At 44.0% G+C, this 220,684-nt stretch overlaps 12 protein-coding genes across 19 annotated transcripts in view; 5 read left to right on the forward strand and 7 right to left on the reverse strand.

Annotated features, from left to right (window-relative positions):
• wnt9b (wingless-type MMTV integration site family, member 9B) overlaps positions 1-4,985 on the forward strand; it is a 6,091-nt gene extending 1,106 nt beyond the window's left edge. The window contains exons 2-4 of the mRNA XM_036551785.1: positions 1,172-1,425; positions 2,609-2,874; positions 4,512-4,985. Coding sequence (XP_036407678.1) covers positions 1,172-1,425; positions 2,609-2,874; positions 4,512-4,985 — 994 coding nt within the window. The remainder of the gene's footprint in view (positions 1-1,171; positions 1,426-2,608; positions 2,875-4,511) is intronic.
• A 13,834-nt stretch (positions 4,986-18,819) lies between these two features.
• On the forward strand, positions 18,820-24,882 carry gosr2 (golgi SNAP receptor complex member 2). The gene is made up of 6 exons (XM_036524489.1): positions 18,820-18,995; positions 19,790-19,854; positions 21,169-21,277; positions 21,982-22,114; positions 22,299-22,439; positions 23,128-24,882. Exons 1-6 carry the CDS (start codon positions 18,967-18,969, stop codon positions 23,287-23,289), a joined length of 639 nt encoding a protein of 212 aa, XP_036380382.1. The 5' UTR covers positions 18,820-18,966; the 3' UTR covers positions 23,290-24,882.
• A 1,579-nt stretch (positions 24,883-26,461) lies between these two features.
• On the reverse strand, positions 26,462-77,344 carry gpatch8 (G patch domain containing 8). Of its 3 annotated transcripts, XM_036524467.1 has the most exons (10): positions 77,257-77,344; positions 63,734-63,811; positions 61,839-61,874; positions 56,448-56,465; positions 52,192-52,264; positions 37,216-37,283; positions 36,737-36,823; positions 35,428-35,571; positions 31,888-32,018; positions 26,462-31,672 (listed from the first exon to the last, which is right to left on the reverse strand). In XM_036524467.1, exons 5-10 carry the CDS (start codon positions 52,196-52,198, stop codon positions 28,027-28,029), a joined length of 4,083 nt encoding a protein of 1,360 aa, XP_036380360.1. In that variant the 5' UTR covers positions 52,199-52,264; positions 56,448-56,465; positions 61,839-61,874; positions 63,734-63,811; positions 77,257-77,344; the 3' UTR covers positions 26,462-28,026. The 3 variants fall into 3 exon arrangements, with proteins under 3 accessions (XP_036380360.1, XP_036380370.1, XP_036380351.1); XM_036524477.1 differs by lacking the exon at positions 56,448-56,465; XM_036524458.1 differs by lacking the exons at positions 56,448-56,465; positions 61,839-61,874.
• A 5,646-nt stretch (positions 77,345-82,990) lies between these two features.
• Positions 82,991-101,489, forward strand: LOC118781689 (mitogen-activated protein kinase kinase kinase 14-like). Of its 2 annotated transcripts, none has more exons than XM_036534692.1 (16): positions 82,991-83,055; positions 93,136-93,400; positions 93,985-94,060; positions 94,249-94,492; positions 95,405-95,797; positions 95,976-96,110; positions 96,239-96,368; positions 96,842-96,970; positions 97,710-97,814; positions 98,204-98,367; positions 98,511-98,661; positions 98,827-99,240; positions 99,534-99,631; positions 99,840-99,981; positions 100,344-100,444; positions 100,625-101,489. In XM_036534692.1, the coding sequence occupies exons 1-16, from the start codon at positions 83,032-83,034 to the stop codon at positions 100,787-100,789; spliced, it is 2,736 nt and encodes a 911-aa protein (XP_036390585.1). In that variant the 5' UTR covers positions 82,991-83,031; the 3' UTR covers positions 100,790-101,489. The 2 variants fall into 2 exon arrangements, with proteins under 2 accessions (XP_036390585.1, XP_036390588.1); XM_036534695.1 differs by lacking the exon at positions 82,991-83,055 and adding an exon at positions 89,125-89,297.
• A 2,112-nt stretch (positions 101,490-103,601) lies between these two features.
• ifi35 (interferon-induced protein 35) lies at positions 103,602-108,690 on the reverse strand. 2 transcript variants are annotated; one of them, XM_036545406.1, is made up of 10 exons: positions 108,565-108,690; positions 107,945-108,010; positions 107,727-107,819; positions 107,450-107,608; positions 107,122-107,238; positions 106,786-106,936; positions 106,569-106,675; positions 106,099-106,285; positions 105,701-105,810; positions 103,602-104,095 (listed from the first exon to the last, which is right to left on the reverse strand). In XM_036545406.1, the coding sequence occupies exons 2-10, from the start codon at positions 107,957-107,959 to the stop codon at positions 103,895-103,897; spliced, it is 1,140 nt and encodes a 379-aa protein (XP_036401299.1). In that variant the 5' UTR covers positions 107,960-108,010; positions 108,565-108,690; the 3' UTR covers positions 103,602-103,894. The 2 variants fall into 2 exon arrangements, with proteins under 2 accessions (XP_036401299.1, XP_036401291.1); XM_036545398.1 differs by having other exon boundaries at positions 107,945-108,028.
• A 2,096-nt stretch (positions 108,691-110,786) lies between these two features.
• On the reverse strand, positions 110,787-115,114 carry rpl27 (ribosomal protein L27). Its single transcript, XM_036535047.1, has 5 exons — positions 115,052-115,114; positions 114,511-114,593; positions 113,163-113,332; positions 112,357-112,467; positions 110,787-110,874 (listed from the first exon to the last, which is right to left on the reverse strand). The coding sequence occupies exons 2-5, from the start codon at positions 114,589-114,591 to the stop codon at positions 110,826-110,828; spliced, it is 411 nt and encodes a 136-aa protein (XP_036390940.1). The 5' UTR covers positions 114,592-114,593; positions 115,052-115,114; the 3' UTR covers positions 110,787-110,825.
• Positions 115,115-117,649: 2,535 nt separating this feature from the next.
• LOC118784867 (RUN domain-containing protein 1-like) lies at positions 117,650-122,369 on the reverse strand. Of its 2 annotated transcripts, XM_036539324.1 has the most exons (6): positions 121,845-122,369; positions 120,930-120,938; positions 120,022-120,180; positions 118,952-119,150; positions 118,631-118,726; positions 117,650-118,533 (listed from the first exon to the last, which is right to left on the reverse strand). In XM_036539324.1, exons 1-6 carry the CDS (start codon positions 122,241-122,243, stop codon positions 117,686-117,688), a joined length of 1,710 nt encoding a protein of 569 aa, XP_036395217.1. In that variant the 5' UTR covers positions 122,244-122,369; the 3' UTR covers positions 117,650-117,685. The 2 variants fall into 2 exon arrangements, with proteins under 2 accessions (XP_036395217.1, XP_036395226.1); XM_036539333.1 differs by lacking the exon at positions 120,930-120,938.
• A 2,611-nt stretch (positions 122,370-124,980) lies between these two features.
• On the reverse strand, positions 124,981-138,449 carry LOC118784527 (progranulin-like). Its single transcript, XM_036538802.1, has 20 exons — positions 138,304-138,449; positions 137,280-137,382; positions 136,195-136,332; positions 135,765-135,902; positions 135,132-135,275; positions 134,565-134,649; positions 134,028-134,134; positions 133,051-133,198; positions 132,840-132,952; positions 132,430-132,559; positions 132,252-132,343; positions 131,724-131,868; positions 131,384-131,481; positions 130,312-130,548; positions 129,712-129,975; positions 128,527-128,754; positions 128,180-128,443; positions 127,808-128,041; positions 127,176-127,598; positions 124,981-126,647 (listed from the first exon to the last, which is right to left on the reverse strand). The coding sequence occupies exons 2-20, from the start codon at positions 137,280-137,282 to the stop codon at positions 126,507-126,509; spliced, it is 3,132 nt and encodes a 1,043-aa protein (XP_036394695.1). The 5' UTR covers positions 137,283-137,382; positions 138,304-138,449; the 3' UTR covers positions 124,981-126,506.
• Positions 138,450-140,565: 2,116 nt separating this feature from the next.
• slc25a39 (solute carrier family 25 member 39) lies at positions 140,566-154,302 on the forward strand. Of its 3 annotated transcripts, XM_036536630.1 has the most exons (12): positions 140,566-140,605; positions 144,830-144,935; positions 145,484-145,543; positions 146,149-146,199; positions 147,148-147,257; positions 147,598-147,665; positions 148,307-148,431; positions 149,218-149,391; positions 149,714-149,823; positions 151,003-151,084; positions 151,756-151,836; positions 152,179-154,302. In XM_036536630.1, the coding sequence occupies exons 2-12, from the start codon at positions 144,839-144,841 to the stop codon at positions 152,295-152,297; spliced, it is 1,077 nt and encodes a 358-aa protein (XP_036392523.1). In that variant the 5' UTR covers positions 140,566-140,605; positions 144,830-144,838; the 3' UTR covers positions 152,298-154,302. The 3 variants fall into 3 exon arrangements, with proteins under 3 accessions (XP_036392523.1, XP_036392531.1, XP_036392540.1); XM_036536638.1 differs by lacking the exon at positions 146,149-146,199; XM_036536647.1 differs by lacking the exon at positions 152,179-154,302 and having other exon boundaries at positions 151,213-151,832.
• Positions 154,303-157,310: 3,008 nt separating this feature from the next.
• On the reverse strand, positions 157,311-196,155 carry LOC118793176 (protein FAM171A2-like). Its single transcript, XM_036551229.1, has 8 exons — positions 195,953-196,155; positions 181,641-181,868; positions 177,191-177,283; positions 171,784-171,942; positions 170,472-170,651; positions 162,689-162,802; positions 161,569-161,695; positions 157,311-160,948 (listed from the first exon to the last, which is right to left on the reverse strand). The coding sequence occupies exons 1-8, from the start codon at positions 196,152-196,154 to the stop codon at positions 159,445-159,447; spliced, it is 2,607 nt and encodes an 868-aa protein (XP_036407122.1). The 5' UTR covers position 196,155; the 3' UTR covers positions 157,311-159,444.
• Positions 196,156-202,805: 6,650 nt separating this feature from the next.
• On the reverse strand, positions 202,806-208,822 carry g6pca.1 (glucose-6-phosphatase a, catalytic subunit, tandem duplicate 1). Its single transcript, XM_036544591.1, has 5 exons — positions 208,448-208,822; positions 207,782-207,891; positions 207,341-207,446; positions 206,164-206,279; positions 202,806-205,798 (listed from the first exon to the last, which is right to left on the reverse strand). The coding sequence occupies exons 1-5, from the start codon at positions 208,810-208,812 to the stop codon at positions 205,296-205,298; spliced, it is 1,200 nt and encodes a 399-aa protein (XP_036400484.1). The 5' UTR covers positions 208,813-208,822; the 3' UTR covers positions 202,806-205,295.
• A 3,140-nt stretch (positions 208,823-211,962) lies between these two features.
• Positions 211,963-215,005, forward strand: LOC118775411 (glucose-6-phosphatase-like). Its single transcript, XM_036525321.1, has 5 exons — positions 211,963-212,282; positions 212,393-212,502; positions 212,849-212,957; positions 213,342-213,457; positions 213,561-215,005. Exons 1-5 carry the CDS (start codon positions 212,053-212,055, stop codon positions 214,061-214,063), a joined length of 1,068 nt encoding a protein of 355 aa, XP_036381214.1. The 5' UTR covers positions 211,963-212,052; the 3' UTR covers positions 214,064-215,005.
• The last annotated feature ends 5,679 nt before the right edge of the window (positions 215,006-220,684 follow it).

The raw sequence follows: 220,684 nt of genomic DNA on the forward strand, positions 1-220,684 counted from the left end.
ATTGTTTCCAAATGCTCTGAGAATTTAAAGATTTAAGCCCACCCGTAAATGTTTGTTAATCGTCGATACTGATCTGTTTTAAGGGAATAGTCGTGACTGAGTTGGACGGCAATTACAAAAGTACCGCTGAAAACCCACTTTCTATAATTCGTTGAATTATTAATTGAAAATAGTCCACGGACTCGATATGCCCATGCCCAGGGTAGGTGTCATCCCCTGAGTTCCCACAGCTGTTTCCCGTCACCGGCTAATCTGGCACAATTTTTCTATGGACTGTTTCCATATCAGGGCCAGATTCGCACAGTGTGTAACTTCAAGGCAATCAATGTTTACACTTCGGTCGCGCATAAAACCTACGAACAATTCCATGTGGAGGAATTCTCTTTGTTATTGCATTTACTTAATGAAAAACGGAATTCCTTCTTCCCGATTTCTGTAATTACGCAAAGGGATCGAAAGGGGCCGTGTCGGCGAGATACACCACATGGTTTCCATATGTAGGCCTACAGGACAATAAACAAACTGAAAAACGTTCATTTAAAACCAACAATAGTTACAACAATAATATTAATAGGGCCACGTTTCATTTTTTAAAGGTGATACTTTTATTTTTAATAAAATATAAAAACAATATAATGTTAAAATATGAATATTATTAAGCTTGTATTGCCACCCGTCGTGCATTACGTTTCATTCTTTGCTTTAATTAAATTAATTCAATTTAATTTATTGTCATTAATTAACTTTAATTTTTATCCTACAATTATGATTTCCACCATCATGAGTCAAAATTTGAAAAATAGTAGGCTAAAAAAATGTTCAGTGTGCAGATTCACTTAACCTCTATTCAGATATGATTAATTGAAAAGCGTGGAATTTATCAACGATACATTAATAATGCTAGACAGAACTTAGAACGAATTCAGGGGGGAAATAATTAATATGGCATGCTGTTTTATCTATTTTATTTGCATCGTGGGTCATCCGTATCAATCTTTTATGAGGAAATTAATATTAATAATATTAATAATTATTTGACTATATTAATTCTCGCAAAATCATGGCATAGCTATATTCGAAGAGGAGAATCACTGGACTGACAACATATAAAGTGTCTGTCAGGTCTGCAGTCTTTCATTTAACACTCCTTCTCTTTTCTTACGCCCGTAAGGTTGACAGGTAGGGAGCCACTGGTGTTTTTACCTGCACCGCTATCAAACGAGGCTCCTTCGGGTAAAGCTCACCTCAAGCAATGTGAGCAGCTGACCCTGACCCGCCGACAGAAGCGCCTTTGCCGCCGAGAGCCGGGCCTGGCCGAAACCTTGCGGGAGTCTGTACGCCTCAGCCTCCTGGAGTGTCGGTACCAGTTTCGAAACGAGCGATGGAACTGTAGCCTGGACGGTCGAGGCAGTCTGTTAAAGCGAGGTGAGAGAAATCAGCTGGGGATCTGCTTGAAGGCTGCGTTAGAAAAAGTAACCATGGTAAAATAATTGATACCAACTGAAAATGGCTAAGGCCTGAAATGTAGTTTTCGCAATGATACAGCGCGAATTACATAGTTTACGTTTCTACATGACAATTTTATACAGCTGCACAGTTACTAAAAATCAGATTAGTTAGTCTACCTTTCTTAAGAGATCATCGACAGTGCCTCATTTGGGAACAGAAGTGTGCCAGTTTTGAGTTGCGTCCCTTAACCACTTTTCCGCACTACCGCATAACAAGCTTGAGGAAATGAAATAACACGGCGCATTGCTTGTGTAGTACAGAGACAAGGCACGAACGAAATTTGAAAACCGTTTTAAATAGGTACAGTGAAGCAATGGATGACTGGGCATGGAAATATTCCATTACTTGGAAAAAATATTTTTTATCCATGCAGTTCCTGCATTTAACTTAAAGACAGGGTTAAGCATTTCGTAGGCTATAACTATGATGGTGGCGCAAATTAATGAAGATTGTCAAGGTACAACAAAGCAGAATGTATTCAAATGTTAGCAAGAGCAGAAAGGCAGATACACAGTTGGGAAGTACAGCATCACCGGGCCAACGGGTAAGTAATAATAAGGGATTTGAAAACCATGGTTTCTGCGCGGGACTGTGAGGGTATTTTTAGCAAGGAAAAGCGCCCAGTTCCCAGAGGAAAAGGGCGGTGAGATTACTCGCTTTCATCTGGGAAAAATCTCTTCCTAGTCAAAATAATAATTAATTGGATCAAAATACACCATAGTGATTGCTTTGGGCTAAGCAAACAGCAACTAGAGTCGGCGTTGAAGATCTGAGGAAGATTAATCGCGAGGCATCATGACAAAATTCAATATTCAAGTACGGATACTAATTCCAGAAACACCTCTGTTTTCCAAAGCGTAATCTGAACTACATGTTATGAGTATCGCATTCCTTTAAGATGCTTCAGTGTAAGAATTAGCAAATCGTGTTGATTGTTAAGGAGCTATCCCTAAATGCCTATTATATTAATTATATTATATTATATTTGTATTGTGCCATCACTGTGTATATAAATGGATTTATAAAATGGGAATGTTGCAATATGAAATGCAATTTACTGCTTTGAAAGCAAGCACACATACACACACATCTTTCTCAGGGTTCAAGGAGACTGCGTTTCTGCTGGCGGTGTCATCCGCAGCTCTGACCCACGCGCTGGCGAAAGCTTGCAGCTCTGGCCGGATGGAACGTTGCACGTGTGACGATTCACCGGACTTGCAGCACCGTGAGGCTTGGCAGTGGGGCATCTGTGGTGACAACCTCAAGTACAGCACAAAGTTCCTCAAGAATTTCTTGGGGCAGAAGCGTGTCAGCAAGGACTTGAGAGCACAGATTGACTTGCACAACATCAACGTGGGAGTTCGGGTGAGTGTGCTTGAAAAGTAACGTTAAAAATTGCAAAGTAAGGCCACACAAAATGCATTACAGTTCTTTACAAACAATTTTCATTTTCTTTTTTATGCATTGAAGCGTGTTGATCTGGGGTGCTCTCGTACTTAAGCTATTTGCATTTTAGCTTTTTGAGTTCTGTGACACACCTTAAGGCTGCACATGGAGAACATGTAAAACATACTACATCAAGGCGACATGTCTGAGCTGTGTGAGGTGTTTCAGCACTTGCAAGACAAGCACCTATAACAAAGCCATTTGGCACTGCAGGACCCAATCTAATTAGAATAGTCACCGCTTATTACCATAGCATGCATGACTGTTAACTGGAGCCCCACATGTGGGACAGTGCAGAGCTCCGCCAAGGCATGCGCTACCGTGTTCCGCTCAGAGAGGAGCAGTTAATGGGGCCAGGATGCTCCCCCACACCCTCCCTCCAGACCTCCAGATAAAGAGGCAGTGTTGTGAGTGTGGCTGTGAGGCCGGGAGACACCCAACAGAGCCAGGTGTTCCCAGGCATGATAAAGCTTGCTGCGCGAGCCTCTGAAAATTAAAGGGCTCCCGTCAGAGCTGCCAGCAATTATAACTGTAGCCTTCTAATATATGAGCGCACATTTTTTCCACATACTGTATACTGAGCTATATTTTCTTAATAAATCCACATCGGTTAAACAAACCATCTAATGAGAAATGAGCAGCCCACTATACACCCCACCTTTGTTGTTGTACCCACCTAACATCTTGCAAAGCTTTAAGTTCCAGTTCACAGCTCAGCCCTTTGGCAGTTCCTCCCATGGTAAAGTGAAGAAATACCCAGTGGGTGATAACTCTGTGTACATCCAGAAAAAAAAGCAAAACAAAACAGAAAAGAACCAAAAACAAACAGAAATTCTTATCTTTCATGGACTCCTGCTATCAGGTCAGATAACAGCAAGTCTTCAGGTAAGAAGCCCGCACTCGTTACCAACAGAAACAAGATGGCGGGTGGCTGCCTGTGTAGCTGGTCATTACCTCGCTAATGTTCTGAGTGTGAGCAGAGCCTGGGGGCTCATACCTGTGCAGGGTGGAATGCGACTGACCTCTTCACACACACCCCCACTGCCTCAGGCTGTTCCTGCCCCTGTGCCATTAGAACGACCCCTCTGCCACATGACCAACCCCAGGCCACCCTGGCTGGCGCTCTTTCTAGCTGACCGCTCCATCACTATTTCTCCCAGCACAGTGAACCCTTAATCATCGTGGCCAAACTTTGAGAAGGCACCCCCTCAGTACTTGTGATAATATTTCCCTTCTTTGCATTCCATCACAGTCTGTGGGGACATCTGTAAGCACAGTACTATCCCGTGTCCTGAGCTACAATAGAGAAAGGCAGTTTTAACACACTGAAAACACACTGAGTGTGCAGTCTGTCATAGTTCATCTGCCTTAAGGTAGATGCACTATTTCTTGTTGGTCCCTACTCATGTGTCATCTTTGAGAACTGAACTGAGTGGGGTATTTGGTTTGCATTGCTTGGTTGCAGGTAACCTGCTATGGCTAACTTCGCAAAGAAGGGAGGAAAATGGCAAATAAATCAGATGAATGAAGCTGATAGCCCTCTCTCTCGCTCTTAGGCGGTGAAGAGCGGATTGAAGACCACCTGTAAGTGCCATGGCGTGTCAGGCTCCTGCGCGGTGCGGACTTGCTGGAAGCAGCTCTCCCCCTTCCACGACACGGGCCGGCTCCTCAAGTTCCGCTACGACTCCGCAGTGCGTGTGCTGAGCGTCACCAACGCCGCCACGGGGGAGGCAGAGCTGGCGGGGCCACGACGCCACGGCAACGGTCACGGCCACAGCCCTCGGCCCACCGACCTGGTCTACCTGGAGGATTCGCCCAGCTTCTGCAGGCCCTCGCGCTATTCCCCTGGGACGGCGGGACGCCCCTGTGCCAAAGACACCAGCTGTCAGAGCCTGTGCTGCGGGCGTGGCTACAACACCGCCCTGCGGCACACCACCCTCTCATGCCACTGCCAGGTACGCTGGTGCTGCCATGTGGAGTGCCAGACCTGCCTGAGAGAGGAGGAAGTGTACACATGCAAAAAACACTGAGATGAGAGGTGTGGAGGGGGGGGTATTGGACTGAAGAAGAGGGAAAAAGGGGAAATAACAGAGAAAGGGAACAGTTGACTGTGTACATTGCAGTGGAAGAGGTAAAGGAACTCACCTGTGTGTTGGCCTAGGGAGACATCTGGATGGCAGGGTTGAGAATCCATTGGGAAAATGTACAGAGAGAGAAAGACAGGTAAAGCTGTGGCATTCAGGACTTTCTTGTAAGAGCATAAATTTCTGTTTTCTTCAACCAAAATGGCTGGAAAGTCCAGACAAGCCTCCCCCTTATCTATGCTTCATCAGGACTCCAGAGGACCAAGGACTCCCCAGTTAATACTGCAGGACTCTGGGTAGGAAGGGATACAGTGTCCACCATGTTCACCCATAAGTTGGGGATACAGTTCTCTCCCAGAAATGACAGCTGGATGAGGATCGCACAGTACAACCGTGCTGCTGACCACTTACAGCATTTATTGAGGTGTTGTCTGGGGGTGAGCAGGCTGGTTACTGTCAATATTGTCAGCCCTTCAGTCACTGTAGGAACTGTACAGTGACAGGGATGGTATTTTAGAAGAGGATCCCGACAATGACTGCAAAGTTCATGAAACAGACTTCGGAGGCTTAATAGACTTGACTGTGAGAAGTCAAAGATGCAGTCCTCCAGCCATGATCATCTGATTGAAAGGAGAGGGTCACAGTGCCACAGGTTGTCTCCCTGTCTATTGGCAGTTCTTCCCCAGGAGTGCTCCCTGTCCAGAGACTATATCACTGCTACATGCCTCATATTAGCCCATTCATATATTCGATTATCAGAACCAGATCCAGGCAAAGCAAAAACCACCAAGCATGAACTGAGGAGTTGGCAGGGTGCCCATTTGTGCTTCCATTGCATTCCTTTTAATATTGCCGCTGTTGCTGCCCACTATGAGGCCTAGCCAATCAGGGCAGTTTAAGAGGTGTAAGGATATTTCTTTAACAAGATGGCAGATACTTTACTGCCACAAAAAGGTAAAGTTATTTTCAGAGAAATGTTCACTTTCTTGACATTAACAGTATGAAGTATTTATCTTTGATCTGTTCTGAAGTTAGCCATCTAAAATATAAGTTATGCTTGTATCTCACTGGAATCATAAAGTAGCCATTTGCTGTTGTTTACTAGAGACATTAGTAAAAGGCATCCCATCTAGTCCCCTCTCTCAGTGTATAAACTGTCTCTGCTTGCCCAAGCACTGAGGTAATTGCTTTTGCTGTTCAGACTAATTTGAACATTGGCTAAGCATTTGTTTTTTTATAGTTTTTTTTTCTTTTGGTAATATACCAGCAGAGCAACATGGTATTGTACTCTGACAGTTCTGAACATGGCCCCTGTTTCTTGTCACCTAGTACCAGCCTTGTCATGGAGTTGAGCTATCAGAGTTCTACAATTCTCTTATCTCTAGAAAAGACAGTGGAAAAGCACCTGGAACCAGAACTGAACAGCCCTGCCTGGTTCCAGTCCTGAAAAAGGTTGTGTTGGTTAGCTTGTCTGTTTACTGCTTTATGTTTGTCTGTAACTTCTTTGAGGGAAAAATACCACTAGGGTTTAATGAAATCCAGTGGGCCTGTCTGTCTGTCTGCCTGTTGTGACAAAAGGCGAGTGAGTCCTATTGTAAATAGTGGAATAAGAAGCACTTAATAACTCTGTACTTCATTTACTTTCATTCAATGAAAAGAAGATGGACTCTGATAATGAACTTTCCCAAAGCATGCTGTTGTGTGTTTTAGTAGACCACTGCTATGTCCCATATCCTACTGTATGTCCTACTACATAAAGAATGTGAGTACTGAGATCAATTGCTGATATTAGGCTTTTATGAGGAAACATGAATACTATCACTTGTCAGAACATACATTTACATTGTAAGTGAAGATGCCCTCTGGTTTGAGCTACACAAGTTTTGGTTTCTGGCAACATCATTATTCCTATGTGGTGTTTAACTTTGAATGCTCCAGATACAGCTCATCCAAGCTGTACATGATGATATTGGTTGTTTGACACAGTACATCTTGTGTGCCTTATATAATCAAATTTCATCCTTACATGCTTTTTTTCCTCATGGTTATGTACAAATGAAAAATGAACTGCCATTTTAATCAACAACTAGGGATGACCTAACTTGATTTGAGGTGTGTCTTATGCTAAAAAGGGAAACACACTGCAAAACCAAAAAACTGTGTCCATGCAAAATAACATTCAAGGGATTGTGCAAGGTTTCCAATTGCTCTGAGATAAAGTAAAAAATCAACCCTGACTACTTCCTGGTATACAACAATGTTTGTGTTCACAAGGACTCTGAAATCAAGGGCTTTGAGTGTACTCACATGCAAATCCTAACTTTTTACTCCCCTTAAGCATCTAATTTAAGCTCCCTTTTGTACATTCATCTGACTTTGAAATGGTTCATTCCTTGGCATGTTTTTTTTCTCATTAACAATTAGTGAAAATTGCAGCGTTTATCCCCCAGACCTCTTTGCTTCTTGGTGATTGAGGGTGAAATGTTCATGCAGTGTCCCAGCATGATTTTGTCACGTATCTGTTTGTTAATCTCTTAGTGACTGTTTTTGTTTGTTCAAACTCTTTGCAGTGTCACCATGTGCCCAAGGGTGGAATGGTTTTCCCCTCTCCCGAGTGCTTTCGGGACTGGCAAAGACTACATAAGAGCTGGATTTCAATCTCATTTTGAGCAGTTTAGAGGGACAGTTAAGGCACTTTGGGGCTCAGCTGATCAATCTCCATCCCTCCAAAGATAAAGCCCCCCTCTTGCCGAAAGCCTGGATGTTATTAGAGGAATATTACATATTCGTTCTGTGTCAGACATCTGTTTTCGCTGGCGCCTGATCAGGGTAATCACAGACAGGGTCCTTGATGCGGGGAGAGGAAATTCCCCTGAGCTGCAAGGCACTGTAGTGAAATTGGCTTCATTGATCAAACCCCAACCCTTCAAGTTCATTGCAATTTGGCCTCAAACAGGTAAGCCACCACAGTTCACTAGGGGATCTTTTTCTCTACGAGAGACAGCGAGGCTGTGCCCTCCATACTCTTCAGTCCCAATGGTTTTTTGATGTAGAGGCGAACACTTTGGTGTTTCTCCAGTCTGCATTGCTTAATGGCTCAGTATGAGGTGCACCACTCAGAATCCAACCCAGTACCTCCTTTGTTTATAAAGGTATACACTTATATTCAAGTTAAGGTGGTAGTAGTAACTTTTACTCACTCCATTGTTCAAGTCATGTTTATTTTAGCAGTGTATTCATATGACACCTGTGTGTGTCATGGAGAAAACTACAGAAATTCCACATAAATAGCTGTTTTTATTATAGAACAGCAATATTTATAAATGATCTAATAATGAATGCTGCCTGTCCTCAACGACTGTCTTTCTAACCAGTGTTAAATTATTGTTAAGCTTAAACTGTATCCACATTATACTTGATAACATCACTTCCAACTTAACTTGCATTTTGAGTACTGTATAATGATTGCTATTACAAAAAATAATTTTGCTTTTAGATTTTGTTCATTTGCATGGCTGTTTGCTGGTAATTTCATCATCCAGGATATGGTTTGATCATGTTTTCTTCATCAATATATGGATGCCTTGTCAAAAATGTGGAGAACTAAACTTAATCACACCACTGATCTTGATTGTGTTGTGATCACAACATGTTAACATAATGCAGATTGACTGTAGATGGACACATGTATGTGTAAATAGAAAAACACTCCCATCTGCAGCCCAGCCTAAGTTAATATGTGTTATATTCTGTCATGCTGTCCCAAGAAAACAGCTCAAAGTTCACACTGCAGCTCAAGGCGTCTGTACCAAGGGAAATCACTCCAATTTGAAAGGTTATGTTTCTACCTCACTTGTATAGCCTGTAAGCAATTCAACACAGAACTGATTTGTCTCCTAAATTCAACAGGTCACTTCACAACCAGTGTTCCTCAGATGGGTTATTCACTATATATACTTGCGGTCAAAAGATAGGACACACGTCATTAAGATAATGGGAAACATGTATTCAGAGACATTTTGATCTGATGACATATGCTTAAATGCTTTAAATGTGTTTCTTAGACAAATATAAACAGTGAAATTGATGCCTATGTATGTATTTCTTTCCAAAAAACATTTAAATTAAAAAATATTTTGGCTAAAATCTAAAATATAAGATAGTTTTCATTTGTTTAGCACTTTTTTGGTAACTGCATAATTCCATTTGTATTCATAGTTTTGATGTTTTTACTATTATTCTAAAATGTGTAAAATAGTAAAAATAAAGAAAGAAAGGCATGTCCAAACTTTTGTTACATGTTGCTCTCTGCTTCTCAATAGCAGAATAACATTAACAAGTGAAAAGTTGGCTAAACTGGCCAAACCTTTGACTGGCACTGTGTATATATAATAATAATTGAATACTTGCTCCATATAGGTTATATCTATGTTGTTTGGATATACATATTTATGACACAGGAGGGGGAGGGGAGGTGTGTTGATTTAAGTATCTCTTGGACACCCTGTACAGACTACTACAGTGGGAGGGTAAAAAGTCAAATGCACAGAGGGGTCTTCACTTCCCATTCAGTACCAGGCCCCTTTCTCCCAGCTCCTCAGTCTCTCACTTCCTATCACCTATCCCTCTGTCCCAGGACCCCCCCAGCCTCTACCGCCCACCCCCCTTCCGGCCGTGGCCCTCCTTCTTTAAGCATGAGTGGCCAGCGAAGGCATCGCGGAGCCTCCGGCCTTTCCCATGACACTTTAATCCAGGCGGGGCTGGCTGTGCCGGGAGGCTGGGTGAGGGTACCAGCTGAGGAGGATTACTGCCACTCTCCCCTCCTCACGCTGCCCTGAGCACAGAGAGACAGTGCCGCTGTTAACTCCTTCACCCCTGGCAGACCCCTCCGCACTGCCACGGGGGGTCTGGTGGCGCCCCTAAGCAGAGGGAGGCTGAGATGGAGGGCCTGTCCTAGCTGTGGCGGGGGTTTGACTAACAGAAATGAAAGAAAAGTGGGCTCTGAGAGGGCACAGGAAATAATCATGTCTCCTCTCTGTAGTGCTACCTTCTCCCTGATTCCTCCAACCACATTTCATTGAACACATACGGGACATACCTAATGGTCATGCAAAGGGGTTAAATAAAAACTCCCTGCTCGTTAAGAATACTGCATTTGGTTGGTGGTGACAGTCGTCTTGAAGTAGGTACTTCTAGCGTTGTAATTCGGCACTTGTCAGTTTGGAAAGACAACCCTGTCTGTCTCTCGTCTTTGCCCTCTCTTCCCCTGCTGCCGAACCCACAGGCGCACCTGCACTGCGCTCATCACACAAACACCCGTTTCTCGCTAATTGATTTCTAATCATCTAGCCCATGCTTCCTTTCATCTGTAAAAGGAAGGGACTTTGGTCCCCAGGCTTGCCCACCGCACAACAGCGCTCGTACCACTGCTGCAGGTGTTTCATCCCGGGCAAACCCATTAGGTCCTACTCCTCGGCAACAACTGCACCCACACACGCACGCACACAAACACACACACACACACACGCACACACATACACAATGGGGAGCCGTATATGGCGTGTGGCTGCGTGGCTCTGCAGTCTTGACCCTCTCTGTAATCAGCGCTATCCCTCTTCACCCCCCACCCCCTTCATCCCCAATACCATGATGACTGACAAGCACTGAAGGGGGCTGTACACAGGAGATAGCTTGGACAATAATATGGACAACAATATAGCTCCACTGTAAACATCCTGTGCAGCTCTGAATGCTGGGACATGACGTGGAGCAAATATAGAACAGCGGGATGACACATTGCTTCACATACAGTGCCTGCAGGTGCTGAATGGAAATACCCGCTGAGGTGAAAATAAGGTCTGTGGTAATTAAATAAAAGTGAAGGAAGGCGCAGCAGAAGAATAGACACGACGGAGGAAGGCAGAAGCACTGCAATCACTGGTGGGGTAATTTGAGGCCGGGGCAGGTCAGGAGCCTTTCCTTACCATTCACCCAAATGACAAAAGGAGCGTCACCCTCTGCCTCGAAGACTCCCCCCCGATCCCCTTCCGACGACTCGCACAGCTGGAGGGGGTGAAGATGCATCATGAATCACAGAGCCCCCTCATTATTCATGTCTGTGAAGAGTGTGAGTCACCTCATTATTCCATCACAGAGGGTGTAATTATCAAAACGTTTTCACAGATAATACTACCACTAATTGCTGCTCATTTACATTTGTCTGGCACATATTATCCACGATTGCTCTTGCCAAGCGAAAGACATTTTCTTTGCAAAATTAATTCTTCACTTGTCATGGACACAACAAATAGTCTGTTCATCTGGGATTCCTCTATTTCTGGTAATTAATATCAGCACTGCTCCTGCTGTGATGGTGCCGGCAGCGGACCTGTGCAGCGAGCCTGTGACCCTGCTGACACATCCCCATACACTGTCCCATTCCCCTTGGGGCACGGGCTGTCCAAGTGGACAGAGGTGAAGTAGCCGCTGCGAGACTGTGTGTCAGTCTGGATTATGGCCGGCTCCAAACCCTTCGCCCAAATCCCCACAAGCATGAGGATTAACACCCACTTGCGTTATTGGAATTCGGAGGGGGTTCCGGAGTGGCCTGGGAGGACCGGGCACGGGGATGGCTCCGGTGGTCAGAACCGCAGTGCCTCGGCGCCCCCCCACTTCCTCAGCCCTGGTCCGTACCACACATGCTCCCACGCTGGTGGCCTTCTGGCTCTCTCTAAGGGGTTGGCGCTCAGCACCCAGCCCAAAACTGAAACGGAACTGGAAGCGTGAAGGCGGAAGTGATCCAAGACAACTCGCTGATGTTGAACACCCATGGGAGGTTTCATTTCAAGGAGGGTCTGCCAGTGTCTGCAGCCAATGTCCACTAGTTTCGCGCACACACACACACACACACTTACAAACCCTGAGAGGGGAGTAACGTAAAGAGTTCTTCTGCCTGACAGAGAGAGGAAGGTGATGTACCAAATGGAAAAAGTGGGTGCCCAGACGTTTTGCTACACAGGGAGTGGATGTAGTTTCGATAGAGAGTAAAGAGGAGAGGTCATCTCGCTGGGAAAGATGGAAAGGAGAGGTCTTTTCTCCTTGACAGTGGGTGAAGAGGAAAGGGGAGAGAGTTGAGGACCTCTCTCTGAGTGGAAGGGGTAGGAGGGGGGGTGATAGGGCCCCAGGGCCAGGTCGAGTTCCCTTCCACGGCTGCTGCCACTGCTGTTGTTTTAAATGAAGTCTTAAAGCCTTCATTTCCCTGCTGCCCTCTGTGAACAGAGGGTCCTGAGGAGTTTGCGGCTGTTTCTCACGCACAGCCCCGGCCAGGAGGTGTGTGTCTATGCAGGGGTGAGGAATCTATGAGAGAGCTGCGGGGGGGTGTGTCCATGTGCGTGCAGGGGCCAGATGATAATGGTGAATCTCAAACCCAGTCTCAGACTTCACCTGGCCAATAGACAAGTTTCAGAAGGAGACCAAGGAGAGCTGGGTGGCAGATGGGTGCTGTGCGTGCCACTGTAGTCAGCTGCTCTCAGAGAGGAAGATTAATAATGCTGTAACCCAACTCCAGGGGAGGGGTCGGGGCAAGGATACAGAGACAACCCTCCCTTACAGAGGAGGCTGTTCTAGTCGATGACTGGACTTGATAGCCATCCGGGTTCAAGAGCAGGCAAAATGGAGGCATTTCCAGCCCACAGTCAACATTGTGCTGCACGATCATGCGTATGCAATCAACCATTCTCTGAGGGCATTCAGGGGTAAAATACCACATAAGTGTGACTGTGCCCAATGTACCGTCAACAGAAACTGTCTCCGATACCGAGACAATGTTGAGGGCGTACCGTTCAGGTGTGCATATTTTTTTTAAATTTTTTTTTGTCCTCCCCTCCACCTCCTTCCCAGCTCCTTTTCTGCACCGCATTCCAAGCTACAGTCTATAACTCACTGTGCTTCCCGGCGCTAGTCAAGCGCTTCCTGTCACATCATACAATTATCAAGATGGACGGGCGCTCTGCAGCAGCTCCAATAAATCACCCGCGGCTCTGCCCAGACCACTCCCGACCTGTCACTCTTATGGGGAGCCCTGCAGGGACACATTCTTGTATCTCGGCGCTGGCTTCACAACTGTGTGTATGTGAGCGTGTGTGTGCGTGTGTGTTTGAACCGTGTTCATGCTGGTCCGTGTATAGGCATTGCAGGTGTTTTGCCTGTGTGTGCATCTGTGTGTATCTTGGTATTTATATGAATGAATGTGTGCATGTGTATGTGCCCAAGCGTGTGCGTGTGCGTGTGTGTGTGTGTGTGCGCGCATGCGTGTGTGAGGGAGTGTGGGATGCCAGTGCAGGGTGGTGTACGTACCTGGGCAGACCAGGCGAGTAACTGTGTTTGCTCAGCAAGGTCAACCAGGCAGGTCTCAAACCCCCTGGGGACTAGACACCTTATCTATCATCTCGCCACTGCACCACACACACACACACACACACATACACACACACACACACACGCCCAGCATAACACAGATACTAATCAGCTCATTGTGGAAACCACAGAGAGATGCAGAAAAGCGTTTTTAATGAGATTGCCAGTGGCCGGGTTTCTGTTGAATTAAGAGTGAATGAGAGGAATCTTTTTTTTAGTTCAGGAGAGTGTAGCGAGGCTGAGTTCATGGGCATTTGAAAGAACAGTCATTAAAATGGGTGACAACAGGACCTTTTCTGACAGTTTCGGGAACCCTCAGAAATGGACCCCACCATAACCCCAACCAGATGATGAAGGGAAAAAAGAAGAAAGGCAGAGAGAAGAGAGAAGAGAATAATGGAAATACGGCATTGGGCAGGAATTTGGAATGTAAAATGACTAACGCAGTTGCACAACCCATAACAAGCACATGCACTGCCTGGAGCTACGAGAGACTTGAGTGCATTTTTTTCCTGAAGAGGCCTGAGTTGGGAGGGGTTTTTTGGGTTGGTGAGAAGGGGGTGGGGGTGGGCAGAGAGGGAAGGGGAGGATGCCTTTTGAGCTTAGGGACCTAGGGTGACAGAAGGGGTATCATGGGGCTACAAGCAAATCTGCTGAAGCACAGAGGGAGTGGCTCCAGAAAGTTATCATGACATGACCTGCACTTTAATACAAGGGCATTAGCCAGAGCCTTTGAACATGTACAGTGGAACTCATATCCTGCTTGGAGACACAGGTCTCCTGCGTTGCTGTTGTTTTCAATGCATAACCCACCGTGGAGGGTGTGCATGCACATAGCTCAGAGCGCACATCTGACCAGGCAGGATGAAAGAAGCCGCCCGTGCTTCCTCTTGCATGGGATCACGTCCGCAGTGACCTGCCCTGATCTCCCTCTGAGAGGGGCAGGGCTTGTTATCTTGACGACAGGCTCAAACCAATGTCCAATAAACAGTAAAGGGGGCAGGCAGAGTGAGAGGTGAGGGCTAGGGCAGCTGGAACAGACCAGTCCCAACCAGCTGCCTTGAAACCTGAGGTCCAGAGTCAACACTCTCTGGACTTCAACTACCACAATGCACCACTGGTCTGGCACACCATTTATGGGCATGATAACTACAGTACCAGTAAATCATGTAATAACTGCTTTTTATTACAATTACTCATCTGGAAAAGACAGCACTGCACAAGGCAACAAATACCACTTCTCTCCTTTTAATAAACATTGTCATTGTGTGACTGCAAGTGTTTAGCACATGAACTAATGACCAACAGACACAATGATGTCAGTTGCTTAAGCAGAAATACAAAATAATCTTGGCTCAGTGATAATAACTGTGTAAGTGACTCAATTTCATGGTGCAAAAATGCTGTCCTGATCTTGCATCCCCTGGCCTCCCTGGCCCACTAAAGCCCCTAGCAATCCCTCCCTCCATAGCAGAGAGCTGGGAAAACAGAGAAGAGGCTGTTCCCATGAGCCCACTGTGTCCTGGGAGAACACCTGGAGCGCTGCTGATGCAGAGGTTTATGCTGTCGCTGTGTCCTGATAGGAGACAATGTTCCCCTGCAGCTCCATATCTCAGTCTCCCTTGACTCTGTCTCATGCTCTCTCTCTCTCTCTCTCTCATACACACACACACACACACACACAGTCTGGTCAGGCCTCAGACCTGACCTCTATTACCAGCACAAACAGCCCTCCCAGACTGATCAACAAGCACAGTGAAGATAGCACTGTAGACAGGTGCCAAGCCCTACGCTCTTGGCACATGTGGCACTGCTGGAATTATTCTGTCCATGAGGAAAGCGCTACTTCAGAATTATGCTTTAAACCATCAGCTTGCATGTTTTATTTTATTGGTCCTAGTGACCCTCTGTTGTAGGATACAACGCAAGCTGGTTGATAGCAGAATCTTAAGTGGCACCATCAAAAAAATTGTCTTTGAAAACTGAAGAATGATTAGGTGATTGTGCAGAGGATTCAGAGAACTCACTCTGTACACTGCTTAATCATTCCACATACTTTCCAGCACTATGTGTACATATATGTTTCAAGATAATGCTTCAGCGAGGCTGTAGGTAACAATTCAAGGGACATTCACCACTATCCCAACAGCCAAACCAGAACCATTCGCCTGATGAGACCAATTGCTGTTGGTGGAAACTACATACTGTCCTCAGCACGATTATGGTTCAACGCTACTCTCTGTCAGACGAGGCCCTGTTTACGCCACAGCCCACACAGAGCTGAGAGGGCATGGTGTGTCATGGGGGTGGACCCTCTCCCACCGCACTTGAGTGACGGGCCCACTCAGGTGCCGAGGAGCCGCTTCTCCCAGGTGGCATGGCTACGGGCGGGAGAGGGAACGTGTTTAAGTGTGTGCGTGTGGGTGTGCGTGTGTGTCACGGTGTTTGCTGGCAGCTGCATGATCTGTGATCCCTGGACTCAGCCAGGTCTGAGAGGGGCTCTTCAGGATCATACAGGCCGTGTGTCTGGAGGGCAGGTATTTCACCACAACTCCCAAAAACACTGCTCCCTGGGTGGGCGCGCCTCTCCCTCCCGTTTTGTGATGCTTTATTAAATTGGAAAAAAAAGACTGTCCAAAAAAACAACAGAAGAGAAACATGTACTTCACCCTTGCCTGCACTGGCGGAGGCTATGAAACACCAAACCTGCTCACGTAGTCTCTACATGGGATGTTCTCATAATGTTTGAGTGACAAAAGAGGTCAAACTGTGCAGTCACATTTACCAAAGCACACATATTTTCATTTTCATTCATTTTCATTGAGTACTGGGAACTGTGGTATGCCTCAAAATATTTGGAGCAGAGTTAAATGTAATTGATTTAACTCTTTAAGTACCATTGTGCTTTTACGTTACGTTATTAACATAACTTAACTATCTGAATGCCAACAGTTCTCTGTGTAAAATACAGTTATCCTTCAGGCATCAGTCAAACCCTCTATGATATGGTGTCTGTCCAGGATTGACACAGAAACATGACCCGTCCTCTCCTGTTGATTCCTGACTCACTGTCTTTCTTTGCACATGACATGTTTGAATGAAAGCAAAATCCCTTTCAATGATCCCAGGACAGAATAATGTGGACATAATCATGGCGCTAAGTGGTTGAACATCTCCAGTCTCATCCTATTTTCACTCAATAACTTGGCATGCTGCAGCCAGTGGAGGCCAACCATGACTGTCATGAACCATCTGGACATTAGAATATAATTTACTAGGGGGGACATGTTTCCATAACACAGTTCTCACTGTGGTCACACAGGTGAGGCAGGATCTGCTGGAAAGCGGGTCTAGAACCAAGTGCAAACAGACAGGATTTCCAGGTCAGAATGAGCAGCTGTCGCAGACTATGTGATCTCCACACCTGGGCCCACAGGCCAATTTGGGGAGGTCTGGCAGAGCCCGGAGCCTCTCCTGATCGGCTGAAAGGCGCTCTGTCGCTGAAGGACAGATTGTGCTGACCCCTGCAACCCCAGGAGGGATGTACATACACCATACATCACGCTCTGAGATGCCGCCAGGTCTTCTCTCTCTCCTTTTTCTCTCCTGTGGCTACGTGCTCCCTCGGCCTCTTCCTCACCCGCCAGGGGAAATGTTATGACTACCACGGAACGCAAGTAGAGGGAAGCAAGAAGCGGCTTGAACAACAACGATTTGGGGCACAGAGGAAAAAGGGCCTCTGTTTGAAAAAAAAAAAAAGGCTGTAGCCTGGAGAGACAGCGCATCACACGACACAGCTTGTGTCTCTCCTCACTGATGGCTCTGTGGGGGTAAACATCAACACACAATCAAAGGGAACCGTAACCATGTCAGAAAGAATTGCACCTCGCCCCCAATCCGCCCTAGAGGGACTGGTACTGTTTCAGCTTTGTTCTCCACAGACTCAGCTCCTGTGATGAGCAGGGAGCAGAGGAGTGAAATGTGTTTCTTGTAGGGAAGCCAGGAGTGCCCCAGGATCACTCTAATAGGTTAACTCTCTAAAGAACCATTGTTGAGGTTTTTGAAAGCACTACAACTTAATTCCAGAAATCAACAGGTTCTTTTCATACGTTCAATCAATGAATCTGGTGATAAGCAGACTAACAAATATCTTCACTCATCCCCAGGGCAAGAGCTCTCCCTCCCCCAGCAGAAAGTTTGATATCATATTTAGCTCATCTGTGACTGCAGGCACAGGAGACAAAAAGACTGAAAAAAATTGAGTACTGACACCAATATGAGGAAATAGGATAATTAGACAGTTCGGGGATTGTGAAGGATCTGACAGTGATGGCTTCCAGAGTAGTCTCCCCATTGTGACGTTCCTGTCACATGTGTATATCTCTATTAGAAAAAATCACCTTACCCAAAGCCAAGATTAACATGAAATTTAATCCTAGTAAGATGGGTGAAGAACACTCATTTCTGATTCAGTTTTAAAGCCTTTACAGTGTGAAAATAACGAAAATAACGGGAACATATTTTTTAAAGATCACTCTCTCTCCAAAGCATTTGAACACTATTAAGGGAAACTTGACCTAATACAGCATTATACTTGGTGAAGCAAATTTTGAAACGAATCTATCTACTCAATAGGGTATTGTAGAGCTTGGGGTAATTTTTAATCGTTTCGAATTAGAAGAGGACATCTAAGAGTACATTGATTGGGATGAATTGTGAATGGAATACGCCTAATTAGCAAACGATAAATTACAGTGGAACAAAATATTCACATTACATACAAGTAATAGGCCTATTAACATAAACAAGAGGGAATTACACGCTTTGCTCCATAATCAGACAAAAGCGCGTCCTCTTCGGTAAAACCGGTAAATTATCCCGTTCATTTTTCCGCTGACAACAACGACACCTATAGGGAACCGTAAAATTCGTCACATATCCCTAGTGTATTATTAGAATGCAATTCATTTTACGGCGACAGACGCATTTGATCAGTCGTTTATGAAGTATCCAACGTTAACGTACCTACAATCCAAATTCAGCGTAAACCCTGAAATGTTAAATGACGTAGCAATTTCATACATCTAAAAAAAAGTAATTCCGAAATCCTCTAGCTACAGGTGCTGCCATCATCATGACTCGCAGTATTTCGTCAGCTGTTCGTTTATTTGGCCTAGTTCAAAATTACGATAATAAAATTAAACGGCACATACTAAGTGCGATCCTTTCTTTGGACTGCAGTCCCCATCATTTGACATACCGACTGCTGTAGCCTACTCTGTTTTCATTAAGGTTTTCTTTTTCAATCAGGCAGATTTGACGTTGCCTAACTGGGGTCCTTTTTGGTGATGATGTGTAATTTGTACTTTCAGTATTACGTTTCCTGGACTTAGGTAGTTAGCTATATAATGTGAAACGAAAACTAAGCAAGCAAGATTACTGCTGTACCAGGGACTCGCACTGCGTTTCATATTTGTTTTGGATCTCTTACTTTCATCGGAACTTCACAAAAATGGAGACACTCTATCACCAGACAAACAAGTAGGATATGTATATAGACTGTGTGTTTTGCAGCTAACAAGCAAGCTAATTATCTAACGTAACTATCTAGGAAGTTAGCTAATAGTTTAACTAATTAGTGGTTTTGCCTAACATAAAGTAGATAGCAAGCTAATACATGGTAGTTACCTTATTATTTGCTTCCTAGATAGCTAGCTGTCTAACATTAGCTATCTTGTAACCTGTCGATACATCGTTTCACTTGCTGTGCAGCTAATGTTGGCTAGGTAAATGTCTAGCCGTGCTAGCCATCTAGCTACGTGGCAGGCGGTCGTATTTTTCTGTGCTAACGTTAGATTGTCGCAAGATGTTTTGAGAATTTGGTTAGCTACAGAAGGGCTATGCGTCTCAGTGTTTATGACTACCTGTAAAAAAAGTTAGACAAATATTAGTAAAATTAAACTGGTAACTGGTAACGCCCTTTAGATAAGCATCGTAGGTCGGCTATCTACGTAATGTGTGACCTGCCCATTTTGTTAGTCAGCAAATCACGGCTAGTCAGTCATGGAATCATTTGATTATTAGACTAATTGTCTAACTTTGTACAATGTGTGGGCACCGAGTAAAGACGCTGAAAGTCGTCGAGAATTGGTGTTTAGCTTTACTTGAACAGTCCTGTTTGCGGATAAAAATCATATGTTCACTGCATGTTTAGGTAATTTAAGTCTAAACAGGTGTTTTGCTGTGGTCTTGCCCATGTGTCAGTACACACTCCAGCTCAGGTTAAATGAATCGTTTTGGACAGATAACCCTTCACTGCCCCCTTTCTCTCACAGACAAATCCAAGAGGTGCAGTCCAACATGGGCCGTCTGGAGGGGACAGATCGAGACTCAGTCCATTGTGAGTTAGTTCACATGTTACACACACTTATACTACATTAGCTTTCAAGTACAACAAACCTCAGCACACACCAGATAAGAATGCAGGGTCAGTTTGCATCATTTAAAACCCCTAGGCTTACCACACTGCGAGACCAGATGCATGTGCAACATGACAACCAACTGCTACTTTAGCTCTATCTACATTGTGCAGGTAATATTAGCTATTTACTGTATCCTAATTATGTATATTGAGAAACTTTAATACAAATCTTGATTGTAATTTTAGGGATGGTGTCTGCCCATATCTGCTATATCACAACATGGGTCTACCAATTGTGATGGTACAAAGGATATTCAGTTCTGGGTGGATACTGGGTGGATCCTTTGCAGACTGCTCTGAGTGAGGGTGGCTGCCAAATTAATACAACTCATCTGTTATTGTTTACTGTCGCAGTGCTGGTCTCACTGGCGTGATATTTTCTTCCCACCCAATAATAAAGTTTTTATTTTTGTCAGAGATACCTGGGTAATGTGTCTATATAAAAGGTTACAGCAGAGCCACTGGAAACACTGTTTGAACCCTGTTGCCTTCCGGTCAGGAATCCAGCATGCCCACTGCTGCAGCAGACAGTGATCAGTCCACACAGTGCGATCTATGCCTGCTTCCTACACTGTGGGAGGGACGGAGCACTGGAAGCATGTTTACGGCTACCGTCTGCCTCCTTCCTCCCCAGCCGGCTCTCGCTCCTGATTGTTTTCCGAGGTGGGCGGCGAGCTCAGAGCTCAGAGCCAGCCTGGTGCCAGGGCAGGAAGGAGGGGTGGGCGGGTGGGTTTAGGTTTGGCCGACCGAGATAACGAGGCAGGCCAATCAGCCGTCCATGACATCACCTCGCATGTCAGAAAGTGGCCGGATGCAGTGTCCCGATTCACCAGCGGGTCACAGGGATGGGAGGGCTCGGCCCTAGGACAGCGAGATAAAGGTTTTCCAAGTGCTCCCAGCTGGTGAATCGGGAAAAATTGAGTGACATCCTGAATCAGAAAGATCTGAAAGGCCAGTCGAGGAGAAGAGCAGTGGCAGGGAATTGTTTGATCTGGCTCAAGGTACAAAAACTTAAATTAATAACCAGAATCAAGTCAATATACATGAAGGTCATTATACTCAGATTATGAATCCTAACTGAGCAACTGAGCAGTGTATATCATAGACAGATACCATGAAAGGGTCACTAGAGAATCAATGTGTGTGACAGGGTTTTATAGTAATGACCCTAAGCAGCAGATTGCAGTGTGGCTCTTGACTATAATCCCCTCTGCGTGTCCTGTGTCTTTGAAGTGCTAGAGAACGAGCTACAGGCCAGAATCGACCAGATCTTCAGCTGCCTGGAGAGGCTGGAGACCCTGGCCAGCAAGGAACCGCCCAATCGCCGTCAGAACGCTAAACTGTGAGTCTACCTGTGCCAGTGCTGCTGAAAGAAAGTGTTTTTATTTATTTATTTATTTTGCTGAACTAAACTGATTACATGGTATGGAATCCAAACACAGAAACACCAGTGGTGATTCACTAATAAGGCTGACTGAACCAGTTTGACCTGTGTCAGGGTTTAAAGTGCACTGGCATCTGATGAGTTCAAGGACCTGGATTGGTATGAAGTGTGTCAGTATTTTTTTTTAAACCTTCCCTGTGTACTCTGGGGTGTCTCCAGTCCCTGCATTTGTGCATGGTGCAGGGGCCTCGGGATGGGGACTGGGGTGGGAATTGGCCGGCAGCAGTGCTGCAGCCCTGAGAAAACATTTCCATGGTAGCCCCGTCATCGTGGCCCAGCATTCCTGCAGGATTGGACAACATTCTGTGCGAGTTGTGTCAACACTGGAGAATTAATTTACTTTACCGTATTCCCCATTCCGGTCAGGAACGGAATGGAGTCGCTCAGGAGCCTCAAAGAGAGTGCCTCAGTGCAAGTGGAGTAAGGAAAGGATGAAATGTGCGATGTTCTAGAGAAAGCGGAGGCAGTGAGAAACACCAGGGCTACAGAGCTGCAGTGGAGCAGAATGCTTCACCTGCACTGGTGCTGCCTGGGTTCAGTGGCATTTAGTTTTGTGGTTTGTGTGAGCTAAGGTGTTGCGTTTCACCCCACCCCGTCTGCAGACGTGTTGACCAGCTGAAGTATGATGTCCAGCACCTTCAGACGGCCCTGCGCAACTTCCAGCACAGGCGCTACATGCGTGAGGCCCAGGAGCGCGAGAGAGAGGAGTTGATGACCCGCACCTTCACCACCAATGTTAGTACCCCCACCTGCTGCCGGAGGGGCTAGCATTTCAGCACCACCAGCCCGTTACGAAATCCTCACATACGCTTAGATAGCGAAGCGTAGCCATGCGCAGATCACTCTGACCAGCTCTGCTCCGTCAGCCAGTGTCATGTCGGCAGCATGCAGCTCATTCCCTCCCTTCCCACTCCCCCAGGATGCAGACACCTCCATTCCCATCGACGACACGCTGCAGTTCAACTCCAGCCTGCACAGCGCCCACAGGGGCATGGATGAGCTGCTGGGAAGCGGAAGCGGCATTCTTGACGGCCTGAGGGACCAGCGTGGCACGCTCAAGGTGGGGCCCGGGCTGGTGTCACAAGGGTCCGGCGTCCACCCCACTCTCATTGCTCCTACAGCTTGTTTTGCTGACCCTGTGCAGTTGCTTGTCCTGTGTATGTGTGTATGTATGTATGTGTGTGTGTGTGTGTGTGTGTATGTATGTATGTGTGTGTGCGTGTGTGTGTGTGTGTGTATGTGTGTGTGTCACGCTGAGCCAGTCTTTCCAGGGAGAAGCTTTTCCTGCCCCTGCCCTTTACTCCTGTTATCTGGGTGTGTCTATGGGGGCAGCAGGGGCTGAGACAAAAAAGAAGGGAAAATTTCATCCCAGCTGCTTGCACTCAAGAGGCTCCAAGCACACATAGGGCTAGAAGAGGGCACTCACAGGGGCCAGAACTGGGGCCCCTGGGGCACAGGGGCCAACTAACTGCCTTAGACATCATGCAGAGAGATATGTGGTCATATTACTCCTACATACAAAACTGCAGAGCCTCCATTCAGTTTGGATAGGGGAGAAAACACAAGACAGTTTACAGTAAAGCTTCCTGTCACTGGCATGAAGTGTGCTGGGGAGGAGGGTAGGGATTCAGAGAGCTGAGTGAGTCCATTTTTGAAGAGGAGAGGGCAGGGAATTGTAGGAAATGGCTGTCATTGTGTTAGCTTATGCATTGTTAATAATGCTGGTGCACTGGTGCCTTTTCCCACAGGGCACTCACAAGAAGATGCTGGATGTGGCCAACATGCTGGGTCTTTCCAACACGGTGATGCGTCTGATCGAGAAGAGGGCCTTCCAGGACAAGTTCATCATGATGGGCGGCATGCTGGTCACCTGTGTGGTCATGTTCCTGGTAATCAGGTATCTCAGCTGAGAGCGGTTGACCACCTCCTCCAAGACATCTCCCTCTGTTTTCGTCTCTGGTCATCTAGCACATTCTGTCCGTCACCCCTGGGAATCATAGATGAGGTAAAGCAGAAGAAAATGGTCTGTGAAGGCTTTGTTGTATGTTCATATTTTTGTCCTGACAAAATGTGCAGAAAGCTCAGGGGTGCTGAAGAGGAGGCACGTGAGGAGGAACTTCCATCTAAACCGCAGACATGTAAACCAGCTCCTGAGATGAACTGCAAAGGTATAAGGACTACTGGAGTGAATGACTCTGTACTGGAAACTGTTTTTGGCCATGTGCCCTTTCATCCTGGATTCACATGTGAAAGAAACCAGAAAGTGCGGACTAACTTAGACATGAAGAGTCCTGCAGGGTTTTCTGCCAGCCATGTTAATTTTCGTCAATCTTATCCCTTGTCTTTCTACCAACGTACTGTTTTTCCATGCTATAACCTTTGGATAGGTGTTTTACTATGGTTTGACAGTATTATGGTGGGTTGAGATCTTTTTCCCCCTTCTTTGAGCTGCTCCATTGGCCTAAGTCAAGGTGAGTTTTCAGAAATGACAAACCTCGAGTCTCATTGGAAGAAAACTTTGTGTAGAGCTTTGTGTTAAAAAAATCATCTGGTTTAAACTGCAAATTACTTCACAAAATTAATTTTAATTCAATACATAATATATGTTTAATTAATCATAAACAGTTGTAATAATAATGTAATTACATGTTAAACTGAATGAGTTGGGGAAACAACCCAGACCATTTCGCTGTCAATATAAAAACAAATTTAAATTCAGTGATGATGATGAGCAATAAGCTCTCAGATTAGCAGCTACAAAAATTTAATTGTGCAGGGGCTCAGTTGGCAAGGTGCTCGTCTGGAATGCAGGCTGAGCTTTAGGGCCATGGTTCAGAGCTGGCCATGTCTTCTGCCAGCGATGCCTAGGAGCCCACGTAGTGTAACCGATAGGTTCTGACAACGTCATTGGCGTAGCCCTTAACCTGCAATTAGCACTCACTTCATGGCAGTGCACTGTGGGACTTTTCGTATGGAGAAGCATAGCTGCTGGCTGAATACAAGTGTATTGGAGGGTCGCATTTGTCTCACTTAAGAGCTTCTGCACAAGTGTAGAGCTTGTGAGATGCGCTTAATGTGCAGTTGGTGGTTCTAAAAATGGTCCAATAAAACGCAAGTGGGGGGGGGGGGGGGGGGGGGTTTAAATTCTGAAGAAAGACAGTATCCCAACATGCACGCTGTACAAGATCACATATATGACCCAAATACACATACTGTGAAATAAGTGGATGCCAGTTAACGTATACTGAAGCGCAGAGCCCTGTGTGTCTGCCTGCAGGCAGTGCTGTCCCCAGGTTGTGCGCTCTGATTTCAGTCTGCATATGACGCACGGGAGATATTGAAGCAGAATTCCTCCTCCATCTGTTTTGTCTGCATGCACATCTCAGTCCACAGGAAATTAGAAAACTTATTACACCACCAAAGGGTAGTCTTTGTGAACCATCCCCTTGAACCTTCGGCAGTTCTATGCATTTCTTCATAGTTTTCATGGTAATTATCAGTCAAATGAAGAACAGCACTTTACAGTGTGAACCTCCTGGACCTATTCCTTTCCATATAAATTCTTCACCCAATCTGTCTGATAAATAAATTGAATAATTGCAGTATTCTGTAGAAGTTCAGTTTTCAAAATGTTGCTAGATTTTGTCTTGCTGTCTGTTCTGAAGTAGACTAAACCTGTTTTGAAGCCAGACCCCTGGGATGGTATCTCACCGCTGTCGCTTGATCTCTTCCACACCAGTTGACCACCTTCCTGCTGCCTTTTGCAGTGGCTCAGCTGTTCAGACCTAGTTTCATAAATGCAGATCCTTGAGGATGTGCTTTATAACAGGGATTCCTTAATCCTTTACTTGCATTAGCTGAGCATCTCTTTTGAAGTGGTGATGGCCTACAAAATGTCATAGCAACTGTCAACACTAAAGGAAACGGTTTTCTCAAAACACAGAAACAGCCTTGATGCAGCTGTTCAAATGAAAGACTCATAAGGACTTCTTTTCCCCTGATGTGTGCATTTCTTTCTCCCTAAAATACCTTCTCCTGCATACCCTCTAATAGAAATGACAGTTTTGTAATGTTAATTATACCAGCCCTTTTATTCTCACCTGGTATTTGAACCCTCACCCCCCTGAAGAGCATCGCCACCCTAACCACCACTGCCATCTGTATTTACTACGGCAGTTCTCTCCATTGTGTGCAAGTGGGAGCTCCTTAAACTGAATGAATGAGGTGAAACCAATGGTCTGGTATGAACAAAATGCAACCCAATGCAACATTGTACTTGATCACATTTTATGGACAACATTACAGGACAGCACCCTAAATCCATGACATTTTCTAGTCAGATTCTAGTTTGTTTCTGTGGGTGTCAAGATCAAACAAATTAGCAGCTGCTATAACAGGGTACATTACTTGGACTGTACACCAGCCATTCTGTGAATTTGAGTCATTACAGTGAATAATAGGAAATATGGGTGCTCAAAGTCTGATGTCAGTCCCACATCTCTTTTGAATCTAAAAAGCAGTGTCACAAAGACAAATCCCAAGATTTCATACATATTTATTAGAAAGAACCTTGAACTGCAAGATAACTGCCTGCTACATGACAGTACATGGTAGGTAAAACTGGGATGTTACAAACCACCATTGTCAGGGTGTTCCTTCAACTGTTAATTGCAGGAAGCGGTTGTGATTACAAATGTCACAGTCCCACAGAAGCCTGCATTTTGTCCCACACGGAACAAGGGCCCTAAAAATTGCCTACCTTGGCATCAGGGTGGGGTGATCATTGTCTGTTCATGATGCCTTTTAATGGAAAGCTTATTTTTGCCTTCCTGCTGACATGCTATATGAGGTTACTGTGGCATAGAAGTAGCTCTGAGGCCCTCTGGTGGCAATCAGTGGTGGTGTTGTAATGTACTAGAAATGCTGAGTGGATCAAATGTAGAGACAGTGCTTTGCTTTTTGTGCTCATGTCTCTCTGCTAAAGCTAGACGTGTGTAAGTCTGAAGTGGATGCATTACAGAAGGCACGCTCCATTGGACTGCTCTACTTTCGATGGGTTTCCAGAGGCAACAAGAACAGAGCTACAGATCTCAGCACACTTTATTTGCCAATGCACCTAGTTAAATAAAAAAAACACCATTGTCATTGTTTACAGGATACATATATGCAAAAAGTTCCTTTTATACAATACAGGAAAATCTAAAAATTACACCAGTTTTGATAAAATATACATGCTTAGTATATTTGCTTGTGTTCAGTGTTTTGCCTTAATCTCACTGCTTTTGTAGTTCTGGTTTCATATTAACAGGACCTACAAACCCATAAACCTTATAGGCCAGTTTAACTACAATAACCATATTTACAAGAGCTAAATTACAGTGGAGAACAGATGTGACCTCCTTTCAAATAGTGGTCTGGAAAATAAAAATAAAATTATTGCAGTATATTACAATCATAAGTGTTATATGCTACAAAAGCAGCATCTCAATGTAAAGATTTCAGTGCAATTTCTCACAATGTTCCACAATGACCAGGAGCAATGACCTTTGATCACACTGTGTCTGCATTTAAGTACACTAGACAAAGACTTGATAATTTTTGTGTAAGGAGGGGCAAGGAAGGACAGGTTTGATATTGCAGAGCTGTCTCAAAGTAACGCCAATGACAATGTTGTGCTTTTGGAATTATGCACAGAAAGAGCCCTTGTTGTCAGCCTCAACATTTACAGGGTGTGCAACATTGTAAAGCACGCTTATTTAAGAGTTTGTACATACCCTGGGATAGCTTTGTAGCTTGCTGATTTGTGTAACCAATTAAATTTAAATTTGGAACTCAACCCCTAACATACACAATATTTAAATCACACAATGGACCTAGGGAAACTGACCAGGCTGTATAATAAGAGAAAGACCAAAGCAAGATGCACAAATGATAAAGCAGATGTCAGTAACAGGTAGAATATTTACGGTACGCAAATATTTCCACACACTTCAATACAGAGGTTGATTTCTGGTTACTTTCAGAGTCACAGCCACTCCTAGTCTGCAAAGAATACACTCCTGCATCAACACATAGCAGACCCAATTTATGGCTTCAGCCATTGTGTCTCTTTGGCTGTAAAAACAAACAAACCAATTTACAATATTAACAACAGGTTTAGTGAAACACGCCCAGGGTTTTGCTGGCTTGCCATGCGACACACTGCAAAGCGCATCCTGTTTTCTTCAGTGTGATGCCGCAACCACATCAGAGACTCCCAGTTTTTAGGCCCCGCCCAGAATCTGGAGGAGACTGTGATCGGGGGGAGGAGCTCATACTTGGGTTATTTTTGTGATGGGACATCAAGTCCCTGCGGTGAGCTGCCCATTCCAGATAACGTTCAAACCATGGTGACTGACCCCATGCAATTCACCCACTACTGTACCATCCTGCTTACGTAGTGCTCTGTAATAAGAGAACTTTCTACACTTTTCAAGCCCTGCACTTGCGGAGTACCAGGTGTGTCCGTTTCACTGCCTTTTGGCTGGAAAGCTGCCCCCGTTGCTCTGCTTGGCAGTTGTCAGAGTGTGAGGAGACAGGGGCAGGTGTGGCTCATACTGTAGGAGGCTGCACACACTCCCCGGGACAACCCAACGCGCAGGTCGGCCTCAGGAGCCATGGTTGGGGGGGTGCTGGAGGTCCTGTCCTGAGAAAATGGGGTGTAGCAGAGGGTGTAAGTGCAGGGCGGCGGCGGCGGCGGCAGCAGCGTTGGGGCGGGGCGCGAAGAGCGTGGGGTAGAGGGCAGTGTGCGGGACATGGTGCAGGGCCAGCGGGGTGTGATGGAGAGCAGAGGCGGGGATGATGTGGATGGGCTGGCCCGACAGGAAGGCGGTGTGGTGGGCGGGGATGAGCGAGTGGCCCAGCGTGTGGCCCAGCGAGTGGCCCAGCGGGGACAGGGAGATGGGGGTGAGGTGGTGCTGGGGGATGTGGTGCACCTGGGCCAGCTGGTGTGGGTGCGGGTGCTGGGCGTGGGGGTGGATGCCGACGGCGGCGGCAGTGGCGGCGTGGTGCTGCAGGATGGCGTGCTGCACGGTGGTGATGGAGGTGGCGGAGGGGGAGGCGGCCGGCTGCTGGATGTGGATCTGCTGCAGGGCGGGAGGCGGCGGCGCCGGCGTCAGGGTGGCCACGTGGGCCGCTGCTGCGGCGGCTGCCGAGGGGAAAGTCTTAACCTGTTTGGCCAGGAGCTGCTGCTGGATGTGCTGCTGGGCGGCCTGCTGCAGCTTGCTGTACTTCTCCATCTCCTCGGGGGTGAAGGTGATGGGCTGGCTCTCCAGGGGAGCCAGCGAAGAGTCGTCCTCCTCCTCCATGCCCATGTCCTCTTCCTCCAGCCCGGGATGAGAGTACCCCGGGTATGTGTGCATTGGGTGTTGTGGAGGTACGTGATGCTGCATGTCCGGCAGGAGGGACTCTAGCACAGGGTTTGGTGCCTCCTGCCCAGGCTCGGCTGGGTATGGCTGCATCAGCATAGCAGGATCCCGCTCAAACAGCTGGGCCTCCGGCAAGGCCTGCGCATCAGGGGCGGGGAGCTGCGCCACATCCTGGACCTCCACCTTCTGTGTGGCCTCTTCAGTCTGCTGGGCGGGCTGAGGAGGGGGCGGCGGTGGCGGCGGGAACTCCCGGATGGGCTCCACGAGGATCACCTCACCTCCCGCCTCCGCACTCTGGCCGGCGGCCTCCTTCTCCGCCTCCTCTGGCCTCCGCAGGGATAGCAGGGGGGACTTCTTACCCATCGGGTGCTTCCCAAAGAGGGGCAACATGGCTTTGTTCCCCAAGGTGGGGGGCAGCTTTGGGCCAAAGTACCCCTGCGGAGGGTCCTTGAGCTTGATGCCCGGCTTGGCTCCCGCTGCGGTGTCCTCCGAGCCCTTGCGGGACTGGACCTTCTCTAGCAGCTGCCTGGCGGTAAGGGAGTTGCGCTCCCCCATGGCCGGGCCGGCCCTGTGCTGCGAGGAGGAGGAGTTGCTGTTGCGCAACTGCTCCTTCCGGGTGGGCCCGCGGGAGGAGGAGCGGGGCGACTGCGAGCGGTAGACGCGGGAGTGGCTGAAGTCGCGGCGGCGGGCGGAGGAGGAGCCCTTGGCAGAGCTGGAGGAGCGGCTGGCCGAGCTGCGGCTGCGGCTGTAGCTGCTGCGCCTCCAGGAGCGCGGCGTGCCAGAGCTGGAGGAGCTGCGGGAGCTGCTGCGGCGGTGCCGCGAGCGCCTGCGCCGGCGGCCGCGGCTGCGTGAGCGGCTGGACTCCGCCTCCGAGGATGACGAGGAGTAGCGGCGGCGGCGGGACCCACGGCGCCGGCCGCGCCGCCCGTACTCGGAGCCAGACGAGCGCTTGGAGCGGCGGCGGCCGCCGTCGCTGTAGTCGCTGTAGCTGTCGGAGTAGCTGCGGCTGTGCCGGCTGTAGCGGCTGCTGCCACCGGAGGAGCGCTCCGAGCTGCTGGAGTAGGAGCGGCTGCGGGAGGAGCGCCCGCGCCCCCGGCGGCGGGACGAGCGGCTGCGGGAGCGCTCCGAGTCCTCGCTGTAGCGCCGGCGCTGCTGCCGCGGTGTGGAGTTGCGGTGGGAGCGCTGGGACGAGGAGCCCCCGTCCTCGCTCTCGCTGCTGGCCTGCCTGCTGTGCTTCTGCGCCGAGGACGCGGGGGCGCAGGCGATGCTGCCGGGCTGGACGGCACCGCCGGGGTTGGGTTTATGCCTCTTGGTGCTGCTGTGCCCCTCTGAGGGGCCAGGTTTCTCGGGGCCTCTGCTTCCTTCCCCCTCTTCGGACCCCGGCTTCTGGGGTTCGTCCTTCAGGAGTCGTTTCCTTTTCCCCGAATCTGACCCTTCCAAGGCCCCCGCTGCTTGTGACGCCGCATCTTCCTCCCTCTCCCTTCTCTTCTCCTCACCCTTCCCCTCTGATTCTCGGCTCTTGCTTTTCTTCCGCTTGTGCTTTTTCTTCTTCTTCGCTTTCTCACCAGGGACCTTCGTCTCCATCTCTCCCTCTGCCGCCCCCTTCTCCTTCTCCTTCCGCTTTGAACGCTTGCTGGACTTCTTGTGTTTCTTCTTCTTCTTCTTTTTCTTCTTCTTGCTACTGCTGTTCTGCAGTTTCGAGTCACCGTTCCCTCCCTCTGCGCCCCCCGCCTCCGTAGAGGAGCTCTCTTTCCCGTCTGCGCTGGGGCCCGGGGTCTCTGTCGCACCGGTCCCTTGGATGTGCTCCTGTTTGACCCCATCTGCGCCCTCCCCGTCAGTCTTAGTCAGCTTGGCATTTGTGTCCGCAGTGCGGGGGTGGTTCCCTGGACGGGCCCCTTTGTTGCGGGAGAGCTTGAAGTCAAAGTAAAGCGGGTTGCAGCTGTAGGAGAGTGAAGGCAGAGCACGGGTGAACTCTAGCAGCTCTGAGGGCCACTGCAAGGTAGTGCTTTCGTCTTTACTTAGTACAGGAAAGAAGGGGGTGGTGGGGAGACGGGGGCCTGGGTGCGTTTCTCCTGTGCCCTGGCTGCAGCCTTCAGACGTATTTGCTGGTGGGGTGGTGGCAGCTGGGGACCCTTCAGCTGCTTGCTCCACCTTCACTTCAACTGTGGACGGGGCAGGCTCTACTGCCTGTGCTTTCTCAGTCTTGTTCGACTCCTTGTCTGTCTTGGTCTCTCCAGCCGCCGCTTGTTTGCTTGCAGGGTCTGCTGTAGTTGCCACAGGCTCCTCCTCCCCCTCGTGGCCGCTGCTCTGATCAGATGCCTTCATGAAAACCAGGAACTGGAATTTGGGCTTGACCCGGCAGTGGGCTGGGGGCATGTAATGGTAGTATTGAGGCTCCTTCCCAGGGGTGCCCTCGTCCTTCTTCATCATCATTTTCAGCTTGGACAGGGTGGACGCCAGGGAACTGCCCTCATCGGGGTGCTGCGTCTCCTCCGCCCCAGGGCTCTCTGTACTGGCAGCCCTGGGAGTCCCTGAAGCCTCCTCCTCCTGGCCTTCCTCTGCCAGGGCCTCTTCCCCATGGTCGGCAAACACGGCGGCTGCTGTCTCCAGTTTGACAGGGGTCTTCTTAGCTAAGGAGAATGACACGCTGACCTTTGGCATTAACGCAATGGCGGGGGAGGGCGACGAGCTGTTCCTGTTCACAGTGAAGCTGATTGCGGACGGTTGCTTTGGTGACGGCACGTTGGAGAGGGCGTCTTCCCCAGGAGATCCTTCGCCTGCATAGTCAGGCATGGGCACTCCCTCAGTGTTGGGGGCACCCTCCTCATTGTTCTCCCCGTCGACTGCCACAGTGGTAGGCTTAAACATGGGGCCGCTACCAGGGGTGCTGCAAAACAGGACATGCAGACACTCAGACAGGCTACCCAAAATTTAGAGCTGAAAACAATCCCGTGCTTTACGAAAACAACCCCATGCTCTACAAATGTATGAATTTTATGCTGCTATTCTGTAAAACATACAGAAAGAAGTGCGTGACTTTGTGTGACAGCGCTCTGTTGGTGCACGGTTCCCGCCGGCCTGCAGAGGGCAGCGTTTCCTCACCAGTCCTGCTGCTTCCTCTGCTCTGCGAGCTCGTGCAGCCGCCGCAGCAGCTTCTCCTGCTTCCTCTCATCCCTGCGGGAGCGCGACGACACGTTCCGCGCAAACTCCCGCTGCTTCAGCTCCTTCAGCCTCTGCAGTGCGGGACAGGGAGGGAGCGCAGGAAGGACAGGGAAGATAAACCAACACACTGAGGCCACTCATACTGAAGCAAAGTAATTCTGTCCATTACTGAGGCGAGGCATTTGCCAGAGAGCTGCCCAGACAGACTACCAGATGCAATGATTTTTTTTTTTTTTTGAAAACTCCTGATTTTTTTTCCCCCATAAAAGCACAGCACAGCATGTGTACAATCTCTGTTGGAGAAGCAAGAAATATGACTGTGCTAATATTTGATCAGTGTCAGACTGACAAGTTCCCATTTCTTTTTCATCACAATGATTGAGCGACAAGAGGGGAAAGGAAAAGTCTGTCAGGACAAGCACTGGACCCAGAGCAACCCCAGTCCCATCTCCCTCCCAGGCCCCGAAGCCGCTGCACTTTTTCCACCAAAGAGGGTCAGACACAGTGCCTTACCTGCATCTCACCGCATCCACACCCTCTTTGCTTTGGTGCTTTCAGAGAAGAGGGTTATTGGGTTTTGCCACTGGCATGTGTGTGCGTCTGTATGTTTGTGTGTGTGATTTCGTTGGACAGAACTTACTGGCATGACCAAGCAGCGTATTACAAGGAAACAGCCACATGTGAAGACTACTGCGCTCTGCTGCTAGGTGTACTCTACTGCGGACTGCAGGGCTGAAGGAGTGAGAGGGGAGGGCAGGGGCTGCAATGGGAAGGTTTAGTAATGGAGGACAGAGCAGCTATTGGGTTAGCCTGTGCCAATAACAAAGGAACATACTGAAAGAGAAGGGAGAAATTAAAGAGAAAAGACAATGTCCTGCCTGCCAGAGGTGCTATCACCATGTGCTGCCGTCTCCAAGCTTCTTTTAAAGATCTTTTTTAAAAAAAAGTGCCAAAAACTTGAGAACTCCATTCATGGATTCATGGCTCCTTTTGACTGTCCAGTATTTTTCCTCATTTCTCTCATATGCAAGATGTTCACATGGTGCGAATCTGAACATAAGCAGACCTTAATAAAAATGACAAAGACATTTACAGATTAGAATTAGTCACTTATCAATTTGTCCCGTACCCACACACCATCATTAGCTGGCTGAGCGTGGGGCAGCAGATTCAGAGTCCTAAGGTGAGTCCTAAGGTGGCAGCGTTTTCAGATTTGAGATTCTGACCCTCTGCAGACAGGACATTGGTGTTATCTCACGCTCCCAATGCAGACAATGGGTGAAGGAAGGGGGGAGTAAAGACACTCGCTCACAACATGATGTGGGACTGAGGGGAGGCAGCAGCCAGTAGGACAGCGAGTAGAGAGACTCACGCGGGAAGTCTGGATGCCCACTTATACAGAGGGGTTTGCTGGCAATACATCAGCTGAAAAATGTTAAACAATTGCAGAACAAAAACGAAAAAAAGAAGAAATAAACAGAAAGATGTAAAACCTCCTGAAATAAGTTCTCTTTTGAAGGAACAGGGAGGGGGATTAAAGCATTACATGGCAAGCAGTCCTTACGAATGAGGACTCGGTGCAGGACTGAATGGGTGAGGAAGGAGGTGGTGGTGAAAAGGGGGACCATCAAAGGATTAGGGATATCACATCCACAAGCACTGCTGGATGCACCTGCTTTCTCACAGCTCTGCGGGGACACTTCATGAGGAAACCGACAGACCTGCTTGTGTTCAGAGTAGTGAGACAAGCCAAGGCATTGACTTCATTGGGAAACTGTTACAAAGGCTGTGGGCTCTGATGAATACAGACACCAGACTGATATATACACACACTTGTGATTAGACAAATGCAGTTTACCTTCTCTCATGCCACTGAGAAGCTAGTCTGCTAGCTGACAGTTTCATTGAGCAAACCATTTCTTACCAGTACCGTTTGAAGAACACTTTCCAGAATAAGAGATTTAAACTACAAACCTCATTCATATCAGAGAGCCCTCTGTGTAACCCAACACAGTGCTTTATGGGATCTGTGGATACCCAACAAAATCTGTTCTGCCAAGAAGAGGATGCTCTGCTCTATGGCAAATCAAATTCTGAGAGCAGGTGTTTGCACTGTAAAAAGGTTAAACCCCTGTGCGTGCGTGTGTGTGTGTGTGTGTGTGTGTGTGTGTGTGTGGGCGCGTGTGGTGGGAGGCTTTGCATGAATCTATGGAGAACAGGTGTCAGGGAGAAAGCTACATGCAAACTTGGAGCCAACAAGTGTCAGAGCTCAAACACAGCAGCTTCACCACACCCCTGAGTGTGATTACAGCAAAATCCACTCCCCTGACTGGGGAATATGTCAGGCGTTACCCATCACTTAAGCGACTACCAGTGTAAACACTGTGAGGACAATTCTATAACAGCTGATTCAGTTCACGCATCTAGTTTGCCAACAGTTTTGATCCAGACACAGATCACATCAGACTCGCATCCATTTTCCATTCAGCTGTTTGCAATGCAATCTCTGAGTTCTTAAACGTGGGTTATGCTTTCAGTCAAAATGCTTACTTATTGAATTTCTTTGTACAAATCGACAAATTCAGTTTCAAGAGAATGTACCTAGACACCCAGGCTGGTGTGCTTGATGTGAATCAGTTTGTTGTTTGAAAAAACAGGATAGCTCCTGTTCAGTCATCAGACAGGAGAGACTGTCCTGCTGTAAATGTTTAATCTCTGAGAATGATGAATATTTGATTAGTAACAATTGATTCTTATTGTCTTCTCTGCGAGACAGCAGAGGAACAAGAGTACTGCCAAAAGGAAAATGGCTACCATTTATTAGCAAGGTAGACAAACTGAGTGTTAATACAGTTTGTTATCCAAATTATATTTGCAAGCTAACCAGCATTAACTAAATTACACTCACTTGTTAACTAATGAAATCCCATGATGTGTGAACTAGCTCCAAAGTTACTGAAATTAACTGCCTGCTAGCTAACAACAAGTGAGCGTCCACTGTGTAGTTGGTGTAGCACTGGCTCGTTAACGTAACTGGCCGATGAAAATGAAGATTTAAATGAGTGCATGAGGATTTAAAACAGCAAACTGACATTGTATACCAATTTTTTTTCCCTCATAGTAGCCTATGAACAAGTGCGCTAAACACAGTGTTTAGTCACAAACACTCAGTTAGCAACTTGCTAGCACATACATCTGTCTGCCCCAGAGTATGGCCTGTTTTTCCACAGTTTTTCAGTTCGGGAGTTTAGCATGGTAGTATCAGGAGTCAAAACACTACAATTGTTTTAAAAAATCTGAAACAATTTTTAAATTAGGACTAACTTGACGCCGTCAGCATGTGTGGGTTGTTTGGCAAGACCTTCAGGGCAAACCTTCAGAGATTTACATTGTGCAAAAGGAAAGAAGGGGGCATGCTATTGGCAAGCGTGGGCAGTAACCATAGCGTACGGGCAGGGGTGGGGAGAGGGAAGAGCCTACCTGCTTGTGAGCGTGGTCATAAGAGTTGATGTGGTTGTCAAACTCCTGGTGTTTTTGGTACTGCTTGTCACATAGCTCGCAGTAAAAGTTGGCCCTTAGGTCCTCCAGAGCTTTGGCGATGGCTTTCTCTTTCTCAGCGTAATCCTGTAGAAGGACACAGAGTGGGTTGATAATGTTGGCCATTCAACAAGGACATAAAATGGATACACAACCTTGGCATAAAGCTTTAAAATACAGCACACTCTGCTGAGGATAATCACATCCATCCAGGAGGTGAAAAACTGGCTTCCATGGGCCAAACTTCAACAGCCATAAGCAGTAACTGAAATCACATGGGGAAAACTCTACTTCTGTGTCATAGCAATAGAAAGGAAAACAAATGGAGAAATAAAACTGCAAAAAGCAGAACAATTCAGTTAAACGAGAAGAATGAGTAATGTGCTTACCGAGAGGGTCTGTGATGTAAGAGGAGAATACACCTGACCCAGCAGCCATTGTTGCTGCACAGGGCACGACTGAATCACTAAACAAAAATCTTCCGCTTACACGTACTGAAAGGACTGGAGGACATGCAGAGAGGGTATATGAGATGCCTACAGGACACTTGCTGTGTCTTGGGGAGAGAGATTCCAGATTCTAGTAATGACCACAATTCCAGTGCATTAATTACTATACTATGCTACTAAGGTCAGACAGGCCAGACCCTCCCTCTTTCAGTATTCTGTGTGTAATGACTTCTTGAAAGGGGTTAAAAACGTGCGTGACTGCTGCAGCACCTTGTCTACATTTTCCCCCACTCAAACCATCTGCTTCAGTATACACCCTTTCTTTGCCTTTCATTTCTACTATACCTCTTCAACCCTCCTTCCTTCCATTTTCCATCTTCTGGTTTTGGAGCGTTCAGTCATTAAAGAATATACTGAGTTGTCCAAGTGCGCACGCTCACTTTCTGACCATATTATTCATGAGCAGGCCCCAAGCAGCTTAGTCACAGTTTCTACTTTCTGCTACATAAAGACCACATTAGTTGAGTGTGGGTGGAGAGAGTCTGAGGTTTTTATGTTCCTCTACAGATTCGTCATGTGAGTGTCACAGTTACACAGGCCTGAAGAATGACTAACAGGAGATGAAGGCTGCAAGTGACTGTACTCCTGCATCACAAAAGCCAAGCGTTTTACTGCGGCAGAGAGGCAGCCAATGTATCAAACTGGATTCAGCGTGGATCAGAAAGACATGGACGTGGATGAGAAAGACACGGACCCGTTTGGGAGGAAATGGCCAGAGAGAGAGAAATGGAGGGGGGACCCACCTTGTACTTCTGCCGCAGCTCTTCCGTGTCCTCCTTCTCGACCTCCAGCGCTCTGCGCTTCTCTGTGGCGTCCTCCGCATAGTCCAGCTGCCAAGAGCAGGACGCACACCCAGCTGTCAGGTACCAAACCCCCGCCCTCACTCACGCACCCACAATTCATCACTGCGCCCCTGCGCCCACCAACAGCAAGCCTGCCAAATCTACCTAACACGTGCACCTGAACAGAGGACAAACACAGATGCTGTGCTAAAACCGGACACAACGCACTCGCTCACGTCACGGACAGAGGCCCACGGTAAAACGCCATGCAATGTCATTTCTGCAAACGCTCTCCACCAGATATATCCGCACCTGACCTTTTGCAGCAGCGGTGAAAATCGCTTCACAGTCCAAACCCCCCCCCCCCCCCCCCACATTGTGGCTTTTCATCCCACACACTCCCCTCAAGCCCTGCTGCTGCATTACGAAGCGTGCTTTACCTCCATCTCCATGCGTCCCATTCCCATGACGTCGTATTTGAGGATGATGGGCACGGGGTCGGTCCGGCCTGCAGGGTGGGCAGAGAGAGACACGAGAAGACGGGTGAGGGCAAGGGGGCGTGGTGCAGGGGCGGGCCTGTTCCGGCACAGTGTGCCGGGTTTCAGGTCTTGGCTTGAAGTGCAGAGACCAGACCAGAGTGCAACAGTGATCCAAACATCAGCCATTCTCACAGCTTACAGGGCACCGCTCGGAGCTGCTACAATCCCAACTGAGTGTTTTGAAACTGTAAGTCATGCATTCACGTCCGTGTGCTGTGCGCATTTCTGCAGCACACGCTCAAAGAGAGGGTTTCGTGCACAAGCCAGACAGCCATTTCGTTTTTTCCTTTCCTCCTTGTAGAGAAAGGAGGGGTTGATAAATTTGTCGCAATGTCTCTCTCCTGCATATCCAGCCCCCCTGTGGACAGCGACTCTACTCCTCATTGCTCGTCCTGGCCCCCGTCCTCCACCCTGTCCAGCCAATCAAAAAACCTGCTGCAGCGTGCACTGAATCCCATTAAAACAGGCAAACTTTCGCAAGGACATGTGGCGTCAAAAACTGACTGCATGCCTCTGGGGGGTAAGAGGATGTCCGCACTAATGCGGTGGCTGCAGAGCCCAGAAAACCGGGGCACGCTCGAATTTGACACCAGGGCAGGAGGCGCAGATGCAGCCCACTACATCACAGTACACTGCGCTACACTGCGGGAGTATCGCAAACTACCGCATAGCTTATCCACCATACATTATTAATGTGACTGAACTTGCCTGGTCTCTCTAAACTGCCTGCTTTACACTGAAGGTAATACGAGTCGGTGTAGATACACCCCTCATCTACTAGTACTCCATCCTAGGTTGATCTCCCATTCGAAATCACTCTCCCACATAGGAGAAGGTTTGTTTTAAGGTTTATTTTTTTCTCTTTTTTTGGGGGTTTACCGCAAGCTGTGAAAAGAGCTTGATGAGAAGACCATTACCTTCAGAGAAACTGGAAAAAAAAGAAAGAAAATAAAATTGAACTACGCTGGAGATTAATACACATTGTTTATTCCACTCAGAACCAGCCAAACAAAGCAGGTACAGGGGAGTAAGGAGACAAGCATTGAGCTACGGCAGTAGGGTGATGTCACAGGCTACTGATCACCATGGTGACAGTGGGGGCGGTACTTACCAGGTTAGAGTGAGGAGCGGGATGGTGAGGAAGGGGGTGACAAACTGACAGAGAGCCCTTAAACAAAAGGCACGCAACTTGTACAATGCTGCTGCCGCAGGTACACAAACAGAGGCTTCAATCAGTCATTCGGTTTGGTTTCAGTTGTTTTTTTGGCTTTCATATTATAAAACTGTACAAAATCATACCATTGGGCAAAAAACAGTTTATCATGAGTTGAGATTTTGGTATCATTCAGAGTTGTGATGTATAGCTCACTGCAAGTGCTTCAACTGAAAATATGCACTTTAATGCTGTAAAGGGCTGTTAATGAGGAAATCAAAGACATTCCCCAATCATGATGCCATCTTTGAATATACAAGAGTACCTGCAACATATCTGAACACAAAACATGATTAACAGTTTGGCCAGTGCAGGTTACATCCATTTTTTGCTGAAAAGGAGATGTCTCTATAGTTTTTACACTGTCCCCCCACCAACAGCTAAAATTAAATTAAGCCCATAAATGAAGAGCAGCAGCTCAATGCCACGGAGGCAGGAAGAAGGTCCTCCAATGCTGAGTACGCAGACAGGGGCCTCAAGCAGGGGTCTGTGTACTCTCAAGTCACAAATCATTTACTTAAAATAAAATGACACAGGAGGTGGGACCACACCCCCTGCTTATACAATTTAAATTCAGCTGAAGAAAATAAAAATGGGGCTGAACATTAATCAATGCCAGTCTGGCTTAAAAATTCTGATTCATGGTAAGGCTGCAATGTTTTTCTTAATTTCTGTGTATGCTCTTTGTTTACATGTTATACAGCAGACATAGCCCAATGGTATAATCATGAAGTGCGAGCTTGTATTGCAGAAGGGACTGACTGAACTTTGACTTCTTACAGCATTGTCTGGGCCAGTTGGCCATATTGGGGGAGCAATCAGAGATGGAGGTATTACTGCTTATTTAAAAAACTGTGAAGACATGCTCTGGCAGAAGACTAATGCTAGAGTTATAGCCTCCTTGTAAAAAGCAACAATTTAACAAGTTATTTTAATAGCAAGTGAAAAGCCAAATAAGAAAATTTACTCTTGACATGCGCAAGTGAAGCAGTACCCAGTTCTATTCTAGGTCAGCTGTTGACCAGATAAACACCAAATCTCTGTATACTAATATAATCTAGGCTAGTGGGTGGAGCACCAAGAGAAACCCTTTCATCCTCCTCCACCGATACGCTGTTCATGTCATCAGTCATCTGGTTGACAGCCAATGCTATGAGTGTCAGAGCTCAGAAACCAGAGGTGCAGTCCAGAAGGAGCCCTCTGTGCTGCTTTCTGGGTACCCGTCTACAGTTACGCCACCATGTGTGTCTCTGCTAACGCATGCCATAGTCCCTTTGTTCAACATGGGTGAAAGGAGCCACAAATTAGACCCAGCACGACAGTGGAATTTTTCTGAATATATATCATTTCGTTTTTTAAACTGCTTTTAAAAATGTACAGTGACATCCCTTCTAGCATTACCCATTCCAATGGAATGCTCAAAGTGTGCACTGAAATAAAATAATCTAGAGAAAAAAAATAACTGAAAACAAACAAAAAAGGTCTAAATTATGGATATAACAACAAAACGACCAAGCAGCAGAATGAAGGCTATAACAGAGAGAGAATTAAAAGCCTACTATATTGGTGCACTGGTGACAGGAAAACGAAAAAAAAATATATATATATGATCGGGGAGAAATGAAAATTACCACTAAGTTTACCATCAGCATAACATGGCCGGGTTCATAACACTGCAAAAAAGAAACACCAATTGGTTAAGCAGGAACAGTCAGCTGGGCTGGGGACTTACTGAAGCCCTGCTCACCCCTCCAAACCCCACTAAGGCGGGACAGGGAAGGGTAAGACGGGGGGTTTCAAATCCTGCCGTCACGAGATGGACACAGACACGCCCCTCAGCCCGCCCCTTCACCCAACCCTTGCAGGATAAAGCAGATTCCCTCTTCAGCTCATTTCCTTGACAACATTCCATCAGACAGAGGGTCAAAGGTGAGATTTTGGGGCGGCAAATACACAACATTCACGCTGTTTTGAGCAAGTGCAAGCACTTGCACGCACACTTCATCTGTACGGAAAACAGGGATGTACTCAAGTTATTCTGAGTGCTTTAGGCGAGCTGGCTGAAGGGAGCGGAGCGTGAAATGACCTGTCCGGTGAAGAACCCAAAGCAAGCACCCCACCCTCAGAGTAACCCCAATCCCAAGGCCATGCCTCCGCTGCATGTGTGCAGGCTGCATCTAAACAAAACACTTCTAGTCAGAGAGAAACACTTCCTGCCTGTCTCTCCCATTCAGAGATCACATCAGTGCAACCCCCTAACCTGCGACACCTCTTTTCTTTATTCTTTCTCTACATCTCAAGAGTGGCAAAATACAAACTGAGGCACAGCTACGGAGGAGGGAGTGCAATATTTCAAGCACAGAGCAGTAGTCGGGCTTTGAACAGTAAAATATAAACACTTATCACACCAGCAGTCACCATGTGGAGAGCTGTACCACTGTTAGCTCTCACTGACAAACAGGAGGCATACCTCCATGTGATGGGACTGCAACTCTCAGCCGAGATGTCGGAGTATAGTTCACTTTGAAAGTTCAGTCCCTGCACTGCTGAACTCAGTTCCATCACCAGAACACTGTAAATAAACTTGAAATTGAAATGGAACCCACAGTTCCTGAGCCTGAACAGGAAGAACCACAGAGTGTGTCATCTCCCTTGTGACAGATGACCTCTGCCACAGCTCAAAACTCTCAATCACCCATCGTCCAAAGACAGAACTGCTAAGGAACTGGGGTCAGGCATTGGGAGTCAGGAGTTGATGGAAAGGGGCAGGGGTGTGAAGTGGTGTGAGGGTATACCTCTGGAACCCACTGGTGACCTACATGCAGCCCACTCACACTCCAGTAAATGGACCTCCACACACCCACGCCGCGGTGCTCCACAGAAACACAATGGACCATGTCTGTTCAGTGAGTCACTCCGAGCACTCCCATAGGATTCACGGCCAATTCTGACCCCAATTACAACCACTGACGGGCACGGAAATGCTTAAATTGAGAAATTCATTTTGTGAATAGGGAATGCCAAGGGATTGTGTCGGTAATGGGGACACAGCATCAGACCTTTAACAATCAAGGTCCTGAGAGCGTTTCATGAGGATTTTAGGAGATCAGAAGCAGAAGTCATTATTGCAATTGAAAAGGAACATTATGTTTGAGACCGAAAGGAACACAAACCAATAACCGTGGGTTCCAACAAATCAGATCAAAAAAAAAAAGTAAGAAAAGACGAATGGATAACTGAGTCAATGCAGAGAACAGGAGGAGCAGGGACATCAGAAACCATGGGCAAAAAAGGCAACTTAGCCGGTGCAACTTTTACTCTCAGAAATGAACACGTAGGAGATCCGTATTCATTTATTTAGGGAGCCTGTAAATGAGAAAGAAATCCTGAATAAGGAGACAATAATCCGGATTTCTCGTGCCCTTATGGAAACCCATTAAAAGCTAGAGAAAATGCTTCTTCTGACAGCTACAAATGCTGATATGTACATACAGTTCTGTACACTGTAAGTGAAATAAACTGTCCACGTTAACTAAAGTTACACAAACTGGTACACGATACCTGCTATAAAAATTGTTCTTTTGGGACATATGTCAGCTACGTTGAACAATATAAACCATTTTCATCTTTGAAGCACACTTAATGACAGTTTCACAGCCACTCACTGTAGTCATTATACAGGCTTTGAGGAAAAAACACCATAAGATAAAGTATTAAGACTGGTGGAGAAAATATGCATACATGTTATTGGTGGGCCTCTGCATGCTTTTTCCAGTACCACCACAGTTACAGCTCTGGACTGCGGGTGGCGCTGTGATGCTGCATCTCAGCCTAGGCTGAAGAACACAAGGCCATATATGTCCCTGAACTGAGGAGCAACAAACATTTGCCTCTTCCCCCTCAGGGTCTCTCTCCCTCTCCTCTCTCATGCATGGCGGCCTCCTTTCTCCTGCCTCAGAGAGAGAGCGCCTTTCATTTCCAAAAGTGAGAGGCCTGACATTTCCTGCCCTTTCCAGCTGGAATAAAATGACCCAAATTTTGATGCTGTGCATGAGGGCTACTTAGAAGGCAGGTTAGCGTGACTCACTTTTTCCATCGCTTCTGATAGGATACTTTCCAGGAGAGAAAAAGCATTCCGCTGCAATTTCACCATACCAGCCTGATGTGCTTGTCGGAGAAGGCTGGTCATCCCCTAAAACTAAAACAGGCCACTGAGGCATGCTTGCACTGCAGGACAAGTTTATGAATGCATCTTGGAGGGCTTCACACCACATTCACTGCCCTGTCAGTTTTAAAGGTTGAATGAGTTCTTTCGCGCTCCATCAGTGCTGATTGTGGAGAAGACAGGGCTGCGGAGGAGAGCGTCCTACAATCGCTGCATATGATAGGGATGAGGGGTGACAGGGATGAGACGGGTGAGTGTTGCGCAAATGACTGCTTATTTACTCTGCAACGCAGACATGCAAGCTGGGGGGGCCGACAGGCAAGCATGTGTCAAGGCGGCAATGAGGTAAGCACAATTGAAAGTGTTTGATTTCCATAAAGGTGAGGGGAGAAGGTGGGAATCATGTCCGGAATTTCAACAGGAAAAAAATGCGCCAAGGGCCTGAATGAGTGTCTTTCGCCCTTGCTCCGAGACACGAATATAAATTACTTGTGGCTTGCCCCGTCCCTCTCCATTAACTTGCAATCTCCTGCCTGGGGGCGGGTGGGTGTGGGTTCACCAATTACGCAGATTTATAGCTGATGTGATCCATGCACTCACAGCCTCTCAAAGCAAACCTTAATATTTCAGAAACTAAAGATCTCACGAGCGGCTTTCCCAGAGGGGCACAAAATCTAATTTCATCAATTCAGCGCATACATTCCAGAGCCAACGGCTGACAGCAGACATGCAAAAGGCTTCAGGCGAATCTGCCAACTGAAAAGAAACTTTGCTGACAGTCAACTCATAAAGGAATAACTGCGATCCAGCTTGATCAAGCATTCCACGGGAATGGCTTTTGCCAGAGCTGGGGGGGGGGGGGGCGCGGCGACACAGCCTTCCTTTCAACTACACACACACCACTGATTATACTTTGCTTTGATTTGTTCCCCTGCACGTTCTTCGTCTGTGGTGGAACTTCTTGGAGCACATGAAGTTCTTGGCATGGGATATGGAGGGGCAGCAGCAGTGACCACCATAGCTGCAGCCCCTGGTTGGAATCCAGTAAGTCCACCCTGCCACCTGAGTGAAGCACAGGCAATGAAATTCCCAACACTACAGTTTCCCCCGACTGTCTTTGCTGACCAGAGAAGCTCCGGAGGGGTGTGCGGTTGTTGTGGTTCAGTGGGGGGTGCAATGCAGGGACTGGTTCCCCTTGTGACACGAGACAGAAAGCTGGCCAAAAACAAACTCGGCAGGCGACGACATCCTCTCTGCAGAATGTGACTGCTAACCGCTCCCTGTCGCGCGCTTAGCCCATCTGCAGAAACGACACGCAATTAGGTCACTCGCAGCCTGGCTGTCGGACCCTCCTCACTGGTCATGGGGACGCAGGGGTCGCCGCGCACGCAGCAGAGTAGCAGGGAGGCGGCTGAGTAACATGAGCAGAGGAATGCACTCGTTCGCAATTTCAAAAGTCACCTTGTGGCATTCCTTTTCTGTGCTTGTTCCATATGGAGCAACAGCAAACAGGGGTTACTGTATCCGTAGCAATAGCAAACAGGAGCGATAAGCCATACTCAAACCCAAACGAATTCACATGGGATTGTTCAGGATTTTACAGGCTTAATGCACCTTTCAACACTCTCTACGTCATGCTGATCTGAGTGCTAACCGTGAGGGAAAATGGCGAGCCAGCAGAAATGCATGTAAAGCGCTGGCTGCATTGGGAACACTGAGCAACAGCAGTGGCAAAACACCCGCCATGGAGTGCCGCCTCCATCATGCCCCGTGCAGGAGGGCAACTAGAGCCACTGTCAATCCCTGCAGCTGGCCTGTCAAAAGGGAGAGGCAGCTGTGGACAACCCCATTGTGCTTTGGTCACGCCTTCCACCATGACATGGACATACACCACACACCATGGAAACACCGCACTGTCAAAGGGCTTGTGTTAGGGTCGAAGGCCATGATCAACATGGGTGACTATCCCCAGCAAGGTCTCCCTGGACCTGAACGACTAGGTAATCCTAGATGCTTGAAGGATTCAGACTGATACTCAGACTATGTTAACAATTAGCTATTAGCCCCCTTTCCATGTGGGAAAAAATGCAGAGTGAATACAGCACTGATGTAATGAACAGTTTAATGAATTTAGTTTGAAATTGGGTGAACGCACCAAGAACACTTAATAAGCAATTTTACCTTTGCATGTACTAATTAAGCATTCAAGCCAACACGGCAGGATGCCCTTCGGATGCAGTAGGCTGAGGGGGAGGAGCTACATCATGCCTTGAAAGCATAAACGGACCATCACTGGAACAGTCAGCAAACACTCATTAAAGAGGCACTGATTGTGGTACTATGAGGAAAAGAAGCCCAGGAAAAGTGTCTGTTAAATGTGCAGTATGCCCAACCAGTCAGGCTTATTAGGGGCCTTGACTTGGTGCTTTCAGACTCCGAACTTAACACTTTCTGACACACTTCTTCAATAAAAATGCTTCTGGGTCCAATTATACTAAAATATGAAATTGAATGTAAATGATTAACACTTGCTCAGGAAACTGCTCTGAGCCAGTTGCCTTTAACGTATTGAGAGGGCTTTTTCGGCCAACTGAACATGCACATGCCTAAAAAACAAGGTCATTAATCATTAGTGAATGGGGAAAAGGAAATAAAATTCACCAATGACATATCACAATGGGAATCCAATTGGCAATACCCCCATGGGGAACAATATAAAAATAACTCAACCACCACTCTGCAGATCACAACATCCTGCCTTGTGGCAAAATACTGACCTCATAAAATTACTGTACAATTAGCCTTGGTGCACTCTTAGTCAATAGTGCATAAATTGAATCCTTCGGATTACAATTAAGGCATGCATCTTGCTGGTGTTACCAACACAACACTGCAGTTGGGAATAATTAGGCAGGAAAACAGCTTTCAAAATGAGAGGACTACTGAATAACCCCCAGGGTTGTTTTATATAAAAACAGAACTAATTATATATCTAATTCTTTTTAATAACGAATCTTCCCTTGTTTAAGTTGTGGTTAAGTTGTGGAGCTCTCTTGCCATAATGAAAACTAATGAATCCACAGACTGCAGACATTTCTCCCATGAGGTTGACAGATGACTGCAGTTCAGATCATGTTTTCTGCAGTGGTGAGTAGCAATCTGATGTGAACGGCGCTGAACCCTCCACCAACCCGGTGCAGTCCTGCCATGTGTTCATACGTGGTTGGCCAACAATGACATTGAATACTGAGTGACAATCATCGCTGTCCATCCCGTCGTCTTAGGGCAACGAATGAGGATGAAACAGTTGAGAGGATGGCCAGGATCCCCCCTCGAGCCTCTAGGATCAGACTGCAGCCCAGCATCCCTGACCTCTGCAGTAAGTCACAGCCACTTTCCAGCTCCGCCTACAAGTAAATCCTCAGTTAAATGCCTTAATTGCCTCCTCCACCACCCTTCTCCCTCTAGAGGGAGTTCATGAATTTAAACTATGACAGTTTACACCTCCCTGTCTGGGAGTTCAGGCAGGGCTATGATGTCAGACAGCCTTGGGACTGTGGTTCTGAAGGCAGGCTGGAGGGCGGAGCTGTAGGTTTGCGGCACATTTGCGGGTTTCACAGAGAGCTCTGGAATCCCAGTGTTTATCTGACACAGCAGTGGCACGAGGCAGAGGGCTGTCAGCACATGTCAGTGTCATCAGCCCCCCCAATCCCTCACCCTTAGCAGCACCAAGAGGCGTGACTGCTACAGGCAGAGTGGACTGAACCAGCATGCCAATTAATAATGGAATACAGCCTCATTGCACGTACAGCCCTCTACTCTCACAGTGTTGGGAGACGACCTTCAGTCCCCACCAGGATAGCTATTGAGACGTCCCTCGACCCAGTTGATGGCAGCTCCGTGGCAGGAATCCAAAAAAGTGGTCAGATAGCTGAGCATGCTGAAAAATGTCCCAGGCTCCCTCGCCAGAGATCAATCAGGGTTGCGCCCGCGGGGCTTTAACAGTGCTGATTTAGCGCTTCCAACACCAGAGCATCTGCGAGGATTTGCCCCAATTAAACACTCACACAGACAGCAGGTCAAGATACACCTGTCCTCACACAAACACACATCAAGGGATGTTGCTGAAACAATGGCCTTGAGTAACTAATGCACAAAGTTAACTGTTTTTTTCCCCCACTTTGTCTTTTGCATAGTTTTCCAGAATTATCGACCAATTTCTCTCTAAAACACTAGAATGTGCAGTGGCTAAGCAAATGTCTTCCCTTTTCTCACAGAACAGGCTTCTTGACCCCTTCCTGTCAAGTTTCAAGGCTGGTCATTTCACAGAGACTGCCCTCTTCTCCATCAGTGAAGCTCTTCATCAGCTAAAGCATCATCCCACTCCTCATTCTTGATTATTCTGGACCTTTCTGCAACCTTTAATACAGTGGACCACACGCTACCTCTGTCTACCCTGGCTACACTGGGTATCTCTGACACAGCTCTTCCTTGGATTCAATCCTACCTCTCTGGATGTTTTTTCAGCATTTCCTAGAACGCAGTTTTTCTAGACTCCACAATCTGCTCACAAGCATCCTGCAGGCTCTGTACCTGGGCCCATCGTCTTACATGCAATCTCTTGGCTCCGCCATCTCCTCCAATGGCTTTCCATACCACTTCTACGCTGACGACATTCAACCTTTCACGCCTTTTCCTTCCATCTGACACACAGGTCTCTGCATGCGGCTCAGCTTGCCTAAAGGACATTTCACAGTGGATGGTGGACCTCCACAAAAAGAAGGCTCCACCCAGCTAAAACAGATACTTTACATCCCCTCCAGGTCCTCTTCATTGAGACCTCTCTCTCAGCCTAGAAACTACAAGATTTTTCACCAATAGCACTCCTTCTGTCAGAAGCCTTGGGGTAATGCTTGACAACCAACAGTACTGCTCTTTTCAGGTTACAACAGTGAGTTGGGTGTTCAGATCCATTTTGTACAATATCCAAAGACTCCAAAGAGTCTCTACCTCACTGTGTATTCTACACAGCTCCTAATTCAGGCTCCGGTCCTCTCAAGCCTGCACTCCCTCTCCTTGCATGTCTTCCTGCCTGTACCAACAAACTCCTGCAGCTAATCCAGAATGTAGCAGCAAGACTTGTCTACAACCTCCCATAACATAGTCAAGTCACAACCCCTCCTTACCTGGCATACATGACAGTGAATGGGACAACCCCCTCAGTCAAATCAAAGTCTTCAAACTGTATATACCAGCCAGATCACTACACTCTGCATCCATGGGCAACTGACTGTCCATTCCTGGCAGGATCACTCCTCTCAGCCATAATGCCTGTCTGTACTGGCCCCCCCCAATGGTGGAATGAACTTCCCATGGGGGTCAGGACAGGAAAATCACAGATGCAGGTTGAACATCTACCTCTTTAGACTGCATCTGGGTTCTACCTATACCGATACCCTCTAAACCCAAACATCTCTATCTTGCTGCTTATTTTACATGTAATATCGTGCTGTTTTATGGATACTGTAATCTAGTGGCTGTATGATGTATGCTAGTGTACTTAGTTCCCTTAGATTCTAGGCTGTGTAGTTTCAGGTTAGCATAACTTGTGGTAGTGCTTGAATGGTGCTGTGCTCACACTCACTGGTCTGGGAGTGTTCTTAGCCTTGTCTGACACTGATGCTGATTTAACTTGAATGGATACACTTATGTTCTCTTGTGCAGCAAGTCTCTCTGGATAAGAGTCTCTGCTAAATGAATATAATATCACGTAAAAGGGGAAGATACACCAAGCTATCCCACGGATGCAGGCCAGCAAAAATATATTAATTAGTCTATAATTCAGTTACTAGAAAAGTAGAACAACAGTCTAAAGCCAACATCAGATGGGAATAACCCTTGGGCTTTTCCTTAAACAGATTTACTCAGTGCAGAGGCAGCTGATACAAGGAATTAAATACTCAAGAGATAAATACTAAGATGTGCAGGAAATCTGTAAACATGTTCGCCATACATCTGGTGAACCTGGTGAATAAACAGCCTTTTAAGTAATAACCATGCCCGCTAGCATAATCACCACTGATGTTTCCATGGTCACCAGCCTGGCTGATCTGTCAATCATGTGACAACGTAATCCTGCATTAACCATGGAAATGGAGAGATATTAAATAATCAGCTTTATACACTTCATCACATTAAAGAGATTTAGGGTGGGAAAAATCTCAATTTTTAAACGATATTTCACTTCAGATATTAACAGCCATAACAGTACAAAAAAGCTGATCCACAAACTGAAAGCAAGTCATTTATCATCAGGGGTAATTTCCTTTAATTCTTCTGAATTCATTAGCCGGAACTGGAACAGCACAGTAAGGGAAATGGACCATGCTGAATCCACGGAGATGAGGATTAACAGTTTCTCATTTAATCAGCTAATTGATTCAATTACTCCAGTGAGAGCAAAGAGGAGTAACAAACACCAAAAGAAAAAAAAATCAGTAAGCTGTTAATGGCTTTGTTGGTATACTGCTGGAATGCAATGAGCTACAGTGCATCAAAGTGAATTTACATCTTAATGAGGGTGACAGGTCGCCGGTGCGGCAACAGGGTGACTGGTCTCAGGTGAACTTACTAAAGGTGGGGGATCAACAGCGCAGAGCAGGGAAGGCTGTTCTCAGATCAGATTAATAAAGGTGGGGGGTGGACTGCTGTTGGCTGCGCCTGCAGAGCCGGTCTGGTTGAGTGAAGGGGCCTGAGGGAACAGCCGGAACGAGACAGCCTGTTTCACTCAGCTGCCGGCGACAGGCAGCGACGGATCAGGAGAGGAGAAGAACGTCCTTGAAGAAGTGAAAGGAGGGCGCAAACCGACAGGGTCCTGACAGAAGGCCATCCGATGACCCCAGTCAGCCTGGGCAGCCCTGGTGGCCCCTCATCATGCCCCCAAGGAGCAATGGCTTGCCCCAAAGCAGAGAATTCGTAGAAGTTACTGGCCAGAGTCTGCTGCTACCCCACACAAGTCTTTGACTGTTTGCAGCAAACCTTCCTAAACAGGCATAGACATAATCCCATCTTTACATCATGCACCTACACAAGGTACTGCGGTGACTGCCAGCTGAGAAAAAAAATCAAATAGTAAAAAACTTCCCATACAGTCAGGCCACAACATCTTGCCATTTTTTTTCCCACTGAAACATTTCTGAAGGACTGTTATAAATGTGTGCGGTCTCACAGTGGCATGGATTGCTCGAATTGGTTGAGCCCAGGCTAAGAGGCTGGACACTTAGAGTGCTGGCGCCCTTCCTGTCCTTCAAAGGGTCCGCCAACAGAATACCGACGGCTCCCTGTGAGAAACGTTAACGGCTCCTTACTGCAGCTCTGGGTAAAAAGCTTCACCGGGATCCTCCTGCCAGAACGCACAAGTAACAGAGGTGGCAAAGAAACGCTCAAGCACTGTATGAGGGTGAGACTTGAACACCACAACCTGCCCCGGCATAAACAGCTGCAGCTTGACTAGTTCCCCCACTGTGGATGCATCTCACTCACAGAGCAAATGCATGAATACACTGAATTATTTCTGAAGTGAAAAAGGACAAAAATACAAAGCATAATTTATAATAACTTACTACTTGCGTAACACTTGTAGCTGATAATACTGATCTGATAACATCTGAAAATGCTGTCTTATTGGCAGCCAGCAAGGCATAATTTACAGACATGATTTAGATACAATCAGCTTCAGGTATCAAGCTAGCTTAATGTATCATGTTCATTGATACTACACTCCATCTGATCATTTTTTTCAATTGAATATATTGATGGTGCATTACAGTGATTGAAGCCCTAATGATTTGGTTGTGCAAAAAAATATAAACAGCTGAACAGTCTTTTCCATGACATGAATCCGGATTTGGAGTGCCCCTTTAACGTTAATTCTGGCGAACATGCACAGATGTAAAATGGGAGGGGCACGCGTTCTTTTCAGACCCATCCGAGCTGTCCATCCCCCGTGACTCCCTGTGTCTATGCATGGGGGAACAGAAGGCTTTGGGTGCAGGCCTTGTCCTCTCTCCGATCCGGAGAGTGGTCCCTATCGGCCTCTTCCCCATCCTCCTCGGTCCCCAGAGATGGTGCTGAGCAGCAGCTGAGCTGAAGAGTCGCGAGGACAACAGCACTGTGCCTGCATCTTTCCCCACGTCACCCAGTATGACTCTGTATGACCCGCCGGCCCCCTTCCAATATTTACAGCTACGCAATGCAGGCCAAGAGGGTGCCAGACCATAAATACAGGAACAGAGAGACGTTACTGTATATTCAACTAATGCAAGGCTGAGAAAATTCAGTGCACTCTGGTGACTGCCAATAGTCTCACAGTGATGGTCCTACAGCGGCGTGGATATGCTACAAACTGAACAATGCTATAGGGTTTCCCCAAGCAGCAACAGCCATAAAGCAGGGGAGTTTGTGGAGGGGTTGGTGGTACTATACTGTAACACAGGGGCTCACTCACCATTCCAAAAACTGCAGCTGAAAAAAGTAAATCAAGCCGATGTGATTCACTTTTTTCCTGAATTGTAAAAAGCATGCAGTGATTCTTTGGAGTCCTCAGCTAATCTCCATTTTGGACGACAGTGTGAATGGAAGACTCTGTGGTCTGCCACCCCCTCTCCCTCCCCCTCCTCCTCTTCCTCCTCCTCCTCCTCTAAACGTTTAATTTGTATGCAGCTTAAACTTTCTGTCAATGGGCACCATTGTTTTTAGACCAGGAATGTTTGCAGACAATTCCTTAAGCCACCCCTCCCCTACAATTAAGAAAAACAAGGATGAAGACGTAAACAGGATAAAGAAATTCTGCAAACAGACTTGTGTTTTGGTGAGTGCTATTTAACAGCTATGCACCGGATGTTCCTTGCTTTGAAATGCTGTGCCAACCCAGAGGCCTCAGGAGAAAAGACTGCCTCATTCCAGTCAAACTTTAATGCACTTCCTATAATTTGATACAGACTCTAGCGGGACCTCTTGTTCTTCTGGCGGTTTCAGCACCCCATCATTTCCTGTCCACAGCTGTTTTTTCCCCCCATTTTCTCCGATGTCTCAATTTCATACCTGCTTAAAACACTCCAAAGAACCCTGAAGTGGAGGGCACATGAGCTGACAGCCGAAAGCCCCACGCATTCTCTCACCCACTACTTGTTCCCCTTGTCCTGCCAATTCAAGCATGCCTGCCTGTCCCGAAAAGGCCAGAGCCAAAACGTCAACCCTGAAAATAGCTTCATTGAGCTGTCAGGAGCTACCGGAGCTTTACGTGATGTGACAAATGATACCAACAGAGACACATGACAAAGGCATGGAGGGAGACACCCCTAGAGAGAGAGAGAGGGACAGAGGATTCATACCAAACAGGATCGCGAGTCAGACAGAGAAAAGGAGAGGGGGGACAGGTACAGCAGTGGCAGTAATTGGCAGAGCACCTCTGAGATGAGAAGAGAGACGTGATTCTTACCCTGCATGGTTTTGCCCAGCCCCTGTCCAAGCTTCCAGCCATGTTTCTGTAGGAGCCGGTGCCCGATGTTATCCTGACGGACAGAACAGAGAAGAAAAAGACCAAAAATATTCCAATAATAAAAAGAGCTTTCCCCGCAGGCGCAGTCAACGTCAGGATGGGGAGCGGGTAGAGCAAGGGCTACTGAATGGACAGATTCATTTATCTCCAATACAATGTCCCCTCAGATCCCTTTAGGTGAACCAGCATGCTGAGAGAATGCTGACAGTGCTACTGGGAGCTGGGGGAAAAAGGAAGAGGGGTTGAGGAGGGCTGAATGTTTCAGTCTTTGCTGGGACAAAATAATGTGTCTTCCCTACAGAAGATGAAGCGCTCTCCTAATATTCTCTCCTATGTCCTTGCTCTGGTTCTAGCCACTAAGAATGAGGACTAGCACAATCCTCTGCTGGGGGGATGGGGTGGTGGGGGTCTCTCACACTGTGATAGGCAGCTTCTGTGCACTGTGTTTGGACAGGGAAACCATGTCACAAGCAAAACTGTGGGGAAATTTAAAAAAAAAAAAAAAAAAACATACACCAGAAACAACAGGCAACCATCACAACAAGCAATATGACTCAAATATGTATAGAGGCATACATGTCCCAATATGTATAAGGCATATATACATATATAAACCTACTCAGGTACAGACAGGACGAACAGAGCGAGACCTTGCGTCAACACAAAAGGAAGTACAGAACTCCAAGCTTGTGGTGAAGCCGTACTTATGACCGAAGGATCACCCTGTATAAACAGAGCTGTGAGAGAAAGGGCTGGGAATCACCAGAGGGTGGGCATGTGCAAGGGCAGCCAAGAGCGTGATAGACTACCCTCCACCCTCAGCATTCAGCAAAAACATACAGATAAAAATAATCTGCATATCACAACATGCACAACTGCTCCACCAACAAACGCCATCACCAGAGCAAAAACAAAAAGATGGAAGCTTGCGGGGCGGCGGGCCGGGGGGCAAACTGTAGCAAATTTACCACTGCACTGATGTTTTTTACAAAACATATTTAATGGTGTGTGTGGTGCAAAATAAAAAAAAATAAATAAAAAGGAATGAGATCAAAGATAGTCCAATTAATAAAACATGCAGCTTTTTGGTAGCAACAAACAAATGGTTAGTAGTGTACTACACACTTTGCACATACACAGGGCACCAGTGAAAGAGCTAAAAACAATGACCAGGAAATGAGCACGACAACAGAGTGGGAATGTACTTGATGGGTCATCTAGATGCACAAGGCTGAGGGGTTATGGGCAGAGCCACAGGGAGCCAGTGCCGTTAGTGCAGGAGGAGCAGCGGTCCTCACGCAAAGCAGGTGCAGTGTCTCCCCATACAGAGCCCCCTCGGCGGGCCGTCTTTACGAGCCAACGCTGTTCTGACTTGGAGCCCCCAAAACAGTGATCTGCTTGCAGCTTGTGATGAGACTGTGTAACCCCTTCCATTTCATTTCAGCTTGTGGTGTGACTACGGAACCCTGCCTCTTGTAAGCCCAAACCTTCCCTCTGCACTTTGATGCCTCCCCTCCGCTGCCTGCCAAGCGGCTTTTTGGTCTGGGTGAAGTATAACTAATCTTAATGCCCTCTCGCTCCCAGCTGTGAGCTGCTAGGTCAATGCTGACCTGATTCACGGAAAGGTCTGGTATAATACAATGCAGAGGTGAAAATATGCGGGAAAGAACTGACAGCGCTATTCTGTACCATTTCTTTACATAATTGGCTGATGATGATCTCCCCTTACATTTGTTATACACATCTCCATATTCAAACAGGAAATATGCTGGAGAGAGGGCTCTACTGATACAATTTCGTAGTAATTTTTGAAGAACGAATCAAAGCAATGGGTCAAAGCATGTTTGCACCTGTCTCAAATGCCTCTGTAGTCACTGAAGGGACGCTGAGAGGTGCAGCTGTCATCCTCTCTGGGACGGAAATCGACTTCTCTACCAGAGAGCCAGTTCAGCGATGTCACAGGTTTATAGTGATTTCAAGCACTTGCAGTGATGTATCAGGCTTACCCTGATGTCACAGACTCACAGGTTAAGTCAGGGCTGGGTCTGACCAACAGCCTGGGATCAGATCTCTGGGTGGTGTAGGCTGTCTCAGTTTTGGGATAAACCCACTTCATAGAGGAGATATTCATATTTAGTAAGAAATTATACATCAATCAAATAAAAAATTGGGAGGGGGAAAAAAATATTGACCCTGAAGCTGAGGCTTCATAGCTGGCTCTAGTGCCAAATTTAAATGTGGTGTTCAGTGAAAATAAAACATTCCTAGTTAAAACACTCTTATTTATGCCTAAAGTATACATAAGCTGAAACTGGTTAATGAAAAGTATGGGCATCACCATAAACATTATGACAGCACAGTTCGACTTACTGCCTCTGCTGAAGACCAGAGTCAAAACATTTAGCGTTGCTATTAGATACAGGTACCTTGAAGTGCAGATCCAATGGTTGATAGCTGTTCTGGCAGCTGTGAACGTCCCTCAGTAACAGCTTTCCAATGAGAGCTCTAAGCAATTGGTTTCAAAAAGCAACACCAGAACTTGAAAAGGGAAAAGAGCACTCATGCGGAATCTTCTATTGAAATGCTCCATTCTCACATTTGGCCATCATTTGGGCACAAAAGACAGCATGTTAGTAACTGCTGTTAAATGGTTACGACCCAGCCTACACTGGAGTCACATTATGAGTCAGCAGAGGCTCTAAGGTAGTCAAATTACGACCAGGACAACTGTAAATTTTCTGGCTGCAGTTTGGGAGACCATCCAAAATCTAGTCAAACTGAGTTCAACCGTTAAACTAAATACTGGGACCTCTTTGCTTTGTCAAATACTAGATAATTCCTTCCAGCTTTAGTGATGCAGGGTCATGCAAGGACCGACACCTGCTCTGTGTTTAATGCCCGAGGCCTCCTTCACATGATTCATTTTATCCAGAAATATTAATCCTCTGCTCTGGGCTGTTCTTGGATTGGCATGACAGCACACAAGGTGTTCACGAATCCCAGCCACTTCAAGTCATGGGCTCACAGTGAGGCTCAGTGGCTCAGTGAATAAATCATAGTGGTCAGCTCACTCTTATCCTATAGCTTCTTCTACTTAACATTACATGTTAAATATATGTATTGTGTGGACAACATTTAGTCACCTTTACTGGTCCTCCCCTGCTACATATTTCGTCTACAATGACAATGTACGACAGCTGTCCCCTTTTTGCCTTGCTTGAGGCTGTTTGATAACTGGGTGAAGTACTTTCCCACATGGCCCTGCTGTGCCAAACTCCACTGCACTTCTTTTCTGCATAGGTCAGATTCAGGCCGTCTCAGAGAGCTACTGCTAAGTGTCATGGGACTTCCTTCAGGGCAGCATGATAAGGAAGAGGTCAGCAAGGACAGTGATATTAGGTGCTCCTTTCAAAGGAACAAAGGGGTTGCCTTGACCGCTGAAGTTGCCATGGTAATGCAGCCAAGAGTGATGCAATTCTCTGCGATAACAAAGGAACTGTGCGAGGTCTGAGGGCTCACTCTGTGAAGCAGAGAGTGACCGTGAAACAGTCGCATGAGGGGGCGTGAGCTGCAGATGAGACCTTGCGGGGTTAACCCACCTGACAACTGCAGCCTAAAGGCATACGGAGCCTCCAGCTACTACTCCAAACTACATAGTTAGTGTCTGTTGAGCCTAAAGGATGCTGTAAGGCAGAGGCACAGGCAGGCTACAGGCACAAACACGTGCACAGAGCCAAGGGGCACAAGTGCTTGCCACCACCCGGGTGAGACACACAGTCAAACAGGTGCCACTGAGGTTCTCTCCCTGGATGGACACAGGATACTGAGGCCATCTCAGCCACTGCAGAGCTTCCTTCCATTACGTCAGCTCGAGCCCTTAAGTTCTTGCGTTGCTTTTTTTACGTTACTGATCTCTCGTTCTGGCTTTGATGAGCAGCAACAACAACAACAACAACAACAACAACAAAAAACCCTACCAGTGCTTCTCACAAAGCAGGAAGAATGAATCTCTAGAGACATGTTCAGTACAGTGGGGCATTATTCCTGAGATCAGATTGGACTGAAGACGAGACGGGGAGGTGAGACACTACACAAGCTGTGCGGAGCGAATGAAGGCACTAAAATAAACAGACAGAGGAAGCAGTGCTCTGACTCCAACAGCAGTGCAAGGGGAGTGAAAGCATTTCCATACGAACCTGGCTTTAAAAACTGGGCTGTCAAAAGAACAGTTAAATGTAACACAATGTAAGAAACTGTCCAGTCACTGATGTTTCTCATCAATTTCTTACATTTTGGTTTGTTTTACCTCCTAATTTGCAAAGGTCTAATTATGTAACAGAAAGGTATGAGGTATCATGGTAATAACTTCACTGACTATGTGGCTACCATTAAAAGGAAAGATGTTTTTGCAATGAGTGTCAATACTATAAATCCACAAGTTAAAGACTGCCAGAATAGAGGGCATGTGCAGTGTGCTGTGACTGGCACAGTGTGGAGGAAGTGACATCATTACAGAGGTTAAAGCACAAAGATTAGGAGAAGAAAAAGACAGGGAGAGATATACTGGGCCAGATTCTACAAGGTCTGTTGTTACAGGGGCTGGGGGCTGACACACACAGGCCACTTCAATTGCACTGAGCGCAGGACAGCTCCAGTGGCTGAAGCAGCAAGCCGGGGGGGGGGGGGACACCCATACCGAACAGTGACAGTGCATCCCTGTATTTTTTGGGGGTGCGGGGGTTGGGGTATGGGTTGTGAATTAGGACAAGAGTCAAGGTTATTGCTTCAGTTCACCAATATGTCACATGCTCTTTGTGTCCCTGTTAAAATTAGCCGGCTCATGTCAGTTTCTCCTCCCTAGAAGGACCTTTTCTTGCACAGACGGTAGTAGGAGTCCTTTTCTTCCTTTGTTAGTTAAGTCAGCTTACAAACTCCCTTTAGACTGCCAATATCTCAGATCTGATTAGTGACTTACTTTAATTAGTGAACTTGGAGTACAATTGGTGGATTTTAAGTGGTTAAGTGCTTGGATGAGGCGAATCCTGGAGAATCGGAGACTAAGGAGGAATCTTGAATGCTGCCCCTTGTAGCTGTCTGAAGAATCTGAGCAGTGGGTGACAATGATGGCAGGAGTGGGTCATAATCTATAATCGCCCTTTTCTCGCCTGTCTGCGGTATGTACAGAAACGGCTGCACCCTCGGCGGACTCCGCCTGTGGAGCCTTGTTACGCATATTATTCATAGCTACACACCGCGACTTCATAACTGAATGTGAAAGATGAAAGTGGTTCCCACAGCTAACTTTTCAAAACAATACACATGGGAACATGAACTACAACTAAAATCCCCTTCCTGTGTGGGCAGTCTGTCATCACAATGAACAGAAGTGAATCTTGCTAGTGCTGTGTAGCTCTGTGTGACAGGTAGTAAATCCCTGTAAACAGATACAGCTTCAATATATAGTAGTATAAGAGTTATATATTATATTTTATTTTATTATATGAAAATAGTAATATAGTCTTCTGTAGGGGGACTGGTCAGTGAACTGCCCTGGCCAATCAAGCTGTGTATCTATTGAGGAGCAGATGGCTGGACTTCTCACACACAAACAGACTTACTGTACGCGTGCACGCACACACAGGGCGGGACAGTTTTTTTTAATTATTTTGATGAAGAGAGTTCCTACACAGACAGACAGAAGGACTAAGAATCTGAGCGTGGCGGACGCGCTCCATTTTGTCACATGAGGGATGGGAATGTACTGACTTCTGGGTAACCTCACATTGCCTTTACAGTATCACACGTTTCATGTGTCAGTTCTGCTTGGGGTTAGGGACTAGGCCACCGCACTGAAGGATGCTCCATCCGGGCATAGGCCCTGCTCTGCACTGCTAGGCTGTGCTGTCAAAAGAACTCGCTGCATGAAAACAAGCTGGCTTTGCACCTTGTCACTGCAGCCAGCACCACGCAGGAGAAAAAGACACTCCAGCTATTGGCGAAAAAGTAAGCTCCACACTTAATCTACGAGATCAGCCAATTACGCTGAAGCTGTTTTATTTATTGGTGCATTTGAGCTCTAGACAGATGAGTTCTGGAATCTAAGCCAGGTAATTAAAAGAAGATTCTAACTCATCGAGGCTGGCCTCGTATTTATGTCTTAAAGGAGGCTGACCTTTATTCCTGGACAGGCTAGGGGTTTCAGCTGACAAGGTTCATTTCTCACACTTTGGGGTGTTGATGGCTGCCTGCGATCGGTTTCATATTGCAGGACTGCTCCAGCTAACGTGGTGGGAGCGCCTCCATAAAGTGGAAAACTCCCTCTCTGAGGCTGCTGGAGGTTTTGTAGATGCCAAATATTCTCAGAGCTGTCTTTCAGATTGTCAGAGAAACCACTGAACTGCCATTTCGGAGCACTGTCTTCGATGCATGCTGGAAAGAGTCAACTTCTGGGGCAGGGGGTCTCTCCGGAGAGGCCCGGAGAAAGCACAAAATTCAGATGAACGGGGGGCAGAAAAAGAGCTGGCTGAATTAAACGGAGGGAAGAGGAGGGGGTAAAACACATGATAAAAACATCGCAAACAAAAACGCAAATAACAGAACTGAAACCTCCAAAATTAAAAGAAAAACATTTATTAAAAGTCCCCCCGTATTATTTTATATAAAATTCAACATGCAGCTGGAAAAAAAATTAACTGAATCAGCCGATGGAGCGAGTCGATTCATGTTGACATCATCTTAATGGCATTTGAGCTTTAATTCCAACTGTGATTTCCATCTCTCAGGTGCCCCTTTACCCGTGAGACTCCTCTAAGCCTGTAAGTGTATGCAACTCTAGGGGCTTCTGCTCTGTGCTGTATTGAAGCAATTATACATTTTATGAAAATGTTAAAAAACAGACTATAAGCGGTTACTTCCAATCAAACTTTGCACAGCAACTGAAGCGGTTTTAAAAGGGTAATATCCTCTGGTAAGCACAGTGAAAGATGTTTACATCTTCACAGTATTCCTTACAAGGGAAGGTTCACACATAAGGAATATCTTAATGCTTGAAAAGATTCTGGAACTTATTTTTTGTCAGGGTGCTTGTTGGCTTTGGTGACTTTCATCAGCCATAGAGAATATTGTATCATGCCACTGAGGAATGCCATTTATCCACACCCGGGAGGAAACGGCAGCTATGATTCATCAAAAGCATGCAGGCTAATCATGAATTTCTGAATGAATTTTCAGTGTGTTGAAGGCCTAGATGGGAGCTACTGCTATTACTCTGCATGATGATGCCTTGGCAGTGATCCTGCTGACCCCTCCTTGATACCCCCTTAGCCCCTGTCTGCCTGTATGTCAGGGCTGTGCTTCCTGGAAGGCCATGAGTGCTTGAAGGAGGTGACTTGGGCGGGGAGTGTTTTTGCCATATATATCTCTCACAAGGGGAGGGGGGAAGGTAGGGAGAACTGAATGTTACCCAATTAGACATGCAAGGGCAAGGACGTTAGAAAAAACAGGTCCCCAAAAAGAGTAACAAAGACCTCTAGCTGCCTACAGATCACACACAATGAGTTGCGGGGGAGGTGCCGGGGAGCTCCCTCATACGCTGCACACTCGCAGCAGTCAGCTGGACCCCTCTGCCCCACAGCCCTGCATCCCTGCTGCGCTGCTGTGACCAGCCGCGCAGCCAGGATTTGATCAAAGGTCTTGATTGGTGGCTGCCTGGGATCAGACAAGGCTGTCCTTCTGTGTCGGCTTTCAGAGCAGCTGCACGGTGCAGCGCAATCCATACCTACCCCCTCCCTGTACTGGGCTCTTGGAGGAAAATTTGCCGTCAGGGGGCAAGTGCTGTGTGGCTGTGTGCGTATGCGTGTTGGGAGGTGCGTGAGGTTGGAAGTGACAGCCACCAATCAAAGCCCGCCCACACACACCTCCCAGCCACTCAGAAGATGTGCGCCGCGGACAAGCCCCCAGCACCTCTCCGTAGACAATACCGCAGGAGCAAACACCACGTCCCCCTGGCAATCAGGACACCTCTCCAGCTCGCTCTCCTCTCCCGCCCGCTGAATGTAGGTTGAAAGTTATTTTCAGCAGGCGCTCAACTTTTTTTTATGCAATGCTTTTGAGCCTACATAAAGCACCTGTGTGCAGAAAAGGTTTAAAAACCAAACTATCCTGATGGAAGAATTTTCCATCACAGACAAGGCAATTAAAGGTAAAATAATGTATAGCAAGGCAATGGCTATCCTCTTTTTTAATATTCATCTTACGGTTTTAACATTTTACGGTTTATGAACATTAAAAAAAAATGGCAATTTTAACATCAGTTCCATGAAATCATTCGCCCCAGTGACTCTCCCAGCACAGATCTTGAAGCGGTCGCTCTCTCTCCACGCCCCCCGCCATGGGAGAGTGCTAGGACTGGGCAGACTCTGCCAGTTTCCCATGACGCTTTGGGAATGTTTTGAAATGCTCCGCCGGCAGCCGGTTCCGCCGCTGGGTGAGGAGGTCTGAGCCAGCTGATTTGCCTTTCCCTCGCACGCCTGACACCCTGCCCCTGTCTCCTGCTGGAGCTACCACAGGCGACCCTGGCGGAGACATCAAAGCACTGCTCTGGTGCAGGGCATTACACAACTGGAGTTACCAGTGTGACAAACGGAAAAAAACAGCAAATTCCGTTCCCCCACTTGACAGAAAACCCTCACAATTTCTACCTATGGCATAGGAGTGACATTTGAAATGTTGCTACTCTAGTCTGTTTTTTTCCCCTAAGTGACCTTCACCTGAGGCTCTTGAGGGAACTGCAGCAAGACTTTAACTGTGTTGGAAAACCCAAGCAGAGCCGACAGGTTTGCTGATTTAATCCTCAGTGACTGATGACCTTATTTATGTTTTGAATGATGGATAGTTGGGTCACTTATCAAACAAGGCCTGTGTCTCACACAATATGAATGGTTTCTATGCATAATAGACTGCAGCAAGACAATTGTAAATTCTGTGCAATGTATCTCACTTAACCTTGAATTTGGGTTTGAACTACCTTCCTCAAAGTAAGATTACCCAACCTTGAATATACCAGGTATATTTATACATATATACATTTTAACCCTTCGTTGGTTCAATCGGATGTTCCACATTGACTTATTTCAATGAGTGGATGCTGATTGGAGCAGCTCAGAGGCAAAACGGGCTCAAACCAGAATTTTCATTTTAAGGTGATTTACAACTCCAAAAAAAATGTGGTTTTAATAATGGAGCGCTTGAAAAGCACATCCTAAGACCTCGGTGAAATGAGCCAGCTTTGGTGCTTGCGAGGGGCAGATGGAGAGGTGATGCCGAGCCCAGACAGGCCCGTTTGCCGCGGTGCCCGAGGGAGGAGCTGCCTGCGATATCATCTACATGCCTCATCAGCGAAAAATGCACAAGCACCATGCCAACACAGAATGACAGAGGGTACTGTACACCCAATCACTGTGTTCAAGAGAGGAAGAGACAGAGAGAGACAGAGAGAAATGGAGAGAAAGAGAGAGAGAGGAAGAGAGGAAGCATTACAGGAGACCCTCGGAGATAGGAGTAAGAAAGCAGAGCGTGCAGATACAAACCGGGTCATAGCTGCTTAGCTAATTGGGGCCAATTTGCTGCAGGAGAGAAATGTCGAACACCCCAAGTTGTGTATAATACTGGAAAATTTCGGAAATCACCCCTCCCACTCAATACAAGCACCCACACGCCCACACGGGTACATAAATAATATTGAACACTCATTCACACACACCTACTCACTCTCACACACAAACACAAACTAGGCAAGCCAGCATTCACTCCTCTCTCTCTCACTTGCTCTCACCGTCTGTCTGACTGGAGTGGATACTGTGCTGATGATCCTGTTTATGAACAGGCTTTTCAGCATTGGACTGAAACCTATGCAGTCTAAGAAAAAGGCTGAGTGGATGTGGGGGCACAAGCGTTCGGAGCGGAAGATAGGGAGCTTAAATTGTCACACATTTTTCAGAACAAGCCGGCAGTCCCTCATCATTTAGTTGCTCTTTAGTGCTTCCAGAGAGCGAGTGAGAGGCCACAAGTGACCAAAGTTTCTCAACTTGTTTTCCTCACAAGGGGCTGGATTCAGCCCGTTTCATCTGCTCAGATTCACCACGGGTGCATGCTTCGCGGGATGGACAATAATAACCCAGCGGGTAACAGGGGGATAGGGGACAAGTTGAGCTGGGGCACCGCATGTGTGCAGAGAGGCAGGGTAGTGTAAGGAGAGGGCCCGCAGCAGCCAGCCGATGCCACCAAAAGTAAGGGAAGCTAATGGAGCTTAACCTACTTACACAGGCAGCCTCGCCACTCGGGCCTCAGCTCAAGGACGTTCGGAAGAGTAGCATCCCTGAACTCTGAGAGCCGGGCTGAACTACTACCACTAAAAAGCCTCATCTGGCAGCCATTTTATCAAATTCACTTTACTGCGGCCCTGACCACACCAGTTTAGGACTAAAAGGCCAATTAGTTGAAGTCACCGCTCCGATGGCCCTTTGATCCTGACCGTGATGAAGGGAAGGCTTGTGGGCACTGGGCTGAGGAATTTCAAACTGCCTCAGTCGTGGAGCGTCTCAGTCGTGGGACCAGAAAGTCATCCCCAGCACAAAAACCAGCAGGGAATGAATCTGTCATGTGGTTGACAGAGCTGGGAATAAAAAGTTCTGTATCTTTGTGCCAAGTTAGCAGTGGTGCCCCATTTATTATTTAGCCCCCATTTCTTGGACTACCTCCTTGTTGCCATGTAGCTGTGCACAGCTGATTATGTGTAACAGCTCTAATAGGAGAGGGCGGGGCATTTTAGTAAGCTTCATTAGACACTATGTCCACTGCGCAGTTCTCACACATTGTACCCGGCTGGGTCACTTTATGTCACAGCCGGTTGGATGCGGTGAGGCACGGCCTGAGCATCTGAGGGGAAACTACACTGCGTCACGAAATGCCAATGACGTCCCTCCTTTCAGAACGTACTTTTGTCATTTATACACTAGACCCATTTGTTTTTAGTAATGCTGTTTTGTTTTTTTGTCATCCATTTAAACTGAATTTGTTCCAGAACATTATCCACTCCACCTCCATGCAGTCAGTCACACAAAACATCCTCTCTATCAACAGAAAAATAAGGGAGAGGGGAAGAAAAAAATCACAATAAACTAAAAAGAAGATACATGTATGAGCAAAGAAAATGAAGAAAAAAATACTGCAGTAGTAAATTACACTGCATAGTCTAATATTGACAGAAGAACCTAACAAAAAAAACAAGCACATGAAGGGTCTAAGGAGCTCTACTGATATTAATCTTATGATGTCAAAGCACTGATTGAGAAAGGGGGGGGGGGACATATCTGTTACTCAGAGAGGAGGGTGGGCTCCTATCCCTGACTGGACAATCATCCATCCTCACACGCTTTCCCCAGCCGGCCTGCTCCTACAGCGTGGGCATCGGGCGCAGCCTTACCGATTCTATGGGCTTGTCCAGGGAGGCCTGTTCCAGCTCCAGCTGGCCTTCTTCATACTGATCAAAGTGATTTCCGCCCTGCAAGGCAAACACAGGGAGAGACGGTCAGAGCAGAAACATGGAGCCGAAATACAGAATGAGGTACTGTCTTACGCAGCAGAGTCAACGAGTGTGAAGCGGTGGAGGCTGGCGAACGCCCGGCTTAGCCAGTGATTTAGAAAACCCACCTCCAGCCGTGTTGCATGACACGCCACATTTTAGAGAGGTTACTAAGATGGGCATCTGTATAAATGACGAGTTTAGAGAGTCTGAGAAAAGCCACTGGAGACCGCAGAATCAATGGCAGTGCAGCTACAGGATGGAGAATGGAGACAGAGAGGAGGACAGAAGGCTTCATGGTGAGCTTTATAACAGTGATGCCAAACAGGAGGCCCAGAGGATACATCATGCCATTGATCTTTGGCCAACACACAGCTCCCATGTTATAAAGCAGCTAAGGACAAATATTAAGACATAACACAACATATAAACGTTATTGTGAGATTGTGATATAGTGTGCTCTGCTTATAAGAACAGTATCCATCCAAGACAATTACACAGTATCCATCCAGGACAATTACACTGTCATGAGCAGCTGATTTTTAAAATAGGAATTATGAATGAATGGACAACATGGATGTCAGCCAACAACTACATTTTAGGCTAAACAGTGGTCCATAAGCATAGCTACCAAAGTTTAAATGGCATTGTATCAGTTGTTCTTGCAGTTGGCATCTAGTGTATCAAAGTGCATTACATGTAGGCTGGCTAGCTACTATATTCATAGCCAGACAGGTATCAATATGCCATTCTCCACTCACCCCAGACAGAGAGCTAACTGGCTGTTGTTGCAGATGTTCTTGCATATACAATCACCAATAGTAGTTGCTTCACTAAGCCAATATCTAGAGTATCTAGATATTGGCTAGTATCTAGTATCTAGCCAAGCCGTATCTAGATTTCTGGTCTTGTTTAAAAGGGGCAAAATGGAAGCCTGCAAGTGCAGACAAAAGCATTAATTGCTAAAGTGTATTTTATTCTAAACATTACATCAAGTGGACTAGGTTTCTCTACCACAGAATTCATCACCTACTAAAAATGTACACCTGTTATTAGTGCTAGATACAGCAGCTAGACACTTATTTTTAGTTTGCTTGATAACTATAGCTAATTTTCTGGTGCTGCTCAACAGAGGAACTTTCACACAGCACACGCAACAGATGCCGCAGGGCCCACAGCGCAGTGAGACATGTCTTACTTCCTCCTGCCTCAAGCCTTACTGCACGGAGACGGTTACCAGAGACAGAAACGACAGAGACACGAACCACGCCAAGCACATCTCTTTTCCACTACACAACTACTGACTGATGGGAACATGCAGAAAGACAGCCATGACACACACACTGTTTCCTGGGTCATTAAAAACACTGGGCAGCAATGTGACAACGTCCTCACTTCACTCTATTAGAGGGGCAGGCAACAATACCAGGCTACAATACAAGCGCTACAAGCTGAAGGCAGCACACACATCCTCAGACATCAGGGAATCCCCTGCTGATGTGAGGCAACTCTGGGATTTGAAGACACTTCGTTGCTCCTCCTTTGCATGCTCCTTCTATCATTCACAGGCTTTTTGAAGCTCTGACTTGTAAGGATGAAGCAAATAGGAAACTCACAGGACAGTGCACAATACAACAACACAAAGCCCACTGTAGTACAACCCTACCCAATTACATGCACTAAGTATCAACACGTTTTCATTTCAGCTGTACCAAAAGCTCTCAGCTGACAGCTGATGAGCCCTCTGTTGATTCTGATCTATAACATGCCACTGTTCTGAGCTTGTGCTCCGGTATCTCAAAGAAGATACTAACCGTGACCAGCCTTCTAAGATCTTGCTCGAAGGAGACGTTTGATGCCTCAGCTACTGATGGAGGTAATTAAAAGTCATAACACATTGAACTCAGGACATGTAAAACACATGGACTCAATCCAATCAAAAGCTAATGGACTTTTAACAAGGAGCCCAACCGACTGACTGAATAAAAATTCACTGGCACAAAACTGTAACTTCAAAGCCAGCCAATTTAAGCACTAATAAAGATAAAGATTCTAATTTTACTACACATTTTCACTGGCCATTAATATTTGAACAGGATATCCATTTTTGGAATTTTTTTCAGCAAGATAAACAGAGACTTCGTGGGAAGCAATGACACAATGAAAGGCAATCACAAGGGTTGGGACATAACAGGGCTAGTCTTCATCTTCTTACGGTGCCTTCTTTGGCATTTTACACAATGCCTTTACTGTATACTTGTCTAGGTATTGATGCATTGCACTAATAAAAGTTGTGGCGGCAGTGTAGTATAGTGGTTAAGGAGCAGGACTCGTAACCGAAAGGTTGCCGGTTCGATCCCCGCTGGGACACTGCTGCTGTACCCTTGGGCAAGGTACTTAACCCACAATTGCCTCAGTAAATATCCAGCTGTATAAACGGATAACATTGTAAAGAACTGTAACCTATGTAAGTCGCTTTGGATAAAAGCGTCTGCTAAATGAATAAAAGTAAAAGTTCAAATGTAAAACAGTCCATTTCTTGTATTCATTCATGCATAAATGCAATATGCTGCAAGATGTTTGTATACAAGCATCTGCAAAAATGACCTACAGGTACTAATAATAACAGTAATGATGATGATAATAGGTTTGGTTTGTTTGTCCTAATTACTTGATACAGTGCAACCTCCAGCAGTGGTCCATTCGAGGCAGTTCCACTCAAGCTCACCAATGGGCCATTACAGAGACATGCTTCTCTGTAGAGATGCAATTTGTCCCTGCTAATGGCCGTGCGCTTCCTGTTGGGAGTGACTGATGTCTATCCAGCTTCTGTCTGATGCTATCAGATGAGCTCATCTTCCTGCCGTTGTTGTTTTTGTGTCCTCCCACTTTGCAACGGGGATGGGTGTGTGTGTGTGTGTGTGTGTGTGTGTGTTTGGGGGTGTAAATTCAAAACACTTCAACCCGTCTCTGTGGCCATTATGCTCAGATCTCAGACAGGATGATGCAGAGGCCACTAATGTGAGGTTTTTATTTGTCATTTCTATGATGGGAGTTTCTATTTACAGTCAGTACGCCTGGCACATAATTATGCCAGATTGTTTTCATATTGTGTCAAGAATATTTCAAGGTTTAGTAGTTTGACAACAGCAGAAAGAAAGAGGATTTTTACTTAAATGAAAAAACCATTAGTAGTTAAAGTATCTATCTTAGTTGTTTGTATATATCATAAATAGTATGTTTAGCTACTATGCAATCATATGGTGATTACGAAATGCTAGGCTATATGGTTAATTATAGGATGATCATTCATACATCAGTTATCCAATTGTAATTGAATGCAGTAGCAAATATCCTGTTGGAGGAAACGTTAGAGGTAGCTACCCCACAAAGACCAAGCAAGCTATAAAAAGCGACATTTTCACAAACATGCACAGATCTACTGCTTTAAGAAAGTGGATTTGGACACATCCACATCCATATCAAGGTCATTGTTTTTCTGCACTGAAGAAACAATGACCTCCATTTAGATGGCCTATGCAAACTGCCTCATCATTGGCATCATTGCACACATGACCAAGAGTCCATTCCTGAATCAACTCTGAGTCAAGGCAGAGAGAATAAAACAAACATTCCTTAAGGCAGAGACGTGTTTTTGTCTCCATCTTCACAATTCAGGGTACATAGACGAATTTAGGTCAAACTTCCATTCTGTTGAAATTGCAACTACTGTTTGCAGAGTGACGTATTGACAATGCACTGCTAGAGGCCTTTCTGTATTTAGCTCCAAAAGAGGTCAGTTTCAGCATACAGTAATTAAGAATGAAAGCCAACCCATGTGCTCATGTTGGTATTCTAGATATGCAGACGGCATGCAAATTTACTTTGACTAAATTATTCATGTTTGCCTTTCTTCACTTTTGGACAGCAAATGACTACCCATACACTTGATGCCAAAATTACAATGGTCAAAGCTCACACCCTCTTGCTTCATGATTGGCTCAATGATTAAAGCCTTCACACCAACAGCCGACCAAGATCCTATTTGGTGAACTGAGAGAGATGGCTCCGGACTTGCTTTTCAGACCAAGTGGCATGGTGGTCTGGTTGAATTTTCTGCACCACCATCTGTCTGCCTGTAATTAGATCAATCTCTAAATAGCCTTTACATAGACTAAGATCACCAGTTTTCAGTTGTCAATCCACTGCCTTTTTACAACCCAGTCACGAGTCATCTTGCAAACTAACCTCAGTTGTTTGCAAGATGACTCGTGGAATTCCTCCCTGGAATAAGGCTTCAAGGTGCCGCTTACAAAACCCGTAAAGGTCGACCCTTGGAAGCAGCCAACTCTGGAGCAAGCTCCTTCTGAGCAGCCTGATTCAGGTGTGACACAGAGGATGTAGGATTCAGCACATCTCCCTGGGGGGAGGTCAGTGCCATGAATGCTCCTATGTCCCAGAGGAATTGTAGTGTGGTTGTCTGGATAGTGTTACCATACAAGCATGAAATCTACCTTTGTAGTTAGCTAGTCAGCAGTGCCATTTCATTTCACCACTTGCGACTTAGTCATTCACTTTGGCACCTTTGTAGAGTACTCACATGACGGGAAAACTAGACATCATAGAGACACACCATTAAGGTATATGTTCAATTACACAAACACTTTTCAATCCTCACCAACAACCAAATTTTGTTTCTGTGAGCTAAGTGTGATGAAAACGGTGTTTGCATGAACCAACACTCAGGCACTACCTTCAAGTCTTATTTCATGGGGGAAAACATTTGAGGAATATCACTCAAAACCAAAATGTTGTTCTTAAAAAAATCTGGAAATTTTCCAGTAGAAGTCAATTTAGGATGAAAATGTGGGGATTTTACATTCATAAAGTTTGTTCAAAACAGCACCTATTTAACTGGCGATTAGAAGAAGCTGTGAAACACATCCTGTACTAGATTTGACATGTACTTTGCATGAGCCCAAAATCAATTATATACCAGAGCATCTCTTTTCAATGTTGGTCAGGTTGCCTTGAGCACAGACCTGCCTGTTCTTGGGCATGCTTCATTAATTAAACATTGCAGGCTGTTAGGGCTGAGGGATCCAATTTCACACTGCTGTCATTTCTCCTATTGAAATGTAGAGTCTGATGACACAGCTCTCAAATGGGCGCTCCACCCCCCTCTGGATCTTGTGCAGCTGAGCCCGGGCTTCCTTTGGGCCCAGTCCCCCAGGGGCAGGTTACTTACCTTGGACCCATGTAGGTCTGTTTCATCCCCACAGAGGGTCGATCACCCTGACCTTTCCCCCCGCAGTGGAGCTGGGTTCCAGAGACTGGCAGAGCAATGCTCTCTGAATGCTGAGCACATGAGGGTTTTGTGCCCAGAATGGAAATCCGATCAGCTTTGTATCCTCAGTCTCCCTTGGCAGGGCTTTCCCACACCCAGCCTTCCGCATTATGCAGCTGCAGTGCGATTACACCTCAGCAGGCCCGTTCACCAGCGCTTCTGAAGATAACATTTTCTCCACCACAGATGAGGAAGGAATGACCTCAGACAGAAGTCACTCAGCCAAACACTGACTTGCTGCCGTGAAACAAATGAATGGACAAGTGGTGCTTCTATTGAGGGCTTTTGCGCTTCAAAGACCCAAAAATGTACTTGGCAGGTTCTTCAATGTACAAATGGGAGTAAGACGGTGAATGTACTGATTAGCTCAATGATGATAGAGAATCTTACAGGAAACAGATGTAAGCCACAATGACTGACTTTACCCCTGACTAAGCTTGGGGGACAACTGAAATAAATACCAAGTAAGAAGGGCCACATTCACTTTATGAAACTGAAAGGTTTTGGTAAGAAAGGATTTATATTCTAATACCCACAGCTGGTCTGATAGGTATCCATGCCTGTCTCTATTCCGTTACCGAGAAAGCTGAAATCTGCTGCATAATTTGTTTCAAATTATAACATTATTATCAATTATAAATGAGTTAGGTTTCTGGTCTAAAAATTTCAGACTGTCGGCAAGCTGATCAGTTTTATGCTGCACACCAGTGTGGAAGTTACAACTGAGTTTTGACAAGTTCAGGTAAGATTTTTCTGGTTTTACCTTTTTATAGAAAGGAACTTATCCAGTGACACATTTTTGAGGAACATGTACATTTGATAGCTAACCACTGAAACTGAACGAGGCAGACAGGAGCTGAAAACAATCTGAATAAGCAAACAGTCGACTTGCTGCTGCCCATCAGCAGCATAAACAGCTGAGACAAAAGTAACAAAATAAGTACGGTACATATTCAACCACTGAAACGTCTCTCAAAAGGGTCAACTGATAGCAGGCATGCCATCTGCCAGCCCACAGGGCGACAGCACAGAACTGAGAAATACGCCCTTTTGGGGTTTCCTAACCACAGTGACTCTGAGGTCTGACTCATTACAAACATCAACATCTGTGCCACCTTACCTAATTTAAACAAAAAGAATTTGGATACGGTCTCATACAGCCACACAATATTCACCAAAACTTTGGCCATTTTTTCTTCCTCATCACTTTCATAATCCTCTCCATCTTAATTTCCCTGCCACATTATGGTAACAAAAAAGTTCCATTAGAATCAAAATTTAGTGCTGGCTAGGGGCTCTCTTTTCAAAACAGAAACAAAACTTACCAGAATAATAAATATTGGTTGCAAAACTGCAGCACTTCCCCTTGTCGAATGTCACATCTTTGTCTGAGCAGCACATTCTATGTCTTGCTCCAAAAGTAACTCTTGATTCGCACACCATGTATATCACGGGTACCTGGCCCTACTTTCCGGTCATGGTTATGAAATGTCCCGTGTAAGGACCACAGGAGCAATCTCTTCATTCAAATTTTACTTGGTTGCTCAAAATATTGAAATAAAAATACGTGACATAAAAAAATGAAATGCTGACAGATTTCACTGATCGACACATAAAGAAACTGGGGGTGTTCAGTTGTAAAAATGCCAGATGCACAGCAGAGTACAAATACGGGTAACCTGATAAAAGTCCCTCCACTTGGTAAAATTCTACACTCTGTGTTGACAAATGGGGAGTAAAGCCAGCAGATGTATTTCTGAAGACAGCAAGACAATTAACCCATTTTATTTTCACCCTCAATAAGCCCGATCACTGGAGACTGGTGTAACCAGTAACCTTCCTGTTGCCCCATTTACTTTTCGTCCTTAACGCTCAATCTCTTTGAGAGAAGCAAGCACACACGAGTACAGTTCCAGGCTGCAAATGTACATGAAAAGCAATACTCTGAGTTTCTCCATTTTTTTCCCCTACCATTCAGTTTTTTGATGTGCTTGTACTAGGAAGTCATGTCCATCGGGGCAAATCAGGAGCATCTGTCCCCTATAGCAAAAGTATCGCTCACAAGAAGGGCGTCAACCTGGGCTCACAAGTGCGACCACCACCACCCCACAAGGCAGCACTCCCAGTCTCTCATTTAAAGGAACAAATTCATTTACGATTTGAGAACCATTCGCAATAAGACTAATACAGCTCAGTAAGATCGTACTCACACTAGGCCCGGTTGCCTTGTACCGTGCCCGAGCATGATTGTCCCCACTCCCCACTAAGGAAACAGCAGCTTTACAACCCTCATAAGCCGGGCTTGATTCACTCCTCAGCTGTAACATTGACTCTGCTAACACAACAACAACAACCGCTAAAGTCGAACCAACTTAGATCTGCTCTTTTTTCCACTCTGGGCTGCTACTTACTCCATGTTTCCCACACTTCAATAGTGAACACGCCCACCGCAAGCGCAAAGGCATCACAGCGAGCCTGCAATGTAAACACTCTGCATAATAGCGTACCACACTCCATGTCAGATAGTACTATGGGTGTAAACATCTGGCTTAATGATATTATACAATATCAATGCCCAAGCAACAACACCATATCAGAATACATTTTAAAAAGTTCATTTTAATACAATGCAATATGTTTTGACAAGATCCGTCTTGATACAACATGATTCAACGTAACTTTAAAATTATTCTGTTCTTTTGAAGAAATGTACAGCATCTAACTATTATTTCAAAGGTATGAAATGAACTAACACTAAATGTTAGAGGATTTTCACAAGCACTCCAGTTTAATCCAAACTGCTGCATTACTCTGAATAAAAATAAACGGTATTGATCGATTCTCGCATGCAACATCGATACAGCTGTACTGCCGATTTCGTATTGATGCGAACCACTGACTAATGTTATGGATTATACTTGTACAGCATACTTTTACACTGCTTTACTGTAAGGGGCAATGCTGGTCTTCCAAACCAGGATTTAAGCTCCTACACTTTTAAAACTGCAAGAATTCATGGAGAGAAAACAATCCCCTTTATGAAGCATGTGAATGTCCTTGGATGTGTCCTCAGATGTCTTCCTCAGAATTTGTTTTCAGACATTGGGGGGGGAGAGAGAGGGAGAGGGAGAGAGGGAGAGAGAGAGAGGGAGAGAGAGAGAGAGAGAGAGAGAGAGAGAGAGAGAGAGAGAGAGAGAGAGAAGGCTGCTTCTGCAGTATATTCAAACCAAGCTCTGAAAAATAAATGCGCAGTGAGCAAGCAAACACCCCCCCCCCCCCCCCCAACACACACACACAAAGGTATCCTTCACTGGCTGCATAACATCTCCCACAACCTCGGGCCAAACATTCCCCCCCCCAGGGACACTGCAGCAAAAGGCTATGCTAGCACTGTCCGCCCTTGCTATGCCTCACAGTACAGTATTCAAAACAAATAAATGTAAAAATGCAGCCTGTTCCCACTTTAATACTTCTGGTCTGAGTTACTTGTGGCCCCATCTGTGTCTTTGTGAAAGAAGGGCAAGGTTAAAAGGAATACTTGAGCAGTGCGCGTTCGACCCTGGTTGGCCTGCCTTCCGCACGCAACCGACAAAGAAAGCTGGGTGGACAGTTTCCCAGCTCTCCCACTACAGGCTGGGAGCCACACAGGCCGTGAGGAACCACAGAGCTCAGCCCGCACAGCGGATTCTATCACTTTCTGCCACAACAGCAACTGCAGCCAAAGACAGCGCTACCTGCTGTCCTCATAGAGGGAAGCCAATACTCCCAACACCCTGGAAACAGCCGGTAGCCATCAGGTTGTCCATGGAGATGACCATGTCTGGCTATAACATGCTCCAGTGTCCTACTCAATGGCAGAACTGATAGATCAAACAGTGAAAACTGTTTCATTACCAACTGTGTGCACAGATAAATATTTCAATGCACTGCCTACTAGGGCTGAATGAGTGGAGAGACAGGACAGACCAGGATCAAAGATGGCCCATCCATGTTATGTTCTCACTGTGAGTGGCATTGGTGGGGGAGGGGTGAAATATCATGTTGGACATTCTCTTCTGTGTGAGGAAAAAGTCGGTCTGTTTGTGTATAGAGGGATTCACATCCCAACCGTTACAATCACTTAAATGGAAACAAGACACCAAGCCTATGTAAGATGAGCAATCCATCCATTAATGGTGCATAGTGGAACACACCGCACACATTTAGAGAAGCAGAGGCTGTGGTTGCATACTTTACTGTGGTTCCAGTTCCTTCCTTGTGTTATTTTACTTCCAATGCTTTCTGTTAACTGCTAGTCATCCAAATGAAGCTGCAAAATTTAAATATTGTTCAGGAGATTACCCCCAACGGGTGTCCTAGCAGATCCTTGTAACAGAGCGGACTACTGGATTTGCCTCACAAAACACCCGTCACGTGGCATCACAAAAAAGACCAAGATTGCCTAAAACAATATCACGCAGAGCTAGGATTGCTGTGGATATATGAGCACTGATTAAAATTCTAGCAACGTCTTGAAGCGTGTTGCTATTCAGAGAGACACTCACTTATAAAACTGACAAGTGAATCTACACCAGGCACCAGATAAGTAATGAAGAGAGCAGTGAAAGAGGAGGAGATCCAAACAAACACTCTTAAGTGCTAAGCCCCCAGTGTGGCTGCTGTTTGTTTATTTTATGCTGGCTGCGGGTTTATACAAGAGAGAAACTCCATGCAATAACCCAAAATCGCTTTCAGCAGGAGAGGGAAAATTTAGTTCCAAGCTGACATTTCTCATGGAGAGAGTTTTGTTAAAACCATGACAGGCAGATCAAGCCATCATCACAATAAATAATCCAAACAGAAACCTCTAATTTCTTAAATGTACCCAATTTCTGTCGAGTGCCTCATTGGATAAAGCCGATTCAATCTGGGCCCTTTGGCTTAGTGGAAAGGTCTGATGCACTTTCAAATCTGAAAATGGGAAACAGTCATTCTGATAACCTACCAATAGCTCACCAATCAGCTCTTATAAACACTGCACCAAAGGTAAGCTCCTGCTTTAGAACTGAGAGGTTATGAAACGGAAGCACTAGGCTGAGCACCACACTCTCAGCTCACCCATGTCTTTGCTCTTGCACTTGAGGAGAAGCACTCCTCTGATCAAGTGGACATATTTGCAATGTGGGACGTCCTGGTCACTATATTGCTGCCCATCATAATTACATCACACTCTTGCATCTAATTGCAGATGCATGATTTATTTAGATGTACAAGCACACACTGTTTACAATATCTAGGTGCCAATAAATAGTACTTGAGTCACACAAATCGCATGCCAAGAGAGATATCTGAAGACTCCTAGCAATGTAATGCAACAACACAGAATCTATTACAGCTATGCATTTAAAAAGCATACATTAATGAGCCACAGTGGGGGAATCAAGGAGACTAAAACAGAAATCCCATCGCTTTCAAGAGCACAGTGCTGACAAACCAGAGATCTGCACTGAAGAAAAGGGTTGAGACCTGAGCTGGCCATTCACCGTCACTATCACACCTTGGTGGGGACGTTGATATTCTCCCGGCATAAGGCAGCCTTATGCAGCGGCCGTTCCTATGAGAATGAGTGACTGGCATATGGCTCCAAGTACCAAAAGAGGCACTACTGTTTGAGCCTGTTAAACAGTGTCACAGCTATGTGATGGACAGATTGGAAAGTCACATCACTGGCAAGGTTAAAATGTGAGCTGCTGTATAGCCTGTAAAACCAGCTAAAGGTATTCCAAACAAACACGAATCAGAATACCGGCACTGTGTTCATGCAAATACCTGATGTCTGCTGCACCGAAGAGAAAATAAAATGAATGCATCTTGTGTTGAACGTGAAACAAAGCTACACTGAGGGGCTCCCACAGAATGATTAAGAAAATGCACCAAACAACCAGTAAACAGTACATGTCATCATATGACTCACTCACAAAAATGATTTTAAATAAATAGAATATTCAAGACTAAAATACAGAGAGGCAAAGATCTCAAATGAAATTTTAATAAACAGATTCACCAGTTCTTCAAATAGCCAAAATCTGTTCCAGCCAGTTCACTTCAGAGGACAGAAGAGGACAGAGTGAACAAATTGTGTTCTCCAATAACAATTTAGCTGCCAGTTTTAAGCCGTCTACCATTCACTGGCAGCAAATTTGTTGTTCATTATCCAATCAATGTTCAGTCATTATATGAAAGAATTCAACAATGAAGAAGAAATTAACTGGTTTGTGCATGGAAAATGCTACCAATGAACACTCTTTCAGCACTCTGGGGAGCTGATGTCTGCATTACAATTGCAAGTCCACACCATTCAAATCTGATGATTCTTCACAAAAGCACTAGCCCACAGAAAAATCGTTTGTTCTTTTCATCACTGTACAAAGAAATCCAGCAGGTTGATAAAGTGCGTAATGCATTTTGGGGTAACGTGGTCCAAGTCCAAGGTTGGAAATTGACAATCCAAATGGTGCACTACCGCACACAGAGAAAGTCACACCAAATTGCCAGTGGGGTGATGTTAGCTAGTGACAGCGTTGCCAGCAGCAGTGGTCAAAGGAACAACGAAACGACAAAAGCCTGAATATATCCGAGAAGGTAAAGACAGCCAGCCATCCAGACGACCGTGTGCAGCCCCTCAGATGTCACATGTCATTTCAAAGACTTCTGCGACGAAAAATGGGTCGGAGCCCATCTTTGAAAGCACGCAGAGGCTTGCATTTGGGTATAGCACAATCGTTGTAGTAACAGCATTACAAGGAAACGCAGGACCACAGCGTCAGCACACTTGAACATGCTCCAACTGCGACAGCAACTGGTGATGTTTCAATCACACAACGTCGCTTACACGCATCCCACATCGATCTCCACCACTTTATAACAACACATTGTCGCCACTGTAGGTAGCTAGCTAGTCGAACTATTCTTTGTAGTGTCATTGTACTCGCTGGGAAGAACTGTTTATGAAATGACAATTCAGTTAACCAGATTTATCCTGTACATTCAGCAACTCTCAAGTGAGGAACAAAGACGCTAATAAGATTAACACAACTTCTTCCCCCCCTGGTTTAAGCCCCATTTTTGGATCCATTGAGCAACGTATGGGACAGAGAACGCTGCTCTTATTGAGTAGTTAGCTAGCATTCAGTTACTGAGCCAACCTAACAAGTTAGCTGGACAAGATGTTAACTTGAGTCTCACCAAATTTAGCTAGCGAAATCAAGGAAACTTTAATGAAATTGCTAATCAGGTCATTTGTGACTTATACTCGCTGAATAAAAACCGACAAAGGGTCAGTTAGCTAGATGACTGGAGCATGCACCTACTCAACGACCTAGCTAAACTTTGAGGTTTGTCTGTCTGCATCGCTGTCAAAACAAGGCGAGTCAGCCAGCCAGACAACCATCTAGATAGGTATTAAAAACGTATTAGCCAGCCCGCTGTTATAGCCAGCTAGCTAACTAGCTAAGTAGTCAGATACCGGATTTGGAGAAGCCTCATTTTACTAGCTGGCCAACTGGGTAAAGGAATGGCAAGGCAAAAACCTAACCACTAGCGGGTTGCAAATTTAGGCTAAAAATGAAACATCTAGGTAGCCATCTAACAAGATAACTAGCTAGAAACCTTGTCTATACATTGTCAGACTGTCTGTATCGCCAGCTGTAGCTGGCTAGCTACTGTTAGTTGTTCAAATAAGCATGTTAGCTTGCATTGTAAGGCATAAATATTATGTTGTCAGCGAGCATGTTAAAGACATTGCTTCCCCGCGACACAGTCAATGGGGTATTTTAGTGCATGACATAATGCGTCGAAACACAGCTATCCCAAGGAGCTTTGCATTTTTTGATTGGCTAGCTTGCTGGCTAAAAGCCGACTCATTTCGGAGCGCACAGCCAAACGTCGGACAAGGCTGAGCTTTCACTGTCAAGCAGCTGACAAGTTTTAGCAATTCGAAGCTTTAGGATTGTGCCATTAAATTGCAGGATGAAGAAATATGACACATCTTTCCCACTGTAATTACATGATACAGCTAGCTAGGTAACTTGATATCTACCTGGAAATCACGATCCTCGTTGAAGCGAGAGAATCTGTCAGCCATTTTCCTTCTGCAGCTCCTTCTTTCGTCCCTCTCTTGCATTCGACCTGTCCCTGTTGTGTTGGAAACGCCCATTGCAGTCAATGATTGAAACAGAGTTCCAATCGCAGATCAAAAATCCATTTGCCTGATGCAGGTGTTAACCAATAGCTGGCGATTTTCTCCCCGTTCTCATAGGTCTCTCACAATGTTTACTATTGGCTACCAACGTTCTAACCAATCCAACGTTCAAATATCAGATTGACAGGACACGCAACCAATAACGAAAAATATGCGGTTTCGCGGCAAACTTGAATGTTAGAATGTTTTGGCAAGAACAAAATTGCTGTGCTAAAGCAGTTTGAAGCGAATAGGGCGAAATGGGATGTGAAATTTGTAATGTTAAAATGCTTGGCTGGTTAACAGTTGGTCTCATTCAGTTCCATCTTTGAAAGAGATCACGAAATATTCAGGTTGCTGGCTAGCCTCGTGGGATAGACGGCAAAGCAAGGTGGCTTTTCACTACAGCTGACCCATTTACGTAACATTGAGCTAACATCTGAAAGAAAAAGTCCCTCTCCTTCAAATCTGACCCGCAGGAATTCACATAAAACGTGCATAGTAGTTAGCTTTCCAAATACCCAGTTCCACCAGCTCAGTAAGTTTTACATCTACTTTCATTTACACAAAACGATTCCCAACAGCGTTGTTAGGGTTTGGTTGATGATAGTTTTGATAGTGATAGTGATAGTTTTATTTGCAGCTTTCTCTGAATTTAGTTAAATCATCACATAGGCCAGTGTTTCCCAAACCTCTCCTGGAGGACCCCCTGTCCTGCATGTTTTAGATCTCTCCCTGCTCCAACACAGCTGATATAACTGATCACGAATGGATCTAAAACGGGAGAGATCTAAAACATGCAGGACAGGGGGTCCTCCAGGAGAGGTTTGGGGAATGCTGACATAGGCCTACTGATTCAATGGCGCATTAGAACCTCTCTTAGATATGACGTAGTGTTCAGCTGTAAAAGGTTTTGTGTTTGCATAAAAGAGAGACAAGTCTACGGGAAATCTACAAAAACGAAGGTTTTGTAGAATGACTGCAGCTGTCTATCATCTACCCCTTCCCAAACTACCTGTTTACTGTACCCTCTCCACCCCATTCACAGTTCCACTCTTCTCCATTATCATCTTTCTTGCATTGCCTATGTCTCCTCCTTCTCTGTAAGATGTACAAAATTATGTGTGATTACATCACACAATTTGACAGGTTATGTATAAGTTATTTTCTGCTTCCAGTTCAGCTTTTCACATTATATGTTTCTGAGCACTAACACCGGCACTATCCTCTACTGCTAAAGGTTTTTACTCTACCAATTCTCAAACTCCCTGTCCACATACTCTCCCCATTTCACAGTGCCAATCCCCTGCCTGTCACAATCCTTGCTCTGCTCTCTTAGCACATTTCCCCCTTCCCTCTGTGAGCTGTGCAAAAGTCACATATGATGATGTCACACTAGCTTGCAGATAATAGGCTACACAATACCTTGTGAAAGTAGGTTTGGTATATCTCTGACACACACCATCTTCTGTTTGTAAATGATCCCATTGTTCTACTTATACTAAGCCATGTATCATCTCACATCCCACCCCACTCTCCTTTCATAGTTTCTTTTCTGTCATCTATCCCCCTTATCTAGCACATCTCCCATTCTACCCCTCTAAGGTATACAAAGTCATGTAATGATGTCATAATATTGGTGTCACCAATTCAGCTTCACTTATTACATGTTCTAAAAGGTTGTTAGTAGAACCCTGAGACTGTCACCATTTAGGTATCCCCTATACTGCCTCCCCCTTTTCAATGCAGTACTACATGCCTTTCCTGTCCTATATACAGTTTCCCAAGGCAATTAGTTTAGAAGTGAAATATAGGGTATATTGGTTGCCAGTTTAGCTTGACTCATCATTTTAATAAGACTTAATAGGACTCCTGGCATACTCCTATCAATGCTGCTATCATTTACATACTCCTATCAATGCTGCTATCATTTACTGCTAAAATTTATTTTGTTCTGTTCTTTCCCTTACCTCTTATCTATACCTTCTCCCCCTTTAATAATATTCCACCATTATGTAGCGATGAATGAACTGATACAGCATTTTTTTGTTTTACAATGGCTAAGCCTATAATACACCTACAATACAAGAGCTGCATTGACACGAGCGGTTTGGCTTGCTTTATACTACATTTACATTTATTCATTTGGCAGACGCTTTTATCCAAAGCGACTTACATAGGTTACAGTTCTTTACAATGTTATCCATTTATACAGCTGGATATTTACTGAGGCAATTGCGGATTAAGTACCTTGCCCAAGGGTACAGCAGCAGTGTCCCAGCGGGGATCGAACCGGCAACCTTTCGGTTACAAGTCCTGCTCCTTAACCACTATGCTACAGTGCCACCCCTAACTAACTGATTTTAGATAATATACACAATTAGTAATAATGAATAATTATTCAAACAATTACAATCTGGAATTAATTTCAAACTAATATTGTAAATACACCTTAGATCTGATAGTCTCTTTTACAATGGCTTAGCCATTGTAAAACAAAAAAATGGCTGTATCAGTTCATTCACTGCTACATACACCACGGCTAACACGCTGTTTGGGTGATGACGTCAATTCGTCCCCTTGTCCCTTCATTTGAACACCTTGTATGGAGATCAGCATCCTTATGGGCTCAATGGTCTACTGGAAAGTTAGTTTCTTACTGAGAGTAATTTATTTCTTCTGCTGGTGTTATTCTCACCTCACGTTATCAACAGCTGTATTTTGTGAATTTCTCATCTTATAAAAACTGGCTAAAATAGCGGTCTGAAATCTCAATAGATTACGTGACATGCATGACAGTACTAACAGTATCAAAAGTCATCTGTTGCTTTCATCTTGCACAATTCATTATTGTTATCATTGGAAATGATTTCTAAGAATGTTTTAAAAAGAAGTAATTTTCTACAAAGAGAAAACATTCCGGAAGCAGATTTGTAGGTGTTACTTTTGCTTGTGTAACTATGCATTTATATTTGAATTATTTGGAAACTATATGAAAATATCTACATTTAAAAAATTAAAGAAATAGTAAGCCATTGATGAGACGCAGAATCACAACAACGCTTCAGTTGCATTTTTCATGACGACATGGTGTGGTTTCAGCGAATGTCATTGCTATGCTGACTGCACAGATTTACTGATCTTTATAGTAATGGAATACATAATACAGCGCATATGGTGAATGGAGTATGACATCAAAATGGTTTAAGATAAGAAATATGTGCAGAATTTTTACAATCTACAGATTCGTTAAATATACATTTAGAATTGTATTTTTATAATTTAACTGTCGGGTTAACCCAGAGTGATTTACAACACAAGGGAATAAAGCGCATCCAATAAAATCGCGTCAACGACGGTACGTGGCTACAAGAAATAAGCTTATAGGCCTACGTATTTGTCTATTTGCCACTAGAGGGAAGCAGACTCTACAACATGATCACCAAACCACGCCGTAATCACTTTGATCACGGGGAATATATTGGGTGCACTCGTGCTCTGAATGAACAATTAATTGACATTGCCGAACATATTTTAATTTACTTTAATTTGATATAACAGATTGCGCAGTTCAGAGTGAGAAATTTGAACAACTTGCTCAGGTGTTCTCACCTCCAGCTGCTCAGACTGCTGCTGAACCATTTAAATTGATGACCAGGTTAAGTGCAGAGCGACCAGGAAGTAAACTCAAGGGAAGCAGTTGACCTGCTGACACTGATGTTATTTCTCAAAAGTTTAAGCTCTGATTTTAATATGTAGGTATTGTGGCACTTTTCAGCACAGTAACAAATAGGCCAATGTCACTTAAATAAGAAGTACATTTTCTGTTCACGGTCATTTACTTCATGTGAAAATGAATGTCTATGAAATTTATAGAATGATTTACATTTCATGATAAAAATCCTAACTCAACTTCCATGGCCAGAATTATGTCTGATATTCGTGAAGAGAAATGACCATTTAAATTTCAGAAACAAAGGGGAAAAACTATTGTTTAAAGCATAACGGGAATGTTATTTAAACCACTTCAAACTGTTCTGTTCAGGGCACAAAATAATTATGTGGACAAGATAATTGTCTATACAAAATGTCATATGAAACATGCTATGAAAGTGCAATTATGTACACATTGTCATTGATTTGTATCACAAAAGAACTTTTCATGCTGAATACATTAACAAACATTAACATTAGCATAAAGTAGCTTTAGACATGTCTGTCACACATATATCTAAGATTCTAAGATGAAGATCTAAGATGAAAAGATAAACATTTCATCTGAAGGCAAATCCATAACATTAAGACAACATATTGCGAATGATCAGTAACCAAGGGACTTTTTTCAGTTATTATCCCACTTAAGATAAAGACTCAATTTGATTTGCTAGTTGTATTATGATTCCCTTTCTTGCACACAACAATAATTTATTCTTACTCTACATCAACTTTTCCTACTACTGGTAAATTTATACACATTTATACACATTTCTCACTTTCTTTGTATTTCACTTTAGGCATTTGCAAATAATTCACTGCCATTTTATAATAACATGACTGGTGTGAGTGATATATACCAAAATGTCTCAACCCAATTGTCATTCAGTAATGTTGCATAGACAACAGGCAGCTTTGTATTTATCAGTTTGTGCATACTGTATATTATGGCCTGTTTTTCTTCTCACTACTGTTAATTGCTTTCATTTAAATTTTATTTTTGTTTTTATTTTTAATTATAAAGTTTTACAGAAGTGTCTAGCCACCTACTGGGCATACATAAGCCCAATGAATGAGGTTTTGCCAACATTTGTCAAGGTAAATTAATGGCCTAACATTATTTGTTTGAAGACAAATATGCTTGGATTTAAGAACATTTTCGTTTTGAGTAAGCTACAGTTGCAATATATGTCATGTTCACATAATTATAATTTTGTACACTAAATGAAAAATGTCAAATTACAAATTTGTCTATGAATTGTAGCTAATTGTCACACGTGTCAAATAAATTACTTCTGTAATTTCAAGACATAGTCACTGTGAACCTTAAGCCTTATTAATTTAATTTTGGAACAAACAAAAGCCGACTGACTTTACCACCACTTTTGCTGCTCAGTTTTCACATAAATTGGAATTTTAGTTAATCTTATGTTCAGTCTATAATACGTGTTTGCTTTTTATATTAAACATCACAAAAACCTTTGGTCCTCCTTTGTCAAAGAACTTGCAAAATTCATTTAATTTTGTGGTTTTTGTGAGTGGCTGATCAGGTTAGTATTCATCCCAGGTCTGGAAAAAAGATGGCACACATCAGTACAAGGCAGAGGAGATGTTTACTGGGTCTGTTGTGGACATGTTGTGACTGCTGTGTGTGCTCTTGGTAAGAGAGTATTGTGTGATGTAATCCAGCACTCTATGAATCAAGCACTTGACAGCTACTCCATAGCTGTCCTTGAAAAGTTTCTGGTTTAAAATGGCATCATAGGACATAAATGAACTTTAATGAGATTACTAAATGTATTAAAATGGTGTGTTAGATTTGTTTCATTAGTATGCTCAGTGGAGATCCACATCATGTCTTGTAAAAATGTAGGTCTCTACACATAAAATATACAAGCAAAATGGAAAAGAACTGAGCAGATGGTGAACGTTAAGGATCAGCAGGTATTGTACTTTGGGTTTTGATTGTGAATATGGAGACCAGGACCAAAAACCATTAAAAGGCGATGTTCACATTTATTCATGTATAAGGTGTAAGTCAGTGTCACAATAAGTATTACGCTATGCTGGCTCAACTAAATAGAGACACTTTCCTTATGAATATAAATGCTTTACATCTACATTACTTGTGTTGTCTACCGATTATTTAAAGGGTTACTTTCGGTTTTCATTCTGAAACATGCGTGTTGCTCCGAATGATGCGCGTCCCTATTTATTCGAAACGAGACATCCGTTGCGACTGTGCCTTACCGAAGTGTTGAAGTTGGGAGATTTCCCCGGCTCTGCTGACATCAACAACCTTACTGACCATAACAAAGCTACGGTGAGTGAACTCTGCTTTCACTGGCTAATAAGTATTGTATAAAATAATGGAGGAACATGTTACAACTGTCAGCATTTGAACGATTTACCTATTTTATAAAATGGCGGAGGATGAAAAGGAAGTTGTGCAGCATGTCGTCCTCATCATCCATAGTTATATAATCAACGGTTTTAAATTCTGTTTGAACATTTGTCAGTACGGTATCTTTTTATTTAGCTTTCTTTTGAGGCCGAACATTCGACGGCGTAGTGACCTAACCACTGTATTTCCACTGAGATTTTTCTTGAACCTACCTAATTATTTATTTCGGGTTAGCTAAATGGATATACTTACCAACAATGTTTTTAGTTTGTGAACCACATTTCAACATTATGACATAAAGTTGTTTCCCTACCCAATCTGTGATTCAAAATATCAAAGGCTTTCTTAGATTAAAGTTTGTCATAAATATAAAAATAATTAATAAAAATGTTTAATAGGTTATTGAGTTCCTGACTGCCATTGAAATGCAAAGTGACACTGTAACATCAAGTGATGTCAGCCATAGGCGTTTCCAATGACGTTGATGGACTTGCCCTGTATCTAGAATGGTGCAATATGCAGTGTTTTTCTTTGGTTTAAATTGAATTGCAGTTTTCGTGGCTAGAGCCAAGCTCTCACCAGTATCAACCCTCAGAACAACGAACAGGAATGATCACCTCTTGTACTTTGCCCGGGAACTATGTATAGCCACAGAATAAACAGGTGTTCTGTCCAAACGTGGATGTCCCGTCAGCATGTTTGGGGCACTGGTATGCATAGTGCCTGCAGGCCCCTTGGCACTTCATGTCATCTCATTCAGATGTCGATGGACAAGGCTGCCTCTGGGTGCATAGCCATTCATTAATCCCAGGCCTCCTGCAGCATGTCACTCATGCCCATGGAAACGAGCCAAGGTCTGCTGGTCAGCTCCAGGAGCAGGCAGAGGGACATTAAAGCAACACAATGCTGGCTGGATATGCACTAAGTGGTGGTCATTACTCAGGTCTCAGATATGTCACGCAGCTGAGTGGGTGTGGATGAGTCAGTGTGTGTATTCAACGAGCCATGGGTATGTCGCATTCCAGTTCCTTTCAAGCAGTGCCGCTTTTTCAAAGTTGTTCCTTTTTCATGTAAACATTATGCTATTGGGCAATTAAATTTTTAATACTTTGTACTGACTCACTGGTTTGAACCTTTCGGAATCTTGACCCTCCATTACCCTGAACCCGGTCATGTTTTCCCGCACCTTCACTAGTTGCTCTAGCTCTGTGTAGTTTAGGTTGGTTTCTCACATTTTTAGTATCTTATTCTCAGTTCTCAACGCCAAATCCAATGTCCACATTTCAGTATCCACTTGAGCAGCCTCTATGTTCACCTCATGTCTGTAATATTTATTCAGATTAAATTTGTTATTCATTGGCAAACTCAGAATAACTTTGTATTGGGTTTACTGGTTATGTTGGACTATATTAAAGCCCACCACAAAATTGACCATTTTTGACAGGAAATAATCATGAGTTGTGACATTATACAAATGGGTTAATTACTGAAGCCCTCAGGAGGAATTGGGGGAGCCATCATTTTCTGTAATATTTTTGTAGTGATAAGAATATATAATTGTTTTTATGGAACTGACAAAACAAAAAAGATAATTTTTTGACTGAAAGATAAGTGAATATTCATGTTAACTTCACTGCAGTTTCAAACTAACCAGTTATTTACATTACTGCAACATCATCATATATCATTGAATTGACATTCAGACTAAGTCTATCTTTAAAAAAATCAGTTATTAAAATCAAGTATGTGGTTTGTCACTGGATCTCAAGACGTGTATTTTGCTATTTTTTTCCAGTGCCCATGAGGCCAGTTGAGCTAGTCTAACGAAATGAATGGGATTGCAGAGACACATCATATAAAATTAGCAGCATGTATTTCAGTGCGGATGATGAGAAATGAGTATGCAGTGAGCCAGTTAGGTAATCAGTCATTTTCCATTAAATAGTTAGCTGTCTAGTAGGGTAGGTGGTTAGCATAGGTGGTGAGAGCAGGTATGGAGGGGGGTGGTTCTGGGACGCCACAGCTAGTTGTTGAGACTTCCTGAACTCAATGAAACACAGATGAAGGAAAGTGCCCACTTGATAACCCCAATGACATACCAGCATGTACATGCCTGATTGTTTTCTTGTAGTGTAACGGTGCATGTTACTTGGTAGATGTTACAGTAGCAGTGGGCTCAGTTCTTAGCTGAGCACTTATCCTGTGTTTAAGGCGCTTTGCGTTATAATATTACCCTAAGTTAATGCTGCTGCATGAAGGGTAAATCTGATATTGCTGTCTGATAGTGCACTGTAATCTTGTAATTTCAAGAGTTATTACTAAAAAGGAACAGTTCATTGGTCACATGGCATGGCATTTAGGGTTATACTCTGTCAATGGAAATCTGTTGCAAACCTTAATGTGTTGTCAGGTTTTGTTGTTATTTCTGTTGTAAACTGTTAGTAATTAAGGGGTCATACAGAGTTATGTCTGTAAATGGTTTATCAGACTGTAAAAGGATATAAAATGTCTAGTTCTCTGACACATATCTCTTTGTTGTGAAACCTCTGAACCATAATGGCAGCAATAATCTCAGCTTTACTGTCTGACAGCAGGTGCCTGGATTCACCAAGATAAACACCTGGTGCAAATTAAGTTATTGCTTTCCTAAAAATTCATACACAGGGTGCTGGTTTTTACTCTTTGTTTTCTGCTGCAGAATCCTTTCAAGCCTTTCTAATTGCAGTTGTGTGATTTCTTTATACAGTGTGCCTGTCTTCAGTGGTTAGTCCTTTGAGGGGGGATTCTTCTCTCAAATGTGAAAGGATTCTTTATGCTGTTCTGCTGAGGTGTCTCTGAGTCACTGCCATATTGTCAGGGTTTTTTTTTTTTCGCTTGTTTGTTTTTTTTTTTCCCATTTTGTTTTCATTCATGTAGAATAGTAATTCTTGAAAAATCCTCACCATATTTAAGAATAAACCTTCCCTCAATTTTGTAAAAAATATATAATTTATTAAGAAAATATTAAGATCATGTAATATAATTTTGCGAAAAAAAGAAAAGTCTTTCACCTGAAGGTTAGCATTTAAATATGTAAGACTGTAGCACAGACTTGCAGTGCTCGGTTAGTACCGCAAAAGGGTTTTACTTATGCCCAGAGAAAACAATGAGTATTTCAGTTCCCAACCTTAATCAAATTAAAAAGGTGGTTTATTCTCCTTGTAGAATCTTGACTTCTCTCATTAATGCGTATTGGTGGAATCAGTTCCATTCAAACGGATCTCCTATGTCCTGAACAATGCTCCTGTTCCTGCATCCTGCTGAATGCTTGTGAAAACATAGTCACTGGAATTAGTAGCACAGTAGCTACTATAGCTCCCTCAGATCTGAATATCTGTTACATTATTTCTCCATTCACATAGATGTTATTATTTTCACCCACCCTCTAACACTTCTCCAATGGCAATGCATGGAAGCTGAGCAGAGGATGCCAGTGCATGAGGGACTGGTGGTTAAGGGAATGGGAAGTGTGTTCTCTTCATCTAGGTAGGACCTCTCCCTGCTTTTAAGTAGGAAGCCAGCTGCATCACAAATACAAGGGCCACTGGACCTATCTCAAGTTGGGCTTGTGGTTCTTTCATTGTGATGCCGCATGTTAGGCTGGACTTGGAGTTCTAAAGGCCACCTTATGTATGTTACATTGGACTGCTGGCTTCAGCTGATTTAGAAGTAAGTTTGTCTTAGAGTCACCTGGTTTGAGGTTCAGCAATGTTGTGTGTCCTCATAGTGAACACACAGAGTTCACAGAAGTGAACCTTGCTTGACATTATCAACCTCTCTTGCTGCTAGTTTTGGGGGCACAGGAGCGTGATTCACAGGGTACAGCAATGCTCAGGTGCTGTGACCGCCAGTTGTTTGTTTGTTGAAAAGGAGAAGTGCTGGAACAGGAAGTGAAAAATCCCAAAGCATGCATGAAAAAAAGGAGGCCATTCTTTCCCGCTATTGACAGAAATGTCAGATGATTGTCATCCATGACATTTAAGACTGTCGTCCTCCAGAGTCCCTCCAGCTCCTCCTCATTCCACTGACGGTCAGATGGAGTCCAGACTGCCCCTGGTGCAACCTGGGCTCTGAGCGTACCTTTCAGATCCACCCTGTAGTAGATTCTACGTGAAGGTCACTTTTTTCACATGTGAACACTGGACAGATGGATCTGAAGTACAGTGGATACACAGAATTGCACTTTCAGGGCATGAAAAAGTCCAACACACCAGTACATTCCTCTGCACTTTGAAAGTCCAACTTGTAATACAGGATGGAATCCATGGAGACAAGTGATATAAATTTTCATTAACCAGACCTTATCAACAAAGTAATATTTCAGTGCAAGCTTTATTGATGAACAAAATCTCACTATAGAGATAATTATCTAGGGTGATCCCAGCCAATAATTATTCAAAGCAATTCAGTGAGGCAGTCTGATGGGTCCAACATGGGTCATGCACAATGCATGAAAACATCTTGTTTAAGTTAATTAGTTACAGTCATTTCACTACAAAGCACGTCTAATGAAATATGGGCAGTAGATACAGCCTCTGCTCTCAATAGATAGTTATGCTCAGAGATCCTAGTTAAGGCAAGCAGAGCAGCAACAGCAGGCAGATAGTGGGTGGATTCGGCATGCTCACCTCACAAGACAAATGATTTATGGATTCTCTTTTAGACAGATGGGAGTACCTGCCATCTAGCGAGGTGCAAATATACACACAGATATGAGAACGGATCCTGAAGGCTGAAGGAATGATGGCAGATGATTACTGACAAAAACGAAAAGTAGGAATTGGTTAGGAGATGTCAAAAGGATATGTTATCAGACTGAGATAGAGAGCTGCTCCTCCGTCCTCCTTATAGCATGCCACTTCAAGCCGATGAGGTCAGAAAATGTGAGGATCAGAGAGAAGGGAATGTCAAATGCAGACCAATACTTCAGTGTTAAATGCATCACTGAAGCTGAATAGCTGGAATTATCGATTAATTGATTATTAATTGTTCATGATCACAAGAATATAAGTAGTTGTGAGTTCCATAGGGTGGCATTCCTGTACAATGCATCACTCAAATTTACCATACTGTATACCTCTTCAAAAAAAACAAGAGCTCTATTAATTTAGTATTTGATCTCATGACTTCACTTATTAACTCAAAAGCTTAATCCCCAGTACTAAAGAGTATTACAAATGAGGTCATTTGTTGTAACTGAGTGACTTAACAACAGGGTTAACAAGTAAGACCAAACAACCTGTTTGGTTATTAACCTTTGTAGCATTTGTAAGAGTCAGCAGCATTCTGTCAAGGTAATGCAAGTTTGTTTTTGTTGGTTTAGGCCTGCTACCCTCTTGCTGTGTGTGTGTGTGTGTGTGTGTGTGTGCGTGCGTGCGTGTGTGTATGTGTGAGAGAAAGAGAGACAGTGACAGAGAAAGGAAAGCAGAAAGAAAGACAGGCAAGCACAGAGCCTGCCCCAGCCTGCCTTGCAGCTGGGGGGGGGGGAGGGGGGCAGGGAACTGGAGATGGCCTTCCCGTAACTCATACACACTCTGAGCCAATCAGAGAGCCTCACTCTCACACAGAGCTCTTGGCTAAGGGCCAGCGGGATTAGCAGCGCAGAGCGAGAGACAGGGGCAGAGTGAGCACAGAGTGAAGGAAGAGCAGTGGAGATAGAGAAACCCAGCCACTGCCTGCCATCGGGAAAAGTAACTTGAAGAATACCAGGGAAAGGACGCACGGCTGTCTAAAGCTTGCCTTGGTATGTCAGTGATTGGTGTAGTGGTGTGTTTTCTGCCTCTCTGTTGGGGATCTGCCCAGTCTCTTTACTCTCTCTGAGTGGCGAGCCGGGTTGTTTTTCAAGGGTGGCTTGCAGCAGGAAGTAACAAGCGAGAGAAATAGCTGTGCGCCATAAAGAAAAGAGCCGCAGTGAGTGTGTGCAGCAGGCAAGAAGGGGAGAGCTGCCGAGAAAGATGGTGTGGCAGATTCACTTGTAGGTAAAGCGGTGTTTCATCATGTCTGTCCAAAGGTAGCCTAGGCACAGGATGCGCTTTGGTCACCGTATCACAGGGCTGTGGGAAATGCACTTGAGAATTAAACTGCCATTGTAATTAGCTCAACCAAAGTGAAGGCAAAGAAAATGCTCTGCTGGAAACATTGATTCACTGTGATTCACACAGCGGCAGGCCTGTTTATGTTTTTTATTGTTACAGCCACGTAAGCATTCTGGCAGCATTTGCATTTATGTTTGCCTCGGGCTTCAAGACCCAAAGGTTTCGTCTGAGTTGTTTCTGTGGAGTTGCTGAACATCCAAGCATAACATGTGCAAACTTTCCATACGCAGCTCCCAGATTGCAAAGGCTGTCCTCGCTATCAGGAGTTTGTCAGGAGCGAGAGCCTAATGGCTTGCCGTTTGCCCCCCTTGTTTGCAGACCCTTTATCATGTTAGCGCAGCAGGGGAGTAATTTAGAGTAATGGGATGGTCCGTATTCATGGGATGGAAGCATGCGGTTCAGTAAAAAGGTTTCACATCAGCAGGGCCAGTGTGAAGCCACTTTGCCTCCCCTTTTTGGTGCATGCGGAGCAAAGGAAGTGCTTTTCAAACCGAAGAGCAGGTGCTTGATGTATGTTTGTTTACAACATGGTGCCTGTACACATATTTGTCAGAAAAGGGTGTAGCTGACTTCAGGGTCCGCCCAAGTGAATTTCGTTCTGACTCTCCATTGAACTCAATTTGTCAAACCTAGACACTGGGTGGAGGTTCACATGTCAGTTACAAACACTGAGTGGTCATTTCTGGACCAGAGTTTCTCTCAATGCTGCGGCATCACCTGCTCTGGAGGTGGGGTGACTGGTGAGTGGCTTTGTCCGTGTAGCACTGTCTCTTCTTCTCGTGTTCTTTTGCTCATGCTGCATCAAACACGAAGCAGTGATATATATCGGTAGGATTATGCATGAATGCTTTGTGCATAGTGGTTGATGAAATAGCTTTCAGCCAAAAATGCCTTTACATTTGTGGTAGTTTAAGGTCATTGAAGTTGTTTTTGTTAGCAGACATTTATTGTTTAGGGCCAATTAAAAAAAAAAAACTGTTCTTCACTCATTCATAAGAATGTGAGCCATGTGGGGTAGTTGTTTGATTAATTACAGTTTATTTCTGACAATGTACGGCGGTGTTTTAGTGTCACATTGAAATTTGACTCCTGGGTTGCAGTTTGAGCATTGCATGCACAGAGTGTGACCTGATATGACACTGACATGGTACTACAGCTACATGAATTGAAACAATAAAAAGCATCTCTGACATTACCAGTTATGACATAAGTTTATCCTTAAGGACGCTGCAGGCTTTGGCAGAATCATTTTGACAAAAGGCTGAAATGATATTTGATATTTTTACCATACTATAAATTGTATATATTCATTCATGTGCTTCTGTCATTTCCTTTTAAAATTGTCCTGCCATATTATTTTTTTTTGTTGCTCACATTTGGATGTATTCAAAAATGTGAGCACACACATAAGCAAATCTGAAATGCAGATGAACGCACATAGCTCATTGTGCCTTGGAAATAATCAATATAATCATAAACAATAATAACAAAAAGCGGAACACAACGTGTTCCAATTCAAGAAGGCAAGGTTGAAACAATGTTATTACAAAAGTAGTGTGTCAGTCACGCTCTCATTGCACTGTTTGAAATGTTTGACACACCCAGTGGCTCAGACAGGGAGGGCAGAGTCAGTGTCCCTTGTGGAATGGGTAATACTGCCCACCTCAGCCATGGGAAAGGATTGTTGTGGTGGGTGTGGGCCGCGTGGGCCGCAGGCTTGCTGGGTCAACATGGTGGGCGTTTGGTGGAGAGACTCCGACAGCTGGGGAGCCCAGCAGAATGCATGTCACTTTCTGCCAGCCAGATCCCTGCTGGCTATTTATACACCCCAGCTCAGGATCACTGACAGCCTCGGCTCACTCACACCAGCCGTAATCAATACCCACAGCACACCCACGCACGGCATAGCACGCTTGATGGAATTTCTGTTAATATTCTGTGATTCAGTTGCATGACTGTGCTTGTTCTCCCTGTGAGGCAGGGAGAGGGCAGTCTGGCAGCCTCAGCACCTGGTGCTCTAACCGTGTAACCCAGTTGTGTAGGACAGTGGATTTGGGTTTGAGCTGAGGAGATCAAAGGTGTGGATTAATGGAGGTCGACAGCAGATGCGCTGATGCAACACACAGCAACACTGCCACTGCCGCTGCCGACATGATACATCTCACATACAGAAGCTCTGGACCTTTCAACATGGCTCTGTTGATCCTATGTTAGCACAGAGGATGTTAGGACAGTCTGCGCTGAGGTCAAAATCTAGGGCTGAGATGGTTGAGAATGTCTGTTAATGTGGGGAGTTCTGCTGACGTGGGCTGTAGCAAAGCCAAAAAGTGAGGCTAAGACAAAGGTTGTTTTTGCAGGTCAGACAGGAGAAAACTCCAAAGGACAGAGCACTGAGGAGTCCAGTAAGAGAAACAATCACATCTGTGGCAACGGAAAACAGGTGTAAGAATGGCTGGACAAATTTTGTCAGCCAGAACCTAGATTCAAATCCTGAATAGGAGATGATTACCAGGAAGGAAAAGGCAGGACATACAAGATCACACAGATGCAGCAAGGGGTGATAAGGTGTGGCTGTGCTCAGCCAGCCCAGTCACATGACATAACTCCACTCCTGCCCAGCTGTTTTTTCCACTGTTAATCTAAACAGCTTGCCGCTTCCTCATTGCCACCTCCATTTTAGGGGTGTGTCTGCCCCAAATACTTTCATGACAGTTTCAGCTGACACTCGATGCAGGCCTTCTGGTTTTACAGCCATGAGAGGTTTGCTGCACATGGCTGCCAGATCAAGCAAAAATTGTATTTCCTGATGCCCCAGGCCTTTGAAGTCGTGGTTTGAAGGGGTGATCTCAAACATCCTCCCACTGCGGGTGATTAAATGTTCCGATAAGGTGCTTGGGAGAGGAGCAGGAGCAAAAACATCTTTTGTTCCCCACACAATGGGAGCCTGTGTGCCAATTCTCTGCAGGTGCTGAGAGCAGTTGAGATGTGAGAGCGTAGTTGCTGCAAGCGGACAATGTTTTTTGACATGTTTAATTGCTGCTTCGCTGCTGTGAAGGTCCTTACCATCACAAGATCTGTCTTGCCATTGATAAGGTAGTTGAGCAGTCAGATTTGTCAGCCAGTGGTATCATGTGATTGTCTGGAGAAGACGTTTATGAGAAGCACCCAACTGTCAAAGCCAGAGTCAGTTGCTGCCGAATAAAAATGATACCTACAGTTTTTTTGTCTGGCCAAAGGTGTTAATTTAGCCATTGCTCAGCAGCGGCACATGATATGTGCACCTGTTGAGTTATACATACTCCTACCTTTTTATCTTGTTTATCAGTCACACCTGGCTGCAGACAGAGCTTTCAAAGTAAACCACATTAAATGACTTGAGTGAAATTAAGTATTGCTGCTGATTGCAAAATGGCTACATGGAAACATGGATAAATAGGTGCTTAGAGGCTGGTCGTGTCTCACATTAGGCTGTTGGGCTTGTCTCAGCTGTGCAGGGCTGCAAAGGAAGAGGGGATGGCTGTGCAAAGGTTTTTCAACTCAACTAGCCCCTTCAAAGATCTGAAGGGGGGCTCGGTGCTGGGGTTCCCTTGCACGATGGACGACCTGGGCACAGAGGGGAAGGAGGTCAAGGAGGACTCAGGAAGGCTGTTGAGGAACCTGAGCATGGTGCTGAAGCAGGGCACTGCCAAGCAAGTGGGCACCGGGGATCAGGAGAAACTCTACTGTGTCTCCATCATCGCCCAGCCAGAGTGTAAGTGGGGCACACTGGGTGTTTGTCAGAGGGAAATAAACAGGAGGGGAATGGGGATGGAACCATTTTGAGTAAGGAGAATGGGGATAAAAAGAAGGCAAGGGGGTTGTACATTTTACATTCCATTTACATTGATATTTAGTCAATTATTTTTCAGATGTTCTTAGAGTGACTTACGAAACAGCGCATATAAGAGAAGAGCCCTGCTCATCTGTTTTTTTTTTATATAATTACAACCACTAACAGAATAAATTCCTTAACACCACTATAATAAATACCTTATAGTCAGTAGAAGAAACATAGAGGAGCAGGGCTGGAATGGTAGCGTGGTCAAAGAGAAGCCGTGAATAAGAGTCTGTCCAGGGGTCAGGGCGAGGCATTAAAACACACTAGAATGCTATGAAATCCATGCCTTTGCAGCTGTGGAACTGCAGTGTTAATGCACATTGTGTCTGCTGCTTTGTAACTTACTGACCTCTTTGCGATAACTACTCTTAGCATAGTGATGCGCTTATTTGGAAGTCGCTCTGGGTAAGGGCATCTGCTAAATGAAGTAATGTAATGTAATGTGATGCCGCTTCCAGCTGAAGGACCGCAGGAGTTCACGCCCACCAGCACAGAGCACACCTACATCAGATCTCACCTGATTAACAAATACAGGTACGTCACGGCTTTCCCTCCTTTTCTTTTCTAACAACAGGATAATTGGTTCAGGGGCAGGACATTGTGCAGGGGCAGGTCCGTGCACCCAGTTCTGTAAATGTGCTACTGATGTCATTATCTGTGTCCCAGCTCCCTCGGATAGTGACACGCTCATGAACTCGCATCGCTGCTGCTGGCTTTTTCAGGTCCTCCGCAGAACACCACGGCTTGTACAACCATGTGGCTCGCCCTGCCACCCAAGGGGAGAGCAGCCTGGCCCCCATCAACCCCCAGCCCTGCCGCTCCCCGAGGAAACGGCGGAAGAGGCAGCGCCGGAGGAGGAAGGCGAAGAAAGAGTTGGAAGGGGAGCAGGAGAGGCACAGGCAGAGGGTGCCATCAGGGGTGCCGGAACAGGAGAGCAGCAGCTCCCTCAGCCACCAGTGGGCTCCGGTAAGTCACACACTCGTCCCTCACCTCTACGCCAAAACGTCCCAAACCCACTGCTGAACACCTTCCCCAGCTCCCATTAAACCACTGACACACTCTGAGAACCGAGAATGGGTAACCACATTGATCAGTTCAAGGGCTGGATGAGTCTGCAGAATTAAAGTGAATTGAGTGACGGGGTAGATCGCCGCTCTGCAGATACTGTTGTGAAAGTTACATCCATCCAAATCCAGTCTTTCTCACTGAATGTGAAGTCAAGCCATTGGTTTCTGCCATTTGGAATATACTATGTGCCTGTTGCGGGTGCACAGGCCGAGCATGGTTCACTTCCCTCCTGCCATTCTGGGGAAGGAAAAGTGGCATTGTTCCAAGCCTGTGGTTGGATGATGGTGAAAGCCAGAAGCTTGGCAGTGCCATGTCCTTTTCGCAGGCTGGGAAGTGAAACTGCTGAGGCTCTGTGCCATTTAGCACCTTCCCCATGTACTGTCTGCCTGCCCTTTAACTACTGCATGCAGTGGCTTCAGGCCAGACCAGAGATATGTGTGTGTGTGTGTGTGTGTGTGTGTGGTGTGTGTGTGTATTGTATTCCTAAAATGCTTGACACATTTCAAAAAGTACACAGGAAGACATTGTTTCCATGGAATGATTCTCGGTTACTTTCCCAGCTGAAACCATCACTGACAATGATGAGCGTTTGGCTCTCTGCCCTTAACATCTAAGCCCAGACATATGCATGCCACTGCAAAGGAAGCAATTCAGAACGCCTAAACAAAGCCTTTTTTGAGTTGTGAACACTGTCTTAGTATAAACAGAGGGGCGTCAGCATTACCAGTTTCAGTGTCTGGAGAAGATAAAAGAGCTGACTCCCTTGTTTCTCTCCCTGCTCATGTGCCATCATTGTGTCCTCCCCCTCAGACGGAAGCCTCAGAGTGTACGAGCAGTGGCTACAGCTACAGCGGCATCCAGAACTTGGGGGTTCAAGAGACAGAGTGGCCTGGCTCGGATTTGGGTCGCCGCTCCAGCGATGAGCTCCCTCTGGGGTATCTCCAGCATACGGCCCACCCCTGGGCTCAGCAGGACCTCTGCGTCCTGCCTGACCTGTCCCAGTGCAGCCAGGAGAGCGGGTCTGACTCCCCGTTCAGCAGCCTGGAAGGCTTTGAGCTGGCTGTGAACGCGCTACGGGGAAGCGTGAGCCAGGAGGAGCGCTGTTTCGCCCCCCGGTTCTTCAAAGCCGTGGAAAGGGGGTACCTGGAGGAGGAGCGGGGCGACTCAGACATCAATGAGGGCATCCTCTTCCACCCAAATGAGGTAAGGGGAGAGAACGGGTGAGGCTATCAGCTGCTTTGAATTGGTTCCTTTGTGCTGTCGTTGCTAACCAGCATGTCACATGTCAGCCTCTCGGAATGCCCATCCTGATTTCCCCTCATGCTGCTGTGGGGTGTTTTTATGGTTTCCCTCTGTAAAGTCATGGTCCATATTCTTTCAGCAACTCCAGCCAAAGGACTTTGAGTACCGGGAGGGGGAGGAGTACACCCGGCTAGACCCCATCCAGAACGGATCATTTGGAGACGTTTACAGCGTGCAGGACAACAGCACAGGCTTTAAGTGTGCAGCCAAAAAGGTAACATCAGCCCCTGCCCAATACCCAGTACCAGAACACCGACATGTGTGTGCGTGGTCTTCTTCTGTGCATATAAATGCAATGTTCAAGGTGCTGACATGGTGCTGTCTGTTGATCCGTATGCACAGATACCCTTGAACATTTTCAACAGTGAGGAGGTGGGCTCGTGGAGTGCCCTGAAATCTCCTCGAGTGGTGGAACTTTTTGGGGCCGTCAGGGAAGGTCTTAACATCATCCTCTTCATGGCACTCAAGAGTGGTGAGTAACTAACTCAGCCATCTCAGGCATAGATTTGTTTCATCTGCAGTGTAGGGTTACCTCACCTGGTGATGTAACTTGCTGCTCTGAAAGGAGTGATGCAGTAATCAGAGATAGTCATTCAGTTGTAGCTGCCTACATGCATGCAAAAGATTATAAAGCTGACATCATTCGATAAGTCATTCATGCCATCCCCCTGCCCCCCCAACAACAGATTTTCTTCAAGTATGACACACATATTAAGACCTGCTTAAACGTCCTTTCCAGACAAAGTTCTACAGATTATATTTTCATAAGGAGCTCAAATGGTTTGAATGGATGATCTCATTCCTATGTGTCAGTCTGGCACAGAGACTAGTGACTGAGGCCGTATTCCCTGAGATTTGCAACCCATTGGTAAGGCTGCCAAGTGGTGTTCTGAGAGAGTGCAGTTAGAGGCGTTTCTTACATCCTGGCTCTTGACCCCATGCCAGGTTCCCTGGGACAGCTGCTGAAAGAGAGGGGATGCCTGCCAGAGGACCTGTCTCTGCACTACCTCTCTCAGGTCCTGGAGGGGCTGGAGTACCTGCACAGCAGACGGGTCCTGCACATGGATGTCAAGGGTAAACGTTACACCGAGACACAGGCAGTACACACAGGCAGCAGTGTGGAGTAGTGGAGCTTTACTTATAGGACTGGGTGTGTCACCAGACTGTTAAACCCTGGGTGGGAAACAGTACACTCAGAGACAGGAACCAAAAGGGATGACAGTAATAATTCGAAAGAAGAGAAGTTGAGGTTTTTTTGTTTTTCACCACCCTCCCTGACTAAGGATCATGTCTATGGCTGTTGCCATTGCGTGAATTCACAGAATCAACCAGGTTGTTGTTCTCCTTACACTTTCCATGGTGTAAAACCAAAGAGCTGAAGACGACCGGGGGAATTTCCCACCACATGACCCATGACTCAATGTTTAAAAAAAAAGAAAAAGTGCTTCCTTTGGCAAGCAACAGAGCTTTGAAGCCTTCCATCACTGCTCCACCTGGTGGTGGGAATTCATTAACACAAGTGCCTTGACTGTTTTGCTGCTCATGTTTGGTATTAAAAGATTATGCCCCAAACTGGGATCCTGGATCAGTTTCATCTTTTTCAATTTATTGTTGGGATAAGGAGGAGAGCTGGAATGGCTGTTCTGGGATTGGTTGTTACGGCAGAAAGTACTGGGAACCTCACTGCTTGTCAGACAGTCTAATAACAAATCAAGCTCCTTCTCCCATAGTTTTGTAAAGGTCTTATGTTAGAACAATTACTGTGTTTAAACATTTAAGGTGCCATGTCCAATGTTTGTCTCTGTGTCTGTAGCGGACAATGTTCTGCTGTCGGAGGATGGGAAGGACACATTTCTCTGTGACTTTGGACACTCTGAGCGACTGGATCTACATGGACACAGCACCAAAGCCTTCCGAGGTACTACGATACGACATAGAACTCAACTACAAGTATTATCTAACAAGGACAGTGCATTATAGGGAAAAACTTTTACTGTGTCCAACAGCTTAGATCTGGTACTAATGGTGGACTACTTCATTTCTTTACTGTAACATATACAAGGACATGAAACAGATTTGTGGCAAACTTCCATGCTAAGACTATAAGTAGGCAAGAGTTTGAGGCAGGGTCAGGCTCCTGCTCACATCTCATAAACCTGATCCTGTTATGCCCTCATTGTGGCACAATTATAATCTCCAAATTAATGTGTGCAGTGTGACAGAGAGCAGAGTGAGAGTATGCAGCTCTCTTTACAAGTGATGGAGGACAGGGTGGCTTAACTTCCTATACCTGTGACTGCGTTTCAGGAGAGGGCTTCCAGGGCACAGAGACACACATGGCTCCTGAGGTAGTGAAAGGAGAGCAGTGCTGTGGCAAGGCAGACGTGTGGAGCAGCTGCTGCATGTTACTGCACATGCGCAATGGCTGCCACCCCTGGACCCGCAACTACTCCCACCCACTGTGCCTGAAGGTAAGCTTGCACAGACTCCCTGTACTAAATGAAACATTAGGGAGATTGACTATGACTGCAGGTTCCCCTTCTGCACAGAAGATATAAATTTGTGAACTTGGAATTGTTTGAGGTTTTTCAATTTTTGTTCAATTTTTGGACAGATTGCTAATGAGCCCCCGCCTCTAAGTGAGATCCCGGACAACAGTAACCCCTACACAGTTGACGTCTTCACGGCAGGCCTGCAGAAGGATCCAAAGAAGAGGGCAACAGCCACAGAGCTCAAGATGAAGACCACTAAAGCCCTAGAAGAATGTGAGTGTAGAAATTACTGATGTATGAAAATTCATATGAACACCAGCTCCCTAATCAATCTTATAGCTATACCTGTACCCTTGGCCTTAGTTGGTAATCCCATACTTTCTCAGCTCCTGCAGCCATGTGACCTTATTCTTTGTGTGTGTGTGTGTGTGTCTGCAGTGGGTGGACTCACTAGCCCTGTGAGAGGGGCCTATCAGGAGCCAGTGAGCGCTGAGCCTCGGTACAGGCCCTCTGTGAGATCCAGGCCCATTCCCTCGCTCTCAGCCACACCCAGTCCTACCCCCTCCCTGCAGGAGGGGTCAGAGCCGATGCTGCAGTGGGTGAGCCCCTGGAGGGAGAATGCCCAGAGGGAGGAAGACGAGGGAGAGGAGGAGGAGCACGATGATGATGAGGAGGAAGGGGTGGAGGCTGGGGACGAGGAGGATGATGACACAGACTGGGAGTCCAGTGCTGAGTCCTCATTTCCTGAACCCCTCCCCCCTCACTCAGACCACCTTTCCAGGCACCACAAATGGGAGCAGGGTGACAGCCCCTCCACAGTATCCGAGCAGGAACTGCAGAAACTGAGCAGGGGTGAGCAAAGATCACACTAAATTTGTACAGGCATATTCACTGGGAAGCAGAGGATCAAACATTAGTTCACATAAACTGGGGCCATGCAGAGAACCCTTCTTCCACAGAAACTACCTCTGATTGAACAGAATTGTTACTCTTTTACTTTTCCTGTTGAATTTGAATTCTGTACAGACAGGAGTTTTCTGTGCTTTGGATGCTATAGCAGTTGCTAGAAGTGAAGCTGTACAAATACCATGGTTATCAGTAATTATGTGGCCTAGCCTTGACCCCATTGTGTGTTCTCTCTTTAGTGTTAATCCTGGATAGCCTATCCCAGCCGCACGCCCCCGAGGTGCTGCTATCCTGTCTGAGCAATGACTGTCCTGACCAGAAAGACCCCGGAGAGAAGGTAACGGCTTAGTATCAGAGAAACTTGCATGTAACATTCAGCATGTGCTACAGTAAATTATCAACGTCGTTGTCTTGTGTGGGATTGTGTGAGAGCATTATGTGTTGAAAAGATGCTGTAACTTCTTAGGCATTGCGCATTCCAGAACCTCAAGCAGTAACTTGTGTGGCCTCCTTTTCTCTCTCCTCTCCCTAATCCCATCGCACAGGACTCTGGTCGCTGGTCTGTCAACTGGCGTGATGACCTCAGCTCTGGTGTCTTCTCCTCATACAACAGCCAGACAGATGGACAGAGTTTCAACATGGACTGTCTGCTGCCTGTGCACAATCCACCTTCACGCTGTTTTGAAGGTGAGTGGCATGAAACTAGAAAGGGGACTGGGCGTGTTCATAGAACAGGAAATCACGAACCGACCAATGCCCCAAACCTCTGCTTCTAATAAAACTTTGATAGTCACATTACATCAATAAACACAATATGCTGTATACAGTGGACGAGTATGTCTGCCATTTGCTAAATCTTGGGCATACGTAAGCAGGTTTATACCTGGCACAACAGATTCTGCTAAATTCTTTTAAATTACAGTTGAAGTGAAACAGTTAAGGATACATGTTGTGACAAAGTCCAGCAGCCCCTGAATGGACTTGATCATCCTTACACTGTACGGTTTGTCTTGGCCTCACTGCACATTCTCCCCCTCTCCATGGTCTAGGGGTGGACGTGTGGATTGAGAACTTTGAGGGCCAGTGTCTGCGAATCCGTGAGAGACCCAAGGTGAAGGTGGGCTACATCGCCACAGGGATCAGCGAGCAGGTGAGTTGGCGGGCCCACCAGTGGGGCTTCCCTCAGTCAATCACATCCCACAGATGTGAATGAGTTTTACCGTATGGCGCATGGTGAATTGGAGTCTAACCTCACCTGTTCCTGTGTGTGTGTGTGTGTGTGTGTGTGTGTGTGTGTGTGTGTGTGTGTGTGTGTGTGCTCCTCGAGCAGATCTCAGAGCTTCCTTTCAGCCTGGAGATGCTGGACGGGCAGCTGGTGTCCCATGATGAGGAGGTACGGGATTCGGGCGTGTTCCTCCGCTGCACCCCCGCCCCTGACAGCAGCCACAGCTGGAGGTGGAGGGTTCGGGAGGGGAAGCTGGAGACACGTGAATGAAGAACCTCTGCACTCTACTGCATGGCCATAGGGGAATCAACCACCCTCTTCATGAGTGCCCGCCTTTTAAATCTTTACCCTTCTGTTACGTTTTGCCATAAATGCCTCTCTATGTCTAAATTTTGATGAATATGTGAAGGGAATCTCCCTCAGCCTTTCAACTGTCAATCACTTCAGTAAGCAAAACTGTAGAAAACAAGTCTGTTTCTGATTTTTAAACATACCACTCAGGAGCCCTTAAACCACAAATTTCACAGAGAAACTTGAAGAATGAGATGTCCACACTGAGGCAGTGATGTAACGCTCCCTTTGTTGTCAGCATCTGTGGTCTCAGGGTGATAAAAGGGGGCAAAGCAGGGGAGTGAGCAGAAAGAGAGGAGGGGCAGATGTGGGCCTTCTTTCCCTGCATTGCAGTAGAGCCAATGCTTGTGGGTGAAGTTGCGGTCCCTTCGGGAAAAATGAAATGAAATGGACCTGCGATTCCCCTCAGTGGCTCCTGGTGCAAGGGTGAGCTGGGCCCTCTGTGTCTCCTCCCTGTCTCTTTACAGCCCGCTTTCCTTCTGTTTTGCACCCACTCACCTAGGCCAGACCCAATCTACAGAATCAGCACCAGCTTGGACTGCCAAAATCGCTGTCTTTGAAGTAACCACTGCCTTTATTGGTCCACCAGGGACACTGTAAAATTGTCAGATGAATAAAACCTGAGTACAACACTGAGTGTGTGTCATGTTTAATGAGCCCTAGCTGTAGCTGCAGCCATTTTCACCACAGGCCAATCTGTAAATGATTTATGTTATCTGTAAAAGAGATGTGGGTTAGTTAGAATGATGCATAACGTTTACATAACACACATTTCATGTTCATTATTTGCTCCTTTGCACAATACCTACTAGAGACAACAGTCATGCCCATAGCAGTCATGCGCCCCCAAACACACACAAGATCGGAATGATGATGAAAGAGGCATAAGAACAGCACCCAGCAAAAGCAGGAAAGCTAAGAAATGTGCCTTTCATTGCACTTAATGCCTGGAGAGAAGCTGAACATGCAGGGAATGCTTACTTACACAGCTTACGGCTGATCAATTCAAGGTGCCAAACCATCACTTGCATTCATTTGTGAAATTTCCACTGTCGGACCCTGTAACATGTTAAATTCCCTAAATAGTATTATATTCTGTACAACTAGTCAGATGAATTTGCTGAATTCAACACTTCACAGCATCAAGAAGGCATATGTTGTAGAAGGAAGTCTCTTAAGGAAGACAAACATCAGCTTCAGCACCACTCGAATGTTTACACTGACAAAAAACAAACCATGGAAGACCAACAGGTCATTTGACATATAGGAGTAGAATGCACTTTGACTTTTGTGTCATAGACCACACCAGGGATCTTCCATTACTTGAACACAATCATCCTCTTGCTCCACCATGTAGAACTCTACTATGTGTGTGTAGCATTTAAGTGGCTGATCACTGGATTTGAGAGATTAATATCAGGGCCTGTGCGGGTGAAAGGACACACCATCATGTTGAATTCTGACAACTGCCATCAATAGCTGTTTAGTCAGACAAATTCAAAATCAAAATCTCACAGGTTTCCATTTACAACTAGTAACATTTCTGGTTTTGGGACATTCCTTCAGTGGTAGATCAGTTGGCAAACAATTCTGGACTTTTACCATTGTATGCCTACCTGATATTCCTTCCGATGAACACGTTGCTTCTTTTCAAACTGCGCATCATCTTAGGTCCAGCTTCCTCATGTTTAACATTCTTGTCAAGAGACAAGAGCCTGAACAGGTGCAAATGTGTTTGTGTGGCAAGAATTGTGTTAAATGGTAATGTTAAATGTTCCCAGGTTTAGTGTTTGAAAATTGTATACAAATACAAAAAACACAATGATACAGAAACCGAGAACGGTTGTGCTTGCAATTATTTTTTTATGCCATTATCTCGAAAAACTTATCTCTAAAACATTAGAAATTTGAACCCATTTAATTATCTTCCTATAATTACATTGTATACATTGACACAGAGCTTATTCTTCAGTAGAATGCTATATTCAGTTTTCCACATTAATTACCAAGGGATTAGGAAAAGCAATCAATCAATGTTCAAAAACATTTTGAATCAGGCTGCCATCACTTCAGAGTTGTAAACATTACCCACAAACCCACACAAAAACCCATATGCATTAACTGCTTCAAACCCATTAGACTCAGATTCAAATCAGCAGAAACAACTGCACCATGGCAATCAAAACCCTTAAGGCTAATATTGATAATGAATATATCATCAGGTCTTCCTCATCAATATTATATCAGATCTTTTAACTCATATGCCTGCATTGACAGAATGTAAAGTCACTTTTTTAAGTTTTATTTCATGCCATTTTTTTTTAATTTAGCAAGATAAATTCAAAGTTATTAAAGGTAATGTAGTTTAAAGCATATATATGCACAGAGAGCCACTGCTCTCTGTAGTATTCAGTGATTACTGTAACCAAATAAAGAATATACCTTTCATGTTTTTTATGTATTGTACTTTCCATTTTTATTTTAATACCAGCCGTAAAGGTAACTATTAAAGATGTGTCAAAGTACTCGACTACAAAGTCCTTGACTTTGACCCAGTCAAATGTAATACCCTTTTTTGTATGTTACAACTAAGTAAAACAAGTATGAGGTATAATTGTTTACAGCCCCATAAGATGCAAGAATAAACAGATATCTATCAGTTATTGCCATTGGATACTGTTTAGAAATTCTAAATCTTCCTGTAGAGCTGTAACACAAATTATTTGTGGGCCATAAATTAACATAGAAAATGGGAATTGCTGTATGAACATGCATACTGGCACACATGCAAGTGAACCATACAATATTTTATTTTAATAAGATGGTATATGGATCAGCTTCTTTATTAAAAGTGTATGACAGCACTGATATGGTCAAAACTGGCTGTGAGAAACACAACAGGCTGGGATCTAAGGATTGCTCAGAGGTTGGTGGATTTCAAAGATGCACTGTGGGAAGGCTGCAGAAAGGGAAGGAGGTGGCAGGAGATAACTAGAGGTAGTGGGGAGAGTGCCTTCAGCTTGCTCACTGGCTCTTAGGAGGGTCCTCCTTGAACAGGGCAAGGGTGCTGCGGCCCAGAGGGTTGTAGATGAAGGCGTCCACTTCACCCCCTCCATTGCTTTCCTTCTGGAAGTGGATCTCCAAGCTGTCCTGCAGGTTCTCTGGGTCCATGATGTCAGGGATCCCAGTCAGCAACACCGTGCGTTGGGACACAGACACCCGAGTCTGAGGAGAAGACAGGTACTGTAAAACTGTACACCACCCGATGTGCCACTCAACACAAGGAGAGGGAGTCATAAAAACACATGTTGTTCTGCCCATACAAGAAGGCAAGTGGAAACCATGGTTGGTATGTGTGTGATTAGTGGTGCTCCCTGCTGGATGAGCAGGAAATAACACACAATACCTTTCATACACAGTACGTTACATCTAAATACTTACTTAATCCATCCCAGCTTAAAAAGCTCTGAAATAATAGCAGGGATCCCATAAATAAGACTGACTGAACCAAGGAAACCACTTCTGGCCGTTCCCTGGTGAAGCCCGGTGATACCTTATTATTCTTAATATCCTTATTTAACTAATATAAATAATTATTGTTTCATATATGAATCATTTAGTGTTTGACACTTCATCTTCTCTCTCCCCATACTTGGTGGTTCATAGTGCCAATAATCAGGAACAACAACAGGGGCTGAGCTCAGACCTTCCCTACCATTCTGCTACTATGCTCTGGCCCATCCACACACAGCCCCTCTGAACAGGAACAGGAATCCTACTTCACCACACTGGTGCACACTGACCACCACTGGCATGTAACATTATACCAAATATTTGTAACTATGTATCTTTTCCTGCATATTTAGTTTGACATCCTTTTGCAAGGGACCAGGGATTTGTTAGGAAAATAAGTTCCTTCCTCAAATAAGACCGAAAGATTTTTCTGTTTTTTGATTCTTTTTTCAAAAGAGTGAAAATCTGTGTACATTCTGCAGACATTATTCCACTCACTGTGTCAGATCTAGCAGGCTTAAACACACATGAAAGTAAGGATTATTACATGGACACAACATATTTTGTCTTTGGGCAGGACAGCAAATGGTATTAATACATGAGCACTATCAATGATTTTAGCCTGGTCTGGTTATTTCAGTCCACACCTCACTGCATCTTTTTAATTTTTTAATTAAAATTCTTTTGGAATTGGCAAGGCTCATCTCCCCACCACAATCTCTACATTCAAACAGGAGTATTGAGACAGGTTGGATGCAACCCTCCAATACACTCCCATGCAGCCAATGGATGTTTTTTGCACTGGGGGTAGGTGCTCATTGGAAGACAAAAACGTCATCTAATTTGCAGGTACCTAATGAATTGCAGCATGCCTGGGATTGGTGAGAGGAGGGGACCCTGGCCAACCTACCCACCTATATTCCTGAGCAAAGAACCAAATTTGCTCCAACATTGTGGACTCCTGGTCATGCCAATGACATGGCTAGGATTGAGGTGAGGCTGTAGAGCTCAGCTTCTCATCAGGGTGAGCACCTTAACCACTGATGCTACTCACTGCATCTTTAATAAACACCAGTAGAGCATCAACTTTTACTTTCTATTGTTTCAGTCTCTGCTGGATTTGAGATATAAATGGTCATAAACAATGACCAACCAAAATCAAAATAGGGAGAGGAAAATTATGCATCCATTTTAAGAATCAGTTAAAAGTTCAAACAGCAATTCCCCTTGATTAAGAAGTTATATGCTGACATAGAGCTAAGTCCTGCAGACTGAACTCACAGCACAGAGATGTATCTATTCCTACAGCATACTTACCTGTAGGTTTGTGATCTCTCCATTGACAAATGGAGTCACTCTTAGCCTGTGCTTTTTCTTTTTTTCTATTCCCACCTCATGAAACTCCGTGTCCGTCAAACCTTTTGCAACTGAAAGAACGAAACACAAAACAGCATCACAGGCTATACCTCTGACAATCTTTCATTTCTTTTAAACACAGTGGGGATTTTACTGATAAAACAACACTCACAAAACAATGGTGTTTAGAATAACAAGAACTACATTTTCCAGCATTGCTGTTTACTGGAAAGGTGCTGGTAGAAGATCTTGTTTCAACGGTTAATCTTGTCACATGAGCCCAGCTATGTACTGAAATCTCCAACCACCCATGTAAGGCAAGCTCCCAGAGTCCCTTGTGTGCATTAGCTTACACCCACCGTTGTCTTCCATAAACGCGATGACCACATTGCCAGAATCATGCAGCATGTCGACCGAATCAACCTCCCCACCCCCATTCTTTTTCTTATGGAAGTGGAGCTCCAGCTTGTCCATGAGCGTTTGTTCATCAACCTTCTTTGGGAGGTTGGAGACCAGAATGCGCCTGGGGCATATGTGGGTGTCCATCTGATAAGGGCAAACACACATACACAAATTTGCCAGACCTACCTGACACTGAGGGGTGAAAAGGTAATACCATAAAGAACATGCCCAAGAAATTTTCTGCCCATGGGTATACAGCATGATAACTAAGGTGGCACCAAACACATGTGTTTTAAAATACAATTAATTTCAACAAGACACTTTCACATCAATTTGCATCTCAAGAGTAGATGACTGTGTGTTACACTTTAAAAATCAACAAGGAAGAATAACGCTGACACCTGGGCAACTACAGATTATTGCATACCTCAATGCGACTGGGCATCAGGAACTGCACTGGTTCGGCCCTCAGTCTAATGATGCAGTCCCCGAGCTGAATCTCATGCTGCTGCATGCTCATGATATTCTGAGCCACTGCAATGGACAGCAGAGCAGAAGTCCACATCTACAGCCTGTAATCAGCAGCGCATAAACCGATCTAAAGAGACGGATCTAATTGTTATCTGGATGAACGGGATTCTTACCCTCCCCATCTTCAAAGGTGACTAGTGCTGTCCCACCCTCCATGGGGTACACGATTTGAGCCTTCAAGTCAAAGCTGCTGGCCCCAGCCCCAGCCCCCACAGCAACATCACCAGTGAAGACAACTTTCTTTTCAGGAACTGCTGTGGACACCTAAAACATAGGGTTCTGAAAATGAATGTGCCCTTTATCTTCTGTGCCTCCCATTAGTATCTTTCCAGTATCTCCCATGTTGTGATGACAATGGTTTCCTTGGCATTATCGTTCAATGGTCTTTGTGTGCTTCCTGTACATGAGGGCACTGCTGTGTAGTATGTTTGCATGTCGTGCAGGTCTACCTGCGTCTGCTGCTTCAGCTGGTGGTTAAGTGTGTCGATGCGTCTCAGCTCCTGCTCCATCTTCTCTACCTCCACCTGCAGCCTGCTCCCCTCCTCTTGCAAGGCACTCATCTTCTCCTGGAGAAGGAAACACATCCAAGCAGTCAACATTCATCTGTCAATGGAAATACACAATGCCCATCACCTCCCACAGCAGCATATAAATTGCCCACTCAGACATGATCCACAGATCATAAAGCCAAAAGAGGTACAAAAATTTTCCAAAGAGCTGCAAGTCATAAATCTGCTGATGTATGCATGTGCATGTGCCTTTCAAAATGTGCCACACCTTTTCATTATCCATTCTCTGGGCTTGTTCCTCCTCTTCCTCCCTCAGCTGATCCTTCAATCGGGTACTGCGGTTACGGAACTTCTCCGCCATATCCAGTTGTTCATCTTTAGCTTTAGCCAACTCCCTGTGCTCCACCACCAGCTGGTCAAAGGCCGCCTACAGACATGGTTTATCAGAAGACTGTATAAACTAATGCTTATTTAACTGTATTAAATTCCAGATGCTACTTTCATTAAGTGTTAAGGGGTAGGGTGGGTGAACACTGTACTCATACCTTGCACTTTGTAATTTCCTGTCTGATCTTCTCCAAAGGACTTACAGGACTGATCGGTGACACTTCACCATTCTGAGTTACCAGTGAGAAATCCTGTAAAGCATTTACAGAGGTTTAAATCAACTTCTTATGTACAATCTTCCATTTAAAGACAATGACATTACGTTTTACATAGGGTCAATGAACAATACGAACAGTAGCGTTACAGTTATTTTTACCTCTTCAGAATTCATCTTTGGGGGAAGCTTATGTCTCTGCCTTCAGAAGGATGAGTTTCTTCCAATCTGTTTAAAATTGGAGGGCTACAGAAGTTCACGATGCAATAAACACATGATTTCACTTTCACTTTTTTACTTTCGATAGAGAGGAAAAATGTAGCCTACTCAAAATTTGAAAAACCACTCGTATATCTCTAGCTGTGAGATTTAAAGCTGTTTCCCGAACTCTTCAAATACCATGTTCATCAGATAAACAAACTTTCGTAAGTGTTACCGGCAGCTTTTTGTTTCATCACACGTAAAATTAACATTGAGATTGACCATCACAGTAAGTTTCCATCGCGATTCTACAGGCCTGCTTGCATGGATCACTATGCAATTCACTCTATCAGATTCTTAAAACTGCCCGCCCTTTTGTTTATTTGGTTTAATCCGAAAATGGAAGAGCTAGTGCGACTTGAACACTTATCCACAAATTGAATAACATAGGCACGTTACTTCTTTAGCCACGATTCCAGGATGTTTACATTCAGCTAACGAATCACTGCGACTGCAATACTGAATTCTTTTACAGTCTTAGGAAAATGTAACAATTGCTACTATTGAACAGAAACACTTACCACAACGCACAGTCGCCTTTGTAGGTTATGTCGAATTCGATGTAACAACAAAAGAAAATACAGTTTAACAAACAACGTTCCTGTCCTTACGTTTGAGTCTTACAAAACACCCTTGTCACAGTGAGCCTTTTGATTCCTTTCGGTTTCATTTCTCTTTCGAGAGGACTGACTTTCTCTAACATGGCAAAGTATCGCGTAATCTATGAATTAACGGTGTGCCGTTAATACATATAGGACATATACATACCGTATATATACCTGTACCGGAGAGATAAAAGCCAATTTATCACATAGTCTACACAAGCTAAAATCACAACAGTCTAGTCGAACTGGTCTTGCTGTTAATTATGTCAATTAATCAGTCAAACTTTTAAAAGAAGACATTTACGTGCAAAGGCTAGTGATTGATCTAATGCCGCACTGTAATGCTGAATCTATAACAGTGCGGATATAATAGTGCAGCATATGTTCTGAGCATGGGAATAGATAGGGACTTGAAGATATGGCATCATACTGAGTTATATATACGCCTTCCAACCACCAGCCGTATCACACCTTGAGAGTCTGGTCGTGCCTATTCCAAAGCTTTTATCTTTAATGCCAATTTTGTGTGCGCGCATGAATGGCCTGCTGGGTAAGTGTGGTGTTTTGGCTGTGACAAACAGCGCCTTACCTGCTGTTCTGCTGAAGGTATTAAAACATTTTTAGATCATGCCTGATCTGTCCACATGAGGACAGTTGAGGTAGGTTCATTTTCATTTTGTCAGTACACATTTTGAGTGTGTCTAAATATTCAAGTAACAGTTTTATTGTGGTGAGAACACTCAGGATGGTGAGTCAGGCAAACCTTGGAACAGGTGACATTTTCTCATCTTAACCTGATATGGAAGCCTCTTTCACTGCCACTCTTTCTATGTGATGAATGGATATATTGATTTAGCAAGCTGTCAAATGTGTTAGACAAAAAAATTACAAAACTACACAGTACAGTTACACTCTATTTGGGATCAGTTATGGAGTCTTGAAACATCCCGTTAATTTATGGTGGCAGCTGAGAGCACATTATCCACTGATGTGTGTATTGATGTCCTGGAAGTCTCTGGTAACTATTTATCGTGACTTTCACTACACTTGCTCCCTCAACATGCACATCTTCAAAAATATATTGACAACACTGACAATATTTATATAATATATAACATCTCTGTTATGTGTTTAGCATACCGCTATGATGAGGATGCATTTGAGGGTAATGTTCATGTACAAATCATAGCAGTTTTTGGTCATATTTTTGTTTTCCAAACTCAAATATTAACTTGAATATGCTTGTATTTCATTGCAATTATAATTTACTGTTTTGTTCATGTGCACAAAATGATTGAAAGGGTTGTATTTGCTGATGAAACAAGACCAAACTATCAACAAATGTAAATGGCCAATTTTCAGTTCAGGAACAGGTGACCTTAGGCCACAAAGAACATACAGACATACAGCTCCTCTGACCTGTAAATTACCAGTAGTGTTTACCATTTTCAGAAATGTGTATATACGAGGGATTCACTGGTACTTTTCACATATAGATCTTACATTATCAACAACTTCGTTGACAATGTACCTATAAATCTGAATGAACCTACAAATCCACATGATGAAAAATTTAGCTCCATGCCTATATTCTCCTTAAAATTGTGGATGAATGAAAACACACAACCCTGCATATGTGGTAGAATATTAACTCCTCTGGGTGAAGTCTCATATGATGTACTTTCCATTTTATCTTCAGAAAACCTGTAAATATGAAAATGCTTTTTAGACTTGGGCACACAGGTGTGAGGCTGTTACATTCCCTTTCTTGTGGCCCTGACTGGTTGCCTGCTCCATAGAAGCACACCTCTGTCTCCATCATTAAGGTGGATTTGATTCAACTATGCGGGGAATGGAAGCCTATGCAGAACATCCAGCACACCTTTCCCCATTTCTCTTGCTTCCTATCTGGTACTCTGCTGCGTGGGTAACCCTGCCCTTGCCAGACAGAACACATATCTGCCCCATGGCAGCTTAGAGTCAGGAACAGCTGATACCAGATCCCTGGTTAGATGGACAGGGAAGCTGGTGGAAGTAGGGGAGGGGTGGGGAAAATGAGCCATTTAAACATAGCATAGAACAAAACCAATTTCCATGGCCTTCAGAAATAGTGACACAATAACCCCAAGGGCAGAGACTGGATTTTAAACATTTATTAATGAAATATTGATGCTAATTTAGAATCTGAGCTTCTGGAAGAACCACTTGTTCTTGCCTGTCTTGTACCTGTGGAAAGAAGAAAGGTTGTTTGCCGTTACTTGATGATACTCATTCAGGCAGCCACAGACAGCTTTTACATGTCCAGGTATACAGCTGGATATTTACTGACAGCAGCCACCTTTTCAGAGTCCCTTTACAGAGTCCTGTTTTGTCATTGCTGATAATGTATTAGGTTCATCTCACTGCTACAACCTCTGCAGTCATGCAGGAGTGCTGAAGCAAACTAAACGCAGTCATCCCATACACACACAATTACACAGGGGGCATCTGGCTGCACACACAAAAACTATTTTTCTGTAAGTCAAGTGGGCACTCCTTGTAGGACAGGCACTACTTCTTTGACATAATCTGAGCAACTTTGTGGTGCCTGATGATTCACAGTGTGATTGAGAATGGTGAGATGAGGAAACCCTGATGGATCATCCCACTCCTATGTCCAGCCAAATTGTTCTGGCACTGTGGGCTGCAGGTCAGTGTCATGGTTGGGGCTCTAACTGAAGCTGTAGAGGACACCAACCATCATAAATTTCATTCTCAAAGGTACAAAGGCTCTCCCTAGTATATAAGCCTGCAAGTGCTATAAAAAAAATATTCATACACTGGGTGAGATAATAAAAAGAATACAGCAATTAGCCTTTTTCACCTTGCGGCCATATTGAAAATGAAAACGAGGCTTGGTTGGGTAAACAAACAGTCCCCCCCGAGGTAATTTGACATTAGCTGGGCATGGCATGTGAAAGATGGACACAAAACCTACCGCTTGTGCCCAAAGGCAAAAGGGCACACCTTGCCCACAGTTTGTGTACCCTGTATGTGTTAGTTTGATGATCATTCTTGTTGAAATATTGCCCATTCATATGCAAATTGTGTGTTGCTACTGTTGTCTAGCTAGCTAACATTACCTCGATCTCGCATCTCACAGTCATCTGGGTGACGCTGCCTAGCTAGCTCTCTTAGCTCGCTAAACACAGATTAAATATTAGCTAATTAAGTGTCCACCAGCTGGCTAACAGTTTGTGTACCCTGTATGTATTAGTGAGATGTTAATTAGTATTGAAATGTTGTCCATTCATTGGTTAATCGTGTTAATCGTGCTAGCTAGCTTTTTTTTAAAATAGCTAAACACGGTTGAAATATGAATGAAGCTAAGTGGGTAGCTAAGACCAACCTTAAACGCTCTGGTAACGGTAAATAACTGAGTAGAAAGTAGATTTGTAGTGTTGAGTGTCCACTAGCTGGCTTAACTAGATTCATTTACCCACCCAAGCCTCGTTTTGAAATCAATATGGCGACGCAGGTGAAAAAGGCGAATTGTAAACAACTTCCACTAGGTCTACAGTTGGTTTGGATTTTGGGGAAGTTATTACGGTAATCATACAGATAATTTAATCATACAATTACATAAGTCACATTCACAAGCACATGCACAGTCATTTCCAGTGCCATCCCCAACCATTTTTGTAGATACAAGACAAAGACATTACGCACCTCTCCTCAAACTTGATCTTGGCCTCACGCCTAGCTTTGCGTTTCAAAGCAGGGTCCCTGAAGACGTCCTTGTTGACAACAGTTTTGTCCAAAGGAATGTCAACAGAGTATCTGAGTATGGGGAATTTAGTATTAGCATAATTCCCAGCAACTCATGTCAGCAGAAAGACATCTAATATTGAGCCATTCATGACCTCAATCATTTTTTACAAAAACACCTTTGTACCTCAGGAGTGAGAGTACCTTAAATTATATGGCATACTGTACAACAAAACATCTCCTTAACTAAGCAAAATTAATCCAGACAATAACTACAATCATTGCAAAATGTGTGCAAGAATAAATCATACATCATAACCAGCTAAGACTGCTAGACATTGAAATAAAAACTTTTGTAGGAAAACTAAAGAATTCATGCTTCAGTTCTCTAGGCATAAATCCAACACCTATTTATGGTTTAGCCTAACCAGAAGGCAATCATTTCCTTGCACTTATTCCTCAAGGTCTCTAATGCCAATGCAAGAGAAGCTGTCAATCCTCTTCTACTGTTCATTTCAGCAGCACTGTTTCCATTACAGCAACAGCACACATAATAATGTAAATGTGCAGCTATTCGACATGCTAAGTTTTCACAGCCATTAAAATTTAGGAACTGCTCCTGGTTATGTTGAGCTTGTCATGCTATTCCCACATTGACTCTAAAGGGTCAACTCTACTACCACTAGTAATGGAAACATAGCCCAAATTCAACTGATTCAGTTACGGCCTGTTCCTCCTCTCCTGTCTGACTGGTATACCACACTGACCTGGTGGGCATGAGGTGGTTGTAGTTGTAAACCTTGACAAAGGCCTTGATCTTGGACCTCTTGGCAACCTTCTTCTTGCCCATGGTGGTGGTCACTTTACGAGGGTAGCGGTCAATGCCAGACACCAGGGCATGGCTGTAAGGGCGATCAGATGTGCCGTCATCAATATTCTGCAAGGAGGAAGTATCCATGTGAAAGTCATCAGGGAAGGGCACATAATATGTGATAACTCCTCCACAGTGAAACATGCTGGAGCGCTGCATTGCAAAAAGCAATTTTTTGTGCACCTGCCCCAAGCACTTCCCTTCAAAAGGGTGCATGTTTGAGCACCCAAACTGAGATTAAGGAACTTTCACTAGCCCTTGATTGCTCCCTTCGACTGATTATACACGCATATACACTTCACGGTGGTCCATTATGCCAGTATTATGTTTGTCTACTAACTTGGTGTGCCTTAACAGAAGATTTAAACTCGAGTTTTTCAACTAGTTTTATATTACGTTATATATATATATATATATATATATATATATATATATATAAGTATCTCACACAGCCACAAATGGTGGTTACACTGGCCTGTGAGATTCCTGTGTGTTTTAACAAGTTATCAAGTTCAATTGTGACGACAGTATTTGCAGCTTGATTTCAAGGTTCAAACTAATCCTAATCAATGTGGTATACATCTGCTTATCAAGTGGCATTTGTCAACAGTCAAAAACCATTTTATAGCAATCAGTCTTTAGGAAAAAGACAGATTTACAAGTGAACACCCTTTGCTAAAATGTATAGTTAACCCTAATGTACAGCTAACGTCAATGGTACCAATCATAAACGATGTGACATTTAGAATGAAAAGAACTACAGAAAGGGAGCTGCTGTCTCGTATTACGGCTCATGCTGCCCTCATTCCAAATGTCTTATGTTTTTAACATCAAATGATTCTTTATGAAGACTGTTTTAATGTTAACGTTACCCCGTGCAGTTCCTCAATTTTCTAACAATGCCTGGCAATAATTGGGCAATGGGAATAACTATTTCTTTCATGTGCATGGTTAACACCCACTTTTAGACGCATCAATTGTTAGCATGAGGCTATGACTTCGAAGTGATTTCCAGAGGCCACCGCTTCAGACGTTTCAGTCAACGACTTTTGCTTTTAAGGAAGATAATGTCGCGAACACAAATGCTGGAATGATGCAGTGGCGCGTGTCCGAAATGCACTCTGGCATGTGACATCGCAGTAAGTGTGACTCGTTCACGACAGTTGACTTAGACTGGGACAAAATCTTTTCATGAAACAGACATGACGCTCCTTTACAAGCAATGTACCACAGGTCTCACTCACTTTGACGATGACAGCCTTGCGCCCAGCATAGCGTCCAGCCAGGACCATCACCACCTTTCCTGGTTTCATGAACTTGCCCATCTCTGAGGAAGAGAACACCACAGAAAAACACGTGAAGCACAACCTGAACAATTAAAGACAGGCATCGGAAAACTCACGCTTTCGATCCAGGGCTTATTACCAAACAGACGTCTCAAGTAGAAGCAGCTTAGGCAGTTAACGCTGACAATGTAGCCACTACCTACAATAGCCTAAATCAATCACATTTAAGCAACATGCTACAAGGTACTTGAAGTGGCTACTTACACAGGAAAGGAACCGGAACATTGTAGACTAGCTAATTAGATAGCAACCATCCATTTGGATAGACAGTTAACTAATTCACTTAGTTTATTTCCTTTCAGATCAAGAACATGGAAAACAAATAATGATCCGCTTGATGCTTGTGTGTGTAGACATACACAGAAGTGTTGAAACATGTTGTTATTTATTTTTATTTGCGACGATGGAAAGGGATTATTACATGAAAAACTACTCTCACCGTTTAAGTTGAATGGTCGCCGCTTTCAAGAGGAAGTAAGACCAGATTCTTGTGACCTTTCACACGAAATACGCGTACGTCACTTCCGTTAAAGGCAAAACACATCGACATGAAAATACATGAAACGGTGTATGTCAACAGTAATTATATGTGCCATGTATTTCAATATTTATTCATAATGAATTAATTAACATAGTGGGAAATGGTGTGAAATAGTAAAGGAGTAAACTAATTTATCAAGAAAAAAACCCCAAAATATTCAGGTGTAACAAGATGGCTTAAAAAATAGGAAAGAGGTCCCCTAGTTTTTGCTTTTAACCAATCCAGGATATCCACAGCAATATAGGTAAGACCAGAATGCTGTTGAGGGTTGTTTAATTAAATTAACAGACATAAGAATAAGACAGGTAACTCTTTGTGGTATTACCGATCAATAAAATTGACATAATATATATTTTTATTTATCAAACAAAATATATACAAAGACAGCATCAGTGGAAATAATAGCACATTCAGAGCCACCAAACAGGATAAGACTGTATATCACTCCTCAATTATCAGCATATTTTTCCAAGTGTAAATGTTGCTAGGGCGTGTGAAATTTCCATTTTGGAAGACAAGCAAAATTCTATGAATGTATGAAACCTTAATGGAAGCCCACTAATTAATACCATTTTATGACATTTTATGACAAGCTGGTTGATATTAAGTTTTAAATGCACAGGAAGAAGATATGTCCATTAGAAATATAGTGACCTACTGAGAGTAAATGGGATGGAGACAGCTGTCATATCTATACACCTTCCTCACTTGTTTGCAAAACCTCATAAATAGTAAATTTACTTTTTATAAAAGCACATTGATTCAGAGGCTTGAGATACACGTTATGCAGGTAAATCTGTTTGCTCTGCACCCTGATTTACCTATTAAACAATATGTAAAAAAAGGTTTCTGAAACAAAGAAATGGTAATATGCACTTAACTTATATATGTACAATAAAGTTTTGGTGTCAAGAAATAGTTAGATATAATTTCACCACAGGCAAAAAACAACACAAATAAAATAAAACAATAACTGCAGTAACAGTACTGATTTACCTACAAATACTTATTTAAGTAATCATCATCTTCATAAAATTATTTAGCACTTATGGACTTGACTATGTCACACACTACTTTTTTAACAATGGTACATTCAGCATTGGTTCTTGATAAGTAAATATTGAATGCAATTTGGAATTGATTTCAATAATTTCACACTCATTTAGCTTCATTCAAAACTGAATCAATCACACTCCACAATCAGAAATTCAATGTAAGCATATAAATATTTTTCATTAAAAATGCACTTTTGGAGGACTTCATAAGCAGCAGTTATTAATATCACTACATCTGTGCAGACTCCCACTAAGCAGGCATTCATAATGTTTCATATACCATGGACCCAAATGGAGAGAAATATAACACATTATATTTCTATATTGGACATGCATGTTGGAAACTTATAGTCTTATAGTCCATGTGCTGATGTAAACTGTCATTAGTTGTTTTGGAGGGTGAACATGTGATGTAGTGTTTCTTCATCCTGAGTGTATATTTGTTAGCTGTTCTTTTCTACATTTAAACAATCTCTTCAAGACCAAAGCTACTGCATAATATACTTAAGGTACATGGTTGCATCATACTAAAAGACAAATCTGTGGTTCTTTTGGCTGCAGTCTAAGCACATCTTCAGTGCTTTCCTAAAAGCATGATAATTTCTTCCAGACCTTTGTAGCTGAATAGGTTTCCGTCCATGTACAGATACTCGCTGAAGGTAATTTGGATTGCTTGCCTTAATGCTAGGAAACAGGACACAGTTCAGACTTGGCACCCTAATCTGTCTCATACACAGACAACAGACCTCGCTGAAATTTGACATCATTTTGACCAATATACGGTCAATCTCACACTAGCATAAGCTTTGCATTCTCTATGGATTGAGTGGAACATACTGATATTAAACAGCCATGTAATAGTAAAGGAGTAGATTGTTCACCTATAGTGACCTATAATGCAGCAATAAAATAACATGACTCACTTTAGAGCACATTCTCAGATCAGATAATAGAACACACATGAGTTATGCATTCACTTTGAAAATTACATAACATTATCCCTGTTTAATAATCATTACTAGCATTTTGGTTGGCAGCTGAGTTTGGGACTCATGCAAAATCACAGGATTTTAGGAAATGTCTAAAAAGGCATTTCTACAGGGTACACAGTCAGCTCTCAGTTATGTGGAATGTTACACAGGCAATTCGGTGTCTCAACATATAATCAACACCCTTTGATGTGATGCTACAGCAAGCATATTTGACAAGAATCCTTCCTATGATTGGCCTAGGACAAACTTGTGTGTCGAAACTCAATCAAAGTGGGCTTCTTTCACAATTGGCAACCAATTTCCTAAGAAAACGTAACCCCTAAAGAAAGGTATTCTTATGAAACTTCTTGACCCACCCTCCCCCCTCTCCACCCACCTCATACACACTCTCCACCCACCTCCTACCCCCACCAAGCTCCCCAATCCACTACGTAGCACAGATTGGGGGTTCAGAACGGGTCAGAGCCCCTGCTCTCCCTAAGAAATTAGAAGGCATCCTTGATGTTCTTGAGCTGCCGAACAGCCAGGTCAACGGGCAAGTTGAACCTGAGGCGGCTGAGTTGGCTGAGGATGTGCAGGGCGCTCTCAAAACCCGTCTGGGCCATGTAGCTCCAGGGCTGGTAGTGTGAGTGCACCAGGGCACCCGACTTGCACAGCAGGTTGAGCCAGGACACCAGGCGCTGCTCGTTGAGTGCCATGCACACGAGCGCCTTGAACTCGGAGTCGGCGCCCCGCTTGAAAGGGTCGTGCTCGCGCAGCACCGTGTGCACGGCCCACAGCAGCGATTGCTTGGGCGTGACGGTCACCGGCACACCCGCTAGCGGCAGGCTGAAGGACTGCGAGAGCTTGCGCGCTGGCGCCTCGGCGAAGGCCTGGCCGTTCTTGGAGCGGTAGTACTTGACAAAGAGCTCCCAGGGGTGCATGGTCTGTGGGGCAGGGCTGAAGGGCAACAGGCAGGCGATGGGCGCCAGCACCAGGCTCATGCCCTGGGAGGGCGAGTAGAGACCGTGGGCCAGGAGGTCACGCAGGGCCATGGCAAGCTCCTTACGCACTGCGGCCGTCAGCTCGTCGCGGCCAGCCCACGGTGACCCCGCACACTGCTCCGGGGGCTGCCGACGGACGGCCTCCCGTCGTACGCGGTCCACTGCCCCCTCCAGCCTCTGCAGAAGAGGGCTGTAGTCCCGGGCAGCCCCGCTCTGGGACCACACCCCACCCGGGACATGCCCCGCCGCGCAGCCAAACTGGCTGACGGCAAAGATCTGCAGCACCGCCAGCGCCCGCTGTATCAGCTGCAGGCCTGTCTCACGCACCTTCTGGGCTTGCTCCGCGTCCACTGTGACAGAGGAGGAAGGCAGGTCAGATCATACATACATGCATGCACATGAGGCTCACGCAGGCAGAGGCTGCAGAATTCTGTACAAGGCCCTAACCTTTCCTCTTTCCTCCTGGGCCTCTCACTCTAGGACCAGCTGTCGCCTCTCGCTGGGAAGGCTCAGCATCAGGCAGAAGAGGGTTCCCCACTTCATCTGTGAAAAGTGAGAAGGGGCAACAGTTTAGTTCACAGCTCGATAGGTGACTGATCTCCAACTGGCAAAACTGCAGTCTGTTATGTCTACATGATATAAATACAAGAATATTTAATTAAATATGCTCAGAGCATCGCAGAGCACATCAGAGATACACAAGCTGGTGTGGGAGGTTTTTTTTTTTTTTTAGAAAATGTCCAAAGAGGAGAAGGTGGTTCCAGTCACCTTGTATGAAGTTAATGAACATTTCCAAGTCTCTGATCTGGGTCTTGAGCTGCTCCACCAGCTGCTCCTTGACGCGGGCTGGGTTGACAATCTGGGCAATGGCTGCATCTACCCTCTGGCGCAGCTCTTCGGGGGACAGTTTCCCAATGTCCTCGTTCAGGTTCACATCCAGCTTCTTGATCAGCTCATCAATTATGACCTGAGGAGCACACACACATGTGTACAGTCACCTGCAACCGTGACCTACCCTATTTTTGCTGTCAGAAACAAAGCTTTCCCTTGTTATAACATATTAATGTACAATGCAGAATTGCAGTAGTGTGGTGACCCTTCAGCTTGATATTTTTCCATTTTAAGCCAGAAGATGACAGCTACAATTTTGTCATGGATGTCATGATTTGAATAAAATGAAGAGATACCCGTGAAAAATCTTGAAAATTGAGAATATATGAAAAGATGTGAGTGGAAAACCACACAAACCAATGAATTCATTTCAAACAGCCACTGCAAACAACAACGGTCCTGTTTTTCATTTCATGAAACAGGCAGATTGATGTTTTGCACACCACATGATGTGCAACAGATTTCAAGGAAAATTCAAGCTGAACCAAATGAAAGTGATTTGCACTTTCAGCTGGGCAGGGTAACATTTTTAGCAAAACAACTAATGACCTGTTCATTAACAAACCATTCCATACAATCAATGATAAGTAAACTATGTGACTCTTGGGTTCTCACAGGTGTTATCAAACTGTTGCCGTCAGAACATACCTATACAAGCTGCATCATATACAGCTTATACAAGTTGACAATAGGAAAGTGTACATTCACTGATTTCTACTGTGTGTAATACTCTCACTGAAGGGCCATGGTATATACTTACCATTTTGTTGGAGGACAGGTTGTAAGTATAGTGTGCAGCCAATTAAGTTTCACCATTTGTGCTGCTTTAGAGCTGGCTATATAGGGACGCACATAGTCGTCCTTCAAGAACCCCTATTCCCTCCCCAGCCTAGAGAGTGAATCCACTGTGGGGTTTCAGAAGAGCCTGGGCTTCCCTCCCTCCTCACCCTCTGCCTCTCCATAACCATGGACTGAGGTAAGGAGTCGTAGCTGCCCTCCTGGTAGGCAAACCTCTCCAAGTCATCGAGTTGGGTCTTCAGTTGGATGATGAGCTCCTTCTGCTTCTCCCTCTGGGCCTCCAGGCGCTCCCGCTTCTCCCTCTCGCTCTGTTGGGGGGGGGTACTGGGTCAGCAGTGATACATACACCTCCCTGTGTGGTTCTTCCTGTTTTTTTCCAGATATCTCATGAATATGGATATGCACAATAATGAACATATTTACATTTACAGAATGTTTACATTCATTACCATAATATCTGAGAACACTGTAAGGATTAAAAAGAAAATCCTAGTCTGACCAGAATATCATATTTTACATAGCACAGCAAGAGATAAAGGCAGTCATATTTTAAAGCACATCTGTTAATGGTACATAGACAAAATATGAATCTGAGACCTTAACTTCCTTACAAAAAAGTTTCATTTTGTAGGTTTCAGACTCCTAACTGCTGGAAGTCATTCCGTCAATTCACTCTCACAACAGATAAGTTGATGTTAAATTACACAAAGCCACACCTGATTCTGCCAGAGGACAAGCCTTGCACACACCCACACACGAGCTATTAGGCTTATCTTGATGAGGAATGGTGTGCGCTTTGTTTTGTGTTCTCTGAATGTCAGAATGTCACGTCAAATTTCAAAGAACTTATACCTGCTCATGTTGTAAACCAGCTGTAAATGGTTAAAAACTGAACTGGATCTAACCCAGTCTGTTGTAGGTCTTAACATTTTGCTCATGCTTGTACATAGCAGGAGCTGATTCACTTCCTCCTAACTACCCCTCAGGCTCTGCCACACAATTTTGGAGAGGAATGCAGGAATGGAGGAAAGGAAATACAAGGTTTGGCTGTACTCACCAGTTCCTCCTAAAAGCCAAGCATGTTAATAAAGAAGCGGAAGAAAGAGTTTAATCAGGACAAATGTTTGAAAACATTTGGATTTGGGACACAAAGGAAAAAAGAAAATGGGCATTCGTTGCAAAGGAACTGTCTGATATCTCCACTGGCAAACATGATGGCAATTCTGTGGCAAAACACAACCGCTCTGGGTCATTTGAGAGTTTACCACCACACAACACAGATGGCACACAGTGAGGCTGTCATCTGAAGGGTGCACTGACGCAGACAGAAATAATTCAATCTCCTGTGTGCTGCTTGGCGAGGCAGCTTTATGTATGTTCAGTCAGATGCTGCGCTGCACAAACACAGTGACACCACGGCTACATGACACACAAATGGAAAAGCGGACCTGCGGCTTTGTTCTCTTTGAGTACTATGATCTACCAACACAAAAAGATGGCCAGGGTAAAGGGAGTGTGCTCAACTCAGGCTCATCTGCACAACATGTGAGGCCAATCGTAGGGAAAGGCTTATTAAATTACCAGAACTGGTCTAGGAACTTCCTTTATGGCTATGCTTTACATACCTTAAGTATTATTAACAAACTGAGTTTGGCAGGATGAAGAATCCTAGGCAACACGGTATACTGTATGGCGCCCACTGTGGCTCTTTATTGTTGAGAAAATGGCCAGCAACATTTGTACCCTAACAGTGAAAACATCAACTATGAGCTATCAGATGTGGCTCTTGACATTAACAGCAAAGTCGTAACGTAGCGTAGCAAAGTAACTTGCTAGCAGTTTAACAGCGTCACTTGCACCAGCTCCTAACCTCACGTCATGGCAGCTGACAAGCTACACTGCGAGTTACTTGCAATGTTTCGGTACAGCGACCACGCCGGGCAGCTGAAAGGATACTAGTTAAACATCTCACCGAGTTCTCTAATTGAAGCGCATCTTGCGCCCTGCAGCCAAGGACGTGTGGACAGCCTTTGAAGGCGAAGTCCTCCAGCTCCAGCAGCATCTTCTCCCTTTCGTCGCTTTGCGCGTGAACGATCTGTTTCAGACGGAACTGCACCTGTGCAAAATGCGAGGTAAGGGCAAGCAGCGAGGAGTTCAGAAGCTCCTGTTCTTCCTCCAGCTTCTGGAGCTTCAACGCCATCTCCGTGGCGCCAGCGGATGCAGAGCCCTTGCGCCTTGGCTCCAGTTCTTCCCCCTTACCGTCTCCTGACTCCTCATCTTCGGGGCTGGCAACAGCTCCTACGGGGGCCCAACGCTCCCCACCAGCGAAGGCACCTTCACTGTCTGAGGCAGACAGTTCTTCTGTCGACATACTCAGGAAAACTCAGGAGACGATGTTACCTCTCTTAACGTCTAAAAAGTATTGCGTAGTAATATGCCTAGCGTTATTATTATTCTGTACTCAGTTCCTAACACCGACACAGGTGTACCGCCATCTTGAAAGAATCTTCCAATTAGAGGGTATCGGTGTTGACGTCAGCATATCCATGTAGGCTTCCTAACATTCAATGCCCACCCACATGTTTTCGTTGAGTCAGTAATGTTTACTTTCTGGGCTGTTTAACAGCGAGTACAGTTGTATTCCTGAGGAACCGCTGCGATTAATACCAAAGAGTACCTAGCTATGTATTATTTTAATGCTTACTTTATTTTCTACGACCATGTGTAATAATACGCTGTTAACTGTATGCTTGGCTGTTTTGCTGACTAAAAGTAACCTACTTGTGACTGCAAATGCAACGCATTATATAACGCGTTGCAGTTAGAACGCATTGCATTGTAAATATTCTTTTACAATGTATTCTTTTACAATGCAACCATGATTTTTGTCTGTATGCCAAAAAAAATTGACTGAATGTGTTCCGTCAGCTTAGGCTGTTTGCGCGCCTTGAATTGAAGACCAAAGGTTATTTACTGTTCAGTTCACAGGTTACATGAAAGTGATCCACAAAACTGTAGCCGCTTTTGCATTATCATATTGTCAATCTCTTTCTGAGGTTCTTTTCGCTTTTAATGATTTCTCTAAAATAAAAGTGCATTTGTTCTATTGTAGCATAATCTATGAGAAACCGCCCCCCCCCCAAGCACCTAAATGCCAAAGAAAAGTCTGCGGCCATGGCAAATGGTTTGTGAATGTTCATAGTTGTCACGTGACAAATAAATGTGTGGTAGGTGGTAACCGATGAATCGTTGATTTTACCATCGTAATATAACATATAATGTAATGTCAAAACGATGATCCGCGTTCGATCATTAAGATATAATGCCCTTTTGAGTCAAGCGCGAAAACACAGCCGTAACAGGTTAGCCGTGTTATTTATTATTTTGGGATGTGTGTCGAACTGAAGTTTAATTGAAATTACATTAGGCTACATTACATCATTTACCAGACGCTCTTACCCAGAGCGACTTCCAAATAAGTGCATCACTATGCTAAGAGTAGTTATCTAGAAGTATTACAAGAGGTCAGTGAGATAGCCTACAAAGTTAACTGCTAAGCTAGTGTAGAGTACCTTCTTTAATGAAAATAGCAAACGATGGGATAGACAGGAAGGAAGGTAGGCTACAGATAGGCCTACAGCTTGAAAAGATTAGTTTTAAGTTGTTGTTTTTTTTTTTGAAGGCGTCCAGGGAGTCTGTTGTCCGAATCTTGGCAGGAATTCCACCAGTGTGAAGCCGGGGGAAGAGGCGGGTTTGAGAGATACTGCCCTTGTATTTCGGGACACAGAGGCGACCCGAGGTAGCAGAGCACAGCACTATTGCAGGCTTATATCATTTCCTGTATGTATTGGAGGGCTGATCCGTTAAGTCACTTAAAGGTTTGTAGCAAGGGTCTTGAACTTGATCCTCGCTGCAACCGGTAGCCAGTGGAGGGACTCAAGGACAGGTGTCACATGGGCCTGCTTGGGGAGGTTGAACGTCAATCGGGCTGCTGCGTTCTGGATAAACTGCAGCGGTCGGATGAAATACGGTCAAAGGCTGCTAAATAAGATCGCAACATCACTGAAGCACACATCATCACATCAGTAACCTAACAGCAGAGTGGAACTACTACACAGTCGTGCCTAGCGCTAAGAGGCAAATTCTCAGTAATCCACATTATCTTTCCACCTTTATCATCAAGTGAGCAGCTCAAACCCTTTGTACCGTATTTTCCAAAATCGCACAGGGTGTTCCCAAACCATACAGGCTTCATTCCAAAATGTTAATGTTTAGGCTAAATAGTATATTAATTGCAGGTACAGTTGCGCCATGTCGACAACTGGAATATAGTAACTTAGTATACTGTCATTATCTAAAAAGTTAGCTTTGTGTAGATTGTATTGTGGAGACATTTTGTAGAGGGCACTGTTGAGACAAACCTCAAAGCTACAAAAGGTGAAGACACGCTTTGATCGTGTGGGAGTTTTCAAAAACACGTTTAATGGTCAGAGCTGCTTTATTGACATTCTTTGTCAACAACGAAACACAACCCTGACTCAATGAAGTAAAATCCCTTTATTTTTTATATCAAGGTCCACACCCACCTAAAACTGCTTCACTGTAGCAGAAATACTTCATTATCACGATCAGATTGAGAACATTTGACCTGGCACATCATTAAAAATGACAGTTCTAAATTGTTAAAATATCAACAGGCAAGAAAAAATGCAAAGAGGGGCACTGTCAAGTTCGAATTGTCTTTTTAATGCTAAATGTACGGAGGTGTTCATTATCCTTGACTATATTCTCCTATGATCTCCCGCTTTCAATCACAGACCTTTTTGTTGAGGTCTGACAAAACAGGAATTTTGTATACTTCACTGGCACACTTTATCTCGTGACTGTTCTGACACAGCCTGCATTTCCCTGTCTAGTTTTTTAAACCACAGCTTGTACAGCATTATTGTTATTGTAATAGACAAAGCCACTGAATACAGAACAATAAATGCAATGGCAGAATGTGGCTGCAAAGAGTACAATATTCCCATGATGAACCACAGTATTCCTCTTACAAATATGAGGTACAAAATAAATAAACCCTCATGAGTGGTTAACAAAAAATACCCCCCCCCCCCAAAAAAAAAAGGCCCAGGCTATGAAGAAAAAAAAAAACCCAAATGTCAATTTTGCTTGAGATGCATAACAATCGTAGAAAAAAAGTGCAAAGCTGTTGATGGTTCAATCAACTGCAAACAATTTAGCCAGATCAATGCCTAGAATAAAAACCCTGAATTTAAGGCATTATTGCCCCTGGTCTAGCTTGCATTTTTATTTTATTTAGTTTGAAAATAATCATACTGCAAAAGCAAAATTACTTTAAATCCAAAAACAATTTTTTTCAGGAAGTGTATTCATATGGGAGAACATGTTGCAGTTGACTGAATCGCCCGTATAAGGTATCAGGGGGTTCACAGGAGTATGTTGACTTTATGACTGTATACTATGTAGTGTGTGTGATATGATTCTCATACAGCAAATGTGGATCTACTGAAAACAAAAGCCCTGCAATACAACTAACTGGAAAATCTAGACTGAAACCGAACAGGCAAGGCCTTACAGGGCAGCTGTTCCTGTGCTTCACAGTCCCTGGTTAAAAGTCAGCAGGAATGTCGCAATGCTGAGGCCAAATGCTTTCTGAGACCAATCCCTGTGGTTTCCAATTTCACATTTCATGCATTAAGACAGACAGGGTACCAAAGAGAAAACTGGACAGAGAAAACAAGAAGGCCTCTGTCTGTGCAATGCTTCATCAGTGTTATTAAATCCAGTAACTCAGCAGTTGACACTGAGCATTCTTTTTTTCTGGTGATTCAATACAATTGTAAATCCTCTGAAAATATTTGCAGCTAATGTGTTATTCTGGTGTACAGAAATGTCACTAATACTGGTATACAGAAATGTCACTAATATTATTTATCCAGTAAACGGAGTCCTCCTGTGTCTGGTAATATAGGAAAGGATGACATACGTTTCCTTTACGATCATCCCTGACCAGAAACAGATTACATTCATGTTTCTTTACTCTAGATTCCCCCCTTGCATAGAAAAAAGCTAAGCTTAGCTGTTGGAGGGGCTAAGTACATACAATTTACCAGCATTAAAAAAATTAAAACCAAACTCATTACTTGGTTTACACTGACTCTTGTGTGAAGGAATGAAAAATATGTTAGCTATGTATTACAGCAGGTAAATATCATGGTGCAAACGGAGTGAAAGGTCAGCGTTTAATCAAAACAGTCAGTATTATTAATAAAATAAAATGGTCAGCTTCAAGTTGCAGGGCGTACACTTCACCCAGAGGGCCTGTTTCAACTGATATGTGATTTAACTCCACATCACTGTTCTAATAAATGACCCATTATTGTCCACTTGCAACACCTACATAGAAAAAGATGAAGCTCAAAATTATGTTTACCTTCCAATGATGTAGCACTGCCCAGAAAAGAAAATAAATTACACTTTGTAAGTAAAAGTGGAAAAAAAACAAAAACATTACATATTGTCCCTCGTCCCCAAGTTTGAACACCGCTAAGTGCTGCAGGTTTATGAATGTGTGTGGAGTGTAGATCAGTGCAATTGGACTGGCTCAGCATCACACAGGGATGAAAGCTCTTTTTCTGTCTCTGAAAAGGAAGTCCCAGTTGAAGTCTCCTGTTCTGGTGCAGGACCCGTCCACTGCATCGCAGGTGTAGCCAGCAGGGCAGCAGTGCTTCATGTCGCTACAGCACACGGCCTGATGGGACAGAGAGAAAAGTGCATCAAAGGACAAATGCAGGAAGAGAAGCAACCAATGCTTTCAAAAGGTTTTCAACTGTACTTAGTGAGAATGGGAAAATGGGGACCGATCAAAGCTCTCAGTTGGATACAGGAGCTTGTTTTGATTGTTTTAACACTCATCTGAACCATTCATGGAACATTACTCCAGTGGTTTAGGGATTTGGGAAGCCCGGCTTTTCCAACCACTGCAACAAATACCTCTGTAGAGCACTAGCCACAGTTTGCCAAGCCAGTCTTACACAATTGTTTTTCTTCTGTGTTAGCTGCAGTCAAAGTTGAAACCCGTGGTGCCTGCGTCATGCATTGTGGTGGGCCCTACTGTGAACCATTAATTCGTTTCTAACTGAAGCAGGTCATCTTACTAGATAAAAACAGTTTTAAGTTCTACCACTGTTTATTTCTGACTAACTGGCAATGCGCCATGCTCCTTTCGTATGCACGTAAGGCATCAAGTGTCTTGCTCATTCATTTAAGTACACTGTACCTTGGGTGAGGGGCAGCAGGCCCAGGTGGTTGCAGAGGTCCTGCAGCAGGTCTCACTGTCGGGACACCTGTACTGCCCATCACACTGGAGTTCGTTCCCCTTAGGGGCAGGCTGAGGTGCAGACTGAGGGGAAGACTGTGAGACAGACTGAGGGGTATGCTGTGGAGTGGATTGAGGGGTAGACAGAGGGGTATACTGTGGAGTGAATTGAGGGGTAGACTGTGGAGAGGACTTTGAGACAGGCACTGTGCTAGGCTCCGGGCTAGGCACCAGGTCTGTCCCAGACACCCGGGTCAGGGGGGTGTGCTTCATCTTGCAGATACCCAACGCCATGTTGCAACTTTTCTTCTCGCAGGTGCCGGATTCCATGTTGCAGCTGTAGCCCTGAGGACAGCAATGCTCATAGTCTGCACAGCAGACAGCCTGCAGGGGGGTGAGGAGAATGAACATCAGGACGATCCTTATTTTACAGCTACAGTTTTATCTGTAATTAAATGTGAGCCATTTCATTTTGCTATGACAGCAATTTGTTTCATTCATAGCTGATATTACAGAAACTGCTGAGTGCTTTAGCACGTTTTCCTGCACTACAAAAGCTTTGGGGTGCTCGAGTGTAGAACGAGTGTACACACCTTGACAAGGGGACAGCAGCCCCACTTCCCTGTGGGAAGCTGGCAGCAGGTGGTGCCTGTGGCACAGCTGCTCTGCGCGTCACACTGCACATCCGTGGGCAAGGCTGGGGCAGCCAGGGCCTCCTCCTTCTTGTACCAAGGAATCACAATGTTGCCTTTGGTGCAAGATGTGTGGCTCAGGTCACACTTGTAGCCATTCGGACAGCAGTGGTTTCCATCTTTACAGCACACCGCCTGAAAGACACACGTTGGAAAAAGGCTTGCTCGAGTGCAACTGCTTTAGTAAACAACGGCCATGTTTGAAAGTGAGTATTTAAAAAAAAAAAAAATTAAAAAGGCAGGCAGACGATTATGCTCAAAACTGATCTTTACATTTGGCAGAGGACAGCAGCCCCATTTGCCAATCTTATCCATGTAGCAGCAGGTGGTGTCTCTGGGGCAGCTGGTTTGGGAATCGCACTGCTTGGTGCCTGACAGGATGGTGGTCGTATTATCCTCAGCCTGCCCTTCCATCAGTGCCGGCTGCTTGCTGACCCAGGGGAGGCTGAGGGCGCCCGGCTTGTTGCAGGTCTGTTGGGAGACGTCACACTTGTAGCCCTTGGGGCAACAGTGTTCATGGTCCTCGCAGCACACCGCCTGCAGTAGCACAGCAAAGGAAAATACTGTATAAAGTCTGAGGGGGGGGACAGGAAATTCCAGTGAACAGGGGAGACACTCACGTTTGGCAGGGGACAGCAAGCCCACTCCCCAGTGCTCTGCCTACAGCATGTGGTCCCCGCAGGGCAGACAGTCTGCTCATCACACTTCTCATTGCTGGGTGACTTGGTGAGAGCGGGCATCTTCTCAAGCCAGGGAATGGAGCCTGTGGAGTCATCACAGGTGCTGGCAGCCAGGTTACAGGTGGTGCCCTGGGGGCAGCAGTGGAGGTGGTCCTCACAACAAACCGCCTGGGCAAAGGAAGGGAGGAAAAACTGTTTCACTCACCAAGGAACATCCTCTGTTACCCAGCTCCTTGTCATACCACATGTATCAGATTAGACCAAAATGCATATAAACTGACTTCCTAGGAAAAATTATTTGAAAAGGGCAGCAGCATAGCCTAGTGATAAGGTGTTACAAGTTACAAGACTTGTAATTCTGAAGTACTGCTGTTGTACCCTTTGGTAAGGTGCTTAAACCACAACTGCCTCAGTAAATACCCTGCTGTATAAATGGATAAAACTATAACCTATGTAAGTCACTCTGCTAAATGACAATAATGTAATGCAAGGTGAAAAATAAATCCAGGAAAAGTGACTGGACTTTTGAACCACAAAACAAGTCAGTGGCTTAAGGAACTCTTGAATTAAATTACTGCCTTTAGTATTGCTTAGTACTGAGCATGGAAGATAAAATATGGGTGAAACTTATACTGTGTACTTAGATGAAATTTGTGAATACTAGAGCAATGAGAACTAGACAATGTTTGTAAAAGACAAAAAATTCAAACAAACTTTTCTTATAATTTTCCATAAAGAAGCAGGGTGTTGTGCAAAAAAAAAACTAAACTGCAGTATCATGACAATACGTTCCTTTATAGCAAAAAATGAAAGCTTTTTCGTGAAGAATGCATATCCTGTATTGCACTGTATTGCATAGTGTGTACTGCCACAAATATGTCACTCCATTTCCTAGGAAGATATCCAGGATACCAATCTTACATTTGCAAAGGTTAAGAATGCTAAGGTAGGATTACCCTCTGTGCAAATCGCCTGTTTGATGGTCCTTACACCTCCACTTTATTAATGCTTGTGTCATCCAACCGAATACTACTCCTAGGTTTATTCAGCATAGAGAACCTTTAGATGTGATGTTTGAAAAGACCTGGTCCCAGTGTGCTACAGCAGCCCATGGAGATCCCATACCTGAGGCAGGGGGCAGCAGGCCCACTGCTCATCAGTAGTCTTACAGCAGGTGCTACCATCAGGGCAGGCGTGGCTCGCATCACATGTGACGTTCTTTGCTCCTTCAGGCTGCTCAACACTTATCTGCTTGTCCGGCAACTGAGAGACCGGTGACACCTTCTCTAGCCAGGGTGTGGAACCTGAAGAGCTGTCGCAGGTGCTGGCAGCCAGGTTACAAATGGTGTCCTGGGGGCAGCAGTGGAGGTGGTCTTCACAGCAGACAGCCTGGGGAAAGGGAACACATTTGTGTCTAAAAACGACAATCTTCCAATAACTGCTCTTCTGTCATGACCACACCCTCACAACAGTCCTGATAACCACAGAAGACGTTTTCATAGTTACCAATATTCGCCCATTTAATTTCAAGCCACGTTTGGCAACTCAAACAATATTGTATTGTGAGCCAGAAATGGAGATGAATTTCCTCTCTGCGACCCTCTTGTGGATTAAAAGCTCCCACGAAGACCCAGACCATAGTGCAAATACACTGATGTGAGAGCGACTGCTGCAGGAGCCCTGTAACCGGCTCCCTCTGCTGCCACTCTCCACAGCGCTGTCTACCTTAGGCAGCGGGCAGCACCCCCAGTCTCCAGTGGTGGTCTTGCAGCAGGTGGCACTGCCAGGGCAGGAGGTGGTGGAGTTGCACTGCTCATTTGCCGTTTCACCGGAGGTCCAGCTGAAGGCAGGCACCTTCTCCAGCCAGGGCACAGAGCCTGAGGGGTCATCGCATGTGCTGGCAGCCAGGTTACAGATGGTGTTGTGGGGGCAGCAGTGGAGGTGGTCCTGGCAGCACACAGCCTATGGAGGAAAACCAAACCATTCTGAAGACAATCTGCTTAATAATACGCTAGGAATAAAAACATGAGCTGGGTCATTTAACAGACATAGTGGATATGACATGATAGATATGATATGAAAATTAACGTGGTTCCTTCCATCGAATGATCTGGTAAGTCCTCACAATGAGAGTGTGTAACTCACTTCATCGAGCACAAATGTATGGCACCTACTTAGACCATGCAGTATTCACTTTGCAAAAGGTCACTAGAAGCGCACTTTTTGTGGTTACTTAAATTATATAGGTAATGGGTAGTCCAGATTAGAATTCTTGGTTATAATGCAGTTCTAGGAGGATGAAAAGAGCCAGGAGTTTGGTTTAACATACTATCCAAATGTCCTCATCACTACACTAGAACATTTTCTTAAACTATGGATGAGCTGCCAAAGCGCATCCCGAATTAAATAAAATAGCCATGAACAAGTAAATCATCATTACTGAATGAGCAAAAGACACTGGTGCTCATAATGTATTTTTGCCTCTAAAATACTCACTGAACATTTTAGAGTCTGCTTAACTGTACACAAAATTGAACAAACTAAGACAGCCAACACAGTATACTTAGTCCATCAGTTAGTGTTAGGTATTTCAGAGTAACTGGACAGTCTTAAATTCTTCAATAAATAATTAATATTTGATTTGAAATTCAGGTTTTTATTTCATTTACTTTTACAGTCCATGATAAGTCCTGTAGTCAAAAAGCTGTGAATTTTAGTGTCCAGAGGGAGGGAAGCGTGCCCTCTACTGGCACACAAACCCTCCTTTTGGTAAAACCTCCCTCCCCCAGAAATGTACCTCAGGCAATGGACAGCACGCCCACTCTCCTTGTGTCGTTTTACAGCATGTACTACCATCAGCGCAGGCCACAGAGTCATTGCAGGGAACAGCATTCGCTGGGAGGCACAGTGTAATACATTACAATTTGTTTTTGATTTAAGCCAACATGAGAAATCAGATCTGAAATGTCATCCTAATTGTGTTCCGCTAGAAAGCCCACAAGCTTTCAGTCTCAACCAAGGCTATGAAAAAAGAAACTCATAACCCCTTCATCCACAATGCATTACATTACATCTTTATTTTCACAAATAAGAACATCACCCATGCTAATAATGAAATAATCAAGAAAAGAGCTAACCTGGGCTGGTTAAATGAGGGGTTGACACCCCTGGGAGCTTGGTGACCCAGGAAGTGTTCCCAGTGGCACTCACGCAGGTGCTGTGGACCAGGTCACACTTGGTGCCCTCAGGGCAGCAGTGGAGGTGGTCCTCACAGCAAACCGCCTGCGGAGGAGCTACAGTCATCACTTTGTCATCATGACAGGTCTCCACAGAACAGACGCGTAATGTACCCTCTTTAGACTAAGGATGTAACCAATCAGTCACTTGATCAACTCTCAGCCAGCACATGTTGACAGTAAAAATCACAATGCAAAATGCAATCATCTTTGCAGCGTTAGCCTGTCAGCCTTCTTTGTGCACTTTGCAAGTTATGTTTCTTTTTTTGTTGATGCCTTTACATTTGATTATCTCACAATATGCGTTGATTAAAGTGACTGGTTCAATTTATAACAGCAAAATCCTGCCAAAAGGTAAAACATAAAATAAATGCATGAAAACCATATTGGCCATCAAAAACCATCTAAGAATGCAAACCCCTCACTCACTCTAGGCATTGGGCAGCAGCCATAGCTCCCGTTATTCAGCTGACAGCAAGTGGTTTCATCAGGGCATCTGGACTCTTTGTCTGGACATTCAACTGAACAGAGACAAACAAAAATGGTCAAGTCAAACCAGTCAGCTGGAGTTCTGTGTACAGTGTTCAGAGTAAATTCACTGCCTCACCATCGTGGGGTAGTGAAGGCAGCTTCTCGCTAGGTGGAGCTTTCTTCTTGGACGATTTGCAGGTCTTGTGCTCGAGGTCACATGTAGTGCCGCCTGGGCAGCAGTGTAGGTGGTCAGAGCAGCACACAGCCTGTGAAGAAATACAAATTCACATTGTAACACCAAGTCACAGGCGTGGAAATGTAACCAGCACAACTGTCCTTTGACTAGTCTGCTCCATCTACACATTCACATTCCTTACTTCATACTTGAAACAGCAGAAATAGCAAAAGAGTCTTACTACTCTTTCTTCATGGGACACATGAATGTACCATTAACATGACATAAATCAGATTTATATACAGCATCAGGTTCTGTGAATGTCAGTTACGACGGGATGCTTCCTGGTGTTGCCATTAAGACCCACTCACATCAGGGTAGGGACAGCAGCCGTACAATCCGCTCGTCAGCTGACAGCAGGTGCTGTGGTCTGAGCACTTGCTCCTCCCACCTGGACAGGTCACAGACGTCACGTTCCCCACAGCTGAGAAAGAGAAGAAACAGCAGAGGGGGTCATGGCTTTAATCGCTGGGGGAACACCTGAACAAACCCCCAGGGGGAGGGCCCGGAGTGATGGCTCACCTGTCTGGCCCTCCCACGCCTCCCTCCTCCTGGCAGGGAACTTCTCCCACATGGGCAGGTCCTGGGTGTCCGAGACGCACTTGGAATGCACAGTGTCACAGACGGTGCCTTCGGGACAGCAGTGCCTCTTGTCCTCACAGCACACCGCCTGGGGATGGCAGAAAAAATGAGGGCAATCAGAGGCCACAGGTCAAGTTAGGTTGTTAATTTAAGCTCAACCATTGGTGGTCAAATGTTGTTAATGCAGACAGCTATGAGTTTATTCAAGAGTTATAATTATGTAATTCTGTAGATGACTGAAGAAGAAATAACAGTACATATCAAACATATCAGCCTATTTGGGCCTTAAAGGGTGTTATTAAGAACACACAATTCTACTGCAAACAGAGCAATGTATAAGCATTAATCAACTTCTGGACAAAGTTTTCACCCAAAAAGACCTAACACAAGAGATTTGACAGACAGATTAAAAAACAGATTCCCCCCTCCACAACACACATAAATCACATTCTGGTGGAAAATGTAAACCAAAATACCAGGCAGCATACCCTGGGTATTCCAAAGATTGAAATCTCAAAGTACTAGCCCCTCCCCGTAAACCAAATAGGGCCACATAACAGCCATCTAAACACGTCTCCTTAACAGCTTTCAATTAGATTTTTTCTTTTGAAATTAAAGACACTTATTCAAAAGTCTAAGGTAGCTTCCAATTTACGCCTTAAAATGAGCAACTATCAGCTGCCACCTGTAGTTGCTCAGGGATTTGAGTACATTGCATGAGGGAATAATGCTTATCACCGTGCCATCTTCTGTAAATATTTAACACTTCTTTCCACTTCAGACCCTTACATTGTGGATGATTAAAGCTGTGGGTTCAACGGCCCTTTCTGGGCATGTGGAAAGCATGTGCTGGGCTAGTAAATGGTTTCAGGCTGAGGGTGGTCAAATAAAAGGGGCGCCTGCCCCAAAACCTATACCTTGGCCATGGGGCAGCACCCCCAGTTACCGTCCAGGAGCAGACAACAGGTGGTCTCGTCTGGACACTCAGACTCCCCATCGGGACAGATGACAGCGCTTAAACGCCCTGAGGAGGAATGTAAGGAGGAGAGATCAGAGCTCTTCCCCTGGCCAACAGTCTTTATTTCAGTGCTTCACTGCTCTACTGTTCTCAACTGGTGTATGCCTGCACAGGTAATCTTAGTTCAGAATGGCAATTGACCAGACATATCCTTAAGTTAAAATGTAAAGCACTCAGTTTCCATTCATTTCAAAGTGAACTCGACCCCAGGAATGCATCCAGTACTTGAGGTTATTCTTTTCTTTATTTCACATGTCAGACTCACAAATTTGAGAAGACGTGGATTTTACACAGAAATAATGTGTTTCATAAGTATTGTATTGTAACTCACTGGATCAAAGGCTTTCGCTTCAAACAAGTACAACACTTCACACAATAAAGCTGTGATGCTGTGGTGTTATTGCTGGCAATGAAACAAGTAAAGAAATATTCCAACCTTTGTTCTTGGTACAGGAGGTCCCATCTCTACTACAGTGGTAGCCACTGGGACAGCAGTGATTCCCATCTGCGCATGATAGGCCCTTTGTGCAATACCAGAGCAATTATTAACTTTTTACACATTCATAGTTTGAAAAAACGAAACGGTTTTAATCTTCATAGGTCTCATAAGAACACATTTCAAATCAATGCCCTTATCCGAGTTTGGCGTGACAACATTCACCAGACCTGCATTCTGAAATGCTTTGAGATGGAGCATGGCCGTGCTTCAGAGTGATAACATGCTTAGGTGTACCTACCAGTCACTGTGGCTGATAAGCCAAACCCCTAACTACGTTACACAAGTTTGGACCTCGAGAACATAAGCTTAGTGAAACCACTCTTTATTATATCACCAACGGTATATCTTCCTGGCATTCTTTAGCACAACTATAAACACACAGAAAGAATGTCGCAGAATGCTTTCAGTTTAATCACAATGACTTCTGCAAGGTGACTCACACAAATAAGTTGTGCAGCCCATGAAAGCATGCACTTTTAATGTGAAAATACATGCTTTTATCACCTGAGGAAGGGGGCAACACTTGTATCTTCCACTGTTTGCTCGCAGACAGGAGAATTCCATGGGACAGCCAGTCTTGTCAGGGCAGGTGTTTTCATAATCCGCATTCTCTGAGACTGCAGCCATCATGGGGAAAGACTTAAGAGTCTGTGTGATAAAGTGGTAAAGAACAGAATATGGTATTTTTACTCACTTTGCTATACACACCAACTTCAGCTTACCTGCTGACTCAGGGAACCCATACAAAGATAACTGGATGTTGGGAGTTGATTTTATTTGAACTCAGAATAGAAATTAACTGTAAAGAGTGTGTTTATAATAATATTAAACACTAAGGTTTGTGATTCCAGTGTAAAACAATCATCAAATCAATCAAATGCAGGTCAATGAGCTGTCTACTAAATGAAAACAGTTTGTAGAAGTTGAAAACAGTATTCTTTCCCTGAAATGAACTCCATCTACAAAACAATGTGTGCTCCTCATACCTTTAATTCCTTCTCTGGGAAGCACACATTATAACACGGAGACAACATGCCCATTTTGCATAGGTTTGCCTTTGTTAAATACACTTAAAAAAAAACAAAATAAAAACAAAAAACAACCCAAGTCCTACAGTCCTACAGTCTTAATGTTTACCTTTGGAAACTTGGGCAGTTTAGCAGGGACTTTCTCCAGCCAGGGCAGAGAGTGAGTTTCATTGAGGCACTTTGACTGTTCCAGACTACAGGTCATGCCTTCATAGCAGCAATGCAGGTGATCTTCACAGCACTCAGCCTGTGAATGAGTACACATACATGTTTTGTTTAACAAACTAGGAAGAGTTACAGGTCAGGTTCTTCTTCATGGAGTCAGTCCAGCATCTGCTTTGGTTCTATGGTCTTATCAATGTCCTCATAAAATATCCAGCTTAGGAAAAAGAACCAGACAAGAAGGCAAATTTAAGCATATCTGATTCCAGTTAAGCATGTCTGTTGTCTATCAATTGTGTGCACAGTGTTGCACTAATACATCCCTAATGCACACTGATGGTCAGTCCAACCCCCAACACACTCGTTGCTCAGCTCACATTTGGTAGCGGGCAGCAGCCATATCCATCCAAGGGAGTCTGGCAGCAAGTGTTGCCATCCTGACACGATCCACCATCAGGACATATTAGAGCAGAGGTCACTCCCAGCAAAATGCACAACACTCCTGCTTTCAGCATCTGGGTAAGAGGAATGAATGGAGGAGAAAGACGAAAACAAATGGGGAGAGTAGGTAGGTAAGCCAAACAATGAAAAAAATTAAGTATAATTCAATATACATAGAGTAATATGCAATAAATCATGCTTGTGTTAAGCATCTCATGTCATCCATGCATCATAAAAATGGTGCGAATTTTCCTTCTCCAGCCAAATGCAATTCATTACAAGACCCTGACCACCTATGGAACAGGTTTCGATTAAAACCAACTCCTTTCCTTGAAATGTGGCGAGGACCACAAAATCAGTGACAAACTGCATTTTTTCATACTACTCAGGAACCTTCCAGAGGACATGAGAAGTTCAAGAATTCATGTTCAAGATTAGCTGTTTTTATGATCAATCAAGCCAGTGTCAAACAGTTCACCTCTGGCTACGATTTGAAGTACCCTCGCTGCTTAAAAAACAATGACTTTTGTTGAATGCTCAGATTTTCGTAAATAAAATTCTGTTTTGTGTTGTACGCAATCAAAACTTAAGCACACTAACGCCCAGGTACAGTATCATGTTTTGGGCCTGTGCCAGAGCGTGAGGTGAATGCACTTACACAAGAGACATCATCCAGAGACTGTGCTCCAATTTTCTTCATAAAAACAATTTGTTCAGGACCACAGTTAGAATTCCACGACTGCATGATTCATCCCCTTTATGACAAGTGGATTTGCATAATGATGACTTACACATAAGTGAGTCCTGAAATTTGATAACACTATGAATAGCCTACTATGTACTTGGATATCGGCTGATACATTTGCTTAGAGTTCACTTTCTATCGTGAATGAGATTACTTATATTAAGAGGGCTGTTATAACAAGGGGAAGTGATATGTTAATTTCAGGCGTTCCGAACCTGCAGTTCACTAAATAATGTTCCCATATTAAATACTATCCCATATTAAACATGTACTTACCATTGGGGGTTAACAAGAGGGATTTGAAACGAGAGCAAAGTGTGAAAGAATGACCTGTCTTCTGTGCCCAGGAGAGATGTCTCACATGCTCTTCTTATGGTGCCTAAGCAGCGGCAACAATGCGATACAATTTGAGTCTAGTCAAAATTTACCTCTACTAACTCTCAAAACAGAGCCAACAGGGAAATGTTGCCAATTGTTACAGTAATTCCCCTATCCCATCTTATTCAGGAACAATTATTATTCAGTAGTTTGTCTAATAGCTTTGTTCATAATGTACAATAATCAGTGAAAAGAAAAGCTAAATCCATTCCAAACACATGCACAGTTGTAACAAGCGTTACAAGCGGAGTAAAGAACTGACACACTAGGTAAAGCTAGCTGGCTAACCACACGCTGCAAATTCCTGACACACTAACCTGACTTGCAGTTTTCAAAGTAGTTGCGCGAGGGGGGGTTAAACAAATTATCCTCTCTAACTGTGAAATGTGAATGAAGAATGTAACTTAGATACATTTCAAAAGTGAAGTTCTTTTATTAGCTAGCTGTATGAAGCTAGCTAGCGCGTTGTCAAATACAGAGAAGTTTTCATTATATCTGTCAGACAAAACAAGTGTCACTTACATGAGCTGTACTACTTTGCTAGCTAGCCACCTAGCAACAACCTCTAGCTACATTATCTAAAGTGTGTACGAATTCAGTAGACACAACGCTACCTAAAAAGCATTCAAATGGGCTCCTTTGTAACAGCAATTATAGCCTGTTAGATGAGTAAATCAGGTAGCTAGCTAGCCAGCTAGCAACACTGTGCGTAGCAAAATGTTGCAAATATAGTTCGTTAACGTTATTTGTTAGCTGATATATTAAGCCTTTATGCTAACCCTAGCTAACTAGCTGGCTTGCTAATTGAGGAGTGCATGCTACCTATTTTGCTAGCTAGCTAGTTAGCTTGCAAAGAACAAAGCAAATGGTCAGCCATTTAGCTAGTCAGCTACTAATTCAGAAAATACAAGAAGGTTCTCACCGCTGTCCAAGATTTGAGACCCAAATGAATCAACCGCTATATTCGCTTTTTTTCCCAATTTGCTGAACATAAATAACATCTACATTAAACCCCACCCCTAACGGAACTACTCTTTCGATTGGCGAAATATGTCCCTGTGTTGGGCTCTGAACTGCCCATCAATATGTCACATGACATTACACCCGTATCATATGATCATAGTCACGTTGCTCTGGAGCCGTAAATGTTGCGCTAATCTGCTGTTGTTGTTTTGTAAAATAAAGAAGTCTTATATGGACGACAAGTATGCCATCTGCAAAGATGCAAAAATAACATTGGCTTGTATATTTTACGTTCTAGATGAATATACAGTATTTTTAAGGTCACACTGAAATAATATTTTGGTCTTAATCGTCGTAAAATAAATTTTCTCAGGATTTTTATGAGACCAAATGCCTATGTTAATATTTCGAGATAGTTCAGAATTACTCGAGATCATGCCTAACTCATACCAAACCTATTGGAATATTTCCAGTATGATTATCAATGCTTTATTGGCATGGCATACAAAGTGGTATTGCAGAAATATAGCTAGAGATCATGGCATGCATAACTCAGGTGTTATTTCAATTTTGCTTAGTGGTTTATAAATTTACTAGGTACAAAAGTATGTTTTTGACAGAAGACATGCCTCCTCAGTGTGAATGCCACACTTTGTATTAAATTAAGTGAAGAAATAGGGGATTTTATTTCACCTGGTAATGCTTGTAGGGCATCAACCATGGATGATTATCCAATTCTGCACCACGTGCCATTTTCTTATACAGCTTCAGTCTTTTTGTAACTGTTTTCTAGTGAAAACAAAAGATGCAAGCTGCAGTGTTTTCCACATACACAATGATTGTTGAACACCTAAATATCAAATGATTAATTGAAAACATATCCAATGTTCATGCACACACACACACACACTTTACGAGTGCTTTGGGGCCCTTGAAAGCTATTAAATGAAAGTTATTATCATTCAACACTCTTTCCAAGCTGTTTTTCCCACATTGGAATCTTGAAATCTCATTAACTTTAAGTATCATTCTGGAGATGTCTCTTGCACCAGTTTTTTATTGTTTATTATTTTATTATTATTATTTCTTTTTGATCAACTTTGACATGCAGCTTTCACTTGGAGAACTGTGTAGAGAGTTCACTATTCAGGGTATATATATAAAATGTTTATAAAATGAATATTAATAAAATGTATATATATATATATATATATATATATATATATATATATATATATATATATATATATATATATATATAATCGCTCATTGCTCCATGATATCATATCATATCACTCCATGATGGTCTTTGATTAACCCGTAACTACATAATCCAAATCTAATAGTTTTATTTATAAAGAGCTAGTGCCAATGCAGAGCGTCACTGATTTTAAAAAGCTGCATTTTTCACAGGGCCTGAGAAAACCTGGAAACATTAACTGGTGTAGTTAGTGTTTTGTGAGTTAGTGTAGATAGTGAGTTTGATATCTGTCAAGTTCTAAAATACTTTGGTCTTTTTCTTGGTTCAATGTCATCTCTCATATGACTTAGACTTGGTCTTAGACAAATGAGCCTCGACTGAAGCAGCTCTACAACTATGAAGTTTCAGCATAACATTTTGATTAGGCCCAGCTGGTTTAATCAGAACGTATTACATTTACTTTTTTCAACAGCGGAGGGAGCTCCATCCCACAAATGCATCGGGATCACCGATAGAACGATTAGAAATTTTTGTGTCAACTGTGTCCTTTAACTTAATAATTTTAACACGTTTATTTATGTCAACATTACGTAACTGTTTACACATTACGTATGTGCGGGAGGAATTACTAAAGTAATCCCTTTAACTGGTTTAGCTGCATTGCGAGCTAACTATCGGATGAAACAATCCCTACGAATCATATCTTGACTGTGGACTGTTGTCCATAATTTCTAAAAAAAAAAAACTATGACATTCACAGAACAGACACAGTATCAGTAAGCATAATGCTAGCCGACTACGTTATGTAATACTAATTTGGTTTAAAAATGGCAGCATGCCATAAACGGATCCAACCCCGAGTAAGGTCATTGTCGTGCGGACTAGCTTCGGAAAAGCCTTGCTAGAAAACAACAGTCATCGTTACAGTTAAGACTAGGTAGCTGCAGCAGGGAAGGCGGGCAGCATGAAAAGTGAATATTTGGAATCGGGGGAGATGAATCTGCTCCGAATACTGTTAATATTTACAGGAACCATCTCCTCTTAGACTGAACAAAGAAAGGTAAGGAAAGGCGGTTAATATTAGATGAGCTGTTTATAGGTAAAATTAGCTAACGACAGAGAGCTTTAGTTTGTGTTGGAGTAGTCCCATAACTCGCTAGCTGACAACCAGATACCTCTGATTAGTTAATTTGGTAGTTGGATAGCTACTTAGCAAATAGAACGTTTGTATTAAATCATTTTTGCTCGGTAATTTGGCTAACTAACAAATCACTAAAGCATCGATTTGAGTTGAATTTTAAGGGATAACTTAGCTAACACTTCGCTACTCTTCTGTTGTCTAGTCAAGATGGTAGGCCCTCGTGCGTAATACACAGCTATATTTGCATTTACTGTTCTAATTAGCAACGGTTGTATGTTACACTCACTAGCTTATTATTAGCCCCTTGCTAGCTAACAACAATTAGGTAACAGGGGTTGAAAGTAGGAATGGTATAAAACACGAAAAATTCCATAGAGGCTATTTATCTCGCTAGTAGCTAATCTGGTTCTCGGTCAATTTATTTTTGTGATTGAATGAATGTTATTTGTAACATTGCTTTATCATTTTGACTGCGTCGATATAACTGCCTTACTGAAATGCTACTTGTAATTTTTGTCAGTATTGCCCATCCACTACTTTAGTTTGCTTGTGCTGCTAGTCAGCTTTCCTCTTATGTTGATGGAATATAGCTTGCTGCACAGCAAACGTAGCAAATTTATTTATATAGTTGTCTTGGTAAAGATCGCCTCCTAGCTACCACCAGATAAACATGAGACTTTGAAATGGCTTGCAGGTGTTACTCCAGTTTTGCCACACATGAGGAACAGATAACGTTATTAGGGCTTTCTTAATACACTTAATACGTTGTTGTTAATGATGATGATTTGTACTGTCATTATCAATAATAATTTTTAATGATCCAAATGAGCTGTGACCAGTGCTGTGCGATATATGGAGATGCTTAAATGAGATAACTCAACAAATATGATCTTGACTTAATCAACAGTGTTAAGATTAGTAAACGCAGCAGCAAAGTATACAACATGCTCACACGAAACAACTCAAATTCGGGTTCATTGCAGCGTTGTCTAAGTATCTGTCAACTTACCAATGCAGTTGTACAGATCGGACCAGGTTACATTTACACAATAACATGACTACGTAGTAAAAAGGCCGTCTATTCTGCAAGTTTACTGGGGATAACATTTGGGTCTCATAATGATTTCTGACTGAAGTAAAAAGAGCTGTTATTGAGCAATTCTGTTGAATGGCCGTGCAAAAACTGCACTTCAAAGACAAATCAACCAGCTTTTGGCCTGAGAAAATCTGCCGAATTTGAAACGTGGTCGCTCAATACCATTGGCACCTATGAAAGCAGTGAGTGTTTTAGGAAATCTTCTGTGAGCAGGCTTGTTTTTGCAGTCAGCTAGTGCGAGCTGGGGGGATGGGAAGAGAACGGAAGTGCAGGGAGCGAGTTACGGGTTTTTGAGACAAAGGAACAAAAACACCAGTGGATGTACTGCGCACGGAATTGTCACGACCAGGCGGAGAGGAACGTGACTGTCTGGTGAAGCACATGCACGACTCATTCGCCCTATTTTGCGCTATATTGTGTTTACTTGACATGCTTGCAGTACGGCCGCGCTGCAGAAGAAACGGCCGAGAAAGCTTCGAACTGTTCAGCATCAGAACCAGTTGGTTCCAGTTCACCTGTCTGTATATTGTTCATCCGGAAAAAAAACAGGTCGACAAAATGGGCTGGTGGTTAAATCCAAGACTGAAGTGCAACACAAAATAGATAACCCTATAAAATTACTTAATACCTGCATTTCAATCACACACTAGCAATGTACGTTTGTTTATTTACTTAAGCAAATTATACATCTCTATCTTCTCCCAGATATCAATGTCCAAAATAACTGTGCTGACAGTAGCTGAGGTGAAGATGAGAATTAAAGTATTTGGTAACATAGGAACATGTGTGTTTTGGCCATACTGCTCTTCACTTTTCAGTCTGATTAACTTTACACCATTTACCCTCTGCCACCAGTTCCAAAACTTAAGACTCTCTCGATCTAATTAGTCTTCATCTTAAAATAAATTTGGTTTAATTTTCGCGGTATAGCTCAGGATGTCATGTCCCTGTGCTTTTTGTCCAGCCTGCCAGTGAAGTATACTTTAGTCAGAGTCTCAAACTGTATGTAGGGTGTAAACATACTGGCAGCCCTCCCATCCCTTGCAATGCAGGCTGCAGATAAGTTATCAAGGTGTCTCATCTGCACCATGACAGTATTGCTTGGTGCTACGCCCCTCAACATGGAAGGACTACATTTTGAAGTTTTGAGCCTGCAATGTAGATTAGCATTCATGTTGCCCTGCAAACTGCAACTAACACTTCAGTAGTTGTTACCCTACCCATACATTAAATGACATTAGCAATACATTTTGTAAAGTTTACCTGTGTTTCAATATACATATTCATGTTTTTATCAACATGAATCCGATTTGACTTAGGCCTGCTTAATTGTATGTCATTTTAGTTTGAGCTATGTTATGATAAAAATGAGAATTTACGACTCATGTGAGATTTACAATTATCAAAGGGCTGTATTGTCAGCAGTTGACTTTGAATGCTGCAGCTGTACTTACAGTTCTGTGTGTTGGTATGAATGTAGCCTTCACTTGGTTAACCCCTGTTGTAAAGTAGCCTGTGTTCCCTCAGGAACATGCAGCCTCTGGCGGTGTACAGGCTGTACCGGTAAGAATGTTCTGATATCATGACCACCAATGGGGGGAACAAACAACACATGCAGGATGGGCAAAGAAAAGCAGCTGCTGCGGTTTTCTCTCAGTGGAGGAAGCTTGTGCTTCAGGAATTCAGTCAGTGACTGAAGGCCTGAGTGGAAAAAGTAGAAAAGTTCCCCCGGGTCCCTCAGTGAACAAAACAACATTTAAAATAGTGTCTTCATCCTAAAAGCTAATTAAAACCTTACTCCATTGCAAAGGTCAGGTTGAATACTGTGCTGAGCTCAGCACCAGGTAGTGGAAGTGTCGAATGCGGGCCAAAGCAGCACTTAAGCCCCTTTTCCATTATCGGACCTTGGGCTTATCCGCTGACTTTCCATAGTCTCAGTAGGGCCATAAGGGGAATTGCAGCATCATGCTTGTGCTGCCTCATGCCCCTGAGTCAAGAGGGGATAGTGGGCCTGTTAAGTTCCCAGAAGACCCTACGCTGTAGTCCTCACAAATTGCACTTCCCATAATAGAATAAAGTCCCTGTTTTCAAATTTTTGTTGATTCAGAGTGAGGATACTGGGGCTGTTGTGAAACCCAAGCAAATTGCAGGCACTTCACCTCTTGTATAGAGGTGGATTTGTAAACCAGTTCTGGAGTAAACATAGTCTGGGTAGGAAGTACTGTACTCATCCACAAGTAATCCACAAAGTTTAGTTAGGGTTAGTGAGGTTGAAAATGAAAATGCCACTGATAGAGGGACACGCATTCTCCTCCCATTTCCTCAGTACTGATGTGTCGGGTGAAAAACATCGGGAATTTGGAAAAATCCTCTTAGAATTTGGATTTTGTGTATGTATGTGTTTACTTCATGGTATTCAACAGTTATGAAAGCTAAGTGAGCTACATGGAGATTTGTACGCACATTGATGAACTATTGATGAACTGGCTGCTTTTACCATTGGCTACACTGAGGTACAATGTGAGCTGTCTTATGCTCAGCAGTGTGGAACAGAATGTGCACAAAATGTACATTTAGCAGCAGTTCCTCTGTTTTGGGGGATTTGTTGTTCATGTTTTTAAACAAAATAAGTGTTCTGGCTTCAGTGAGGTGCTTTCTTGAATGCTCCACTCTCTTCTGAGCAGTGCACTCACATGTTGGGAACTGTAGTTCAGTGTTGGAAGTAACATTGCATATTTCTTGTCAGTTTTGAGTAGTGTGTATCTTGTGTACCTAATGTGAGATTAAACACATTTCTCAAGCCTTGTTTACCATGTAAGTGAAGGCAATAGACTTGAATTCCAGTGCCAAAGGTGAGAAGACTGGCTGTGCCCTAAAATTTGTGTAAAACCAAGTTGAGCACAAACATCTGCGATGAAGTGCAGACCTTATGTGAAGCAGCCTAAGTGACTACTGAAGAGGATGAACTCATGATTCATCAAGTAATTGTAGAGTAGCGGAGTAATTGTAGAGCAATTGCTGATGTCACTGTGTACTCTTGTGTGCAGGGTGTCCGGATGGGGGACCGAGTTGCCGTCGGCCCCTCTGGGGGCATCACTCCAGTGCAGCAGATGCTGGCCTCTGGGACCGGCGCTCTCCTCACCTCCCTGTTCGGTGAGAATGGACGTCTTTTCACAGGGGTCAGACTGGGACTATGAGGATTTGACAGGGTCGCCATGATGTCACACCAGTCTCATCTGATAAGTCAATCTGTATGTGATGGCGCACACAAACCCACAAGTGCTCGAAATCCATGCTTGACCACCTCATTTGGATGTTACTTGTGACGGCAGATATCATAAAAAAGGCAGTACAGATTCTCCTCCCTCAGAAACAATATTGGTTAAGATTTTTCTGTGTGTTAGTTAAGACACACCTTTTATTTTGTCCTCATATGGTTGTGCATAGTATGAATTACACAGTGGGCCCAGTGAAACTGTATGTCTGGACATTTGAGAAGTGGGGTTGGAAAGCATCAAGTTACTTGGTCACAGAGTTATCTGGAATGAGGTAATGCTAGCTGATACAGCATTAACCCATTTTTGCAAGGCTGGCAGTGATGGGACATTTTGTTGGCTTAACTGCTAAAAAGATCACTCGTGGAGACTTGGTTTTAGTGCAGCTGCATTTCTAGAATCTCACTCTTTCTCCTCCTCCTGCAGTCACACCACTGGATGTAGTGAAGATAAGACTGCAAGCGCAGAGGTCACCATTCTATCAAGGTACTGAATGCTAACCTCCCATTTGCAATATAAAACTGCAGTGCTTTGCCAAGTTTTTGAATTGCTTATCCTAGCATTATTTACATCCACCCCTCCCACCACCACCCTGCAGCTATTTCATCTCACAGTCAGATATTGCTTTATTGCATTTCCTTTGACAAGATTTCAGATTTTACTGCATAATGTATTGTAACTTCCTCAGACCCGGTTGCAGACAAGGGATATTACCACAATATATGTAATAGCCCTATGAAATGCAAGGACCAGCTATGAATATTCCCATCCCTGGTTGCATGCAACATTTATTGGCAGCTGTAGTTACATAAATTGCTCTGAACCTCATTGATTGTAAATATTTCAAGCTCAGGGCAGGGTAGGGTAATTACTGCAACTTTTACATGTTACGTAAGCGCTGAGTGAAAGAGGAGGTGAGGTAATTTTTGTTGGGAGGAAAAAAGTTTAATGGCTGCAATGTGATATACACTGAGTGTATAACAGTGGCTCAGTGTTCATGTGAAGAAGACACATTGGATACTTCAGCTAATGCAGAAGAAAGCTCTTTTTTACCCCCCCTCTTCGCTCACCCTTTGCTTGTTTGTTTGCAGCTTTGGCTGTTGACTCTGTGCCCTGGAGCAATGTTATACGTCCAACTAAGTGTGAGTATATGTCGCTTCTTATGCTAGCAGCAAGTGATCTGCCAGCCTCTAACATATGCCTGCTGTGGTGCTTGCACAGCTTGGCTAACATGGCAGGCACACGTACCACGATCACAGCTGGCTGATATGTATGGAAGGTATCATGTGTTTGTTTTTTGTTTTTTTTAAGCATAGCCCTATGAAGTTTTGAAGCACAGCATATGAGATAAGAACTGTATTAGAGTGGGGACTGACTGCTACCCTGGCTTAATTTACCTCCTGTGATTCAGTGATATGCTCAGGGGATGCACTGAACTCCTCTCTCTAAGTATAAAGGGCAAGAGAAATCCTCATAATTTGCTCCATGCCTGACCTATCATAGAAAAAGTAAACTGGTATTTGAGGAAAAAAATTGTGTTAAACCAAACAACTTTCTACATCACTGAAGCTGTCTGTACGCAGTGCAGCGAATCAGCAGTATTTCAGTCCATTGGTAGTATTTTAAAACATATTTGGATGTTTTGTCAAAGATTATCTTGCTGAAATCAAAGCAAAATAAATGGTAAAATTAGTGTTAATGCCGTTTGGTAAAAGCTGGCTGGAGTTAGTTTGAAAAACCTTGAGCTTGTTTCTGTTTGTCTCCCTGGTCAATGCCACAGAGCTGATATTTTTTAGCTAACATATTTAGGATCACGCTCTGAGGGACTGTCTGTGTTTAAACTGTTACTCAGATAAAATAAAATAGAGCAAACAACCCTCTCAGTTCACGGAGGATTATGTAAACCACAGGTGTGTTATGACATAGACCTATTTAGTGTGTCCGGACATTGTCGTGATGAGCTAATAATTCACAGTGCCTTATCTCTGGCAGAGATTGGCTGGCAGCACATAGGGATGAGTGTAATTGGCTACCCAACAAAACAATATGAGCTTTCTTTGCAGCTGTGCTTATCTGTGCTGTGCTTGCAGGGAAATGCTTCCTGTATTGTAATGGCTTGATGGACCACATCTACGTCTGTCAGAATGGCACGAGTTGCACCAGCTGGTACAAGACCCCCACACATTTCAGCGGGACCCTGGTAAGCCCTAACAAACTGGTATAACCCTGAGAAGCTCCCACCTTCCACAGTCCTTGATATCCCTGATAACAATGCACTGTTTTTGAGCTTTTTACTCCATAGTACGTGCTCAGTTTTGCTCTTGTAGTAATTTTGGTTTTACCTAGGCTACAGGATAGTGGATGTCTTGATATCTCAATGTAAAAGGCTATGCTGATGGTAGCCAAGGTATTTTGTGTTTTTGTTGTTGCAAGGCAATGAAACACTATACCCAGGTGTGATCATTTGAGCTGCAGTAATTGCCAGTGGTAAACTTGGAAAGGCCTCACGGTATACCCTGTTGACTGCCTTGTTTGTGCAGGATGCGTTTGTGAAGATCACGCGCTACGAGGGAGTGAGGTCTCTGTGGAGTGGGCTGCCTCCAACGCTGTAAGTGCACGCTGCTCACATCCTCAACAATGGAATCATGCAGATGAAGAATGTGATTTGTTGCTGCTTTTGTCATGCCATGTTTTACCTGGAATGACAAAATATTCTGTGAGGAACAATCAGCTCTAGACGTGGTGATAGGCACAAAAGAGCTGTGTTCTTGCATTCTTCCTAATCCGCAGGAGAGGCAATGCTTCTCACTGACAAAACACAGTGTGGTAAATGTTGATCACCACCCGTATTATGAAAGACTACATTTGGCCTCAGGGACCTTCAGCTCTGCAGACGAGGATAAGAGTAACCATGCTGTGTGGAGTTATTTGAAGCTGTTAGTTCGTGACGTCAAACACACAATGGAACAGGCTAAAATTAACTTTTGCCATCGGCTGTTCCTGGAAAGTGTTTGCATTTGGATCAGTTTTCCATTTTACTGAAATTAATCTTAAAAATGTAAAATGACAGTATGAGTAGAACAAAAGATTTTGTTGACAGGGGTAAAGAAGCTATGTGAAAACATATATATCAACGTCACCATAGCAGCACCTCAGATGATTGCAGGAGGCAAGGAATGACGTGCATATGTACTGTGATGGCTGCCTGCAGTAAAGTGACCATGCGTCCCCTTTGTCCTGCTTGTTCAGAGTGATGGCAGTGCCAGCCACAGTGATCTACTTCACCTGCTACGACCAGCTGAGGGACTTCCTGCGCTATGGGATGGGCTACCAGGGGAGTCAGGTCCCCCTTGTGGCTGGAGGACTAGCCAGATGTGAGTGAGTTCAAGGCTTGAAGTGAGCTAGCTGATTTAAGAAAATAAGGCACAGATTTGAAATGTTGTTTTAGTAAATGTTGTGACACCATCACCAACTCACGTTTGTGGTGAATGTCCAGGGATACTGCAGTGTAGAATATTTTCCAGCTCCAAACTGCAGTGTGTAAACACTATACTAAACACAATAAATATACTGAATTACAGTCTGTCTTGCTAAAGGCCACTTCTTTTTTCTGTCACTCACTGTTCCCTTCAGGGCTCTTGCCAAATGTAATTTCACATTTGATCTGGCTTCTCTCGATGAAATTAGCCAAAGAAAAAGAGGGGGTAGATTAATTTCTCTTGTGTGATTGGCATTGCCTCAAGGTATTTTAATAGTTATATAATTATTTTCACAATTCACAGAATTTCTTTGATCTTTTGGCTCCTGTATACTGCGACCCCAACTGTGAAATGTTTATGGAATGGATGAATTCTGTATTCTTGAGGATCTGGCTGCAGTTAGCACAGTGTGAACAATATGTGATTATGGTGCTTAGGTAGACAAGCAGCAGCCCTCCAGTGCAAAACCTGTGAATCTTACTAAGACAAACGGATTGATCAAAAAAAGGCAAATCCATTCCCGGGAGTAAAGACCAGATGCCCTTTGTGGATGAAGTAAACCAAAAGTCCTTGCTCATGAGGCTGGTAGTGTTTATTGTGTCCATGCCTGTGTGTTCACATGTTTGTGTCTGGGTGTATGGATGGGGGTGTGTGCAAGTCATGCTCCTCTCTGCGTTTCAGTGGGGGCTGTGACTGTGATCAGCCCCCTGGAATTGGTGCGCACCAAGATGCAGTCGCGGCAGCTGTCTTACAGCGACCTGCGGGTGTGCATCCGCTCTGCTGTGGCCCAGGACGGATGGCTGTCCCTGTGGAGGGGCTGGGGCCCCACCGTTCTACGGGATGTACCCTTCTCAGGTGACCCCAACTTCACCTAACTGCAGCCTACATTGCACTAAGTTACCCTTGTCTAGCGTTCAATGACAGACCGTAGCACTTTCTCAGTAGAGGATTCTACATTTAAGTGCTTCTAACAAAGAAAAAGACTTTAACGTAAAACACTGTGGCAGTATGGTAAACTGTAGATGCAGCAGTTTTGCATTAGTGATATTTTGCAGTAACATTTCTGATTACCTGTGGAAAAAGAAGTGCTCTAGGTTCTGGTTGGCTCCTGAGATCTAAGAAATGAACTTTGACTTCATACTTTGATACTCACGGCAGTCTGTCCTGCGCTTTCCAGCCCTGTACTGGTTTAACTACGAGCTGGTGAAGGCCCAGCTGTGTGTGGGCTACAGGGTTACAGAGGCCACCTTCATGATGAGCTTTGTCGCCGGGGCGATCTCTGGGGCGGTGAGTATAATAATTATAATTAATAAATAAAAGCAGCATTAGTATAGCGCCTCTCCAGGATCCTAGACTGCTTTACAGCAGTTAGTTACCTTAGCCAGCACCAATATAGAGCGGTCACCCAGCCGGTTCTTGCCCTTTAATACCTGGCAATAGCAGCACAGGATATCTACATTGTCTGTCAGTGTAAACTGGTATGGAAAGAAAATGCATATAAACTCCCAAGTAAAAGCACAAAGAAACAGAAATAGAGAAAAGTCCATTCAGATATGTCTGTGATTCTTCTGACAGAGAGAGTACATGTATCCAGCAGTTCAAAGGTGAGAGTGACAGAAGTTTTGTTTTTGATAAGGGTTGTGTGTATAATTTCATGATTTGAAACCGGTGTTTTAAGCATCCACTTTATTATTGTTATCAGTAATTATGCTGTTTGATTATGGGACATGTTGAAATAATGATTTTCTTCAATAAACAACTTAGTACTTTCCCTTCAGTGTTTGTTTGATCCAAACCTATTTTGAGCATGTCCATGAAGAGGCTATCGGATTCGCTGGCTTACTGTTTCTTGATAGAGATGTGAAATGGCATTTTAATTACCGGTTGGGGAATGGGTAATGAGGAAGTTGAAAGAATGAGAATTGACCCCATTCTGCGGGAAAAGGAGAACAAGGCCAAAACGGTGACATAACTTAGTCCTTGGCCCATACCAGACTTTGACTCCCTTGCACAAATAAGACCCACCCTTGGTCGAGGCTTCATATGACATTTACTCTGTCTGATCTCAGCCCCAATGTCATTTGCAAGTGGCACTTGGCAACAAGCAATACAAGTCATCTCACAGAGAGTTGTAGCCTGTGGTACCCCCCCCCCCCCCCCCCCCATAGCCACAACACCTTTCGAGGAATGAAGTGCATTCAAGCTGAAATTCTAGGAATGTGGTTTAGCTCTGGGAGTAATACCTGCTGTACTCCAATTGTTTGTGGGGGTTCAGTGCAAGAAAGCTTTGCTTGCGAATAAAGTGATAGGATTTCAGAACATCAGAGCAACTGTTGTTTTTAATCCACCTAATACGTAAAGCTACAGCACTAAACTTTGGTCGTGGACCCTGAGCTCTGGACTGCAAGTGATAGTCAGACGTAAGTGCTCACTGTCGTGACAGCCTGGGTGTCCCTCCCATCCCAGGTGGCAGCAGTGATGACCCTGCCCTTCGACGTGGTGAAGACGCGGAGGCAGATCCAGCTGGGAGAGATGGAGACGCTTGCAGGTAAAGTCGCCTGGTGGCCGAGGGGTGTGGCATAGCTCCCCAGTGGGACTCTGCCCTCTCTCAGCTCCTCCCCCTCCCACCCCGTCTCTGAACTCACCTTCTCTCCCGGTTTCTCTCCCTTCTCTCAGACAGGGGGCGGCGGCTGCGGCGTGGCGGACTGCGGGGGTCGGGGCTGTAGTCAGGGTGTTGTTTCGACCCCCCTCCTCCCAGACAGGTGACCAACTGTTCCCCACGGAGAAGACAGCAGCTTTGCTTAGCTAGTGTGCGCAGGAGTGTTGCACTGTGAACGGCGTGACATGCTGTACATGAGAGACCCCTGCCCTCTGTAGCAGATGCTACCACCGGGACTTGGCCACACAAGACAAAGGCTTCTGTCTTCATCTTGTTTTGCTAGGGTTTTTTTTTTTTTTTTTTTTTTTGGCTGTATGGGAAGAAAGGCCATATGTCCATTGTGCTGATGGATGCATGGGGGCAGGGCCAAAAGAGGGCTTAAATTAAGATCCTTGCTAACCCTGTTTTGCTTGGCCTGTACCTTCACAGAGTCTGCACAAGGAACACAGGGAAAGAAGAAAGGAGTGAAGACGGCGCCCCCCCTCCTGTCCTCTCTGATCACGCAACAGTAAGGCCAACATACAGCATCTAACTGCGCTGTCCTCTCCTCTCCCTCACAGCCCCAGCTAAGAAGCCCTCATCCACCTGGCACATCATGGGGAGGATCTGGGCTGAGTCAGGCTACAGGGGCCTCTTTGCAGGTGAGCGCCTGGGATCTATCTATTATTGGTGCATAGCATGGAAATACTTGACAAAGTATAAACGGCATACATGTTTTTGTCTGCCGGGGGTGAGGCTTAGATGTTGTAAGCTGAGGGAATAGTTACTCCTAGACAAATTCTTGTACATTCCCCTGCTAGATATGGTATTACTAACATGAATTTGTTAATTGTAATAGACACTTAAGTGAATGCAAATGTATAGATGCCAGCTCATGCCAGAGGCATGCATTTGAGCTCCCTTGTGTGCTACCAGAGGCCAGCCAGCTCAGATGGTAATGGACCATGGGGTAGAACTAAAGGCTCTGTCTCTTTCTCGACCAGGTTTCCTGCCCAGATTGGTCAAGGTGGCCCCTGCCTGTGCGGTCATGATCAGCACCTACGAGTTTGGGAAAACCTTCTTCCAGAAGCTGAACCGGGAACGTGCACTGCAGGGGGTGTGAGATTGACACCCTCTTCATCCCACTGTGAGCTGATACAGGACAGCACATCATTACCTATCCAAATAGTTTAAATCCAACACCACAATCAGCCCATTTTAACACAGTTAGAAGGAGTGCCCAGTTTAACATGTAGCATCCCCTTAGCATTGTAGCAGTGTGTATTACTGCAGTGACACTGACTATATATGTTAGCTGGGTCAGAACAACAGAACTCTGTATTGAAGCTTTTCAGCAGGAAACTTGAAAGGGTCCCTCTATGCCTGCAGGCATACTTTTATTGAATAGTATAATTTAATTTTTGTTTATGGGAACTTGGGGGTGTTTAGATGTTGAACATCTACCCTGAAGCTCTCTGGACAGAGCTAATAGACATCAGGCTAATACATTGTGAACCTTACAGGCAGGAGACTGCCTAAGCCTAAGTCTGCATGAACGCATTTTAGGACACCATCTGGCCGACTGTTTCCATGTGGCCCCTGGGTTAGCCAGGCTCCTTCAGCTGTAGTGGCATTTCAAACTGTTTGGCTTGTGCAGTTCTTTGCACCCGGATTGAAAAGGTAAAATGACTTGAACAAAGCTGCATGCTTTTTGACCAAGGAATTGTTGGTTTTCCTCTCACTACAAGATCGGTGTGCCTTTTACCTGGCATGTTACTAAAGATTTCCCATCTCTGCTCCGCAATGCCAGCTGGTGGCCCACCATTGGAATAACACTGAGACATGGCCTTGTCTTGTGAGGTCAGCGGTGGTTAAAGACATGCATGCACACCTGCGACAAACAAGACATTCCACCCACTCACCTCTGGGATGCTGTGCCCTGGTTGCTGGAACCAGTTGGCACTGCTGTCAACCTCTGCATCATGGAGACAGGACAGTTAAAGGACGCATTGCATGTGGTGGCAGCAAGACCTCAATGCAAATGGATAGTTGGCCTCTGATGTCAGCTACCTTGCGCTGATCTGTCATGTGGCTGCGTGACACTGGAAAAGCGGCACAGAAGCCTTGACCAAGAACCTATGCTGAATTGAACATTCGTTTTTGTTTAGAAGTGAATAGATGATATTGGAGCCTTGGAACCGGTCAGCTGGTTTTACTCTGCAATGTCCACTGCTGTTCTTTTGATTTTTTTTTTTGTCCGGTACCGTTGAGGAAGGTCTGAGAGAAACTGTTTCCTCACCCAGTTCTACAGTGTGGAAAAGCTATGTTTGAAAGTGCATGTTCTCATTTTGTGTGTGGGCATAGTGGACGGCCAGTGTGCTGAGACAGTGGAGTGGAACCTGCCTGCTCAGCCTTGTATTAAACTGTTTAACCTGTGTTGTTCAGGTGCATCATCTTCACCACTTCCGATCAATAACCCACCCACTGTGAACCCAGCTCTGGTGCGTTCCAAACTCTTTTGGCTCAAGTTCTATTAAATGGGTAAAGTTAAGTTAAACATGGCGCTAGCTTATGTGAGAACTGACAAGCAGTTGTATTTTGGTTGCAAGTCGAGCAAGAACCAGTATTCACTTTCAGAGAACAGCAGTTTGCGCTTTACTTTTTACTCCCATAGGTGCAGTATGCATGTTTAGTTTTCGGCAACTGCAGCGTAACCTTGGATAATTGTGACAAAGTCACTGCTGCTGTTCATAGATAGATAGTTTGATGATAAACTTTTTGTTCTGATTTAAATAGGTGTATGATTACGATGGATGTTTTGTATCAGTTGATCCAATCACTGGTTGTTTGTCTGAGGAGCCTTATTCAGCTTGTCATTTTGAAAGTCTAGTCTTTTGTATAATGCTTTGTGAAGTTCTGAAGAAATATTCAAAGACTGTGGAAAGTTCTCTGTCACTGGGTTATGTGGAAACACTCATCTATGGAACAATGCATAGGGCAGGACTGTCCTTTCATGAGATTGTATTTTTCAGTGACTTGCATTTTTATTTTTTTTAATGGTCCTTGACTATTTACTTTGCCATACTTGAATGTAAGCTCTTAAGAATAATAAAGACCTTATTTGATAAGATGTGCTCTCATTCTTCACTATAGAACTTCTTCCCCTGGGGTCACTTTGTTTTTCTAAATTGAGGGAAAAAGGATAGTGATTTACTTATTTAGCTTCACGGTTTATTGTAGACTGATTTGAGAGATGTGTCTCGCATGTATGTACATGCAACAAGTTCACGACAGGAGAAATAACTCAAACATGTTAAATGCTTTAATCTTTGTATATTAACATTATTAAGAACAGGCATAAAGATTGCACCAAAAAATAAAAAAGGGATGAAGGAAATAAATGGCATTTGTTATGTCAAACATTCAGCACAACATATGCTGTTTTGCTAACAGATGGAAAGTGACATTTCATCACTCAAAAGTTCGCCACACATTCTAATGAAAACGAAAATTCAGATCAACAGCCTCGCACAAGCGTTTCACAGTTCCATTCTGCTTGTTCATGGCAAAGCAAGGACCACCACTCCTGTTCTGCCTGATGGCACCATCTAATGGAGAAATGTGTTACTGCCCTGTGGGAGGCCATTTTATGGGATTTTCTGTCAGGATAACTTCAAAATGAAGGTATTCATATGCTTTCTCATTTTTTAGTTATTTTAATAACTTCATTGGTATTTTGCCCAAACATTCTGCCAGTTTTAGTCTCGCAGTTTTAGTCTTGCGGCGTAATTCACTAATAATCACTCCAGCGGTACAATAATGATTTCATTTCTGAACCATAAATACTTTACTGAGCGATCATATGCATATTTTTGTTTTGACCGTGTTTATACATACATTTTATGCTGTCTTTTTAAAACTGATCCAATAAAAAATCTGATTTTTAAACAAACGGTGACAGCAGGTGATGTGGGGGCAGGTGACATAATCTAAGGCACCGGAAAAAAGAGATGCAGATATCAGGTGAGGCAGCAGATATTTGTAACACGTCAACAACCTTCACAAAAATATGTACATCTACACAGAGAAGATGGGTTGGTACTACTGAAGTAAAGACCAAAAAAAGAAAACTCCACTGTAATCCACTCAAGGCCAAGTGGCTAAAATGTTACAGTCAGCCCCCTCCTCCTGCTCTTTCTCTAGCCTAAAAGGGCAAAGGGCATGGTGCATGAGGGGGTCAGCCACATTTTCTGTTCCAGTTTCTCAGCTGAAAAATGTGACCCCCCCCTTTCCACATTTCAACATTTGAAGTCTCAGTCTGTTCTATTCTGAATGAAGTTATGATAGGTTGGCTCTTAAAGCTCTGTGTTATGGGTGCAGGTGGTATCTCAAAGGCTGTACATTTTATAAATTACCCCTAATCTCTAACAGGTGCTATTGCAGTGTAGTCAGCAGCTCCAGCCTCATCTTGGCTGTTTTCATTAGATTTCAAAAGTAATTTAAGATACTCGAAGTTCCAGTTGTACTCTCCTGGTTGCATTTCTGTACTGTCATGTTTTGTCACATAATTCAAATTATTGAACTCGTTTTTATTATTCATATCAGATTTTACATTTAATTTCTTCCCTCAAATGGAAACATAATGACTGTTACAATTAATGCTACACAAATCACCAGTGTAAAAGAGATCAAACTGGACCAAGTTTCTCAGACCATATACAACAACTTTACATGTCCAGCTACTTTGACAAAGGCTCAGGGACAGCACTTTAGAAAGATAAAAAGACTCATTTACATGATTTGAGGGAGAATGGCTTGAAGAGTCACCTACAACATTATAAAATATTTTACTGGAGATTTGCCTTCAAGCAAACCATGTAACCAAACAAGTGAATGTCAGTTTATGGCTACTATGGAAATGACAACAATTCTGCTAGGCTTGAATTAGTAGCACTGTTGTCCTATGTAAGAGCTACCCTGCCATGGTACCGCTTATATGAAGGGCTAGTTGACAGAAGTCTGTCCAGTTTTGTGCTAGCTAACAATGAGACCAGACTCGGTACCTCACAAACTTTTAACCCTCAATTAAGTGTTTTCATAATTGGCTCAATGTCACTGGTTGTCAAGTTTGGCATTTCAAAACAAAGGTTTGAAACATCAAGTTACTCAAGCACTGCGACTTTCCATTTTGGTCTGTCTGACCAAAAATTAATGCAGGATTTAGCTTCCCACACCAGGTGGAAGGCAGTGCTTATATTCATTAACTGATGGCAGAGCACTGGAATGACAAGCAGCTCTCAGTGCAGGTTCTTACTCTCAGTGTTAAGGGCAAAATTCCATATTCTGCACACCATTATGAGAGCAAACTCACAGTTGCTGGTGTAGTAGGCAGTGTTGTTGCTAACTGTGCAATGAGGGCATTCTGGCTGTGAAGTCTACTTGTAAACATCAAATCTTTAAAGCAGTGCTTATTAAGTGCTTGACAACAGTGACTAAAAGCAGCATTATGCCACATGTTCTATATTGCATTCTCCATTCTTCACATGTAAATTTGGCTTCTGAACCAGATGACATTTGACACGGTTTTTTATTTGTTAAATCTGAAATTTTTGAATCCTCATGAAACATCCATTCTAAAGAGTACATGCATACTTATAAACGGAAGCCTGTTTCAGTTTCACTCAACAATATTTTGTGGTATGAGTTATGACATTCACAGTAAATTGGTGCTGCTGAAGTGGTCTGTTGAAGTGCGTGAGCCTTAATTCCATTAGGTAGCCATGAACTGACACACTTGTCGCTGTCTCTCTGAATATACTCCTTTTGGTTGTACATACAACGCTTCTTTCATCGTGTGCTGAAAAGGCCTTCAGTGCTAGCCACTATATCTATGCAAAAGAAGGCACTTGAGGGAGAGAATGTTTTATGGATTTTATGAAGAGTACTGAACACTGGTGTGCACTTCTGACATTAATTTGCATGCAATAATCTGGGTGACCACGCCCCCTGTCATCATGTTGAGGGACACACAATAGATCCTCTTTGTCTGCAGTTTCCACTCTCATTACTCTTTGTCCTGTCCTGGGCAGATATGGTAATCGCTCTGATAATGCACAGCACACTTTCTGCCGAGGTTGCGCTGAAGGACAAGAAGGCTACCTAAATCGATGACAGGAGCATGGATTTCAGATATTGAGACAGAGGCGGTGGATAACTGCTGCACATTCATAGCTACTGAATAGAATGTTCTATCATTTTGACTTTATTGAGGTCTTGAACAGACTGCGGCATACCCGCATGACCCAAAGTGATGTCACACTATTTTTCATCTGTTGCAGTACTTGGGTTGTTGATGTTTCAGGGAAAAAGAAAAGGTTTGTGTGTAGCAGACACATTTTTGAGGGGCTTTTGAGCAATTACCTTTACAATATAGAACATACAAGACAAAGAAGTGCTTAGGTACTGTATGTCTCAAAGGTGAATTTGGTGGGAATGCTGTGTAAACAGATCTGTTTTCAAGAGCTCTTATATTTCATTTTTTCCTGCAGCCAGGAAAACAATGGTCCTGCAAAGTCCTTCAAGGATTTTTTTCCCTAGTAAACCCAGAGGAACTGCTCCCAAGTCTGCAACAGTACAGCTTAGTTACACAGGACCAATGGGATCAAAATTCCATAGCAGGGAATCATCTGCAAGGTTCCTATTTGTTCAACAGATCCCTTTTCTATCACAAATGTCACCGTTTAAAACTAAACCAAACAGAGAGCCCATCAGTCAACCACCCATTTCCAGATTCAGTACAGGATATCTTGTGCTTTGATTTATTGTCAGATACATACAAAATGTTAACTTAGTTATCTTTATAACCAGGTGGGCAACTTTAGACTTTAAGTTATAGCCTTTTCTGAGAGCCTTTTCCTAATCTAGCTCCTTAATAGAATCAGTGATACATTATGATGCTTTAGTGACTCTTGATCTGACCCCAATTTCATGAATATATTTCAAGAAGACATGCTCATCATTGGGTTAACCTGATACTGACAGTCCCTGAAAAGGTAATGCAAACTTAGTAGAAAAGCTCCAGTTGTTGAACCTTACCTATCAAAACGGTTGACAGAAAACATTCATGTCCTCTTGTGTGCATGTCAACAAAGGCTAACATTAAATGATGGAAAGTCAATTCATCCAAATCCACAGGTTAAACAGCCATATGACCAAAAACAAAATGGAACAAAACTGACAACCGTTCACAACTGTCCCCGTGGCAACATCTCCTGGAGTTTTGAAAGCTGTGTTGGTCAGCTGCAGAGGTGATTCCAAACAATGATCATGAGAACACAAGTTAAGATATAATAGGATACTGTACTGAAGTTTCCTCTGATTCAAACACATCAATTCACTTACCATAGTGAATAAAAAACAATAAACCGGTTGCACTATGCCACAAAGTCATTCAGTTGTCCTCTTGGCCACAGACACACATTCTAAAGAAGGCCTTGCTTATCATCATAAATTCCCAGAAAGCATTAGTTGTTCCATTCTCAACTGTCTGGAGTTTGAATGAGACAAACTAAAATGAACTAAACCCTAAAACAAAAAGAGGCCATTCGATGTCTACATCGCCAGTGCTGTCTTCTGTTCATCTGGAGTAGGGACAGTTTAGTCTGATTTCCATAGGAACAAAGCTTTCTATTCGGCCAGCTGGCCCACAGTCAGTATAAAATGGCTCATCATCACTGTTTCTGTTAACAGCTATCTTGTAAGACAAAAATGACTTGATAAAGAAATGAGTTCAATTTACAATATATGGGAACAATACTAAAAAAAACTTCCACAATTCACCTTTCCATCTCTTACCACCATTGTCCTCTCTGTGCCTAATCCTACATGGGAAGAACTCAACGTTTCAACACTGACCACATGCGAGGATACTCCCTACCGAAACAACGATCCATGCTCCTCAAAAGATGGCCGGGGGCTAAGGAATTAAGAGGGGCAGTCGACACGATCACTTCAAAACAAAGAGGCTGACTGGTTTTTCAGACCAGTTTAACAAATCTTGGATATCAGGTGGTTTATGACATTGTTGTGCTTTTGCCAGGATGCGTTACAATCAGGGATTTGCTGTTCCGTTGCTCTTTTTCTTTCGTTTTTTGGTAAGGACCTACGAGCGTGCCACTGAAGGAGACTGAAATGGATGAGGGAGGGTGAATCATACCCCCCCCCCCCATCCAGGAGCAGTTTGAGGTTCCTTGGACGGGGCTCCTCCGTACCTACTTCCTGACGTTAAAGACCATAAGAGGCCTCTCCTCATGCCTCTGCCAGGGGCTCTTCTTGTTCTCCCCCTTGTCGTCCTTGTCATCTGGGTCATTCTCGTCCTCCGGGCTGGTCATGGAGTCGCGGTGGGTCTCGCTGTTGCTGCTGCGCGAGCTGTTGACCCGGCTGCGGCCCCGACGCGGAATGGTCGCCCCGCGCGGCTCAGGGGCCTCATCCAGCAGCGGGGTGAGGGAGTTGTCCTCAGGTGAGCACATGGCTGTGCGGCTCTCGCTGCTGCTGGGCTCCGTGTCATCCAGGTAGGCCAGCTTGGAGTAGGCCTTCCCACCGTGATCCTTGCGCTCACTGCCCCCACCCCCGCGCTCCTCTTTGCCCTTGCCCTTTACCTTGCGGTGCAGCGCAGGCGCCGGCTTGCCCTCCTGGACGTCTGCCCCAGACTCCAGGATGGGGTCGCTGCTGCCTCGGCCGTTGCGCTCGTTGCCCAGGTCGATGTAGGAGTGCCTCACGTGAGAGTTGGAGCGCCCGTCTAGCGAGATGAACCAGGCCCGGGGGTGCGGCTTCACCCCAAGCTCCAGCAGTTTCTTCTCTGTGAGCGCCTGCAGCTCCCCGTTCATCTGGGCCATAGTGGAGTCGTTGAAGAGGACAGGGATGCGGACGGGGCCTGATGAGGGGTTGGGGCCCCACCCACGGCCCTCGGGGTCCTCTCCGGGCGGGCTGGGCTGCTGCTGCTGCAGTTGCTGTTGCTGCTGGACCTGCTGCTGTTGCTGGGGGGCTTCCATGTCCTGTTGCTGCTTCTGCTCTGCCGTCTGCTCCATGCCAGAAAAGTCAGAGGACAAGCGCATGTAGTGGGCTGGGATGACCAGGGTGGGCACCATACTCCTGTACATGTTCTCCTTCATCTGGTCAATGGATCCGCAGAAGATCAGCTGACCAGGTTGGGTGTTCAGGGAGGTGGGCCGAGCCAGGTGGTCCCCCGGCTGGGTCATGGAGTATTCAGGTGGCTTGCTGTCCGGCTTAGGGCCCTGGTAGTGGTCGGCGAAAGGTGGCGGCAGGCCAGGAGGCGACGGGGGGTCAGAAGAGTAGCCTTGGTTGTCGTTAGCATTGTGGCGCCGGCTAGTGCTGCCCTTTTCCTCCATGGAGCTGTAGCTCCTGGAGTAGTCATCCTGCAGCAACGGTGGATCCAGGCTGTTGGTGTCAGTGGAGCGGGTCACCTTCATGGGGAAGCTCTCGCCACGCCGCGTTGCAGCATCCCCCTTTGAGTGGCGTAGTTTGTGGGCGGGGACGTGCCTGAAGAACTCCTCCCGTGAGCTCTGGAAGTCGTGCGAAGAGGAGAGGTCGGACTTGATGCCATCCATGTCGCCATTGGAGGAGGCTGTCTCCATGTGGCCACCACTGATGAGGTTGAGGCGAGAGGTGGAGGTGCCCTGATCCCGCTTGGAGCCGTCCAATGGGGAGGAGGCGTGCATCTTGCGGTGCTGCTGGCGTGGCTTTAGACACCTTCGTCTGGGGACACAAAATTGAGGGAAGGAAATGCTTTCAGGCAAACTTTCAAGACCTGCATGATTACAACACTGTAAGCCGCACCTTTTCTGGTCTGCCAAGTGCAACCTCTCCAAACTCCTCAAAGCACACATATTCTTGCCTTGAACAACTAACAACTGAATACCACGCAAAATTAAACATCTACAATAGAAATATATTTTCAGCAAAGAGATGCACTGTATTCTCAAGCTTCAAATATTGGCCTACTTATAACCCAGCACTGGCCCTTTGGATGTTATTGATAACACTGAGATATCATGCATATCTAACCCTATTCCTGGAGATCCACATTTTGTATTTTCATTACATTGTCCTCTAACAACAGAATTTCAACACCTGGTGACCATTTAGGCATAAATCACTTAAATGATATGAATAAATGAATGAGCAACTGGTATAGATGCCAAAGGTGGCTCCACTCCTTCAGGAAACATGAATTCATAGAAAAAAAATTAGGGTATGGATATTCAGGACTCAGGTTGTAAACCACTGCTGTAGAGAATCGTGGTACTAATCATTGTAATAATGGTGCTTTTTTCCTATCATAATGAATGTAGTGACACAGGTAGCACAGGCCATACCTGCAGTAGTAGAGCAGCAGACACAGCAGGATGAGCACTAGCAGGGCCATGGAGCCCAGGATGGTGAGCAGGAAGATTGTGTGGTATGTGGTGATGTCCCGCAAGCCTGTGGGGTTCAGACCCATCCCTGCAAGGCGAGAGGATTTCCCATGAGCCAGCAGGGCTGCAACAAGGCCTAACAACTCATGTCATGTCTCAGGGCAGCAGTATGAAGAGCTAAAAAATTCAAAGGACAGCACATATTGCAAAGAACACAAGAACCAAGGTGCTCCAGTATGTTAAAATATGGCCTTTAAAATATGGCAGGTAAAAAAAATAAAATATGACATTTAAAAAAATCTGACATGTTTCAGGGTCATGTTCAGCCCTCAGGGAGTTAAACAAAATTGGTGTTCTTTCTCACTTAAACTTCTATTTTGGTGACTATAATTAGTTTCCAGGAGGCTCTCCTCTTTGTCTTTGCATAGCACATATTGAGGCATGTTCACGGAAGAAGCTTGTATGTCTTTTTGAGGAATTTCTGTTCAAACATTTTTGCAGGGTTTCATGACATTGTTTTTCATTAAATCCTCTGGTAAGAGACTTCTACAGGCTCCTAAGTTGCAGTAAAAGGCTGAGCATTACAGCCAAGGTTCGATCCCAGCTATGTCATCAGCCGATGAGAACTGGGAGTCCATAGTGGCATAAAAAACTGGCTACGTTCTGCCAAGGAATATGGGGGAGGGTAGGACATCCAGGGGTCTGCTTCACTGTGCATCAGCAACCCCTGCTTGTTGATTGGGTGCCTGCAGTTCTCCCTCCATTAAGCTTACGAATTATGGCATATCCTCTTCCAACTCAAGTCCGCTTAAGCTTAGCATGGGAGATGCAGTGAGTAAAGAAGCTGCTACTGACATCACATGTTTCGGAAGAGGACAGGTTTGTCCGTGTCCTCTCACACTGACAGCGGGAGCAGCATCTAAGGACAAAACTGGGCATTCCAAATTAGGTGAAAAAGGGGGAAAAGCATTGGACATTCCAAGAGAAAGAGACTTCTATGCCCTCCTTTGGCAAAACACCTAACACAGAGCACAAACAAACTCTGTCCAAGAGATGCAACTGAACAGGACTGGACAGTTACCTGTAGTGGAGGGCATGGCTGCAACCCAATATCCCAGCTGTGGGGCCACAAAACTCCAGATCAGCTGTGATCCCTCCTTTTTGATGTACCCTGTTCCATTCCTCACCCACAGACCTGTGTGGAAAGAGGCCACAGTCAGCCAGCACAGAGACAGAGCCAGATACATGATTAGAAATTGCCAGGCTGTCCCAGAGACCTCCTACTCTAGTGCAGTCCAGTGGATGCCTGAGGAACTGAGCGTGGTTATTTGCCAGGTCATATCAAGTAAATCTAATTTTTAGATTTTAGATTCTTAAGTATGACTTCTTAGACTATATCCTGAAACATAAACAAGAGGATTCTCTCACAACTGTCATTAATCTTTTCAATCAAACTTAGTTATATTTCTTATTGGAAATATAGTAAAAGTTTTGAAAAAGTAAATTAAGACACGAGTTGTATGTATGAAGTACCCACTAAGTAAATAGCCCTTATAAAGTAGATTTATAAATACTGGGTAGGTCCAGTTAATTTTCCCATAGAACCACCCTATATTCCTATTAAATCCACGTAGAAATACATCACATGCAACAAAGTCTGTGGATACTTAAAAAAAGAAAAACCATTAAATCGCAAATAAAAGCAGAGCTCAGTGTCATCAGATGGTTTCATGAGCTATGATAATGAGGGGTGCCCTGGAGGACTGAGATGAAATATGTGGCTTGATGCAATAGCGGAAATAAACGCGCTTTTTAATCACGATTTCCCCGCTCCCCCTCAGTCATCCTTGAGACCATGTGAACTGTGCTCCCTCAATGTGGAATCCCACTCAGCACAAGGCCTAGGTTCCATTCTGTTTCCTCTCCCTTGTTCTCCTTGACACACACATTTAAGATCTCAGTTTCCCTTGCAGACGTCTCTGTCTGGATTACTGCCTATCGTTTGAAACCAAACCTCTCTAGGTCTGACATGCTGATCCTCGCAGCCATGGCATTGCCAGCCCTGGACCTCACCATCCACAGAGTGCTTCATTCATCCTTTCTCATGCCATCTTTGAGTTATGTTCCACAATGCACTCTCCCTCTCCCAGAATATCACAGAGCAGACCTGTGTGTAAGAATCAGTTGGTCATCTCTGTCCTGGGAGACTCTCAGGCTATAACTCCTCTCCTCTGAATTGCTACAAATTCCTGGCACAAGTGTACAAGGCCTTCAACCACAGTGCCCTCACTCACTCACAGTCTAGTTTCTGCCTACAAGTTGCCTCCTGCCCTGTGCTCCTCCCGATTGTGTCCCTTCCCTATGAATCCCCAGAATGAAAGCTGGCTTAGCCTTGCCTTCTAGTGGTGGAAGGACCTACCTACCTACCAGCCTATCATGATCTGAACAGCAAGAGTGCCACTCACCACCTTCTGTCTCTTTTAGAAGATTGACCAGGTCAAGCTGTACCTTGGTCCAACAGACTCAGATCTGTCTTAATCTGCCAGTAGAGCTATACCCAGTAGCACTTCAGTCTGCCGATTATATACTGACAACAGACATTATTTTATCTCTTATATATACTGAAGGATGTATGTTGTAATTTGACCAGGTTCCTTTTACTCAGCTGTCAGGGTTATGCTGTACCTGCTTATCTGCTATTTTTACTCTACATTGTGACAGGGCTGAAGTTTTACTCTAACTAGCACTCTAGGCAACACCCTTGTACAGTCTGTCTAATTTGCTCCACCTATTTTGTGGCTCCATCACAAGGCAATTCATATCTTTTTGATATAATCACTTTTCCTGAGTCTGACACAGGAGACACAGAGGTGTATGGCTAAATCAGAGTAAACGAAAAGACAGAGGCCAAGAGGAAAATGAGAGAATTAGGCAAATGAAAGTGCAGAAGACCACAGCACATCACAGTGCTCTGCTCCACACCCTATTTCTTTTTTTTTTTGCCTCTCTGTGATCACTCTGAAGTGCAATGACACCTTGTGACTCTCGTATCCTTGTCAAATCTCACCCTGGGATGAACTGGCCGTTCTGCCACGAGTCCTTTTATGGACTTTCACTCTCTAGTGTCACTACGGAGACAGAGGAGATTTATGAGGTTTATATTACAGCTTCCAGACATGAGCACATTCATGGCCACTATGCCTCAGAATGGGGGAGGGGGTGGGGGCTGCTCTCAGTGCTGTGTATAGGCTGTTCGTTTATTAATGAGATGGAGTGAAACAGATGCCCCACAATGCAGTCTGGCCCCCCCAGTCTCGGGCCACAGAGACACTGTCCCCACCCCCACCCCACCACCTTCACAACAGCTCTTCAACGCTTTCCCTTGTTATAATTCAATTTTAAGACGAGAACAAATCTCACTCAGGAGGTTTACACCAAGAATACACCGGAGAGAAGTCTCTTCTGTCCAGATTACCTCCGCATTACAGTCTAAAGGTTGTTTTGCAGAAGTTGACCAATAAAATTTTAAATCAATATTTCACTGTCACCTTCCTCTCGCAATCAGTGTTTCCATCTGCTCATGCCCTGCTGTCCAGCAATGTGCTACGCTTCCAGTATTGCCCCCCTCTTAGTTCAATATTATCGACTCAAGTGGAAATCAACACGCATAAATCATGTCTCCTGCTTACGGCTGCTAAAATATATACCACAATGCCATCCCTGCTCCACCCCCCCTCCCCCCCCCCCCTTCCACTGGTGTCTGCCCATTTCCAAAGAAAAACCCGTAATGAAATGAAAATGCGGAAGAATTCTGCTTCCCGGCTGAGCAGTAATTAAAATCTTTGTGATTACTCTGATGTTGCTGACAAGCAAATGGGTGAGCTGGACTGTAAAAGCCCTGGCAATTACACGCCTCTCAAAAACTGAGGAGAGCTGGCCACTGCTAACTGGCATCTGGTAAGACACTGTAATTTTTGCCTTGGATTGGGTGATAAAGAAATGGGAGCGATCGTCTTGATTTGTGTGTGGAGGAGGCTGTCTGTACATCTCACATCAATGCAGCGAGTGACACCAGCCATGTGTTAAAGAGCAGGTGATATCCTGCCTTTGTCATAGTAGTGGCCCCAGAGCATCACCTGAAACAACATTGCGGTAGATCCATTAGTCATGCCTCACAGGTTCATCCCCTTTGGAATAGAGCTATTAATAGATGTTCTCAGATCTGTGTTACACCACCTAAAACACAAGTTTGGGTTTTCATTTCCAGTTTCCGCTGTACTGAGAAAGGCTCTCTTGTACTCTATCCCCTCAGGGGACCTTACTGCATTCCAATCCACTGAAATTCCTAATAACACATTAAAGTGGACCATCAGATGGACAGTGTCCAGGAGCTCACTGCCTAGGTACTGTGAAATGTGCGATTATGCGATTAGTATACAGGCTGCATTTCAGACACCACTAGGGGGTGCTGTGAGCATGGCTGCACAGCAAGTCCTTACACCCAGATGAAGCAGGGGACTTTCCCACCGTCATCCCCAACTCTGGTCACATCTTCCTCCACCTGCCTCTTCAATGTGAAAATTTAGTCACTACAATAAGGTGTTTCAAAAGGCCTCTGTGACTTGGCTGAAATATGGTTTGAAATAATAACAGAGGTTTTGATTAATTACCGAGTCATCCTGGTGTTTTTAGCACATGAGGCGTGGGGCCTCCCTTCCTCTTTAAACTCTTGGGAGGGGTGGGATTAAAGTAGGGCAAACAAACATGACCCCCTAGGACACTGCTCAGAATTCCTCCAGCGGGGTGGTTGGGAGGGGGCCATTTTCTTTTCAGATTAGATGAACTCATTTTCATTGTCATTGTCATTCTCTCTCTCTCTCACATACTGCAAACACACCTTGAAACCCCTGGCCGAAGCCACCTGATTGGATGCCATGTTTGTGATTCTCTTGCTCTCCCCTCCTGCACAGCTGCTGTCTGTCACAGTGTTCACTTTGGCTACCCACACACTGAATTTTAATTCCCATTTCAAAAAGGCCTTTGGAGAGAAGAGGCTTTTAGGGAGACACAATCCTGACTGACAGAGGGTTGCCTGGCAATTACAGCAAACAATCGACCTGCTTGATTGAGCCTTCACAGAGTGGCATGCTATACCCAACACCCACAGGTCTGAAACGGTGCATAATTTAATTTACCACCAACACATATGATAGACTGGGTGTTCGTCTATTAACATATTTGTTAACCTTTATTTGCCCAAGAAGGTCAACATGCCATATTCCCAACCCTCTAACCATATAGGAATAGATTTGTATGGTGCCTTTCTTCCAAAATTCTCAGTGCTCTTTACTATAAGTAGCCACACCTGGCCACCACCATGGTGTTGTACCCACTTGGGTAGACTGCCAGTTTACCACACTTCACACAGGCAGAGATAAACATTATGCAGCCAGTTAGACCACAGGTTGATTGAGTGTCCATGCTGAACGATGCATGAATGGCATAAATTTGAGTCAACAGGCACACACAGCTTTTTCCACCCACAGGACCACATGACCACCGGAGGTCAGGGCACAAAGGAAACATCTCATGAGAAAGATGTCCTACAGCACTGTGTACTCATCACAGAACTTTAAAATTAGTTCCAGTGGGAAGAATGCATTCTTCACGCCATTGAAGCACTGCAGTATTCCTCTTTTGCTTGAACTTCTCCCTGTCTCTGTGTTGACAAGGCCTTGTTTGGCTTTGGCGGCCTTTGCAGCAAGCATTCATTTTCATGGTGGCAGGCAGTACTTTCATCTGTGGGGATACCCCTTTTACTAATTGCAACGAGGAAGTCACATCCTGTAAAGATGACATCTCCTCCAGAACACCTCTTAATGTCCCCCCTATGTATGCACGGTGCAGGTTCAACTGATAATGAGCTCATGTTTTTCATGACCGAAGAAAATTAGCTGTGCTCAGGTTTTTTTTTTCCTAAATCTGCTTTGCATATACTCTTGTCCAGGCTAACTTCTAAAATTGAATTTCTGAAATGACCTTACAGAGACAGACTGGAGTTGAAGCCTTTTACACCTGATGACTATACCAATATCTCACCTGGGATCTACTCCATCACCATCAGGTCTGACATGTGTACACTTGTAAATGTGTGTTTAAATATGTGTAATCAGGTTTGCTAAATGTGACGAGAGTCAGAGACTTACGAGGATGGTAACTGCTGCTAGGCTCTTCCAATCCACAGGCCTCTTCTCCCTCAAGGCATAGATGTCTACTAGCCATAAAAATGTGACACGCAAATTTCCTGCCTAATGCCATTCTGAATTTAGGAAGACACTAGCACTAGCTGATGACATTCCATAATTCCTCTCTGTAGCACACTGCTACACCACTCCCCCTTTTTAGACCCTGCTCTGGTTGCCCCTTCCTTCCATTTCCATTAATTTCTCCTTTTCCTGCTTGCTGGCATGTCCTGCAGTAATATTCTGTTTCCCTACACTTAACTCCCAGGGACAGTTCTTTTCCAATTCCATTGAGATTGCAGACTCTCAGAATAGCGTTAGGATTAGGATAGAGTTAGGATTACACTGAATAGTAAACGGCAGAATGCACGGTTTATGCAAAGAGCACCCGTGGAAGGCAAAGCAAGAGATAACACAGGTGATGGATGACGGAGCACAACAAGGGAGCTGAGAAGTGAAGGTGACTGACGCGGAGGAGTGGCAGTCTGCAATGTTCAAAAACGAGCACCGGCTGAGGATCACATGGATGCACCGGCTGGAGCAATGAGATCACTGATGAGCGGACGAATCTTGTGCACCAACTGGAATCACAAACATTGGTCCTGTGAGGTCATCTGCATATGGTGTTGCCGTCGATTATGATTCACGAATGTGGGTTAGCCCGATTTTTGCTCCCCAGGAGCAAGAGCATGACACACTTCAGAAAAACAGGGCACACTCCATCTCCTCACCCCATTCACTGGCATTCCCTTCATTTATCTATGCCTTTCCATTTCTCCCTCCCTCTCTCTCACTCTCTCTCATTCCCTCTCTATGCACATTACCATGGCAACGCGGGTCCCTGCCAAAGGAGTCAGGAGGGAGGAATCACTCCAGCCCATATTCTGAGGGTTTCCTTAGCAGCGTCACATGCCAGTGAGCTCAACCAGCTGGCATCAGCATAACCTTTCGTGGACATTTTTGTGTTGTATCAGCAGTCTGAGATTTTACACAGTATCCATAAAAAAACTGCACATACATTGGGCAAATGCACAGCTAGATGCCAGACTACAACACAACAGCAATGAAGACTTTGAAAACTGGTTCTACCTTTATTAACATGTCATTAGAGTCCAATCCCCAGAATTAAGGGGGGTCTTTGAGAGCTTAATTACATCCTCTCTGGGACCGTCTGGCCTCAGCCACCGCCTGTGTTGTTCTGTCTGCACTATCTTGTTAAACCGCGGTAAACGAGCCTAATTACCACTCACAAAAGTGTTCTGCGCTTTTCACCGACAATACAGGCTCTCAAAGATATACTTCACCCATCTTAGAAGGTATGGCGTTTATGCTCTGCACCTGCACCCCACCCTGAGAAATTCTTCACAGTGTATGAAACAGTATCAGTAAACAGTATACCATAATGTGGACAGAAGGAATGAGGCAAGCCCTCTGTTTTCATAGAGGCTTACCACTCAGCGAGCAGATGGGGGACAGGAGACCATACCAGAGTGCCGCGCAAACTGTCACTCAGTGCAGCCGCTGTGAAAGCCTGCTCGCTGTTGCATAACAGTGCATTCAAACATGCAAATGCTCTAGGCCGACATGGATTAACCCTGAGCTGCCAGAACCAGCGAGGCAACGTGTGGATGCTTCTCTAATTCCTGTCAATGACTACTAGGCATGGATTTGAGCAGAGACGAATTGTTTGTGGTTCAATTTCCCTTCAAATTGTGCTGTAATCGTAGGGCTTTGATTCCCTGTGTTTTAACCTTTACAAAAGGGTGGAGAAATATGTTCTGCGTCAGGGAGGCACATCCTGACTCCAGCTGTCACCGCGGTGGCTTTAAGAGTGAATTAAAGGGCTCAGAATGGTTTGATCTTGATGGATAAAAACAGAACCAAATACACAGCACTGCCAATGAAATGGGAATCAGATGGTGGCCTAATGACAAATCAAAAAAACTCCCTTTTTTCAAGAATAACCAGATGACTTTCTGAAAATACTTTTAGCCATGGTTCAATCAAATTTTACTCAATATAGCACTCAACGCTTGGGTATGCAAATTACATTACTAAAGCTACTAAACAGAGATACAATATAAAGATAGCTTGTGACATAGCTCACACTGAGATATGGCTGATCCTTGTATGAGATCTCATGAGAGCTCACAATGAAATATGTTTGACCTAAACTGGTTTGTGAGGACAGACGTCTGCATCGGACACATGATGGATATCACATATAAAGTCGTGAGAGCAAGAAAAGTCTTTGGATATTAGATAATTGTTGGTGTTTGAGAATACAACCTTTCTTTTAGGTAGATTAGCCTTGTCATCTAATATAAAAGATGATAGTAGCGTTATCAGTTAGCAAAAGCAGATAATGAAGAAAACGCTGCGATAAAGTAACACTGCATTACATTACTTATTTGCTTATAGATAGACAATCCTTTTTCCAAGATGATCTACACAGGTTTTATTTACCACATCTACCTGGATATTTATTAAAGAAATTCAGGTTAAGCACATGATCAAAACTGTGGAGACCATCATGGTTTAGCTGATGAGATGGTTTTGCTACATTAACATCCTGCATCCATGTGACTGGAGTATCACTGCACTGAGACACTGATCCCTTACCTGTCTTGGCCTCGAACCTCCACACAGGTACACTAGTGGCAGTCTTCACAGGGGTGTCAGAGGGCAGGGGGATGGAGAGGTGCACAGGGTCCGACACGTGGACGATTTTCCCATTGCGGGCAAAGAGGTGAGCACTGACCGCCGCCACCGCTGTCAGGTCTAACCAGGTGCCATTACCCCCTGCACACACACACACATACAGATGCACACAAACAAACACAAACAAACACAAAGACATCACTGTCACCTCATGGAGCATCTTCTATCTCATGGATAACATTATTCATTATTCATTTTCACCAACAATCCCCACTTCAATGTAATCTAAATTCTCATCTTGGCACTTTACCTCTTAGCCATTAACCCCATGTTCATCACTATCATTCAGAATAAGATTCTCAAACATTAGTGTTGTAATAATTACACAAAAAATTCCATTAATTCCACAAGAAGACAACAAATGGAAATTATTAGGTACCCTGGTGGTGCTCTTTCCATTTGTTTAGTATTTCAAGGCAATTACATACATGTAACATACATGTATGTACATACATGATCTTAGATTGCAGGCTCTCTTTTCTGTGTGTCTGACTGAGGGAACAATGACACGGTGCTATGAGTAATCTGGAGCGACGTTTCACCTGAGTCACCTGACCCTGCCCACAGCTGCGAGTGTCCCACAGGAGGTTACAAACGCAGACCACAAATGCACACAAAAAGATGCCTCATCTGTGCTCCACCTCTCTAAATCTCAGTCAAGACTCCTTAATATTCCACTGCACTGTGCCACTTCATGAAACCAGTGATGTCACTGATAACAGCTAATCTCATTTCCACTGTTTACAGACCTTATAAAACACTTGCAAGGGGTGTGATCCTCCAATGTTAGCACCAGTCCAGGACTTCATCAATCAGCCAGAGAAACACAACACGGAGGTCTCTTTCGCTTATGGTAGACCCCACTGGATCCATGTCACAACAGAATCCATGATTAACAGAAACATAATCATATAAATAGTGCTGACAATCTAATGTTCACTTTAATTGCAATGCCTTTTTGATTCACCCTGAATAAATTCAGCAAGTGCTATTTTTTTCCATTACTTGCAAAACATCGAGTGTTTGGTGGTTGCTGACTAAGAGGTAGCACCGGTAATTTTGTTGTTTAAAGTCAGGAAAGAGTACACTGTGGGTACACTGAACCTGCAGTTTTAAACACGAGGTCTTAAAAGGTTGCGAAAGTGAAGTCGGTAATAAACATGTAAACAACCTGAATGAAGGTTATCCTTCGACTGCTCTCTACCCTGCTCACCAGTGCTATTGCTCTCCTGGCCCAGCAGGTAGGGGAAGCCCCCGATCTCGTATTGGCTTTTGGCGGCGGTCAGCACGGCTGAAAGCTCGGTGTAGGTGGAGTTGAGTGGCAGTTGGACGGCCTTCCTCTGGAACTGCAGCCATGGTTGGTTCCTTGCACCTGAAGAAGGTGGAGGGACATACTGAGACAGCCCTCACCCAGGGATCCCCCATTGCCAATATATGGTGGCGAGTAGCAGTATTACCAAATGAAAGCTGCGATAACCTGATGAGGAGAGAGGGACCATTAGCTGCACTGCAACAAAGGGTTTATGAACTAAATCTGAGTTTCAGACAGCAGGAAAAAAATTGGAACACTAAGTAATTAAGACAAGATGAAGTGATTTGTGTGGACATTGCTTGTTCATTTAAACATTTACATTGAGTTTGACCACGATAAAAGTATCCCTTCCGTATCTGCATTAGTACAAGTTCTTATAAACACAGAGCTGATATGGAAATGTCAAGCTTCACTCCCTTGCTGGACTGTGCTCATTTTCTAACAGAAGCTGTATACTATTAGTTGCAAAGCTTGAGGGTTCAAGCCCATTCTAGGGTGAGTGTGACACCACACCAGCTACATGAGAAGCCCAAACAGATAACTTACATTTACGTGACTCTGAGCATGTAAATGCACATTTTGTTCATAAATAAAGCATAGCATTACGTAGTGGTGCCTCCTGCTCATCGGCCTAGAGTGGCTCGAGCTGTGCCACGGCAGTCCTCTATTTGTCCCTGTGATGATGATGTATGAGGACGGGCTGGACAGGGCTGGGAGAAGCTGGCAGGCTGACAGCAGCCTCCTCGTCTGCTGCACCGAGCTGAAATCCTGTTCCCCTCCACTTGGCATGTCCCGCAGAGAGAGACAAGGCCTAAAAATACATCCATCCCCATTCCACCACAGGTTGTTCTTTCTGATTACTATTTGGTGAGCTGTAGTGTGATTTATACTCACAGACCTGCTTCTGCACCAGGGCCAGGAGCAAATGACATGCTCACAGTGATATACAACTTCCTCATCTCAGTAGCACTGACTCCATTCAGACTCTAAATACATTGGTATTTCAAATTCACATCTTGTGCTAATTACTGAAGAAAATTTGAAGAAAAGGTTATGCTTCTATTTGCCTGAATGTTTACCTAAGTGCCTATTGCGGTTAGTGCCTGGAATGCAAACAAACAAAAAAGATGGCCAGAAACATAGCAAGAAAAAGAAAGGCCCTGCCTGCAGATCAACAATGCTGCCGTCTTCAGTCTCAAACTATTTTTGAATTTCAGGCAAAAATATTGACTGTTATATTGCTGCACTTCATTTAATTTAATACAGGACTTCATAAAACCACTGCATTCAAATATGTTTTGTTCCATGTCTGAAGCATTGAACGAAGGACATTTCTCTAATAAATATGAGAAAAACATTGTTTAAAAGAAAAATGTTAATTTTATCCATTCATTCAGAGCTAAGTTCAACTTTAGCATCCTGAACTCCATTCTTTAAGAATCAACCACTTAAGACCACTGTCCAGGAAAAGACATTTCCGTCACGGACGCTAAGTTGAATGGGCCGTCTCATAGTATTGTGGAGACCTTGGGACCCTGTTCTGATGAGCACCCTTGAGCAGGAAGTGAGGAATAAAAAACAGCACCAGTCATCCAGCTCACAAATGCTCAACTGCTCAAATAAAAACCTGGAGCAGAAGTAGGAAATAAGAAATAGATACAAGAGGCAAATAAACAAGCTAGTCTCCACTTAACATTGTAGAAACAATACAAATTTCAGAGCTCTTGGCTACAAATTTTTTATTCATCCTCTAAAAAGATTAGAGCTAATTTAAAGAAGCACATTCAATTAAGCCCTTGGCCTTTTTCTGATGAAATATTTTGAGCAGAACTGCTATTACCCTCTACCCTACACAGGCAGTGAACTGCACTGCCTCTACTGACAACAGTCAGGCACTCCACTAGCTCAATGGGCTACAGGTCAAGGGTCGATGGATGTGCGCTGTCAATCAGCAGGACAGACTGTCTGCAGCACTAAGAGATCGGCAGCGGTGGGATCGGGGTATCCTTGGAGCATTCTAAACACCGGCACAGCTTGAAGATACTGCCACCGAATGGCTTCTAACCTGAAGAACCCCGTTTCCCTCCTTTGCTCCATGGGTTCCCAGCTCTGTGATGAGTGTGCAGCTTTGTGCCTCTTTCTTTTCTAGTACCTCTCCCAGCATGCATTTGGGAATTTAACAGACAGTGCACGTGGCCCCCCATCCTTCTGTTGTCTCCCTATGGGACAATTCACTCTCTCCTTCAGGTCCCTCTCCCCTTCCCTTCCCCCCCCAACCCAGTCTGTTATCTCTCCATACACTGTACACTGCAACCAGCACCCCGACGATCCTCAGTAATTGCATTATGCACTCGTGCGGTATCAGCAAATGTGATGTGAGGCCATGCACTGGCTGGTCTGACAGCTTTCAAATGGCAATCTGCTAACCAAAGACGGGCAATTGATCTCTTCTTCTCTGGGCTGTCTTTGTGCTTATCGATTGGGACCTGGGATGGGGGGTGGGGGGGTGGGGGCTGAGGTCAGACACACCTCCCCTCACAGGGGCAGGGAGACAGAAAGAATGAAAGAAAAGAGTATCCATTACTCCATGCCACAATTAAGATCACATGCTGTAAAGCAACAGTCTGGCAGGAAGTATGGAAATCAGGCATACCAAAACAAACTGTCTTTTGTATTGGCAGTAATGCCTGACTGAGGGTATCTGAGAGGGGATACTTCTTTGTGGGGGGAGTAACTGAGAAACCCCTCCAAAAAACACCTCCAGGTACTTCTGCAAAGACTCTGCAGAGACTCATTAAAAGTGAAAGCTGTAGCCTCAGCACTCTCATATTCTTTCAGCTCAGCCTATGTCACACTGGCAGCTGTAGACAGCCTGTTGGCACATACAGTATCTTCACAGTGTCCTGTACCTACACATACACACAAACACAATCGATTATGGAGACCAATGTATCTGTGCAGCTCTCATAAAGGAAAAGAGGGTGCAATTTTGCAAATTCATAAATATAATAAAGGCAAATAGCCATTTAAAACTGATTATGAGTATGATTTCTTGACATGTGAAAGAGTGTACGAATGCATTGCTATGCTATACATGGATGAACGTTCAATATGTGAATGCTATTTTCAAACACTAAAAAGCAAAACAACTGACCCCAGAAAATGCCTTCAAATTGATGCATGAAGCACCTCCATGCAGAAATACCATAAGCCTGGCTTATCATTGTGTTCATCTTTTATGTGCTTAAAATAGCCATATGATGCATGCCTGAAAGTATGTAGCTGCCTCTAGTATCCACTCTGCAATACCTCTCCTCACACGCACCGTCTCCAGAGCTTTCACTGGTTCACTCACACAACACATTTCCTGCTGCCGTCGCCATGGCAACTGCTGCAGTACCGTACCCCGTGCTTGATCCTCATCCACAGCTTTCTCACCCACCCCTTTGACTCACACATCACATCCTATTTCAGGAATGTGCTTGATGTGGTGGCAGGTCCTGAGAGAACAATCTCACTCGGAGACCTTCCACAATCTCCATGCGTTGCCTCGCAGCCAATGTGTGTGGCCATCAGAAAGTGTTGTGCACAGCAATACAACAAAGCATCCCAAAATGAGGACACCCCCTCCCCCCCAAAAAAAATGGTGTCCCATCTCCAAAGGACTGTAGGAAAAAATCTGTCTGGACCAAGCAAAGCAATTACCCTGAGTCTGATTAAAAAAGGAAGTGTAGAAATCCATATGAGGTGAACATAAATGGGTAAGAGCTGCTCCCATGGCCCCGCTGTGAGACACCTGTTCCTCCACCTGTTACAACCTTGGTCATCCCACAGTCCGATTATGCCCTCTGTCCCAGGAGCAGAATGATGTAGATACACATCTAACACGCTGAAAAACAACTAAACAAATGAATTCTCTCCACAGAGTTGATCTACATAGTAGGAACAGACGCATGCCACAACGTGCGGGTCACACGGGCACGCTGGCTGTGTTGATCTGGGTGCAGGGTGGCGGAGCGGAGGGAAAGTACAGGCCTTGTGTGGAGGAGTGCAATTAGATTCACACACATGTACGCCCGCACACTGCTCCTTTTGAGCATGTTAATGCAAGTTGATGCGCTGTGGTCAAGGAGCGGTGGAGTCTGCTGAATCACTCGCCATCTGCGCAGGCGGTCACAGACACTGGGGCCATTGAGGAGATGAGGACTGTGAGTCTGAGGACTTGTGCAACATGGCCTTCTCTCTGACAGAAGACAATGCCCTGTTTTGCCACCAGCGAATGAATCACCGTGATCATTTTTCAAGCGAGCTCACCAATGTGAGTTCCAACTATTTTGGACCGAGCAGTGGCATAACCTTTCAGAGTGATACACCCCCTGTGGATCTTGGTCACAGTGTTCCAGGGTGGAGGTCACTGGTATGGATGTTCAGTGCAGTCTAGGACCATTCTGCTCCCACAACATCTCTGAAGTTATAGTGAAACAGGCCGTGGGGCAGTACTCCTTTACGGCCTTTAAGGCCGTGATTGCTGTAATTATTAAACAGTCACACTTAGATTGCACTTTAATGGCTAAATGCCTATTTCAAGCCATAAAAACAGCATAAACCCCTAAGAGAGAATCAACATCATTTATACTTAGGCACACACATGTGCTATTAGACAGCACAAATAAATTTCAAGTGACATTTACAGCACATTTCTTTGAAAAGGCTTAAAAATGCCTGCAAACGATTCTTCACGTTATCTGGGGTCATTACTGGTTTTAACTGTTTTATACTGTCCTTTTATACTGTCCTTGGTCTTTATAAACTGGACTGGACAATATCAATGAATGTCTCTGACTGTCTCAGAAGTAGAGATAGCATGACTGTGCTCGACTAACGGAATCCCTCACTGCGAGAAAATTTAGCCAGGCTGCCTCATTATGACACTGGCTCTCCTCAATGAGGCCCTGCCACAGAAAGATGGAGCAAGTGCTCTGTTTTACTGGCCCAGTGTAGGACCTGCTTTAAATTGTCTGGACTGAAGGCTCATCACTGAGGAACTCCACAGGGACATTGCTAAGCTGTCATGCCTTGGTCTCCAACCACTGAAAATGCTTTTGTTCCATATCTTTCATTTTCAATTGAGCCTAATCTCATTTCCAGTCCACAGGGACAGACCAGATTATCAGCAGTTCTGGGCCTGGTTCATTCAAAAGGAAAAATAGCATTATGGAGATATGGATTCTCCAACCTACAGAAAGAGAGTCTCAGGAAAAGCTCTGGGCTACCGATTGGGACACGGCTTTGAGTTCCTGGCGCTCACCTGGAGATCCTAGCAGCACCTGGACCACGTCGTCGTACAGGATGAGAGTAGCCGGTCTCTGGGGGAGGAGGTAGAGGCTGACTGAAGCGTACACTGAAAAGGAGAAGACATTGAAAATGCTCATCAGGTCTTTGACCAATCCATGACACAGTTATACTGTATAAACCGATAAATAAGCAGAAAAATTCATATGATTGCTGGAATCAGAAACAGTAACCCTCGATCTGCTTCCTGGTACCCATGGCAATGCAACTGGGGTCAACATCCAGGCCTTCCCAGATTACCACAGGAAACCACACAAACCACAGGAAACACTGACATGTCTCAGATCTTAACACAGAGGGCAGCACTCTGTCTATGACACACACAAATGAATGACTGCAATCTGAGTCCATTGAAGGAAGGACAGCTAATGAGTTGCAAGAGACTACACTGGAGTCACAGCTGCCTTTTGAGACACCACTGTTGGCCTAAAACAACCAGGAAGGAGCAAGTATCTGACACATCCATCTGGTGTATTGCCAAATTGTGCACCTCTTTGCCTCCATCCGCACTGGGAACACGTGAGAGAGGGTCTGGTTTTATCCCACCTTCCAATTTCACCATTCAACAGCAGTCAACTAAAAACCAAAAATGGCAGTGTTGCATATTTTTGGAAATGTTAAGTTCAATCAGAGGACTGTTCATTCTGGTTCAGGGTTAATGTACAGCATCACAAAGACATCTCACGAGTCTGTCCTGACCACAGCTGGGTTGAACTCATTATTCTGTGTTTACTGTGGGCAGAAACAATGAGCAATTCTACATTCTGGAGTGCTTCCCCAAACTCTGGGCTTTGAGTTTACCCGTGGGCGCTGGTGCCCCTCTGAGTGGGGGCGGGGGTTATGGTGCCCAGCGGCATGCTCATCAGTATGCAGAGTGCCATTAGTCTCGTGCGTTCCTCATTTCCATCCTTTGTAAAGCGGGGCACCACACCCCCAGACTCCAGCATGACTGCAGAGCACTCAACAGTGAAAACGATGTTCATCTGTTGTCCTTTTCCCAGGATTCCATCATCAATCAAAAGCCAATCATCTCATGCCATTCTCCGCAATCTCCCCAGGAACCAAAAGTCGTGAGAATATATGACATGCTCCAGAAACACACCAGGAGAATGCAATCACCCCAACTGAGACTTGGGGATCACTGCCTGGGAAATCACTTCCAACAGTAAAGCAGAACTGGCTCGACATACCATCAACAATTTCAGCCTGTAGGACCAAACCAGGGTGGCACACCAACTGAGTAACTAATAAGCAACAGCTCCATGTGTAGTGTAAGCAAAAAGGCCTAACAGGAGATCTCAGAACCTCCCATTTTCTCACCCAGGTCACAGTGATAAATTATGTCCATTATTAATTTTGCTCTGCAGGTGCCCGTAATCAAGAGTGACCTGCCTAAACAGCATTTTTACATATTATCCATCTGTGCTGCTCGATAGCAACTTAAGTAATGTCTGTGAAGGCCTGTGAAGCAGTGCCTCGCTCAAAGGCACAAAAGCAGCTCCACGCTGCGGAATTAAACCTGCAACCTCCCGGTAACAAGCCCAGCTCTTTAGACACTGTATCACACTCCCATGAACAGCATCACAATGGGGACAATGGGACTGCACCGTGTCGGTGGGATATCCAGGACTGTGTTCCAGGACCTGTCCCGCTGGTGCCGCTGGCAGGCATATCGATCTTGGAAAAAGACACAGCATGGAACTCTGGCTGTGAGAATTAAGACAGGCGCTTTCACACAAAAACAAAACAGGTGCTGGGGACAGGGATGGGGCAGCTCTGTTGCTTAATATTCTAATCAGCAGGGAAGACGAGGGACCTGGATTGTGAGGAAGTGGCAGTTTGTCACGCCTGAGGCAAGGGGAAGACGGAAAAGGACAGCTCAGCTTCCAAATAAATGGAAAACAAAGCAGTGCTGTTGAAAACACATGCTAAAGTTCCAGAGGAAAATGAAATGTCACTCAGGCTGCCAGATATACAAGGCTGCATTGGACATCCTGAATTCAAATGTATCAAACAGGGCTTGGAAAGTATGTTTTTGCATAGTGATGAATGTCAGCTGTGACTCATCTCTCAGATGTGCACTACTCCCACACTGCATAGAAATACTGAAACCACGGTGTTAGGAAACTACAGCTCTTTTTAAGCATGAAGTAATTTATCGCCAATGAGAGAAAATGGATGAAAACATTCAATGTAGCCAATTTAAAACTGACTGAAATAGCACAGACAGATCCTCTGTGCAAACACCGGTGGTTGTGACTGGGGCTACTGTCAAAACGCTGAGTCACATTTCATATCAAGCCTTTGTCATTTTTAAAGACCCTTGTCCTTTCTATTGGCCTCAACTACATTACTGAAGACTTCATGCAGTGCAGTGGAGATCCACTAGTCTTTAAACTTCTGTCCCATTCTGGTCTTAATTAACTGATGTTATTGATTGGCTGGACAATTGAATCACCCATTGTTCAGCATCGATCAAATCCTAGCTGAGACTAACCTTCAAGGGTGGAAGTCCGCTGTTCTGAATGACTTAAAGTCCATTAACTGAGAGTTAAACGTTAAAGAGAAATGAATGATCAGTAATGTCTGTGGATTCAAACCAGAAACCTTCAACCAGCTGCCCTATATTATTTTGATCACTTGCAATAGGCTGAGCACCTGTGCAAATTCCGGTGACTCCATCTCCTTGTTTTTTCAACGAAGGATCTTGCTGTGTGGGGTCTTCCTTTGAACAGCAGTGTAGAGCACCAATGGCAAAGGGCCAGAACTGCAATGGACACCGGTTCTGGCTTGCTGTTTATAATCACATTATAAACAAATTCTTTAAACTGAAAGAACTGTGAGCCACACATTGCATTTTGAAGGTGAAACGTAAACACGGACACAGAGATAAAGTCTGACACAAAGAGAGAGGAAGGAGAGAAAAACGCTTGCCACTCCTTGTTTCGCTCACAGGATGTACACGTTAGAGCAGAGAGGCCCCTGTGGAATTCTGGTCACACTTTATTGAGGAAGAGAACATAATGGAGTGGAGCCAACATGCTGTAGAGCAGCTATCTGCGAGCAGGAGGAGGAAACCCTGGAGTGCAACTGGGGAGGTGCTGTAAGTGTTTCAGCTAAGCTTAGCGGGACAATAAAGCTTAATGAGCAACAGAACGGTGCCGTGCTGTTATTGAGGTAGCTTTCTATGACCCGGACAGCCGCCACAAGGCTTCACAAATGGAGGTCTCCAAGAGGCCATCAAGATCAAATGTGTGTCAAATCAGTTTGTTGAAATGTGGACAGCGGCAGATTTTATGAAACTCAAAAGCGATTGTGGGAAATGTGATCATCAAGCAGCAACACTCCTCATCCACTGTGACGCCATCCCTACAGATATGAGAGGGGGGCTGGGAGGAAGTGTGAAGTGTGAAGCCAGTCCTGCCCTGGATGCTGTGCAGAAGGAGTTGCTCTGTGCACAGAGACGGGGGAGTTAGCTTAAGTCAAACACGAAACATACAAGCCAGACATCTGAGCAGTGAGACATGGCACACAGCAGCCACACCATTTTTAAAATTTAGCTTGACTCGAGACAAGATTACTGCTTCAAGTGCACAGCATCTAAGTAATTCATTCCACTGGGATGAGTTCCGATGTTTGAGATGCTACCAGACACCAAGCAGACCAGTTGTATGATACTGCTGGGACAGAATAACACTGCTCTGGGTCACAAAGCTACAGGCGTCTGCTGCTAAATATGGAACAAATACAGCCAACTGTTTGCACAGACGGCCAAATCAGCTCTGTGAAGATCTTCAGAGGCAGGAGTATAAATACACCAGCAACTGGTGGAAACTGGATGGTAGCGCACCGTTGCTGAGATGGTGTCATTATGAAGCAAGTGTTGGATGTGCTGGGCGTGGAGGGTGTCAGCGCTGTGGTGGTGAGAAGCAGAGCTCCGCGGTGATGAGAGATGCCAGCCCTTTGATTAAATCAGCAGCTGCTGGTGGTTCAATCTTTGGGCCGAGGCTTTGGGGGAGCGGACGGAAGTCTCCATCGGAGTCACTCACTCCCACTGCACCCGCTCTCAGTTCCCGCTTTCAATATACCTGAAACCTATCAGTGCACCTTCGACGCATCTGTTTTTCCCAACTGATACTTGTCTACTGGGTTTATTTGCGATGGTAAAAATGCACGATTATCACTCCCGGACACCTACATTTTCTACGTAACTACCAGATCATAATCTAACAGTTCTGCAATAAAACAAGAAATGTAGTCACCATTTACCTTATGTGGATGAATTTCCATGTTCTTGGTGCAACAGATTTTTTTAAAATAGACAGACTAGACTACTCAGAATTGTGAAAGCAGAGATCCTATTGTCCTCCGCAATACCAGAAAGGCAGGAGAAGAGTTTCACTTACAGGGTTTGCGGATGGCGTGCCAGGGAGCAGAGTTGGTAACGTAGCCCTGCTTGGACGCAGTGATGATGACCCATGTCCCTGGATGGTACTGGAAGGAGACAGTGAGGACCCCATCACTGCCTGCCTTGCTGGAGGCCAAGACGGACTGGTTCCCATAAACCTCCACTGCAGCATCAGCCAAGGGGGAAAGGTCACTGTTGTCAAAAACCTGAACTCTGATCAGTACATCTGAGAAGGAAAAAACAAAACAAGAGAAGACCTTAAAATATGTAGTTTTTCTGCACGGACACAAATGATTTCATTTACAGGCATATCTATGTCATTGCTTGCACTGGACGTGCACTTAAATGGAAGTGTTTAGCAAACCTCAGACTTGATGTACGTCAAGTACATGCCCCTTGATGTATGTCTCCTTCAATCAATCCACTTTGGCATGCACTCCATTTAGATTCCGCTGCTTGTATCAGATGAGTCACGATAGGAATTGTTTACATTGAGATTAAAAAGCATTTAGCGCAGTTTAGAATTACTCCAACCCATGAAGACTGGGATTCTAGCCACTAGATGCTATCGACTTTTACGTTCCAGCCAAAATGTTGGGGAGAAAACCTTGTGATTGAAATATGCTTGCTAGGTTCCACAGCAACGACCTTGTTCCATCACTTCCCATGCTTTAAATGAAAGCATATAACCACTGCTACATCCTTTCGTTTAGCTAAAAGTGCCCAGTAATACACCCTACAACATGTGGTACTGGCATGAAGTACCTGTGATCTAACGCTGCCTGCAAGTTTATCTGAGCTCTCATTTTATGTTTTCTATGGCTACTCCCCAGCCTATAAAGATACAACTGCATGAGAAATCGTGTACAGAATGAAAATGCCAACACAGAAGTAACCTCCTGAACATGTTAATGAATAAATTGATTCCCCGGTTAAATCTGAATGCTCCACCATCCTCCAGAACTTCTTGTTTTTTTTCTCCATTCTAAATGGGTCACATAGTATGCGTTTCCATGGATACATACCAGAGGTGTCACTCAGAAAACTGGGAGAACCTGTATGTGAATGGTAGAATGACAGGTAAGTAGCTCTATCTAGCCTTAAATTCCGATCCCCAGATCAGAGATCTCCCCCGATGCCACCGGCATAGCACTCAGCAGATAGGATTGTAGCATTCATGCAGGCTATATGGGCAATTTCACCCAATGCACGCAACCACAAAACAACAAAATAAACACTGACTCCAAAACAAGTCAAAGTCAGGACTGAGCATTGCATCTTGCCAGTCTATAAAGCCCCTTTCACACATGCACTGGACGCCGGAACGTATCCGGCCCTTAGCCGGAGGAGCTCTACATGAGAATGCAAATGTCCGAATCAATCGGACCGGATATGTGGTGGACTTCGTTCTGCCAGTTCCCTAGTACAAAGTCCAGCTCATGTCAGAGTGAGCCCACGTGTGAATAGAACAGGCAACATTCCGGAGAATCCACCGTGAGCGAGTGGGCGTGTTGATGACGTTTCTATTATGTGACTGGTGCAAAACTGGAAGAATACAAACATCTGCCTCGTACTCTTTTCTGCGTGCCTGTACATTGCTTTCCACTGTTTTGTTGACATTGCGGATATGTCCAAATACATGATATTTTGAGTCCAATGATCATTAAAGAGATAGTTAGCTATAGAAACACTGCCAAAACTAGTCTCTTACGATGATTAATAACGTTGGTTAGTAGTTTATTATCTGGTTAGTAGCTAGCTAAGCTGTAGCTAGGTAATAGTGATAGGTATAGTGAGATAGGTGAACTGGTGACCTAACATTGCATAGCGAACAACAAAAACTTACCTTATTGTTACAATAAATGTATAATTAATAATAAATTATGTGTACCGGTAGCACCATTTGGATGGGTATGTGTGATGTTTTTACAGGCTACCCAAAAGTATATGCTATGTTCGCCTTCTCCTCCTCCATTATGTACCTGTACCACCGAAAGGTAAGACATTGAGAAGAAAAAAACTAAAAATACTTTAGGTGATCTCGTCAATACTTTTCACTCGTGAGAATGCAAGTGGCATCTAACTGGAAAATACCACGAGGAAATCTGGACGTTTCTAAACTCGCAATGATTTCAAGCGACAATGTAACATACTACAAATGTAATTATTAATGGTCACACACTGGGTACTACACTGAAAAATAGCATGCAGTATACAGTATATACTTGTGTAGTACGCAGTACACAGTATGCAGTAGGCGGTTTCGAATACAGCCACTGCGATTTCTGCAGCGTAGTTTTTGCGTCATGTCCTGCCTCCTGCACGCTCTACCCAGGCGCCGCCCCTCACCTAAACCAAACCGGAGTATTTCCTGTAGATGAGAACGTGTCTGACACGGACAATCTCCTGTTGCGTGCTACATGTGTGAAAGGGCAATTCCGGCCAAGTTGCAGACCTGATTCTCCGCACTTTGTCTGTGGAGTTCATATGTGAAAACGGCTTAATAGTCAAGCACAGAAGGGTGCCAGCCATTCTACACGGTGATAAATACACTGGAGAGGGAATGGATCTGCAGGGCAACCTGGAATGATTTAACATGCTGGAACATCTGACCATGTTCACTTCCATGTACGCTTACCATCAGCACTTCCTGCATGCTTCAAACCTATTCATTAGGGGATCGTTCAGCATTTTCCCCAGCTAATCTCCACATGTTTAGACCAGACCGCAACCACACTCCAAATGATTCGTACATCCCAAATGTATGATTTGAGGTGCAGCAAACATGCAGCGGGAAATCTGCCTTTCACACAATGCCAAAGCCCCAGCTAAACTCAAAGCTTTAACAATGAGCACAATTTGAAAATCTCATGTTTCAGCAGAGCTAAGCCCTTGTTCTGATCTCACCCAATTAAACAAACAATCAACACAATCTTCCAGGATGTGGATACACAGACACCCCCCTCCCCAAAGGTGAAAATGTGTTTATGACAGCGGCAGTCATCACACCTTTAGTTCATATGAGTGTAAAGGAAGCAATTTTGGGATGGGTCCCTGGGTTGGCCTACGAGCACCTATGGATCTAACTTCTGAAAATACGAAAATGTCAAGCAGTGGACTGAAAATCATACTGACTGAGTGGACAGCAGGGAGGAAGTGTCCTGGCAGCAGCAAGGACAGTGTGGAAATCAGCACTGACTATAATGGAATGCAACTGTTTTTTTTTTTTTTTTCAAACCCAGAGAAAACTCTGCAATGGTGTGGTAGTCCTGCTAAGACAATGACAGGAAGATTTCCTGAGAGAACACTCCTGCCTGTGCACATGGTGCCACCATGCTCCACTACCCATAGTGTTGACTCAGCAGCCATGCCTTAAACCAAGCGTTCCAATCAATCCATTCAAAAGCCAATACCTTCACTCTGCTGTTTGCACACTGAACCTTGCCACCGTTCAAAGGTACCATCGATTACTGGCTGAAAGGTACTTGAGTGGTTTTAATTGAGTGGGGAAGTGAAGACTCCACAGGGAGATCTGTCCATCATTTGTGCACGGAAAACTACAGTGTGCTTGTTTGGCCTATAGAAATGACTGGGGCCTCCCCTACAGCCAGATGCTTCCCGCTGCTTCAGATATGAAGTGACATGCTTTCCTGCCTCAGGTTTCAGTCAGAACATGGTGACCTGGTGACTGGATTACGAGGTAGGTTGGATTAAGCTTTTTTCCCCCCCATTATTTTGAACTAGATCCGTGCAGGCTTTGCATGCCTTTTGGGTGGGCTGTGTCCTGGTTTGTCTAGCTTTGCTAGCTAGCTGAGTGAGAACAGACATGACAGGGTCAGCGCGCCCCGAGACACTGGGGTTCCTCCCCTCCAGTCAGCTGGTGCCTCTGTCCCACCCTTGCTCCCCCCCGATTAATACCCAAAGCAGGAGTGCTGTGGGCCAGGACCCAAGAGATAAATCACCCTGAATCAGCCCCCACCCCCTGCACCGGCTGGAAGGCCTCAGCAGGAACTCTTCTGTGTGCTGATAAACAGGCTCCAGAAGCAGGGCTCTCCAGGCCCTGTGTGGCAGCAGGCCCGGCTGGCTGAGGCAGAGCAACAGGCAGGAAAGGAACAGGCTGCTGTGTGCAGGGATGTGTGGGGTGGCTGCATCAGCAAGCTTGTTCTTGTACATCAGCAAGCTACATATGCAAGCTTGCTCTTAAACTGAAGTACAAAGATAAAAAAATGCTGCCACGGGTTTGAGTGGTTCTTTTGCTGCAGCTGCGCAAAGGATGAACTAGAGTGCTGGCACAACCAAACTCAAGACCTGTAGCTTGAACCTCTGTTTGGCTGTCCTTCATTTTCATGACCAAACTAGTGCACACACAATAAGCTACTAGTGCATATGAACCGAATACCCAAAACAGACACTGTACTTTGAATGCTGAGCATGCAAGAGAGAAAAAAATGAATTGCCAAAATATGTAAATTGCACTGTCACAGACACTGCTATTAAAGACTTTCAATGACCCAGGTTATTTATTGTCATGTCTTGATACATAAAATTAAAGAGAGCACTAAGAAAAACCAAAGCCTAAGCAGCAAATCAAATCAACTTAAGACACTTAACGAGTATTCTCCCTGAGCTCCTGCAACTGTGCTGAAGTTACCCCATTTGACCGGAGAATCAATCATTGTCAAATCAAGGATTTCCTGACTCTCTGCTTATGGAGACTCTGCTCAACAGAGTTGCACATACACACAATGCTGTAGGGAAGGGGAGGTGTATGGTAATCGCAGAACAAAAGACACCTAATCCATATTTAAGATTACAGTAACAACAAATTACTCCAACAGAGTTGTTCAGGAGATAACAATGATAATCGTATTAATATGCCTAGCTTTGAGACATGACTTCAGTATACTGCCTTCCTACAACTGAAGCAGACTGGCCCAACCTATTTTACGTTTTAATTATTACAGTCAGGCTATTCTAGACTTTAATTAAAAGCAAAAACTGTAATTATGAGAGTTTCTTTCATTGCCTGAGGAATATGTGCCATTTCCATGGCCTAACTTACACAGGTGAAGAGTGATCCACTTCAATTTCAGACCAGCACAAAGATTATTGACACAGTACATCACAGTATATGTTCACTCCATACCTCTGTATAAATGTCACACTGCTGGCTGGACATGTTTGGAATAACAGCCATAGTTGACATGACATCCACGATGCATCAGAGCTTCATTGGCTAGACAAAGACTTCAGGCCAGGAAATGACAACCAGATTGGTCTTGGTTTCTGGAGCTGCACAATAGGGCCACAAAACTCTCCCTCCACTCTGTGCCCAGAGGATCTCAAAGCCAGGGCCCCCCCTTTAAACTGAGACCCCTGCTGTGTCATCTGCAGCCTAACTGGGAAACCATTAACAAGAGAGAATGAGGGAAGACGCCCAGATATCACTCACTTCCTTCAAGTCCAGATGTTCCAAGCTGGGGCCATCACACCCAGGGCTGGGGTTTTATAAGGGTCTGCTAGACTTGTAATGAGCAGCACATTAAGGTGTCTAACACATGGGTTGGTTTATCGTTCCCAGGTGGCATTCCGCCAGATTCCCAGTTACATGATTTACAAATGGTGGGTGTTAGCGTTACCACTTCATATATGACACATACACCATGATCTCCTGGCTGAGAGGGCACCAGAGTCCTTGCCCTGTACTGGAGGTGTCTGCATAACCGGTATTACTCCAATTCTTCTCAAGGTAGGGTGGGCACATTCATTTCTGAATGCTCTCTCAACCTTTCTTGCGCAAGATGAACTAAAACTAGATTTTAGTCTACAGATATACCACAGAAAATCTGAAGAGAAAATTACATCAGTGATAAAGAGACTGTTCCCTGTACAGCAATCCAGGCACAGAGAGTCAGAGTTCTGGAAAAAAAAACAACAACAGAGAAACCAGAAAACAGTCTGCTTTTTTAAAAATGCCAAACAACAAAAGGCTTGCTGTGGTTTTCATTAAGAAAATATGCCATTGTTCATTCCAATTCTCCCTTTCAAGTGGTGTGTCATATGTTTTCCCTCTCCTTGTGTGAGCTGGACTTCCTCTAAGTCGGCTAAGCAGTGCTGTCGTGGACAAAAGGCATGTTGGTGCACAGGGGCTTCTTAGTGCTGTGTGTGACTAAAGCCACTTAAGTATGATCTTCCCGTGGAGGCAGTGTGCCAGTTTTTGCTCCCTAATATTGCCCTGGCCTTCTCACTGTGCTGTCTGAGCCACCAGCGGTAAGGCCAGGGCAATCTGAGGGAGAAGGGACTCACTGAGTTTAAGCGTGTATTTCCTCACCATGAGGAAATGCATGCAGAGGAAAGAGACATTTATGAATTGGGCTAACAGGTCCAGAGTGAGTAGTTGAGACCGGTGAAATAGACCCCATCCCACAATACTGCATGATGGATGAGGATGAAGAACCATTTTACCATATTTTAAGGCATTTTGAGTATTATCTATTCCCACTGGACAGACAAGTTCCCACATTTAAAGCAGGCTGTTTGGTGGAAAATGAATCTCATGTCAGACGTCTTGTTCCTGATTCTCATTTATAAGAAAAATCACAGTGCGTGACATGGTTCGTAGAACACCATGATTAGTGCCTTGATGAACAGCAGGTGAGTGGAAACTCAAATCACTCCGTGTTGAGGCAAAAATTAATTTAGGGCAAGATCGCTCCCTCAAGCAGCAGTGTCCCATAATTTACTTTCCTCACTCACAAAACTGTGACTTGATGAATGTAGATCACACCTCTATGAGGGAGCTTAGCACTTAGCACCTGAGGAAGAGCTCAGTGTTGACTTTCATCATCTGAGGATGTTGGCTTTGCAAAAGGAGTATGTCTATTCAACATGTGGATTGGCATAACAGCAGCACATACTACGTTTATCCTGTTGAGTTCAGCGAGACTCAATGAACGTTCTCCAGTTTGGAGTGGGGAGCGCTTTGAGCACTGCAGAAGGGGTAAAAGCATAATGACAGGAGTCCTCTCACAGCTGACATAAGGCTGGGCGAATCTGTGATCCACAATTTTGTCCAAACTTCATTCCCTGGTGTTTGATGTCAACAGGCAAATTCAAGCATCAAAACAGCTGCTGGAATTTAATTCCTCGGCCGACCGCCAACGTTGTTTGAGCGGCCTAGTCTGGGGTGTGCTGCTGTAATCCGGGATGGGAGCAAGACATCTGGGCCAGAGCCCAACTTGTTACCACCCTGTGTCTTGTCTTCACCTGGCAACATCCTTAAAGAGACACATCGATCCAAAAAAAATATCAGTAAATCCTGTCAGATCGAGGAGTAGCAAAGTAAATCTCTGTACAAGTTAAGGAGTAACCTCTCATACAAAAACAGGGAGGTACCAACTGAGGCTGATGTGAATCTGAAGTAGAAATTGCAAGACAGTCTGTGGTGAAACATGAAAAAATGCTGAGCCTTGCCTAAAGTCTCCCTGCTGATTTCAGACCTCCTCATGAAGCACTCATCTGCCAAGTGTCTGCAGCCAGAAGATACACAAAGAGGCAGGGTAGACCACTCACATAACAGCCCTGCTTGCGCACTTCCCAGAATGCACTTGTTCAAACACTGGGGTGACTAGACTGTTAGCATTGTGGGATCCAAAATTAAGTTTTTGGTCCACCAGCCACGGTAGCTGGTACAAGAAAAATTCAGTAGCCAGTTGCATTTTTCACCAGCCAAAATATGTTACTGTCATTCAAGAAACATTTTAACTAGATTCTGTGATGCACTCATCTGTATGCATCATATATTATTATCTGCAACACTGTATATATTGTTAGCTAAAAGTGCCAGCCAGTAAAATAATGTTATAGCTAAGGCTGACAGCTAAACCCACAGTAACATTTTCTACTGTCACTAGTTAGCTAGTTAGCTAGCCAGACAGACATTATCAAAGTACATCAAGAATTGATGAAGTTGGAATCAAATGTACTTGTACAGCCACTCAAAATTGAAGAGGTCATTCCCCTTTTTCTGATGGCATGTACCACTCTGACCATGGTCTTCATTTGTCTGCTGCCGGTTCACTACTGTAGTCAGTGTGTCCACATTATTAAATTAGTAGTAGAGCAGGTTATCAAAATATACAATGCGACAGGCATGACAAAGTATGTAACTACCTCTCAGAACAAAACTAGCTAGTCTGTTGTTCAGCAGAATCCTCGCACAGCAGAAGAACGTGCATCATCATGCAGTCATGCATGTATCATTTGGCCTGAACTGGGATCAAAGGCAGAATACTTCAGAATACTCATCAACCAAAGCTTGAACCTTGGTTACATTGGCTATACAGTGTAAAGAGGCAATCCTACATGTGACAAACATGTGACAACACCCCATCAGGGTGTTGCAGTTGACATAGATCCATATGCACACACTCTGAGCAAAGCAAACAGGTGAAACATGCTAATTTCTGAATGCACTGCTGTAGTAAAGTAAATATATAACTTAAATTCACATGACCACTGATTTTTTTTTCTGTGCTTTTTTAAGTTTCTACTGGCTTCAGCACCAAAATAATTACAAGCAAATTATTTTCTTTCATCCATTTGGGTCGAGCTTTTTGAATTATGTTGTATGTTGTGAATGCCTATGCAAAACATCTCTTCAAAACACAAATGAACAAGCCGGTTATGCTGACAAATCAATGAGCAAATAGGCCCAGAGGCAATACATAAACACAGTGGTGGAGATATATCAAGATTGAGGGTCAGTTGGTTACAACTGTTCCTTGTTTCTACAATAAAAGTGGATGAAAGTCAGTCTCAGTTTAAACCCAAATACACCTACATGTCTGGTGTCTGGCACCAGACAATGTCATGAACAGGAGGTACTGATGGACTAAAAGCGTAACGTTCCAACCAACACTATACATACAGACATATGATATGAATGGCATTCAAAATCCTGTCAGGATCAACAAAGAATTCAGACAGCCAGTTAGAATCAGTCAAGGCTTCTGACCTTGACCTGTCATTGTAATGGGACAGGAACTGCATGTAAATAGAGATACATCTACTGACAGGTGGATATTCTCAATGAGTGATAACACAATCAAATTTTTTGGTGGAAATACTCTTTAATAATAAAAAAATGACCTGCTGAAAAAGACATGCTGTTTTTATATGGAGTATGACAGAGCACAAAGTTGTAGGTTTTACTTTGTGGGTATTTTTTTTCACCAACTCAGCAAACAGATGTTTCAAAATAAATCAATCAATGGAGCTTGTCATGCGCAGATCACAGCTATTCAGAAAAACAAAAGTCTAATTACAGAATACCTGTTTGGCTGAATATAAACTAAAACACCAATCCATGAATCCTCATACTATAGAACACTGCTATTGTGTAAGAACTGTGCCACTGAGTTGGCCCAGAAATCTGAGGCAGCACGACATTCGGCCAGGCAAAGAATCCCTCTCAGAAGCACTATGACCTTGTGAGAAACAACCAGTTCACACTAAGCTTTGACATCAGATTTATCTTCAATTATAGAGAGTCCCTGACATTCAGTTGAGTCACATGCACTCTGTGTATTCAAAGATTGGTTTACAAGTATATGTTTTTCCTCCATGGACTGTGGGGGAAACACTTTGAAGTATCAGCTCCTTCCTTACAACTCGCATGTAATTACTTCCAGAAGGGACACAGTGCAGTGTGACAATTCCACACTACCCCTGGTCATTAACCAATTACCTGGAATAATAATATGAAACATCCTATGATGCTGCTGTTAGGGCCAAATAAATCATTAATATTTATTGCTTGATTACTTATGGGGCAGAAATCATGTAAAGCTGTATGCAAACACTCTGGGGAGCAGACATAAAAAGCATTCAGTCCCTTTGCTTTATCTCCCGTGAGGGAGCTCCTATTTCATCTAATTTCCTCACAAACCATTCATGTCCATCTCAGGACATTCTATTACAGGCAATGTTGAATTAATTTGTTATTACTATTTGTCCAAAGAATGAAAAATTGCAGTGTCAATGTGAAGTGTATGTGCTTCTTGCTTCAAAGGGACTCCTATTCTGGAGTTAGAAATATTGGGGTCAAGAGCTATGCAACAAAACAGGGTAGCAGGGCAGCAGAGGTGGAGAGGCTCAAAATTCCAGTTTACCACAGGGAAATGAATTGACGGAAAAGCTGTACTTTGCACTTTCAGTCCCCGAAAGGTTTAGATGGAGATCTGTTCAGTTTGACACATTTGGACATTTTCAAGGGTTCTTTTTATGAAGACCCAACATTTCTGGGTTCCAGAATGCAACATTCATCTAAAAGAATAGCAGGTTGATAAGTGTATCAGCATGTAGCTGTTTGAGGAGTAACCTTGTGACTGAAAGGTTGCAGGGTCAAATCATGTGACAGCCACTGCTACTGTACCCTTAAGCAAGTGACTTTAGGATGAATCACTTATTCATCTATTATTGTTGCTAAGGCTAACTAAGGCAAAAACTAATTTAATAATTGCAGAAATGTGTAGCCATTACTTTGTTCTGAGTTAACAATAATGTAGTGGAAATTATACTGGGATATTTTGGGATGAATGCGATAATGTGAATCACTGAAGGGTTGCTGAGCAGACAGGGAACTCCAGTTACCAAAGAGAAGACAAAAAACAAAAAAAATCCAGTTACTGATTGTTCTTAAAAAATCTTGCTTGCTGTAAAAAAATATAAAATATAATACAAAAATGTTAAAATATAAATATTTAACCCTACCATCATACTTACTCATGTTTTTACCTGCACACACTTCATTAATTACCATGTCTCTGCTGGGAAAAATGTGGCTGCATTCATATTGATTAGAAGTTGCTTGTTTTTGACACACACATTGCAGCCATGTTTGACCACTGCATTCTGGCTGAAGCTACTACATGGTGCTGGTTGCACAGACGCTACCAATGGAGCAAAATCTTACATACCTCGGGCAACAGGAGAATTATTGTGTCAGTCCATGATGATGACGTAAACCTGTCAATTAAACAATCCTTGTCTTCTCCGGTCTTTTCCTGGCATTCCATTAGCCTAATTCTTTGTTTAGCAACAAACTGAATACTGAATTTAACATTACACAACATATGTGTAATGTTAGTTAGCTAGTTTCCTGAACTGCACCGAATGTGGGACCGATATAATGGATATTATCTAATACAATGAACTGTCATTAAGCCATGAAATGTGTTCGATAGTAGATATCATACTACCTATCTTAGGTTATAGAGTAATACAATATAACAAGAGCCTATGATATCTTATTATGATATGTTATCATAATAATAATCATAGAAAGATGATAAAATAATATTTACAAACAAGTTCAATAAGGCAGCATGCAAAAGCACACAGCAACCATGACTCCTTTTCTAGAGTTTAAAGATGTGAATAAATATGTTAACATTAAATTATTGCAGTACAGTATTGACTGTGGGAAGTCTTACATATGTGAGATTGACAGGACAAAGTGAGACACAGACGGTGCGCTGTGTCCCTCTCCCTGTTTACATTCTACTGCAGGAACACAGCTGCATTCCAGCCACCACCTGATGTGCCTCACAACACACACATACACCAAGCCAACAACTCCTGTTGGATTATATACCATTAAATGTATATTTCTGCACTTTCTCAAAAGACAACCCAATATTGATATAAGAAACACAATTAACAATTTATTTGGACTTTTTTCAGCACCTGAGGAAGTGAAAGAAGACATTAACCGTTATAATTAAAGGACCCCAAAATCTGTATTGTGGTCATTTTAAAAACAACAACAATATTTAATGTATACACCACTTTTCTGATATGAGGAGCAGTGATTTAACAATGAAATAACAAAGTAAAATGATAATATTACAAAGGCAAATCTACACTCAAACCAGCCTTAAATAATCAAAATAAATTGCTGAAATCTGGTTTTAAAACATGCATCTTGGACCAGCTTTTGAAAATGGCAGTAGCATTTGCCTCTCTGACTGTCTGACAGTTTAATTTTGAAGAAATTATCCAGCATCCACTGATATAAATGGCCAGCCTGTGTCTTAATACTGATGACTGGGGAAGCGGGGGCAGGCCAAGCCATTCAATACTTTGTATGCCAAAAGCAAAATTAAGCAGTTAGTCCTATACTAGTGAACCAGTGATGCTACTCCAACCAACACAATGCTTTGACAATTAATCTATCCTATACTAAATAATGGAATGGATAAACACATTGACAAAAAACTAAAAATGTGACATGAAACATGCAATGTTACAGAAGGAAATGGATGAGACTTTGGCTAGGCGGTTGATATAATCATCAGATGACAAGACAAAAAGTATAAAACAACACTCTGAACTAAATGAAAGGAGATGTGTACACTAAAGCAGCAGTAATCACACTAGACTATTACTTTGTATGTAAAAGTGCCGGGCAGTAATTTAGTATAATCTCGTGACTTCTGCACTTTACTTTCAAGAAATTGTGATGCATCTGTATTGTAATGTGCAGCAGAAGCATGCCGGTGGAAAGCGGGAAAGTGAGTATTGAGTGTGGTCCTCATGTAAAGCTGGGCACCATCTTGTCTTGTCGTCACGTTCATCAATGCGGTTTTGAAAAGTAAACCAAATTTATTGCATTATATGCATTATTTATTACATTTAGAATCAGCATATGAAGAGGATAAGCTATCTGTTGCCTGAAGTGCTTTAATGGCTATGGAGGAAGAGAGCCCTAGGGCTGCTGTCTGCAATGTCACCAGATACGTACATGGTCTAGGTGATCTGGAGTGAAGGCTAGAGGCAATGTTCATAAACATTGTGGGGATGAGCCTGGTCACTGCTTTACACAAAAACCAAAGGTGACACCCAACAGCTTTCATTGTATACAGCTCAGAAGTGTGCCAGACGTCATACAGATACAAAGAGACCAATCGAGTTTTGAGGCCAGCAGGTGACTGAGATTAGATGAACTAATCTCATTACAATATACTGCTAACTCAACAGTTTAACTGTGACCCATACGTGGGCATGCTAGTGATGGTCTGAGGCACAGTGGCGTAGTGAAGATATATGTCAGATTTCATAATGAATAGCAGTACTATTCTGAAGTGAGGGACAGCATGGGGAAGCCATATCAAGAAAATACTAACCCATGTCTGAATGGACTCAACCAAGACAACCTACATTAGTCCACATTCCAGCACTCCTTAAGAAGATCAAATCCATTCTGTGTCTCTGACTGACTAAAAATTTACTGAGTGAGGATGAGGCTGAGTGAGGCTAAAAGCAGAAACACAAATCTCACACCACCCTGGAAACCTGTGGCAACTGTCCAGTCTGGGTAACTGACATGTGGGTCAGTCTCACAGTAGTCATCTACAGAGTAGCCTACAGAGGTTTTGGTTGTTACATTATTACATCATTTCTCTTCCCCACTCCCACCCCACATTTAAGTTTTTATGTATATATGTGTGTGTACATATAATATTAATCTTAAAGCGTAAATTAATTCGATTCTTCATATAACCATGGTTTTCGGCAAGAATACCGATTTAAACACAGGGCGTGAACAGAGAAATCTATATTCAGTTTAAGCAGGACTGAAAGCATTGGGATGCAAACATTTAGCACATGGAGCAGCTCGCTGTAAGGCTACCTTCAAGACACAAATTTTGTTATTAATACAAGATTATCACGATGGTTCAGCGATCCAATTTATTGATATCATCACATATGTCCTCATATAAAGCCAATTTAATACATGACATACATCAAGAATAGCAGAGCTATCGTGTCAGGAAATAAGCGCTGTTAGGTTTGCAATCAATAATTCGTAACACGTACCGCCTTTATTTTTTAACGTCAAAATACTGGATTAAGCATCTCTCATGGGTAGCTAATTGGCTTAGTTAATTTTAATATACAGTTTCAAATCCACGTATAATTCTCATACCATATCAACCTCACACACAGCCCCTATGGGAGTTTCTCATTCAAAAATCCTTTGTTTCTTCACTGTACACTGAGGAAAAAGGCAAGCTACCGAGAATGACCGGTGAATAATGGCAAATACAAAAACGCGCATGCATTCGGGCGATATTTACTGCACAAAATACGCGGTGGTTACATAAGCAACCCATCAAACGCATCATGCCCAGGTCTCGTTTGTTGAAATATTAACATGGCAATTTGTTTCCTATTAAAGAATGTAGCTAGCACTCCCACTCGCCACAGGGGTGGTTAGCCAAAGATAAATCTCAACGCCAAACTCACCAAGTGTTCGCTGATCCGGAATTGATTTAGCTATAGTTTTCCATACGTTGCCGAAGAAAAGAAACAGTAAAATAAAACGAGATATATACAGAGGTGGCATTCTTGTAGCTACATCACCCTTCCCAGCAAGGTAGCCATTCATCCATGTTGTTTTCGGGTATTGACTACTCAGATCTCGTAGCCTACAGATGCCCACTCCCATGCACGCTGTCTCTCCGTTTGGCTCACAGTTCCATTGTCTTACATGGGAGGAGATCTTGTAAAATGTGTTCGCCGTCACCCTCTACTGGTAAAGAATGGTATGGCGTGTAAGAGAAGCAGTTATAAATTTCAAGTGTTACACCTTAACCATATTACCCTGTGTTCTTGCTTTCACTTTTAAGATAAAAAAACATGTACAATAGGACAACTGGGGTGGCAGTGTGGAATGGTGGTAAGGAGCAGGGCTCTTAACCGAAAGGTTGCTGGTTTGATTCCCCCCTGTGGCATTGCTGCTCTACCCTTGGGCAAGGTACCTATCCCAGAATTTCCTGAGTAAATATCTAGCTGTATAAATTTATAACATGTAAAAACTTCAACCTCTGTAAGTCACTCTGGATAAGAGCATCTGCTACATGGCAACAATGTAATGTAATGCAATTTGCTCTGCTCTACTGGTTATTGGAATGCAACCAAATGTGTTTTGATGTTTTCATGGGCATAATTTAATGTTTTTTTTTGGAGTAGAAAGTAGGTGAACTGTGTCACATCAGATTGGAAGTCACTTCCCTTTATCTTATATTTCTCCAGGGAAAATCTTACACAATAGCAGGATGCTGATTCACTGCTCATGTTTTTCTCTTTCACAATGGATATTTAAGGAGAGCACCCCGCAGCCATCCCATCATATAAACACGGATATCCCCTCAGAGCACAAACAGCCAGCCCCACTGACCTTCAAAGAACTCCCGTGTCCTTCGGCATATTAGTGACTAGTCAAAAGTAATTCTTACATTTCATGGTTATATACTGAAATATTCTCATATACCAGTGGCATAAGAACACGCTGTAGTCGGAATTATAGGCAAATTATAATGGTTTGGTTGTAATGGTTTACGCACTCATCAGCTTCTCGTGCTAGTTGGTACCTCGCCAGGCCAACCTTTGGAACTTTGTCATGCAGTGCTTCTAATATTGTTGACTCTGTATGTTTTTTCCCTTGTGTTGTATTGTACCTCACTTGTAAGTGGCTTTGGATAAAAGCGTCTGCCAAATGAATAAATGTAAATGTAATAAATGTAAATTTGACACATATCAACTCACTAATCACAATGTGAGTTGGTTTGGCTCAGAACAAATTAAATGTGAAAAGAAGAATCCAATATTTGCAGAGTTTGCAGACTGATATGAAGTGCAAAGAGTTGAGGTTAATTGGGGTGTGATGTCATAAACAAGTTGTGTGACATTGTATTCATACAAGATTTTAAAACAAGCACCTTTTTTGAGAGAATTGTAAGTAGACATCAAACAAGCATCTAAACATATTCAGAAATTTCTAAATACTTTACATTATAACCTGCAGCATGATGGCATTTTCCCCTTATGCCAATAACTGATTGCTGTTGGTAAGTTACTATGATTTGTATTAATTCTAAAATTAGTAATGATTATTATTGCTTGGGTACATGTTTAATGAAATACCACTCTAATATTCCAATCTTCGAGGAGATGGTGATTCACAACAAGGCCACAAGGTGGTGAACAAGATTCAGACACATTCAGACTCCTGTTTTCTTTTAATAGTTATTTTTATGATTTGGATTTAAAAACAAAAGTTACATGTTTACTGTGCTACTGTAACCTTGATATTTAATAATAGGACCATTTCACTGAGGTTCAAAGCTTTATTTCTTAAAAGCTTTATGTTTGGAATTTGATTTTTTTTTTCATGTGAACAAAAAGCATTTTCAAGAACAAAATCATGGAATTTGGGAAGCAGAGTTGCAACGGATATGTGGTAAGAAGGCAAAGTTGTCCCAGCTAGTGGAGAAGCAGTTGAAGACAGTCTCAGTTCTCAATGTAACACTACTGATACTGTGCCCTACTGCATAATTATTCCCCATACTGTGAGCATGTCCCCAACAGCTGCAGCAACCTCTGAACAACTACACTACTACAGTCTCCACCTGTTCCTCTTCACCAGGGAATACCTTCCCGACTCCAAACCCAGGGAGAGGTCCACCACCCATTTAAACAATGTTTTATAAGAACCCTTTTTTTACATTGAAACAATTACTCTGCCCTATCCTTAGATAAGCAGGTCTTTAGCACTAGCACTTTAGCATATTTCCATCACCTTTTTGTTTCTTCTCAGATGTTTCTAGGATATACCAAAGAAATTGTGCATCTTCTCATCCCACTCTGTTTATGGCAATCAGTGACTATCATGTACAGAGAGGACAAAAGGACTTGTGACAGACCTTACAGCCTGACACACATGACAAGCACATGGTCATCAGCTATGGACTGTGGAAAGCCAGATTTTGGAGGATGATGAAAGCATTGAAGACGATTCCAGTGTTTACATTTTATTCATGCAAAGGCTATCTGCAGTTTATGTCCATATATCTTATTTCATTAACTCATTCCACATAGCAAATTGTTCTCCAGGACACTGTTTATTTGGTGGCATTTATGTTTGACTGTTTGAATAAAAGTCCAGTTCAGTCAGTTTGGTGCGACAGTGTGTGTGAAATGTTGACAACGGCACCCAGACGCAAATTAAAATTTCTGAAGTGAGACCACCACAAAACGGTGGCCTTTGACACATGGGACCTCACCTAAGTGCATAAGTGACTCTGGTTCAAAAAAAATTTGTATAGCATGAAAACAAACAGATCCAGGTTCAGGTGTAAAAGAACTGATCAAAATGGGCACTAAAGTTATGAAGTGTTATGAAATGACATTGTTGTTGTGCTGGGGGACACAGGGACCTGTGTCTTTCACAGATAGACAACATGTTTTCAAAATGTTCCTTTTGTACTGCAGTTATTTAATGAAAACACCAGGTAACACTCATGAACATCAAGAACACAGCATGTAGAGCAACTCTCTTCTCCATCATACCTGTATGTTCTCCAGAAAGCCTCTGCTTCAGGTAAACGGTGAGAAAACTGAATACAATTGAAAAGAAAGATAAAACCAATAGAATTTTGGTCTGAAGGGTTCTGAGGTCAATTACAGCAATAATTGGAAAGTGACTCAAAGGTAGTTGCAGTTGTCAGCTACATTTACTGGAGGACAGATGTCTGTATCTTTTTCTGTATGTAAAAAAAATCGGTACAATGTTTGAATGTGCTGAAAGTGAACAAACTTAAACTAAAAGTTTCTTGGAGAGCACACCTAATGTTTATAATTTGCAAGTGAACTTTTAGTGAGAGTGCCCTAAATATTTGTGAAAACAACAGAAGTTAAAATCATTACAGCAGTTATTTGATAAGCATCATTCATTTGCTGGCTTGAGAGACACAAGGTTTAACAAGCATACGGAGACAGAAGTGGGTAGAATATATGTTATATTATGCTAGCTACCTTCAGCTATGGGAATACAGGCAAAGTGAAGCATTGCTTGTGGGTGTATGCGTGTGCATGAGTAAATACATTTGGAAAAGTAGGTTTTGTCTCATCTCCACAAAATGAAAGATGATACTGCAACAACTTGGTCACAAAAGGTAGCTTCAAAATTCTGATTCATACCAATGTCGCACTTCTTACAGTCCAGTCCACTTCTTACAGGATTCAAAGAAGTCAGAGAGGGAAGAGTAATTCTGCTTTCAAAGTCAATGTTATTTTGCACACAAAGTAAACTTTAACTACCTTATTTCATTTAAATGAATATCGTTATTTTCAAACCTTTTTCAAGGAAATAAGCAGGATACAAGAGACATGCTTCCCTTTTATACACACAGAGGTGACATACAGCTTTAAAGACAGGATTAATGTCACCATGGAAATAATTACCCTGTTTTTATTAATGTAAATTGTAAATAATATAAATAATGTAAATTGATCTAAATATATAATGCCCTACATCAGGAGTATACAGAAAAGATTTTAATTCTGCTGCAGATGTTGTTTGGTCCTTATTCCTTAGTTTATTTCTTCAAAAGATATTCGTGGCACTATAGTTCCTGGGAAATGCTTTGTACTCTTCTTATGAAAAATATTGATATAAAAACCTCATACAGTGATTAAAAGTTGTAAGAATTAAACAGTCTGCTTATAGGAATTTCAGGCTCACTCAGATATAATATGAAACTCCATGGAGCTAAACAACCCATGAGGAAAAAAAAAATTCAGAGTCTGAATACATTCATCTTTCTAATTCATATCTTGCACTAATTACTGAAGCACCTGGTGTGTAAACATTTTTGAGAACTATGCTGTGCTGCTTAATGCCCAGATGGGTTTCTCCAAGTCTGAGCGTAACAAGAAAAATGAAAAGATTTTCTACAGACCAACAACTCTCTCCTCTTTTGTCTTCCCATAGAGATATGTCTAGCCAAGGAAATGCAGCTGGGTATTCCATAATCGACAGTCTAAGTTTCTCACAAAATATACAAATGGAAACCAGAGAGACACCTTGCACAGCCTGCTTAGCACTGATCATCATTGAGATGCTTAAAAATGAACGTCAATCAAATTATTATTATTATCTTCATTTAGTTACAGCTGCTGACAACACAGTGCCAGCAGTTTGCACAGTGACATTGAAGTAATCGATGTGAATACTAATGTCATTTTCATTTAATGAAGGAATGCATAAAACATTGTATATTAAAATATCTGTTCTTCTGTCTCAAGAATTTAGCTGAGGACATTTCTCAAATACATATTAGAAAAATAACATAAACAGAAATGTTATCCATACTCTACTTTAAAAAATTACAAGAATAAAGTTGTCCTGGGTGGATGAGATTCTTACAGACAGTACTATACGTAGAAAACCGTTGCCATTTTCTTTCACCAGGAATGGAATTTTTTGTCTTGTTCTGAAGTCTTACCATTTTACATTGACTGGTGGCCTCCACTGGAGATCTACAAACGTCTGCCTTTTGATCCAGCTCGTGTCTTTGTTACATAATCTAAGAAACTGATTGGATGGGAACTTGAATCATCTGTTTCTCCAAATGTTAATCATCTGCTGGCAAAAAGGTACCTCTGCCCCCTCTGACTGTGGATTTACAAGATCAAGAGAGAACACCACTGGCTTTGTTATTGCATGATCGAAATCCATACATTTATAAGTTGGTTATCCATCTTAAAGATCCACTTTGAAAATGCTCTCTTTTTAAAAATAATGATATTTTTTGCAAACTGTACTTACAAAGGTAATACTTTTCTGCTGCATCGATCAAGACAGTGCTCCATAAAGTAACTATTAATATATACAGTCAGCAGGCCCAAAGCTTCCAATTAACAAAATGTTATTTGCAAAATTGTTAAAGAGAGCAGCAATGAATAAGGGGCCAGTCTGGGTCGGATCGGCTGTTTCCCAGCTGCACAGCTCAGCAGCTATCGGTGCAGGGACTACTGTTGAACTTTCTCAAGTCTAATCACAGCTGTCATGCAGAAACAAGCAGGCGACCTCTAGAAGGGGCGGAGGGGCAGGCACGCTTCCGCCAGCCCTGGATCATGCACCAGAGAGAAACCGGTCAGGTTCTCGTAAACACGCTGCAGCCACTGCTCCCAGACCCATTAACCACGGTCAGAGCACAACATGTTAATGAGCCGGTGTGTATCAATGACTTATCACAGGGAGAGCCACGCTCATGGTAGTGTGGAGATAAGAGACCATAAAAGAGAGGGCAGAAGTGCTGATGCTCCGATACCCAGTGCTGTTGTGCAGGTTGAAGTCTTATGTCATGGGATGTGTGCTTCCGCTGTGAAGTCAGAGAAGGAAGAGTAATTCTGCTTTCAAAGTCAATGTTATTTTGTAGACAAAACTACCTTATTTCATTTAAATGAATATCTTCATTATTTTCAAACCTTTTTCATGGAATAATACTATGGCACTTTAAAGTTAATGCAACTATTCTGGGGGCGGGGTGCTGTCTTGGTTTTAGAGCTGAATCATGATAAGTAGAGAGTAAAATGCACTGTAGTGCAATGTAGTAAAAAGCCCGGTCAAGCTGGCTTTAATAACATGGACCACAAATGTGTTAACAGGACCATTTTGCACTAAGGCCTGCTCTGTTGAGGGGAAACCCTTTAGTCCGCATGTAGTACCTGCATTTACATTCCTGTTTGTATTCAAAGCTATCAGAGACTCCTGCCCTGTACTGTCATGTACAGAATGGCCTGTTCTTTGACCCCACTGCACCCCTGTCACCCGCCACTCCCCTCCATCCAAAGCCTCGCACCAAAGGACAGGTCTGTATGGAGTCTGAAAAGAGGGAGAGGGAAAGAAGACACAAAACAGGTGAGTTAATGTATAACAGCTGTTGCTGGTCTGGGAATCAGACAGGACTGGCCTTGAGAGCAGCAGAAATCAAGAAAATAAGATAAAATGAAAACGCACAAAAAAGCAACCAGGGCAGAGCAAAACATTTCAGTCCTTTCTGGAAACCTCCTACCACAAGCTTTGATGCAATTTTCAGACCCTGACAATATAACTTATGGTTTGGAACCATCATGCAGAATTGACCTCCCTTGACCATACAGATGAACCCCCCTCCCCACAAGCTGTTTTACTGGTAAAGATGAAAGTGCCATAACCGCATACAGGCACACTGAGGGTCACTGTTCACAAGCACAAGTACACAGTCTGCATGCACACAGTGTCTCATTTGCATTTGATCTGTTAACAGGAACTCTAAGATCTCTCTCCCTGGCTGTAGAGATATACTGCAGCATTTGTGTCTAAGGATAAGCAGTCCTGACAAAAATGTGAACAAATTGTGCAAGGGAAATCAGAGCAATGAAACTTCAAAGACTGCTACAATGATAATAGCAGTGGACACTGGATTCATCACTGCTGTTCCACCCCTTGAGCAGGGTACTTTACCTCAGTTGCTCCTGTAAGAATCTATTTGCATACAAGCGTAAGCTGCCACATATTGGGAAATAAGCAAATGTGGGGAAGATAGTGGGGAGAAATAGGCCTTGTGATAACCTGCTTGTGAGTACTGTGTGTTGTTCTTAGATATCACCCCAGGCTGTTGTGGGGGCTGCTACTGTTTCTGTTCTCATGAATTCTCCGCAGTAGGATTATACTCCCAGGCCTCCCTAGGAACACGCTTTCTGTTTGTGACCTATGTTTAAGGGCTACTAAGCCACACATACATGCTACGTGTGGGGCTCCTCTTGGATTTGAATTCGTGTTTCCTTTTGGTGGTGACTACAATGTGTCCATGCCCTAAATGCTGTTGAAAATAAAGAATGTGGCTTGGTCCTACATTTGAGGAGAGTTAATACCTTGGAAAACAAAACAGCTCTCTTGTCAAAGATTGAAGATTGAAGAATTGATACTAACTGATGGAAATGATGTTTAGACATCTGGATATTCAATGCGTATTGTCTTAAAAAATGGAGATCTAGCAGGCTAAGGAAGAATCTACATTTCAGTACCGGTCTTCATATCATATCCAGAAATTCCCCTTCCTTTTCTCTGCAAGGAATTGATGTATCATCATCTCCCCCCTGCCCATTTTGCAGCCAAAGATACAACACAATGGTATTGTTTTCCAGTTTTGTTTCACAATAAAATATCATTTCAATAAAACTTACTTACAGACCACTCAGTATGAAGCAGTGCTGATCCTTCCAGAGTGGCAACAACTATGACTGCAACATAACATCAATGAACTCGAAAGGTAACCCTGATAGCCTGCTCTGCAGGGGACTGTCTTTGGATTCATCTCTGGGGGTCTTCTGCACATGTTCATGGTACAAAGAAGACAGCATTATATCACAATACTGTGTGCAAGGGGTTGAAGCCAGAAAACATCTCCACAACTTTAAGGCCACACCCTAAAGGAATAACATTTCAACCCAGCAGTATCAGCACTAATGAAGGAGGAGACACACAGCAGTGACTTTTGCTCATGAAATGGTCAATCCATACAGTGCACGCTATACTGTGGTTTAGATGGGAACAGACATGAATGAAAACGCTGTGTGCTAAGCAACACTACAAGGACCAATGAACTTGAATGCCCCAGCATAACACATACAAGCTCAGCACTGCCCCTCTCCAGGTACAGCATGGTACGCACAGTCTTCTCCTGCTGAAAGTGTTCAGAGTTCAGAGTTCGGATGCTGCAAGGCAACCTTTAGCCTCATGTTCTCAGCAGGCAAGTTATGCCAACCACGTGGACAGTCCACCCCTTCAACCCCCTGACAGATTGTATGTGTGCATGCGTTTGAGGGTGGACACCTGCAGGCCTTTCTCAATGGGTGCACACAGACTGGGTTTAATATCCATTCAGTGGTTTACTGATATAAGAGATGGGGAATCATTAACATTAGCTATAGCAGAGCTATTACACAAACCAGCCCTGAACATAAGCTCTTACACACAGTAAACTGGCACTGTATGACATCCACATCATGGATAATCAACATGATAAGATTTGCATTTCCTTCCATATTTATATAATTTTCTTTCCAGTTAGATTTCTTAAAGTATTGTGGTAACAGTCTCAGTTCTCAATATGGCTGTTCCCCAGTTTACTACATTTAATGATGCAATGGATACATCTGGGCCCATACATCACATGACAATATTACAAATAATCTCTTAAAATGAAGCAACATCATAGCGTTACACTCATCACAATAACATTTCTGGAAAATGGGGAGCTCCTTCTGTTGCATTCTCACAAGTTCAGCTGAAGAAATGACCCCAAGACAAGGAAGGAAACATTTCTCTTCACCTTTTGAAGAATCTAGCTAAGGAGTATTTACTACAAAAGCAAGAGCATTAGAGTAGGAGGCAATGGGATGCAGAGGCCAGATGTGATTCTGAAAACACACACAGGATTTGATCAGCCTCCTTCTGTAGGAGATCCAAAAGAATGCCATGCAGGAATCATCATCCTGTGGTGTATAATGCCAGTCCTTCAGATCTGTAACAGGGCAAGAGGGCAGGTTATCCCAACTACATTGGAGGGGGGGTGTTCAGCTTTGTGCATTTCTGCCACCCTCTCTCATAAAGACTCAGACTTCTTGGTCTACTGCATGAATGGACATTTCAGCCCATACAATAGCTACAGTCACAGATATGGTCACAACACACATCAGCCAGCCCTCGGATGTGGACTCGCAATGGTCATGAAGGGCACCTCAGCTTTCCACTCAGTCATCAATCCTTTTTGTTCTTTTTCCCCAAAAAGAGGTGGGAGAGAGTGCCAGGCACCAGAGCAGTAGAGATGAGGGGGGCAGCAGCACTCTTGCAGAAAGAGAGCAAGTAGAACCAAGTCTCATCCTCAGAGGAGAATGTCAGGTAATCCAGAAGCTGCAGAAGCAGTAGGGATGCAATTATGCAACTGAACCTGAAAGTGCCGCTGGTTCTTTTTTTGCTCACAGAGAAGAGGGGTGAGTGCAGGCCCAACCCCAGTCCGAATAATGTGCCCATGTTGCGCAGCAGGCTGGCGAAGGGCGTGGAGTCCATGTGAACCCATTCAGCACGAACGCACCACCTCTTGGCTTTCTCCAGGGTCCAGAGCAGGTCTACACCCAGAGCCTTCAGCAGCAGGTAGAAGCCCAGAGCGAAGGTGAGCAGGAAGAGGGTAATGTAGAAGTACTTCTTCAGACTGGCACTGTAGATCCACTGCACTCTGAAGAATATTTCAGCCACAATTATACCTGCAGTTGACAGGAATAACATTAAAAAAAAGAACTGTGAAACCACCAAAACACAACCCTGGGACTGCATAAAGGTAAGTCTGTTGAATACAAAAAAGACAAACAGAGGCTATGGCAAAGTAACAGCAAATATTTCTTCAAAACATTTCTTCATCTGAAAGCCATACAGTATTATGATGATTTACAGATATAGACATAGCAGTGTGAGCTAGAATGGTTACAAATTCTATGACAATTGAAGAGATGTGAATATGGCATGGAGGAGTCAATCAAAATTATACAAGGTTAGCAAGAAGTGTCACAGAATCATTTCTTAAAACTTCACGGAGTGAACAGCCATCAGAACTTGGGCAGGGGTTACTGACCTGAGATGACCCCAGCGATAACTTGGTGTGGGAAGTGGGCAGCCATATACACCCGAGACATGCAGACCAGAAGCTCCACCAACCAGAACAATGACCATAGCACACAACGCAAAAACCTGGTGGTAGATTTAGGGTAATCATCACTCCTCTGTGAAAATACTCAACAGTTTGCTCATCCACACATCTAATTTATTGCCAAACTGTATTGACCCACATTTAAACAGCTCCACTGAGCTTTGCAGAAAAACCCGTGAGGCACCTAGAAGGGTGGTGCTGCTGTCTGGGAAGTAGGATAATGCTACTTTACACAGGTGATTTATCAGACACAGGCTGTGGGCTCAAATGCAAGTTGATTGATAAAATGGCTGCATAAAGCCACTTGAATAATTAATCAGATAAAATTAATCAAGTGGAAAATACATGTCCTAAATGTAGAACAGTGACATTTAATCGCTCCCACTGTTCAAGCTATCTTTATACAGGCTTTGTGAAACAAGATTGAATGTATCTTCCTGAAATACTCTTGGATTTAAAGATTCATCATTTTCCTCTTCTGCTCCTCTGAGGAGCAGGAAGAATTTCTTTCTTTTCTCTTGTCTAGAGACTGATAAGACAGGGAGGTCACTAGAAAATCATTTGAAACATAGATTCCCCCTAGATAAGTCTACCACTTCTTTGTTGCCTACCATAGCCTAGTCCTGTAGCCTATTCTGTGATCTAGTGACTGATGTATGATAGTATACTTGGCTTCCGTTGCCTAGTCAGATCTGATCTGACACTGTTGCTCATTCAACTTGAATGGATACACTTCTGTACGTTTGTGCTGGAAGTCACTCTGGATAAGAATGTCTACAAAAATGAATGCAATGTAATGTAATGAGCCAATAAGCTGCATCCAACAATCCCAGAGACAGACTGAGGTACACATGTTCTATTGAAGTTCTGTTGCAGTTTAATCATGACTGTAGTAATACTCAGTGTATAATGAGACTGATTATTTAATTGCAGTTTGTATGTAGCTACTGGTAATAATGACCAAATGGTAATGCACATGAAAATGACCCCATAATTAAGTACAGTACTATGCTAATTGCAGTAACACAGCCTGTTATGTTTTATTATAAGGTTGTTTGTTTATTATCTTGTTACTTTCTTTATTATCTTTTCTCTGACTCACCCAGTGAAGACAGCAGAGTGTTTTTTCTCTACAGCAATTGAGAGGGTAGCTGTAACCATTGCATACCACACCCCTGCAGAACCCATGGCATGACCCGAGGGACTTCCTGTGAAGCACAACATCCACACGCTGAACCATACCATACCAAAAGCAGGGATGCAATTGACCCAACCCAAGCATGATTTTATTATCATATTTTTTTTACTCTCAAGTCAATTCCTATTTAGATAACATTGTGCTCCATTTATTGGCTAAGAATCTAAATCAAAAGGGTAAAGGTCTCTTCACTTAGTCCCAAGAGGAGCTGTCATCAGTTTTCTTTACAGGTTAAACACTCATTATTATATTTTGCCATGCAAAGTTGTGCAAGATGTGCACAGTATAATTGCAGATACACCTTAGATGTGCATGGAATTCTGGATGATTAAAGCCAGGCCATACCTGGTCCAGTTTCACATGTGATGGGGAACTGCTGTAGGACAGGAGCTGGTGCTGACCCATAAAACTGGGTTTCATGAACCCACCAGTATGGTCTCTCTCCAAAGAGTACCCTGTTGTGAAGAAAAAGTTTAATTAAGTCTAGCAGCTTCTCTCCTGACCTGAATGGATTGCTCTATTGGGCTACTAATTGCCATGATTTTTGGTATTCAGATAACCAGATCGTATAATTTTCAGATGCTAAATAAACAAACATAAAGACAATAAAGACAATCCACATCCGCGAAGAAAACAGCCACATGCATCTGTATAGAAAAATCTATATGTAGATATGTAGAACTTAAGATGTTCTTTTTCATCTCAGGAAAGATAAAAAAAGATCTCTGTTTAAAAATGCATGTTTAATATTTCTCTACAACATAGGCTTATAATTAACCATATCAATAAAAAGGACACACAAATACACATAGATTTTCTCAAGATATCCTTTCAGTTTGGATCCGTTTTCTCTTCTAAAAAGAAAATGCAGCCCATGATGTGTCGTCCTCACGTTCAAAGTGTAAGGGTGTGTTCCATTAATGGCATTTGGATCACAAAGGATGAGTAAGGCATATACTAAAAATGATATTTGCACAGTCCTCTGCAAAGAAAAAAGTGAAACCTCTTTACCACTTGAGGACCAGGTTGAGCCAGTCCCCGATGACAGCCACCCAGATGAGCTTGATGCCCACCTCACGGGACAGATGGAACCAGACTGGAAAGAAGATGAAGAAAGTGGTATGAAGGTCTGCCACTGTGGAGGCCAGGTGGAACCAGCCCTCATAGTCACGGCACTGTGCCTGCAAGTAGACAGCCAGATCCACCCCAATGCTGTGCAGCAGGTCCATAGTGCTGGCGTGTCCTCCAGCTCTAGGAAGGATTTTCTGGAGCAAGGGAGGACCAGGGAAAAAAACTGGGATGAGAGCTTGGGTTCTGTTCTGACACTGGTCTGTCACCACTCTACTCGTCCTTACATTCTTTGCTGTCTCCCACATGGACTTTATACAAGGCTGACTGATTTGTTTACTTGCAGGAAAATCCAGGACAATCCAGGTCCTCTGACCTTTACAACCCAAAGCTGCTGGTGCCAATGTGATAAACAGTTTAGGAGTCTGAAAGGAGGTCATATATTGATCCCCACAAAGACTTAGTCCCAGTGATTGGCCTTCCCACATACAGCAACTGACTTGCCTGTTGAGAAGTTTTTGGCAGTTCTCAGGCTAATATGAGACTGGTTTAACAGGAAAGTGCCATTTTCTACATGATGACATGCTGAGAAGAACACTGGTGGGATGAATAGGGTAGGGAATCACCAACGGCACCATTGTATCAAGCATTGGACAGCCCCTTCCCAGTGAATGCATGACTACTATTATTAGTAGCAGTAATAATAGTTTGTGTGGGGATCTAAGGTCTGATGATGGATGGAATATAGGAGGGAGCTGTGCCCTTGACTACCTGGTGGCCTAACACTAGAAATTGTTGCAAATAGTAATCAGAAGCTAATGAATGATGACAAGAAGAGGTGAGTCATGGGCATATTTTGGGATGTTTACAATTAGCTTATCAAAAGCATTCTTTTAAATGAGGTGAAGTGGACAGGTTAGGGAGAGGCAGGCCAGAGGAGAGCTCTAACATTCCAAGCAGGAGAGAACCATGGCCTAGAGCAGCTTCTGTGAAGTGTTCCATCCGACAGTGAAATCTAAAGAGCATCCAATACAAAAAAAGGCAAAAACCCCAACATTTTTTGGTTACTTGTTGAACAGGTTATCTGTGGCGTTCCCAAGTGACTCAGTCAGTCAAAACACTCTCTAGTACCTGGACTTGAAACTGCTGATGATGACAATTGTTGAGAATAGGGGTGGGTAGCATCTCCTCATTGCATTTTGTGGGCTGCAGCTGTTTTGCAGGACTGGACTCCCCATGCCATTGCTCTTCTGCAGAGGTTTCCATTGTGAGGCAAACCACGTACAAGTTGTGATTCCATGATGGATGAAAAAGCATAAAGAAAAATTATGAAAGACAAGCAGTTACTTGAAGCTGCGTTGGGCCACTGACAACAAGATAATACTGGAGATCCAATAACATGATAATGCTAGAATAGCTTGCTATTGTGAATGCTTTAATTGGAATGCTGACTATGTAATGTGCTATGCATTCAAAATGCTTACAAAACCTGTGCTGACTTTCTTACATGAAGAAGAAAACAAAACAGTAACAAGAAAAAAATAAGATTGACTTGATGCTGAATGTTGACCAATTTTCCCAGATAGACTCAAATGATGTCCTCTTCCAAAAACAATGACATTTTAGGCCACTCCCTGTTAATACTCATAAGCTTTCAATGAATCTATCCAATAAGACAATTTATAAAATACTTAACAATGCCAAAAGATATTCGTTAATTGGTTTATGTGAAATATACCTAGTATGATATGTGAGAAATACATCTGAGAGTGTCTTTTGTGTTGACTTTAACTAGCTTTAACTATTCAATAATGAATACCAAACTCCACTGAAACATGTTGAAAGATCATGATTTTACCCATTGTGGGGATGAACCTGGAAGCCATGAGGAGATAAGCTCACTAACAGCCCCTTTGTGACCATGCTTGGAACCCCACTCTGTTTACCAGGATGGAAATGCTCTTCAGTAATGATTAATCAGATTTTCCCCTCCAACTGTGATTAGCTTATGGACGTCACCATCACAAACCATTGCTCGAAAAAAGCCTTTTTAACGGTTCATGTCCTCTGTAGATTCAAAAAAACGGATGGATGATCCAGTGGGTTGTTTGTCCTAAGCGCAGTTAGGGCCTCAGGCATTACTTTGTCAGTGAGTGATGACGTATCCTCTTGATTTTGTGTGGCTGTCATTGATATGCTCTGAAACCTGAATACAGGCCTTACCGCCATGTAGTCACATGCTAGGAAGAGTAACAGAGAAGCAGGGATTGCGTTCGAGAAAAGCAATCCTTGATCCTTGAATCTGTTTCTGTAAAAGTTGAGGGCAATCAAGAAAATACAATTTAATATAATTCCATAACTGATTATCCACAAGAGTTAGAATGAGGAGGATCAGGTCTGCTCTGATTTTTAAAGTAAGGTTCATTTCTGAACCAGTTCCCTCCCTCTCTCTTTCTGTCTGTCCTATACACACACACACACACACACACAGACAGACACACGTACGCATATATCATCTGTCAGCAGATCCACACCTGCTGTCATGTAATAACTTTTACACACTTTATGTGTAAACTTTTACTGAGAAAACAAATTAAAAGATGCATGTGAAGTGGATTTGCAATACACAGTTATCCAAACAAGAGGATATGACTGCCAGGATATGACAGGAGTTACCTTTGTTCATTTATCTAGAGACTCTCATTTTGTGAGTCTTTATTAGTCATTTATCTTGTCAGGATCTCCAGAATGAAATACAGACCATTTAAGGATTGTATCAGTTATGTAACAGACTAACCAAAATTCAGAGATTTCACACCTCACTTTTTAAATTTGATTATATAATTAGCAAGTAGGCAGAAAAAACAATGCTCAATTGGATTTGTACATAAATTGCAATTGGATTCTTGCCCAGGGCAATGTAAATGGATTTGTGGCCAGGGTGAATAACTGCATTTTGTGGTTGCTAAGATATGCATTTGTCTTTGATTTCCTAAATTAATCAATTAGTTTTCAACTACTCTAGGACACTCGGAATTTGTTGTTAACATGACAGTATTGAGTCAACTCCTTGAGTCAATGGCCTTCTGAGATATGTCAAGCTTAATAAAAATTGTGAAAAAAGGTACAATATATATATACACTGTGCATACTATTGGGTCCCTATCTGCCGCAAGTTGCAAATATTGTGTTTGAATACTTTCCTCATGTTACATAGAAACTGAGCTTGCATGCATCTCTTTGCCGTTTTAGGGGTTAAAAACAGTTAGGAATTGATTTACTGAGGGGTTCTTTTTCTTGCCCCTGAACTTGTTTGTGTCTTTCTGCTTTTGACGTAACAAGTGTTCAGTAACTTTTTTGTCCCTGTTTTATTACACACTGCAAGGTCCAAAGATCAGACTCTGTTCATGCGTTTGGGTGGTGGGCCTGCTGATATAAAAACAAGAGCCAAACTGCCACAGGCTCTTAGAGCTCTTATTCTGTCTCTTAGTGTAAGTGACACATATTGTTTGTCAATTAGAGAAAAATCATTAGAGAAAAACCTAAAAATGAATGCTGCTATGGACACCATTCATGGCTTCGGGGTGAGCACAACTCAGTACCTGCAGACCAACTACAAGGACGCCCAGGGCTGGTTCCTCTTTGTCTCCTTCGCCGCCGACCTCAGGAACACCTTCTTCGTCTTCTTCCCCATCTGGTTTCACCTGCGGGAGTCCGTGGGCATCAAGCTCATCTGGGTGGCCGTGATCGGGGACTGGCTCAACCTGGTCTTCAAGTGGTGAGTCACAACTCACACATGGGAGAGGAAGCAAAGAAAAGATTAAGGTTTTTCCCTTTTTTCTTCTTGTGTAGAGTGACTTTGCTAACCTACTTGTATTCCCCCTCTAGGGTCCTGTTTGGTGAACGCCCATATTGGTGGGTCCATGAGACCCCCTACTATAGCAACTCGTCAGCACCCCACATCGAGCAGTTCCCCATGACCTGTGAGACTGGCCCAGGTAAGCATCCACACTACTCACACTCCTCTTCTATTCCCTCTTTCAAGTTTTCCAATAGTTGTGTGGATTGAAACTCACATGAAACATCACTTCTAGTTATTCACTTGACAATTGCTTATTGCATATATTGCATTTCTTATATGCTACTAAAGAATAGCCTACAAATGCCAGGAAGCTTACTGAAAAGTTATTGGATAATGGTTAAGTGATAATGGTAAAGCCACATCTTAACAATGTTTCACAAAGAGGAGACAATGACTGTTTGGTTCATCTGAGAGATTCTTTGGTGCCTGTTGGGCTTTGAAGAGAGATTATGTGTTACTCAGCTTGTCTTTCTGCTCGGCAGGCAGCCCATCTGGCCATGCTATGGGAGCAGCAGGCGTCTACTACGCCATGGTCACTTCCATCCTTACTATCCTGCTGAAGAACAAGAGCAGTTCTAGCTCCAAGAACTGGTAAGGGTCTGCCTTTTCTCACAAATTCCTGTCAGTTCTGGTCTCAGCTGTTGTTTAGCACTGTTGAGCTATTTATACTACTAACCCCTCGCCAGATGGACTTCACCACTAAAATGATAATTGATCAAGTACCATGAAATCCATTGTGTTTATGGAATATTTGTTTCTACAAATAAAACCCTTGGCCCCAGTAAGTACCCCTGTGACTTAATGTGACTGAACTCTAAGCGGGGAGAGTTCATTTGGTTCTATTATTAGAGGCTGTTGTGTTCCACTCCCCTGTGTTGTTTGGTGTGCACGTGGCCAGGCTGCACTTCAGCAGCCTGATAGTGTTGCTGATCACGTGACCTGTGCTGACAGCCAGTCTCTTGCTGTCTCCATCAGGTGTGTGCGGGGCACACTGTGGACGCTCTTCTGGGGAGTCCAGGTCTGTGTTTGTCTCTCTAGGGTCTTCATCGCCGCACACTTCCCACACCAGGTCGTCGCTGGGGTCATCACAGGTCAGTCAACAGGACTTTAACGCCATTAAAACGGGGAAAAAAATTGTACATTTTTGTTTCATACATGCAGGTACAGCAGTGTAACATGACACTGTTTTTCTAGGCATGATTGTGGCTGAGGCTTTCAACAGAGTGCAGTGGATCTACAGTGCCAGTCTGAAGAAGTACTTCTACATTACCCTCTTCCTGCTCACCTTCGCTCTGGGCTTCTACCTGCTGCTGAAGGCTCTGGGTGTAGACCTGCTCTGGACCCTGGAGAAAGCCAAGAGGTGGTGCGTTCGTGCTGAATGGGTTCACCTGGACACCACGCCCTTCGCCAGCCTGCTGCGCAACATGGGCACATTATTCGGACTGGGGTTGGGCCTGCACTCACCCCTCTACACTGAGAGCAAAAAAAGCAGTAGCACCCCGTTCAGGTTCGGCTGTATCATCACCTCGCTGCTGCTTCTGCACCTCTTTGACTCCTTCAAGCCTCCCACCCACACCGCAGCCCTGTTCTACCTGCTGTCCTTCTGCAAGAGCGCCACCGTACCCCTGGCCACCGTCAGCATCATCCCTTACTGCGTTTCGGGGGCTCTGAGCACTCACAGCAAGAAGCAGCTCTGAGCTGGAGACACACTTAAGACTGAGGAGTAGAGATCCTGCTGAGGAGCTGGATCGGAACTGAGAGTCATTGCACAGCATTGAACATTTTTCATAGATCCTTCCATTTCAGAGCCTTCTCAACAGATTTACATGTCTCAAAAGTCCAAAACATTAGCCCAAAAAAAAAAATGTACTAAGCCTGTGAGTGCCAGACCTGTTGACCATAGTTCAACATTTGGAAGATCTGGGAACAGGGCCCCTTCAGCACTGAAGTTACATCTGGGTTTTCATCCGATGCCTCACTCAGATTAAGCAACAGAACAATGCTGGGATCCTTGATTGTCTGAGCTCATTCAGTACTGCTTTCCTAACCAAGCAAGCTATGCTTCCACAAAGGATTGCAGGGCTCTGGACTCAGAGATCAGTTATTTTGGATGGGATGAATTAATCTTCAGACCTTTCATTGCAGTATTGTGGGGGCAATTTCAGTTTTTATTCCACAGAATGTATTCTGAATGTCTGGGCCTCTTTAATTTATTGACCCCTTTAGAAAAAACTAACTTGAAAAACACATATATTATGGGTATTATTTAAGTGTTGACATTATGACAGCTGTTTAACTGTTGTGATTGCACTGAGTACCATCAGTTTCAGCCTCTTCCATTTTTAATGGGGTTGTAGAAGATCAAATGAAGGTACTGTGGTGACAGTTTTCAGTTATAAAGAGACTTTAAACCTCATGGCAAAGAGGAGCAGGAGTGTAGAAGAGTGCAGACTGACTATCAGAGTGATGTACCACCCATTGTTAAACAGAGGAATAGGAAATCCTTAAAGTCTCTACAGGCTGCTTAACATTGCCAAGAGGGTAGTTCCTTTTTGCTTCTTTTTTAAAAGATATTTGTTCTGTAAAATGTTATAATTTTGATTATTTCTGGGTATTTATAATAAAAGCATTAAAATTCATTGCATGACAGTATCCTTATAACATCACCACATCCACAAAGTACAAGATGGAGATACAGTTACAATTATGATTTATTACAATTTCATATACAAGGCATCAACCCAACATTCAGAGTTGCATGGATGCACATAAGAAGAATATCCTGAGATTCAAATATGTATTTTAGCCCACTGCAAATACATTGATGTGTCAAGTGATTATAAACTAAGATAGAAGTCCCTCCTACATACAGTCGCTACTTATAATTGGGACAACTTAGGAGCCTGGAAACCTTTGGTGTTTCCAAAGGTGTACACAGTAACCTGAAGTGCCCAAACGCATTGGTGCATACAGCCTCAGAACATATTACAAGCACAACCTTTCAGTCCCCGTACAGGAACTGTAGGTGTACACACACGTACATGTGCTTACTATTTTTGAAAGAAGATGCTTTCTTCTTCTTTTCTTTTTTCCATGGACATTAGTTGTTGATACACATATTTTATCTTGATAGACAAAAACGTTTTCCTGATGTGTTTCCACTGAAAAAGAAAAAAACAAGCAAAAATGTTGAACCAACCACCCATGTGCAATCACATGTGCAAATACATTTATTGTTTTTGATCACTCATTGTTATTCCTTGATTGCCCCTGTGCAATCAATTCAGCTGGTAAGAAACAAAGATCATTAACAAAAGGAATGGAATGAACTCCTTAACAAGCATTTTGATGAAAAAAAAAACAATGTTCTGTTCCATCTCACTTTTCAAGTAAAAATAACATGCAGATGACACATCCACTCAACCAAATTTTACCTTTATGTGAGTCCCAATTAAGCAATGGCAGCTGTATTTTTGATTGCTAATTTATTAATTATCCTTGCATATCCATCCGTCAGATCAAAGTTACATTTTGATGCTTGCAATAGAAAGTCGCAGTTGTAATTGTTCAAAAAGTAAAGATTGCAGCCCAACGTATAATACCATTACCTTAGGTTAGAAAGGAATGGAAATACTGATACCAGTTCACTGAAAAAAATGAGAAAAGCACAGTCTCTTTAGTAAAGCATGTGATGTTTTCAATTACATTTTAAAGTCAAAGGTTGTCAAAGGAGTTTTGGCTCTTCATACTTCTGTCTGTTTGTTTCCTATCTGATATCACACTGTTTAAATATTATAGCTGTATTCTGTGTTCTGCTACTATCAACCACCTTATTCAGCAACAATGTATACATGCTGCAAAGAGGATGTGTTATTAGCATGTGTGAGTCAGAGAGGACATGCTGTTGTCTTTGTTACATCAAAGTCCACTGATAAGAAGTACAGTTCAAGGGCTTTTTCAGTTGTCAATAACACAGTACACTTATGAGGAAATTTCCATTCTTAAAGTTGTTTTAGGTATTCTCTACTTCATATAGTCGTCTGTCATGAATTGAAACTTGACACATCAGACAAGTCAACTGAAAACGAAACAGTCTCTATTGCAGGAATGTACAATGTTCTCTTATTGATAGCCTTTCTGCAATGTTGTTGCACTGTAACAATATTGTTAGGTTAGCAACACTGAGAAATTTGAGTGAAATGAACAGAAAGGTCAGAGCTTGAGATGCATGTCATCATAAAAGTATTCAACTCTGTCCAACACAGGATAGCTCCATAACATTGCATGACTGGTGCAAGTCATAAAAAGCCTAAACTTCCCACAGCATTCTTTGCCCGACAACAGCAGCAGCACCACCAGCAGCCATCTTAACATTAACAGCAAACACTGTGTCATATCGTGTGGCCCACCAGATAATCGCGGACAATCATTAACATGTTTTCCTGCCCTGTCCTGTGACCTTTTGCATCGAGCAGACTAATGCCTATCACGTCACAGAGAGGCCCAGCTCCGCAAAGCTGGCAGCCTTGGATGAACATTCAATATTTGACAACAGGTGTTTTTTATCTTTGTACTTATTCTGATGTTGGTTTTCAGCACAAACGATGTTTCTCTTTTTGACTTCTGTCGCATGTGGGGCGGTGCAAGCTGTGACAAGGACAGCGATGACGAGGATGGTGGGGCCACTGGGTCACACGTCAGAGCCATTGCCATGACATTTCCAAATTCAAGCACTGGTGGTTCTAGCCATGCACACTGGACATGCTGTCAGAGCAAAACCAGTTTTGCCTACCTTTGCAACAAAAATTGACTTTGTCATGTAAAACAGCAATGTTTAAATGAACCTCAAAGCCTGCTTTAGCTGCTGTGATAATTTAATGACAGATGAGTAGCAGAGGTCCCCAGATAATTACATTTGGGGTTTTGGACAGATATTGTAAAATTAATTTGTGCAGATTTGCAATTATTGATTTTGAGATGTGTATAATTGTTCCACCTGGAGCAGGTTTGTCATACTGATGCATTTTTTTCTATAATTTCTATATATACATATATATACCCTTAAGGATTCCGTACAGTTTTAGTCCTCTGTTAAACTTCAGATGATTGTTTCAGAGCAATGCCTTTACAGTTCTTTGGGGTCAAATCTAAACACCACCAAATATAATTCCAAACTCCACAGTATGTATAGTGGTGTTCTAGTTTATTAAATGATCTTTTTTCATGGATTATATTGTAAAACACAATTTACAGTGAGGGGTTCACAATAAAAAGACAGCCTCTTTAGAGAATGATTGACAGCATTTAGTTTTAGTACTGTAGACATTTCTTCAGAACCATGAAACAATGATTGTTTATCTGGCTGTATTCTTTGAAGTTGGTTGATTGATTTATTTCACTTTTTGACCAACAGTGCCATTGTCTCCCACTAACCAGTTCTACTTAGGCATCATGCCAAGAGCAGCAGGCATTTATTGGTAGAATTTCTGAAAATAATTAGAGAATATTCAAAAAAATGAAGGGAGAACCAGGTACTTAGCACCACATTCTATTCTGTTCTGGATTTTGTAAATTAACTCTAGCTAACTGTTGTGAGGTAATCATCACAAATGAGTATCAATTCTGCAAGCATTTTTCATGCTCAGGTTGGTAATTATTTTGCAGTTTCCTGCAGCAGGTGACACTGTGTATTCTGTTATTTTTGTCTTTGCATTTTCTCTGTTTTCACACATTTCAGTAGTAGCTACCAGTTAGGCATTTCAAGTTTGTGATGACAATTGCTGAAACACAGTGTGGGGGAAAATGCCTGCAATCCTCCAGCAGCCATTATTTTTCATACTACAAATCCCACCTTGTACCAGGAGGTAATTTCACAGTTCGTGAGATTGAGAAGAGGGGGAAGATGTGTGTGAGAGGTGCCTTCACCTATCCCCAAACTTGCTGCTGTGTTTGTTAATGTGGTGTTAATCTTGGTTTCCTAAGTTTAAAGCAGCCTTATTTTTTCCAGTACACAATATTTGCAATAGACAGATCTCATACCATCAGCTTCCAAACACTTTAATTGTTTAATTATTAATTGTAATTGCCAATATGTATAAATTAAATGCAGACAACCATCCATTGTTTATCAAACCATGCCTGCCGATTTAATGGAATCTGCCTATTTAAAAGTATATTAAACACAAGTGTGTGGCTGGAGAGCAGGAGGCTCACTTTTTTCAGCTGACTGTGTGCTAAGGCTGTGCTTGTTTTCTGGCTTTTAAAAAATAAATTATTGGTTTCATGAGCATTCCTCTTTCTGCTTATTTTTTGTGAGACGTGTCGGCCAGCTTCTCCTCAGAAGCAGGGAAGCCCTTGGGTGCTGAGAGCAGAAAACCTAGGGGACCCTGGCAGACTTACCCACCCTTACCCCAGTGGAACAAAGCAAATATGTCCAGCACATCCCACAAATGCTTAATTGGACTGAGATCTGGAGAATTTGGAGGCCAGGGCAACACCTTGAACACTTCATCATGTTCCTCAAACCATTCCCGAGCAATATGTGCAGGGTGGCAGGGCGCATTATCCTGCTGAAAGAGGCCACCGCCGTCAGGGAATACCATTGCCATGAAGGGGTGTACCTGGTCTGCAAGGATGTTTAGGTAGATGGCACGTGTCAAATTGACGTCCACATGAATGACCGGATCCAGGGTTTCCCAGCAGAACATTGCTCAGAGCATCACACTCCCTCCACCGGCTTGTCGCCTTTCCACAGTGCATCCTGGTGCCATCAGTTCCCCAGGTAAACAGTGCACATGTACACTGCCATCCACATGATCTAAAAGAAAACGGGACTCATTGGACCAGGCGACCTTCTTCCACTGCTCCAAGGTCCAGTTCCGACCCTCGCGTGCCCATTGTAGGCACTTTCGACGGTGGACAGGGGTCATCATGGGAACTCTGACCGGTCTGCAGCTACGCAGCCCCATACGCAGCAGGGTGCAATGCACTGTGTGTTGTGACACATTCCTCCCATAACCATCATTAAAATTTTCTGTGACTTGTGCCACAGTAGACCTTCTGTTGGTTCGGACCTTTGTTGCCCCCGTGCATCGTTGAGCCTTGGGCGCCCAACACCCTGTCGCCGGTTTGTGGTTTGTCCCTCCTCGGACCACTGTCGGTAGGTACTCGCCTTAAAAAGGTCAGGCTAGCTGTTTTAGAAGCGGAGATAATTATAATTTAATAAATTACTAATTTTTTAACTTTTATAATCAATTCATTTTTACCTAGCTCATTTTGTGTTTATTTAACATTATTTGACAATAGAACCCTCTGTTTTCATGTATGTGAAGGATTCTGAGACCTGAACAGCTACACTCACAGGAGAACAGGAGAGATCTAAGCCTTTTGCTTCTTTAATTAAAAAAAAACTGTTAAAGTGGAGGTACTGATATTTGCAGAAAAATCATTTACTAATTATGTTTGACAGGTTATTACATACTTCACTATCAAGAACTACAGAAGCACCTACTCATACATGCATGCACACACACACACTTATAGTTATATATGACTTCAGTTTTTAGCTTTGTCCTCCCCTGCTGCTATGATTCCATGAGCGGCGTCAAAATGGAAGTTAATAATCTGTTGGACGGTACAAAGCGTAAGCCCCTACTGTGCCGCCGTGGCCTGGGAACGCTCACGCTCGCTCTGCTGATTCAGTGTCCTCCCCTCCATCAGGCTCCATCCACTCCACCCACACACACATCCAAGGCTCTCCGGTGCATTCCCCCTGCACAGCAGGCTTCATTAAGCGCTAAGGACACCAACGTGTCATTAGAGACAGTCTAACCAAGCCTGAAAAGGACATGAGGTGTGTTCTGTGGCTTTATTTTTAGCTCAGCCGGGGTCTGCTTATGGTGCGGGAGACAGAGACGGCAGGGCAGAGACCCATTTTTGACAGTGGGCCTCTGTACCTTACCAAGCAAGATAAAGCCCCGGCACCTCTCCTTATCCACTCCCCTAGCAACACTCCGCTGTCGGGCTGAACAACTGCCAGACTCACTCAGTCAGAAGTGAGCATTATAAACCTTTTAGCACTTTCACGGTGGCCAGTGCTCGTGGGGAGGGTTGTTTACCCTCTTTGACTCAGATCGGCCCAAGCCGTATCAGCTTCTGCCACACAATGTACCCTCTTAACTCGATTTTTCCATCACATTGTCAAGATCTCTTTCAATTGATTTAACTTCATTAGACATGTAGTGAGGTACACATGGTCTGAAGAGGTCATGGAAAATTCCTTGTTGCCTTCAGAGCTGATGAACTTTCGTGACGGATCC

The sequence above is a fragment of the Megalops cyprinoides genome, chromosome 1 (assembly GCF_013368585.1).
Source record: "Megalops cyprinoides isolate fMegCyp1 chromosome 1, fMegCyp1.pri, whole genome shotgun sequence".
Lineage (NCBI taxonomy): Eukaryota > Metazoa > Chordata > Actinopteri > Elopiformes > Megalopidae > Megalops > Megalops cyprinoides.

What these genes read in the sequence shown, in the direction of transcription:
- gosr2 (XM_036524489.1), top strand. Translation starts at nt 18,967, where the DNA reads ATGGAGACACTCTATCACCAGACAAACAA. An exon ending in CTCTATCACCAGACAAACAA is followed by an intron (nt 18,996 to 19,789) that starts GTAGGATATGTA and finishes TTTCTCTCACAG; the next exon opens with ACAAATCCAAGAGGTGCAGT. An exon ending in CCCGCACCTTCACCACCAAT is followed by an intron (nt 22,115 to 22,298) that starts GTTAGTACCCCC and finishes CCACTCCCCCAG; the next exon opens with GATGCAGACACCTCCATTCC.
- gpatch8 (XM_036524458.1), bottom strand. Translation starts at nt 77,340, where the DNA reads ATGCAAGAGAGGGACGAAAGAAGGAGCTGCAGAAGGAAAATGGCTGAC. An exon ending in ACGAGGATCGTGATTTCCAG is followed by an intron (nt 63,812 to 77,256) that starts GTAGATATCAAG and finishes TTTGCCTTGCAG; the next exon opens with GGCGGAAATCACTTTGATCA. An exon ending in AGCTGCGGCAGAAGTACAAG is followed by an intron (nt 35,572 to 36,736) that starts GTGGGTCCCCCC and finishes GTCCTTCTACAG; the next exon opens with GATTACGCTGAGAAAGAGAA.
- LOC118781689 (XM_036534692.1), top strand. Translation starts at nt 83,032, where the DNA reads ATGGTGAACGTTAAGGATCAGCAG. An exon ending in TCCTCTTCCACCCAAATGAG is followed by an intron (nt 95,798 to 95,975) that starts GTAAGGGGAGAG and finishes ATATTCTTTCAG; the next exon opens with CAACTCCAGCCAAAGGACTT. An exon ending in ACTGCAGAAACTGAGCAGGG is followed by an intron (nt 99,241 to 99,533) that starts GTGAGCAAAGAT and finishes TTCTCTCTTTAG; the next exon opens with TGTTAATCCTGGATAGCCTA.
- ifi35 (XM_036545406.1), bottom strand. An exon ending in AGAGAATGGATAATGAAAAG is followed by an intron (nt 107,239 to 107,449) that starts GTGTGGCACATT and finishes TTCCTTCTCCAG; the next exon opens with GAGAAGATGAGTGCCTTGCA. An exon ending in CACCTTTGAAGATGGGGAGG is followed by an intron (nt 106,676 to 106,785) that starts GTAAGAATCCCG and finishes TGTCCATTGCAG; the next exon opens with TGGCTCAGAATATCATGAGC.
- rpl27 (XM_036535047.1), bottom strand. Translation starts at nt 114,591, where the DNA reads ATGGGCAAGTTCATGAAACCAGGAAAGGTGGTGATGGTCCTGGCTGGA. An exon ending in GCAAGGCTGTCATCGTCAAA is followed by an intron (nt 113,333 to 114,510) that starts GTGAGTGAGACC and finishes TCCTCCTTGCAG; the next exon opens with AATATTGATGACGGCACATC. An exon ending in AAGATCAAGTTTGAGGAGAG is followed by an intron (nt 110,875 to 112,356) that starts GTGCGTAATGTC and finishes TTCTTTCCACAG; the next exon opens with GTACAAGACAGGCAAGAACA.
- LOC118784867 (XM_036539324.1), bottom strand. Translation starts at nt 122,243, where the DNA reads ATGTCGACAGAAGAACTGTCTGCCTCAGACAGTGAAGGTGCCTTCGCT. An exon ending in TGGTTATGGAGAGGCAGAGG is followed by an intron (nt 119,151 to 120,021) that starts GTGAGGAGGGAG and finishes TGTGCTCCTCAG; the next exon opens with GTCATAATTGATGAGCTGAT. An exon ending in GTTCATTAACTTCATACAAG is followed by an intron (nt 118,727 to 118,951) that starts GTGACTGGAACC and finishes CACTTTTCACAG; the next exon opens with ATGAAGTGGGGAACCCTCTT.
- LOC118784527 (XM_036538802.1), bottom strand. An exon ending in GGCGTGGGAGGGCCAGACAG is followed by an intron (nt 132,953 to 133,050) that starts GTGAGCCATCAC and finishes TCTCTTTCTCAG; the next exon opens with CTGTGGGGAACGTGACGTCT. An exon ending in CCTGCTGCCCCTCACCCAAG is followed by an intron (nt 126,648 to 127,175) that starts GTACAGTGTACT and finishes CTGTCCCATCAG; the next exon opens with GCCGTGTGCTGTAGCGACAT.
- slc25a39 (XM_036536630.1), top strand. Translation starts at nt 144,839, where the DNA reads ATGGGGGACCGAGTTGCCGTCGGCCCCTCTGGGGGCATCACTCCAGTG. An exon ending in GAGGTCACCATTCTATCAAG is followed by an intron (nt 145,544 to 146,148) that starts GTACTGAATGCT and finishes GTTTGTTTGCAG; the next exon opens with CTTTGGCTGTTGACTCTGTG. An exon ending in TGTTATACGTCCAACTAAGT is followed by an intron (nt 146,200 to 147,147) that starts GTGAGTATATGT and finishes CTGTGCTTGCAG; the next exon opens with GGAAATGCTTCCTGTATTGT.
- LOC118793176 (XM_036551229.1), bottom strand. Translation starts at nt 196,154, where the DNA reads ATGGGAGTGGGCATCTGTAGGCTACGAGATCTGAGTAGTCAATACCCG. An exon ending in TCCGGATCAGCGAACACTTG is followed by an intron (nt 181,869 to 195,952) that starts GTGAGTTTGGCG and finishes TTTCCTTCTCAG; the next exon opens with ATGTACTGATCAGAGTTCAG. An exon ending in CCAGGAGAGCAATAGCACTG is followed by an intron (nt 170,652 to 171,783) that starts GTGAGCAGGGTA and finishes GTGTGTGTGCAG; the next exon opens with GGGGTAATGGCACCTGGTTA.
- g6pca.1 (XM_036544591.1), bottom strand. Translation starts at nt 208,812, where the DNA reads ATGTGGGAGACAGCAAAGAATGTAAGGACGAGTAGAGTGGTGACAGAC. An exon ending in CTCAACCTGGTCCTCAAGTG is followed by an intron (nt 207,892 to 208,447) that starts GTAAAGAGGTTT and finishes TCTTCACAACAG; the next exon opens with GGTACTCTTTGGAGAGAGAC. An exon ending in TATCGCTGGGGTCATCTCAG is followed by an intron (nt 205,799 to 206,163) that starts GTCAGTAACCCC and finishes TGTCAACTGCAG; the next exon opens with GTATAATTGTGGCTGAAATA.
- LOC118775411 (XM_036525321.1), top strand. Translation starts at nt 212,053, where the DNA reads ATGAATGCTGCTATGGACACCATTCATGGCTTCGGGGTGAGCACAACT. An exon ending in AGTTCTAGCTCCAAGAACTG is followed by an intron (nt 212,958 to 213,341) that starts GTAAGGGTCTGC and finishes TGTCTCCATCAG; the next exon opens with GTGTGTGCGGGGCACACTGT. An exon ending in CGTCGCTGGGGTCATCACAG is followed by an intron (nt 213,458 to 213,560) that starts GTCAGTCAACAG and finishes CTGTTTTTCTAG; the next exon opens with GCATGATTGTGGCTGAGGCT.